The 288358-nt window shown below is 36.8% G+C and overlaps 1 protein-coding gene across 5 annotated transcripts; it reads left to right on the top strand.

Moving 5' to 3' along the window:
* Positions 1-87452: 87452 nt before the first annotated feature.
* Positions 87453-275071, top strand: LOC131075665 (protein CHROMATIN REMODELING 20). 5 transcript variants are annotated; one of them, XM_058012510.2, is made up of 27 exons: positions 87453-87796; positions 93735-93851; positions 114408-114586; positions 134423-134485; positions 134762-134857; positions 134965-135057; positions 151171-151361; positions 151447-151699; positions 151996-152109; positions 155216-155299; positions 155661-156338; positions 156449-156735; positions 195931-196018; positions 196161-196370; positions 203237-203356; positions 206804-206970; positions 207154-207301; positions 221587-221736; positions 221833-221888; positions 222064-222226; positions 222497-222629; positions 226632-226693; positions 226937-227181; positions 252306-252509; positions 273800-273878; positions 273958-274229; positions 274347-275071. In XM_058012510.2, the coding sequence occupies exons 2-27, from the start codon at positions 93740-93742 to the stop codon at positions 274852-274854; spliced, it is 4755 nt and encodes a 1584-aa protein (XP_057868493.1). In that variant the 5' UTR covers positions 87453-87796; positions 93735-93739; the 3' UTR covers positions 274855-275071. The 5 variants fall into 5 exon arrangements, with proteins under 5 accessions (XP_057868493.1, XP_057868490.1, XP_057868491.1 ...); XM_058012507.2 differs by having other exon boundaries at positions 222064-222373; XM_058012509.2 differs by lacking the exon at positions 87453-87796 and adding an exon at positions 101164-101212 and having other exon boundaries at positions 93738-93851; positions 222064-222373.
* The last annotated feature ends 13287 nt before the right edge of the window (positions 275072-288358 follow it).

Below are 288358 nucleotides of genomic sequence, written 5' to 3'. Positions count from 1 at the left end.
CTTGAGTTTGATGATGACAGGAAAAAGGAAGGCATCGTTTATTCTTTTAAAATGTGCCTTTGCATTGTTTAGAGGAAGTTGTGAGTAATACTCCCACACCTTCTTCTTCCCTTCCTCATCGCCTAGTTGTCCCTATATTTGCAACCCTGGGAATTTTCCTGCTCAGGCAGCTACCCAAATAACATAGGAGGTAAAGAAGAATTTCTTCATTTGATGCACCTCCTTCATCTACTTATGTATGTTGTCAAAAATAATTTGGGCCCAGTCAAAGTATTGTTTCCCTATTAGTATAGTTGTTATAAAATGGAACATCCAAGGGTGGAAGTGCCAACAATCTAACTTGTTGAAGGCCTTTCTCAGCATGATGATTAAGTCTTGTAGTACCCCTACTTGTTTGAACTCATTGGACTCATATTTTATTGGTTTTTTTCAGTGGATACATTACCATGATTTGTTATTCAGACTTATATGACATTATCTCATGCTTTATATGGATATGAGATGCATAATTTATTTGCAGTATTTCAGTAATTGTGATTTATGGCATTTTATGGATTATTGCTATGTACTAACACTTTACTTTATCTATGCAATGTGGAATTATAAGTTGTGTCTGCGAGTGTATTGGATGCAAGGGGATGATTTTCCTTCACTCATTTCGGTGAGACAGGGAACGTCACGATTCTCCTTTATCGGTGTGTATGTCGTATTTTCTATATTGTATATATGCATGTGTGGTTTGGTGATGCAGGATATTGCAGGTATAAGTACCAGGTAGGTACGAGGTATCGTCTCCACCTGGCTTCACAGGTCTGAGCGTACCTTATATTTTCCAATGGAAATGGAGGAGGTAGTAGCTGACCCTATTTTACTCAGTTACACTCGTGTGAGTGCCGTCAGTTCGTCATCCTGTCAGTTTGTTCGGTCTTCATATTTTGTTGTTTGATCTTTTATGAGTTTTTGCTTGAGGTTTGCTCAGTTTGTGTGTTTAGTGATTTTAATTATTGCATGTTATATTTTATTTATCTGTGAAGGGTGAAAAGTTGTTAATAATGGGAATTAAATAGTGACTCTATGATTTAACGTCCTTCGTGTAGAAGTAGGTGAATTATCGAAACTATATTCAATGTTGGTTTTCAAAATTATACTATAGTTATATGTATTTAATATGTATATTCGGACTCGATCATATACATATATATACGTGTAGGTAATTATGATTCATGTTTAGTTATGTTGATTATTCTTAATATGATTATTTATAAGTTGAATAATTTGGATTTTATGACCTAACGTACCATATATCGAATGGTTATTGTCTTTTGTACAAAAAAATGCGTCTTTATTAAGGATCATTTTGTTTACAATAATACAAATACCAATTTTATATAAATATTAGTTAGATAACTTTGAATTTGATTGTATATGTGTGTGTGTGTGTGTGTGTGTGTGTGTGTGTGTGTGTGCGTGTGCGTGTGTGTGTGTGTAGGTGACTATGAATTATGTGTACTAATTTGAAATTACGCTTAAGCGATTATTTCCTTATTATATAAACATGAATATTCATAATAAAGTATTTATGAATATACATATATAAAAACTATGATTATATACTATATCTAAAACCATTTAAGTTTAGACTTACTTTGCAACTTATAATATAGTTGATTATTATATTATTATCCAATTTACATATTTATGCATCAAATAGCATAAGGTGGGGGGGATTTATTAACTTCATGTATTTAATCAAGCTCGAGCAGTCTGAGTGGGGCTCGAGCAGCCCAAGTGGGACTCGACCATCTCACATTACCAAGTTTATGTCATATAACTAGGGAAGGAATGCCTTATGAATCATGGTATGTTGGCTAGACATATGCTTAGACCATTGAGAGTTTAAAAGAAATAAGGATTGTGTATGTGCAACGTGGGCACCACGAAGGCTATCCCACGTAACAACCAACTTGCATGCAGAAATCGATGAGTAGAGCGATATATTGGGAAGCCACCGAGACTTAGGAAATGCAGATCTATTGCAAGTAGAAACCACGATGGGAAATATTTTCCCCAATCGCTTACCATGTTGTAGATCCTTCATGGTAGTAGGTAGGTTTAAAGGTAGTTGTTTGAATTAAGGTAGGCGTTGTTTAAGGGAAACACCTCTAATTACCACTACTCCTATTAAAACATAAACCACATGCAAAATACATAAACCACCGATATCTACCATGAATGACATGTGTAGAAAGAAGTAGTCGACCTGGCACCACAACTGGCAGTAAACGGCAGAGGAAACCCGTGGTAGGTAGTCGACTTGGCCCTACTCCCAGATCCTCGGTGAATTAGTAGATAAGTCAGATGTCAACTTAACTCTCCCATGACCCTCGGTAGGAAGTGACCAACCTGGCATTCCATCATTGTAGATAAAATGGCAAGGAGTGGGGTTGATTACAACCACTGACCACTCCTCCTTTTTCTAGGAACACCAACCACGTTGCAATATTAACACTGATCACTCATTTTTTTTAATGAAAGGACATCAACGTTGCAAGTTGCCAAACATGTGGCATGCGTTAATGATAACATGGTTTACCATCCCACATAAACCCATTGATATCCACCAAGATTGACATGTATAAAGTTAGTTATATAACTTGCATGTTTTAAAGAAGTCATTTTTAGTAAAGTCAACTTAGTATTGGAGTTAAAAGCCACATGGATAATCTATAATTATGGACTTAATAGCTATGGTAGTTGGTGTCACATAAGAAGTTAATGGATAACTTTGCATGTGAACACATAAGAATTCAAAACCATTTAGGACTATTATGTTGCAGTAAAACCTTGAGCGGTGTCATTTAGAATCAATGCACCACTAAGAGAGATAGCCCGAAAGTAGTAAAGAGGGTAGATGACAACACTATATATAGACCATTGAGTTGGAAGAGAAGGGGGAGGTGACTTGCAATGAAGGATTAGAGAATGGAATGAAGAAGAGAAGGTAGGAAAAGATATAGAGGAAGATAGAAAATATCAAGTTGGAGCAGAGAGAAATAAAGAAAAAGAGAGCAAGATAGAGGAGAGCAAGAATGTAGAAGAGTGACAAGAGATTAGGGAGAATGGAATAGTGGAGATTTTGATGTGTTTATGATCAAGTCATAAAATCTCAATGATGATCATCTCTGATTTAGTGTCGAACTTAGGGTTTACACTCTTGAATGGGTGTTAATTACTTTATTATTATCAGAGAAATTCTCAAAATATAGAAAGGGTAAGGACTCGGAATAGAGATCTTGTGAGATAGAAGAGTGCTGAGGTGGAAAGTATTGGAACCTGGACGTATTGCAGATAATTTGAAGTTATCAAGGATCGTAATAGCCATGGATCGAGTTTCTTGAGGTAGGCTCAAATCTAGTATGTTTTGTTGAAAGGATTTAAGAGATTAAGAATGATCTAGATTTATATTTATGAAATAGTTAGAGTCACAATATCAATCAATTTATTATGATCATGCAAGTATAGATGCATTAATGATATATTTCATGAAAGTTGGTAGATTAAACTTAGTGAAACTCTTAGAAAATTAGATCACCCAATCCTTTAGAAACAGAGTCAGAGGATAGAGAGAGAAACTCTAAAATTGAACTACGAAAAAATATGAAACATTAGGTTTATGACTTATTAAATAGTGTATTAATATAGTTGTAATTCTTATTTTCTAGAAGTCTTAATTTGAAAGCTATTTATGCATTTTGTTGTTTTAAGAAAAGATTGCCTATATTAGGATCTTGTGTAAATGGTATTTTCAGTCAAGTTTAAATTCCATTGCAATTCTAGTTTAGTTGTCATTGTGTCCTATGTTATTATATTTCCTTGGTCAAGTGTTGATGTATAACCTTATTGATGTGAGCCATTGTGTGTTTTGTCCAAATGGTCAATCTTTGGTTAGTGATTGTGTATCCATCACCTATGGTTTGTCAGGATTAGGTATGGCTGTCTATTTCGCCATAGAGTTCTCGTAGAGAGACCTTTCCTATGGTGTCCTATGAGAGAGAGAGTGGTTTTTGAGCGGGGGTCGTGCCCGAAGTGGATGACAGGATAACTCGTCGGAAGTCAGATAAAAAGTGATAACCTAATAATTGATTAGGGGGTAGCTAGAATAAATATTAATTAAGATAATGTGCCTCGTGCATAGGTGTAGTGCTTATACAGGGCTCATAATGTTACGAGAAGGTCTGGAATGGAAAACTTACCACCTTGTCTTCATGAAAGGATTGGTAGGGTCCGCATGAGAATTAGTTGGAGTCAGAAGCCGGGAGAGGTTACCAAGACAGAGAGCCGGGACCTAGGAGGTTGTACCATGCTATCCATCTTAAGCTATGCGATGACACTCTCTCCTTAGAGTCACTAGTGTTTGTGAGTTGAGTCACATGGATGTTTGTGGAGTCTTGTAGACCTTTCATACTTGTCTTACTTTGCTTGCTTGAGGGTTTTCTACTATCTCCTAGCACAATGGGGTGGTTCTATTTTAGGATCACATGGTCGGGTGGTAGTGTCACTTCCCATCGGATGTTCTAGAATGTATCTTCAGGTGAGGAAGGGCTTCACTGGTGTTCTTGGTTTGTGGTTCATGTACCAGCTCATGTTTGTGATCATTGTTCAGTTGAGACCTTGTGGTCATTGTATCAAACTTCTATGTAACCTTGATATTGTAACTTTGTAATCCGTGGTACTTGTGGTAACCATGTATTTATGGATATTGTAAAAGGGAATCAGTGGAATGTTTGTTATTTTAGTTGCCTTAATCTTTTGTATATATGATCTATGAGAAATGAATACATTGGAGTACTTTGATTCTTTCATTATGGAATATGGATGTATGTGTAGTTTTTGTCTTAAGCATTTGATTTTCCTATTTAGATGAACAGTTGGATTAACCGTGGTGTTAACATAATTTGCGAATTAATCTTCGTTGGTAACCCTTAGGAAATCATGTGTTAGTTTTCCATTGTGTTATTAGACGTTCAATGGTTATAATTAGTGCACTTGCTCTTTTAAACAAAAAAATTATTATGCCCTTTTAGTTGCCTAGTTGTATTGTTTTCCTTTAGGGTTTCTAGCGGGGCATTACAAGTCTCATTGTGGCTCCTTGAAATCTGCCCTCAAAATGTTTGTGGCCTTTAGCCCTGTCTTCCTTTCCTCTTCCAACCAATTCGCATTCATATGCCTTTTGTTTGAAGCAATATTTTTATTCCATACTCTGACGGCTTCTTCCTCGGTAGTCAAGAGTACCTCATCCCTTGCAGGGATACCAAACACAAATCCTAGCATATCCACTGATAAATTAATCACAGTTCTACCCTAATCATCTGTCCACTTTCTGGTATCTGCATTGTAAAATTGTATAATGGTTATAATAAATTAAGGGGCTTCAACCGATTGAGGGAAAATGGTTGCTTCCACCAAACATGATCTCTTAATTCTCCTCAAAGGGGCCTCTGGACTTGGTCTGTCCAATTGTGTTTTGATATCTTCTAACTCGATATACCCCACCTCTTTATCTATCACCCATTTGATTTGGTCATCCAACTTTAAAACATATACCTTCCCTTGATATTGATATTTCATGGTTATAGGAAGCTTGTCTAACTCTTGTTGGAGGTCCATCTAAATGCTTTGATCTGCAAGAAACAATCAGGAATTAGTCCATTGCATACTTAAAAATATCAATAACATCATCCACCTCAGGACTCTAGGGTTTTGGGATGGATAACTTCCTTTAAAACAACTGACTTCGGAACTCTGGGGTTTCGAGGTTAGAATAGGCTTAAAAAAACTAAGTTCGGAACTCTGGGGTTTCGGGTGGATAAAACAAATGGGTTCCAAAACTCCGAGGCTCCGAGAATTTGAGTGGATAAAACAAATGGGGTCCAAAACTCTGGGGTTTTAGGATGGACAAGGAAAGATGACTTCAGAACTTCAAGGTTCTAGAGTCCCAGAGTAGTTCAATTGAGTGCCAAAAAGATGTTTCGGAACTCCGAGACTCCAGAGTTTCGAGGTTAAAATAGTGGCCAAATAGGAAAGAACTTTGGGATTTTGGGGTTCCAAGATTGGGGGTAGTTCACTCATAGGTTTTGAGATGATCCGGAACTCTGAGCTTTCAAGGTTAAAGCATGACCAAGCCCGGAACTTCAGGGTTCCAAGGTTTATGAGAACTACCAAGCCCAGAACTCCTGCGGTCCGGGGTTCCAAATTTTATGAGAACTACCAAGCCTGTAACTCTGGGGGTTCGGGGTTCTGAGGTTTGGAAAATCTAGGGCATGCGAAAAGAAAAAAATATGCAAAATAAGGAAAGCAAAAAGGAAAAATCTAAGCTTAAAAACTAAAACATTTAAACACAAAAACACAAGGAAGGAGATTTCTAGCGGGAGAAAAAACACGAAAACTCAACAACAGGGAGGCACGAAGTCAGGAGGTCATAACTAGAAGGTTTGAAAAACTTGAGTGCACAAATGAACTTAGAAAATTTCATTCCTCCTATTTATACCCCCCGAAACATCGTTCGTACGGTCGCCTTAAACAAGACCTTGGGAGTCTAAGGATACGGACTTCCGAGGTGAAAGCTAAAAACACAAATAGACCTCGGGACTCTTGGGTTCCGAGGTGATAAAAGAAAGAAAGCAAACAAACTCAGGACTCCAGGGTTTAGGGGTTGCCAAGACAACACAACTTCGGGACTCCGAGGTTCCGGGGTTCCGAAGTGACTAACAACAAAACATGAAGAACTCAGGATTTCAGGACTCCGAAGTCTTGAGGCTTCAATGACAAAAAGAGACGAGGCTTGACTTCAGGACTCTAGGGGTCCGAGGTTCCGAGGTCGTGACAAACATAACAAACAAAAATCAACCTCGGAACTCTGGGGTTTCGGGGTGAAAAAACAAAAGCAAACGCCTACTTCGGGACTATGAGGTTGCAAGGTCCCGGGGTAGGACATCAAAAACAAACAAAGGACTCCTCAGGACTCTAAGGTTCAAGGGTTCTGGGGTGTCCAAGAAGAAACTAAAAAAAAAGATACAGAAAGAAAAAAGAGGGACCCATATTTTCAAGTCAAGGAAACTAATGGGGTTAGGAATGCAGGGCATAACAGATAGAAATCCACCTGTTAACCCAACATTTGAATTTCTCATTTTTTATCTACATGGTAATGCCACCCTCAAGAACATCCCAACTTCGTCTTTGCCTAAATTTTATGGGCTAGTCATAGAAGACCTAGATACTTTCTTGTTTGAATTTTATGTCCTTTGTAGGAGCTATATTTACACTACAGATGCCCATAGACTTAAAATTTTCCCTGCTACTTTGAAAGAGTCCACCTTGAGATGATTTATGAGTTTAGGGAATAGCTCAATCAATACATGGGATGAAATGAAATGATTGTTTCATAAGAAATATAAAAATTATTGTAGGGGAATCGACTGCCATGGAAATGATATCTTCAAAATGATACAGAAGGAGGATGACAAACTAGAAGACTATCTTGAGAGAGTTCTATTTTATGTTAAGAAGTCTAAACACAATACTCCAAATGAAGAATCTCTCAAGATGATATTTCTAAGAGGAAATAGTAAAGAATGTATGGATGCCTTGGACCTTATGGGGGGTGGAGATATAACTCAATCATCATGGAATGACATTGGTCAAATCTATCAAAAGTATTCCAGGGCCACTACTAAGAAGAATAGGTGTTATAAGCTTGGAATGTCTTCATCAACATCAAGAAGTGGAGTTTCCCATATGGAATTAAGCCATCTTCTGAAGGATTTTAAGGAGGATATCATAAATAATATGGCCACTCAGTTGGACACACTTCAAGCCAAGAAGAAGCATGAGGAAGTTGAAGCAATGCTTGCAGAATTTTGTCCACATTGTAGGCAGAGGAAGAAGGACTACAGATGTAAGTTGGTTGCAAATCTTTATTTTTCTAAGTTTAAACCAGTACATGGCGATGATGAACAACTCTTATATGTTGCTCAAAGAAGGACATGGGCCCCAAGACAAGGTATGCCTCTAGATCCATTATCTTTTGTTGGTTATAATGTGAATTCTTATGCTCAAAATAGTTTATTGAAACCTCCATATGTTCAAAATTTTGAGAAATTTCCACCTCAAAATTGGTCCATCTCCATAGTGGCAGCACCCACAGGGAAATTTGTGTCAATCTCAAGGACCATGGCAGCCATCACAAGGGAGTTGGCAACCCACTCCTCAATGGAGAGGAGGCCAACAGTGGTCAAATCAATCTTCTGGATACCAGCAGCCACTATAGCAGCCTCAAGAGCCTGCTATAATGCCATCCCTTGCTCCTAATGCTACTCCATCTAAACATACCTAGCTGCCAGCACAACTCTGGCCAAATCCTAATAGCAAGCCCGAGCAGCAGTAGTAACAAGTATATTTTGTTGATCTTAGTCGACAACATTGTGCATATTCTCTCAATATAAGCGACATTCATCTTAGATCTGGGACAACCTTTCCTAATCCATCTCCTCCGGTTATAACTGAAATGACACAAGAAAAGGAAGTATTGAGTCCAACAACCCAAGCTCCCTAGGTTCAACAGCCTAGCAATTCACCTCCAACTAATAAAATGCCTCCATTCCCTCAAAGGCTACAAGTAGAGGAGACTAAACAACATGAGGATGCAACCTTTGATCTTATTGATCAGCTAAAACACATATGTGTTAAGATTCCATTATTCCAAGCTATTAAGGATGTCCCCATCTATAGCAGAGCAATTAAGGAAGCATGTTTGAAGAAACCTGGTAGGAAAAAGAAGGACCCACAAACAGTCCATGTAATGGGTCAAATGGATAATATTATGTTGGGAAAGGTTACAATACCTAAATACTCTGATCATGGTAGCCCTATTGTAAAAATAGTCATTAATGGAACTCAAATAAAGAATGCTCTAATAGATCTAGGAGCAGCCATAAATGTTATGACTAAGGATATCATGCAACAACTTAACATAACCAATCTCAGACCCACTCCTACAGTCCTGCAACTTGCTGACAATTCCACAATCTGACCTGATGGTATGATTGAAGATGTTGTGGTTACTCTAGCTTCCTATAAATATCCAATGGACTTCATGATATTATCTCCTAAAGATATGTTGGGAGGATATCCTGTCATTTTAGGGAGACCTTGGCTTGCTACAGTTGATGCATGCATTGGGTGTTGGTCAGGGGACATGACTATTTTCGATGAGAATTCTACTAAAACTCTTGCTTTGTATTCACCTGCGCAACCTCAGCTTGATCAAGAGCAAGTTGTTTGGCCTGACATGGGAGAATAATTAGAAGAAGAGGTCAAATTTGTTCGTCATCTCATGATGATTAATACAAAATCATTTATACAACTTCAAGATGAATATTGTGTGCTTTCTAATATTATGGAAAATCAATATGATTTGGAGTAGCAATCACATGAGCTAACATCATGTGTCATGGCATCAGAACTTCCTGCAACCACAGACATATTGCATACTTTGTTACCATCAAAATTCCATACTTCTTATCTCTCTGAAGTGGCTCGGATAGATCTTACCGTCAAGGTAGAAGTTGCTCTAGATAAGTATTTGAATATTAATAATCAGCTTACAGAAGCCCAAAAGGCAACCTTGGTTGACCTACTTAAATGTCATAAGCAAGCTTTTGCATGAGACTATAGAAATGGAGGGTATAGATCCCAAGCTTTATACACATCAAATTTATATCAAATAGGAATGTAGACCAATTAGACAACCACAAAGAAGAATCAATCCTGCATTAGGAGAGATAGTTAAAGAAGAACTATAGAAATTGTTAAATGTTGGATTTATCTATCCTGTATCGGATAGTTAGTGGGTGTCACCTTTAGTCATAGTTCCTAAAAAAGGAGGTAAATGGGGAGTTTGTGTGGACTACAAGGCACTCAACTCAGCAACTAAGAAGGATCATTTCCCATTACTATTTGTGGATCAAGTGTTAGATTCTTTGGAACAATACTTTTCATTCTTGGATAGATTCAATGGCTACAATTAGATTTGAATTACCCTAGAAGATCAGAAAAAGACAACATTTACTTGTCCTTGGGGGACTAATGTAGAGCATCATGAAAAAACAACCAAGAACCCCAAATCAACCATGGAGTCCCAATTCTAGGGTGCTCACTGGCCCATTTAACCTTCAACTTTGTTAGGTTTGAGGTATCTAACAAGATTAAACTTGTCTTAGAAAACCAACTCATCCAATACCCAATCAGTCCTTAATCCATTCAAGACAAAATCCAACATCTTTAAACTCAATGAGAATCCACATTATCAAGATTCAAAACATCATCTTATACATCTAATTCGAGGTCACATTTACAGCTTGATTCCATTACAAGAGTTAGGCCTCAAAACCTATTTGGCCACAATGCCAATCAAGCACAAAAACCATTACCTCTTACCTTGCAAGAATCCTCCACTCTATCCTTTAATCTCACATTGTTCAACTTTCATGTCCTCATTTTATTTTTTGCACACAAACTCAAGGTCCATTAATCCTCCATAACATCTCCATGATCCTTCCATTGTTTGTAGTAATGTCAACTTCCAATAGTATGATCAGCAGCATAAGAATGCCCTAATCCTCCAAAACATGAAACATATCTCATTATATCAACCTCAGTACTTTCCACATCAATGAAGATCATTTACCAACTTCCTATATGATTCATGAGTCCAAAATCCAAACCAAAACAAACAAGAGTTTCCATTCTTTGTGATTGTCCTAGCTATGATAGTTTTGACAGTACTACACTCTGTCATTTACAACTTTCATTGAAGACATTATCTCAAAAATCCCTCCGGTGAAGATATAGATAACTATTTTTAACAAATAATATCCAAAATTTAGGAAAATTCAACGGTTAAATAAAGATTTATGACCTCTTCACTAAGACCGCTTTGACTGTTACAGAAAAACAAGAAATGTGCATGCCCAGTCCTCCTAGGGCATCAAATATCTCATGATTTACATAAAAAATCACTGTAAAACCAAATTAATATGAAATTTTGTTGATTTTACTATTATATTCTAGAATATGGCAATTTTTGAATGGTTGTATCTTAAGATATCTTCAAACCCTTGCATACAACTCGGTTATAGAAGGTTTCTGATCAGATTTTGAAAAATCTAATAGAACTCTTACCACAATCTATGGCACATGACCAAATTGGTTCTTAAAGGAATCTGAATCACTGTTCTTTGTATTCCAATCATTAATCAGGAGTTTTCAATCCATTTACATACAAGGAAATGTCAAATAGCATCAAGAAATATGCCTGCAACCAATAACTGTCAACTGAATGAATTCAAAACAACAAACTTTTATTACTTTCCCAATAAAATACATTACAAAATTGATTTTCTGGTAGTCATTTGTCTTCCTTAATCTCCCTTCTTATTACATGGAGATCCTTTCCATTTGGATTCACAAAACATTCATGACTGTCACCATAAATCTGCAGTATGGGTGACAGTCAGAGCTACAAATGATGTAACCTCTAAATCCTCTTCTCCAACTTGATCATCATGACTCAAATTTGACCATTACATGAAATATATAATATTTTTCTCCCTATAACTGATTAACTACCCCTTTAGGACCAAATGGAAACCTTTTACATCAATTTTTGCAACTTTTTGCAATGTTGCTCTTTGCAACTTTTTGACAATTTTTGCATTTTAACCCAAATGACCTCAAAACTTTGCATACACATTCTTGACACTTCGCAGGGGACTAAAAAAAACATATTATATCATATTTACCCTCCCATGGGTTATTTGGCATAATTTGACCATATAGACCAATGTTGACCCAAGTGACCCTATTAGGATTTTAATAGACATTTTGAACAACCTGATACAAGTGGCTCATGTAGCCTTACATATTGATTCAAAATACATTGAAATAAATCCAAATGACCTTTAAAGCTCAAATATCAATGATATTGTTTATAATAAAACCTTTTACCTCATGTAGCCTAGGTGCTCCTGCACCAAGGACATATGCTTATATTGTTCTTCCCTTTGGACTATGTAATGCCCCATCTACCTTTCAGAGAGTTGTCGTTAGCGTATTTTCAGACATTTCAAATGACTACATGGAGATATATATAGATTATTTTACTACTTATGGTTCAGAGTTTGAGGAGGTATTGGATAATTTGAAGAAATTCCTATAGAGGTGTGAAGATTACAATTTGTCCTTGAATAGAGAAAAATGCTTCATGATGATGCAGGAAGGAATAGTCCTTGGACATCGTATTTCTAAGGTTGGAATTTGGGTTGGACCAAGCCAAAATATAGGTCATCCTCAACCTTCATGTTCCTATGAAGAAAAAGGATATTAGAAGTTTCCCTGGTCATGTTGTATATTATAGAAGGTTTATCAAGGACTTGTGTAAAATGACGGGACCCTTATATTGTCTTTTGTCTAAAGACATGGAATTTGATTGGACTCCAACATGTCATGAAGTTTTCCTGAAGCTCAAAATAGCATTGACACAGGCACCAGTCCTCAAGGGTCTGAATTGGTCATTACCTTTCCATATTCATGCAAATGCATCAGACTATGCTATAGGAGCAATTTTGGGACAAAAATTGGATAATTTAGACAATGCAATTTATTTTATCAGAAAAAATTTGCAAGGACCTGAGCTAATTATATTGTCATGGAAAAGGAGATGTTGGCAGTCATATATGCACTTAACAAGTTTAGGCATTATATAACAAGATGTCAAATATTTGTTCACACTGATCATACAACAATAGATATCTCATGAACAAGTCTTCCATTGTAGGAAGATTGGCTAGATGGTTACTGCTTATGTAAAAAATTGATATTACAGTTGTTAAAAAACCAAGGAGAGCCAATGTAATTATGAATTACCTTTCTAGGATCAAACTACATGATAGTCCTATAGCAATAGATGAATCCTTTCTTGATGAACATTTGTTCTTCATAAATGTTCAGACCCCCTAGTATGTTGATATTGCAAATTATTTAGTTGCTAATAAGTTTCCTTCTCACTTTTCTCCCAAAGAAAGAAGGTTGTTAGTTAAGAAAAGTTTCAATTTCTCTTGGATTGTTGATTGTCTATTCAACTTGGGACCTGATCAAATCCTAAGAAGGTGTGTTCGAGGATAAAACTTATGATATTATTCATGCATGTCATGATGAGCCGTGTCGAGGGCATTTTGCTACTAAGAGAACAATAATTAAAATTCTTAATACAGTGTACTATTGGATAACATTACATAAATATGCAACTAAATACACTAGAAAATGTGATAGATGTCAGAGAATTGGTAGACCTACTAGATTTGATGAAATGCCATGGTATCCCAAAATACTAGTTACACATTTGACAAGTGGGAATTGGATTTTGTAGGGCCAATTGATCCCCCTTCCAATGGGAAATCCTACATTCTAGTATGCATTCACTATGTCACAAAATGGGTAGAAGCAAAAGCAATGAAGCATGCTAGAGATAATAAGGTAGTTGAGTTTCTCTATGAGGAAATATTTACAAGATATGGAGTGCCCAGAGAAATTGTTATAGATCAAGGCCCACAAATTACTTCCACATTAATCTTAACCTTGGTTAATGAATATACTATCAGGCATAGGAAATCCACTCTATATCACTATCAAGAAAATGGTCAAGTAGAGGTGACTAGTAGGGAACTAGAGGCTATTCTTACAAAGATAGTAGCTCTCCATAAGAAAGACTGGTCAAGCAGACTGCTAGAAGCCATTTTAGCGTACAGAACTACATGGAAAACAAGTACTGCTTTTACACCTTTTGAAATGGTGTATGGAAAGCTAGCCATGATGCCCTTTGAGCTTGAACACAAAACTCTTAGGACAACTTTGTAGCTGAATATGAATGTATCTGAAGCACAAAGAGCTTGAATCATGTAACTCAATGCCCTAGATGAAATAAGGAAACTGGCTCTTCAACAAACAGAGGTTGTTCAGAATCAATGTATTAGATGGCATGATAAATACATTAAAGAAAGGAAATTCAAATTTGGAGATTGGGCAATTTTATATGATTCAAGGTATTAAGATGCAATGGGGAAGTTGCAAACTCATTGGCTGGGTCCATATGAAATTATTGAAGTTTTCCAAAATGGAGCAGTTTAGTTAGCAACCATAGACCCTGTTAAATTTAAAATTTTGGTAAATGGTCACAAATTGCGTCTTTATCACAAACCTGCCACAAAAGAAGACTACCTACAGCAGTTCAACATCCAACCACCTGCCAGAGTTCCTGTAGCTTCTGCAAGGGGAATTCCTGTCCCAAAGTCCTAGATCACTGTTTGCATGTAGCCATAATAAATATTTCCACATTTTGTGGGAATACCTATTAGAATCCAAGAACAGTGAGAGGGGGGAGGGGGGGTGAATCGGTGTTATACCAGAATGATCAATTTTAACCTTATTAAAACATACATTCACCAACTGGTATACCGGTACATAGATTTGAAAGAAGTAAAGCAACCAATAAGCCAATCACACAAATGAATACCATAACACACAGAATTATACATGGAAAACCTCAAAGAGGAAAAACCACGGTGAGATTTGTGACCTACAATATCAATCCACTAGCCATATGAAGAGATATTACAAAATATAGGGGCCTGCACTTGCAGGAAGTCTTACAGCCTAGAGAACACTTCTCAATCACAAAAGGAGCCTCACTAACTACATACAAATCTAGACTACAATCCAGAGAAATTATTGAACTACAATTATAGCATCTTCTATGCCTGAATACAGTTCAGGTTAAGCTCTGTTTGTTGCAGTCTGAAACCCTAAACCCTTACCAGAATACCCTCTTACATAAATATCCTCATATACATGATCTCTCTCATATATTTTGCATCACATTACATTCCATAACCTTACATATCCATATCCTTGCCTACACATACATACGACAAAATGATCTAATCAACTGACCTATGTACCCCTTTACAATCCATCATGCCTTATGTCGGCTTCCAAAGATAATTACAATATGAATATACATGTTGGATCAATAACATAAACGAATGAATATCAAAAACAATTGTTGATGTCGGATCTCCCAAATGATGTCAGCCTCCAATACCGATAACCTGAATATAAACCGTGTCGGCCTTCATTGTTGGTAACTGAAGAATTCCTTCCAACTTGTCGATGTCAGTGTTGGTGCCGGTGAAGTGTCTGTTGGTACACAACTAAACCAAAATATGAAGTCGGAACATGTTGCCATGTTTCCATCAATGACAACATATTGAAACCAACCAATTGAGTGTCAATTGCCAACAATATCCCCCTTTGGCATTGATGGCAACACTCATGTGAAAAATGATCATGGTTTCCATCTGTTGATTTCATCCTGAGCTTGCTCGCCCTAAGCTGAATATCCATCTCAACAAAAATACTCCATATCTCCTGAATATTTTTCACCTTTCACCTATACCTCCCCTTTTACATCAATACCAAAAACAAGGAAGAAAAATGAAAGACTGTATAATGAATGTCCCAAAATACCTTACCGGAGTTGAATGTATTTGAAAATATCCGGATAGGCCTTCTCCAAAAGATCTAGATAGGTAACCCAACCTGATTTGAAAGTGTTGGAAATAGATACAAGTCTATTTAGCATATAGGCATATGACTCTTTCTCATTAAGCTCTATCAGTGTGGGCTTACCAACCATATCTATACATTCCTTCTTATGTACACTTAATGAATCCAACCAAGGACTCACCAATCCTCTAAGACCTCTAGCTCTCCTTATGATTTTATCTTTTTCCCTCTCAAGACCTAAAACTTGGGCTTCCAAAACCAAAATCTGACCATCTATAGATGTAGTTAAAGAATTTGATCCATCAAAAGAATTAACTATACCTACAATCTCCTCCTAAATATCCTTAATCCTTTTATCTATCTCGGTTGTGAGTAAACCTGTGTTACAACATACTCTATAAATATTAGTACACTACCTTAAAGAGTTATCTATCAACTTCAACTTATCATTAATCTCCATCCTCTCTGACTCAATCATTTGATCAAATGAAGCTCTCTTTGCCTGTGTAAACCTCTCCAGTGCCTGTCGGTTTGATATTTGCTGCAAAGACTGAAAGTCCTTTGAAATGTGTTATGTGATTGTTTTAAGCTTGTCGGATGGGCTCGCTTCATTGTCAAGTTTGCACTTCGGGACAAATCTATGCAAAACAGTGATAGACTTATCAATAACCCCTTTGTTCATAGATCCCTCCTTCATCATTTTATGTGCAGCCATCATCATTAGTTCAATAGAACTCATCTCAGTTATGATTTTCTTTTCAACCCGTGAGGTATCAATTGACAACAATGATGGACTCACTACTGGTTCCCTATTGGATTCCCCTTTCTTCTCCTCTGATGGTTTAACTTTTATAGCTTCCTCGCTTGCATCGGTGGCTTCGCCACTTGGTGCAGTGTCAATAACTGTCAATTCCTCCTTAGGAACTGTGTCCTTAGCTTGTGCATTTTGATCCGGAGGACTATTGTCCTCATCATTAGTAACTTGTACATTTGCAACCTTTACACTCTCTATATATGTCGGTATCTCAACATTTGCTTGTAGATTAGTCTCTATCGGGGGCTCTATATCCAATATCTTAATATTTTTCAAATTTGAGGGTGAAGTACCCACAATACCTTTACCTTTCCCTTCAACTAGGATATCTATAGTATATGTCTTAAGTTCTGGTGAAGAATAAAAACCATGGTTTTTTGAAAACAATTTAACATGTGCCTTGTGGGCCTCCTTGAATATCTCATTGACCCTACCTAACATAAGACTGATTATTTTATGCTTGTTGTGAAAAATCTTTCTATCTGCAACCTCAAGTGTCCTATCCATCTCCTTTAGAGTAATAGAAACACAAACAGATAACAACTCTTGAATATTTATATGCATGTTCTCTTCCATTGTTGATAATCTTCTAGCATCTAAAATGTCATATAACTATGTCGGTATTTGGTTTTCAATTTATAACAAGACTTTCTTATAAATATCCAAATACAACAAAACTGATTCCTCTACGTCTTTTTGTTCATCATCATCCAAATGCTCATAATAAAATTGCACATTCTTTAACATACCATCTTTAGTGATTTCATCTACTAATTCTGCACAAGTCTTGGGTGGAATAATAGTTACATTACCAGATAAAAGTGCAAGATCGGTGTCATCCTTCTTCTTTCTTCTTCTAGTACCGAATGGGGTTGAAGGTGTTTCTTTTCGTGTTCTTTTCTATGTTGGTACCCTGGTAGTAACTTTCCTTACCAGTTTCTTATTTGCTTCTACCTTAGTCTCTCCAATTTTCTTCCTTAATACCCTCTTGAATGCTAAGGGTGTGTCATCATCAGATCCAGATTCTGCTGCAACTGGCTCAATGAATATTTATGGCTCTTTCCTTTTCCTCCCTTTCTCTGAAACAACATCAATTAATGCCTTAATGTCATGTGAAACCTTCTCAACAAATTTACTTGCCTTTCCCTCCTACTTCTCCCTCTTCTTCTCATTGAACTCAGTTTCAACCTCTTGCTTCTTCTGCTTAGAAATACCAAAGGTTTTTATAGTTTCATCAATTGGTGAATCAACTAGCATCTGTGCATAAGCATCTAGAATCTAAGCATCAACTTCATAACCCATTTCCTCAATCCAAATCTTTCGGGGCCTTATAACTTCCATCAAAGTTTCATCTTTCTTAACCATGAAGCATATCTTGGTTGAGTACTTCTCAACAATGTTCTTTGGAACCCTCTCCCTAGAATTCATAGCCTTCTGAAATGCTTTAAAGTAACCCCACACTTTGTCATCTCTCTCACTACCCAATGTAGCAATTCATTGTTTTAGTTTCCTCCCTACTGGGATATCAAATGTCCATTGTCTCTTCTAAAAATTGGGAGTCTCATTGATAAAAAAATAACATTAAACAAACAATTAGGTTTCCATACCGGAATTTTCCCTTCTTCTCTCCTTTGAACTTTCCTAGGTTAATCAATAATTCATCCAACATCCAACCACATATATCTAACTTCTCATTTTCCCTCATCATTTTATGAGCTGCATAAATGCAGGAGCTAGAAACAAAATTCAGTCGGTTTGATTGAGTTACCTTGTAACCAATGACCATGCTTCCGAATATTATATCTCTGTCGGTAATAGTATTAATCCTCATTGATCGCTTGTCTAATTTTGCACTGGTGATCTTGTTGCTCTGATCATTAGAAACCTTTTTCTTGGGACGTTATCCAACTTGCGGTAAACCAGTGATGGCCCTAATGGCATCCTTCAAAATCTTATACGGTATGTCTAGCCAGATAAATTATACATGCACTCTGCTCAAAAGATATCTAACAATCTCATCTTCAAATTCTAGAATATCCCGAATGTCGGTAAACCCTAGATCCTTAATTTGTTAGTGCTTGGGCTCAATCTTTCCAGAATCTCCCATTAACTCATTCATGTACACGCTATTAATATCACTTATTCCTAAATCCTCAATATGATAGTGAATGTAAACTCTGAAATCTTTAACATACATAATTCCTTCTGAGAAATGGGAAAATGCGCCAACCGAATCATCCAGGGTAGAAATATGCAAATATCGCTTGAAAATAGGCCTAGAACAGTCCTTGACCTCAACAATAGTAAGATTTGCAATAAACATATGTTCAAATGATGATCCGGCTTCCGTGATGAAAGATAAATACATGTGAATAGCTGTCAGTAAAAAAACCCTAAAGAACTCTTCTGATCGCTGGTGAAATTGCTCAAGAAGATATCAATCGCACTGAATTGCCTTAGACTTCCTCTTAATCACTTTGAATTGCTCTGAATGCAAAGTGATCAGAAATTAACTGAATTCATCCTTTTAACCTCCAAGAAACCCTAATCCGTCATTGATATGAATGACTTTTAGTGGAAGATACCAGATCTCAATCAAACATCTCCATGTCGAATAAGCATCTCCAATGTCTGGAACATCTTCCAGAACCTCTTCTAAGGGCATATGCACTATCTTCGTGGATTTTTCCTACCCCTAAGGCATCTACCTTAGTTACCAGATGAGCTTCCTACTGGTGCAAGACCAACCTCCTTTGTCGATTGAGTAACCGGAGCATTTCCATCTACAGATTGTTCTTCTGTCTTCCTAACCCATTTGTGGGTATGATCTTGCCGAATTTAATTCACCTTCTCTTTCCCTTTCTCATTTGATCCATCATTACCAACAGGTGGATTTCTGAGCAAAAGAGTGTACGAGATTGAGAGGAGTGGAGAGGAGAAGGAGAATGGTTAGGCCCAAAATTCAATTTTTTGGGGTGGGTGAACTAGTTCAACAGCAGGATAGCATGCAGCAGGAGATTCAGGGATCCCTTTGGAAGGGGAGAGTTCAGATGGTAAGGAACCCAAGGATCATTTGGATTCAGGGGACCCAGGTGGGGGTCCCAAATCATGAGAGGAGTAGATAGTAGCAGACAAGGTGAACGTTCAGGTTCAAATTTCAAATTTCAAATTTGGGAGGCGGCAAACCTGAAGAAGTTGCAGTACAACATGCGACAAGTGGTTCAGGGGATCAAGTGAAGGGAAAATAATCTAATGGGAGGGATCTAGAGACCCCTTCAAACTCGAGGGACCGAGAGGGGGGGCCCCAAATTGATTGGATACATTGATAAATGGTCCTCTCTATTTGGTATCAAACCCAAAGGTAAGTCATCTTTTCCCCTGGTTGAAAATACTTCAAAATCTTTTCAAGGAAATTTTGCCATTTCCATTCCAGATCAAATAATAGATCAAAACATTGCTTGAATGGAAACTACTCTAATAGGCAAATTCTTTGGGACCAGACCGAACATTGAGGTTGTTCGTAGTTTTGTAAAGAATAAATAGAATTTAAAAAGGCAGGTTGATGTGGTCGCTATGAACAAAGGATGTCTTTCCTTTTCTTTCTCTCGTGACGAGGATCACAGAAATATCCTCTATAATGGTACCTGGGCTATAGACAAATATTTAAGGTATATCCAGAAATGGTATCCTAATGCGGGAAGAGAGGATAAGTTTGTGGTCCAAGTTCCAGTCTGGATAAAGTTACCTAGGCTTCCTATGGAATATTGGGAGTAAGATGTGTTTGCTGGGATAGCCAATGCTTTTGGAGAGATTATAGCCATCAATATGGTTATGACATCTAGAAGAAGACTTATTTATGCTAGAATTTGTGTAGGGGTTGGGCCCGAAATGGATATGCCAAAGGAAATAGAGATAGAATCAAAACTAGGAAAATGGATGCAGAGGATTGTCTATGAATCAATCCCTTTTGCTTGCTTTCACTGTAAGAAAGTTGGGCACTCGGCTAAAAAGTGCCCAAACAATGTGGTCAAATCTCAATCCCAAACTAAATTTTGGAAAAAGGTGGACAACTCTTTGAAAGTTTCTCCTTTTGATTGTTGGGATCAGGAGAAACAGTCCCAGGTAGGAAGGATAGAAGAGGTGTTAGCCAGAGAATCAAGAAATGAAATGAAGAAAGGAGAGGATGATAAGATCCCTAATCAGTAAAAGGAGCAAAAGAATAGTGGAAAGGATTCAAACGATGGAGAAAGAAACTCATAAGTCAGCAGTCAAAACAAGCAAAAGGATAAGACAAAACAAAGTTTAGCTTAGAATGAGAAAAGGAATAGTTGTCAGATGGATAAGGGAGTTAGTCAATCCAAAGATAATAAGGACGAGGGAGACAATTTTAACTCAAAAACAAAATTATCTGTCAAAAAATGGAGCAAGTTGGATCCAAGATGTACAACCTGACAATATCTATGACCAAGGGCTATCAGAGATATCATTAGCCTCCCCAGCTCAGGTCAAATTGACTTTCCTAGAGGAAAATGAACCAAGATGGGGAGATGAGGAAGATATAAAAAAGGCTTTGGGAAAGAGTGGGTCAAAGCAGGAGGAAGAAGAAGTAATGGAGGATAATGAAAGAACAAGAACAAAAAAAAGAATAATAATGACAACAACAATAATACATCCACCAGAAATACCAGAAGCAAACTAGGGGATGTGGGAGCTCAACATACTTCACTGGGAAGACATTCAAATTCTAAGAAGAGGACTATGGAAACAAGCAAGAATATAGCACACGGGACTCAAAGAACCATCTTTGAGGTAGGTATTTCTAAAAAGTCATGAAGATTATCTCCTGGAACATTCGAGGATTGAACAATCCTCACAAACATGATTTCATTAAAAGTATGATTAGAGATAAAAACCCGGATATTTTTTTGATTCAGGAAACCAAAATGCCTAAGGATAAGGTTGAATGTTTGAAAATGTTTAGTAATGGAGGAGTTAGTGGTGGCAGTTGAGAAGGAGCATCGAGGGGTATTGCTACTTTCTAGAATAAAAATAATGTAAAAGGCGAAGTGTTGATTCAAGATAACAATCTGGCTTGTATTAGATTTAAGAATTTGAAAGAGGGTACTACATGGCTCTTAACTAATGTGTATGCCCCAAACACTAAGACTGGTAGAAGTGATTTCTGGAAAAGCTTATCCTTGTTTAGGAGTAAGTTTGTTGAAGATAGCTGGATTATTATGGGGGATTTCAATACCCCTTTGAAGGAAAATTAGAAAAAGGGAGGGAGCCAAACCAATCTGGACAGAAGATTGGATTTGATGGAATTCATCAATAATAATGCTCTTCATGACCTAGATTTGCAAGGAGTTAAATATACCTAGACTAATAGAAGGAGTGGGGAAGATTTAATTTAGGTCAGGCTTGATAGAGCTTTAATTTCTCTGAATTGGTTTAATTCTTACTTCTACTATTTATCAGCTCATATAAGGGCAGGATTGGATCATTATCCTATATACTTTACGGCTGATGCCAAGAAGGGAAGAAGACACTTCCCTTGTAGATTTGAGAGAATGTGGACAAAAAACCCAGATATGGAAAGCAAAATCAAGGAATGGTGGCAGGTTAGAATTGAAGGAAATGATATGTATAAGGTGCTCAAGAAGTTGAAATTTGTGAAAGATAATGTTAAAAGATGGAACGAGTCCTTTGGGAACATCTTTGCTTCTAAAGCCTCCATCCTCTTAGATCTGAAAGATATCCAGGATGAAATTCATAATAATGGCTATACAAAGGTCTCGAGAGATGTTGAAGATGAGATTCTTATGAAATATCATGACATAATAGCAAAAGAAGAAATTTTCTAGAAATAGAGGTCAAGAAATATTTGGTTGAAGGAAGGGGATAGAAATACCAAATACTTCTATATGTCAATTTTGAAACATAAGGCCATCAATAGGATACCTCAGCTTAAAGTTAATGGTAGAACTATTGAAGATGAAGAGTCTATGAGGAAGGCAACCCTGGAGTTTTTCTCCAATCTCCTAACTAAGGAACATAATTTGGACCTGCAAGCTCAAAAGGACCTTATGGATTGTATTCCCTCTATCTTGGGCATGGATCAGAATTCTTATCTCACTGTTATTCCATCCAACGATGAGATTCTGAAAGCTGTCAATTCCTTTTAAGGTAACAAGGCCCTAGGCCTTGATGGTTTTCCCATTTTCTTTTCTTAAATGTATTGGCATATTGTTGGGGATGATGTTTCCAATGCTGTGAAAGAATTTTTTGGTGCAAGAAGAATTTTGAAAGAATTGAATGGCACTTTCATTGCCCTTATTCCCAAAAAGATGGGAGTTGATTCCATGGATCTTTTTAGACCTATCAGCCTTTGCAATTCTTTGTACAAGATCATCTCTAAGGTTTTGACTTCTAGAATCTTGAGTTTGCTCCCCTCTATCATTTCTCCCTAGCAAAGTGGCTTTGTCCCTAGGAGACAAAGCTTGGATTCGATAATATCGGTCCATGAAAATATTCAATCACTCTCTAGTGCTAAAAAAGAAGGCTTTCTTTTGAAGATTGACTTATCTAAAGCCTATGATAGAGTGGAGTGGGGATTTATGATGGATGTTCTCTCTACTTTTGGTTTTATCTCTAGAAGTATCTGTCTTATTCTGCAATTGGTTTCTTCTACTTCTTTTTCTATCTTAATCAATGGGTCTCCTTCCCCCTTCTTCAAATCCTCAAGGGGTCTCAAATAGGGGGATCCTCTATCCCTAGTTCTTTTTATTATCATGGCGGAATGTTTGGGAAGATTCATTGGAAATCTTGTTGAGAAGGGAGAGTTTTGTGGATTGAAACCTTCTTCTGCAAGTCAAGTTTGCTCCCATCAGCAATTTGTGGATGACTCTATTATTATGGGGAATGCTTCAGTGAAAGATTCTAGGAGTTTAAAGAAAGCATTGGATAGTTATGGGTCAGCCACCAGTCAATTGATAAATTGGTCTAAAAGCTTTGTTTATTTCATCAACACTCCTAAAAGAAGACAGATAAAAATAAGTAACATTTTCGGGTGTCAATTGGGGAATCTTCCTGCTTCCTATCTTGGGCTCCCTTTATGTCAAGTCCCTCCTGATACTTTCTGGGGTGCTCTTGTGGATAAATTTCATAGGAGGCTAGCTGGTTGGAAAGGCTCTCTTCTTAGCCAAGTTGGTAAGGTTCAACTTTTGAAATCTAATCTTCAGAGCATTCCACTTTATGCCATCAGCCTCTTCAGAATTCTTGCCAAGTTTGCGAAGGCTATTGAAAAAATTCAAAGATCTTTTCTATGGACAGGGGTCGAGGAGAAGAAGAGAATGAATCTGATTGCGTGGGATAAGGTTTGTAAACCTAAAATAAAGGGGGGTCTTGGCCTCAGAAGAATAAGAGACATGAATGAGTTTCTTATGGCTAAGAAGATATGGAGAGGTTATAACACCCAAGGAGAATGGAAAATGATATGGGACAACAAGTATAAAATACAATATCCTACCCTTCTAAGCTTTCTCAACGCCGAAGATATCCCAATTGGTTCTAATATTTGGAAAAATATTTCAAGAACAAGAGATCTAATTGCCAAAGGTGTGAATTGGAAGGTAGAGAAAGGAAACCTCATTAAATTCTGGGAAGATTCTTGGTTGCTTGATACCCCGTTGAGTGAAAGTTATGATTGGGGTAAATTTTAGAATCAGTGTAAGGAGAAATGTGGAACTATGGTGGGTGACTACTAGAATGAAGGACAATGGAAGGAATTATCCCATGTTGATCTCTCCCTTGGTAATTTGAACAAAATTATGAACTCCATGGTGGTGGTGGATGATGAGGATTAGCTAATCTAGAAACTCACAGCAAATGGTAAATTTTCTATTGCCTCTCTCTATAATCAGCAATTTTCTAAGTTGGAGAGTCCTTGCTAGGCTAAGGCTTGGGTAAAAGGCCTAATTCCTAAAATTAATATTTTTTTCTGGACTGTCCTTCAAGATAAAATTTTGACTATTGATAACCTCAGAAAAAGAGGAATATGTATGCTGAGTGTTTGTTTTCTTTGTATGCAGAATGAGGAAACCGTTAACCACTTGTTCTTCCATTGCCCCTTCTCTGCTGATATCTGGGCCAGATGTCTGCATTATTTCAATATGAGTTGGGTTCTTTCGGAATCAGTCCAAGAGGTTTTTAATTCTTGGCATCATCCCTCAAGGAATAAAACTATAATTTTGTTATGGAGACTGGTTTTACCCCATATTTGCTGGGGAATATGGAAAGAGAGAAATGAAAGAGTGTTTAGAGAGAAGGCATCTAAGGCTCAAATAATTTTTGAGAAAATTAAACGTCATATAGTGGAGAATATTAACATCATAGGTGGAATAGCCAATCCCCGGGATCAGAATAATCATTTGATCTTCAAGAACTGGAGATTAAAGGGAAGAGATATCTTGCAGGCTAATCCTAGGGAAGGTGTGAAATGGGAAAGCCCTCCCCATGGCTAGATGAAAATAAACTTTGATGGCGCTTCAAAGGGTAACCCTGGCAATGCGGGGTGTCGATTGGTTTTAAGGGATGAATAGGGAAAATGCAAAACCATTAAATGTATCCCTATTGGAAGCCAAACAAATCATGTTGTTGAGGCTATGGTGGCTTATCATGGGATGGTGCTAGCAAAGGAAGCCAATTGTACCAGAGTATGGTGTGACTCTTTGAATATCATAAACTATTTGAATAAGGTTTTCCCACCTTCTTGGTCAATAAACAAAGCTATTAAAGCAGCAAAGAAAATAAGTGAAACCTTTGATATGTGTGTCTTCACACATGTGTACATGGAAGCTAACTCATGTGCTGACTGGGCAGCCAACCTGGCCTGCCGAACTGAGGAAATCATTACTATTAATGAGGAGAGTAAATTTGCATGTGAGGTGAAATCCTTGTTTGATCTGGACCGTATCTAGATGAGGCAACGTGGCATCATCAATCATAATTCCTAATGCTTTTCCCACTATTTTTTATGAAGGATTACAACGGCGGTGATGAGCATTTATGTAATTCTCTTATCATATTAACAGGGCACGGATTTTAGGTTGTATTTCAGAGCAATAATAGAAATCAAAGAAGAAAAATCAGAGCAAATATTAGGAATTCCAGCGATTGTGAAGGAAAAATGGGAGGGAACAAAAAAATGTTTGAACCAACCTCATGTTCGGATTGGAAGAAGAAAAGAGAGGTTTGGGAGATTCTTCAGGAGGGGGGATTAAGTGTGTTCATGGAGAGGCTCTGTGGTAAAGACCCAACAATCACCAAGCACTTTATAAAGAATTGGAAGAGTGGCAAAGCTTTGCTGGGAACTCAGATGATGACGGTGGATGAAGATATTATTGTAGAAGCTACGGGGATGGTGACAGAGGGTATTAAGTTCTATAGAGATCGTAGCATCTCTGATAAGGTAGCAGACAGATTTCCTATCACGGATGGGGAAAAGAAGAAAATGGTGGTGAAGGTGGATAACTCATATCACTCCCCAAAATGCATTTGCAGGCCATGGAGGTTCATGTTATTTGCTACCATAACCTACATTACGCTGGATGGGAGATTTACGAGAGCTTACGGGCACCATTTTGTGTTGCTCAACCACTTCTGCCATGGTGAAAAGGTAAGCTTGCCCTATTATCTTGCTTGTTTCATGGATCACACAATTAAAGAAATGCAGAAAGACCCTTAGGGTGACCATACTCTTCATTAGGGTCTTATGGTTTTAGTGTATAAATTGTTGAAAGGGAAATGCATAGAGAAACCAATTAGAGGTAAAAATACCAGGGCTGAAGAAATAGAAAGTGAGTATAGTGGTTTCAACTATGACTCGGAAACCGAAGGTGAGTCAGAGGAGCTTAGCAAAAAGGGGAGGAATAAGGGGAAGAGAAAGAGGATTGTGGTTGATTCTGATATCTTGGAATCTAAGGATGAGTCCTCTGAGGAAAAATTCATCAAAGGCAAGAAAGGTAAAGGAATGGGGAAACAAACCCAAAGGAATAAGAACATCGACAGGGGAGTTAACAAAGATAAAAAACATATTTTGATAGCTTCTGATGAGGATGCATAGGAGGAAAAAAATGACAATGTGAAGGGTAAGGAGGGGGATGAGATTCTGGATGTGGGTTGTGATAAGGATTTGAATACTCAAGGATTGCAGAATGATAGCCAAGAGGATAAAAGGGGAAATCCTAGTGATAGTCATGGGGATAATGATAGTATTAAGGGATTTTGTGATACTATCAACAAAATTGTGAAAGATATTAGTAACCTGAAGAATGATATGAATGTTACCAAAAAGGCCACGATAGGTGACAAACCTCTTTTTGAAAATGTTAAAGAATTGGCAGTGGCCATCAACAATGCTGAAGCTATTGAAAACATGGTTGGTAAAATTCTTGAAACTGAGAAGAAGTTTAAGGAAATGGAAGGGAATAGAGAGGTGAATGGGCTGGAAGTTACCATGAAAAATATGGGCAATAAAGTCAACAAGATGGAACAAATCGTGAAGAGGATAGGTGAACAAAATTTCTAGATTCTTAAAGCCTTAGTGGACAATATGAACATTCAGATTAATAGATTTGATAACTTTAAAGACAAAGAGGGTGACAAGGACCAGATGGAGAAAAGAGGTCATGAGAAGAGAACTAGAGCCAATACCAGGAATTAGGGTGACATGAAGGGATGTGAGATGGATGATTTGAAGACCTTTGTGGACAACATGAAGCAGATGGTGGTTCATGCAGAAGATATTATGAAAAATATCTAGTTGTCTTGGTCTCTGTCTTTGTCTTTGTGCTATCGTTTTGCTACCTTTTTGTTGTCTTTTGTTGTTTTGTTGTCTTAGTGCGGCCCTATGTGTTTTGAGATCCCTTTTTCGTTTGGATGGGATCTAATTTTTTGTTGGGGTGATTAGGCACGGATCTTTTTTGCTTTAATGCTTCTTCTACTTCATGTTATGTAAAAGGTTCGGGTTCCTTTCAAAAACCTATTTTTACTTAATCAAAACAGGTGGATTTATGCTTCTATAGAACTTAGAAATATGTCCAACCTCATTACATGCATAACATGTAACATTGTTCTTTTGAATTGTTTTGCTAAAACCGGTATAATTGCTTGACCTACACTGATTAGCCATATGTCCAAATTTTCCACATGCATAACATTTAACATTCATTTTGCAATCTTCTCTCTTATGACCATACTTATTGCATTTAGAACATTGACCGGGAGCAAAATTAGGGTTCTGAATTGCTTTATTTCTACATTGCCTAGCCATGTGACCAAATTTATTACAAACAAAGCATCTACCATTAAATTTATAAGCAATAAATTGCCTTATCAGTGCCTTATGGTTTTGATCTTCATTTGCAGTACCAGAACTCTGACCTTGTTCAAATCTAAGTCCACTAGAATCTCCATTATGCCTTTGTCTTTTTAATAACTCATCTAGTTGTACTGAACTAATCTTGAATTTTTATTTATACTCACTTGCAATATCCAAATCATCTCTCAGAATTATCATTTGTCTCTCAAGTTCTTGTTCATTACTCTGGCCTTGTACTAAATCAGTTCCCAGCATATTATTTTCATGAACCAACCTTCCACATTCTTCAATTTGTTTTTCAGAGATACAACAAGATTTTCTTCCTTTTTCTTTCAGTCCTCAATCTCTTTAGACATCCTCATAGTAATAGCTTGCATTTCATTCCTCATGACCATTTTCTCCTGACTTAGCTTCTGACATCTCTCATTAAGGGAATCTTTCTCCTCATTATCCTTATTCTGCAAAAGTTCCTTTCTCTTGGCTTGAACAGATGGCAGTCTCTCCTATAGGACAAGAATGAATTCCTGAGAAGAATTCAATTCATCTTGTAACTTCAAGTTCTTCATCCTTTCAGCATCATAATCTTCAAGTGCTACCTCAAGTTGCTTCTCCAAACTCATATCCATGGATTCTGGATTCAGGATCTTCTCAAGTTGTTAAACTTCCTCTAAGGAAAAAGGCTCTGATACCAATTGTTGGAATCCAAAAACACTAAGAGGGGGGGGGGGGGGGGGTGAATCAGTGTTCTGGCAGAATGATCAATTTTAACCTTATTAAAACATGCATTCACCAACTAGTATATCAGTACATATAAAATTGAAAGAAGTAAAGCAACCAATAAGCCAATCACACAAATGAATACCATAATACACAGAATTATACGTGGAAAACCTCAAAGAGGAAAAACCACAGTTGGATTTGTGACCCACGATATCAATCCACTAGCCATATGAAAAGATATTACAAAATATAGGGGTCTGCACTTGCAGGAAGGCTTACAGCCTAGAGCAGACTTCTCAATCACAAAAGGAGCCTCACTGACTACATACAAATCTAGACTACAATATGGAGAAATGATTGAACTGCAATGATAGCATCTTCTATGCCTGTATACAGTTTAGGTTAAACTCCTTCTGTTCTGGTCTGAAACCCTAAACCCTTACTGAAATACCCTCTTACATAAATATCCTCACATACATGATCTCTCTCATATATTTTGCATCACATTACATTTCATAACCTTACATATCCATATCCTTGCCTATACATACATACTACAAAATGATCTAATCAACTGACCTATATACCCCTTTTACAATCCATCATGCCTTATGTTGGCTTACAAAGATAATTATAATATGAATATACATGTCGGCTCAATAACATAAACACATGAATATCAAAAACAATTGTTGATGTTGTATCTCTCAAATGATGTCGGCCTCCAATACCGATAACCTAAATATAAACCATGTCGGCCTACATTTCCGGTAACCAAAAAATTCCTTCCAACCTGTTGGTGCCAATGTCGGTGAAGTGTCTGTCGGTACACAACTAAACCAAAATTTGAAGTCAGAACATGTTGTCATGTTGCCATCAATGACAACATATTGAAACCAACCAAATGAGTGTCAATTGCCAACAATACCATTCTCCATAAATAAATTTTCTCACTTCATGTCATCCCATCTCATCTCTTTTTCTTCCACATCACTCACTTCACTTCACCCCACCTCATATTATGATTTAATGATTGTTTTGTTGCAGCATTGATTTCCACAATTGCAAGCATGTATGTTATCTATTTTTTCTTTAATCATGCATTTATTTATCCATTGACAATTATCATGTGTGATTCACATAATCTATTTTCATTAAACTCAGTTTTGTTCCACATGTGTCACCTTTGGATCGGGGTGGGGGTTATGATTAAATCTGTAGTTTTCCATAGCTAGGCGTCCTGTCCATGACAATTTAGAGTGTGTCCATGTCACTTAAGGTTCATGTTAAGAGTTTTTAAAAAAATTGAAATCTTTTTAGAATGAATTTGGGATTGATGTGACAACCTGTAGCAAGTGTGAGTATACTTCTCCTACCGACATTTTTATTATAAGGTATTGTGAGATAAATTGAGATAAATGATACCCCACAATAAAGTTTTTACAAGATATGGTTCATAATTTTTAAGTTTCACAAATAATTTCAGCACTCTTCATTTGCTATAGTGGTTTAACATGAATTTTCTTTTGCCCAAGTAGCCATGGGAGGTGTGCCTATCTGCCATGAGCTTGTAACTCATGATTCCTTGCTATAGGATAACCAGTGTGAACCCTACTCTTGAAATTATGGGTGGATTGATTATATCCTAAAATTAACGTATTTTAATGAAGAAATTGCACAAGAATTCATGCAGACATTCAGCAATGGTGAAGCTACAGTTAAGGGTTTACAGGTTGTAGCTACGGAAGAAAGGATAGCGGAGGTTATAGGGTTGCCAAGGGATAGGGAATTATTTCCTGAAGTCAAGGATGCAAGGAGCGCATGGACGAAATTTACTCATCCAAATGATAGAGCCCTTAGTGTGGATAAGCAAGGGACAAAGAGAATGTCTCTTCCAGGAGAATGACCACAAGTAGAATATCATGTGATGAAGTATTTGACATGTGATGACAAATATTCCAATCTGCATTCTGTTCATTTCAAGTTATTGAGCCATTTACGGCATGGGCGAAGAATGAATGTACCAAATGTCTTATATCACCTTCTTTCTATCAGTGCTAAAGAGACGCGGAAGGGTAGTTCACGGTTTGTGAGTGATCATGGGTTATTTAAATTGTTAGTGGAACATCCTCTGAGGGATGTGTTTCAGGTGACATGGGGAGAATTTGAAGATATAAGAAGATTTGGGAAGGTAATTCCCTTGTTGTGGAGGAAACTCCATCTCAAGAAGGAACCGTAGAGGGAGCCTCATCCTCTAGGGCTTCCATGGATGTTGAACCTCTTGTTGCTGAAGACGTTCCACCTGGTATAGAAGAAATTATGAATGAGCCAAGTGTCAAGCCTTCTTCCACTCCAATTCAAATTAGGGCTGCACTTCATGAAAAGAAGGGCAAAGCAAGAGAAGTTGCAGACAAGAAATTGTTGAGCGACTACAAAAGGCGCAGGCTTCTCCTACAACCAAGAAGAGAAAAATAAAGAGAGGTTGTTCTCCTATGGCAGATCCTCCTACAACCACATAAGAATTGACAAACCTAGCTAGAATTGTAAAGCAATTAATAGTCAAGCAATAAGGTTTCGAAGCTCCAGGTAACTACTCACAGGCCTCCCTCTTCTCTTACTAGCTTGTTCACTGCTCTTTCATTTAATAGAGAATGGGAAATAGAGAAAGCTAGGATGCATGAGATAATTGATAAACGACAAAAGGAAATTAAGAAGAGAGATAAACAGATTGTTGAATTGCAGACTAAGGTGGATACTGTGGTAGACATGATTCCTAAATTAATGCTATGTAGGGTTCCACCAAGGGTTTACACTTTGTATTTGAAAGAAAAGCCCCTGTGTTTTAAATTAACCCACATTGTTAGGGGTTTGAGTCCATCTTTGGAGACCCTGGAGGAATTTTATCATGCTTACCAAAGTTCTCCAGCAGCCATTAAAAAATTACTGTGAATTGTATTTGCACAATTATGCTATCACCTCTGATACCGGATGGAACCCCCTATTATATATTGAAGATATTCATTTGAAAGCATTAATGTCTTGGATACAGAATGAAATTATCATGGGAAAATAGTCTAGGACACACAAGGACATGGAGCTTGATTGTCCATTGTTGTTTAGGGCTGAAGATAACAATCCACGGCTCTTGTATTATCATTGGCAAAAATTATTGTATAGACCTAATGTTAAGAGCCGAGTTCTGCCACTCAGGGAGGACGTGTTCCAAGAATATGAGAAGTTGATTGATACTGAGGGCCAGATTGTAGCTAGACATTTGGCTCAACAAATGGAATAACCTTCCTGAAGAACTTAAACGTTAGCCCCATTCCTTGTTGAATTATCATGCAACAATACAAAGAGCCCCCAAGTATATCCATCTGGCCAAAACAAAAGAAAATAACCGGTTACCCTTAAAACTTTAGCTGCCCATTCTCATGTGGCCACTCATGGGATGCATAGCCACCAATAAGCCCTATGATGAATCCGCAGAAGAAGCAAGGTGGACCAAGTTGGAGAAAATGAAGGGATTCTACTGGAACCTAGCTAAAGGAGGCACTGGACAAGGTACCATTGGTGATTTCAGATTTAGTGACCGTGAAAGAAATTTTCCTCTTGCTAGAGGACCAGCAAGAAGTTAAGTTGGGGGGCAAAATGATGAGGTGAAATAATAGTTATTTTTGTGTCCATGTTGTTGGCATTGCATGAAGATTGCATTGATGAAGTATATTGTTGTCATTGATGTCAATAGTAACTAGTAATTAAGTTCTATTGCAACCGGTAATGATGCAATAATTCAACCTGTAGTAAAGCAATGAAGGAAACCAGTATTGGTATTATTATTGAAGCAGTGAGATCAATCGGTAACCCTAACTAGTTGATAAGTAGAACCCTAACTGATGAATCTTGGAGAGTCGGTTGTGATGATCTATGACCAAATGATGATCAAAGATGAAGATCCCATGTAAGCATGATGTGCGTATTGTGTTTCAAAGTAAATTTGGAGCGTGAAGATAACCGTTTATCTTGGGAATGAGAAAATGCATAGCATGAAGTGAAAAATGTGTGACGAGCTACAGGATCCAATGTGCGGTGATCTAGGAGCGGTTGAAGTTGTCTAGAACAATGTGTAGTTGATTGTTGTGTAATCCAATGGTTACGATTGAATGGATATGTTTGTAATCTCTATGAGATTTGTAGGTTTTGTGATGTGTTACTAACGTATTGTATTTTCTTATAAGGTTGATGATTTGTTTCAATATTATGTTGGCAAATTTGGTTAAGTGTAGTAGTGTGATTGTTGCCGAACCAGAAGGAGTGTCTGCAGAATATTGTGAAGGGAGATAGGAGCAGAAAAGGATCTGATTAAGATAGGAAGTGCTATTTCCATATCAGCAAAGAACATGTTGTTCTCTAACCATTACAACAGTTAAATTCCCTAATCGGGTAAGCTTTAACAAGCTTGGTGTTGTTGAAATCCTCTAACCAGGTGATCCATTAGCTTGGATTTGAAATCCTCCACCGAGGTTACCTCTTAAAGGGTATTGCCTTTAATAGGGTATTGTAGTCAATCCCTTAATCGGGTGGTCCTTAACTGGATCTGTTCTTAACAGGACATTATTGTATAAGCTTCTAACAAGGCTTGGCTCCTAACAGGGTGAACTTCAGAAGAGTTCAAAATACTTGTGGGTATTCATCCCCACCATAATTTTTCCCATTTAGGTTACCAAGTGAAAAATCATTGTGTCAAGTGGTGAATGATTTTGTGGATGTGTTTTGATATGGTTGATATGATTAACTGGTAAATCCACTTATATATGTTTAGATGACCGGAAGTGATTTGAAATGAGCTATTACTGATGTTAGTAAAGTGGTTTAGTGTTTTGGTTAAATGGTATTTGATTTTCAGATTTGTAACATTGTATCATTGATGTTTTGGTCAACCAGTAAAGTTTGACAGTGCAGTTGCAGTTTTTGATATAGTGACTAAACCGGTTAGTTTAGTGATTGGATTCTGAGTTGGAATTAAGTTTGGTGAAAGTTTAGTTTATTTTCTATCTACTAATTCAGCCCCCCCACTCTCAGTAGTTGACCGGATCCTTATAGTTTCATCATATTATCAATTGGTATCAGAGCATTTCAGGTCCTCTTGTGTTTAAGTCTAATAGCATGAGGAAAAGATCTAGGAGAGCATGATGAAGAAAGAAGGTCTAAAGTTCAATAGGGAAAACTACAGAATCTGGAGTGATGGGATGAAGATCTATATCAAGAGCTTAGGAAGTCAATATTGGGAATATGTTGTTACTAAATATAACTTGCCTAGTGGGATTATGACAGATGATCAAAAGAAGGAGCAACAGGAGAACAATCAAGCATTGGAGGCCATTATCAATTCCTTGTTCGATTCAGAGTATGTTGATGTTCATGGATTGGAGACTGGCTATGAAGTATGGAAGAAACTAGAAGATTTCTATAGCGGTGATGAGCATGTTAAGATTGCCAAAGAAGAGAGTCTAAGAGGTATATTTGATGATATGCAAATGGTTGAAGGTGAAAACATTCAATAGTATGGTCAGAGGATCAAGGAGATAGTTGAAGAGATCAAAAGCGTTGGAGGTACAGTGGAGGATACCATAGTAGTTAGCAAGGTGTTGAGAACCCTTCTACCGGTCTACGCTATTCGAGTTGCAATCATTAAGGAACTCAAATCTATTGATAAGATAAAGGTAAATCTTAATTCTATCATTGGTAAATTAACTACATTTGAATTAAATGGTTTTGATGGAAGTGTTCAGAGATCATAATCTGCATTTAGAGCTTCAGTTTCTACCCCACTGGTAAGGAAAAGTAGAGAAGTGAGCTACAGTCATGACTCTAGATCCAGCAAAGAGGTAGATGATGAAGATAGCCTAATTGAGCTTGAAGCATTGTTGGCCAAGCAGTTACCGAGAGGTACTAGTAAGTACAGAGGTAAATTACCTTTGAAGTGTTTTGCATGTAACCGGATTGGACATATTGCTGCTAACTGTCCTAATAGAGATAATGCTCGCAAAAACGAGAGAAGTATAGGAAGTTCAAAGGAAAAGGTAAAAGAGATTGTCTCATTGCAGTGGATGAAGGAATTACAGATGAGGAATCTGAGGAAGATGTTAATGAGGGCATTGTCTTTGTTGCTATTAAAGAAGAGATATCAGATCAAAAGGCATTGGTCTCCTGCATGGATAATTTTGATGACTGGATTATAGACAGTGGTTGTTCACACCACATGACTGGTGACCAGAGTAAGTTTCTTTCTTTGAGAGAGTTTAATGGAGGTGTTGTGAGATCTGGAAATCACTCACCCTGCATGGTGAAAGGGAAAGGATCCATCTCTCTGAATGGTAAGAGTAGTGTAGATGATGTCTACTGCGTTGAAGGACTGAAACACAATCTTTTGAGTGTTGCTCAACTCAATGACAAAGGTTACCCACTGGAATTCAAGAATGGAGTCTACAAGATTTATGGAAGCAAAGATGAACTGATTGCAACCGGCAAATAGACCAAAGGCAACTTGTTTCATTTAATCTCTAAAGTCAACAATTGTTTAATTGCAAAAGTAGAAGATAGTTGGCTTTGGCATCAAAGATTTTGTCTTGTAAATTTTGATAACATTGTAAAAGTCAATAAGTCCAAATTAGTAAGAGGTTTGCCATAGTTGGACAAACCGGTGAATGCTTTGTGCAAGGAATGTTAATTAGGGAAAATGACATCCTCAACCTTCAAGAGAAAATCTTTCTCAGCAGAACATTTGCTAGATTTGGTTCATACCGACCTTTGTGGACTAATGAGGACTATGAGTATTCAAGGTGATCAGTACTTCATGATATTTACTGATGATTGCTCAAGGATGATGTGGGTCACATTTTTGAAAGACAAGGCAAAAGCATTTAGCAAGTTTAAGGCATTTAGAGCCTTAGTTGAAAATGAAAGTGGAAAAAAGATTAAGTGCTTAAGAACTGATCAAGGTGGTGAATTTACTTCAGAGGAATTCACTAGATACTGTGAAGACAATGGAATTAAGAGGCAACTTTCTGCACCTAGGATACCACAGCAGAATGGTATTGTAGAAAGGAACAACCGCTCAGTTGTTGAAGTTGTTACGACTATGATAATTCAAGGAGGTGTAGCTAAGACATTCTAGAGAGAAGCTGTCAGCATAGCTGTTTACACAATGAACCGAATACAGGTTAAAAGAGGTAAGGACAAAACCCCCTATGAGTACTGGTATGGTAGATCACCTAATGTCAATTACTTTAAGATCTTTGGTAGCAGATGTTTTATCAAAAGAGGTGATTATGTTGGTAAGTTTGATGCCAAGATTGATGAAGGAATATTTCTTGGTTACTCCACCAAAAGAAAAGCTTAGAAGTGTTACAACAACTAGACTAAGAAGATCATTGAAAGTGTAAATGTCTGAGTTGATGAGTTTCACAAGAAATAAGGAGAAACCAGTAAAGAGAAGGAGGAAGAAGAACCTTACACATTATTTTTGGAACTGAAACCGGTGAAGCCAGAAGTTGGTGAACTAAACATAAAAGCCCTAGTTCAACTGAATAGGAAGGTCCTACAAATGATGAAGATAGTGAAGTAGAAGAAGAACCTGGAAATCAAGATCATGTTATTCCAAGGTATGTTAGACTCAATCATAGCCCCAATCAAATTATTGGCGACATGAATGTAGGTGTATTAACAAGAACAAGGCTTAGAGAGAACTCTTGTATGATTTCCACCATTGAGCCTAGAACTGCAAAAGAAGCATTTGCAGATGAAGACTGGATCAAGGCAATGGAAGAAGAACTTGACCAGATAGAGAAGAACAATACTTGGTCATTGGTACCCAAATCAAAGAACAAGAATGTAATAGGTACAAAATGGGTATTCATAAATAAACTGAATGAAGATGGAGTAGTGGTCAAAATAAAGTCAGATTGGTATGCAAAGGATATGCACAAGAAGAAGGTGAAGACTATGGTGAGACAATTGCACCAGTTGCAAGATTGGAAGGAGTAAGGACACTACTTCCATTTGCAGCATACAGAGGATTCAAAGTATATCAGATGGATGTGAAGTCAAAATTCCTAAATGGAATATTGGAAGAGGAAGTCTACATTGAACAGCCAGATGGTTATGTTTTAACTGTAGAAAAGGACATGGTGTGCAAATTACATAAGGCATTATATGGACTGAAGCAAGCACCTAGAGCATGGTATGAAATATTACACTCTCACTTGGTGAAGATAGGTTTTCAGAGAACCAGTGAAGACAGTAACATATATCTCAAGTCAGAAGGAGATAAGATACTGGTAAGTGAGGTATTTATGGATGATATCATTTTTGGACGAAATGAGGATATGTGTCATGATTTTGCTAATGAAATGAAGAGTGAGTTTGAGATGTCAATGCTAGGTGAGATAAAAAAAATTCATAGGTTTGCGAATCCAACATATGAAGGAAGGTATTTTCATCACACAGTCCAAATATGTGAAAGAAGTATTGAAGAATTTTGGAATGGGAGACTATAAACCAATTGGAACACCAATGGTTACAGGTTGTAAATTGTCTAAGGAAGATGATTCTACATCAGTTGATGAAAAGGAGTATAGGTAAACTACATTATGTTGTCCACAACAGGCCAAACATTGCTCATGCAATAGGATTGGTTGCCAGATTTAAGAAAAGTCCAAAGGAGACACACATAAGAATTTTCAGATATCTAAAAGGCACAATTGATTATGGATTATGGTATCCATATGTAGGAGAATTTGATTTAAAATTTTATACAGATGCAGAATGGGGACGCAATGTTCATGACAGGAAGAGTACAACCGGAGGAGCATTTCTTCTTGGAGGCAGACTAGTGTCTTGGAGCAACAAAAAATAGAGTTGTATCTCTCAATCAATTGTAGAAGCCGAATATGTTGCAACATATATGAATTGTACCCAAGCAATCTAGATGAAACACATTTTGGAAGGTTTCAAGTTGAACATATCAGAACCGGTAAGGATTTTCTGTGATAACACAAGTGCTATAAACATTTCTAAGAACTCATTGTTGCATGCTAAGACAAAGCATATTGAGTTGAAGTATCATTTCTTGAGAGAGAAAGTGCAAAGTTAAGATGTGTCATTGGAGCATGTATCTACTAAAGAACAACTAGTAGATATCTTTACTAAACCTCTACCTAATGCTACATTTGAGTATCTTAGAGGTAAGTTAAGTGTTGTACCCCTACATGAAGTCAATTAAGCAGATGTGGAAGACATCAGTCCTGGAGCTTATTGAAAATCTTGAAGATGGATTGGTGTAGAGTGGGGCTACTACATAGGGGGAGCAGCTAGTTGCAGATCGATGAAGCATGGAATGATTTACCTTCACTTTGGCATTGTTGTCAAAGGGGAAGAAGAATTGTACATGATTGATAGCCAATTACCAGGTAAAGATATGAATATACAGTTGAAGGAGAGTATATGAAAAATGTAAACAAGGATTCCTATACCTATGTATGTGCTTTACCCTCAATCATCACAATCAAAGGGTATTGATATTTGTATTGCCATCAATGCCAAAGGGGGAGATTGTTGGCATTGCGTGAAGATTGTATTGATGAAGTATAGTGTTGTCATTGATGTCAATAATAACTGGTAATGAAGTTGTATTGCAACCGGTAATGATGCAATAATGCAACTGGTAGTAAAGCAGTGAAGGAAACTGGTATTGGTATTATTATTGAAGTAGTGAGATCAACAGGTAACCCTAACCAGCTAATAAGCAGAACCCTAACTGATGGAGCTTGGAGAATTGTTTGTGATGATCTATGACTAAATGATGATTGGAGCTAAAGATACCACGTAAGCATGATGCACGTGATGAGTTTCAAAGTGGATTTGGCATGTGAAGATAATTGTTTATCTTGGGAATGAGAAAATGTATAGCATGAAGTGAAAAATGTGTGATGAGCTACAAGATCCAATGTGTGGTGATCCAAGAGTGGTTGAAGTTGTCTAGAACAATGTGTAGTTGATTGTTATGTAATCCAACGGTTATGATTGAACTGATATGTTTCCCCCTATTCTCATGGGCGTGATATAGGTAGTTAAGAGTTTGTTATAGTCTTCTTATAAATAAAGTTCTAAACCTCTTCGCAGAGGTTAGACAGAGTTTTTAGAGCTAAGTAGTGTTTTCCCTATTTCATGTATTGTAAACAACTTTTGGAGATAATGAATAAAGTTTTGTTATTCTGAGCATATAGAAGCATATGAAATCTAGGTACGCTCATCCAAGGGGGCCCACTTGGTGAGTAATCATGTGTAATTGTTGAATTAAGTTTTCTTTTTCTGTAGTAGTTGTTCTGGCAATTGATTGTTCCTACAACCACTAGAACCAGATCCTGTGACTATTCCTGCAAACAGTGTAGTTCCTGCTTGCTAGTTTTGAACGTAGATAACAGTTATTCATTTAAATCACCTTTCAGTGTTAATATTTCATGTAACCATTTAGTTGTTGCATCCTTGTATGTTTATTTCAGTAACTTCATTTGTTGCAGTAGGATAGAATGGCTTTTACTGGAACTTAGTGCACAAAGTCTAGTTATTATCCTAATTGGCAAGGCAAACAACGAGGTCATGACCCCACCATGCACTAGGGCATTGCTCCATGATGCATGTTGGGGCCACAGCCCCATCATACACCATTCCTCTGCTAACAACACTTTCCAATGGTGTTAGTCAAGTTCTTATCCCTAACTCACACCATGATGCTTTCATTGGCACAAGCCAGAGATACAAACCCGACTAGCACCAAAGACTTTTCTTTTCTTTCATGTTCTCAACACTTAGATGCATATGATGGGCTTATAACTTTGATATGTACCTATATGTTTTTTATCTTCCTTAACTACAAATTGGACTTATAAGTCTGATATGCACTTCTTAGTATATCTCACTAAATTTTAGGTGCTAATCGGACATATAAGTCCGATTCGCACTAAACGCACACACTTGCAAATTGGGAATATAAAACCAATTTGTGCCCAATTAGATGCTTTTGTTCTACCAAATGGGATTTTTTAAATCCATGTAAGGAGGCTAATTGGCTCAAATATTGTGATGACCTTTTTTAATGTTGCAATGCAATTATATTCAAATGACAGAGCCATCACCGAGCAAAAGAACAATGAAGTTAAAAAAAGCAAGACCTTCATCTAGTATTTCCTTCTTCATTTGTATCATCCAACATCAACAATATAAGAGATACAGAAATTGGGCATCTTGATCTAGATGAATTCTTCAAAAGAGTTAAAGAGTTGTTAGTGTCCTATAAATTGGAGCCTACCATCAATAGTGGAATTCATTTGGTTATGACATTTCCTATGTTGGCATAAAACCCTAAGTTTGTGTTAGCCTTAGCTAACCAGTATGATCTAGAGAGAAATTTAGTAAAGGATGTAGAAGAAAAGAAGACTCTCAATAGGCTTGATGATGGTTTCTTTGACAATATTTTTAAGTGTCCACATATAGATTAGTATGCCAACATTGATATGTAGTCAACAGTGACCTACTATGATAATAATTTAAGAAATATAAATGAGAATTGGTTGAAGACTCCAAGGCCCACAATTGCATGATGGCCTGAGACTATTCCCAAAAGTGACTCTATTGAGGAGGTAAATGATCTAATTACTCTTCTTAGTAGAGTAAAAGGACTCCTAGTTTCTAACACTTATCACAAGTGGATGTATCAATACATTCACATCAATAGGCAAAATAAGAAGAAAATCTACTGGGGTAAGCAGATTGTTGATGCATTGTGTGAGTAGCTGACCAAAATACCCACCACCTTGAAGTTTTACATGACTTCAAATCTTGTATATGCAGCTACCTCAATGAGGCATTTTCCAGGTTTATCTACCATATGAGATAGAAGTCAAATTCATGTTTATCAATATTTCACATAATTGACTCTTAAAGAGATTTTGCATCATTTCAAGAGGGTTAATGATGGTTTTTTTGCTCATTATATGTGCATGTTTGATAAGGATCTTTAGAAGAAGAGGGTATTAGATGAGGCTTGGAATGTTGTGAACCAATATGGTTATATCTTTTTACAATCCCCCACATTCACATATCTCAGGATTGGATACTTTGATGGTGATCCTTTCATGCTTCCTAGGTACCCATTGGATAAGATCACTCATGAGATGATAATGGTGCATGAGTGAAAATATAGTTCTCACAAGAGTGGTCTCAAGCTCTTCATCACCATTGGGAGATATTCTATCAATTCTATCTACAAGGCTCGAGCCATGGAAGAGGAAATGAGGAGGGTAACAATGAAACTCTTCAAGGCCAGGAAACTTTTCGATTACAGAAACATGAAGAACAAATTAAAGAAGAGCTACACTGATGTCCATCAAATAGAAGATGTGTGGATTGATTGTAGGATTGAAGAGGATATCAGGAAGCTTGACTATTATCATCTGATAGTAGAACAAATTGAGAACCTAGATCTTGTCGATATCCTTGAGGATATCAAAGATGACGGTGACATCTTAGATCCTATGTATGAGAGGAACAAAATTGCCAGATCACATTTGTCTCTTATCCAATGGTCTCAAAAGGAAAATATTTCAATAAGAGCTAGGTTTCAGAGGATTCTTGCCAATACCAATGTTTGGTTATCTCAGAAAGGTATCCAATTAAAACCTTTCCAAACTGGATCTAAAGATTATACTGCAAGGCTTGTTGGAAAGACTTTTGAATTGAGGACCAAGAATAGATAAGATCTTATGGCTCCAAAGGCTCCAAAATTCAAATTGATGATGGCAAAAGGTAATAGTCAAGGGGAATCATCTACCAAAGATACTCAAGAAAATGATGGATTGATGAAGAAGATGATGAAGGTGAGCAAGAGGATGAAGAAGAATCAAAAAATGAAGAAGAAGAAGAATATTTTGACGAGGACGGATTACTAGAAATCCCAAGAACTTCCCAATCTCAAGAGACACAAGAAAGTGTTTGTCCTACTTCATATGATGCTACAGATACACCTCTACTACCTTGGCTAGTTTCAAACGCTACCAAGAGAAAGAAGCAAGCCATCTCTCTTGATGACTTCGATTTTAGTCAACTAATTCCTATTAAGCCCAAAGGTACAAAGAAAGACAAGACTTTATCCAGATGGAAAGTGGATAAGTCAAAGATTAAATATGTAGATAAGGAAATTCATCCTCTAGATATAAATTTTGGTAAAGTGCAGCCCACAGACTATGTCATCAATATGATTGACCTAGGTAAGCAGACACATGAACGAGAAATGAAAGATGCTCAAGCATCTTTTGAGTATCTTGTGGCAATATTTAATGAAGAAAAGGGAAAGAAGGATAAATTTAAGAAATAGGTGGATCAACTTACCAATGATTTAATTAAGATAATAAAGTCATCAGAGGTAGTTGAGCCAATCACCTCATCAGTGGATGAATAGATTATTAAGCAAGTTGAACAGATCAATTATCGTGGGAGAATAGTTGTTGAATGGATGGATATATTGTTGAGTCAAGGGACTCATCTCTTATGTTCAGCAGTTACCTTAATGAATAATCTAGAGGAGGTAAAGACTAAGATAGATAAAACTTTGCATCTATTCTCAAATGAATTAGAGACATATGAGAAGGACTTCGACTCTTGGTTGAAGTTAGAATATTTTCAATTAGATGTTCTGGTTGAAAATTGAGTACTTTCTTCAAGAGATATGCATATTGAACAAAGGGAGGTACTAGAACATCAAATGAACATCCTGGATTCACTTATCAAAGATATGAGAAAAGCTCAGAAGGAATGTAGTGACAAGGGAAAGGACATCATTGAGAAGATATCAACACTTTCATGTACAGTCTTTGACGAAAATAAAAATCCTCTTCATGAAGATGTTATTGTCAAAGAGTTTAGCTTATTCATTGGGGAGGAGGTAGACAAAGAAGTTTTCTCATTATCTTCAATTGATAAGTTGATACAAATTCAAATGAACCTAGATGATTTGGCTTCTCTTATGAAGAAGCACAAGAAATTCTAAATGAGCCTCGAAGATTCCACCACTCGGGTTAAAGTCATCACAAGCCATAGCAAAGGACCCGATGAAGAACAGATGAAGACTACCCTACAGAAATTCAAGGAGTTCATGAAGCAAGACTAAAATGCAATGTCTATTGACACTTAGTATTTTTCCATATTTTAGAAGTTGTAGGTGCATTTTTTTAATAAGACTTTGACACCTCAAGTGTCATTTTGTATCTAATTTTTTACATCTAGAGTATGCATGAGTTCTAAGTCAAATAGGGCTCTTCTTTGATTTAGTCTTAGTTTTTCCTAAATTATCTCATCGCACCTCACCTATATATATGAGGTTGCTTTTTGTAATTATCTCTCTTTAATCCTAGGCAACAAAACTCTATTGAAGTGAAGAGCAAAAGTGAAACTTTGTGTTCCTATTATTATTTTGTAAACTTGATCAAATAAGAAGATATCTTTGGCATTCAAACTTTGTGTTGGATTCATTGTGTTTATGGTGAAAGAATTCTTACCAAAATCTTGTTTTGATTTAGTAAAGGTGTTGTGGAAAAATATCAGTAAAGAGTACAATAAGTGTTGGCTTGTGAGCTTTGTGTCATATTTCAGCTCTTGTTTATTAGGATTAGTGATTAGTGAAAGAGACGACATTTTGAAGACTTTGAGCTTCATCTTGTTATTTTGAAGAAAAGTTAGTTGAATTATAATAAGATAGCATTTCAAAGACTCTATGCTTCATTTTGTCATATTGGTAGAAGGAGATAATAACTAGAAGACTTTGAGATTCATATTATTATTTTGAGAAAATATTATCAAAAGTTGTAATAAGGGATCAAGATAAAGACTTTGTGCTTTGCTTTGATTATCTTAGTTGACATGATGGGTTACAGAAGTTATTTGAAGAAAGGTTGATAGGATAATAGTGATTTGTAAGACTTTGAGATTTAGCACTATTTTCTCGTCCCGAAGAAATGATGGAGGACTTTGAGCCTCTAAGGAAACTTTGCTTCTTTATTTGTATTTTCATTAAAATGCTCTAATTTATTTCTTTGTAACTTTGAAGTTTTATTAATCATTGCTGCTCCACATTGTAAATTCTTTCCTAAAAAAAGAGGAGAGAATAACATCAATTCTAAAGAAGGAATAGGATGATGTACCACCCATTTTTAGATTAGAAATCATAGTGTGTATTGTATTTTAGATTAAGAGAGTAATAAACAAAAGTGGGAGGCTTCCCTTATAAATTAGGAGAGATTCAATCTCACACACTGTGGCTGAAATCACAATTTTGTAAACTTCCCTAGTTTGGAAAATTTTCAACCAACAAATTGGATAATATAGCAAAAAAGATCCAAGAGGAAGAATTGAATGAGGAACTATAGGAATTATTAGATAGAGGGTCCAATCTGGTAGAAGTAGGGGGAGACATCATAGAATAACTAGCAGGTTTGGAGGTCAAGATAGAGGAGGAGAGTGATTATGAGGAAGAGGAGGGTGAGATTTTGGAGGAAAGAAAAATAAAACAATCCCAATCCAATTTTAAGAAACCAAACATAAAGACAAAAGGAAGGAGGGGATCTATGACAAACAACAAGAAACTATAAACTACAACACATGTAAAGGAACAAAGAAAGCCTAGATCAAGGAAGGAAATTATCCTTCCCTAGAGGCAATGAGGGCCTTAACCTAGGATGTTAGAGGAATTAATGCCCCAAAAAAATGGTTCATGTTCAAGCACCGAATCAACCAAGCAAAAGTTGAGATAGTTCTTTTACAAGATACTAAATGGAGTAAGGAGGAGAGTGAGAAGAGATCAAAAAATTGGAGGCAATGGAGAGGAACTTTTGTGAGTGCTAATGGTATATTAGGGGGTTTAGGAACCTTTTGGAGTCCTCTAATGGTGGAGGGAGAGAATATTGAGGATAAAAAACATTGGCAATTGATTAGAATAGTTAGCTTGCAGAAGAGAGACAATTTCTTTTTTTCCATGTATATGGCCTTGTGACAACAACAAGCAAAAAAGTGGCATGAGACTGTTTATCATAAAAGATTTAGAATTTGGTAGGGCAAAGGATGATTTGGTAGGGGAATTTAATGCCGCAATGAATAACATATAAAAATGGGGAGGTATTCCATAGCTTTTTCAAGTTCAATTGGATTTCCAAAATTTTATAGACTATAACCAATTGAAAGATATACTACCAAAAAATGGGATATAGACATGGACAAATAGAAGGAAAGGATTCACACGCATAGTTGAAAGGATAGATTGCTTCCTAATAGTGGGTGAATGGGAGAGCCTTATAGTATCAGATAAGGCCTCTATCCTATAATTTATTAGATCGGATCATTATCCAATCTAGTTATAGATCACACCAGATAAATCATCGAGGAGATGCCCATTCGAGTTTGAAAATATGTGGTTCCAAGATGAAGGGTTGAAGGACTTAATTAAATGGTAAGTAGAATGAGGTAAAGATGAGAAATCATACATGGATATACAAGTTAAGTAAAAAACTATGACATGTCAAGAACAATTTGAAATAATGAAATAAGTCCAATTTCAAAAATATATTCACGAAGAAGGAAAGAATTCAAATGAATTAACCAAACTCAATAAGGAAATTATAGAGAAAATGGATGAGTAGTGATGATTTCGAGTCAAAAAATAAGATAAAGCAAGATCTATCAAAGATCTTGGTGAGGGAATAATGTTTTGGTGCAACAGAAGTCCACTAAGGTATTGCTAAAAGAGGACAACAGAAACACCAAATTCTTTCATAAGAAGTTGATAGCAAATAGAAGCAAAGATAGAATTGATACAATTAAAAGAGAGGAAAATAGTCTACCACAAATAGATGAGGAAATCTATAGTGAGGCAACTCAATTTTATGAAGCAATGTTGAATAAAGTGACAATGGAGACCACAACAAATAAGGAGAAGATTCTAAGTTTCATTCCCTCACTAGTCTCAAATGAACAAAATAGGAGGGTGGAAAGAATTTTCACCTTGGAGGAAGTTAGGTTGTTAACCTTTTATCTATTTTAAGATAAATCTCCTAGCCTGGATGAAATCCCGATTGGATTTTGAAATACTAAGATATAGTTGGATTGAATCTAGCTAAGATAGTTGAGGAGTCTAGAAAGAAGGCCACAATACTAGGGTCCCTCAATCACACTTTTTTGGCCTTAATCCCCAAGGAAAATGATGCATAAGAAATGAGGGACTATAGACCTATATCCCTTTTCAATATGGTGTATCATATTTTCATAAAAGTTATGGTGAATTATATATTGAAAGAAATAATCTTGAAAATTATCTCAGTCTAACAAAGTGGGTTTGTGTCGAAGCAATCAATTGTTGAAGGAATAGTTATGGCACACAAAGCCATATATTCAACTACAAAGGCAAGAGAAGAAAGTATGCTAATCAAACTAGACATAATAAAAGCATATGATTTAGTACACAATTTTTTTCTTGTGGAGGTGCTAAGGAAGTTTGGATTTAGGTAGCGATAGATTAAATTTGTTAAAGGTTGTATTTATTATCCTAAATTCTTAGTATTACTAAACATGGCAACACAAGGTTACTTGTCGTCATATAGAGGATTGAGACAAGGGGATCCACTTTCTTTGTATCTATTTATTATAATGGTTGAGGCACTAGGAAGAAGCATTGGATTGATGAGAGAAGTGGGAAATGGGTTGGAATGAATGTTGCCCCTAGTTTGGAGCCAATAACTCATTAATAGTTTGCTGATGTCACTATACTTTATAGGAAAGCATGTAGAAGGGAGGCTAGAGTGATTAGCTCCCTATTAGAAACATATGGCAATGTGCCAACCTAAAATATCAACTGAAGAAAATCAAAAGTCTTCTTTCTCAATATTCAACCTAGTCTACAACTAGACATTGCCAACTTCCTAGGGACACCCTTGTTTGTATGAGTAAATAAGTATTATTGGGAAAAAATGATCAACAACTACAAAATTATAATGGAGCCATGGAAGGAGAAATGGATCAAATTAGCAAGGAGAATTTTGATGCTAAAAGAAGTTTTCTCTGTAATTCCAATATACTCAATGTCCTGCATAAAGATTCCTTAGATCAGTGGAAGAGATATTGGTACAAGTTATGAGTACGTTCTTCTGGAATGGTGTGGGGGAATAGTAAAAATTCCTTCTTATTGGTTGGGACAAAAATTATATGCCAAAGGAGGTCGGGGGACTAGAATTAGACAACTTACACTCATGAGTTTGGCTATGGGACCGAAGTTGGTATGGAACATTTATGCTCAAGGGAACCATAATTGCTTCAAGATATTAAGAGGTAAATACCTAGACACTTGCCACCCTAATATTATATTCACATTTAAGGATCCACCTTGGGGTTTGAAAATCTAGAACTTCATACTTAAAAGCAGGGACATAATCACCAAGTATATTACATGGGACATTGGGAATAGGATAAATGATTCATTTTGGAAGGACTCTTGCGAAGGTTTTGGACCTCTTGACGAGAACATAAATCTAGAAAGTATCAAAATGAGACTCGGGATATGGGGTAACAAAGTGTGCAATTATGAGAAGATGGTGGAGGTAAGAGGACACTGAGAATGGAGATGGAAGTCTTTTCAAGGAATTGTTTCTCCTGAAGACCATAAAGAACCCCTTTAGAAGATATTAAAATATAGGACAATTATACCATTAGAAGAGTATGATGCTATTCGATGGTGTTGTTCTAAAATAGGTGTATAAGGTGAAACTAGCTTACAAGATAAAATAAAATATGACGATGAAACAAGATTGGCCAACAAAGCTATTTTGGGGGAAACTTCATCTACCAAATGCTGGAGTCTTGACTTGGATGGTAGGGCAAAAGAAGATATTGTGATAGGCTAAATAAAATAAGTATATAGGGGCCAGGATGGTGTGTGTAGTGTAAGGAAGCAGAGGAGGATACTGATAATCTGCTATTGGGTTGTAAGTGTGTTGATTACTGTTGGAAAGTGTTTATGAAGAAGTTGAATTGGTAGTGTCCAAATTTATAGGATCTTAGGAACAAAATAGTGAAATGGGCAACAAATAAGAAGAAAACATTATTTAGTTATATATGGGAGGTGTTTCTCTCAAGCATATGTAGAAAATATGGATAAAGAGAAATAGGAGGATATTCCAACATAAGGAGATGAAAAAGGAGGAGGTGACATCTAAAATAGAAAGACTAGTAGTGGAGCTAGTAACTAATGCAATAAGGAACCAAAAAACAGGGAAGAATATATTTTCAAATTAGCATGATGATATGGCTACGACATTTGCTATTCTAAGAAATCCCCCTATTAATGGGGTTCAAAAGACTTATCTTCCTAGTAGGAAAATATCTAATGGATAAATTAGAAGAAGGATGGATCAAAGTGAAGTTTAATGAGGCCTCAAGGGGTAACCTAGAACTAAGTGATATGCAAGGTGCATAGCTAGAGACCATGAGGGTAGGATACTCCTTAAAATGATTGAACATCTAGGGTTGTTAATGAACAATGAAGCATAATTTATAGTGTTAGTGGGTCTAAAGCATGGGATAGGAGTTGGAACGACAAGAATTAACCTAGAAGGAGATTCCCTAATAATGGTTAATGTGATCAAACAAAACCAAACCCTATCCCAAATTGGAAATTAGAAATATGGTCAAGGCCAATAAATTAGATTATTAGAATACTTGACGAGTTCAAAATAACTCATGTCTATAGGGAAGGAAATCAAGAAACAGATAAATTAGCTAAGAAAGTTGTTGAGGTGGATGGTGGGGCCAGATAAAGGGTGAAGTGGTAGAGGACTCAATGGGCCTGATGGACATGTGATGTCAAATGATGAGTAATTAATTTTCCTTCATAGGTTGTCAAGGGTACACGTTCCCATTGAGCTCAAAGTGGTGAAAAGAAATGAGAAGAGCATTTATTAGGAAAGTTGGTTGAATCCAACGAAGATAATATGATGGCAAAGGTGGCATCATGGGTTGTGAAATATTGATCGAAGAGTGTGACAAGGCAAGGAGGACAAATATCTACAACTTTGTATGTGTGAAACTACAATGATAGGACCTCATTTATGTTTTCGAGGGTTGGGATGCTACAAGGTTTGAGGTCTCATTCTCATTAAAGTATGGGTCACATGATTATAGGAGATGGGTGCGATATTTATAGAGCCAATGGAAAATCTCTTCCCATAAACAAGTTTAAGAGATTAGGATAGTATCCATGGATACGTCAATTGGAATACAATGTAGGAAGACAAAAAATGTCATTTTGGGGAGACATTTATGAAAAGATATTGAAGCAAGTTATTTATGCTAGAGATGCAATGGTGGTTCATGCAATTTACAAGATCTTAGGGGATGATTTATTAAAGATGAAGCATCTATATAGGGTCAACATAGACATCTTTGCGATGGTTTTTCCAAGCTTGTTAGATGCATGATAAGAGAATGAAATGGTGTGTGCCTTATGCATGATATTAGTCAAGAAGTGTTATTTTGGAGAACTTGAAGATGTTTTATCCAGAGAATATGAATCAAAAAAGATGATTCTCATGCCTAAATAATATTTCATCATTCGACAACATGGAAAAGTAGTGAATATCTTGGTCTCTGTTGATGAAACAAGGATTGTGCAATGGCGGGAGGTGGTGCAGAGTGGGTGCAGAGGTACTTGGTGTCTAAGGGGCTGGTGAACAAAGACAACGATGATGGGTCGATCATAGTTGTTTATTTGGAAATGGTTGCATCTAGGGAGATTTTTCCTGAGGAGGTAGAGATGGCAAACCATAGTGTCTGCAGCCCAAAATACCTGGCGAAGGCGACTGTAACAAAGATGGCTCATGGTCGAGTTTAGGTCTGCGGTCATATCTTATGTCTGTATTTTTGCAAAACATGTAAAAGTATTTAGTTGTAAGGTTATTAGATAGGGGTTGCTCCAATTTTGGATTGTTAAAGTTTTGGTGTGATGTAATTAAGGCTTTGCAAGGTAGTATGTAGTTGAAAGTATGATGATGTAGTTAAAGTAGAAAGGTAGTAAGGAGTAGTATGTTAATATGTAGCAAGATAGAAAGGAGTAGTATGTGAATATGAACTCTAAAACTGAAGGTAATATCTATATACTATAGATATTGTGAATATGAACTCTAAAACTGAATGTAATATCTAGGGTTGTTAATTAATAGATAAAAAATAAAAAATTAATAAATATAATATAAAACTTAATTTGTTCTTAAAAAATGTGACAACTTTCAATGAAGTTTTGGATTTCATTCAAAATTAGCATTGATCATATAAAAATTGTTCACAAATATATATCTTCATATATACCCAGTGAAAGCCTCTTTGAGGGTGATTGTAGGAGGTTGATAATGATTTCAATGAGGAGAAGTTGTGAGCTCTTTTGACCAGGCTAGCGTTTACCTAGCCAGCAATTTTTTTGACTGTTGGTTGCATTAGGGGGTCTTGGTGAGGGGCGTTTGGGTGGTTTTCCTAAATAAGGGGTGTGGGTGTGCTACAGGTCTTGTGGCCCTTTATTTCTGTTGGAATCCAAGAACATTGAGAGGGGAGGAGTGAATCAATGTTCTACCGGCAAACAAATTTTTAAACTTATTGCATATGAACTGGTTAACAGTAAATAAAATTAAAGTGCATAAACCAAATAACACAAAGAACCAATACCATAACACCAATATTTATACGTGGAAAACCCTGCAAAGGGAAAAACCACAGTGGGGCTGATACCCACAATATCTATATACTTGATCAAGGTATACAAATATTACATGGAGGGGATTGCACATGCATTCAGGCTCACTGCCTAGAGCTCACTACTCAAAAAAAACTCTCATTGACTTACACAAAAATATACAATGACTACAAATAAAAATGAACTTATAGATTGCATCTGATCATGCTGGATAAGTTTCGGTTTATGCTCTGTCAACCTCCTCTGTGAACTAGTTTACTGATACTCTATTCTACCCTATTCTGCTACCGGTTGGAACTACGCATGTGAAACAGTGCACAAAAGCTTTTACTCGCTGATCAAATTGCATACCATCAATTTTTTATTGATCTGCATCCAAAATTGCATCTCCATTAACATCCAATCCATTGCTAAGAGATCACCCTTAAATACCCTTTAACTTTTCACCATGTCGACCTCAATGAAGAAAATAAACCTGTTAGCTATCGGATTACAAGGTATATCATGCATAATCTTGATGACCATGTCAGCCTACACACACTACCAAAAATTATTTTAAATAAATTATCGAGGTCACAAGATATCTTAGTAGGGTCCTATACTTAACCGGGTTCCAAAAACACATTATCAGTATCAAGACTAACCGATTATTAAGGATAAAGCAAAGTGTATATATCGGTTGTGTGTAGTGTATACTGGTTGATCCAATCAAATAAAAATGATAAGACAATGAATCCCAATGAGAATTATCAGCACCTGGAGATGAGTTTCCATCAATGACAACCCTAAATGTAATTCACCATACTGGATGAGTGTCAATTGCCAACAATCTCCCCCTTTGGCATTGATGGCAACACTCATGTGAAAAAAGATACCATCTCTAAATCTGCTCCCCCCGATCTGTACAACCATCTAGCTATATACATCAAGTGTAGTCTCCTGTTATTTACGTCTATTTTTCACTGTACTCATCCCCTTTGACATCAATGACAAAGCGGGTGTCCACCAAAGATGTTGTATAGACATATACATACTGGTTCCTATACATGTTTCAAAATCTTAGCATATAAAGTCTTCAAAAATCAAAAATATGTATCCCAACCCTGTTTAAGAGAATCAAGAATGGAGGTGAATCCATTCAAGAGATTGGTATAGTATTCAATTGCCTTAGATTCTATGGGATCCTACTTCTGCATGTTGGTTATACACTCTATCTTTTGAAATAATAGGTTATCAAGTCAAGGACCAATAAAATTTCTAGGTTGCTCTCTTTATTATGATGTCCCTTTCCTTCTCTAATCTTGAAATTTGATCCATAACCACCAAAATTGGACCATAAAAAGAACCGGTTAAATTCACTGCGAGTTACAATAATTAAAAATTTGAATCAAATCATCTTTACAATCCAAAATTTGTGTGTCTATGGAAGTTGTAATCTTTAAAAAATCTAGACAAATCTTATAAACCTTTCCACCTTTTGTTAATGTTGCATCAATAGATTGTAAACATGTTTGAAGCTTAGCCTTCTCAGATGCAATCATTTACAGAAATATCTGCTTCCGGGCCTCAACAAATTTATCCTTAGCCTCAATTATTGAAATCTTAAGAAAAGAATCATAATGCTTAGGAATAAAATCAATGATCTCTTGTAATTTACCCAATGAGCTTGTGCTCTCCTTTTCTTGGAAATCTGGTACAAGCCGGTTCAACACCTCAAAAGTATTTTGTATCAATTCTCTATCTTTGGATTCCACATGGGCCAATTCCTGAGTAGATTGAGCCTGGAGTGCTGCAGCAACCAAAATTTTCTCTACTAGAGACAACATGTGATAAGGCTTGTCAAAACTGATAGAAAATTGTGGCATATTCCCTTTGGCTATGGATGATGTGTCAATTGCCAAGCCGAAAGAGAAGTCTATCACGGTTTCTTTGCCTTTGTCTACCGAAGATTTATTTGTTGTATCCTTTATTTCTTGTGCACCAGTGGCTTCGCCACTTGGTGCCTTATTTTGTTCTAGTGCTTCGACATCAACTTTATTATCAATATCCTTTTCTTTTTCAATATTAGCCTTTATGTCCTGTACATTTTCTACCAAAGTATCCTCTATTTCAAAATTGGACTCACTAGCCGATTCAGTAGGAACTGGTGGATCACTATTTACATTTTGTTCATCTATTTTCACCAGTTCCTTGTCCCCTAGTAATTTTATATTTTTGAACAAAACTAGGGCTCAACTCATATCCTAGACTTAAAAGAATTCTAACCCAAATATCAATTGTCTCTTTCCAGATCTCCTCAAATCTTCCTAACATCAAGTTATTTATCTGGTGTTTTGGATTGAATACTGATGAACCTATTTTATTGATTAAATCTACTATCTCTGGTGGGGTTATTGATGGAAAAAGATTGAATAATTTTATCTCTTTTATTTGTCGGTCCAGAGTTTGAGCATGTAATTTTCTGACCTCTAATTTATCATATAGTTCCTTAGGCAAAATTTTCTCTAACTCAATCAATGCTCTACTGAAAGAATCAAGGTATAAAACAATAGCTTACTCTAATTGCTTCTTATCTTTATCATCAAAATCATCAAAGAATGTAAAAATATTATCTAAATTGCCATCATTAATAATTTGATCAATGATGTCTTGAGCATCTAGTTTCCTCTTAGTGCTTCTCCTTTTTGCTTCCAGTTTAGACTTCTCATCATACTTTGGCTATCCGTTATGTACAATGGTGATTTTGGGTGTTTTCTGAGGAGTCTCCTTAGCCGGTTTTTTCTTCTGCTCTTCCTTCTTCTTCCTCACAACCCTTGCAAAAACACCTTTCTTCTTTGGATCTTGCTTGATTTATTCATCTGATTCAGTCTCCTCTTAAGACAGTTATATACTACCTAGCCGCCTTTTGTTTTCTTTTCACTGATTCTATTGGCTTATGACTGGCAGGCTCACCGGATGGTGCTTCTGGTTGTTTGGATGATTATGTAGAAACCTGGACCACATTGGGAGTGGCACGAGCTACCTTTATTGCTTCTCTATCCTCCTTTCTTTTCTGCTTCATCTCTTTCTTCATTTTGGGCCTCAATAATTTTGACCTTTAGTTCAAATTTAGCCTTGTCATGACCCTCACTTATTAAAGTTTCAGCTGCAACCTTGGTCATTTTTCTTCTTATTGCTAGTGCAACTTGTTCTTGGTGAACTTTTAATCCCTTTTCCTGGGTTGTTTTTTCTTCCTTTTCATCAACTAGAGCTTGCAGTAAGTGTTGTGCATAAGCATCCAGTGTGGCCTCATCCACTTCATAGCCCATCAACATAATCTAGACTATTCTAGGCTAGACTGCCTCCATCATACACTCATCTTTATTTACCATAAAAAAATAGTGTCTTTATATTTTTCTACAATTGATTTAGGAATCCTAGCCCTATTTATTATTTCTTCCTGAAAAAGTTTTGAAAAATGCCTATAAGTTGGCCTTTTGTTGCTTATCACCCTGACTATCCAAAATTTATGCTATTTGAGTGGCTATCGATCTATCAAAAGCCCATATATATTTTACCATAACCAAAAATTGTATTAAAAAAGTAGAATGCCAAACATATAACAAAAGATCCATACTAGAAAGTATTTTTCTTGTCCTATTTTATTTTCTGAAGGTTTGTCATTAATTCCTTCAGCATCACATTGCATAGGTCATAGTGTGTGTCCTCCTTCACCATTTGATGAGCAATAAGAATGTTATTACCGAAGATAGAGTTCAGTTGGTTTGAATGGTAAACTTTGTATCTGATTACCATTGTTGTAAATTTGACATTAATACCCTTTATATCATCAACTCTCATTGATCAACCATCGAAGGTGGCATCGGCGAGTTTGTAGAGTTTTGACCTAGGGTCGGGAAGACCTCCGACCTTATGCAGGCAGGTGATATTTTTGATGACCTCCTTGATGATTTTGTAGGGCCGGTCCAACCAAATGAATTCTCCATGAATGCAGTTGAGTATATATCATACCCATTCAGCTTTGTCAAATGTTGAAAAGTCCATAAACTGGGTAAAACCCTTCCTCTACAAATGGCCAAATTCTGGCTTTAGCTAGTTGTTGGTGATAAGATTTTCGGTGAACACGCAGGACAACTCGTTGCTCCCGAGCTCCTCAATGTCACAATGGATGTATGCCCTAATGTCTTCGATATGAAGAACACCATGGTAGACACTTGAAAATTCTCCCAATGGATCAACCAAAAGAGACTTGAAAGGGTGCTTCTTAAATTTAGGATGGGGGCAGTTCTTGATTTCCACCATCGAAGGAGTATCGACACTTGACGAAGAAGCCATGATTACCAAAGGAGTATCGAATGTGGATATTATAACTAGGGTTTCTGTAGATGGTAAATACCTCAAGATTCTATCGGATGATGAAATCGCCTTCGAGTGTAGTTGCTTGCACAAATTGCCTTTGGACTCTTGAAATGCTCTGGAAATCGCTCTTCAGAATGCTTGATTTCTTTGTGAATAAATGACTTAACCTTTTATGTTTTATCGCCATTAACCCTAATATTTCACTGTCATAAATACTACTGAGAAAACTGACCAAATCACATAGTCCGCAAAGTAGGTTCTGGTAAACACCTAAAATCAACTGATTATCCATCTGCAATCAGAATTATCTAACTACAAATCTAATCCAGGGTATTTGCATGATCTTTAATGATTTGCCTACCCCTAAGGCAGAGTGCTTACCAGTTGTAGTTCCCGCTTCTGGTGCATATCTTCTCTCATGTTGTTTTCTGATATCTTCAATCTTTTCCTTTCCCTTCTCATCTACATTTCCATTAGCTACCGGTTCATTCTTACTCCTACAATATTTAGCAATATGTCCAATCTTGTTGCATGCATAACAAATAATATTGTTCCTTTGAATTACTTTATTGTACCCTTGATTTTCTTGATTTCCTTTAAATCTGCATTGATTAGCCATATGACCAAATCTACTACATGCATGACATCTGATATTTCCAAGACCAGTGAATGATGCATTGTTATGATTATTTTTATTTTTGCACCGACTTGCTATATGACCATATTTATTGCAAACAAAGCATGTACCATTGAATTTTTGAGCATTAGGTTGTCTTACCGGTGATTTATGATTCCGGTTGTTGGCATGATTCTACTTCTGAACGGATGATTGATCTTGTTGAGTTGTACTAGAGCTTCTCCTTCTTAATAACCAGGACCTCTCTTGTCATTAACGTCTCTCTGACTCTTCAGCAGTTCATCAAGTTTTGCAGAGCTGGCTTTGAACTTGTCCTTGTACTCATTTGCAGTGACTAAATCATCTCTCATGATTATGATCTGTTTCTCAAGTTCTTGTTCATTATTCTGGGACTGGATCAACTCAAGTTTCAACATGTCATTCTCATGTGTCGATCTGTTGCATTAATTAGATTCATCCTTCAATGCTTGAGCTAGGTTTTCTTAATTCTTCTTCATGTCCTCAATCTCCTTGCACATTATCATGGTTAGGGATTGCATTCCATTCTTCAAGATAGTGTTCTCTTGAGTGAGTTTCTGACATTGATCTTTCAAGGCATCTTCTTCACCACTACTCTAATTTTGCAGTTGATCACAAAGTTCCTTCCTCTTGGCTTGAACAACTAAAAGCTTTCCTTGCAATGAAATAATGTGTTCTCTAGCTTGCATTAGTTCATTCTTCATTTTACTATTTTCCTTTTGTTCATTATCAAGATCCTCAAGAGAAAGTTGAAGTCATTGTTGCAAACCAGTATCCATAGATTCCAAGTTTTGGATCTTCCCTAAGTGGTTAAACTTCTTCCGAGGAACTAGTATCTGATACCAATTGTTGGAATTCAAGAACACTGAGAGGGGGGGGTGAATCAATGGTCTACCAATAAACAAATTTCTGAACTTATTGCATATGAACCGGTTAATAGTAAATAAAATTAAAGTGCTTAAACCAAATAACACATAAAGAAGGAACACCATAACACCAATATTTATACGTGGAAAACCCTACAAAGTTAAAAACCATGGTGGGGCTGATACCCACAATATCTATATACTTGATCAAGGTATACAAATATTACATGGATGGGATTGCACATGCAATCAGGCTCACTGCCTAGAGCTCTCTACTCAAACATAAGTCTCACTGACTTACACAATAATATAAAATGATTACATATAAAAATGAACTTATAGATTGCATCTGAGCATGCTATATAAGTTCTGGTTTATGCCCTGTATGAACTTCTAGTAATGGGCTAACTAGTTCACTACCTAAACAAGATAAAGGGAAGATCAGTATGATGGAGGATAAAGAGGGATTCATCCTATTTAGAGCCTAGAACAAGGGAAGAGATCAAAATATAACTCTATAAGATAGGAAGTTTGATGAGGTATTTAATAGGTTTGATGTTCTGGATAATATAGACTAGTTTGATGGAGCTATTATAAACTTGCATACAAGCTAGGAATTTATGGAGATAGGTCAAATAGTTGGTGAAAAGGATGTTGCTATTCAAATTGAACCATGAGAACAAGACTTAGATGTGCAAAAGGACACAAAAAAATTCCTTTGTTGACCTCTATTGAGTTAGGGACAAGTGGATGTAATGAAGTGAAAGATGGTCTAGGTTTCACTTGTTTGGTGGCTAATTTGGAGAAACAATCTTAGGATGGTATTAAAAGCAAGGGAATCCTATCTATTTTAGTAATTCATCAAAAAACCCTTAAAAAGGGTGCCCTTGAGAAGCCTCCTAACGTGGGAAGGAAGAAAGATCAAGAAAAGGAGAAGTTAGTTAGTGAGACCCTAGTGGAGTCTGGCTCTGTGAAGACAATTAATTCTAATTTCTCTCTATCTCATAAATGATTGTTTTATCATGGAATGTAAGTGGGTTGAATAACACACTTGGACAAAAATATATTTGAGAGTTGATTGGTTATAATTCTATTGATTTGGTGTTTATTCAGGAAACTAAATTATTTGTTGATGGTATATTAAATAAGGCATCATTGATTTGGACTTGTAGTCATTGCCAGTGCATTGTAGGTCAGGGCGGTCTAAGAGGTATGGCTTGCTTTTAGGATCCACTTAAGCTTGTCCCACTTTGGTATATTTCTAGTAGGTCTTCTATCTTGTTGGTGGCTAAAAGCTATGAATTTGGAGGGACTCTTCTTTTTACTAATTTTTATGCTCTAACTGATTATAAGAGAAAACATTGCTTTGGTCACATATTAGATATGTTCACTCCATTGCCCCCTTTTTCTCTTGGATTTTGGTAAGATATTTTAATGCAATCTCAAGTTTGGAGGAGAAGAGCGGAGGTAATATCAGGCTTGATTCTCTAGTGGGTACAATATTGACTTCCTAAAGGTAGTTGATGTTAAACCCACCAATGGAATAATAGAAGATGCGAAGTGGAGGTGATAGCTGAGAGATTAGATAGATTTTTTGTCTCTTTCTATTGGATGGGTGATAATTGGGTGACAAGCTCAGATATTTTAGATTGGAAAGGATTTAACCATTGGTCGATCAAGTTCCCTGCTTCTTAGTTCCAGGTCTCAAAAAACCCTTCTTTTATGTATCAACTTGTGTGGCTTTGGGATCCTTCCCTTCATGACCTTATCATGGATCATGTGGAGAGAGGGGAAGTTTTCTTTTGGTACAACAATGTACTCCTTTGTCAAGAAATTACAATTTGTCAAGTATAAGCTTAAAAGATGGAATGCGTGGTGTTTTGGTAGTATCTTCTCCATAAAAATGATTTCTTAGTCACGAGTAGATGCTATTACTTTCCAAATTAGAGATCAAGTATTATCAAAGGATTTATTTAGAGAGCGGTCTATTGCAATGAAGGGGTTGGAGGAATGGGAGCTACAAGAGGAGATTTATTGCAAACAAAAGTCACAAGTTGATTGGTTGAAAGAAGGTGACAAAAACACAAAATTTTTTCACAATATAGTAAAGAACAAAAGATATAGGAATTAAATTGCTTCTCTCATTTCCTTAGAGGGCATTCAACTTTCTTCTTATAAAAAGATTACTCAAGAAGCCATTATATTTTTGTGAATTTGTTTGCTGATGAGTCTCCTCCTGCTAGTGTGGAGGAAGGGCTTGTGCTTGATTGTACTCCATCCATAGTTTCCAATTAGATGAATGAAGATCTTATTAGACCTATATATTTACCTAAGGTTGAAGAAGTGATATTTGGAATAAAGAAGGGTAAAGATCCTAGTCTGGATGGTTTCCCTATAGAGTTTTATAAATATTTTGGGAAAAAATTAATTAGATCTATTGAAAGTGGTACAGGAATATCACAAAAACAAGCAGAGGCTCAGGGCTATGAATTCCACTTTCCTTTCTCTCATTCCTAAAAAGGAAGGAAAAAACTCTCTTGACTTTGTTCATCCTATAGCCTTATGTAATGTGATTTATAAAATAATCACAAAGTTGATTGTAGAAAGGCTCAAGCCATGGCTTAATAAATTAATCTCTAAAGAGCAAGGATGATTTATTATTGAAAGACAAATTTTGGATGGGGTTATCATAGTGAGAGAAGTCATTCACTCTATGGAAGTTTCTAAGGAGAACGCTATGCTCATAAAGTTGGACATGATCAAAGCCTATGATAGAGTCAAATGGAGATTCTTACATAAACTTCTTAAAGCGTTTGGTTTTGGAATTGAGTGGATCAACTAGGTTATGAGCTGCATAACCTCTTATTCTTTTTTAATTCTTATCAATAGTGAGCCCATAGAGTTATTTTATGCTTCTAGAGGTCTTTAGCAAGAGGATCTCCTCTCACCGTAATTGTTCATTTTAATGGCTGAAGGAGTTGGAAGATTTATCAACTATCATGTAAGGCAAGGATTGATTCAAGGTTGGATTTAGGGTCCTGGTATTCCTCCTTATTCCTATCTTCAATGTGTGGATGATACTGCTTTAATGGGTGCTACTAGAATCAGCAAGGCTTCAAATTTTAGAAAATCTCTGGATATTTATTTGGCATCCTCAAGATAAAAGATTAATGAAAATAAATATTTCATCTTCTTTTTAATATCCTTGTTCTCATCTAGGCTAGGATTGCTAGAATTTTAAGGTATTAAGTTGGTACTTTGCCTTTTGTTTATATTGAAGTCTCTCTTTCAGCACACCCTTTTCCTAGTGGGATTTGGTGGGATATTTTGGATAGCATCTCAACTATTGGAAGAATGATGCTCCTAAAGTCTATGGTTTAGGCATTCACTATTTATAGATGTTTTAAGTAGACAGCTCTGACAAGTTTTATTAAGGAATTGGATGTCCTCTCTAGGCAATGTTTGTGGTCAGGTAACTTACTCTCTTTAAAATGGAGTTTGGATAAATGGGATTCTATTTTTAGGCCAATTTAGGATGGTGCCCTTGGCTTGTGTCATGTAGACATGAATGGTCATGTTCTAGCTGCTAAGATTTTTTGGAGATGGTGCATCAACCAAGACCAAGGTTGGGCTAAAATTCTTAATATAAAATATCTTGGGGGAGTTGATGGTAAGGATGTTCCATAGTATAACTTGATAGGTAATGGCTCCATGATCTAGAATACTCTTAAGAGGGGAGTACAATTAGTTAAGTAAGGGTTCTTTTGGATTCGTAATAAGGGTGTTGAAGCTTTGTTCTGGTAGGATTCTTGGGATGGATTCCCCCCATTCTCTCTCAATTTCCTCAATTGCAGTCTCTTTACAATAGATTTCTTGAAGCAAGTTGGAGTGGAGTTGAGGATTTTTCAAAGCTACTTTCAATTTGGGACAAGGAGAAGTTTTCTAGGTGGAAAGAGTTGTGTGGATGGACTTCTAAAGGATCTGTGGAGGCTAGGGAGGATCTTGGTAGGAAGAATGTGCAATTCCTTGAGAGGAGAAAATATTCTTTCTTGGGGTCTTGATTCAAAGGGTATGTTTTTGGTGGCTCCAGGATACTTTGAGTTGGATAAGTTGACCTATGGAAAAGTGAATGTTCCTTGGTGGAAGTAGGTGTGGAATGGGTCAACTTGGCCCAAGTGTAATTTTTTCTTGTGGTTAGTTGTGCACAATAGACGTCTCGAATGGGAGAATATAATTTGTTAGAGAGGATTTCAGAGGCCTTCTATTTGTGTTTTGTATAATAATTATAATAAAGATAGTACTTCTCATCTTTTCTTTTAGTGTTCTTTCACCAAGAAAATTTGGCATTTTTGGTAGTGCTTCTAGAAGCATGCTTGTGTTCGTGCTAATTTTTTGGTTGAGTTCTGGAATAGTCTTGGTAGACCCCTTGCTAATAATTCTTTCCTACATGTTGTGTGGGATATTGCACCTTGTTTTATTATTTGGCAATTACAACTAGAAACAAATTGCAGGATTTTCTAGGATAAGAAGATGTTATTGCAACAATTATGGTTGTGAGTTATTAATATGATTTAGGAAACTTTGATGGCTAAGTGTGATCTTTTTGTTAATGTGGATTCTAGTGACTGGCATATTGCTTAGAGTTTGAATATCCTCAGTGAGGGTATTAGAGATCCCATTTTTAGGAGGAGACAAAATGTTAGGTGTCATCACGCTAAAAAGTAGGCTCAATGAGATGACAAGTGGTCTCCTTCACCCCACAGTATCCTCAAGATCAATATTGATGGCCCTTCTAAAGGCAATCTTGGACATGCGAGAATCAAAGGTGTTGGTAGGGATAGTTTGGGAAATGCGATTTTCCACATTTCTAGAGTATAGGGGGCAACAAACTAATAACTATATGGAGGCTATTGTTGTCCTGTGAACTTTGGAAAGAGGATGTGCTCTTGGTTGGAGCAAGATTATTTGTGAATTTGACTCACAGGTTCTTATGGATATGTTGAATGTTGGGGAGGGGTTGCAACTTCCATGTCATCACAAAGATGATTGGTTGCCACTCCCCACCCAAACAAATCCTTCTTTCAATCCTCTGCGGGCTCCTTCTTCAAACCCCCTGCCATCCTATGGTAGAGTAGAAGCAGAGGATGTGCCATGCGTGGCCTTTCTTGATAAGAAAAGGCTTTCACGCCCCCTCTGGCAATCCTTCTCACTTTCACAACCCCTCTGACAATAAACAAACTCACACAAGAGAAAAAAATAACACCCATCCGGTATCATAGAGCACACAACAACTCCATGCACGATCCTGCTCAAACATCATCTTCCTTTCTAAGGAAAAAACCACTCTTAGAAAATGAAAAAGGTTTATTTTCTCTTCTACCAATTAAGTCACCACTCTGACTTTTTCACACTTCATCTGGTGATGCTCATTCACGTGAAAAATCATCATTTTGGTGCTTTTCAATGTGACTCTAGACTCTAGAAGTCATGCCTATCAAATCCACTGCATCCTGTTAAGGCTCATCTTATGTGAACGATTTTGTTATGATTTTATTCCTCCTTGATTGTACAAATTTTTCTTCAGAATCCCTAACAACAAGAAACCTTTGATTTCTCAAAGAAATCCGTGATCTCCCATCTCTAACTTAGAAGCTATCCAATCCTTTTATGCCTATGAAATTGTCGTCCTTGCTTGTCTAATCAACCTTGACTCAGGAGAAACCTTCAAACTAGTCCCTCAAGAATGAGTCGGCATCCAAGCCTTAAAAATTCCTCGTACATATTAGCTTACCACCACAGTTGTCGCTAGCTCTCATGTTTGTTTAATGTTAGCATTTTTAGGTCACGAGCTAGCGACTAGATAGTTTGTGGTTAAGTTTTATGGTTATTGCCAGCTCACGATGTTAAATGTCTGAAGACATGATCAAGCCGCAAGTTGGCAACAAGTTGGTTTGGGTTTACATCGTGAGGTCTCTATCTTTTTGGGTGTTAGCATTTTATGTTAGCGAGCTGGAGATTGTTAATGAAATTGCTTTGGTCGAGAGGTCTCGAATTGGTCTGATGTCATACATTATAGCCATGAGAGTTAGCAAGTAACTCATTTCATGCACTTGTCGCTAGCTCTCGTGTTTGTTTAATGTTAGCATTTTTAGGTCGCGAGCTAGCGATTAGACAATTTGTGGTTAAGTTTTATGGTTATCGCCAGCTCGCAAAGTTAAATGTCTGAAGACCTGATCAAACCATGAGCTTGCGAGTGAAGTGTTAGTGGTTAAGAGATAAACAGTTTTGTGTTGGTGAGTAAGAGATATAGGTTAAAGTTACCACTATCTCCAAGTCATTGTGGTGATGAGGACTTAACATTTTGTGGTCAAGAATTGGTGAGTGGCGGTTCAATTGCCCTCAGTCGCTAGATCTCAAGGTTATGAAGGCTTAGCATTTTCAGCTTGCGAGCTGGAGATAGAGTCATAAGGGCTTGTCACTAGGTCGCGAGATTTTTGAATGGGCAGTCTTTCAGGCAGAGGGTTGACGACTGTGTGCCACGTGTTTTAATGACTTGATGGGGACTACTGAGGTGCCAATATATTTTTTTTACGTTTTGGAAAAAGGTGAAAATCGCCAATATTTTTTTTATGGTTTGAAAATAGCTTGAAATCGCCAATATTTTTTTGTATGGTTTGAAAATAGGTTGAAATCGAAAATATTTTTCTTTCTGGTTTGAAAATAGGTTGAAATCACCAATATTTTTTTTTTATGGTTTGAAAATAGGTTGAAACCGCCAATGCAAATATTTTTTTTGGTTTTAAAAAAATTACAATTCTCCCATGCAAATATTTTTTTGGTTTTAAAAACATTACAATTTGCCAGGATTTTTCACAAACTTTGAGTGATCACGAATGATTCGCCAATGGAAATTATTATTTTTTCTCTATAAATCGCAAAATTTCGCTAGTAAAATTAAAATTTTCTTCTACAATTATACACCTTTCGCCAGGTTTTTACACCTTGTTCGAGGGGGGGTTTCTTAAAGTTTTCCCTGCTATTGGGTACATTGACCTATTAGCTAACAACAAGGTAGTAAAAAAGGATTAGGATATGGTTGCATCGGATCTTAACATTTGGAATGACCTTATGTGGATTTTGGATGATGAATCCCCTCAAATCACTAGGATGGATGTAGAGACTTAGACATTGGCTCTTTCCCTAGAGTACGCTGGTGTCTCAAGATGCTTTTTGTCTTTGGTATGCTGACTCTTTGAGGTGTCAAATTATTGCTAGACTGACATACGATATTCCTAGTCTACAATTAATTGAGGAGAGAAGACTCTAGAAAAAGAAGGGCATCAAATGTCTCTCAGATTTGCAAAGACAAATGAAATTTAAAGTTATGTAGTTGTGAAGCACACTTGTGGTTCAATTTATGTGGGAGTAGAAACCTTGTCCACAACTTACCATAAGAAAAAATATTAATATTAATATTAATTTATTTATATAATTTTTTTTTTTTGAATAAAGGGGTAAAAACTTTATTGAAAATCAAACACAAGAATTACAAAGAGAACCAGAGCCCCAAGGCCCCAGAAATGAACCACAAACCCAGCTAAAGATCAGCCAGCTTCATAACTATCCATGTCCTCAGCAAAAATCTTCTGCAAGTCCTGACAGTAATTCAAGGAGAAATGCTCCCAACCTTCAACTTTCCAATCATTACCATGTTTTGAGGCCCACTTAGCCAAACAATCAACTGCTCTATTCCATTCATGAGGAATGTGGATGAAAGACACCTACTCCATCAAAGAACTAATTTCAAGAATATGATGAACAATCCCTACCAGCTGCCAATGAATCCCACTCACCTTCTGCTCTGTCAACAAGTTAACAATAATTTGTGAATCCGATTCACAGATTACCTTCCTTCACCCCAACTCCCAAGCACACTCCAGGACATAGAGAATTGCAAATCCCTCCATAAAGCTATTAGACTGCCACCCTTTATGCACCAAAAAGAAGAAAACCACCTCCCCCATATGATTCCTACCAACACCACCAACCCTAGCAGGGCCTGGGTTACCCCTAGAGGAGCCATCGGTGTTAATCTTGATAAACTCATCCTGAGGGGGCATCCACCTTCCCATCCTTTGAACCTTCTTCATAGCACGTCTACCTCTCCTAACACAAGCTGAGGCAGGAGACAACTCCTGCAAACCCAACCTACTCACAATATCCATCGCATCTCTATCCAGAGGAAAATTCACCACACATTTAGCTTCCATCGTCTCCCAAATCATAACAATGATTCTATTCCACACTTGCTGAACTAACAGTTTGACCTCATGAAAGATCCTCATGTTCCTCTCCAACCAGATCTACCATAATATGAAAATGGGTCCAATATACCAGATGGTCTAGAGGAAGGAGGACAAGATAGGAGGTCTGCCCAAACGTCTCCAAAACTCCACCAGAGAATCCACGTGAACACAAGGATGCTTCCACACCCCCCACTAGTAATGCCAAATAAGCAATGAGAAGAGGCATCTGAAGAATAGGTGTGAGGAGTCTTCCTCTCCATTACCACACAAAGCACAAATGGAAGGCCCCAAGAATCCTCTCTTGCAAATATTGTCCCAAGTTAGGCATCTATTCAAAGCCAAAGTCCAAGCGAAGCAGTTACACTTCGGCCAAGAAAAATTATTCCACACATGTTTCCACCAGAGCACCTCTCTTCCCTCCAGTCTTTCGCTCAACAGTTCCTAGTATCCACTATCCAAAGTAAAGATGCCCTTAGTATTCAGAAACCAAGCAAGTCCATCCCTACCCTTGAGGGAACTACAATGTCTATTCGCCAGAATGCCATGCAACTTAGCACATTCTTCATCCATCCCAACAACTGACCACTCATTAGGAGCCTTCCACTGCTCCAACTCCAGCCGCCCACACCTATAACAGCCTTGAAGTCACTCACCCTTGACCACCCTGCCTCCAAAAACCTCTGGAAAAGATTCCCAAGCTTAGAAAACTGATCAAGGATGGGGGGGTATCCATCCCAAGAGTCGTTCTAGAAAAGGACCCCTTCCCCCCTCCTACATATCCAAAAGAGTCCTTCCTTAATAAAAGAAGCCCCCTTCTTGAGAGTATACCAAATCAATGAGCCTTTTCCCTCAAGCGGGTATCTTGGAATTTCCTCCATCGGGATTCTCTGCATATATTTGTAGGCCAAAATCCTAGCCCAACCTCGATCCTGCTCAACACACCACCTCCAGTACAATTTAGCTGCCAGAGCCTCTCCAAATAAAATAGACTACCTTAAACCAAGCCCACCCGACTGCTTCGGGCTACACACCAAGTCCCAATTGACAAGACACCATTTGGATGATGATAGATTGCCTACCCATAAGAATTACCCGATAAATTGGAAGAGCCTGAATCACCGATTGGATCAATTGAACCCTCCCAGCAAAGGATAACCATCTGTGTGTCCAATGTTCAACCTTCGTGAGAAATTTATCCAAGATACCCTACCATGAATCCCTAGGAGGGTTACCAGGAGAAATAGGAATACCCAGATAAGTCAAGGGAAGATATCCAACTTGGAATCTCAAGATAAGAGCAATCCTCCTCTGAATAGTTCCAGGAGTGTTGAAGAAGAGGATAGAAGATTTATCCTTATTGATCAACTGGCCCGAGGCCACAAGATAAACATCCAAAACTTTACGTAGATTAGTAGCTTCTTTGATCCGAGCAAGTCCCATAAGGGTCGTGTCATCAACAAACTACAAATGAGACTGTGGTTGCAAGTCATTACCCCAACTCCAACCTTGAATAATACCCAAACCCACATTATGCTTAATCAGCCTCCCCAAACCCTCATCCAGAAGAATGAATAAGTAAGGGGAAAGGGTATCCCCCTGGTGAATACCTCTAGAAGCACCAAACAACTCAGTATGATCTCCATTGATTAGCACAGAGAAAGAGGTAGACGTAACACAACTCATAACCCATTGGATCCATTCATCAACAAAGCCAAAAGCCCTGAGGATCTTCTGGAGGAAGGACCAATGAACTCTATTGTAAGCCTTAGCCATATCTAGCTTAATAAACGTAGCTTTTTCCTTGGAGGTTTCCATAGAATGAATGGTCTCCGTAGCAATGACCACACCATCCAAGATTTGGTGCCCTTCCACGAACCCGCTCTGCTCCTCAAAGATAACATCCCCAAGACAATTCTTCAACCTATCCACTATCAACTTAGAGATGATCTTATAAATCACATTGCAGAGAGAGATAGGGTGGAACTGGCCTAACCGGTCAGCCCCATCACACCTGGGGATTAGAGCAATGAAAGTTGCATTCAAAGCCCGAAGCATCTACTTATCCCTCTGGGACTCTTGGACTACTTCCAAGAAGTCCAGTTTGATAATATACTAGAAATATTGAAAGAATCTAACCGGGAACCCATCTGGTCCAGGAGCTTTTCCCTTCCTCATGTGAAAAATTAACCTCTCGAGTTCTTCCAGCAAAATAGGACCCATAAGTTGCTCATTCATCTCCCTAGTAACTATAGAAGGAATGCAAGCAAGAACCTAATTCTCCTCCACCGATTCCCCCTGAGAATCCTCACTAAAGTGGGACCAGAAATACTGTAAAGACTCCCCAGAGATCTCCTGCAAGGATAAAAATTGCTCACCTCTATCATTGACCAAAATAGGAATGGAATTTCCATGTCTTCTTTCTTTCACTGAGTTGAAGAAGAAAGCAGTGTTCTTATTCCCCGCTTGAAGCCAATCAATACGAGCTCTCTGTTTCCAGTATATTTCTTTCCTAAGCTCCCATTCCTCTAAAGCCTTGACAACCCTGTCTTCCTCCCTAAGCAAGGCTTCAGACAAACCATGCTCTCTGATTTCACTGGTGATGCCATTCAACACTAATTGAGCAGCTTTCTTAGCATGAAAAATGTTCCCAAAACACTGATGGTTCCATTATTTAAGCTGAAACTTAACAAATTGCAACTGCTTGGCAAAAGTGTACATAGCAGTGCCAAAGGCTAGCCTCCCTTTCCTCCACCACTCCGCTACATGAGTCTACAAAGCAAGATCCCGAAGCCACATAAGTTGGAATTTGAATGAAGGAGAGCGAGCGACCCAAGAAAAAGAAGAAACCAACTTGATGGGCCAGTGGTCTGACCCTCTCCAGTCAAGAATCTTGGAACTTGTGGACCACCCCCCACCAACCCAAAAACTAGAAACCAGAAATTGATCCAACCTCTCCACAATCCAATACTCCCCCACCCTCCTATTGTTCCAAGTGAACAAACCATTACTAGGCTTAATGTCAACAAGATGCAACGATGATAAACTATCCCGAAAAAGGAAAGAAGAAGGTTCCAATCACATAACACCACCCTTCTTCTCACTCAACTCAAGGATGGTATTGAAATCACCTGCCATAATCCAAGGATGAAAAGGGAACAACCCTCGGATACAAGAAATATGAGACCATAAGTTCTGCTTACCCTGAAGATCAGTGGGGGCATAGATGCTAGTAAACAAGATATATTCCCCAATCTCAAGACTAGAGACAAACCTGAATAACAAAGATCTGGAGGCAGCCCACCAGACAGGGTGAATCCTCAAAGGGTTCCAAAGATAAGCCACCCCTCCGGAAGAGCCAGCTGCCCCAATACACTGACACTGGCTTCTCCCCCATAGCTTTGGCACCAAATCCATCATACTTTCCACATTAATTTTTGTCTCCTACAAGAAAAGGATAGCAGGAGAATGACTCCTTATCAACTCCCAGACAAATTTTTGTTTAGGGCCATTGTTCAAGCCCCTCACATTCCATGATAGAACAATCATTTCGAGGGATTGGAAAAATGAGAATCCAAAGTCTTTACTAACCCTGACTCAACCAAATTCTCCCTCATCACATTTGATCTTATCCAAATCCTTCTTTCTGCCAGCCTTTGAAATCTTCTTCGATGGTCCTTTCTTAATGTCCTTCTGATGAAGACCCAAATGTAAGGCGATCTTGTTACTTTTGGCCCCAACAAATTCCAATTTTTGAGCTGCAGGAGAACCATCCCCCCCAACCAACTCCACTACAACACCAGAAATGGGCCCCAACTGAGCCACTACTGGCAGATCCATCTCCATTTGCTGAATCCCAATAATTTGCAAAGCCTGGGTAGAGTCCCAATTCACACTATCATTGACCAACACTGATGTACCCTGATCCAAAGGATTTATCCCTGGGTTCGCCTCCTATTGGGTAAGGTTGTCCAAGGATTCAAATCTGTTAAAGGTATCCTCCTCCCGTCTCTCCTATAGGGGCCTCTTTTGTCCTTGATTCCTGTTCTTTGTCTTAACTGGGACAAAACCATCAGCACCCACAACTTCCATAGACTTGACAACTTTTCCTTTGTCAGCCTCATCTATGTTACGGGTCGACCATTGAGGTTGGCGCACCACCGGTTTATACCTAGGACACTTGCGCTTCAAATGACCATACTCATGACACAGACAACACTAAAATGGTAAAGTCTCATAATCCAGTTGATGAACCCAAGAATAAGAACCCGCACACATATCTATAGCATTTGGCAGGGGTTTACTAAGATCAATTTCAACCCAAATACAAGCAAAAGTCATTACCTTTCTCCCCAAGGTTTGCGTTGAGGCTCCAACTTGCCTCCCAAGGACTGAAGCGAGCATCCGTAGCACATCCTCCTGACAATATTCCACCAGAAAACGTGATAAATGAACCCACACTGGGACCCTATTCGGGAGCTCCTTCGAAGGGTTAAACCCTGCATGCCAAGGTTTGATGAACAACCCCACCTGGCTGTAAAAATACGGCCCTCCTTCAAAAACCCTATTACGATCCTCCATGTAGTTGAAAGTAACCATGAAGTAGTTGTTTGCCGGCAACATAATCTCCATTTCCCCTTTCAGTGCCCAAGTCCTCTGAGCCTAGTTCTCCAAAAACTGTAGAGAAACCCTCATCCCCAAAAACTTGCAGTTTAATGAGTGCTTTGAAAAGTATTCAACATCTTTCACTATCATCTCCAGAGGAATAATCAACCTTGGTCTCTCGCTGCACCTCTCCAGGCAGCCATTCATCTTCGAGATCCGAGAGCCACCAACACCACCAGCCCCCAAATCTAAGGCAAAAAGGTTATTATCAAAGGTCTTGACACTTTGGGAAGGAGATTTTAAACCCACTGCAGCACAGAAATCCATATCGAGAGACGCCTTCGAGGCCTCTCCACCAGTACTAGACATAGTACCATGCAAGAAGCTCACACCCCAAAAGGAAATGAGCAAGGACTCCACACCCCCTTGCAAGATATCCCCTTCCAAGCTCCACTAATAGGTAGACCGAATCCCCACCGCCCTTCCCCGCAGGCAGACTGCGAATCAACGAAACTCCGAGCCCCTGCCTCCCACAACACCACCCACCACCCACAAGCACCTCCCTCCCACCGACGCACCAACAAGTAGATGCCACTCACGAGCTAGGGCTTCGATGCCCTAGCTCGAGCACAACACCCTTCGTGCACAACTCCATACCAAAAGTTCTATATATATAAAATTAGTATTACTATTAATACTTAATTAATTAATATTATTCTACTAATCCATGTAAATTACTTAATTTAAATTTATAATCCATTTACCATTAATAATATATATTAATATGAGTGCTTATCTATTTTGTTATATAAATTAATATATAATTAATGATATAAAATTCAATATTCTTTATGATATATATTAAATATAATATTTTAATTAATATAATATAAGTATATATGAATTTTTAATTAATATAATAGAAATATATAGATTAATTTAAACTATAAATATGATATTAGAAGAGTATCTTGGAGATATAATAATCTCGAACAATAAATATTTTCTTAAAATTTACCTAGAAAATTGGATGGATAGTGGAATCTACATTGGCACAATAAGATCCAAAGCCTTTTTAGCTAATCAAATTGTCAAAAATAATTTTTTCAATATATAAACTTAAAAAATATGCATATAGACTTTTGGAAAATGATTTTTAAAAAAAAATGCATATAGACTTTAGGAAAATGATTTTTTTTAAAATGACTTTTAAGTGGATGATTTTTTTTATTTTAAAATAATCAGCTAAACCAAATTAGAGATAAACCCATTCAGTAGTACAATCTAACACAAATGAAGCTAATGAAAAAAATTGAACTTAGAAATTTAAGATTCAAATTTATACAAATATAATAAAAATATATATGAATTAATTTAAACTATAAATATGATATTAGGAGATTATCTTGGGGATATAATAATCCACAAGAATAAATATTTCCATAAAATTTGCCTAAAAAAATGGATGGATAGTGGAATTCACATTGGCACAATAAGACCCAAATAGGCAATCGTCAAAAAATATATTTTTTAACTTAGAAATTAAAAAAAATTGCATATAAACTTTAGGAAAATGATTTTTTTTAAAGAATTTAAAAAAAATTTGAAAATAGTTTTATTCAATAACAGCTAAACCAAATATAAGATAAACTCAAATTTCAATAATACTAACCTAACACTAATAAAGCTAATTAAAAAAAAAAAACTTAGAAACTTAAGATTCAAATTCATATGCATAATGATCTTAATCAATTTTACACTCATAAATTTTATCTAAAATAAGTAATGTTGAGAGGCAATCTACAATGGGAGCAAGGGTTGGAGTGTAATGGCATGAGTGTGTTAATGTTAACTTTTATTAATTTTGAGAGACATTCTACAATTACACCAAGGTGTGGAGTGTAATGCCATGAGTGTGTTAATGTTAACTTTTATTAATGTTGAGAGACATTCTACAATTACACCAAGGGCTGGAGTGTAATGCCATGAGTGCGTTAATGTTAACTTTTACCTTTTTATCTTAAATTTGACAACCATTCACATGTCAAAATATTAATTTTAATTATCAATATAGTACTTTCGAAATAAACACCATTTAAACAAATATACCCTCATCAAAATTATAAGTTGTAGATAGATATATAACTAGCAATTGCAATTTGGTGTGCAATGGGTATGCCAAAGAGGTGTGAAAGGTCAATTAGGAAATTTTTTGGTGTATTTTGCATACAATTGTTCAATGTATAAGGTCAATTGGTAGGACATTTAAAAAGTGATGATGTTTGTGCAACCAAGGTCTCAATTGAGAAGCGATAAGTTGAAATCAACTATGCATCTAGTTATATGGTTCTAGACATGACTAAAACAAAAACTAATCAGGAAGATAACTAGGTTATATTACCAATAAGATCATGTTATGTTTGCAATAGGAGGAAAGGGGGATATATATAAATAAGAAGGTAGAGAGGGAGAGAGAGTAAAAGAGAGGGAGAGAGAGTAAAGGAGAGGAAAGGAGAGAGGAGAGAGAAGTAGAGAGATATAAAAGAAGGGAGTGATAGTGAGGGAGAAAAACATGGATAAAGAGAGGGAGAGATAAGGATAGGAAGGGGAGATAGATAAGTAAATATAACTTGGAAAAGATTTGAGGGTGAGAGAGAGAGAGAGAGAGAGAGAGAGGAAGGGGGGAGAGATGGAGACATGAAAAGATAAAGGTACAGAAAGTGATATACAGAGAAGTAGAAAGATATATAGAGAGAGTAGGAGCGATGGAGTGAATAAAGAAGAGATAGAGATAATGAGATATAAATAGAGAAGGAGAGAGAAAGATGGGAAGATAGAGCTAGAGGGAGCAAGAGAGAGATAAAGGAGGTAATAGAGAGAAGATGAGAGAGGGAAGAGAAAATAAAAGAGAGGGGGGAGAGATAGAGATAAAGATAGAGATAGAGATAAAGATAAAGATAGGGAGGGAGAAACAAGGAGCATGTGTGAAAGTGTGAGACATACTAAGATAGATATGTGTAGGAGAAACAAGGAGTGTGCGAGTGAAAAAGAGAGATAGATAAATAGGGGATAAAGAAATAAAGAGATATAGAAAGAGGGAGTGACACACACACAGAGGGAGAGATAAGGAGAGATAGGGATAAAAAGAGGGAGTGATAGAGATAGGTATAGAGAGAGAGAGAGATAAATGAAATGTATTATATAAATTAAAATAAAAATTCAAAATCTAAATGTTATACAATAAATTCAAATTTATAAAAAATAAATAATTATAAATTAAATTATTCTAATAACTTTTAGTTATTTTTTGTAATTACATAAAAAGACATAAATAATTAAATAGAAATTTCAAACTTAAATCTTAATGAAAAATTAAAATAGAATAAATTAAATGCAAAGTCAAAATATATGAAAATCCAAATATTAATAAAAATAATATTTAAAAAAAATAGTAAATAGTAAATATTTTAAATTTAAAAATAATTAAATAAGAAATAAAAATAATCTTTTGAATTTATTTGAATTAAAATATTAATAAAATATATACCTAAAAAATATATTTAATAGATTACAAACAACATTAACATTTAATAGATTTATCATATCTTGAATGATGTATTATGTAATTAGTTAAGGTATGTTTTCATATATTTGAAACACATCTTTGGATATTGTACCATGTCCAATAGCTTAACTATAAATTTGACATTAATAATATAAATTTTTATAAAGATAAGTAATTTTAAGTACATTTCTAATAAGTATTGTTGGATCTAAATTATTAATCAAATCACCACAATTTTGTAAAGCTTACAATTAATTCTAAAATTATAATAAATTGTAGTTGTAAGTTTCAAAATTCATAGCATATTTATTATTTTTTAATACAATTAAATTAAAGTGAATTGAATTAAATTAAAAAATAAATCAACAATGACTAATTATAATTTTAAAACAAGTGCCACGTAGTTGTGAGTACTTGCCTCATAATATTGTAATACAAATAATTGTTTAGTTCTTAATTATTACAATTTTGAATTATTGTTATATTTTAATTATATTTATGTAATAATAATTATAACTCACTTTAATAAAATGGTATTAATAATTATAATATAATATAAATACAAAAGAAATTAAATAAGTGGAACAACAGATATCTGTCGCTTGCTGGCAGAGTGCGAGTTTGTCAAAAGATTTTATCTTCATACAACATTTACTATTCATCTGTCTGGATATTTTGTAACTATCAGATCCTTGAAAACCAGAAAGTTATAAGAAAGTTCTTATGGTCTGATGGCAAAAGAAACAATAAGATACATTCAGTTAAATGGGGTTGGTGTCATATCAAGAAGAGATTGGGAGGGCTTGAACTAAAGGATCCGAGACTCCAAGGGATTGCACTTGCTACAAAATGGATCTTTTAGGCGTTTGAAGGTAGTGAACCATGAAAAGTATTGGTCAGAAGCAACATTATGAGGGTTTTACCTAAGGGGGCCAAACCTTGGAAGTCTTTACCCTTTTGTGATCTAGTGGTTGGAGGTTTCCCAGTCTCAGTACAAGGTTCGTGTGTCTTTAAATCTATCTGGAGAGCTTGGGAAATAGTTAGACCATTCATCACCAACAATAGGGCTAGCAATAATGATCACATTCATGGAGAGAGATCTATTTGGTGGAACCTTTTCCACTCCTCCAAACCTCTTGCGCTTACACAAGGTTGTTCTACCAGATAATGGGCTAACAAAGGTATTTGTTGCTTTAAAGACATTATTGATAGTGATATGCTTATGAGTTGGGAAGCACTTAGTGCTAAGTATGATCTTCTAGCTTCCCAAAAAAGAACTTACAATATGGTTAAAAATGCTTGTGTTGCTCTTCAGTTGCCTAAAACTTGTAATGTGGATAGTAACAGATTTATTGCTTATAAATGGAATAATGATATCCTTATCTCTAATGTTAAGTCTATCATTGTTTATAATACTCTCTCTTATGATGAGTCTATTATCAATCATGCTAATACTTTGTAGTATCCAGATTTATCTTTAAAGCAGTGGCAGAAAGTATTCATAGGATTATGGAACAGTCCTATTGTTCCTAAGAAAAAATGTTTTAAATGGCTGATGTTAATTAACAGGCTTCCTTTCAGGAAATATCAATCCAATATTGACATGTGCAATATATGCAGAGTGCCTAAATCTGTTAACACATCTTCTTTGAGTGCATTATTGCTAAATAAATTTGGTTGATGTTTGGTATTTCTATTCCTAACCAGGTTAATATTATGGAAGTTTTTACTGGTTGCATCCATGGTTTGAAAAAAGATACTAATCTATTTTGGCATATCCTTTCTACTGATATCTTATGGTACATTTGGAAAATTAGAAATGAAGATAAATTCTAAAGTAAAACTAGGGGCCTTACTGAGTCATTTCGTGGACTCACTCTTCATTACATTATTTTGCAGGTCTCTGTAACTATGAGGATAGAGAAGAACAAATTTCTACAGTTTTTCAAAGATGGTCATGCTACTATGTTCATATATGAGCTAGAGAATGGATTTGAATGAAGGCGGGTTGTAGGAGACCACACCACTTTTGCCACTACAATGGAGAATCTTGGTGTTGAGATTCAAAAAGCCAGAAACCCAACAATGGAACAAATCCAGATGTTGACTCAACCTCGCGAGGGAAGGAAGACAATCTGGATGGAAGGCCCTTTGGGGTGGACAACTTGGATGGAGCCCTGTCAGGATCATCTTTGAGTGTTGAGATTTTGTTTGGTTCTTTTTTTTTTTCGAACATGAACATTATCTATGTATACTTTTTTGCTTGGACACATCATAGAATAGGCTATGTACATGATTGTGTTGTTTATAATGTGCATGCAGAACTGTTAGTAGTCATTGATCGGAGCTATGTAGGTCGGGATTGTTGGTTTTGAGGCATGACCTCACGTTACTGCTGAAGCTATATTTTTTGTAAGTTTACTCTCTATATTTAATAAAAATAAATATATAATATAAATATTATATTAAAAATATACATTTTTCTTAAAAAAATAATTCTAATTTAATTAAAAAACTTATATAATTATAATTGTAATAATAAAATTAATCTCAAACTTAATTATCAATTATTAGTTTAATATTATATATTTTAAATTATATTTATGTAATATTAATTATAACTAATCTTAATAAAATAACTACTAATAATTATAAAATTGTACAAGTGCCATGTAGTGGCGAGTACTTGCCATCGTAGTATTGTAATAAAAATATTTGTTCTAATTTTTTAATTATAATTTTGAATCATTGTTATTTTAAAATTATATTAAATAATTATATTTATGTAATATTAACTACAACTCTTATTTTAATAAAATAATTTATAAACTAGCAATTGCACTTTGGTGTTCAATGGGTATGCCAAAGAGGTGTGGAAGGTCAATTAGGGAAAATTTGGTCTATTTTTTGGATAAATTTGTGTAGTGCATGAGGTTAGTTTGTGGCCATGATGTTGTTTGTACAACAAAGGACTTGATTGAGAGGTGATAGCTTAAAATCAACTATGCATCCACTTACAAGGATTCAATCATATTTGAAATGAAACCTTTTAATTGAGAAGATAATCAAGTTTTATTAGCAACAAGCTCATATTATCTTTGTAATAGGGTGAGCGCAAGAGTGAGGTTGAGATAGGGTTAGAAAAAGGGAAATACAGAGGGGTAAGAGTGAGAGAGAGATTGGTAAAGAGATAGATATAGAGATAGAGAAGAAGATGAAGATAGAGATGGAGTTAAAGATAGATATGGAGAATGGAGAGAGGAAGATGGAGAGGAGAGAGATATGAGAGAGATAGAGAGAGAGGGGAGATGAATATATAGATATGGAAGAGAAAAATAAATAGTTGGAGAGAGATGAAGATATAGAAAGATAAAGATAGAGATAAGAAGTGATATATAGACAGAGGGAGAGATATAGTGGTAGAGAGAGATAGAGATAGAGGGATAGATGAAAGAAGTGATAGGGAGAGAGATATAGAGAGAAAAAGAAATATGGATATAGAGGGCCTAAAAGAGGGAGAGTGAGAGAGAGATTTATGGATAGAAGGAGGCATGTCTAGAGATTAGTGGTAGAGATAAAGATAGAGGTAGAGATGAAGATAGAGAAAAAGAGGAGGAAAAATAAGATATAGCAAAGGAGAGGGGGAGATAAAGATGAGATGTGAGAGAGAGAGAGAGAGAGATAAATAAGTGGACAAATAGAGATGGAGAGAGGGTGAGAGAAATATGAGACATAGATATATATTGAAATAGAAAGAGAGAGATATACATGAAGAAAAAGGGAGAGAGGTAGAGATAAAGAGATAAATAGGGGGATAGGGAGGGAATGAGGGAGGGAGAGATGGGGAGAAATAGAGAGGAGGGTAAGATAAAGAGAGGGATGGCCCATAGAGAGAGTGGGGGGAAATTGATATAGATAGAGGGAAATATAGATGGATAGAGAGGGATAGAGAGAGAGATGGAGATATATGTATAGAAAACTCGATATATAGACAAGCCGAAAAGAGATGAAGAGAAATATAGAAATATATATATTGTGCAAGAGATATGGAGCAAATGAGAGAGATGGGGGGTAAGAGTGAGAGAAAGGAGCTGACAAAGACATGTAATAGAGAGAGAAAGGTTTAGACTTTAGAGAGAGAGAGAGAGAGAGTGTATATTAGAGAGAAGAAATATAAAAAGAGGGAGTGATGGGGAGATATGGAGAGATAGTATAGGAAGAGGGAGAGAAACGATATATAAGGATATAAAGAGATAGATAAAGGGGTAGAAAGGATCTAGAGAGTAAATATAACTTGTAAAATATAGAGGGGATAAGAAAGAGGGAGCAATGGAAGAAGAGAAAAAGGGGGAGAGGAAGAAATAGAGATAGAAAGATGGTGAGAATGAGAGAGGGGGGATAGAGAGATAGAAAGATAAAGATATATGAAGTGATATATAGAGAGGTAGAGAGGGATATGGAGAGTGAGAGAGATGAAGGAAGAGGAGTGTACAATATCTAGAGATAGTGAGATAGAATAGAGATAGGGAGGGAGAAATAGGTTGGAGTGTTTGTTTGTGTGAGTGAGAGAGATATAGATATAGAGATAAGGAGGGATTAAGACAAAATGTTTGTGAGTAAAAGATATATAGAGATAGATATAAAGAGGAATAAAGATATAAAAAAAAATACAGAGGGGGGGAGAGGGAGAGATAGATATAAAAAGAGGGAGTGAGAAGGAGAGAGATATAGGGAGATATAGAGAGCTAGACAGAGTAAGAAGGATAGAAGGGGAAAAGAGAGAGATATAGGGAGAGGTAAGGAGATAAAGATAAAGGAGAGAGATGGAGATGGAGATAATAATCAAATGACATGCTACCATCAACATAACTCCCTAAGGACATATGATATCCTTAAATTATTGACATGAAATAAGTAATCAACATTAGTTACTCTTTCTTTCTCTCTCACTCTAAACATTTAATTTAGGTGTTATGTTGAAATTTCTTTTATTATATAAATTAGAATAAAATTCAAATATAATTTTTCTATAATAAATAAAATTTTAATAAGACAAAATATATAAATTCTAATATCTTTTAATTATTATTTGTAATTCCATTAAGAAACACAAATAACTAGAATACAATTTTAACTTAATAAAAAATCAACCCTTAAAAGAAGAAGTGGAAGAATTAGAATAAATAAATAAATAATAAAATATCTAATACAAGAAGATAATATTAAAAGAAAAAGTAAGAAAAAAAGATTTTTTAATTCAAAAATATAATTATTCTATCATAATTAAATTTTTATTAAGACAAATAATTATAGATTAAATTAATTATAATTATTTTTAATTATTATTAAAAGATAAATAATTAAAATAAATTTTAAACTTAATGAAAAATTACCTCCTAGTAAATAATATAAAACATATATTTTTTATTATAAAAGATCTCTTTTTTAAAATTAATATAAATTTAAGCGATTAATTCTATACTCTTCATTCTTCTCCCTAATTTTAAACCATTGATTTCAATAAGTAGGTGGTTTACTTTATATAGGGAATGCTTCGACATAATAATTATAATATAATACAAATTTTATAGTGAAAATATATATTTTTCTTAGAAGCATAATCCTAATTTAATTTAAAAGAATTATATAATTATAATAATTAAATTAATCTCAAATATAATTACTAAGTTTTAGTATTGTAGACGTATAAATCTGACCACTTTCTTAAATAATATTTAATATTTAACCTTATCCCCCTATTAATTAAATCTTATTTAATTAATTTCTTCATTTTCATCTATTTGATTAAATAAATTATTCAATTTATTTAATTAAATTCATCTAAACCTTTTCTACCTTTTAAATTAAATAAATCACTTTATTTAATTAATTCTCCTTTCTTCATTTTAATTAAATTTACATTTAATTAAATCCCCCCACTTGTATTTATGCAAGTTGCATCTATTTTAGTTGAAATAAAATATTTTCTTCTAATTAAAATCCTATTTCTCCCACTTGCATTTTCCTACATCTCCCACTTGCCTCCTAAACCTCTTCTAGAGCCTTCTAGATTATTCTAAACTATCTTAATTGGCCTAATCAACTCCTAATCATATCCTTTCCCCAAATTTGACGAAGTCGCTTCTCAAATTTGGAGGAAAGTTTGCTAAATGCATTTAAAGCTATATTTCTTCAACAAGCTAACTTATTGAATTTCCCCAAATTTGGAAGGACTCTTACAAATTTGTCCCCAAAGTCTTCCTAACCATTAATAGTTAACTCAACCTTCCCACATGGTTAGAGACTTCCTCTCTAACTTAAACCTCATCTAACCCAAGGGTCTTGTTATCACTGTTTTTAAAATTGGGTTCTTCTTTCCCCATAATTGGCTATGGTACCTTGAAAATTTTTCGAATGAGGTGTAATCCTAAGTGCTTCAGCTTTGTTCTAAACCTTAGGGGTTTAAGGGTTTTAATTTTTTAAATTTTTTCCTTGCTAAGCACTCTGGTTTCTATTTTGCCGTTACTTTATTTCACTTAAGTCATGGGTCGTGGGATCGTAGGAAGTGTCCCCCCTTGTTATTTACCTAGGCGGTTATGTTGATTATTTGAAAAAAATTCGCCTTGTATTATTCCTTTCTAAAGTGTCGGGTCCAGTAAACGCCGATCAACTTGAGAAAAGATCCGACGGTCAGCGCTATTTCGCAAGGGTTAAGTGCTCACCCTTTAAGGCCGCGAAATAGCGAGAATGAATATCAGCCGTCCATGTGTCGTGACGGAGGAGGTAAAAGGTATAGTTGTCAGAGGTAGCTGGAGCCCCGTGGCTTTCTTCCAGCGTATTAAAAGGTAGCACGTGGCACAAGTCACTACAGTCAGTGGTCCCACCATTCCTCAGGACCAAGGGTTCAAAAGTGGGCCCCAAAGATGAGTCGGCTCACAGGTGGAGATGACCTGGCAGGGACAGCTCTTACAATTCATTGAGACCCCGTGGCTCCTTCCAGCGAATGAAAAAGTGATAGGTCAGCTCCGAAAACGACAAGGCGCCAGGTGTCCATGGCGTGTCCGTGGGCCCGCCTTTCCTGAAAGCTTCTAACATGGTTTAAATGCTGAGCAAGTTGAGATATGATCTAACGGCTCGCGTTATTTCGCAGGGGTAAGATGCCCACTTCTTAAGGCCGCGAAATAGCGAGAGTTAACCAAGACCGTCCACGTGTCTTGATGACACGCGGTCTAAAAGGAAACTGTGGGTCCCTATGGTTCATGCTTGAAGAATGAAAAATTGACAGGTCGGCTCCGAAAGTGACACAGCGCCAGGTGTCCATGGCGTGTCCGTGGGCCCGCCATCTCTGAGAGCCTTCTCAAGGGGTTAAACACCGATCGACTGCAGAGAAGATCCGACGGTCGGCGCTATTTCGCAAGGGTTAAGTGCTCGCCCTTTAAGGCCGCGAAATAGCGAGAATGAATACTAGCCATCCACGTGGCATGATGATGACATGGCCAAAAGGGAAAAACATGGGCCCGCCACAGTATAAAGGGATACATTCGGCCAGTATCAAAACAGAATGTAAAGGGATTTTCTAAGCCAATGATCAGATGCCGCGTGGTATTATGTAGCCAATAGGAAGATGGGACCCAGACTAAAGACAAAGCCTTCAAAATGCAATTCACAGTGAGACACTTGCAAGAAGGCTGCGACCCGTTGGAGTTAAAATATGAATTCTCGTATGAATTCGATTTTGAAGGGACGGCCGAAGCATGCGGAATCAATGTTATAGTTAAGGCCCAGAGTACAAGCATTTGATTTCCTAACAACCAAGTATAGAGATCTTTTAAAAGGATTTTGCAGAAGAGTAACGCAGAGTTATCTTTTGCAAATACAGAGAAGGTGAATCAGTTGCAGAGCGAATTCCTTCAAGCAAGCATCAGGTTTTTTCTTATTTTGCAGCTATTCTTGTGTGTTGTAACAAGTGGAATTATTCTCGTATTACAGAAGCGTTTAAGAAGTGATATTCATCTGGTTGTTTTGCACATGGCTCCTAAAAGGGAATTTTCTGGTAAAGTTGATTATTTAGAAAGGAGTGTGTGTGATGACTTTTTAGAACAGTTGACGCTGTCAACCAACCAGGCATCTAAGGCCAAAGAGTTAGTACCCAGGGCTCCCCGTCTGAAAATTGGAGAAGGATTATACGACAAGGGTAATTGGTTAAGAGACCCACAGGTTGGACTGTCTGGGTTGGGGTTATTTAGAGTCGGATTTGGGATGAGGAATTCTCCTGCTCCTCAAAATAGCATTTGAGAATTAGATGTTGGGAAGTTGGTAGTCCCAGGGGTGTTCATGGATACAGATTTGTTAACCCAAATGGCATTGAATTATGATTCAGTTACAAGGTGCATCCGGGATGTAAATGGAAAAACCCTCGTGGGGATTAATGCAGAAGAGTTGAAAACAGCATTTGGGCTCAGTGAGTTTACCAACTTCTTGGAACCTATAAACTTCACACAATTAGCTCAGGTGTACAGGGCACAGAGGAGTCATCTTAGGAATGGGCCTCTCAAAGAACTTTTTCTGAAAGTAGGAGGGTTAGCAGTTGTAGGGCCCAACACACAAGAGCCTTTTTCATTAAGTATGTTTACCTTGAGGGCAAAAGGGATGTATTGGGCACTTTGCCAAGTTCTAGGAGAGGATGCTGAATCGAATATGCCAAACCATTACTTGCTAATGATTGTTCAAATTTTGAATCCTTCTCTTGCTATTACATTTGATTATGCTTCTTATATTGCCGATGCTATCCATGGAGGGTTGATAGGGATAAAGAATGGAAAGGTGGATAGGCCATTTGGGTGGTATTCACTCTTGATGCACCTCTTTCTCTTCAAAGGTGGTGATTATTTCGCCAATGGTATGGACCTGGTAAAAGAAAAGGAGGGAGAGAAGATGCCGGTACAACTATGGAGTACTGTGTTGTCATGGGACAGAGAGGATGCTAGTTTTCTGAAATTTGATAAATATTTTGCATCCAAAATAAGGACTCTCCTTTGCTCTGACAACCCAAGAGTCCCCAAGGTTCTTCTGGAGTTCTTAAGACCAAAAGAATTCGCAGAGAATATCAAGATAGTTCATAACTGGGGTGATATGTACTTATATCCAGTCTCTACAGTTTTTAGAGTCTTTGGTTTTAGAGGCACCCCATTTTTGTTACCATACCAAGTCCCCCTCAAAGTGGGAATAGCTGAGATTCTCAGACAAATTGGTGACCTGCAAGAGGCAGAGTTAACAGGCAGAGGTAAAGGGACTATTTTCCCTGCAGCTACAGTAGCCCACCAATTTGTAATCACCAAGGGAGGCTGGAAATGTTTTGAGGATTTCCTCAAACCCTACCATTTGTCCACTGCAGTGTCTAGATGTGCTGATCCAGAGGACTTTTACAATGGTGTGTTCTGGAAGAAAGTAGCATGCAGAGGTAGGCCTCATCAATTCCATTTTCCTGAAGACCTCATCAGGAATGAATTTGATTTAGATGAATAGGAGTTGAGGAAGGAAAAGTGGGTGGCTTACAGGAAAGCCTTGGATTTTGTGCATCAATTTGATGCTAGCTATGACCCATTGTTTAGCTTCTTCCCATTGGAAGAGAAGATAAAATTTTTGATTATTTGCTTTGAGGATGTAATGCAAACAATAAAGGAGAAGAGGGAAGTTGTAATCAAGAATAACCCTGAGAAAACAAGAATGATTTTGGGAAAATCAGCTCCCACTAAAGCAATCCCTCCTGGTGATTACACCCTGCATAAGAAAGCAGGTTATAGTGTGCTGGTGTCTACAACAGGGGAGCCCTCTTCATCCAAAGGAAAGAGGAAGGCACAAGAAGTCATTGACATCCAGGACAGCCCAAAGAAGCAGAGGGTGGGAAAGGAAGTGCAATCAGATACACCCCTGTATTCCCCATCCCAATCCCCTCTCCACATAGGAGATGAGCAAGCAGCAACTGAATACCTCTCTCAGTTGGGCAGCTTGGGGGAGATTGCATATACATATGATGAAGTGGAAGAAGGGATGCTAGAAGAACCCATTGAAGCACAGATGGACATCACTTCAACTGAACTCAAAGGCCAGGAGTGGGATCCTGAGATAAAGAAGGCCACTAGTGCCTTTCTAGCTGATGATAGCTTTGTCACATCTGAAGCATTCATGCAATTTATCTGGAAGCAGCATATAGATAAATATAATGCTAGATGTGAAGCAAGAAAGGCAAAACAACCTAATAAAGATCCAGCCTCAGTGGAGGAAGAAATAAAACAGGAGATGATGGAAGAATTCAAAACCATCACTCCTGAACAGGGAAGGGATCTAGTAGCACAAGCTGGAGTGCTCATTTTACCAGAATGGAATATTGCTGATGCTCTGGTGCTGGATGCAGTAAGAAAGGAGACCAAACCCATGGAAGGGGTTACATTCAGTAAGGACAATGCTGCACTAGTCATGTGGTCCCTTAAAAGAAATGAGGATAAGAAAGGTAAGGACACCTCAGGGACAAGTCACATTGGTGGATTGATGATCAAGAGAGTAGAGAGTACAGGGGTAGTAGAGGCTGCTAGCACTGTGCTAGAGACTGCCAAATTTAGTGTTGCAGTGGCTGAAAAGGAAGCCAGAGAAAAGGAGGCCCTCCAGCTTAAATTGGAAACAGTTTTGAAGGCTTATGATAGTGCTAAGGAGGAGATAAGAGGCAAAGATAGCATTATTGCTAAATTGCAGAGCCAGCTAGCAGGACAACGCCAACAAGGTGAGTCTTCAACATTAATGATCACCTCTTCTCCTGCAAGACCTCCACCTACTAGCCCCATCATTGAGCTCCCACCGTCTCCTGCGCCTTCCAGCTCTCAAATGATTGAGATAACTTCCCAAGAATTGGAGAATCTAAAGCAGACTCAGGCCTATTATGCGGGGAAGTATGAGGAGAAGATAAAAGCCACAATCTCCAGTTTTGCAGACACTATAAATGCCTCACTCCTTCACAATAGTGTAGGAAAGGTTATGGAGATATGGACTGAATTAAGAAGAGATAAGGCCATTTTGACACCCATTTTTGACAGATGGAGGCCTAGGGAGCAAGACTTAGAGTTCATGTGTGTTTCCTGTGATGAAGCAAGAGCTAATCCCATTATCAAATCCACTTCTGATATCACTAAGAGTTTATTGCAATTGGCAACAGAGGTGGATAATGTGGAAAGAAGGGTTAAATTGCTTAAGAAGGAATACATTGATCATGTTTGTGAGTTGCTCCTAGGGATTTTTGCCAATCCAGATCAGCTGAAAGATAAGCAGATATGGCTCAATGAGATGGATGCCAAGTTGTCAGCAAGGGTCAAAGGAATCATTGATCTGGATGATACCTCTTTCTTTGTTATAACCATACAGGAAATAGAAAGAATTAAATCACACTATAGTTTTCTTAACTCAGAAGTCAACAAACTGAGGAATTCTTGGAAAAGGTTGACTAAAGTTAAGAATGATGTGATTAGTTTTGTATGGCCGACAGAGGAGACATATAGTGAGTGGGGAGTTAAATATTCCACTCGAGATCCGGAGCAGTTGGAGGGCGCCCCTGAAGAGCCAGAAGAGGTTACAACTGAACAACCCGTTGAACAAACTGCTGGGGAATCTGAGAAGAGCGCATAACTGATTCACGCAAAAAATTGTAACCTCTTCAATTTTTGAAATAATTGTAACAAACTTTCCTCGAGAAGTCCGAAGCTTTGTGCATCCATATTGCTATAAATGGATACCAGGACTAGAGAGAAAGGGATCACAAAATTTTTGTAAGAAAACGCTGCAGAAATATTATCTGAGCTTTTCCAAAGTTTAATGGAGAATCAGACTTTTGTAAAATCTTTTCAAATGAATATCAATATACAGGCCGTCAGTTTTGAGTGAAGCTTTGTGTCGTCTTCAAACTTGTCCTTAAGTTTATTTACTGTTTTCATTCTGAATAATCCAGGATTTTCTGTTTGATTGAAATTGTAAGGCAATCTCAGTATGGGTGTTTTTAGCTTTTCTCTTTAGGAGGGAAATTAAATATGCATGATCATTCTTACCAGTAAATACTTTGGGAGAAACTTTGAATTTTGAGGACCATAGTTTAGTTTGAAGTGATTGAATTCTTGTTGGTGTTAGGCATTCGCAAGGATTAATGGAAACCAAGTTGATGGGAAGTATAGAGATATTTTGTTTCAGGAGTTTTATTTGAGTTTTAGTGACTCTGTAGCCTTGGATAAAGCACTGGTACTAATCGAAGCTGTTTATTGCATGCTTTGTTGATCAAATATGCTGAAGTTGAGTATTGTTTCATCCTTTGTTTTCAGTTGTTTTCAAGGTGAATAAACCCACTGGTTTTCTGGACTGGTTTGCTGTGGGTTTGTTGCTTAAGAGTGTGAAGTTAATTCACAAAGGGTATACCCACCTGGGCTCAAAGAATAGCCCGAAGTGTAGAAGGTCTAACCAAACCTTGTCATATGTTGTCTCTAGAATCCCTTTATCCTTGATGTCTTCTCGGCACCCATTTTAGATTGTATTATTAAGGGCATTGAAGGGGAATCAGATTTTGAGAACAACAGGTCTCATCAAGCACTATTGGCTTTGACCCTAGTTATCCTATTAACCCTTGCACAAGAGTTTACCCCTTGGGTAAAGGCTTTATCCATTGGTTATCCACTAACCTATCCATAGCCTTACCTCCTAAGGTAACCTCCATGTCTCCTTAGACATTTAATGCCTCTTACATCTCCTCTCAAGCCCTCTCAAGGTGACATTTGTCAACTTGAGATTGGACTGAATCCCTCACATGGATTGATAATTTTCAATCCTAGCCCTTGTTGAGATTATTCAATCTCAACCCCCCATTTCCCTATTTTCCTTATAAATAGAGCCCATTCCTTCTTAAAAAAATCAAGTCTTTTGTGCATCAAACTTATAGTAATTTTGCAGATTAAGGAGCTCTCTTTGTTATTTTCAAACATCAAGCATTCATCTCATAGCATTTTAGTTTCATTTAGCTTAAATGCATATTTTTTTCTAGCATAATTAACTCATCTAATATCATTTAATCTTCAATTTGGAATTAACCTAGTTTCATATCTTCATCATCTTGAACATTTAGTCTTGCATCTTGCATTTCATCTTAATCCATCATCTTAGCTTTCACTAGGATCTTAGTTGCATCCATTTTGATCCTATAATCATTTAAATCTCATTCTCTAGGTTGTCATCTTGAGGATCAAGTGGTCTTCCAAGTGAGGGCCACCTTGAATCTTAGAGATCTTTAGAGATAGAGGAGCATGTAACGATTTTAAATAGTTTAGATTCATTTAACTTGTTTTGATTGATTTCTAACTCTAATGTAATGTTTCATGTGTATGTTTGAAGTGTTCTTCTCTATTACAGGTTGATACCACATTCCAGGCATACAAGTATAATATTATATTAATTTTTTTATATTTATATAATATTAATTATAATCAATTTTAATAAAATAACTATTAATAATTATTAAAGTGTAAATAGACTTTTTTAAATAACTTAATGAAAAATATTTGAATTTATGAATAAAAGATATTAAATTATTTTGTATATATTAAAATGATTAAAAAAATTACCATTTTCAAAAATTAAATAAAAATAGAATGATTTCAAAAAATATATAAAACATAATTATAAAGAATACATATAATAATTAGGTTTATTTTTTTTAAAGAAATATTTGTATTTAATTTCATTTAAACTAAATGAAATCTTTATAATTGGTTTTATTATCTATATTTTTTCAGATAAAAACTAAATATTAAAAAATTATTAAAATTTATATTTCTATTTAGAAATATTTTATTTGCGATATTATAAATGATATAAAATGAAAAAAACAATATAAAATAGACATTTCAGTTTTTAAAATACAAAGAAATCCAAAAAAACCTAAAAAATCTATATCTCTAAAAATTTGCTCCTATAACAGCAAAATTTTAAAACCAATTATAATGTAGATAAATAATTTTTACAATATCTTAAATTTAAAAATATAAATCTTTGCTCCTATAACACCAATTTTTTTTTAAACCAATCATAATTTTATAATATCTTAAATTTAAAAATATAAATCTTAACTTTACAAAAACCAAGTTTTTTCTTTAAGAAAAAATAATAATCACTTTTAGTTGGTACAAACTAATTGAACTAAAAATGCATATAGAAAGTTTCTTGGAGTCCATGAGATTTTTGTTTCTAATAATTTTAATTGTTTCAAACATCAACTCTAAGATGATATCAACCACATAACTCCAACCAACTAAATATAAAATAATCTAAAATAATTAATAATACTAATTTTAGATCAAAACTTATAAATTATATAGAACAACTTAAGTCTACTAAATATTTGACAACCTTGTCTTCACCATTAAAGATTTCACCATTAAAGATATGCAATCTTCCATTTCACTGCTTTCTAATTGTCCGTACTAACGATCACCTACTTGGAAGATAAAAGAAAGTACCGACATTATTGCACCTATCACATGCTTAATCCCGGCACCAGTTTTTATTATTATATAAATAAATAAATTAATCCCGGCAACAGCGTGGCATCACTTAAAAGCCCCAACGCGGGGGTAACAAGAACTCGCAGTTTTTTCATGTTTTTCCTTTTTTGGTTACTTGCCGAAGTGAGGGAAAGAATGCTTCAAGTGCACGAATTGTGTCGATTCACTCCAGAGGATTTGGAACGAATCTGGACTGTTTGATAACTCGCACTACATTCCTTCTTGCGTGTCACTGTCCGGCATGTCAATGCATTGCCAATACTTGTAATGATTTTGTTACTAATTAATAAATAAAAAGTCGGCATCAGACCAACTCCTTAATTATATATGATTTCAGGACAGGTTCAATTTCAGGGGAGAATGACTGCGGAGGATTGTCCATCTTCCGCTGGGATTGCCGACGATTCAAGATAAGCGACACCACATACAGCGTGAGTAAATTCTTCCTTCTCGATAAATCATGCGACCTGTTTAATAGGCATCCGAACTCTGAAGATTTCATGTTTCCTGGTGAATTAGGTTAATTAGTCTTTTCTTTTTGGAATGTAAATGGGGTAGAAGTTTCCTTCGTCATAGTTTATGAGGAAGAGGAGGAGGAATAATTGCTCTGTGAGTAAAATTTCACAAATTCCCAATAACTGTCCTGTAATATGTATCTTCAAAGTTTATAAAATGTATAATAATATTCTTTTGTTTTTGCCCTCGCATGAAAAATATTCTCTAGCTGGATTTTCCATTCATTTGGTATAAAAAATCAATGTTTAAAATGTATTTTGGACCACCACTTCCACTAAATGATGACTATACGAAATGTTGGAAAGTGAGGATCGACAATTTAAAGACCGCTACATTTGTAATGTTGGGAAGATATTTTTCTTTTATGATAATGGGGTCTCATTGAATATGTTTTACCGTGAATTCTCTAAACGTTATATCTATACTATTTGAATTGCAATTTACTTTAGAGCCTTTCGAGGGGGCGCTGATGAAGCCAGACCAAGTTTTGGATGAATTTGACAGCACGGAACTGCTGTTTGTAGTGCTGCCATTTGGCCAAAGTATAGTTATAAACTACACAGTTTTAATTAAACATATGATATTTCCACAGTCCATACGAACATTTGAAAGAATGTCTGGGAATGACCGTGTAATAATCTTTTAATCAGCATTTCCGATTACAGTCTCTCATCCATCACCGGGAAGAGGGACTATCTTTGAAATCATGCGAGTTACAAACACCCTTGTTGACATTTCTGAGTACTGTTTTGAATGTGGGTTTTTCAATCCGAGCTCTTCTTTGGTCTGCATGGCGTTCCTACCCTGTTTAAGAAACATACGAAACATTGCAAAATTCTATTCGTAAAGGCGGTCCACAAACCTTACCGGCATTATCTTGGCGTTGCCAATTCTCTGCTCCCTGTTTCTGTTACTGGGGGTCAATTTCCTTGCTGATATCTCTATCTTGGCTAGCTGCTAGCGTTATAAATTCTTTCCTTGACCAGGCAACCAATTAATAATGGCATAACGTACATATTTTATATTTCAATTGTCTACATGGAATAAAGCACGACGTTTCTTTGTAAAGACCAGATGTTGTATGAAGAGAAGTGGCTAGGTAAGCAGAGGAGATCCACAGATTAATACAGTTTGGAAATGAATTAAAGGAGGGGTGGCAACTTTGACTGCCTAGTCTGTGACTCTATTGTTGGCATATCTATTATTAGGCAGACGACCCTATCATGGGGTACCGGTAGATAATCTTATAAAATAAAACACATTTGTACGATGAGGGGGACAAGGAGAGAATAGGGTAAAAGAATAAAAGTAGATTTCCAAAAGAACTCAACTGGGAAACATGTAGAGCAAGGAGGATCCAAGGGGTTGGAAAACCTTATACTCACTTCAAAATAGATGTAGAAGAGCTAAACTATGGGATTGGAAAACTAGGGAAACTCTTTTTGGGCTTCTTGTGGTGCTGGTGGTATTATACGGATGTGAAGTATGGGGCAGCAGCACTTCAACAAGAGAATGGAGACGAATAGAGAGATAACAAAAACATTTAATTATGGCTAGCCTCAAGATTAACTCCTCTATCCCATACGAGATTTCCCTGGCAGAGGCAGGGGCTTTCCCTATTGAGGCATCAGCTATGTTCCAGCTGCTAAGCTACTTAAGGAGGTTAGAAAACATGGAGATACATTGTTGGCCAAAATTGGCAGCAGGAGAAAAGCTAGACAGAAGGAAGAGCACATGGATGAAATAAAACATTAAGTGGATGAATAAATGGAATATTAATCTAAAAGATTGCTCAAATAACAATGGGGAAATAAAGAAATATGTGCAAGAAAATTCAAAGAAAGCATGTGGGTAGGTCAAATAGGGAGGAAAAAGGAATACTATATCAAACATTTCAATCCCACGTATGAGCATACACAAAAGAACTACATAGGAATGGACATAAAATGGAAGGCAAAAATGTTAATTGCTCAGATAAGGACCAGCTCACATCAACTCAGATGTGAAACAGGGAGATCGATGATACCCAAAGAGGAATGGGAAGATAGAAGATGTAAATATTGCACTCAAGGGGTGGTCGAGACAAAATGGCATTACATCATGGAGTGTCCAGCTTACAATGACATTCGGATCAACCATGTTGACACACTAAACATAAACACCTTGAGTAATTTATTTGACGAAGAAAAGATAACAAGAGTTGCAGATTTCCTAATCAAGATACACAGCAGAAGATCCAGGTTGCAGAAGGAGAAAGAGGTCTAACAGTCACAGTGTTTCGTCTGGGTTTGCTTGGGTTTTGCATGCTTTTTTTGCGTCCCATAGGCTGTTTGGCCTCGTGGACTTTATTAAAAACATTGATTCCCTCTTTGGACAGGAGATCAGAGATGGAGGGATAAATAATGTTTGTGGGAGAAAGAAAATTACAAAGGACTGTAATCCATGGCTATGATGAAGTTCTGCTGATGCTAGTACATGTGAGGTTGAGAAGTGAGGTGATCGTAAGTTTTTGTAGTTGGATTGTTATGCCGTTGAGGCTGGTATATAGTCTGAAAAATGATTAACAAAGAAAGTGTTATCTGTTATATTTTCCAAAGGGTGTGATGGTTGAATAGTCTGAAAAATGATTAACAAAGAAAGTGTTCTTTGTTATATCTTCCAAAGGGTGTGATGGTTGAGTATAAGTCCTTGCCAAGTTATTTGTTATATAGTCTGAAAAATGATTAACAAAGAAAGCGTTATTTGTTATATCTTCCAAAGGGTGTGATGGTTGAGTATAAGTCCTTGCCAAATTTGATTTGATTAAATGATAAAATGTTAGTGCACGTGGCTGCTAAGATTGTTTGCCCTTTATTGGATCCCTGATCTTTGTGACTGCATCAAATGGCCTAGTTGACCTGTGAAGTACGTGGATATCCCGCTGAAATTATCATTAACAGAGGTTTTTTTACAAGGTCTTATTGCTTCCAAGTTCTATGCCTTTTTGGAACAACATTAAAGGATTCACAGCCATTTTATAATCCTTATGCAAGAATTGACATACTTATTTACACACATGCATTCATTGCATTTTTTAATTAATGCCCCAAACTTGCTACTAAGTCCATACGATTGCTTAATCAATCCATAAAACCATTGTGCAAGCAAGAGTGTGTGTATGTGGGGTTAATTCAAACACATAGATGCTGAGAGGAACAAGAGTTATGCTTGCAAACGGCATATCATACTTAGATAAAGCTGAATCTTACCTACTTGTGGTATGGATTTTTATTGAATTTGCAAGAAAATAACATAAACAAATGAAATAAACAATACCACATGAAAGACTATCAACCTATGAGATTTATCTTTGAAAAATCCAATGTGGGAAGAAAAAGCCAGCAAGATACTCTATCAAAATCAGTTATACAAGCTTCCTTCCTTCACGAGAACCTCTAGAACACCTTCCTAGCATCCTACCCTATCACTTGCACCTAGTGACCTACATGACCACAAATATTCCAGTTATCCATAGATTCCATGGCAATAAACTACAATGACAATATCAAGAATTGCAAAAGGGTTACAATAAAATTGAGTTAATTAGAGTTCTCTCCGCCTTCACAAATCTTTTCTTCTCCATTTTTCTACCCCAAATACCTCAATGTATGTATTTATAGGAGAGGTTAGTTAGATTATTGATCAAGAGGCAGAGTAAAGTTTCATACTTCTCAGACAGCTCTTCAGCTTTGCTATTTTGTCCTATATGGGATGATTGTGACGTGGTTGAACCTGTCGCACGTGCCTTTTTCTATTAGTGATCCATTCAATCTTAATTGAGCCTTTAAAACAAATTCAACTCCTGTTGCATCTTAAAACAAAATTTGAGCCTGAGTGTATCTGTCATAAATACAAGTACCGACAATCTTTAGAAGGCCATACCTTTGGCATATAGTCTCAAAACGAGTTGCTTTTATTTGTTTTGAGTTATTCTAACTTTTCAAGAGGAATCCAAATGTGTAAAAACATCACATTTTAGATGACTCCCTCATATGCTATTTTGGACCCTGCAACAAAATTGCCTTTTCATGCTCCTAACAGTCTACTATATCTGATCGTTTACCTGATAATTTTCAAATTACTGCTAGTCTTATTTTCATTTTGAGTTGGTCTAACGTGTACATGGTGGTCTTCTTATGTCAGTGCTTGTGTTCTTGGTTGCAATATAGATAACATTTTGAGCGATTCTCGCTTACTAATGGCCAGGTTGGAATAATTAAAAATACATCAGTATTTCAAGGAATGTAATAAAGCTACATATATTCTAGAAAATGGGATGTTTGTCAGTATAATTTTTTTTTTCTCCATGAGTGATTTAGCAGATGCTTGGGAAGGACTCTACTTTTCTGGATCTAGTTAGCCTTGTAGGGCAATCCAATAACAATTTTTAAAGTTGATTGGGTAGAGATTTTGATATCTCCTTGATTGTCATTGCACTGATGGCAATCATTGGAATTGTGAATCTCTCATTGGAAGTAATAGTGGCACCCAATGAAGTGCGGCTTTAAGTTGGATGCCCTCCTCTCTCCTTGATAGGAGGAATGAGCAGACAATTTATTATTTTGTAATCGTCTATAATCAAAGGTGGTTTTGTTTTATGGTCTGAGGCACCAAGTTGCAGTTGAGGATCAATTATGGAAAATCAAATGAAGCAGGAACTTTCAGGATTCACCCAATGGAGGAGACATGCAAGGGATCCTAGAGCTCTCATTTACCATTAAAAAATAACAATCAAGGGTTGTATGTGGATGTGAAGCTATTAACAGTCTTTAATGTAATCAAAGCATTTGGAGGTTACGATTGGAGGAAGAGGTGGAAAGTTGTCATGTAGCAATTTCCTCTGTTCATTGTTATTAAATAGGCAGAATTATATTGTAATAAGGGGTAGAAGTTGTAATTTTCATCTCTCTTTTATTCTCTTTGATGCCAGGGTTTGGATGGGAATGCACAATAATGCTTGCATGTATCCAAATTTGGATAAAAGTGTTTGTCAGATTTCAGCTGTTCCATTATGTTAATCACTTACCCATCTCAATTGACATCAGCAAACAGGATCTTCTAATCTACAGTATTTTTCCTGAGCTACCAAATTGAAAATACAGTTTTTTTGAATCAAATCCGTCCAGATCTATATTTTTGGAACAATTGAATTTATCCAGTTTTGTAAGGTCTTTTCGATTCCTTAAAAAATTCTGGATTTCCCATTTTTTTTTTGACATCCTGAATGAGCAAAAAATTTCAAATCTGGTAGCTAACTTTCCCTTATTGTGGAGTTATCCATGTGGTCTTTTGCATTTCAGTCTACCTGGGGTTTCTCCCTTTCTCATATTTTCCCTTTTTTTCCTTTTTATTTTCTTGCTCCTATGGTACTTCCAGGGTAAAGTTACACACAAATACAAATTCCCCATCATATGAGGGAGTTTCCTCTCTCAAATGTGCGGGGAAATCACAATAATGTTCATGGTGAATTCCTTACATACGGTAACAGAACTTGCTGCTGTCCCTTAGGCGAGCCTCACTTTTTCTTTTTAGAGGATAGAGACAATAAATTCAAATGTTTGCAATACCCATAGGTCAAATTCTGATTCCTTAATTACAGAAATTTGTATTTTCTTATTCTAGGTCTCAAAATGATTTTTATGATTGTTCTCTTATGATCCATAACTTTTGGTCTTTCATATCGCATATTTTGAGTGAATTCTGTGTGTGTTGATTGGATTGATGTATATGACTTGTTTATTTATATTTTAAAGTTTTTATCTTTTTTCTTGGAGTTTTGCTATTGGTGCTGATGGTAGAATGCACATATTTCAGGTATTATGAAGGTTGTGACATCAACTTTTGAGAATCATGCTGTTGATGTAGAAGATAAATCACTCCTTTCAAAGAAATCAATAGAGGGTTCTGTGTCTGGAGCAGCTGCAAAGGAAGGTATTGACGTTGTTCTAAGGATATTGGAAATGTGCCTTTGGATATAGCCTAAGTTGCATACACACACATACATATATATACATATGTATAAACAAATACATATACATATATATATATATATATAAACATATAGATATACATATATAAAAACATATACATACATATACACACACACATATACATACATATATATGTACATATATATATGTATGTATATATTGTTAATTTTGTGCCTTAGATCAGTAATCAGATTTATGTCTTTTAATTATGCCCTAGTTTGTTAATCAGATTTGTAATATTTTATTAAACCATAATTCAGTAAACTCAGAAATGAAACAAGTAAACAAGAGACAAACGCAAATACCCTGGGAAAACCTCCAAGGAAGAAAAACCCAGCATTAAAGACCCACAGGTCAGATTATATATTCTCTCTTAATTGCACAAATACAATACTTAGCTTGCTTCTCCAGATCTGATCCCTTTTGTATGTCAGATCTGCACTTCTAAGCACTTCAAGTCTGCACCAAAAGAGGCCTATATCCTCTTGGACAAGTTCGCACAATCCTTGGATAAATTCGCACTTTTATAAGCAGAGCTAATTCGCTGATTGCATTGATTGCTCAGTTGTGTTTGCACTTTAACTTTATTTATATGGATCTTTTGACCAAGGTCGGCCTCAATCCTTTTTGGTGCCAATTTATATTTTGTGGCGTGAGTCCTTTTTGGTGTAGCGTGGAGGATGGGGCTGGACTTGTCTTGGGGCCACGCTACCCCTTAAAGATAGGACCCAGTCCTAAATGGGTTCGGATGTTGCCTTAAGGCAATCCGAACCCATCTTTCCCTAGTTATAAACAACACTCCCTCTTAACTAGGGAAGAAGAGAATACATAATCTGAACCTTTAGAGTTCCATCTAGCGCACAAGCATAGAATGGATCTAGCACACAAGCATAGAATTACATCTTCCACCTAGCACACAAGCATAGGATGGTTCTAGCACACAAGCATAGAAAGTGTAATACACAAGTGGGTCTTTACATAATTACAATTTTCCATCTAGCACACAAGCATAGATTGGACAAAATTCATTCTTGCACACAAGCAAAGAATGATCAAGGTGCTGCAAATAGAGTCACTGAGATTGGAGCTCCCTCTCAATCAGGGTTCCGTTTTCCACAATACCAAGTTTGTCTCTGAAGTATTCGAACTTCACTCTGGATAAGGGTTCGGTAAGGATATCTGCATCCTGTTCATCTGTGCTAATATATTTTAGCTGAATGGTGCCTTTTTGCACCTCTTTGCACAATATCCCATAGTATCCATCTTGTAATGCCTGTGGAGGATGACTTCAAACTTTAACATGCATACTTACAAGTCATGAATACATACACAGTTTATTCATGCACAATATCCCATAGTATCCATCTTGTAATGCCTGTGGAGGATGACTTCAAACTTTAACATGCATACTTACAAGTCATGAATACATACACAGTTTATTCATGCACATCATGGAGTCTTTCCATGCCATCGATCACGCATATCCATCATTCATTGTCTTTACCTTAGTCTTCTCCCAAAGAAGAATGTAACATCATAATCTTCCATCTTGCACACAAGCAAGAAATGGAATAGACATAATCAGAATATTGTAGTCTTCCATCTTGCACACAAGCATAGAATGGAACTACATAACATAGTCTTCCAGCTCGCACACAAGCATAGACTGGATCCACCTTACATTGCTTGCAGAGGGTGGAGAGGATCTTTTCTACCATCTTACATTGCCCGCAGAGGATGGTTGATACAACACAATGTATCACAGAGGTTGAGACTCCCTCTCAACCAAGGCGGTGTTCTCCACAGCTCTAAGTCTATCTCAAGCTTCAAGAGACTTGGTGAGAACATCTGCAACATAGGATTGTCCTGCCATAAAACACGGAATTGTCAGACATCAATATACAACCCTGATAATAAATCAAAATAGCACAAGAAGAATTTTGAGAAACCACACTGCTTCTCTTGATGCAACACTTGCAACAATGTATTTATTTACAGTAATACTTAATGCAACTGAGGACTGTCCCTGTAGGTCCAAGAGATTGTAGTGGGTGAATGCTTGAAGAGTTTTCCTTGTCCGTAACATTTCTTGACCAATCTGAACTTAAGCAGCTTCAGCCCATAATCAACTGTGCCTCGCAAGTATCTTAGGATGTGCTTGGTTGCAACACGATAAACATGTTTGGGCAAGCTCATGAACTGACTGAGAGCCTTCACTGCAAGGCATATGTTTGGTCTAGTGTTAACTAGATACATCAGTGATCCAATCAACTGCTTGAACTCTGATGGATCTGCAAAATCAGAGTTAGCTGCAGAAACACTTAACTTCTTTAAGTTAGATTCCATAGGAGTAGACATGAGTTTACAATCCATCATTCTAAATCTTTTCAAAATATCAATAGTATACTTTCCTTGACTTCGAAAAATTTCGTTAGACCTTTGCCATACTTCTAGACCTAGAAAATAATGCATGAAACCTAAGTATTTCAAATTCTGAAGCTAGTTCTTTCTTACATCTAATGATAAGTTCATCTTTACTAGTAAGAAATGAATCATCCACATATCGAACTATAATTAGCATTTCATCATTGGATGACTTAAAGAGATGTTAGAGTCAGCGTCATTTTACAAAATTCTAAACTTAACAAGTATTCTTTCATACCAAGCACGAGAGTCCTGTTTGAGGCCATACAGGACTTTCTTCAATCTGCACACCTGAATCTCATAACCCCTAAGATATACCAAAATAGCTGGAACTCCCTCTCAGCAGCAGCTGTGTCCAATCACAGCTTCCAAAGTACTTGAACTTCCTTTGAGTGTATGCCCATCCCAATAATTTCCCTTGAAGATTTGGTATGCCCTGTTTTAGAAGCATTCCAAGCCACTGAAAGATCCAATCAATTTCCTGTACTCCGGGATAGGAAATCATACTCTATGATGAAATTGAAAAATGCTTGACTCAAGAAAAGAATTACATGCTAATACTCATAATAAAAGGTAATCAACCAACATAGGTTAGAGTATACCAACTCAGAAGGAGGCGCTCCTCTTTAACTTCTGCACAATCAATCTTTTATGTTAATCTCAAGGATCCTGTCCATCTATCTTTCAATAAGGTGGACCCATAGCACAATTGTTGAGATAAGATGAGGATAAATTCCATCAAAATATTACACAACAAGATTGCCAATAAATGTTATCGATAGAAAACGAAAATCCTAAGAAATCAACAATACATTCTAACTTCTACTATGTAGGAAAGAGCATCATCATAACCAATTAATTGAAATCAACCTGTCATGCAGTTATTTTAACAGATAACTGACACATAATAAAACTGCATTTGTCACAACATTTAATGACATGAGCTCAAATGCAACATGGATGATATTAGGATGTTAACTCGGGATAACACAGGCACAAACTTGCTTGCAGACCTACAAGGATAAACACCCATCACAGGGAACCTCAAAACATGATTGGCCCAACATGGGTTAATTCAAAGAGAATATCATTTTCCTTTCACACAACCCAACAAGGGTTTTTCAAAACTAAGTAAACACAAACCCATAAGAAGCAAATGAAACCCTTATTATTACAACTTGACAAAGAAACCCCTTATAAACAAATTGACAAAGTTATTCAACAGGAATACTTAACCTTCAATTATCATAAAGTCTCTCATCACAAAGTTAATAAAGAATTAAGAAAAATACACCTGTTGATGTTTAGATAACACTGACACTGGAACCGAAAGCTTCCCCAAAGGAAACTATCTTTGTAGTCTATCTTCAAAAGCCATAATTTGCAATTTCCTCTTGATGTGCCTTAGCACAGTCAGCTAGGGTTTGAAGATTGGTGGGAATACAACTGATTTTGTTAGCAATCCAAAAATAGCAGTTGCATGTCTAGTAGCAAATAAATCTACCATACCATCAAAGATTCAATCATTATTAAAATTGGATCAGATCACAACAAGGGTTAAGAATCATGAAATATATACCAATCTAGGGTTTAGACCAATTCTGAAAATCAACAACTCTGAAGGTTTGAATAAGGTAATAACTCCATAGTATACACTTTGCATTCAAGAGATCACTTTGCATTCAAGAGATTTGAAAATCTGAAAGGAGAAATATCAGTTACTTCCTTCTTTGGTTCTTCACTCGAATCTCCATAATGAATTAAAGAGTGACTCCTTGATGAGGACCTGATGATGCCCTCTAACTTCACCCCTGTCATTATCTTAATAAAAGACGAGCAACAACTTGAAGGTAAGAGCTTACTGAAATCTGAGGGTTAGTATAACCTTAGCTCTGATACCATGTTAATTTTGTGCCCTAGATCAATAATCAGATTTATGTCTTTTAATTATGCCCTAGTTTGTTAATCAGATTTGTAATATTTTATTAAACCATAATTCAATAAACTCAGAAATGAAACAAGTAAACAAGAGACAAACGCAAATACCCTGGGAAAACCTCCAAGGAGGAAAAACCCAGCATTAAAGACCCACAGGTTAGATTATATATTCTCTCTTAATTGCACAAATACAATATTTAGCTTGCTTCTCCAGATCTGATCCCTTTTGTATGTCAGATCTGCACTTCTAAGCACTTCAAGTCTGCACCAAAAGAGGCCTATATCCTCTTGGACAAGTTCGCACAATCCTTGACAAGTTCGCACAATCCTTGGATAAATTCGCACTTTTATTAGCAGAGCTAATTCGCTGATTGCATTGATTGCTCAGTTGTGTTTGCACTTTAACTTTATTTATATGGATCTTTTGACCAAGGTTAGCCTCAATCCTTTTTGGCGCCAATTTATATTTTGTGGCGTGAGTCCTTTTTGGTGTAGCGTGGAGGATTGGGCTGGACTTGTCTTGGGGCCACGCTACCCCTTAAAGATAGGACCTAGTCCTAAATGGGTTCGGATTGCCACGCTACACCTTAAAGATAGGACCCAGTCCTAAATGGGTTCGGATGTTGCCTTAAGGCAATCCGAACCCATCTTTCAACAATTACAAAGATGCTTATAAAAGAACGCGAAGTTTCCATGAAAGCGCAAAGTCTTCTGCTGCTTCCCCGAGACGGGAATGTAGAAACCAAAGCTCGAAGCCTTCACTCTTCTACTGTCCTATCTACCTTCCAAAATGATTAGTATGATAACAATGTACAACTTACAACAACTCAAAGTTTGTCAATATAATGCACTCCTAAACTACTAAGAATAGGAACAATTACAAACACAAAGTCTTGTAACTTTTCTCTATTATGAACACTTAATTATTCTGATTTAATCTTCAATATTTGCAGCACAAAGTCTACAGGAAATTAGATTAAAGTTCTTTCCAACAACCTTACTAGAATCTCAAGTATATGGAGAAAAATATATCACCGTAACATAAGAACACAATGAATATATGAACAAAGCCTCAACACAAAGTCTGAAACTCAAATGTCTAATTTATATTGCTTGAGAGTCCAATTTACAATTATAAAACACAAAGTCTTTATTGCTGTAAATTTTTGTAGAGTTTTCTTGCTTGCTAAAAAAGATAAAAGATACATAGAGCACCCTCCAATATATAAGAGAGGGACTAAGAGGAAAAAGTGGGAGAAGTCCAACTAACTAAGATTTATTCCAAATTACAGTCTTACTGTCTTTCGACTTGTAATTTGTTTACATGTAATTACAAGTTACAAGAATGCAAGTTATGTGACTACTTGCAATTACAATTTTTGACATTACATGTAATTTGTCAAAGGGAAATTACAAATGCATAATTGAAACTAATCGAAGTGTTCGAGACACAACTTTATTTACATCGTCCCCTGTCTAAGAGGTATTCATACTGCTAGCACTTGAAGTATTCAAGATCGGTGAAGGTATTTGTCCAAGAACATTCACTTGCATCCTTGATAGTTCTTATGTCCTTTGCCAATGAACTCCAACCTCATCTTCTTGCTTGGGGTAATACTAAGTTCTCTCTGTGCATATGACATTGTAATCTCTTCAATTTACATCACCATTGTCATCAACATATAACACTGGCTTTTGCTCACTATCTTTACATGCTTTAATATCCCTTGCAATCAGGTCTCTAGGGCCTGATTACAAGTGCAAAAGTATTTAACATTCTTGCAATATCGGCTTGCTACGGGTTTTGGAGATCCGATTACAAGTAAAGGGAACTTGCAAAAAGGAAAAGACAGGGTTACATGCTTGCAATCGGGTTTCGAAGACTCAATTGCAAGTAATAATGTAATGGCAAATATAAAGGCTTCACCCGATTGCAAGTAATCACAACTTGCAAGCAAAGACAAAAACCTACGTACTTGCAATAACCCGATTGCAAGTGATCAAAGTGACTTTAGTTGCGGTCGGGGTTTTGAAACTTGATTGCAAGTAATAAGGTATGAAATTGCATTTCGGTTCTTAGGACCCAATTTGCAAGTTATAGTGCAGCACAACTTGTAATTGGGTTTTTGAGACCCGATTGCAAGTAAAGTCAACTTGCAATGACAGCAAAAAGTTCCTACTTGCACTGATAGCAAAAAGTTCCTACTTGCAATGACAACAAAAAGTTCCTACTTGCAGAGAGGAACTTAAAACCCGAAATTGCACAAAAAGCTAGGAAAATGAAAGCAAAAACCAACCAAAACTTGGACAACGATGACAAACACACCCACTAATGATTTGACATTAACAAATATGAGTTTTAAACCTCGTAAAACATGCCTTAGAGAAGAAAACTACGAATTTTGAGTAAAAAATTGTAGGGGTTGTTAATTTTTTGAAAGTTCAAAAATTGAGACAAGAAGTTCATAATTGATTCAGGTCAAAACACCTAGTTTGCATGTTCCACATGGCGATTTCCATTTGCACTGATTTGCTTAAGCTGTCACCTAGAAGAACTCCATCCAAATGTTTTCATTATCATAGTCCATGTGTGTTTATTCTTTTTTGTAATCCTTTCTCAAAAATTTCAGTGTTAAATTTTTCGTATAGTTAAGTCATTGGTCCTTTGATGGTTTGGCCCTTTTCACCATGAGTCATTGTTCAAATAAATTTTGGAAAATAATGTGCTATCACGCTAAGGTTGAAAAGTGTGGTTAATAGAAGACAAGGTTTTTTCTTGACTCATGTAGACTCTTGTGTATGTTCTGCTAGGATTTAATTGTATGCTTAAAAGTTCTACTAGTTTTTTGTGATGGAAGATAGTAACTGAATTTTTTTTTTTGTGATAGTAGCAGGTTGCAATATATATATGGATACATGCAAAAAAGGCTATCTTAACTTGTATGTTTATTACAGTCTTCTAGAAAATGAATTGCTTTATACTTGGTAATTCCAGGGAAGAAGATGAATTTAGTTCACTTAGGAAGATGATATATCTAATTCACTTAATCTCATGGGTATGATGTCTTGGGCATCTATTGGTGGGTCAAAGGGTCGCAACTCCATGTGATTTCTCTGTGATACCTGGCAGTGTATTTTTTCTAATGAAACAGAGGGAAAAACTGAATAAAAATATATATTTTTTGCAATTGTTTCTCCTAAAAATTCCAATTATAAGCATTCATCTGACATCAATCTAACGTTTAGAGCTTTCTCATTTGTACGAAAATTGGAAGCTTCAAACAAGAAGCATTGACCATCCTACTCACTACTATGTAATGGCCTTGCTTTAATCTTTCCTTACAAGCTTTAATCAATTGCAAGACCAACTTATATTTTTCTAATCCATAGCATAGAATACAGAAAGCGTAAAAAATTTAAATCTTTCCCAGTTGTTGATCTTTTTATAACCCAATGGCCAATGCTTTATAAGTTTTGACATCTGAAACTATCAGAAACAGGCAGAGCTGTCCAAAAAAAATTTGATTGACCATCACTTTCTTGTTTTGTAAACATTCCAAAGCTTCGAGATGATAGTAGCTAGACCTCTTATAACTGAAAGTGTATATCCTTTTAAAAAACAAAGATTTCCTGACTGGAAGATTTTCTAATGATCAATAGCTAAAGCTCGTTATGTTTTGACATCCCAAGATGTTGGAATCAGATTGTGAGGATCATTGATTAAAAGATAAAATCTATGGAATGCACTCTCTTGCTCCACACTCATCTTTTCACCTTATGAAAGCTTTCTAGCTGTCTGATGGAAAGCTAAGTTCTATGGCTAATATTGCATTTTGCCTTTTTAAAGTTAATTCTAAAAGCTTTCATAATGCACCGACCCAAATCTTAACTATCTAATTAAGATCAAATTAACTGTTCACGGCCCACAAAGCTCTAATTGCATGTCTGACTAAGTTTGGTGCCATCCAAGATTTTCCACCAATTGCAAGTGTTATTGACAATCCTTGTTCTTATTTAGCCCTTAATTCTTTTTTGAAAATATTTCCCGTCATTGATTGAAAATTGGACCGAACAGCTCAGTATGTTTTTAATTTAAAAACCTTTTATCATGAGAGCTCAAGTTTTGCAGAAGATAATTAAAGCTAATTATGCTTTATAAAATAAGAAAATCTCTCTCTCTCTCTCTCTCTCTCTCTCTCTGGTTATTCATGTAATTGCTAAAGTCCGCTGTTTAAAAAGCTTATAAAAGAGGATTGGCAATCTCTCGCATGTGAAAGTCTATTGTGAACTTTAGTGATAGGTAGGTTGAAGCTTTTGGATTCTCTGCTTAGTGTCTTATTCTATACTTCTCGATGAGACTTTCCTTATCTCTCTAGTTCTCCTCTGCTTATGCTCTTTGGGTTTTGTTTCCTCAACCTGGCTACTTGTATTAGTTTTCTGACCATTTGTGTTGGTTTTGGTTCTTCCCCTTTTTGGGTCTCACTAGGATTCTCTCAAGTCCTATAACTTTCTATTGTAAACTGGTGTTCTCTTGAGTCCCATTGACCTACTTTTGGTCATTTGTGGACATTAATATAATTTTTTTTTCTAGCAAACCTTTACTATTCCCTATTTTGTATGCAGCAATATGAAGGCCTATTGGCAAAGCCATTCATTCAGTTAGGTTGAACACAAAGGATAATAGTTTCCTTCCTATCTTTTCCTTCTACCTCCTACAGCCAACCCTTCCCAAAAGCTTGTAAGTGTTGAATAGTTTTAGCTAAAGCTGCCAAAATTGTATAGGGCTTTGGCATTTATGAAGTCGATAGTGTGATTTGTCTCAGATATTGTTGAAGCTTTTGTCAATTTTTTTTTTTTTGGATCGATAAGAGGCCGAAACCAAGAATTTTATTAATCATTTTGAAAATTTACATTACTCCACTCGTGCGGGCGCCAGTAGGAAAGAGTGGAGGCAAGAAAACCTCCGGCCTTCCCCGGGACCGTAGTCCAGATAATCTTACATCAATATACAATAGTTTCAGATCTTAATAACACATCATCACCCCGGGCTAGGGTAAGCAAGTGGGAGGGTATTTCTGTTTTTTCCCCTCCCTTACAAGCCCTTGATTACAAATTTCATTTATCATTTATCCCCTGACTTCATGAGGCATGGCTCTAAAGTTGATCTCTGATTGCATATAGTATCTGTAAATTGCCCAAAGATATCCCTGTTTGTCCTGCATGGTTAGTTTCTCAAACACTTGACAAAATTGTTAGTGCATTTTAGTCTATTATTTCAAATGAAATTTTAACTATCGAGCTAGAAAAATACCACAACCAAATATCCTATAAGGTCTATACAAATAAACAAAACCTTAAGCATAGTTGGATATTCCTCATTATCCCAATTTGTAGACGGTGTTTCAGACATAAGCCGAGTTTTGAAGAAAATGACCCTCTCTTGGTCGAATTTTGGCCCATTCTTAAAATGAATCACCATTTTACCATCTCTTGTTTGTGCTCCTGGATGCTATCCTTAGTAATGGATAAATCCAGGCTACAACAACAAGAGTAGGTAGATGAGATTCTGTCCTGCAAATCTCCCTCCCCTGTAAATCAATACTAGAGAGGGTAACGGGGTATATGATTTTTCAAGGCTGTATATAACCTCTATCCATACCCCGAGTATTTTGCATGTATGCCACATATAAGCCACAGTTAGAGATTTGTCAGAAGGTCACCCCAAAATAGAGAATTCATCAACAAATGGCACTTAAGCACTGCAGCTAGTGTTTATTGTTCAAAATAGGCCGAACACATGAAAAAATTGAAGCCATTATTTCCCATCCTGATAGGACTACCACCAATGTGAATAAATACCAATAAATGAATGCATCCAGATGCTTGTAAATATCTATAATATATATACATATTACTGAGTGTCCAAGATAGACTGCTAATATAATGGTCCTGTTTTTCATTTGCGTGTCTATATAAACAATCATTCCATCATGCCTATTTTATTTTAGTACCTTTAAAATTAACAGTTAAAGCAGACTATTTTAATGTCCTGTAGGTCACTTAAGTTTGTTTTTAGGATTCGACAATGTTAATATCTTCTTCGAGGTCTCTGTTAGTTACAAAATTAACACTGTTTTACTGGGAATGCTTAATCGCCAGTATAGGCCAAACGTATAGTATCAAAATTATCCCAAAAAAATTGTCCCATGCACTCACCAAGGGCCAAAGTCTACTTACTCCGACCTAGAAGACGTGGCAGTATCTTCCTCATCATCCAGAACCAGGCCCTCTACCTTGAGGAAGTCCTCAAACCAAGTAGGGTTTGGAGGGTGTTTCACATGAAATAAATACAGCAAGAAGTTGACATTCCTGTTAATTGCATCAATCCACTCCTTGGTGAAGGTCGCACCATCCATAGAGATAATAAGAAGTCTAGGAACCGGCCTATTGTTTTGAATGAGGATGTCATAGTCTCTCGGCCTTGGGATTGTCCCTTCGTTGTCAATGTTGACTAAAACCCGCTCCATATCACCTAAGATTGAGGCAATGAAGACCTCCTTACACAGAGCACTTGTGTTCTCTCGATTTTTGGTAGAGGTAACCGTCACAGCAAGAAACATGGCGGCCACATCCGAGTTAGCTTTGGTTTTGTCTGAATTTGTGAGAAAGTCCGGACCAAGGATAGTCTCAACCGCATCAATAACTAAGGCATGGGGAAGGCGTATGATGCGCTTGAGGCGGTCCCTGGTAATAGCGCCCTCAAACGCCATTTGCCTCTTAGAGCTGCATAATTTGATCGGGGTATCCATCACCTGCTATTCTTCACTCTCAGGTCGTGTTGGATTAGAGAGCTTTTGAATTTTATTCTGAAGGCTTGGTTTAAAAGCCATGTAGGTTAATTATGTGAAAGTTTGAGTTTTCTCAGCGGTTCTAAAATCATGCGAGCCTTAAGCCCACTTTGGGTGTTTCTTATTGGTTTGGTAATAATGCCATGTCCTCAAATGATGAGCCCGCTTGTGGGAAAATCATTTTGAGAAGCCAAATTTAATTTTGGCGGAAGATCAAACGAGTTGCTGATACAAAAAGCCAACAAGTACGCCTTACACTGCAGCCCTGACCTGTCATAATGGCTAGGATTTCTTGGGGATCATACTTGCTATGATGATCAGGCGCTCTTAATTGGGGGTTTATTATTATATAATTTGTTTTTAGATATGAGTGCCCCCGCCTACTAAGCTAATAATTGACCTCTGCTTCGAAAGATGAAAAGTTTAAACCTTTTGACAAGTGTTTATGAATGATCCCTAATGTATAATCATAAAAACTTGAAAAGTTTGTAAATTGATAAATCCAAGTTGAAGATTTATCTGTATGAAATGTTCTAAAGGTATATTTTTGTATGTGTAGATATAAATATGATAATATATATTAATTGTTATGTTCGTTATATAAATATAAAATTATTGGTTTCGGATTATTTATATATATATATATATATTTATATACAAATGTATATATATATCTAAAGTATATATATATGTGTGTTTGTGTGTGTGTGTGTATGTATTTATGTGTGTGTATATTTATCTGATTATGATATCTATATATTAATTCTGATATGTTCATTATTTAAATATTTTAATTATTAGTTTCAGATTATAAATATAAATAAATTTCTAAATGTGTGGGTATATATATATGTATATATATGTATATATATATATATATATATTTATCTATGAATATATCTGTGAATATATATCTATATATAAATTCAATATATCTTTATGTATATTTATATATGTTATATATATATATATATATATATATATATAAATATGTATATATATAAATATTTATATATATATATATATATAAATATGTATATATATATATTTATATATATGTATATCTATATATATATATATATATATGTATATCTATATCTATATATATATATAATATATATGTGTAATATCTATATCTATATATCCTCTGATATAATTTTATAGATATATGCGTGTATATTTGTCGGGTTATGGTTTATATATTTGTCTATTTCTGTGTATAAGAAAGTTTGAGAAAATTATCGAGTATGTTAATAAATTAATATGGGATTTGGAGGATAGGTTTTTATATGATATCATTCAAAGGATTTGGAGGATAGGTTTTCTCTTTTTCTCCTATAGGTCTAGGTTCCGGCTGATTTTGTGATTGCTATCAAATGGTATGAATAATGTTATTGTTATTTGTTGTTAAATGCTGTTTTAAGGATAAATGTTAGGAGCTACGTAGATTATTGTCTTACCATCAGCCCCCATGTTAGCGAGGGAATCAACTCTTTTGTTGCCTTCCCTGTAGATATGATTAAAAATGACCCTGTCAAATGTTTTGATGTTTATCATTATCTTAGCCAGGGAGGCATTTAGCTTCCAATCAGGCATTGCCCCCCTTTCCTAAGGGCATTGATGATAATGGCCAAGTCCCCTTCAATGACGATCCTCTTAATATTGAGTATAATGCATAGGTTTATTCCTACAGCCAGTGCTTGTATTTCTGCTACATTGTTTCTGCATTTACCAGAGGGAAGGGCCATATATGCCACCTCATCCCCATTTGAATTATGAAGGCTACAGCCAAGACCAACACTCCCCGGGTTGCCCCTAGAAGCACCATCAAATTTAAGCTTAAACCATCCAACAATAGGGGGAAGCCACTTGCATTCCTTAGGTAATATGAAGTTGGATGGTGGGCCTTTACCAATGAAGGGGGGTATCTTTAGACCTTTCCATCTTAGTTTCATTTTTTCATCCCAATAGGACATATTGACATCTCTCTGGTAATTGGAGGTCTGGTTATTTATTATTTCAACTATGGTGGCTTCAATTTTGTTGGTCAATTGGTACCATTGCATTTTACTATCTTTGAAAATCCTCCTATTTCTTTCCTTCCAGATTTCCCAGATCATAATGGAGGTGGCTATGATCCATAAATTTTCAAACATGCAGCCAATGTTCCGGATTGGCCAAGTTCGGAATAGATCAGAGATATTATTAGGGATAGGGGTATACCAAATCAGCTGATTTTTTAACCATCCCCAGCAATTATGAGCATAATCGCAGGTTACTAGGAGATGGTTAGAATTTTCTTCTTCCTTTTCACATAATGGACATCTGCTAGGACCTTCATATCCTAGTTTCCTAAAGGTTTCATTAGTTAGGAGTCGATTCTGAATAGCCATCCATGCAAACAGGCCTGCTTTCGGAAGGCACCTTTTATCCCAACAAAGAGTTAGGGGTAGGTTGGAACAAGGGATATTATCTTTATTCAGTAGTTGTTTATAACCCTCCTTAGTTTCGTATTTCCCCTTATTGGATCCAACCCATATCAATTTATCTGTTTCAGAGTTTAAAGCAGCACTTCTTGAGTCTAGGATCTGAGATAAGAGGGATCTATCTTGAGCCGGAATGTTTAGATAATCCATTGATTTCCATCTCCATGTTCTAAGGTGCCCAATATTGAATTCTTCCACATAATCTTTTACATGCACACCCCAGAGTTCTTCAAGGGTGGGTATGATCTTATTGAAGTTATGAAGAGTATTGAAGGGAGGATGAGCCCCCCAGGAATCTCTCCAAAAAAGGGCATCCTGCCCATTACCAATGTTCCATGTTAGCTTGTCTGTTATGATATTTCTACATTCCAGTATAAAGTTCCAGATTCTAGAACCTTTATGAGGGTGGGCTGTCCTAAAGATGCTTATAGGATCTTGGTTATGCAGGTATTTATTATAAAGGATACGAGCCCATTTGACTTTGGGGTTAGTATACATTCGCCAAACAAGCTTGGCACCCAAAGCTCTGCTTTGGATTTTTAGATCTTTGATGCCCAAACCCCCCATCTCTTTAGGCAAGCATATCTTATCCCAAGCGATCAATGGAAGTCTGAATTTGTCTTCAGAGCCTTGCCAAAAAAAGGTCCTTGTGTGTTTTGTGATTTCCTTTCTCTTCGATGCGGGAAGGTCCATGCATGATAGTTGGTAAATTGGCATAGCTGAGAGAACCGCCTTGATCATAGTGGCCTTACCGGCAGAGGATAACCATTTTCCTTTCCATGAGGATATCCTATTTGTGATTTTGGAGACAACCTGATCCCATAGTTTAGAAGCTTTTGTCAATTTGTTTCCATTGTAGTTTTCAAAATTTATTGTGAGTTTATAGAAATCTGCATTGTTCAGATTGTGAGAGCATATTGTCTTATGGACAAAAAAGCATTGTGAAACTGGAAAGTGGTTTAATATATACGACTCTAGTAGCAATTCTGAAGAAGAATCTAGTGCTTGGAAAACAATACTTGCACAAGTACAAGCATTTGGGTCCACTGCACTGGCACCATACAAAGCTAAAAAATCATATATTATGAGCCATGTGCTATGGTAGCAAGCACGCAAGTTGCATCATCATTTAGTTTTAATCTAGAAGAGGTTGAAATGTTGCTCAATTTTCAGATTTGGGTTAATGGACAATATATGCACTTCATTATCAACATTAGCATTGAGAAGAACCAGATTTGACCAGAAGAGTTTGGATATAGAGCTTGCCACCAGTTTCTTATCCTTAAATGGTCAAGATCTAGCTTTTCAAGATGAAATTCTTTGTTACCATGTAATGAGATATAGACTATATTTTGCTTGGGCAGTCTTTTTTAACTAGCATCATGAGAATTATGAAGTTAATATTGGAATTTTTTTTTCTATTAAAGATAGTTCAGATCACGATATATTCAGATTTTCACCATCACGATCAATCCAAAAATATGATCATAACGGAATGTATCAGCAGTATATCCAAACCTAGAGAGCTATATCATCTGTACGTCACATATATATTGACTTTTCAGTACATATATAACAAAATAAACAGTTTCATCGGATCAAAATTATGGAGCAAGGGCTATCTGCCTGCAGACTGTCAATCCCACGAGCCAATGATGTTGTTACAAACATCAGCGTGATCAGACTCAAAAGTACCCAGTGGAGGAATGATATCAGGCTCGGCAACATGATCCCATTTTGGAGCATCGGGTTGTTTAGGTTGCTTATTTTGCTCCTCGATCTTGTCCCTGGTAATCTGGTTCTGTTTTAACACCTGCTCCAGTGCATCTATCTCATCCTTATTCAGCATTCCTTTGTAAGCATGGAAAAATTGCGCAGATATTATGTCCGACTTATATAACAGCATCACTCCTTGGCGGGCTAGGATCATGAATCTGTCCTTTGGAATTTCTATCACTGCAGACACCTGTTTCATGAGAAATAAAGCGGTTAGTTTATCTTTAAAATCAGTAAGCGACCACCTTTTATGCTGAAAAACATCTTCATTCCTTTTGGACCACAAAAACCAAAGCACTTCACAGAATAAAGTAGATCAAATCTCATTTAGACAATCATCAAAGCACTCAACAAACCCACCAAGCACCTCAAACCAAGACAATCCAGGAGAGGTATTCCAAGAAACAGGCTGACCAAAGAACATAGACCAAACACGGGCAGCAAAAGAGCACTCAAAGAAAATATGGCTAACAGACTCTCTAACATTGCAGACGGAACAACAAACCGGGCCAATACCTAAGGAAGAAAGAACATCCCCAACAACCACCTTCTTAAGAAGAATTTGCCATCTAAGACAAGATTTCTTAGGCTCACAACGACTCTTTCACAATCTATCAAGAACAAAGGACCACCTAGACTCAGACCAATGACCACCCCAGGAAGCATTAATTCGAGCAATAATATGAGCCTCATCTCTAAGCATGTGGTAAATCTGCTTCACTTTAATCTCTGAGAATGGAGTACCATCCTTCCATTTTAGCTGCTCAACAAACTGCTCAGCAGAGAGAATCTTTCCCGGGAAGAAGGGACCAACTGCCTTACTGATGGGAGAGAATGTTTTCTTATGAGTTACAGGAATGTCAAATTTACTGCTCAACTCCTCCCAAGAGCAAAGACGCTTATCAACCAGGATATCACTAATAAGATTAATGCCCATAGCTGACCAAGCCTTAGCAGAACAACACTGGGTGAGGGCCAGAGGTTTATTATTTATCCCCCACCAAATAGATCTGTCCACCACTGCAAATAAGGGAGATTGTCCCACTGCCTCCCTATGTGTCGCACCATGCTTTCCAAATAGACGTAAATATAGTAGAGCCAAATGTTTTGAGTTCAAAATCCCCAAACAATTTATCATAAAATCCAATCTCCCTCCAATGTTTTCCTTTCTTGGGCTTAGATAGTTCAATGTTGTTCCTGATCAACACTTTCCAGGGTTCACTGCCATGGAGAGCTTTATAAATCCACTTAGAAGGAAGGGCCATACCATGTGCTTTCAAATCTCTCAGACCCAGACCCCCCAGATGTTTAGGCACACAACACCAGTCCCAAGACACATTGTGTCTTTTCTTTTTGCCCTGTCCGTCAGACCATAGAAAGTCTCTGAGAATTTTTTCCAATTTTGTAACCTGGTAAGAAGAGAAGAGCCATTTTGATGTAAAGTATATTGCATGAGAAGATAACACCTTCTGGACCACCTGCACTCTCCCAGCAAGTGAGAGCAAGTGAGTTTGCCACTTTTGGTGCTTCCTTTGAATCTTGGCATAAATCCAATCCCACATATCTTTTGTGGAAGGGCTGAGAGCAAAAGGGATGCCCAAATACCTGTTGATACAATGGGGACCAGCCCAACCCCATCCCTTATCCTTCAGCCACTCGGGAGGGGCATCAGACCAACCAATAACCATAGATTTATGAGGAGCAACTTTAGCTCCTGAAGCTTTACAAAAGACAGCCAACTTGTCAACTACCAAATCAAAGTTTTGCTCATTCAATTCAATGAATAGTGCCGTATCATCCGCAAATTGTGCATTGAGAAGACTATCGTTATTGGGTAGCCTGATACCCTTCACTGGCCTACCAATCCTAGAATCTCTTAGAATGTAAAATAAAGCATCTGCTGCAATAACAAAAAGTGCAGGGGCAATAGGGCACCCTTTCCTTATAGACCTCTGTAGAGAGATAGGCTCAAAAATCTCACCATTGATGTCAATAACCGTGGAAGCATCCTTAAACAAGATCTCAATCCATCTATAGAAGAAAGGAGGAAACCAAAAGCATGTAGCATCCCCAAGACAAATGCCCATTCTACTATCATATGCCTTCTCAAAGTCCAAGAGTATCATAGCACAGTGTTGTCCATCATCCCGGGCCCAATGCATAGCCTCCCAACTGGTAATGAGGTTTTCTAAGATATAACTCCCTTGAATGAATCCCGTCTGGATGACTGAGACAATTTTCCCCAAAATACCTGCCAGCCTATTAGCCAGTAATTTTGCAATGATCTTATAGGATAAATCTAACAATGTTATAGGTCTCCAGTTCTTCACCTGTAGTTTATCCCCATCTGTGGGAATCAATTTTATTACACCTCTATTGATGTGTACCCCCAAAGAGCCATTGCTGAAGGCTTCCCTGTATAGCTCAAACAGTTCCAATGCCACCCACTCTGAGTTAGCCTTATAGAATTCGACATGAATCCCATCGAGCCCTGGAGACTTTATCACTTGCCAGAGATTTAATAGTATTTTCAAGTTCTGCAATGGAGATTTCTTTAGATAACTGCACTGCATCTGCCTCATCAATTCTTTTAGGATCCAATCTCAAACACTTCTGAAGAATTTCATTATTATCCTGAGAAAATTCTGATGTAAAGAGCTTAGAATAGAATTCAATAAAAGCTTGACTGATAGCATTAGGGTCCTTAGTGGTATCATTATCAACTGCGATTTCCTCTATCATAATCCTTTTCTGTTTGAACCTGATAATATTGAAGAAATACTTCGAGCCCTTGTCGCCTTCCCTTAACCAATTCATCCTTGCCCTGATGCTTTGCACCTTAAATTCATGATTTTGGATCCTTCTAAGATCAGCTTTTGTTTGAATAAGTTCCCTTTCAGCAGCCTCATTCTGTGGATCTCCCTGAAGAGTTCCTTCCGCCCAACTCAGTTTAGTCTACAATGTCTCCTCAAGCCGGTTTCTGTCTTTGGCTTCTTTCTCCCCTATAAATTTGAACATCCTTTGCCATATGCGGATAAGACTCTCCCACTTCTCCAAATAGTTCATATTCTTCATCTTGCCCTTTGCCATATTGGAATTTTTTTCATCAATGTTGGTGAAAAATACAAATACAAGTAATTTTTAAGCTCTCATCGATCAGCACTGAGAAGTGGAAGAAGGTGTCTAGCCACATTAAGAAAATTATTCTTTTTCTGGTTAGGTCTAAACATGAAAAGAAAGATATCCTTGTGGTACAAGCAAATGGAACTAATTTAGTAGAATAAATTTAGATGAACAAAGTTTTGGCAAATACAAGGATCTAATCTAGTTTTTAATTGGAATTTTATATAAATTGTTTGGTTGCACACCTGATTGATTTCATTCTAGGATCACCTGTGTAATACATCAGTCTACAAATGTTCATTAGGAAATCAAGTGACTAAAAGACATATCATGCTAAGCTTTTCACATTGCCAGATTCTTTACCAAGTTCTGCACAAAATAAATAAGACAAATGGAGGGTATGCTTCAGCTATAGAGTGTTGAATAAAATTTTGCTGAGGAACCACCATTTGCCTCCAAGGAGAAAAGGACTATTGCACCAGCTTTGTGGTAGCAAGTTATTACTAAAATAGCTCTTAAGTCAGGCCATCATCAGTTTCCCATCTAACACTCATATGCATGGAAGATTACATGCGAACCAAAGAAACTTAAGAGGCTTGTTTGAGTGATTTATCTTGTCTTGTGACCTTTCCAATGACTTAGTTACATTCCTGCAGATGATCAATGGTCTCCTACACCATTTCAAAGATAATCTGTTGTTATCAATTAGGTTGACATGCTTGTCTTCAACATAACATGAGAAGAACAACTAAATAATCTTCATTAAGTTGTCTGCATTCTATGGCAACGTAAGTTTTAGGCAAATCTGGAGGGTATTCAATTTCATTGTTCAATGTAAGAGATAAAATAATTGGCGTATTGATGAACATTGAATACATGTGGATCTAGCAAAGCTTCATGTCATATAAGACTGTTCTGCACCAAAGATCCTCATATAACGTCACAGTTAATTGGCATTAGCAATTTTGTATAGGAAATTCACGCTTGATATTAGATAAATTTCTTCCCCGTTGCACAACATTTCTACACTTACCATGGGTAAACTACACACATACTTAAAAATCTTCTCTGATTTGAAAAATTGTTGTTCGAGGGTTCCATGGAGCAGGGCAAAGATGCAACTAAGCTATATGTAAAAGCTTCATGAATAATTAACTGTAAACTGAGAAATGTTATTTCATCTGCAGAACACTGTAAGGAATCTCTCGAGGGAGAAATGAGGCTCAACAATTTTAGTCCTGGGTACACTAGCTACAATTTTTGTTTTCTGGGGCCTGTTTTACTCTTGCATGGCATTCTTTTGGCTGTATGCTTACACACTACAGCAAAGTGATATTGTCCAATGTCTTTGTTAGGAAATAGTGTAATATGCATGGGAATTATTATTGCAATTCAATTTACATATTTATAGTTGTTGGAAGTCCCAAGTTGGTCCAAGTTTTGCTTCTACTGAAAGTAACTGGTTTGTTACTCTTCTAAGCAATGCCATCTGAACTTAAAATTAGTACAAAATTTCGTATGGAGTATATTGTCTTTCCATCAGAGAAGATTATTTTTCACAGTATTTATGGTTCCAGACCATACTTATTGTCATTTAATCTGTTAATCTTCTGATTGTCATCTCTTGGTGTTTTGGAAGGCAAATATTGCATATTAATTTGTTGAAATAAGTCTGGCTTTGATGCTCAATTTGATATTTGATTATTGCTTTATGCATAGAGCACATGTGACAAATGATAGTGTTTAATGTGCAATGCATTTGTAGTAGTTAAGAGAAAACTATGCAACACATCTGTAGTAGTTAAGAGAAGTCTATCTTTTAGCTGCTTGTACTTATCAGTTTATTGGTTTATAAATAAGCGCTGAAACATTTTATTCTAAATTTTAATGAATGGAATTTAGGGAAAATGGACTATAAATACAGCTCCAATGTCACACCTTTTAGAGAGACTAAATCAAACATGGAGAATGTAGTGGCTGAAGAATCTGAAAGTGATGGAAGTTATAACTTTAGCGAAGATGCTTATGACGATGAATGTGAAAAGTCATTGTCTGAAGATGGCAGTGAGTCCAATTTGGAGGTATCTCTTATACATCAACTGGAAAATTTTCCTACTTATATTATTTTAAATGTTTTTTCCTGAGATATATGATGTATTTCATGTTTTCACTCTTGCATTTTCTTAAATAGTCTGTTTTAGCTTCCAAAATGATGCCTACTTACTGGATCCAACATAAAATTCAGAATTATAAGGATATTGTGCATTGAACACTTGTAAAATTCTATTGTAAACTAGTGTCTTTGTGGCAGTAGACCTAGTTTTTAGAGTTAAAGTAAGCCTTTTTGCTGTAAACAATGTGTACATGTTCATGTAAATGAAGTACCGTAACTCTTAGAAAATCTTTACTGTGTTTGATCTACAGAGACTATTTTTGTTTACATTCTTGTAGTGCGCCTAGCTTGTTTACATTGAACACTTGTAAAATTCTATTGGAAACCAGTGTCTTTGTTGCAGTAGATCTAGTTATTAGAGTTCAAATAAGCTTTTTTGCTGTAAGCAATGTGTACATGTTCATGTAAATTAAGTACTGTAACTCTTAGAAAATCTTTACTCTGTCTACAGAGACTATTTTTGATTTACATTCTTGGAGTGCAGCTAGCTTGTTGGACTAGTTATAAGCACATTTCTTCTTGTGCAGTGTCTGCAATGTAATCAAATAGATATGATGCATCGGCTGTTTTTGCTTGATTGTAAAGAAGTACAAGAATACGGTTTCATATAATTTTAGTTTTAATGATCAGTTTTATGGTTGAAACCAAGAATAAGATATTTTTCTAAAAATGTTTGCCTTTTTTCACATTCTTCTTATGCTCATTTAATTGCTTTTGTACTGTAATTGATGTAAGTGGAGTGAATCTCTATATTGCCTTAAACAGGCTCCTACTTATGGCTAAGTGTATCAGTAAGAAAATTCTACGAATTATATTAAAGTGTGTTCATATTTGGAGTTAGTGATGCACTAATACAAACTCTCATAATTTGACTGGTCCTTAAATTTCTCTAGATTATTGGTATTGAACATACTTGAGATGATGCGTCAACTGGTGTGTTTTCAAAGAGCAACTATGTAGCCTATCACCTGTAAATTCACGTTTTGGGGAACATAATAATAGGTGCTAGTAGTTTTGGGAGCATAATAGATGCTTATAGTTTCAACTTCCTATATGATCTGAAATGATAAAATTATATTGTTCAAATATTTTTTCAAGTTTCTAGTTGCATGTATATTGCTGAAGGGTTTGTTTGGGAAATGAATAGTCATGTTAATCAGCATCTATTTTTAATTTTTTGACTTGCTATTTCTGTTCTGTATTGTAGAAAGATTGCTCCTATGATCTGGCAATTAGTATTTGTATGAATTGGAAATGGTTTTGGGTTTGATTGAGTCTAGTCAGGAGCTTTGGGTAATATTATCGTAAGTTATAATGGTGTCTAAGAATTGTTGTTGTCTATGTGTTCATTTGAATCTCATAGAGTCCTGTCAAGAAATCTGGCAATTAGTATTTGTATGAATTGGAAATGGTTTTGGGTTTGATTGAGTCTAGTCAGGAGCTTTGGGTAATATTATCGTAAGTTATAATGGTGTCTAAGAATTGTTGTTGTTTATGTGTTCATTTGAATCTCAGAGAGTCCTGTCAAGAAATCTGGCAATTAGTATCTGTATGAATTGGAAATGGTTTTGGGTTTGATTGAGTCTAGTCAGGAGCTTTGGGTAATATTATCGTAAGTTATAATGGTGTCTAAGAATTGTTGTTGTCTATGTGTTCATTTGAATCTCATAGAGTCCTGTCAAGAAATGTTTGGATAAAGCTAAATTCTTTTAGAAAATACATGTTTTGTGCTCTAAGACTGAAGAAATGTTGTGAATACTAGTGAAATATCTTATGTTTACTTATCTTGCACTATGTATCCTATTAATTTGTTTTCCATTTTAAATATCCCAGATTTTAGGTCGCTATTGCTTTATCTTGTTCTTAAGAAAGCCCCTAGATATATTAGTTTAATCTTGCATTGTCAGAGTGCTTTCATAGAGGGAGGCTTCTTTTTTTGTCATCATCTTTTGAGTCACTCAACAGTTGGGTCTGGTTGCTGGTCTTCTTTTCTCAGTATTCATAATCTGCCCATAGGCTGCTTGATAGGATCTTCTTCCTCAACTTCTGAAGAAACCCATAAATAAATCACTACTTTCCAAGCTTTCCATTTTTTCTTTATCTAGCTTGACTATAAATTCCTTAAAATGTTTGGCGTCAAGGAAGACTAATTTGCTCTTCACTTGTATTATAAGTCTTTGTGATGATTTATTGTTGTTGAACAAGAAGTTGATCACTTCCTCATACCCTTTCTTATCTTTCTCATATGCCAAACTGGTATTTAACATGCTATGTCTTATAAAAAGACAACTACCACTTTGAGGGTCACCATAAATTGGTAGGAGTATTACATTTCAGTTCATCCAATTAGCTATTCATCATCTTAGCGCTTTTATTATTTTGGCAATTTTGCAAAAGGTCCTTGCTGTTGCCAGGAAAATTTGGTAGTTTCTGTTCATAAGGAGGTTGATTCTGCTTCTGGTTTTTCTTATTGCTTGAGTGTGGATATTCACACAATGTTGATTTAGATGCACCGCTTCTGTCTTTGATGGGACTTTGTTTGCAAGGTTTTCATTTGTAGCTAGAATACTGTTGCATGTTCCTTTTGTTTAACTGATTGTAAGGATGACTGTTTGATATGTCTTGATACTCTTCTGCCAAGGCATCAACAATTGTTTAAGTTTGGTCTTCTGCATCTTGAAGATCTTTGGGCTTTACCTTATCACCGTCCACCATACTTGGAATCATAATGTAGTTGGCATTGTGTTTCCTTAGCTTCTGACAACCTTATGTTTTAAGTTGGTTGTTAATGCCTCCCTCAGCCCTTAAACTTGTTTTGTTGGTGAAAATCTAAGGTTTCAAAACCTTCGTTGGATTTCAAAGAGTTCTCACTACTCCTCGGAAGTTGGCAAGAAACTCGTAACTCCCGATGTGACAAAAGGAGCTTTTTAAAGAAAATTCATTGGTAGCATGAAGGATGTCTGAAACATTTGGAAAGGCAATCTTTGGCTTTAAAGAGAAGTTATGAAACCATCATCAAAGGCCGGTAATTTCAAGAACTCAGTATGGGCCTGAATAATTGAAAGAAAATGGTTAAGTTTTGGCAAGATAAAAGGGAAGCAAAGGCTTAAATGAAGAAGATATCGTCATATGGAGAATTCAAAGGGTTTTGAAAACTCTTTCGGAACACCACAAAGTTCTCAAAACCTTTCAGATTTCCTACAAGCTTTTTTAAGCTGTTATTTTATTCATTTTAAACAAAAAATGATGGCAAAGGTTAATGCTGAGAAGAAAGTTGACAAGTGCTAATATTAAACGTGCCATTAATACTCTCCCAGAGCTTGAAAACATTAAATATAAGTATATATATGAAACTTAATTGCCAAAGGGAATCATTTCAACAAGTATTCAGTAGAGGATTAGCAGAAGTTGGGAAGTAGAATCATAAAGCTTGTACTGGAAAAATTGCAGTAGTAGAACAACTAGTCGACATAAAAGGTACATGCTATCTTATACTCCCTCACCCTCACTGGCCTACTAAAGAATAAGCTATGCGAGTTAAACAAATTCATAAAAGAGATGTGTGGTATGGGATTCTTCATTGAAATTGAAAATTTTCAGTTTTTATTTAATCGCCTCCGAGCAAAAAATTGCTCCCGTCTTTTGTTGCATATTTGTAGTCGCAGTGAAATACAAATACTTGGGTTATGAACATTTATCGGGTCTGTCAAGTACCCTACCTGAAATGAGTGATACCGGGCTAGGGTATATAAATTTGAGAGACTTCTCAAATAGAATAGGAAAAGAGAATAGACCTCTGATCACATAGAGATTGGTAGAAAGTGGGCTATTACAGGTGGCCGCTTTCCCAATGGCAGTACAATGTTCGGATTTGGTTTTGGAGTGTATAAATCATTATGATCCTCAAATAAGAGAGGTGAGAACTAATGATAATAGACTGATTGTTAGATTCCAGCTTGAAAAAGGTCCCAAAAACTCAGCTAACTCGTAAGTACTCGGGTTGAAACCCTAGTCACTCACCATTAAAATCGGCTCTGAGTTTATGAAAAAAGCGCAGCGTTTTTTTCTTAAAAGTTGCCAAAAAATGAGATTTTGAAGCCGAAAACGGGGAAAAACTTGCCAAAAGTTTCCTGTAAACCTCACGTTGCCAAAAATTGTGATTTTAACTGTTATTTTTGTGTTTTTTCAGATGCAATTTCTGACACGATTGAGGGCTTGACTCCAATACTTGATAGTACAAGGATGCATGGAGTGCAACTTAGGGCTCAAATATTTGATCAATCTCACATCCATCTTTACATGGAAATGCTGGAAACAAGTCTTCTTGAAATTCCTTCTTAATTGTTGGTGGCATAAATCACACATTATTGAAGTAAAATGCAACGAAAAGTAAAAACCCTTTCTTGTGTGCTTCTCTTGCTGTTTACCATGTGTTTTTCATTTGATATGCCACTGTGTTTCTATATTATATTATTACTAATGATATATTCTAATAATATAATATAATATTTATATTAATATATTGTATTACATTATCAATTATTCAATAGGCTATTTTTTGTGATATACTCCCCATTGGAATCCATGAGTCTCACATCGGGCTTTTTACGTTGGATTTTTCATGCCGGTATTTTTCATGCAGGATTTGTCAGTTTGCAGTCAACATCTGGATTTTTCAATGTAGAGAATAAACTATGTAGAGTAAGGTGTCAAGAACTTGACTCGGGAGGAATGGATATCTTTGTCAATACCCTAACAGGTGAGACCATTACTCCTTCTGGAGAGCTCATACACCATTGACAATTTCAAGGCATTCAAGGAGGGAATTCCCCCAGATCAGCAACACTTGTTCTTCCCCGTTAAACAATTGGAAGATGGCAGAACCCTTGCTGACTACAATATATAGGAGTCCACCCTTCATCTTGTGTATCATCTACATGGTGGTATGCAGATCTTTGTCAAAACCCTCACCAGCAAAACCATCACTTTGGAAATCGAGAGCTCTGACACTATTGACAATTTGAATGGCGAAAATCCAGAACAAGGAGGGCATTCCTCCCTATCAACGGTGCCTCATCTTCACTGGGAAGCAGCTTGAGCGCTCTGACACCATTTCTTGTTTTATTTCGTAACTTTGAAATATGTGTTCAAGCTTTTTAATGAGATAAATAAATCTGTATCTCTTTTGGCAATTACATCTGCTCTTTTAAATGATAAATCAAATAAGGATTTTATCATATTAGGTTTTCTGGTATTGATAAGAGCAGAAATTAAAAAAAATTGTGGAATGAAACATCTAAAATTTTTCAATATACTGCTTACAAACAGGAGAGATTTTTGTGAATAAAAATATGGCTGCATTTCAATGTGTTAGTTGTTTGGGAATAATTAGTGACAAAATCAAGTTTTCTTTCTTAAATCTGGTTGCATTTTAAGATCAGTTACTGTTCAATTCCAACTATTTTCTGGAAACAAATGTTCAAAACAGTATAAGGGTTGTTTGGTACTGTTGATTTATACCATAAACAAGAGGAGAGAAAGGGAAAATATGAAGCTGTCAGGTTCTCACTGTATTCTGGTGTTACAGGAAATTTTGTCGTGGTTGATCAGTATGTGCTAGATTTTTTTTTTTTTTTTTTGATCGGTGATAATGTCTTTATATTTATATTAAAATTCTAATAACAACATAGTAAAAGTCTGCAGAGTATCAAACCAAAGTTCCAGAAACATCAGAAAGCAACTACCACCTACACCAGCTTGCTGCAATGGGGATACACTACGAAATTCCCCAAACAGAGTATCATCCACAACTACCTACACTAGTGAAACAGAGAGGAGCCAAGCTCCAATGCACCCAAAAGCCTACAAAATCTACAGAACAAGCCAAAACACTATCACATTTAACCCTACCCACTATGATTATGCCGGCTCCTCCTTCAGAACATCTTCCAATGCATCTCCAGCCCTCTGAGGCAGCATCACTCCACCTCTGAATTTGCCTTTCACCTCAGTCTGTTCTACGCGCGAAGGCTTGAACTCCTCGCATTTGCTATCCAGGCGTTACATCAGCTCCAACCAAGCCCTCTGTGCCTCCTCCCTATGCCCATCTATGTTGCCAAACACGCTCCAGACCAGAAAGGGTTGAACAGGGGTCTTTACATACCTGCATTGCCGCCAATCTCCTTGATTCACCCACAATCCAACCCCCGGTTCTGCAATTTCCAAATTTTCTTTCAAATCACTGCACCAGTCTGGTTTAATCCATTCCATCATTGCCCTTAACACTTGCTCTCTAGTGCCCAATTCAAGACCCCATGCCATGGATGGCGAGGCGATACCAATATTTGAGCGATATCTATGCTTCGAATTAAGGAATTCCTCCCTAAAAAGCCGTTTCACCACCAGCAGAAAATCCGGGTCGACCAACTTAAACACACTACCCAGCCGCTTGTCTGAGATCCTTCCACAAAAGCATTGTTGCTGCCTCTCTGACAACAAAGTGAAGTTCGCCTCCATCCCCAGAGCTTCTAGACACTTCTCGCTAGCCGCCTTCCTTCGCAAATGAAGTTGTGGGGGCTAATTAATCTCCAATTCTTTAAAAGACCATATCAGGTCGTCATTTCCCGGCTGGGAGTGAGATGTCCCATCCACACATGCCAAATCGTGGGGATTAATTCTCCTAAAGTCTTTGACAGCGTGTCTGCCACTTCGTTACCCCCCCCTGAAGGACATGTGTAACCTTATAGTCTTTGAAGGAAGACAAGGCTCTTACAATTAATTTAACAAATTTGTTTAATCCCCAAGCATTTGCTTCTCCTTTCACAATAGCGTTAGTAACCAGAAGCGAGTCACCCTCTAAATGGATGCGGTTGACTTGCAATTTCAGCACCATCTGGATTGCTTCCCATGCTGCCTGAACTTCTGCATTATTATTAGTACCGTCCTTAAGGCGTTTAGCTCCAATTGTTAAAATATTCTCATTGGAATCTCTCGTTACAAACCCGGCACCAGATGGACCAGGATTACCTTTTGATGCCCCATCAAAATTTACTTTAATCCGCCACTATTCTTGATTTTCCCACTTTGACTTCAATTAGAATCAGATGCAGGATAAGCCTTGGAAAGCCCCTGAATGGGTCTTAGATATTTCATTTTGTTGACATTGCAGAAATTTTAATATTTGCAGTGATGGCTTAAAGTGAATTGTCAGCTTATAAGTGAAAATAAGACTATCAAGGATGAAAAGAAGGAATAGGTGGAGCAAATCGTTCAAGAAATTGGAGCTTAAGGCAAAAACAAAAGTGGAAAGAGTAGTTCTCTGAACTGCCAACACAGAATGATACAAAGATTTTTTGGTGGGGCTGAATTACACAAAAGAGACTCAGTTGGCATTTCTAGAAAGGGACAAATACATGAATTCCAGCTTTTTTAATAAATCTACAACTGACTGAAAATATGCTTTTTGCTCCATGATAAAATAATAAATCACGCATTAAAATTTCTACAGACATTCAAAATAAGAATGAATGTGCTAAAATTTTAGCATATAAATTTTCACTTCTTCTTAAGGTATATGAGTAAATGAATAAGATTATGGCTATATAATATGTTAATATAATCACCAGAAGATGTGTTTATGGGTATGAGGATGCAGTCCTACTCTGTAAACATATTTAAGTTTCTTTTTGACTACTGCGTTGTGTTATTATTTATTTTCTTGTGGTCGAATTTTTCTCTCTCAAATTGGTGAGAAAATGAAGCTTTTCACCTATGTTGTGTGTGTTAATTGGCATGATTTTTTTATCTGAATGCAGATACTTCATACAGCTGTTAGAGGCTGCTGGAGGTAATAATTTTGGTTGTCTTTGTTATTTGTTATTTGTATGCTGATAAGTCTATGTAGTTCTTGACTGATTTTGATGAGTTTGAGTTTGGGTGTATGACATGGTTGTACCCATTTTTTTAGTCTTCCAAAACAATTGTCTTTACCAGTTTACTCTTGTTATTATTCTCTTTTCTTGTGGTGGCATTTTTTTAACTCGTCCTCATAGAAAAGTGAAGTTGCACATATCGTGAAATCAGCAACTGTTTTCGTTTGTTGATTTTAGAATCTATATGCTTCTCAAAGCTGTTTGTTGGATCTCAAAATTTTGATATAGAGTCTCTTGTATTTCATGGGCATCCTGGCAGGGATAATTTAGTTGTTTTTGGATCGAGATAATCTTGGATTTGGGTCTATGACTTGATTGTATTAATTGCTGTTTGTGAAAGTCTTTTTGATCATGAGTATATTTTTACAAAGGCAAGAATCAAAACCAGAGGGAGTAGATTCCCAACCAAAACATTCCTGGCTGAAGGTGGAAGAACCAAAACAGAAAAAACACGAGCAGAGATGCCATGCTAACCATTTTGGAGTCCATAATTTTGATATAGGGTCTTTGTTATTACATGTGTATCCTTGATAGGGATAACATATTTGTTCTTTTGTTTATACGAGCTTGAATTTTGGCCTTTGACTCGATAGGTGAGTTTTACTAATTGTTTTTATCTTCTAAAGCAATTGCCATTATTAGATAACTATTGTTAATGTTCTATTTTCCTGTCTTGCCAATTGGTTAAAAGGGAAGTCATTGAAGTAGTGATTTTCCAGTTTTATGAGTTGTTCTGCAACTTTCACTATTTTTGATCTTGGCTACTACTTAAAGCTCTCATTGGCTGATGCAAATCACAATTTTGAGAATTTGTCTTGGGTATTTTTCAGGTCATTGCTAGGAGCGTAGGTGTAATAGGGCTTCTTTCCCACCAATTTGAATTCTATTGAACCATTGACTGTGCCTAATGTTAGCAGCAGTTTTTTCATAAATCTGTTCACTGTGGATTGATAAAAAAATAGTATGTTAGTTTAAAAAGGAGGTGTTGTGGACTTCTATTACACACATAGTCAAACTGACAATATGCTCCGTTATGTTGTAAGTTCATCTAAGATTTATTTGTGGATTTATATTTCTAAGGCTACATGAACACTGTTTGGCAAGGAACCTCAAACAAATACAATCTCACGAAATGCATTGCAAAACGCACCCAAAATGGATTGGTGGAAACAGCCCTAGCTGTTACATGGATACAATTGGCGAGTGTAACAATCCTCAACCTTTGGCAATATCATCCCAAAACATACTTAGATGAGTGCCTTTGGAACATTTCAAGTACATTCATTAAAATGTATGCAAAATGTGAACACTTACACAAAACATGGATGCATAGATAAAGCATGTAAATTGTTCCATTTAACTGCATACCATCAAATTAAAATGCTTGAATATGTAGGGACTACATACCATCTATTTTTATGAGTTTCCGTTTGTTGAAGTTGTATGGAACTATTTTCTTCTTTCCTGGGCTGCATGTGCTGACAAATCTGAAATTGATTGATATGCTGTTTTATTTGATCTATTTGTTGTGACACTACTAATCTATTGTCTGTACTCTTGTTAGCTTCATCATTTGAAATTTTATGGCATATTTAGAGGAATAAAGAGTTTTCTCAAGGGTATATGCGGTTGCTCACTGGCTTCTCTATTGAAGTCACCATTTCTTGTGTTGCTTAGCATGTTGTCTTGCAGCTATATAAAAAGGAAGATGTCAAAAAAATTTTCAAACCTGTCCACCATTCTCTTACTTTCAAAATGTTGACAAAGATTTCCATTGGTTAAATGGTACTCAACGGACTGACTGACTATGGTGCTGATGGTTGGCTAATTCAAGATAATGTTCAAGATGATTTTAGCAGTTTCAAAAATGTCAATTCTACAAATTTTGTTAGTAGCTCTAAAACAGATGGTAATTAAATTGTTGTTGTTGATGATGTGGCTCTAGATCAAAACATCACTGAGTCTGATAGTTCATCTGGCACTGGTGAAAAGGATGATACATCTTCCTCCTATCCTGTTGTCCCTATTCGTTCTTACCCACATTGCTGGCTTAAGGAGCATGTTTTCCAGAGTCAATGATTCGGAGACACAAATAAAAAATGTCATAATAAGTGCAGTAAATATTGCTTTTTTGTTGGTTTATACTGTCTCAGGGCCAATTTGGATTGTCATCCTTTTTTATCGTCAATTTGTATTCGGTGTTAAATGGTGCTGCTATTTACTCTGCTTGGGTGACTAGATGCTATTTTGGACAGATAGTGCCCCTTCTAAATATTATATAGCATATAGATATATAGAATAAGTAGATAATCAGTTGATAGAAAATTAGTTTAAAAATAATTTTGATTGTATTCTTTTGCACATATACGAAGATAATGGTCTTTTCAAAAATCATTTGAAAACTTCTTTTAAATATAATAATATAAAAGGAGTAAGCACCAGAACTGTAATTTACTATAAAAAAAATTCATTAATTATACAATTCAAAATGAAAATGCTCCTGAAAAGAGGAGAATAAATTCATGTAGTTCATGTACTATTCACAAGGCCAATGTAGCTGCAATCAATTTCAAATGCAACTGCCAAAGTCAGTTGTTCAACAAAATAACGAACTCCTTGAGAAAATGTACTCACTTTTATTGTCAGTAACTAAGCTTTCTACTCTATTGTAGGTTGCACAATTGACAAAATTTATATAGTGCTGTAACTTACTAAAATTAAATGAAACATTTATACATAATATAACTTGCTGAAATGAAACTAACCGTTAGCATGATCAATTTCAAACTTAACATAAAAGGAAGAGATTTTTTTTTTAAAAGATAACAATAACTGGAAGAATTACATTGAACTAATCAAACATAAACGTAAAATAAGGAAATAAACAACATTGCATTAAATGAAAGAGAGGGTTTAGAGAGTACATTTCAATAGATGCTAACATTTTGAACTAAATAACTTCATCAAGTTATCGGTGAGGAGGGAAAGTATCATTAGGGCGCTTTTCCGCCCAACCAACTGTATTTGCCTGACCCTTCATAGGGAGGTAATGGTAAGTGGAACTCAATACCATCTGAGACTTGGTGTTAGGACCTACACACATTAGTCGGTCATACACTAAGGGTAACTCCCTACAAGTATGACGCTCCTGACTAAAGGTGTATCTGGTACTAATGATCAGACGAATGCATGCATTACACAACACCACCTTGGCCAAGGTTTAATACTACAAGCACGAATTAATGCGCTATCAATGATCACATCCTTCTCTGCATGGATTTAAGGTCAGATGAGTTCGACTGAACTCATATAGGAACTATGACCATATGTATGTTTAAATTCTCATTTGTTATCAGCTCTAGTACTCTTAAAGTTATTGTTTATTTCTCCTCATTAAAGATTGCAATGATTTGTGATGGTTCAACTAAATCCTTGGCATGGAAAAATAGGGGGCATAAGAGCCGCTAGTTGTACATCCAACTCATAAGTATGGAATATAAACTTTGCCTGACATGACTCTGCTGTCCTAGGCATCTTGAGACTAATCTCTCAATGATGATGCTGTCTGCATCAAAGTACAATGGTGCCCTTCTACCCATTACCTTCCTAGGCTAGGGTATTAGTTTATTTCACAGTCTAATCCAGGTAATCTTAATCAGATAGTTTTCCTTATTGCTGTCTTGACTTTTCAGACTTAAAAAATTCTGAAGTAATTTGAATAAGAGGTCGAATTCTTCATAATGCAGTCTCGGGTATGAACACCATCCAACTGAATGGTATATGTTTGCACCCCTATGCTGATTGTAAACTTTATGATTTTCCGGTTTAGTTTGACTGAATGGTGCATTTCTGTACCTCAATACTGGTTATATTCTTTATGATTTTCAGATTTAGTTTGACTGAAAGGTGCAAGTAAATCTAGAACACAGACCTGCAGTATGTCAACAACATATAAATATCTATATTTATAGATATAAATACACACATGAAGTGTATTAACATATATAAATATAGACCCCCTGTTTGCTGGTTTTATGCCGGCTTATACTTGCTATTCTACTGAAAAATTTAAACCCCTGACTGGTATGGTATGACAGGCTTATTTCCATAATAATGATTTCTTGGTATAACACGATAAGTGCATTCTCAGAGATATACATATGCATAAAAATATATATACATATATTTATATATATGTATATACATATGCATAAAAATATATACATATATTTATATATATGTATATACATGTATATATTTAATATTTATATATATAGCATTATCTAACAGGTATGAAAAACTGGTTCAGATCTTTCAAACCCTTCTTAAATTCTAAGAACAGAGTTATTTCTGGATTAGTAGCAGAAAAATGGCAGATGAAGTACATATATTTCCTTTTATTTTCAAAGTACCCAAAACCCTACTCAGTATTCGTGGGATGAACATCATGCTGGTTATTAATAATTGTATAAGTAGAAAACAGTAACTTATATACTTTATAAGACTGCAGAAGGGTTTAACCCCATACAATTTCCAAGTAATTATCTAAACTTTAAGCAAATTACATACAACAGATACATTTTTGCATTTCACCTACTAAGTTTTTGAAATTTAAGAAACAATGGAAAGAGTAAAGAATAAAATTGTAGGGTTTTAGAAGGCTATCATGACCTGGTGATTATTAAAGATGAAGAATGTATGTAAGGTGCTTACCAATGCTGTTCCCTACAACAAACCTTCAACTCTAGAGACGCCAAGCAAAAAAAAAAGAAACTCACAAAGCATCAAACCCTATTTTCGCGGCTGCCCAAAAGAAGGAATGAATATCAATCGTTCTTTCCACATTGGCTTAAGTATGTTGAAAAACATTTTCCTCATGGATTTCGCCCTAATACCAGGTGGATTTCCTCCAATCCGCCCCAAGAGGAAGTCACATTGTGTGTGTGAGCTTGTTTCTTCACGTGTTTTGCATTTTGGCTTCCTGAAGAAGCCTCTCGGCTCACAACAAAATGCCCGAGAAAATATCTTTTTCTTTCATATGATAGAAGCTTCCAAAATATTTTCTTTTCTATTTTAATTTTATAATGAAGTGTTGGTTTTATTTGTTAAGTCCATTTTTCCACCATGCCCGATAAAACATATATCAAGGCCAAGTAAAAAAAAAGATTTATATGTAATGTGCTAAAAATGGGGGAATATTTGTTTAATTAACTTGCTATGTGCCACTTAATACACTTTGTGGCTTAGGTAATAGCTTTTAAATTTATTATATGACAAGGCACCCCCTTTAATTTCATATACTTGTCTTATTGAAATTGCCAAATAAAGTTGGCTAGGTACTAATTTATTTATTAAAATAAACCTTGTCTATGCAAGATAATTAATGTGATATAAATATATATTTATATATATACGACTTATATATCATATGTATACTTGACTGCGGGAGCACGTATACAGTCGTGTATACGTACTCTCGTACCCATGTATTCACATAAGATATATATATATATATATATATATATATATACACACACACGATATAAACATTAGTCACTGCAAAAAATGATTAATAGTTAATAAAATAATTAACGATAACAATAACGTATTACCTCGAAAAGCAACAAAACCTAGGGTTGTGAACCCTAAAATCTCTGCGTGGACCATCTAGGTTACTTGATGCAGCAACTGACAAGGTTTGACAAGGTCAATCCTAGGTCCACCTAGCTCAGGGTTAGAGTTTCAGATGGCATGAGTTCTTTCTTTCCTTTACCTCTCGACCTGATGATACTTTCCCTCCCTTGCGGAGGACAACGATCTCCTGCACACACTTGGCCAATTAAATCAATTAGATCCAAAATCTTGTCCTGTTTTGACAATTCTTAATTCAATGACAAATGCAAAACATTATGTCACAATGTTAAGTGTAAATTCATCAATTAACCAATTAAAATCCATCAAAACATGCATAAACATCTGAACATATTTATCAATTAAAGCATGAAAAACTAGGGCACATTCATTCCATTTAAACATGAAAACTAGGGCACGTTAAACATCTTGCAAGTTTAGCATAATTGCACTAGGGCAAACATGTACGAGGGCATAAATATTGCATATTAACAACTAGGGCACAAGTGGGATGGAACAAGTGCATCCAAGAAAAGTAGCCACTCATATGTAGACAATCAAAGAACATGCAATGATATAATTGAAAGCCTCCAAAATTCACATTGGATTAAAAATATAAAATATATTATTTTATAATAAATAGAATGTCATTATATCTAGAATATATATGTAATGTCCCCATTTTGAAATAAGATTTAATAATAAATAGTATATTAATAATAAAATTAAAATATAAAAGAATAAAAATTAAAATATAAAAATAAAATTAAAATAATTAAAAGTTAGTTAAGTTTAATGAATGCTTAAAAGGCATGAAATGAAGAGTTGTGACTCCCTCAAACATGAGGTATAAAAAGGAGAAGAGAACTTCATTTGAAGCAACAACTTGGATCTACAACCAGAAGTGCAGATCTAGATAAATGAGAAGAGCAGTCTGAGTTGTGAAAGGTTGTGTCCCTTTGAAAGGGCAGAAATAATGAAGAGTTGCACTCTTTCAAAGGGTGCTAATGGTGAAAGGGTGTGCCTCTTGCCAAAGGCCATACATGATGAAGAGGTGTGACCTCTCCCTCCCATTGAGAGATATAAAGGAATGGAATAAAATATCCTAGGATGGAAGAGTAGACATAAGCAGAGATAAATCATAAGGGCAGTACGCAATGCACAGCAACAATAATAACTGCATAAACATTGTGTAACTATCTCCTAAACTGACTGTCGAGAGGAGTCTTTTAAGAAATTATGCAAAGTAAATGAAAAGAACATTCATGTATGTATGCATTTTAATACACTTGGATGGCAGTTATAACTTCATAACTGATGTCGAAGTTAATTAGTTCAAAGTGTCTTATTGATAGAGAAAAGGAATAATATATACATGTGGGGTGTTTGTATATGGTAAGGGATGATGTCGTGAGCAATATCTAGGTGTGCGTGTATCGTTGATAAGGAGTGCAAAAGTCTCATTGAGTGTGAAGGTAGTATAGATAAGAAGAATGATATGTCTAGAATATCTTAACTAAGGCTGAGAGAGTAGTATGCATCTTTGATAAGAAGATTAGAGGCTCGATGAAAGATATATGACTGTGTGTTGCTATCATAAGGGAAAGCTGTATTAGTAATGGAAGTGCTGTGATATACAATCGGTAATTGACCTTGCTGTAATACAGATCAGGTATAACAGTATATCATATTTTCTTTTAAGTTTGTTCTATAGTTGCATAAACAAGGTTTTTAGAGATTGCTGATAGAAGTATGTGACAGTGAGAGGTATTCAAATTATATTTGCAGAATTCTATTGACTATACACTCAGCTTGCACTCAGTTTGCAGAGAGTTTCTTGTAGATCATATTTATACTGAAGTCTGAATATTCAGATTGGATTCACTAGTTTAATATTCAGATTGTAATTATTTATTCACATATCTTTGATATTGTAAAATGAAAATCTTTTGAAGCTAAAATCAGTTGTAATTTGTAATTGTGATTGGTGCTGGGTTGGTGCTCATATTTGGAAGAGTTGGTGCTCTTATAAAAGGGGGTTTGGTGACTCCATATGGTTGGTGCCCTTAAAACATTGTAATCAAGTTTCATTATGTGGCTGGATTAGGATAATAGATCCTAGCAGCGTTTCTCACTGTGGTTTAACCACCCTTGGTTTCCACATAACTCTTATGCATTGTCTTCATCGTGTGATTGTATCTCTTTCTAGTTTTAGTCTCAATTCCTTTTAGATTGAAGTTTCGTAAAGGTTATTAAAAGTTTATATCGAATACTGATTCACTCCCCCACCCCCCTGCATAACTATTCTAAGTGACTGATTTTCCCTTATTAGTAATCATTTGCTGGTGAGTAGAATATTTATCAAATTATCTTGGAAAGTTTGTATGGAAATTGTTATTTGATTAGCATGTAGTTTTGGGACATTTACTTTCCCCCTTTAAATTCTGAGTCATGTCTTTTGTCTTTCTCTGCTTTCTGGTTATAAGCATGCCCCTTCGGAAATTTTAATTTAGAAAAGCAAATTTTATCTTATAAGGGAGTTGTACTTCCAAAATTCAGAGGGAAGTTACTTTTTAAACTAAATAACTTACCCAGCTGTTGGTAGAGATTGTCTTTATAGGTGGGCATACAGATTTTAAATTACAAATTTTAATAGAGACAAGTCTGTTAACCAACACATTGCTGCATCCTCATCCTCACTAATCAGAACTCTGTCAAGTTTTCAGATATTTTCTTGTTAGTAACATCCCCTCTCCTTGTTTAAGGATCAAGAACTGCTTCCTGACCTCACAACTTCTTTTGAGAACTCCTTGCATGCAAAGGTCCTGCATTTCCTTCATTTGGAAGGGGCAGGCTCTTGGTGACTACTAGCAACTTCGCAATCTTGGTTATTTGTTAAGCTACCCATGTGAAATGCCAAACTCTTGGCACTTCTAGGAGTAACTAGCATCTTTTCAAACGTTTTGGCTTCTGTGGTATCACAGTTGGAAAACTTGACCATGTTGATGTTAATAGATTCACAGATGTTGGGCATCTTTTTCTACTTCACACAAATGTTGCTGCGTTAACACTCAATGGTTGGCCAACATTTTGGGCAAGTTGGCCATTTAGTGGCAAACATTGCTGTTCAACATCAGTTATCTGAAGCAGTATTAGGCGTAACCTGAATTTCATGACCTTCCTATCGAATACATTCTCACATATGATGTACCAACACCCTAAGAAGCCGACCCTTTGCTCTTATTGGTTCTGTTTCTCTATTAGTCTTGGTCACTTCAAATTCTGTGCCTGTGAATTTCTCTTGTATCGACACTTAACTTTCCATCCATACTGATATCATGATATTCAGTAAACTTTTGGATATTAACTAAATTGATATGTTTGTCTCACACAACTTTCAGTAAGCAACAATGCCAAAAGTATAGTATAGTAAATATGAACTATTTTGCAGGACCAAACTAGAAAATATATGCACATACAATAAACTTGTGCAACCTGCAATGTACTGTTAGGGAGACACGCTAAGAAAGCTTTCTCAATAAATATTTGAACTCAAAGATGTAGCTGTCAAAGGACATGGCCAGACAATCATTCAACAATTGCCTGTCCAGACCATTGTACCAATCAAAACTTGAATATATCTCATGTTATTGCCAATTGATGCATAAATGTCTTGTTCGGTTTATTTCTATAACTTAGTCAAATTTAATTTAAATAATGCCTACACAAACACTTGAGACATGATGGTGAACTAAAACCTTCACTCGTTCCTTTCATCAATTATCGTCTATGTCATGTAGTTCACCACAATTCAACCAAAAGTTCACCACAATTCTACCAAAAAGTTTGAAATCTGGTGAATTCCATTATAATCCCTAAAAAAAGCATTTAAATTTGTTGAGACATGGAGCAGCTAGGACTCAAACCTAGGACCTTCCATACGCTGCTGGAGTGCTCTACCACTGAGCTACTGGCCCCTCTTGGACCAGTCCATCGTCGGTCCGGGTGTGGCTTATTTCCAACACCAACACCTCCCCTTAAGCCACACCTCTTGTGTGCTTGGGACTCCTAGCCTGGGCCTGGCTCTGATACCATGTTGAGACATGGACCAGCTAGGACTCGAACGTAGGACCTTCCATACGCTGCTGGAGTGCTCTACCACTGAGCTACTGGCCCCTCTTGGACCAGTCCATCGTCGGTCCGGGTGTGGCTTATTTCCAACACCAACAAAATTCATCTTAGTTTGTATGAAGCTCATAAGATTTTATTAAAAACCCTAAAAAGGATTGTTGCTTTCCTGTCGAGAAATTCCAGTCATTTTCAGAGAACAGCACGGCAAAGATAAGAATGTTGTTATCTACTGTGATATCATAGACACGCCCTGTGTTCAGTGAAAAAAATTCAGTGAGGCTGCACTGTCAAGTAGGTAAGAACATGAACTGTGAAAATGTTGGTTGCAGCATTGGTTACACTATCACATCTGGCTTCAGGATTTTCCTACTGGTAGAGTTTGGATCCCTTAAGGAAAAGGATGCAACCATGGGCTTCTTTGCTGCCAAAATTGGTGCTCCAAAAATTAATGGCTGCAGTCAGAGTTTTTGTTGTGGTGGTGTAAGCTTTTGATAGTGATTCCAAACGTGTAGATAACTTTGAGGATATGCTGTGTTTATGATATTTACTATCTACTTGCAGATTTATCAATTATTTTCGGTATATCAGTGTCTGTATATCTTATATTAAGAAGTTATAAATATATGAAAACTTTCACGAAATATTTGCATTCATCAAACTTAGGTACTCCTTCTGGCTACATGTTTGTGTACACATTTATCATGGTTATTTAATTACATTTATATTGGAGCAAAAGTTAAAAGAAAATATGTCACTCCGCACTTCCTGCTGTTTGAATTATTATTTAGGATTTAAATTTTTATAAAATTTAATTTTAATTTCAAAATATTTTTATAAATGTTTATAAAAACATTTAAATATTATTATAAATAATTAAATAAGAATTTGAAATTTAATATAAAAAATAAAAATAACAAAATAATTTAGATATATATTCTTAAGATTGTCCTATAAGGGATTTGAACAATGCCTTGAGTGGTTTTGTAACTGTTGACTACAATGCTTCTCTGGATTCTGTATTTTTTATCAGCGTTCTCCTTGTTGGTGTTCTGGTTTCTGTGATGCCTTACCTGCCAACTTTGTCATTTCTTTTGTTAATTGGTTTTCCTCTTGTTTCACTTTTTTTGGCATAAAGGCAAGAATTGCTTCTGCTGATTACATATGGTGTCTGTGAGTCTTGAAAGGACTCCTGGCACAACAGTATACATATATGCAACTGATTACATATGGTGTATATGAGTCTTGAAATGACTCCTGGTAATATATATATATATGTGCAACTGATTACAGTTGCGAAAAATCATGAAAACACAAATTGCCTTGTGTTAAAAAATCACAATTTTTTTCTTTTTCGAATTTTATCATTGATGAATTTAATTCAAATATTTTCCTCGCCAAACTTAAACTTAAACTTGAACACAAAGGTTATTGTTGTCAATGCAGTAGTCAATAATGAACAAAGTTTTCTTTATAAATTGCACAGTCATTGGCTTTAACAGCAAATAATATCAAGCCACCCATCATTCCAAAAATCTTTTGTTCCTTAGCTGCAATAATTACTTGTAGTGAAGCTGTTTTATCTCTAAAAATGTCAACGGTGTTAAAATTTTTGTCATTACTTCACTAGTTTGAATATTTAGTTGATGAATTTTCTTGTTAGTGTAGTCCCTATCATGGATTCTAACAGGCACAAGATGGGAAATTTCTCTAATGGATCTAAATAATTCAAGCTCTGATGATCTAGCACCATCACATTTATGCATGTAAAAATATCCACAAACAAGGGTTGGATGATTCTTATAAAGCATGCGAATCTGGCTGGAAATTGTAATGGAATTGACTGATTTGCAAAATTTGTTGAATGGATTCAATGTTTACAGAAGATGAACATCTGTAGCTGAAGAATGCAAAATATTTTTTCCCTCAAGCAGTTTTTTAGCATTTAATAATCTAATATTATATCCTGTCTTTCTTAGAAGTTTCTTTTCACAAACTTTAGTATATACAAGCATATATTAATTTGTTGATTCTCAATATTCCTCTTGCTTCAGTGTCCTCCTACAGATACGGAGATAGAAGAAATGATTGATGAATTTTTACTTCTTGAAAGCAAGGTATGCTTGTTTCTCTCTCCCTGAGGCATATGCATTTGCATTTTATTAAGACTGAGGGGAATTGGGGAGATATAGGTTGGTTAGTCTACTGGCAAAGTTTTCTTGCATCATGTGGGTCTTCCATTCATCCCTTTGTAGTTTTTTACATTGGAAGTGTCTCCATTGCCCGGCAAACATGCACATTTTGAGGGAGTAGGCCAGTGGAACACCTTTAAGCTGATGAGCTTTATATTTTTTGAATAAATCTGATTGTGAATGTTATTGAAAATTTATCAGGCTGCTGATGCTCAAGAAACACTAGAGGTGGAATCACTTTTGCGTGTTGAAAGAGAAGTCAGCTTGGAGTTATCTCAGTCATTAACTGGGATGGATGTATGAGTCTCCTGTACTCATATTATGGGTTTTCTAATTTTATTTTTCATGTTGTGCATATTTAGGGTTCATAAACTTTTTAACATTGGTGTGTGTGCACTCTGCAGTTAGAAGTTGCTGTTGAAAATGAAATGAAAGTTTTCAGGGAACAATGGGAACATACTCTTGATCACTTGGAGGATAAAATTGCAGTTTTGCTGGTTAGATCTCTTTTCTGCCCTAATATATCATACAACAAAGAAATGAGTTCAATTGATAACTTTCCTCAGGAATGAATCGAATGATACATTTAAATGTGAAGGATTGTATGAGTAAAAGGATTAAAGGAAATCTGACGAGCTTTGGTGATTTTAAAAAAAATTCATTATTGCAGATGATTTGGAAGTCAGATGTATGAGCTTGCTAGTGAGTACGTATTGTTTAGTGAGTCACCCCTAATCAATCAAATCGGTCCCTGTGCACTTTTTGGAGTCAGTATTTTTAGATTTTCTTATTCCGTATGCACTGAAAATAAAGCTTAATTAAAAAATGGAACTTAATGTAATGTCCCTTCTCGAGAACTCCTGATTTTTGCCCTAGAATAACAATTTCCACTTAAGTCTTCGAAGGTAATTCGTTTACAAGCATAGCTTTAATTAAATATTGTCAAATGTAATGCATTATTTAATATATTCTTGGCTTAGGCCCTACAACAATATTCATAATCATTAAAAAGTAAGAACATGTAACTTTACAAAACATTAACACAAATATCAAGATTTCATAATAACATATACATCCATATAAACATCATTTATATCTATATCCAAAATAGCATTAATAATTATTCCAAAGCATATTCCTATAGTAATCGTATTAGGAATTTGTTAGAAATGTTTGCAAAATGCAATCTCAAGGATAGTTGTCCTTGTATTGTGAGAGCATGTCATATCCTTGTTTAGACAGCGGGATCATGAAAGGCATACGATTTATAATTTTATACACATGTATATTTTCCAAATTTACAATTAATAAAAATTATGTTGACTGATTAAAGGTGTTTACGCTTTAACTAATATCTTTAACTAATATTATTAATCTAAGTTACCGGTTCGGGTTCGGGTTCGGGTTAGGATTCGCGGATTCGGCAAAAAAAATAAAATCTTGGGTACGGGTACGGGTTCGGGTTCGTCCGTACATATATATATATATATATATTTTAATTATATATATATATATATATACACCCATATATTATATATATGTTCAATATATACAATCCATACAAAAATTTAATAAAATATACAATGTGACTTTCCATACATAAATGATAAATGATAAATGATAAATGATAAATCCATAATTATTAATTGCCGATGCCAATAAATATTCATATATCGCAAATGTAATCAGTAAACTAATAACTAAAGTCTAATATCCTATGTTACCCCAAGTTTCCGGGACGGGGATGGCAGGGGACGGGGGTACGCGTTTCCGGGACGGTGATTTTTTTGCCAATTTTGGGGACAGCTAGGGGACGGCTATATAAAAGTAGGGAAAATTAAAATAAATAGGGAAAATTAAAATAAATATGAAAACATGGATAAAACATGCACATATCCATTATAGAACCTTAAAATATAAGAACTAGTAGAGTTCTTATGGCAAATTTGTGTTAAATTGAGAGTCAAAGTCAAATTGCTTATAGAATTCATTGTCAAAATTCATTGTCTATATGCAGAATTTATGGGGACGTCCCCTAGGAGTCCCCTGTCCCCGGGACGTCCTCGGGATGGGGACGGCTGAAAAAAATACCGGGGACGCGTCCCCAGGTAACATAGCTAATATCATATTCATAATTTGCAAAAAAGGTAATATTCAAGTTTCAAGACTTTTTTGAAAAGTCATAAAGGGGCGAATTAGAGTTTTATTATAAAAAAACTATTTTAAAAAGTCTTTTTTTTATTGTTTTTTTGACCCGTGGCCTTGTTTTTTGGAAACCACGGGCCTGGGTTCACGCGGGTTCTCCTGGGTTCACCTGGGTCCTCCTGGGTTCGACCTCGGTTCCACCCGGGTCCTTCCCAGGTGGCCGGGTTCCCTGTGGGTCCTGCCATAAAGGGGCGAATTAGAGTTTTATTATAAAAAAACTATTTTAAAAAGTCTTTTTTTAATTGTTTTTTTGACCCGTGGCCCTGTTTTTTGGAAACCACGGGCTTGGGTTCACGCGGGTTCTCCTGGGTTCACCTGGGTCCTCCTGGGTTCGACCTGGGTTCCACCCGGGTCCTTCCTAGGTGGCCGGGTTCCCTGTGGGTCTTGCGACGCAGGACCCACAGGGAACCTGGCCACCTGGGAAGGACCCGGGAGGAACCCAAGGAGAACCCGCAAAGAACCAGGATCGGGCAAGAACTAGAACCCGAACCCAGGCCAAAAGGGGAAGAACCGGTAACTTAGTTATTAATGAAAGAATGCATCTTCTACCGCCTCTGAAAAGACGCCATGCTTTCAAAAGTGGGTCGCGTGATTTCAAGAAGGGATTAAACCACGCCACCAAGGGAAGCACGGGGAGGAAAGAGAGGAACGGGAAATCGGAAAAAGGAGAAGCAACAAACAGGTAACCTTGTTACTCGACATTAATATTAATTCCGTTTCATTTGCAATGCGTCCAAGTGGCCCGCGGGATAGTCTGTGGACGTATCTGGCTAAGACAATGTGGAGGAGTGTCGCTGGTTCTTCCCAGCGATGAAGAACCAGAGCCTAGACGTGCAGGACACCCCCCTCCCCCCCCTCCCCATTGCCGGTAGGCTGATACGCTCCCAGGCTAAGCCGTCTGAGTGGCTCAGATCGTCTATGTTGTTACCTTCCATTGAAAGTTATTGTCATATGCAAGTTGCTCAATTTTAGCTTCTGTAATTTACTTAAATCCTAACAGGAATAATCATAGTTAATGCAGTAGTAATCATATTACAACAGGCTAATAATCATATTCATTATTATTCAATACATAATGCAGATCCGTAAATAAACATTTTGTGAATTAATCATATTTATATTAAGTGGAACATAAAGCAATCAAGGTTATAATTAATTTATCATTTACGCCAGACATAAGACCTGCAATATCAGGTTCTGTTATTAATTATTAAAATGAACTCACCAGAGACAGCGATGAATTGAATAAATGTACATAAACCATTAATTCACAGACACATTAATATGAGATAAGGAAAGAACTATAATTAATAACAATCATGCTTCTGCAATTAAACAAGAACGTAATGAATCCACACTACCATAAATAGAATGAGTGAAATCAAGTAACACATGCTGAAATCTTTAATTTTTGTTCCCTGTAGATATTTGTAATCTTCCTACTGTTTTCTGTTTGTTAGCCCACTCGGAATAAGGGGGTCTCAGCCAGGGGTATGCTGGGCCCATCCTCAGGTAACCCTATGAGCCCTAAGAGACAGGATGGGTTTGGATGGGTAGCCTAGCCAACCGGGAGCGGCCCCAACATTCTGAATGGGTCTATTTTGTGTAACTGAATTACTATTATTGCTGATATATATATATGTATTGCAATGTCTATATTGTTGCAGGGAACCCTCGATCTGATTTATTGCCCATTCCTACCCATTGGAGTGACGAATTTGATCCAAATCTCAGGTGAGCAAGGCAGGGACGACAAAGGCACATTACAGAGCATGGGTGGATCCTTGACCAACCATCTCGGGGTGACATACTTGAGAAGACCCTCAAGCCCAGGAGTACTCATATGCCTCCCAGCCCACAAGCACTGCATCTTGGGGTGGTGTACTTGAAAGTCCATCAAGGCCAAGAGCATTCATTAGCCTCCCGGCCCATGAATATGGCCTGATCTCGGTCCACTCTGGCCCTCAGTCCACCTTAAAGGCACTCCATCTGCCTTGATCAAGCTCAAGAGCACTCATATGATTCCCAGCCCAAGAGTGCTATATGTCGGGGTGGTGTGCTTGATAAGAGCATGAAGACTGCCTTCCTCACCAAGCCCTGGAGCATTCATACACCTCCCGGTCCACAACCATTCCATCTTGGGGTGGTGTGCTTGATGAAGGATAGGTCAGGACTTCACCTCTTGTGAACTCGAAAGGCCATATTTTCCTATTTACAATCCATTTCTAATGAATTCAAAATTGATTAGCTATATGTATTGGCTATTAAATACTTATTAAAAGGAAACGCAATCAAATTACTTAGTATGATTAATTATTTATTTTCTGCAAAGTATAATTATTGCACCTATATGTTTATAATTTATTTCCATTCATAAACTCATCTCACAATCTATTATTGCTAATGATAATTATTTCTGCCTTGTATCTCAGCTTTCTTTTTCTGTTTTCAGATTTTCACTTGATGCGTTCTTCCAAAGGAATGACCCCCAATTTATATCTTGTTGAAGGGCAGAATCACATCCCTTTGTGAACCAACACCCTCTAGTAAGGGATGTCTCCTTTCGTAACCCAAGTGCTGCTGTGATAACCCTGGATCAGCCCCCTTTAACAATTGCTCCCCTTTATTGGAGTCTTCACTTAAACCTGGTTCGGCCTTCCTTCATTTTCCATCTCTGGATATTTATTAAGATCAGGTTGGGGGCATGCCGATCTATGACAACATGATGTATAAACAAGATTGCATGACAAGAAACAATAGTAAGCAAGGAAATTCAGTGGATGCTTAAAGCATATGGGGAAAAGATGGATGTTAAATTGAAGTTCAGTGGATGCTTCGGGAAACTCATCTTAATAGTATGTCAACTGGAGCATAGTATGGATACATGGATGTAACTTTGGAGCTTGAATGTTTCAAAATCTGGCACTTTTCAACAACCGCATGCATGATATTTTTGTGTAACTTTCCAAAAATCTCTTTTACTCAAATCCAAATGAAACAAACCTTGCTCAAGGCAATCATTTTAAGTTATGTTACTGGGTTCAGCTGGAACTCCTAATGAACCTGGACTGAACAGGTTTGGATTCTGGTCCTAGTTTGGTTCTGGACTTGGGGTTTGACCGTTAGTGCATCTGAGCAATACCTGGGTCACTCTCTGGGTAAACTTAGGTGAAAAAAACAATTTCTAAAAAAATTAAAAAAGAACCCTATGTTACTGGTTCAGCTTTGGTTTCATCAGTTTGCCACATGCCCAGGGCCATATCTGGAAAGGATTCTAATGCTGTTATGGGCCTAGCCTTGGGTCTTTGAGCATTAGGTCTGGGTACCTAAGCTGAATCGCCAGGTCAGGCTGCTGCTTGGGTGAACCCAGGGGAAAAATGGGATTAAAAGAAAAATCTATGCTGTTGGTTTGGGCTTGGCAGTTCATTGATTTTAATTCCTAGGATTTGGCATGGCTGGGTTTGGCCAAACAATGTATTTGTTGACGTGTATTTTGTACACAATCAAACACAGAATAAAATACCCAAGGGTACCTTATCCTCTCTTGAATAAAGCCTCCGAATGCTGAAGATGTCGCGAAAAGGATCAATCGGGATGATTTCAAGGTTCTTGTATGTAGGGTCTCTACGTGTGGATAAGCTCTCTGTGGTATGATGTGATTTGCTGGAATCACAAGGGGACTTACATTTGATGATTGAACGTCTGATCTGCTTTGAATATTGCTGGAACACAGGCTCTTGCTAGCTTTGATTTGAAAAAAGGAAAAAGAGGAGGGTGAGGAAAGGATCTAATTCTAATACTAAGAATGTAGGAGCAATGAATGATCTTTGATGAAATTCTAACTAGGTCTTGTTTTGACATCGCAGGACCATCTCCACAAGGCTAGTGCGATCTTCGAAGGAAAGCTTTATGATGTTCAAATCATCACTGCAGGCATAGACACCATCACGCTGATGCATATCAATGAAGAAGCGATAATTGAAGTTAGGCTTAAGCTGAATGATTCCAGTTGACTACACAAGGCAAGTCTACAATCAACAAACTGCTAGTAGTATGGATATACGAATTCCACCATCAATCAAGCACATTTCTTCCACTCATCTAATAACATGAAATCAAATACGAGAAGTATAGAGACCATGCAAATTGTCGAATCGACCCATAAATTTCACCATTTCTTCAATGAAGTTACAAGTCTTTTACAACAACATCTTGGCAACAATCTTTGCCTTCTCTCTCTACTCTACTCTAATTGCTATTCTATCAACTAGCTAATCACCTCCTAACTACTCTCTATCTGTCTTCTAACTGCTTCCAACTATATTCTAACTATTGCCTTTACAAAATGAAATGCCAGGGCTTATATAGTGCCCTCAATACAATTCGATGGCTTAGATCAATTCGAGATCAATGGCCAAGATTCAACAATGAAAACCCTAATTAGGGTTTGTTACAACCATTACATAACATTTAATGCTTGACCAATGATAAAATTGTATTGCTTGGACACATGTCCTCTCTAGAAAATTCCACCAATGGATAGCTGGGGTAGGTACATCGGAGTTTGTGCCACCTTCCATGAGTTAGGTACATTGAATCTGGAAATGCTGAGGTGGACCACATTGACTGGAGAAGTGATGACTGGGATGCCACCTCGTCTGACACTTGTAACTTGATAGATATTCAACTTGATGTTGTTGAGAAGCTAGCTTTGATTAATTCATTTGGAACTATCTGCTTCTTCAACGAACCCTTGTTCTAACTTCTTGTGTCCTTGATGTGCAGGATGATTGTTGTACCTCGCCCTAGAATACTGGATTGGAGAAGGTCGCCCTTATCTTGATGATGCTGGATCGAAGAAGGTCGTCCTTGTCCTTGCTTGATCGTCCTTGTTCTGGCTTGATTTTCCTTGAGGAGAGTCTTCCGACTTGTAGATCTTTCGAGCTTGGAGTCGCCATCTTGATACCTACACAACATTTCACAATTAATAATATATCTTGAAATCTAAAAATTAAACTTTAAAAGGAAGATTCAAGATTTTAATTAGGAAACCTCATGATAAATCTTGAGTTATCATTTCCTAATTAACCATGTAATACTTAGATTTTTCCAAAAAATGTCTAAAAAATCAAACCTTGAATAAGGGTGTCAAGATGATTTCGCCATACCTCCTCTTGAGTTTTAAACTCTAAGAAATGATGTAAAAATAGATGAATTTTGCTAGGCAAAGTGTAGATCAAAGCTCTCCCTTGGATAAAATGCACCTCCTTTAGCTTGGAAAAGAACTCCACCTTCCTCTTCAAAAATCTGGAAATTCGCCTTCAAATGTCTTCAAAAAATTTGGAAATTATCCTCCAATCTAGCTAGAAATATGCCTCTCCAATAGCCTTCAAGATGAATTTCGCCCTCCACTAGCTTCTCCACACTTAGTAGAAATTCGCTCCACTCCTCTGGATTTCGCTCCTCAAATTGCTCTCCAATTTCGCACTTGAAAGGATGATTGAATGATTTGAATTGTGAAACAACACCTCCAATATATAGAGCGCTCACCTTCTACATCTCTCCATAGGCCGACTTGGTGGAAAAAATAAACAAAGATTAATAAAAGGAGAAGGCCGACTTAATTAAGCAATAAAAAATGATACCTCAAGCGCTCTTCTTTTAAATTTTAAATTAATAATAATTAATTTCGAAATGCCTCAATTAATAATTAAAAAAAAACGATTTTCCAAGGCTCAAAATTAATTATTAAATGCTATGCGATTTTCATTAAATGCCAATTTAATTAGAATTTTAAAAAATATTTCGAAGTTTTGGGCGAACTTGGCATCTAGTGCGATTTGCTAAAATAAGGCAAAAAAATAATGAATTTTGATAACTTCGCTCTGGTCCCTTGGAGAGGGACAGGAGCGTTTTGCCTTGGTCCCTTGGAGAGGGACAGGAGCGATTTTGCAAATCCAAGCTTATCTGTCCTTTGTTAGCCTTCCAAATTATATTCAATGGATAAATGATGTTTTCCTTGGTCTCTTCAAATCATAAAATTGTCTTGATCTTGCAAGAACAGTGCAAATTTGAAATTCAAGCTCCGGTCCTTCAGTGAGGGACAGGAGCGAATTTTGTCTTCTAGGCCAAAATGCTTCACTTTTCATCTCGAAATTCCTTTGCTAGGGAAGATTTCACCTTACTTCATGCTATGAATAAAAGTTAATGTCCAAAAAAGGTCTAAAAATTGTGCACATAAAGAAAAGCGCTCTGGTCCTTCAGTGAGGGATAGGAGCGAATTTGACCTTCTAGGCAAAAAACTTCATCATTTCATTGTCAAGTCTGGATGCTCTATCATGCTCATTTCGTCCTTCATTGTGTCTTTGATGTTTCAATTTGACCAAACAAGGTCAGGAATGACTCAAATAAGCCTTTTCGCCCTGGACCCTTGGTGAGGGACTGGAGCGCTTTGCCTTGGTCCCTTGGAGAGGGACAGGAGCGAAATTCGCTCTGGATCCTCAGTGAAGGACAAGAGCGAAAATTGACTTTTTGAACTCTCTATCAGGATAATTTTTATGGAATATAACATTTAAGTATAAGTTCTTATACTTTAAGTTATATTCCATATATACTTTCAGGATGTTTGAGAGTGGTTTCAGACCTCCAGGAGTTATATTGCAAAATCTAGTTTTTTGAGGTTTTTCAGTTTCCAGACTTAGTCAAATTTCAGGATCAGGACATTCCAGACTTAGCCAAATTTCAGGATCAGGACTTTCAGACTTAGCCAAATTTCAGGATCAGGACTTTCAGACTTAGCCAAATTTCAGGATCAGGACTTTCAGACTTAGCCAAATTTTCAGGATCAGGACTTCACTTCAGCAGGACCTGCTATCCTATTGATCTCCCCGACAACACTCAAAATGTAAAGGCTAACTAACAAAACCCTAAAAGACCAAAAAACAAACCCTAAAAAGCAAAAAGCAAGGGTCCCCATTTGCAATGGGGCGATGTGTGGAAACGTCACAACAGTACCTAAGCTGAATTGCCAGGTCAGGCTGCTGCTTGGGTGAACCCAGGGGAAAAATGGGATTAAAAGAAAAATCTATGCTGTTGGTTTGGGCTTGGCAGTTCATTGATTTTAATTCCTAGGATTTGGCATGGCTGGGTTTGGCCAAACAATGTATATACGCACACACATATAACGAGAGAAACACATTATTACATAAAATGTACGAAATAAATAGAGAGTACAACTGATGATTGATAATTCACTGTCAATTGTCAAATGTTAAAGATAACTCCATTTGGTTTATATTAGTGCATCTTTGATCCAAACTAAGGAAAGCTGTTTGTTAGCATTGTTCGGAAAGGTTTCTCAACCTTGCATGCCAATCTTTTGTATTTATTTATTATTTTGCCCTCATAGGAGAAAGAGGGTGGCCCATTTTGAGGCAGTACATTTGGCTATTTGCTGAATAATTTGTAATGTGTAAAAATTTGTAACAGCATCTATTATCATTATGGCATTGTAAGATGTGGAGGTTATTTATGATGGATTCTACGATGCAAATATGAGCCTGATTGTAGAGAGCTACATAGTAGACTTGACTTTTGACAAACTCTATGACATGTTATGATGCGTTATAAGGTATTTTTCAATGGCAATAATGGAGCCAAAGTGGAGTGCCCTAGTTGGCAAGTTGGCTGTGATGGGTTATGACAACATGAGAGAATCATCTATTATTATCACGCTGACTAAATATGGGAGTTGGAAAGGGTAAAAGCTTTGGGATTTTCTGACCAGGAAGGCATTCTACAGTCAAAATGTGATCTTTAGAGAGATCAAACCTTTGCCTTTAGTTAAGTAACCAAATGGGAATACAAAGTTTTTAGTGCAATTGCAACCAATGTCTGAGATAGTTGTATCTAAGGTTGAATTAGAGGTTTAGGATGGGCATGATGCGGACGACAATATAGAGATCTTAGAGAGTTTCAAAGAAGAAGAACTTCCACCTTAGCTTTTGAGGAGCTCCAATTGACAAAGGAAGCATTGAGAGAGGTATTGACCTCTTGGTTTTAGATGTATTTGTGCCTTGATTACTAACATTGATGGGCTTTGAATTGTGATCGAGGTAATTGAAGTGGATGATAGTGATTCTTGGAAGTTGGTCATGGATGATGAGATGGTTGCATTGAAGAATGAAACTTAGGAGTAGCTTCATTTGTTGAAGGGGAGGAAACTTGTTTGTTGCAAATGGGTCTTCAAGAAGAAATTTAGTTTAGATGGGAGTGGTGAGAAGTACTATTGAAGATATGTAGCTACGGTCGGATTCCTCTGACCGATCTAATCAAATGTTCAAGTGGCCTATCGGCCTTGGACATTTGTGTTATTTATTATCCCTATCCTTCACTTAACTGGAGATCAGTATTTTGATTATCGATGAAAATATTACATTATGATTATTATTGATTTGCATTATAATCGTAATGTAATATCATGATCGATTATTATTGCTGTGTACTATTATTGATTTGCATTATGATCATTTGATTAACTATCGGCTCATATACATATCACCGATTCTATATGTAATCGGTAATAGCCTTATATTACCGATTACATATATAATCGGACATTAGTTATACCGATTGTTATTGGCTATGATTTGTTATCGCTTATCAAAGATAATCGTAGACTCACATAGAGTCACGACTCTATGTGAAACCATGTCGGTTTCAGATAGAGTCGTGACCCTATGTGACTGTCGAACATATATATATTATCGCATATGTTCCATTTGGAATGTTGCCAAGGTGGATCGATAATATCGTGGAGAACATTCTGAGCAATAACACTGTGAAAGGAATACTGTGTACTCAGCATTAAAGAATCTGATAATTTGAACTGTGTATAATTCGCCATTTTCTGCAGTCAGAAATATATTCAGAAATCAGTACTATAATAATCATTCTGCAAATTGAAATATACAGTTTCAAGGTACATATAAAATTAAAATTACCAGCTTTTCTAAATCTGATACAAACTTAATAAGTACAAGGGTAGATTGTTTGTGAAAGGATATTTTTAGGTCAAGGGAATTGATTATGATGAGATTTTTTCTTTAGTCATTAAGTTTGACATACATTTTGTTCTTATTATTTATTGCTTCTGGTCTTGAGATTGAGTAGATGGATGTGAAGACAACTCTTTTGCATGGTGATTTGGTTGAAGAAATCTCCATGACATAGCTTGAGTGTTACGTGGTAAAATGTAAGGAGTAATTGGTTCGTGGATTGAAGAAACTTTTGTATGGTTTCAAATGGTCTCCCAAAATTTGGCACTTGAAGTTTGATTGAAATGTTCTGATTTGGGATTTGTGTGTAGCAAAATGTGAGTTCAAAAGGAGTGAAAATAACTAGTAAAAACACTCAAACACATAAATTAAAGCAACATCAAGATAAGGCTAAAAGAGGTTAAAATAGCATATAAAAATTATATCAAACCCCTTTGATGAGTAGATTTGCCCATGATATTTGATTTAGATGTGTGCTCACTCAATATTTCAGCAACATAACGATGCTCAAATGCAAAATGGGTGAGATAAATAAAAATGGCTATGGGTTGGATTTATAGGATTTGAATGAGATTGGATGAATGGTCAAGATTGTTTGATTAATGTCTATGGAGGATTGATGAGAAGAATAAATGAATTAAAAATTCATTTTGGGGTACTTGAGGGGACAAGCCCATGTGCTTGATGTGATGGGAGGAGTTGACTACACTTAGTCAAGGATTTAGTGTGTGCACATGATTAATGGAGGGGATTAGGTGGAGTTTAGGATTAGGATTAAGATGCAAGTGGGCAAGCTAGGATAATGCAAGCGGATGAGGGTAAATAGGATTTTTGAATTAATTTTAATTCAAAATTGGAGGAAGGTGGTGATGGAGATTTAATTAAATAAACAAGGGTATTTATTTAATTAACAGATGAGGGTCTAAGTGGTAGTGTTGAATAGGTGAATTAATTAAATTAATTACCTTAGGAAATAGACTAGAAAATGGAGGAATAAAAATGTTTGATTAAATAATAATGAATTATTTAATTAAATGAAATAGCTAGAATAGATGAACAATGAGAATAAATTGATGAAACATAAATGATCAATTTTAGGTGTCTACATTTTGCCCCTCTTTGAGATGGTGTTACAAAGTAACATCATCTCAAAGAAATTAAGACATAGAGCTTAGAAGAAAATGGTTAGATTAGGGAAGATGCCCCAGTCATTCAAACGAGTGACTAGGAGGAAATGATGGGAAATGAGGGATGAGGATGCCCCCTTGAGAGGACATGCGAGTTCAAGAGAACACGGGTGTGCTCTTGAAATGGATGAGATGATGCATGCATGATGTAAGAATGATTATGATAGATGCTATGTATGCAACAAAGTAGGATGATGATGGAAAATGCATTATGGATGCAATGGATTATGATTATGATGTTGATGATGATGCTTAATTGGTGATGAAAGGATGAAAATCAGTAGTGGATAGACTAACAAGTCTATATTATGCAGGATGGGATTAAATGATAATGAAGTGGATGGGAATGACAATGGATAGACTAACAAGTCTATATTATGCAAAAATGCAATGAAATGATAATGCAAAGATGGGCTGAATGTAGGGGAAGATGATTGAGATATTGATGCAAAAAATGAGGGGATAGATGAAACAAGATGGGTGATGGGAAGATTGGATGGATGGATTAGAAATATGTGGTATAAATGGATGGAAGGAGATTGAGCGTTGTATGGAAACTAGAATAAATGTATGGTCATTAAATAGTTATTAGGCAATAAATTGGTCAAAATAAAATAGTGAATAAAATAGTAATTAGTTATAGCATGTAAATAGTAAATTAAATACTTCTTAATGAAAATTATAAACTTTATTTGTAAATAGTAAATAATTTCATTTGATAAAAGATTAAAATCACAAGAAAATTAAATAGCTTGAAAGCTTTTATGTAACCTTTGTTTTTAAAGTCAAATAAATTCTACTGTCATTGTTTGATTTGAATAACTAAAACAAATATATAGCATAATGGATTAGCATGATTGACTTCTAATTGGAAGGTTGTGGGTTCAATTCCCATTGTGGTCAAAAAAATAAATTTATTTTTTGTTGCTAATTTTTTTTAATATGCTTTTAATTAATAACTTTATTTACTCTTATGAACTTATTGTTAATATTATTCATGCTAATTTTTTTAGTAAGAACAAATTTCATAGTAAGTGATTTGGAATCATAGATGATCTTTGTAGTATTTATTTTTTAGTATCTTCATCATATTTGTATTGAGTTAGTATGATCCATAAAATGCTTAGCACAAATGAATTATTCTTATGAAATAGTTGTTTGTTATTAGTGATAATTTTAAGGAAACATTTTAAAATGTATAAAATAATTGGTGAATTTTAAATAATTTAGTTATAGTAAATGATTCTTAAATAAAACTAGATGTACTTAAATATAGAGATAGAGAGAGTGAGAGAAACAGGGGAGAAGAAAGAGATAGAAAGATAAAAAATAGAGATAAGAGAGGGAGAGAAATAGGAGGAGATAGAAAGATAAAAATAGAGATTGAGAGAGGGAGAGAAATAGGGGAGTAGAAAGAGAGGGAGAAATAGATATATGGAAAGAGAAAGAGGAACGTATCAGTATATATGGGAAGAGATAGGAAGAGAGAGGTATATAAAGAAAGATAGATAAGGGGGGTAGAGAGGGAGCAAGGGAGGTAAAGGTAGAGAGACGTGAGATAGAGAGGGAGGGAGAGAGGGGTCAAATTAATTAGAGGGAGAAAGAGAAGAGGGGGAGAGAGTGCGAGATATATGTAGAGGAGAGGGAGAAAAGAAGATAGCGAGAGAAAGTTCAATATATATAGATGGAGATGGAGATGGAGAGGGAGAAGGAGAGAGAGATATAGATAGAGGGCTATGTAGAGAGATATAAATGGATAGAGAATGAGATACAAAAATAAGGAGAGAGATGGAAAGGCAGAGAGATAGAGGTAGAGAAATATATGGATAGAAAGAGAGAGAGAGAGAGAGAGAGAGAGAGAGAGAGAGAGAGAGAGAGAGGGAAATATAGGAATATAAATAGGGAGATAGTAAAAGAGATAGAAAGGTAGAGAAAGTGTTAGAGAAAGATATGGATAGAAAGAGATAAGAGAGGAGTGGGGGAGTGAGTAAGAGAGGTAAAGTGAATAAGAGAGAGGGGGAGAGAGGGAGAGATGTTCAATAGATGAAGAGGGATAGATAATTCTTCTATTAATATTTTTGGTTTAAGATGAATTGTATTATTAATTATCTTTTAATATGTTGATATCTTGTATTATTAATATGTCATTAAAATAATTGTGTTTTATTTCTTCAGAAACTCCCCATTTCTTTATTCTGCAAGTAGTCAAAGCACCTTGATTAAGAAAAATCATCTGCAATTAATCTTACACATGCATTGATACTTGCAAAAGAAAGAAATTTTGAATTTTCTCAAGGAATAAATAGGATTCTTAGTGACTTCAATTTTGAATCCACAATCTTTGGTATTTCTGATTTCTGGACTTCGGAAATTATAACAATCGACATCAATAGTAAGACATATGGGGAAAAGATCCTTTGGAAGGGCCAGAGCTTATTCTGAAAAGGTTTATTTTGATAATCCTGCTGGCTATGATGATTGTGCTTCTGGTGTTACCTTTTAAGTTTTTGGATAAATTTCTCTATGATTATGCTTTGACTATCACTAAAGAGCAGGCCTCTTTTGGCATTAGTGAGTTGGAGAAATGTTGGAGAAATATACACTTTAACGTTACTTTCTTCTGATCACGAAGTTTTTTCTGATTATTGTGATAACCCTGCTGGCTATGATGATTGTGCTTCTGGTGTTGCCTTTTTGGGTAAATCTCTCTAGGATTATACTTTAACTATCACTAAATGAGCAGGCCTCTTTTGGCATTAGTGAGTTGGAAACTGTATGGGATGAGCTAGTTCCAAGTTGTTTCTGGAGGAGTTGAACTGGGCAAGAATGGAATAGTTATTGACAAGCACGGACAGGGTATTGTCACTCCTTTTGAGTGAGAAATAGATCACAAAGAGCAGGTCTTGTCCATGCTTACATGGTATGGAGACATAATAGAGAACAAAAACACCAATATTTTTTAGCTTGTCTTCCTTTTCATCTTTAACTTTTAAAGGGTGTACTTCAAATGCATATGGGGTCTCTTCAGAAATGCTTGTTTGCCCCATGATCACATCCTTCCATTAGTAGGCATCTTCTGAAATACCACCTCTCAATCTCCCACAGCTTTTGAGAAATTAGCTTTGATTTTGAGGATAAATGAGGAGAATGATTGCAGACTTTCCAACATTACATGCACATTCCATAGAGCTTGAAGTAGCAGAGCAATTAATAAATTACTTTGCATTAGTCATTTGACAAATGTTGATGTGTAATGTTGCCTATCCTACTTCCCTTTACATTCATTGTTTGAGTATACATTAAATTCTTGCTGCTGGCACAAAAAATTGCGTTTAATTTAAGGCTATTATGTAAATTCAAACCAATAATGCCTAATAAAAAAACAAAATTTCTTGAAAAAGAAGTGCCATTAACATCCTTAGATGTTTCACTAAAACTCTTAAAACACTAGGCCCACCAAGTGAATGTTGATTGTTCAGAGCCCTTTTCAAGTGAATGTTGATTGTCATCAACTCTTTGGATTGCAAAGTTTGTCACAGGATCTCTCATTGATCTTGATTCTAATTACAAATCTCAACTATTACTATTTTCTTTTTGTTACACAAACTTACATATGCTACCAACTCACCTTGCACAGGAGTTTAAATGGCTCGAGTAGCAACTCAAATCTTTACCGCCCTTGCATATTATATGGGTCACTTACAATTTTTATCATACTCTTTCTTGTATGGAATGGTGGCCCATTGTCTGGATTATTTTCTTTCTATTACATTGTTATTTTCTCTCGGCAGACTTGTTTTGTGTTCAGAACAAGATTTTTTCTTAAGTATTTATCTTGTAAAGACACATTCAGTTTTAATGCCATATGCTTGCCTTGATGCATACGTCTTCTTTGATTTGATATCCCATTATATCTTGTTAATTTTTTAGGGTACCTACATTTGTAAGTTCTCTCAATTATTCCAAAGTATTTATTGATGCTACTTTTAGACCGTTCATGTGCTTGTCATGTCTATTGAATTTTAGTTGTCCTTGGATATACTTGTGGGTTTTCTTGTTATTGACATTTATGTAGGCTAATTTATCCAAGACTTTGATAACTTCTCTTTACTATGCAACAAAATTTGGTTCTAATGATTTAATATAATTTTATTTTTTATAGGAACAACTTGATTATGCTGGTATTGAACTGCCTACTTTATACAAGTGGATAGAAAAACAGGCTCCTGAAGGTTGCAGTACAGAGGCTTGGAAAAAACGTATCCATTGGGCTGGTTTTCAACCCACCACAGAAGTAACAGATTCTGTCAATGAGGCTGAATGTGACTTACAAGCCTGTCGGCCGGTAAGAAGGTAGAACAAAGAAACCATGTTTTTTCTTTATGGTTTTTGATATCTTTCAGATTTTATGTTTGACCTGTTCAAGTACATGGGACAGGCATCGTGGAAAGTTGTTGGAGGAAGGAGCGAGTGGTTTTCTTGTTAAGAAACTTGCTATAGAAGCAGATAGTACAGATAGAGTAGAAAACACGGGGGACAAAGATTGGGGCATAGTTGATAATTTCATTGGAACAGAAGGTGATATACAGAAGAGCAATAATTTTGGGTCCAAACAGTGGGCTGTGGTTTATTTAGCTTCTACCCCTGAGCAAGCAGCAACTATGGGGTTGAATCTTCCTGGTGTTAATGAGGTATCAAAGAGAAATTATTAGCTGAATTGCATTATGTACGTGTTGCTTTGGTCAAATGTGAATTTTGTAAGAATTTCTTAGTCTAACAAGGTGCTAAAGTGGGGAGGCTTACAAATGTTATGCTGTTGGAGTCAAGGATTGGAAGGTTTCCTTATATTACAATGAAAGTTAGGTCCTGTTTATGAAATAATATTCATTGGAAATGAGTGCATATGCAAGTTATGTACAAAATGTTTCTTTGATTTGTTGGTTATTTATCTTAATAAGATGGTGCACTTGTTTTTTTTCTCTGTTAGGTGGAAGAAATTGATGACATTGAGAACTGCCCAAGGAATCCAATTTATGCAGCTGCAGTAGCAAATGAAAAGGAGTGTGGTCTAACTGAAGAACAAAAGAGTAAATTTAGAAAGGTATCACGGGAAACATTGAAGATACATGGATAACTTTTTATTTTATATTCTTTTGAGGCATATGGGGAATAGCTTATTGCTATGCTTTCTTTGACTTTTAGCTTTAAAATTAGTTTAGTAAAACTATATTTGATGAAATCCTTAAGGAATTAGGAACAATAAAAGTCAAATTATAGGATCAACTAGCAGCAACTCTAGGCTCACATGAATTTTCGGCCAAGCATGTTGTGAAGAGCAATGATATGTTGTGGAGAGCCCAAACAAGTGGAGGATTCATGATGACCATTTATTGAGTCTTTAGAATAATAAATGAGAATCTTAGCACTCAAAGAAGATCAAACATCAATATTAGAAATAATACTAAATTCTTTTGTTTTTAATTTTTACTTGTGAAAGACATGTTTTGTGTGTAAATAAGTCATACCTGGTGCACCCAAGTTTAACTGGTTCATAGTAGCCTCTAGGTACCTTTTAGATTACCATAATCATTATGAATTCCTACTCAGTGAATACATTGAACTATATATACACGAAAACACATGCTTTTTAATCCATTTAGATTACCATAATCAATAAGAACACCTGCTTAGTGAATATATTGAACTATATAGACATGAAGACACATCGTTTTCAATGATGGTGCATCTATGGTTTAAGTTGATTCATATTTAGCTCTAAGCCATGCACCTGCTTCAGGGGAACACAGATGTCCAAAGATCATTATTTTAGAGAATTCTTAATCATTTCCTTTTGTGGTCTGGAAGCACTCATATTTATGTGTACTAACAGATGCACCACTATAAAGATAAAGATAAAGATAAAGATAAATTTATTAATTATAATTCCTCTATACCAGGTACTCTCTGTATGCATTCCCTGCAGATTACCATAATCTTGTATTTATGCAACCATCATATAGAATATTTGTTCAGTGGAAATAGTGAACCATCAATGTATGCAGAAGTATGTTCTTACTCCCCTCATCTCGTTGGTTATCTGTACTTGTTGCATTGAGAAGTGCATGTATGTTTTAAGCTGATTCACATCAACCTTAGGCCATCCATTTGATCTGGGGACCCTGTACCAGAAAATCGTATCATTGCAGGAAATTGATTAAAATGATGAAATCAGGATAGTGGAGGTGATAAGAAGCATGATGCAGGATTGTGGACAAAATTTGAGGTTTCATAAATCATAATACATGTGATTTGGCCCAACACTGCTTTTCTACTTTTCTGGTGGCTATTTTCCAGCACCTCTATCTAGAGTAACAGTCTGTACATGATGGCACAATCAGCCAACTTAATACTAGAGGCATGATCAAGGGTGTAAAGGGCCTGGTTAAGCATCTATAGGCTTTTGGATTCCATTATGCAACCCATGTGTACTGTTTTTTTTTTCCTGCTTAAATACAACCCAAGAATCTGGTAATGAGGTAGTTGAACATATGGATATTGGCTAGGTCTGTAGCCTGTTGCTTAAGTTTTGATGTAGACCAATAATACTTTGACGTTCATTATACTGATATCTTTTTTGGGCTGACTTTTCATTTATGATAATACACCAGTCTGGCCTGTAAAGGTCAAAAATACGCTTCAAAATATGACATAGTAGTATCTCACAGTTATATCTGAATCTTATTTATAGATTGTGACCACAAATAGTTTATTTTCTTTATGAGTATGGCATTTGTGGAAGGAGGAAGGGGGAGACTTTGTTTGGTGATGTGTATTTGTAGAGAGTATGATTGAGATGGATACATTTTTCTTGGCTACCTGTCGGGGCCATTGTTTTGTAAGTGTCCATTGGAGGATTTTGAAACGAGTGTGAGAGGCTGAGTTTTTATCAGATTTTCCTTTTTTTATTGTGCTTTCAGTGGCAATGAGCGAGAGTTTTATTTGCTTTAACGGTAACCTTCTTTTCCTTATCTACTTGATTTTTGTACTGATTTCCCTGTTTCTTAGTAGCCTGCTTCATGTGTAATCTGCTTGATATTTATTTGCCATTCGAAAGGGAAAGTTATCAGGGATTTTGACTATGCTGTGAGGCTAGGTGAGAGAGAGTATGCTTTTCCTAATTCTGCTAGTGGTTTGTTTTGCTTTGAGGGTGAAAGCTGATAAACATTTTCTTTGAGTCTATTTTCTCTGTTTTTCCATTTTATAAATAACAAGAATCTATGAAATGTCTTGCTCTTAAAAGTAGATTGAAGCTGACAAAAGCTGTTTTGTCAGCTCTTTAAATTTTCATTGATCATCTCTTTTTGACTATGTGATCGGTAGTTGCCACCTGGCTGTTTGTATTCTTAGCAAATGTTTTCAGTTTAAGGGTCCCTTAATCCTAAGTATCTTACCAAAAAATAATATTGCTTGTGCAAAGTTTAGTGAATTGTTTTTCCATTTTATAAATAACAAGAATCTATGAAATGTCTTGCTCTTAAAAGTAGATTGAAGCTGACAAAAGCTGTTTTGTCAGCTCTTTAAATTTTCATTGATCATCTCTTTTTGACTATGTGATCGGTAGTTGCCACCTGGCTGTTTGTATTCTTAGGAAATGTTTTCAGTTTAAGGGTCCCTTAATCCTAAGTATCTTCCCAAAAAATAATATTGCTTGTGCAAAGTTTAGTGAATTTGGATGCAAACGATCCTATATGCTATAATGTAAAGTAAAGCTAGTCTGAAAAACTAAAATCAGTCATTTGCCCAAAATTGTATCTCCACTTAGAAACAAGTTCATTGTCATTCTATGACCAATTTAGTCCCTTGGCGAGTTTTTGCAATTGAAATGTTTTTTGAGGAGTTGTTTTTTGAGATTTCATTCTTTGATGGCATAATTGAGCATCATCATGATTTCAGATGATGTTTGAATGTGTAAAATCATTATCGTTTTCAAAGATTTCACGGATAGTTTAATATCTAATCTTTGTTTTATGAAATCTATAGAGTTATTTTCTTTAAGCTATAGGCTATGGGTTTTTTATAATGCCAGCTATGTGATGTCTATTGGATATACAATGTTAGGTTTTGGTTCATATTGTTACTGCGATATTATTGTTGAATTTACTATTTGGAATGGATTTAAGATCTCACCCCAGTTGACTTTTTGACAGGTCAAAGAGGAAGAAGATGTTCGAAGGGCTCGCAAGATGCATAGACGTTTCAAACATAGAAGAAATGAGAGCCAAAAAAAAATGGTATAACAGTAATCGTTTCACAGAATTTAATTTAATCTTGTCAATTTTTCTGTAATGCAAGTGATAAGTTCATGATCTTGAAAATGTAATGCAGTGAAAGTTAACATGATTTAGGATGATTAGTGGGTGTATTTCTAAATTGGAAAGTTTATACTTTTGGGTTCATGATTTTGGATTTTTGTGGACAATGTTATTTATTCGATTTTGTTAGTTTTCCTGCTGATTAAATTTACATTTCTTGACCACTATATGGCTTGCAGTACTGTAAGGATAGTGATTGTATGCAAAATACTATTGTGGAATCAATGTTAGTTGTCTTGCTGATTACATGTACATTTCTTGATCACTGTTTGGCTTGCAGTACTGCAAAGGTAATGATGATATGCAGAATACTACCGCAGAATCAATTTCTAAGAATGAAACAAACAATCCCAAATCTCTGTCTCAGGCTCAGTGGAAGGTTAAATCTGGTATTGAGGACATTTGTAATAATGGAGCTGTAAAGAAAAAGCACAATCAACAAACAGTGAACAAATCATTGCAAGAATCTCAGAGGGCTGCTGATGATCATAAAATTGCAAATGAGGTTAATTGGGAGATCAGTAGGGATAAGTTGCCTTCATCATTGATGCTTCTGTTTGAGAATCAGAGTCAGCCAAAACCTAATATTCTGAAACGCTCTTGTGAGAGTGAAGATCTTGATCTTCATATCAAAAGGATGCGGACTGTGATTATTGATAGTGATGATGAAACGGATGTGAAAGAAAATGGGGTACGAGATTCTCATTATTGTCAGTTGGAAACAGTAACCAAAACAGCTGCTGTCACCCATGAAGTTGTTGATCTTGAAATGATATCAGATGATGAGGTTCCTCCTTATAAAGATGTTTCAGTAGGTGCACATAAGCATCCAAAAGAATTTAAATGCACGGCTTGTGGCAAGTTACTTAAAGCATCTGGTGTGAAGCAACATCCATTGTTTGAAGTTATCATATGCAAAGATTGCAAGAATTGTTATGATCGTAGACCATTGCACAGGGTATAATTATATTTAGTATTTTATATATTATTATAAGCATATTCTTTTGTATTTCATGAACATCTTAGTTGTTAAAATTCTTGATACTTATAATTTATCCTGTATTTCAGGATCCTGATGGTTCAGAGTCTTGTTGTTGTTGGTGTGGACAAGGAGGAGATGTTATCTGCTGTGATTTCTGTGAAAAAGTGGTTTGTGAGAAGTGTATAGAAAGGAATATTGGGGCAGAAAAATTAACAGATATAATAAATTATAAATGGCACTGCTTTTGCTGTGTCCGTGATCCTCTGAATTTTCTGATTGAAGACTATAATCAGGCTGCAAAAATTGCGAGCTGTGGTGCTTCTGATAGTGATTCTATGTCATCAGATGAAAAGCTTCTTACTTCAGATTCTAGGTAAGATAATGTATTTTTTCGTAGAAAATATATCTGGAATTCATGTTATTCATTTGAAAGCTCTTAAAAGGTTTTGTACTGGCAAAGCAAATATTATATTACAGACAGGGACAACCCCCAAAACTGTACAAAATTTAATTGCTAATCTACATCAACTAAACACTGACATATAAGAGGAAAAACCTAACAGGCCCTATGGCAAAATAGGCTAGAATATTCTTGACCATCCTTCAATAAGAGAAGTACACTAAAAATTAGGCTCTCAGACATGAGATTTATATAGTTCATTGAATGTAAGTTCAATTATTGCTTTAATACAATTATTTATTGAACCTAGGGAAGTTCAACTGAGATTGGAAGCTTGTCTGCAAATTTTGCCTCAAGGTCTTCACCTGTAGCTCTCTTTCTTCTCTTTCTCCCAGTTTCTTGTCTCTTGGGTTTTTTATGCTGGCTGTTATACTTTAATTACTCTTTTTATATCCAACTTTTCTCCTTCTCCCTCTTTCATATATGCTGCTGAAGATGGGAAAGCTTGTAATTTCCATGGAATTTAATGACAAGGGGCATTTGCTCTTCATTTTTCCATGTGTCACTACTCTATTTGATATTCTTTTGGACTCTATTCCATCTTTTCTGCATATGTTATTTTTAATCTTTTTATGGTATAACCTGAGGATATGCCCCCTGCTGATCCCTGGCACCGTGAGATTGTCCTGGCCCCAGTCCCACTAAGGCCCCATCAGCCCTAATATTTGTCTTTTTGACATTGTAATAGAGAAAATAGAGGAAAGAGAGAAATATTCAGAAAAGGGGAGACATTTGCAGCACATTAAAGAGTTGAACCAACATATGCAAAGGAGCCCAAACCATTAGGTTTGTTTGTGGTTACTTGACAGAAAGAAGCCAAAAAACTCAGGGGTAAGCATCCCTTAAGTGGAATATTTTCATCCCTTTTTGCACATATAAGGTTGTGGTGTTCAGAGCTTGTGAGAAAATTACACTTGAAAATAGGACTGAAATGAGGAGGTTGTGGAGCTGAGTCAAATTGGCATGTGAGGTTTTCAAAACCTAGTCAAACTTGGGAAAACTAGGATTAATCCACATTTTGTTCAATAATCTATGTATAGAAGATGGGTTATTTCCGTTTTTTCAAAAAATTCTCGAGTTTTGCCTATAAATTCATATTTATTCATTTCTACAATATTATAGCATTTTTCATTTGTCATGCTTTTTTTTATATTGCTAATCATTTACTAATATTAAGCTCATATGAGCATCAACACGAGACCAATACAAGCTCGAGTCAGCAGAAACATGAGACTGATATTAGCTCCTTTTGAGCAACCACACAAGAAACAACCTACGGAAGACAAAGAGTCACAACTTAGAATTCCATTTTGATGTCCCATTAGGATTTGAACTTGGGCCTCCACAATGAAAATTCAATGCTTTAACCAAAGCTCTTCCCCGTGGACATTTGCCATGTTTTTCCTATGTTAAACCTGTGTAATTTAGTTTCATTTAACGCTTCTGTTTGTCATGTCAAGGCCATTGAAATGTAATGCTACCGTTGTTACAGATGTAGCTTATGTGTTTAGGATAGTAGGAAGAACGGTTAAGGATTCTAATACTCACATCTATTATTATTCTTGTATGCATGCATGAACATTTAATCTTAGTATAATGAGGTTACAATAGTGGTGAAACAAGTGGCAGCAAATGCTAGAGAGATGCAAATGTTTTATATGTAGCCACTACCCTTTATTGGTATTGTTTGGACCATTTTCAAAGGAGTTGCTCAAGCAAATGGAGGCACTATTTTTATATGCATATGTACCCTAATATCAAATAGCTTCCTTGTTCATGTAACCTTACCCCAATTGTTACAAGGATAATTGATAAAGATACAAAGCTTGTAACAATAACAATTGGCCACTTGAGCTAATTATTATTGTATCTCAACCAGAGTTCCCAAACTCGCCGTGAGAACTTTAGGGGCCAGTCATTAAAGTGATTTTAATATTTCAAGTGGTCAGAAAGCACCCTACCCATAGTTCATCAAGTTAGGGGACTATTGCAATGCCTATTGTTTTGTGATAACCTTCTCGGAGGTGAGAAAAATGAGCCGAATAGAAACTTGAGCCCAAAGTATCTCAGAAAGTAAAGAAGGGACACATTTTCCATCATTTTTGTACAACCCCAAACCCTGTTTGTATTGTAGCATCGTAAATTGTACGCACTTGCTAGGGTGGTACAATTTCACACCTAGTTTAGCACCCGCCTTAGTGCATTTTACATTCTGCATTGCATTTCTCCTTAAGCACTTAATTAATCAAATTAATTAGGTCTAAGGTCCTATTTCATCATTCTCTACATCATAAAATTGGGCCCTTTTCACTAAAGCGCGCCCTTCGCATTTTATTCCTCCAATACACCACTTAATCAAAAACCCTAATTAAGTCCTATTTCGAACTTGGGGGCTTGGTTTCGGGGTCAAAACATCTCAAAATCACCTGTAACTTCGGGATTCTCTCTAAAATCATCATATCCGATGGCCCTGAAAATTTGGTGAAAAGTTGTCGGGACCGTGGCGCCCGGAGTGCAACATGGTCCCGGACATTTTTCCCGAAATTTTAGGAGCGCGATCCAATCATAAAATAAAGCTTAACCCCAAGAAATTGGCGGGATATTCAATCTCTAGGTCGGCCAAAATACGAATTTACGACCTAGGGTTTCATACATAAAAGCTCTCTTTCCTCATTTGAAGGGATCGGATTTTTGTTTCCAGGAACTTCATATGCAGCGAAAGGGCAGATCTTTGAAGACTTCAACATCTTACAACATCTTTCTATCAAGCATCTATCAAATTCATTCATCCACTTAGGGCTTGGAAGACATTGAAGAACAATAGGAGATTACCGACTGAAGATTGGCTTGTACTCCTCCCTTGAGGGTTGGGTATGATTTCATGTTGTTTTCATGTCTTTACATAAGCTTCAATACATCATTTATTCATGCTTTAGATCACTTTGCATCTTGATTTAGAGAATTTACGTTATCATTTACAAGCAATTAGGGTTTACTTTCTAGGTTGCTCTAGTTTGCTTTCTTGCATTTTAGGACCTTGCACACACACTAGGTCTGCACACACAATACATTTTACAAAACAACTTGGCTATTCGTGGAGGTGGAAATCACCGAAGCGGGGGTTTGACTAAGGCAAAACCCTATATAGCCGCCCATACACCCTTTTCTAGATATCACTGCAGGTTTCGGGATTCAGACGACGCCGCGGGATACAGATCCGGAGAAAGAAGGTCGAGACAGCACTCTGTATCAAATTGCAGAGCAGAAGACTGGGACAGGGGCGCTGGGCGCCCTGGTTCTGCCAGGACAGGGGCGCTGGGCGCCCTGGTCGCTGGGACAGAGGCGCTGGGCGCCCTGGTCCTCCGGACAGACAGTTTGCAGACAGCTTTCCGACAGTGTTCCAGAGTGCAGAACAGCAGTTTCCGGTGCAGTTTTCAGGACAGTGGCGCCCGCGCCCCCGTCCCGAACATTTTCAGTCCGATTTTGACTCCGGGTACACATCTGCATTCTTATTTCATCCTTGTATTTACAGCTGTTCATTGTTTAATCTCAATTCTGCAATCTTGTTATTAGTTCATACTTGCATTTTGGGATTAGGGTTTGAACTTGCATTACTTGATCTTACAATTTCAACAAGGGAATAGAAATCCTAATAGATATCCCGTGGCTCTCTCTTTCACAAAAAGAAGTAGCCAATTGTGCGATATCTCTAGGCTCTTTCGTATTCCGTAATGTGTGTCAAAAGGTAGGATTAGGGCATGTTAACCAATCATCACCGTGCAAGGAAGAAAACCTGTAAGTCCTTACAGTTATGCTAAACAAATAACTAGAGAGATTTATCATGCGGTTGCCCATACTTATCATACTAGAAATAATAGGCAACCTAATCCTCCTCCTGTTATTCCAGTTTCCCTTCCTAATCCTCAACCAATTCTTCCTCAAGCTCCCCGTATTTCGCAAGTTATGGGTAAGGAATATGATCTCATAGAACAACTTAAAGCTACCCCTGCTAAGATATCCCTTTGGGATTTGATTCAAACTTCTTCCGCTTATCATGGAATGTTACAAGATGCCTTGAAAGATTTGAATGTTCCTCCATCGAATACATCTAGTAATATAGCATCTTTTGTTAACTCTGTGATGAATCCTAAAGCTCAAATTGTGTTTACCCAAGATGAGTTGCCTACTAGTGAAATTCAACAACAATATGATCCCTTGATGATTGTGGTTATCATGAAAGACACTGCTATAAGACGAACACTAGTAGATAATGGCTCTGGCCTTAATGTGTGTAGCATTAATTTATTGCATAAGATGAATGTGGATACGTCTCTTATTGAGCCTGACTCTCGTCCCATTCGTGGCTTTGACAATGTGGCTAAGACTTCATTAGGTATCATCACCTTACCTCTCACAGTGGGACCTGTTACTTTGCCTACTCCTATCCATGTTATGCCGAGAAATTTAACATATAACTTGTTATTAGGGAGGCCTTGGATTCACAGCATGCAAGCTGTCCCCTCTACATTGCATAGACAAGTTAAATTCGTTTATAACAATAAGACATACACTTTGATGGGTGATACTAATTTTCAAGCTTGTCTACAAACATCTACTTCCAAAGGGAGTTCTTCTAAGCCATCCTCGTCTAGTGATGACTCTTTAAACAAGAAACCTATCGATGAATCCTCGCTCTCCGATGATCGGAATTCTTTGGATGAGTCTGGAGCTCCTGAAGAGGATCCTTCTCGACTTGAAACTACACATAAAAAGGATTTTGATCCTGAGAAGGTTCTCGCAGAGGATGATTGGGGATCTCTTGATTTTAACCCTACCTTTGTAGGTGAATATAAGGTTCCTTCTAGAGAAATTAAAATTGAAAAGAAGGAAGAAGCTGAAAATCATAAAGTTGAAAAGAAAGAAGAAGCTAAAAATCAATCAACCTTACCTGAATCTATGAGTAATAATTTTGTGGCCGCTTCTCAAACTTCTTCTTCTCACACCTCTAATTATGAAGAGTTTGATTCTTTGTCTTATGAAAAACCACCTTCTCTTCCTGAAATGGCTGATCGTTATGGTCGTGGTTTTTGCATTTTTGCTAAGCATGGGTATCATGGAAAAGGTTGTGGTGCTCATGAACAAGGGATAAGAGTTCCTCTAGAGACTAATTTTCACAATTATGCCTTTGGACTTGGCTATAATCCCTGCAGACGTACTAAAGCTTCTAAAAGACCATGCATTAGTGTTAATGCTATTTCTACATCTTTATCAATGCAGCACCCTGAGTATATTGATGGGGATCCTTCGGGTGACTGTGCTTTGGATATCTTCCCTACCGATGATGCTTTAGCTGAGTTCTTGGGAGCCTATGACACTCTTCCTCGTTATCATCACAATAGGGGACTCCCTTATTGTTTGAACACCGAAGCCTATTTTGGAAAAGAGATTGATAATGATGAGATTGTGAAAGAATTCCCTCAGTTAAAGGATACTCCTCAACAAAGTAATCTTCTCATAAGTGACACCACTGATGTTAAGATGGATCCTTGCAATAAAGAGAAAGTTATTAAAATTGGGAAATGTTTGGATGAAGAGGAACAGAAACAATATGAAGAACTATTGCATGAATTCCCTGAGATCTTTGCTTGGGCATATTCTGACATGCCTGGTATAGATCCTAAGATCGTTACTCATAATATTGTCTTAGTTCCTAATGCTAAGCCCGTGAAACAAAAGATTCGAAAAATGAATCCTAAGGTGGCTCTGCTTGTTAAGGCTGAGATTGAAAAATTATTGGAGGCTGGATTTATTCGCCCTATTGACTATTCCCCATGGATTTCAAATATTGTCGCTGTGGCTAAACCAGATAACAAAATAAGAATGTGTACTGACTTTTGAGATTTGAATAAGGCTTCTTTAAAAGATGATTTCCCTCTTCCAAACATTGACATGATAGTTGATTCTACGGCAGGACATGCCTTGTTATCCTTCATGGATGGTTTTTCGGGCTACAATCAAATTTTTATTAACCCTCAAGATCAATTCAAAACTGCTTTCACCACTCCTTGGGGTACGTTTTGTTGGATAATGATGCCTTTTGGACTTAAAAACGCCGATGCAACTTATCAACGAGCGATGACCCTTATCTTTCATGATTATATGCATAAGATTTTAGAGGATTATGTTGATGATATTTTGGCCAAATCCTTTCTTCGCATGGATCATGTTAAAATCCTTCGTCAAATCTTTGAAAGAATTCGTAAATATCACATGCGCTTGAATCCCCGAAAATGCGTTTTTGGTGTGGATAGTGGAAAACTATTAGGGTTCATAGTTTCGCATCGTGGGATTGAGGTGGATACTAAGAAAATAGATGCTATTGTCAACATGCCACCTCCTAGAAATGTGTCTCAACTTAAAAGCTTACAAGGAAAGATTCAAGCTATTCGTAGGTTCGTGTCTCAGCTTGCGGATCGTACTTTTCCTTTTACTCAACTTCTTAAAAAGGATATCACTTTTCAATGGAATGAGGATTGTCAGCAAGCATTTGAAGATTTAAAAGTGTATTTGGCTAGTCCTCCTATTCTTCAACCTGCCGAACCTTCTAAACCCTTCCTTCTGTATACAGCTGCTTCCTCTCATGCTCTCGCAGCCTTGTTGGCACAACATGATAAAGATGGTAAGGAATGTCCGGTTTATTACATAAGTCGTACCTTACTCGATTATGAGACCCGATATTCTGCGATAGAAAGACAATGCTTGGCCTTGGTATTTGCGACTCAGAAATTGAGACATTATCTTTTGAATTCAGAAGTCCATGTCATGGTAAAGTTTGATCCTTTGAAGCATCTTTTCTCTGAAACTGATTTATCAGGACGTCTAGCTAAGTGGGTTATGATGTTAACTGAATTTGACCTTAAATTTGTTTCACAAAGAGCAATTAAAGGACAAGCGTTGACCGATCACTTAGTTGAGGCGCCTTCACCTTTCTCCTTCCCTAACCCTGAGTCCTTTCCTGACGACTTCATTCTTTCTATAGAGAAAGATGAAACTTGGGAGTTATACTTTGATGGCTCTAAGTGTCGTACGGGATCGGGGGCAGGTGTTGTTCTGATTTCTCCTACAAAGAAGTCCATTCCTTTATCATATCGTCTAAATTTCCTGTGTACCAATAACATTGCTGAGTATGAGGCTCTTATAGCGGGAATAAAAGCAGCCTTAGCTCTGAATATAAAACACATACATATCTATGGAGATTCGCACTTTATTATAAGACAAGTAACAGGAATATATCAAGCAAAACAAGACAAATTATCACAATATAAAGACCTTGCTATCTCTTTATTACAAAATTTCGATTCTTATACTATGGAACCTGTTCCTCGAAAAGATAATCGACATGCGGATGCAATGGCATGTGTGGCTTCTCTGGTATCTTTAGAGGACCCTGTGGTCGATCTTAAATTCGTTATTCACAACCTTATTTCTCCAGCTATTGTAGATGATTCTAGCCTGGTAACATGTTGTGACTTTGTAGACTCAGACGAATGGTACTCGCATATCGTAAGATATTTGACTGATGGTACCTTTCCTGATTCCGCTAATAGGAACACTAGGGCTAGAATCCGCAAGCTGTCTGCTAGGTATATCATTCTTTCTAATGTCCTTTACCGAAGGGGTTATGATGGTCTTCTCCTTCGTTGTCTTAACAAGTCGGAAATCCCTGTTGCTCTTGAAGAGGCACATTCAGGTGCCTGTGGGGGGCATTTTGGGGGCAAATCCTTGGTTCATAGATTGCTTCGTATGGGATACTATTGGCAAACTATGCAGAAGGATTCCTTTTCATTTGTTAAAAAATGTCATCAATGTCAACAACACAATAATCTGATTCATGCTCCTGCCCAAGAACTCCGTTCTCAAGTAGCTTCTTGGCCTTTCTCCGCATGGGGTTTGGATCTTATTGGAAAAATCTCTCCTCCTTCATCTCAAGGACACACCTTCATTATAACCGCAACAGATTACTTTACAAAGTGGGTAGAAGCTATTCCCCTTCGCTCTACTACTGCTGAAGTGATTTGTCAATTTCTTCTAGAAAACATTATTTCTCGATTCGGGATACCTTCCACTATAATCTCAGATAATGGGACATCATTTAAGAACAAGGACGTGAAGAAATTCCTCGAGAAGTATCATATCAAACATCGATTTTCTACACCTTACTATCCTCAATCAAATGGCCAAGCCGAATCATCCAATAAGATAATTGAACAAATTCTTCGCAAAACCGTGAATAAGCATGGTAAGGATTGGAGTAACCAGCTGATCTATGTTCTTTGGGCCTACCGAACGAGTGTACGAATTGCTACGGGAACTACTCCTTATAATCTTGTTTATGGTGCTGACGCTATTATGCCCTTAGAATTGGAGATTCCATCACTTAGGGTTTCTCTCAAAGGTATAGTAGATGATGACTCTTATAGAGAACAACGACTTCAACAGCTTGAGATGCTTGATGAACAGCGTATAAACGCTCTTGAGCATATTCAAGCGTATCACAAAACTCTACAACGAAGCTATAATGATAAGGTTATTCAACGTTCCTTCTCAGCAGGCGACTTAGTCCTTTATGAGAATCAACGCAATGTGAATGCCTTACCTGCAGAAAAGGGAAAATTTAGTCCTAATTGGCTTGGACCATATATCGTTATTGAGGATTATGGATCAGGTGCTTACAAAATAGCGGATGTAGACGGTACGCCTCTTAAAGAACCTATTAATGCTATGCACTTGCGTAGATATTATGCTTAATTCTTCATTCTTCATCTATCTTCTTTTTTCAATTCTTCAACATTGGATAATATGTTAGTATCTCTTAATTAAAGCAAAATAGAATTAAATGTTATGTTGTTTAATCTATATTGCTTCGTTCCTGACAAGCGTGTCTTCTTACTTTATAGTTTGTCTTGAATTCATTTATGTAAATTGTAAAAGATTTACATTCCTATTATGCTAGCATATTATACAGTGTCTTTATGTGTTAAGTAGAATCGTATCATGTTGTGTTTAAATTCAGAATTAAATCACATTAGTTATATGATTCTTAGACTTAATGCATATGTCTTCCTTATCATCAATGTAGTACTTGATTAAATATTTAATTAAGTCACACATGTATCAATTTAATCATGGAGCATTGAGAAATCAATCACATGGAAATTAAATTCTGAACATACATGTACATTTACCAAATGAATTAGATTTAATCAAAACAAAATATACATTGTTTTAAGCATTAAAGATAACACATTTGAGACAAAGAGAAGCATGTATATATATATATATGTGGATCGTATACAACAACAGGTCACTGTATATCCAAAATGTGACCTCTCTTTTACATCATAAAATCATCTCCTATCCCTAGGGCTAGTGGCTGGAGAATGTCGACTGGACGCTCCCTCCTGATCTGGTCGTGAAGGTGGACCCATGGGTGTGTAGCGCGATACAGATCGTGAGTGACTCCGAGAGGAACTCCTGCGATCCCTATCCATAAGGATCGCGCGATAGGTGGTAGCCTCGGCCTGAGCTGCTGCTAGATCTCGCCGGGCCTGCTGGAGGTCCTCTGATAGGACTCTCTCTCTCTGCTGCGCCCGCTGGACGTCCTCTGATAAGACTCTCTCTCTCTCCCTCCATATATCTACCTGTACTCGGAATGGGGAAAACAAGTCCTCATGCCGACCCGCATTCCCCTGAGGCCTATAGGCAATCTGTGAGGAACTGGGGATCTGTGCTATCATGGAAATGTCTGTCATTGCCTGCTGAATCAGGGAGCGCCACTCCTGCACATTAGCTGTGGCAGTAGAACAGATTTTTTTGTTAGTACCATTCTATATCATCAAAACATTAATCAATCAATATAAAACTACTATACCTGGATCTCCCTCACGCCAGTAGGGATCATGATATGGTACCATCTGTGCCTGGGCACCGCTAGGCTCCCCTCGCTCGAATAATCTGTGCATGATGGGTGTAGGATGGACGGTACTAGGAACAGGTCTCTGTATCGCCTCATGTTCCCCCTGTTGGGGAATAAGAGGTGGATCCAGAGCTATGGTATCGTCCACTGAATGGTGGGGAGCTGCATCCGATTCCTCCTCATCATCTCTATCCTCCTCCTCGTCATCCTCATCCTCATCCGCATCATCACCTGCATCTCCCTCATCCTCCTCTCTATCTGTATCCTCCTCCTCCTCCTCCTCGGCACTGGACTGATCGCCTGTAGGTGGATCAGGATCTCCCGCCTCCTCATGATCCTCTCCCTCCTCTGGCTCCTCTGACCTGGATCCCTGGTCCTCGTCTTGGTCTCCATGTCTCCATGGGCCTGGATAGCCTGTCGGATGATCTGGTGAAAAGATAGGACCTGGATATGATCTCATAAACCATGAGACGTACCTGCGCTGTGCTCCAGGCTCTGCAGAGTAGTCAGTGACTACATCCTGATCAGATCCCTCTAAGTCTGTAGTCTCAATGTCATCTACCGTCGGTCTCGCTACTGCTCTAGGTCTGGGAAGGACCCGTGAGTGTCGAGTATAGATGGGCACATCGGCTGGAACACACTGCTCTAGCCCGAACTGCCGCCGTACTCGGTCGAAGTAGAAAGGGACTATGATGTGTGGATATCGTCCCCGCAGTAGGCGGTTCCTCTGTAGGCATGTTAACTGTCTCTCCATACCATCCCATCTGTGCATCTGTAGGTAAGGTCTCCACACTATCACCTCGGCTGTCAGTCTGTCAAAAATCACTCTCCAATATAACAAATCTCCAAATCTCCACTCGTTGGTAAGTGGATAAGCGAACACCCTAGGTCGCTCGCTCGCTGTACTCAGCGGAAAGCCGACGGGCCTGGTGCATGTGAAGTGCTCTAAAATCCACACCTGCAGAAGTGTGCATGTCATCAAACTGAACCCCTGTCCGAATACATACTCCTCAAGGTCGTGATAGAGATGTGCAAGCATACTCCGACCCCAAGCATACACTCTCCTGTGTCTCTCCATCGCTCTGATACACCATGTGAGACCCCCATGCATATGCGTCCCTCGCCCATTAGGGCAGACGGCTAGTGCTATGATGGCTATCATAAGGCGTCTCAGAAGGGGTACCTCCCCTGTAGGATGTAAGAGCCAGCTGACCATGATGCGACCTCTCGTCTCGCTCGGCATGACTCTCCCTATGCAATACACCTGCTCTCTCTGATGATCCTCCGCTGATCGATCGGTCGCGTATGTAACTGTCGCTCCTCTGATAGGAAGACGAAGTATACGGTATACATCCTCGAGTGTGACCGTCAGCTCTCCTACTGGAACGTGAAAAGTGCATGTGTCAGGATCCCATCGCTCCATCAAGGCCATCAGCATCGCAGGATGAAATCGAATGGCCGGCATGAGAATCACAGACCACAATCCCACAATCGACAGTGTGTCTCTCTCTGACTGAGTTAGCCGCGAAATCTGATCTCGCAAAGTGCGAAGAATATGTCCCGCTGTATGCTCTCTCATGTACGGGAGACCCTGCAACATCAAAACATGACTGTAATCAGTACTCGATCATCAAGAACGCTAATGCAAACTGTCGTACATTGTATGCTAGCCTTGTAACCCCTCGCCAGGCCTTGATTGGGGACCATGGCGCCCTGTCAGGGACCATGGCGCCCTGAGGGGACCATGGTGCCCTGAAGGGACCATGGCGCCCCTGTCAGGGACCATGGCGCCCTGGGGGGACCAGGGCACCCCACAGGGACCATGGCGCCCTGGGTGGGCCCTGGTCAGCCTTCAAGGCCCGCATACGATCACAAAAAAGTCAAAATGCGAAAGAATCAAAAGTCAAACGTTCAGTCAACTCACCTCGTCCAGTGGCTCGTCGTCGATCACGGCCTGGCGCAGGATCTCGATCCTCGTGGGACGCTCCGGTCGTCGTGAAGGCATGATGATGGCTAGGTGGGCTCCGCTGCACTGAATAGTATTCTGAAATCAACAAAGTGACGAATACAAGTGTCACTTTCGAGGTATATACTCTCGTTTGCTTGTTCTTACTTTTTGAAACCCTAATTCTCCTCTGTCATTCATTTTATCATAACTTGAGTTTGGGAGATGCGATTTTCGAACCGTTTGTTGCGTTGGAATCGTATTTTCCTTCCCCTACTCTCGGGATGTTCCAAAAAGTGCTTTGATGAAGCCTATTTAGTGAACACCCCTCATCAATACTCTCTTACACAATTTGTCGCAAGTAAACATGCTACCCTGTTTCACCTCCCTAATAAGCAAGTCGAAACAGGGGGGGGCATATAGCTACTCACAGATTTCATCACTTTCCCTAGTAAGCATTAGGTGATTTTGTGATCTAACGTGTGTTTTGTAGGGTGCGGTTCCTAACTGTGTACTGCAGATACCGCTGGGGGCTTCGTCCAACAACTTATGGATATATCCTTTTTCAAATAATGTTTACTTTTCTATACTTTAACTTGCATATGCACGTAGTACTCATATGACCGCTAAAGTGGGGGCTAAATGTAGCGTCGTAAATTGTACGCACTTGCTAGGGTGGTACAATTTCACACCTAGTTTAGCACCCGCCTTAGTGCATTTTACATTCTGCATTGCATTTCTCCTTAAGCACTTAATTAATCAAATTAATTAGGTCTAAGGTCCTATTTCATCATTCTCTACATCATAAAATTGGGCCCTTTTCACTAAAGCGCGCCCTTCGCATTTTATTCCTCCAATACACCACTTAATCAAAAACCCTAATTAAGTCCTATTTCGAACTTGGGGGCTTGGTTTCGGGGTCAAAACATCTCAAAATCACCTGTAACTTCGGGATTCTCTCTAAAATCATCATATCCGACGGCCCTGAAAATTTGGTGAAAAGTTGTCGGGACCGTGGCGCCCGGAGTGCAACATGGTCCTGGACATTTTTCCCGAAATTTTAGGAGTGCGATCCAATCATAAAATAAAGCTTAACCCCAAGAAATTGGCGAGATATTCAATCTCTAGGTCGGCCAAAATACGAATTTACGACCTAGGGTTTCATACATAAAAGCTCTCTTTCCTCATTTGAAGGGATCGGATTTTTGTTTCCAGGAACTTCATATGCAGCGAAAGGGCAGATCTTTGAAGACTTCAACATCTTACAACATCTTTCTATCAAGCATCTATCAAATTCATTCATCCACTTAGGGCTTGGAAGACATTGAAGAACAATAGGAGATTACCGACTGAAGATTGGCTTGTACTCCTCCCTTGAGGGTTGGGTATGATTTCATGTTGTTTTCATGTCTTTACATAAGCTTCAATACATCATTTATTCATGCTTTAGATCACTTTGCATCTTGATTTAGAGCATTTACGTTATCATTTACAAGCAATTAGGGTTTACTTTCTAGGTTGCTCTAGTTTGCTTTCTTGCATTTTAGGACCTTGCACACACACTAGGTCTGCACACACAATACATTTTACAAAACAACTTGGCTATTCATGGAGGTGGAAATCACCGAAGCGGGGGTTTGACTAAGGCAAAACCCTATATAGCCGCCCATACACCCTTTTCTAGATATCACTGCAGGTTTCGGGATTCAGACGACGCCGTGGGATACAGATCCGGAGAAAGAAGGTCGAGACAGCACTCTGTATCAAATTGCAGAGCAGAAGACTGGGACAGGGGCGCTGGGCGCCCTGGTCCTGCCAGGACAGGGGCGCTGGGCGCCCTGGTTCGTGGGACAGAGGCGCTGGGCGCCCTGGTCCTCCGGACAGACAGTTTGCAGACAGCTTTCCGACAGTGTTCCAGAGTGCAGAACAGCAGTTTCCGGTGCAGTTTTCAGGACAGTGGCGCCCGCGCCCCCGTCCCGAACATTTTCAGTCCGATTTTGACTCCGGGTACACATCTGCATTCTTATTTCATCCTTGTATTTACAGCTGTTCATTGTTTAATCTCAATTCTGCAATCTTGTTATTAGTTCATACTTGCATTTTGGGATTAGGGTTTGAACTTGCATTACTTGATCTTACAATTTCAACAAGGGAATAGAAATCCTAATAGATATCCCGTGGCTCTCTCTTTCACAAAAAGAAGTAGCCAATTGTGCGATATCTCTAGGCTCTTTCGTATTCCGTAATGTGTGTCAAAAGGTAGGATTAGGGCATGTTAACCTAGTGTCGCTTTTTTCCCCCAGACATGTATAAAACCCCATAAATTAACTAATGAGGGATTTTTTTTAAAGCTTGGGAGTAGATGAAAGAGCTACGAACAAGGAGGAGGTTAAAATCCCATTGGATCCATGTTATGTGGTTTATGCATGCTTGCGGTCAAGGTGGAATTTAGTGGGTTTTACTTGTTATTGTACTTGTGTATGATGGCTTTGTTTGTCATATGTGGTTTGAATGGGCTGGCTGCCATTGTTGGTTTTGGGATGTTGGGTGCCTTTGTTCTTGCTGAATCTAGTAGAAAATTGTTGTTATGTGAAGTACCATATGTATTATGGGAGAGGGCCGATTGCAGGTTGTATGTTTCTAAACCTGCTTGAAGTGGGGTTTAGGGGACATATAGTTTTGCGACCTCACATGGGTTTTTAGGGAACTTAGGAGTTAAGGAGTTGTACAACCCAAGAAGGTTTATGAGGGTTAAATTAATCCTACAATTGAGGAATTTCAGTTGGTATCATGCCCTTCTATACGAGGGTACTTGGAAGGTTGTTATGTGTAATCACTTTGCTGTGCATTGATTTTATTGTGATGTGCATTTGATGGGTAAAAAGAGGTATATCCTTGTGGTGTTGCCATAGGGGGTTGGCTTTGGACATATAGGGTGGTCATGGAGGATGACCTTCTTGTTTATCTTCCTCCCTCCCTTAGATCTATTGAAATATCCCCTGCAGTAGATTGACTGAAAATGCAAGGAATATTTGGTTGTCAACTGCGTGTTATGCGGTTTGTCTATTTTGTGTGTTATGCTGTTTGGCTGTCTCAGAATTTTCAGACTCGTTTAAGATCATTGAATGGCAAATAAACAACTTGTAATTGATAGAATGGTCACCTAGGATGAATATGCAACTAATTCATGATGTCATTACATTCATTTGGACACATAAATATGTACCTACAGCTAGCTGTCATTTCATCAAACATTTGTCATGAAACCTTCAGATATTCATACAATTGAAATGCAACCTTATCTCTCCTTTCTTGTTCAAATGACGATCAAATAAGCTCTTACAATAACAATACTAATGACCAAACTTTTAACATTTGTTACTCAGAATTTTCTGAGGACATATGACAGCCATGGTCATTAACTACTATCTGAAAAGTACATAAAAATGGAGCCAAAAGAACCTGTCATGGATTGCCTAGCCTGGAAACTGAAGAAGCAAGCAATATCACCAATTTTGGGGTCGTCATGAACCAACTCGATCTTCTTTTCAAATTTGCCCCTTCTGCTGTCATGGGGTCTGATCATGATTAATTTCCCCTAGCAAAGCGCTATTCCCAAGTGCAAGGTTTGATGCTTATCCAAAGAACAGTTAGCAAAATCGAACCAATGGTGTCTGCAGTTCAATTTAGCTTCAGACCTGTTAATACTTCCTGCAACAACACTTATTCCTCTTCAAAATCTCCTTTGATGTATCGCCTTATGTTCCCAAAACCAGCGCTGACCTCCAATGAAAGTTGTGATGCTTCAATGAAGAGATACTAGCAAAATCGAGGGTATGAAGAAAGAAGTTCGATTTGTCTCAGACCTGCAATAAGGGCAGCTAACTCCCAATTTCCACCTTCAAATGATTTCCAAATAAATCTTCTCCCTTCTCCAATAAAGATTGATGCACTTAGGATGACCAATATGATAAGCTGAATACACCTTTAAACCAGCTACCATGAATATGCAACAAAACTCATTAGGCAAAATATGGAAGACTGAATTATCTCCCACTCTTAGCTGCAACCCCTCGGAAGATCTTTCACTCCCTCAGTTATGCTATCAATGGGAGTTTTCGTTCCCAAAGACAATATTCTGCAGAAACCCCTTGGTTCCACAAAACCCAATCAATATCAGAATCCCATTCCAAGCTGCCTTGAAGCTCAACTAGATCTCCCTTTATGCTTATTTCAGCTCATCTCTAGAAACTTCTAGAAATAACATTAAAATATTATTATTTCACTTAAGTGACTTTATGATATAATATTTAATTAAGTCACTTTATTAAATTAATTAAATATAAAGTCATCTTTTAATTTATAATTTATTCGATAACTTTATAAATAATTAACTTATACTATTAATTAAAATAATTAATTAAGCTATCCATGAAAAATAATAAAAATTTGGACAACTTAACTAATTAAATTAATTAATGAATTCTTCTCCAAAAATGGAGACATTACAATCCACCCCTCCTGAATTTGCTTGTCCCCAAGCAATCATAGATGCAAGATTAATCTCCCCCTCCTAGGTCCCATGGGAAGATCCGTGTAATGTCCCTAAGATCACCTCATCATGTGCCACAGGAGTATAAGCCTCATGAGGAAGCAAGTCAAGTGATTGACCATTCTTGCTCCCAACCTCTGCAGAAAGTGAGTGATCAAATAAACCATCCATCACATGTGCCCTTGAACTGTGCATCCGAAATAAGTCATGAACATGAGGATCAAAGGTGAAGCTGTATAAACTCCTCACTATGCACACTTCTGAATTTCTCTCCATGAAACCTATCTGAAATTCTAATGTACTAGAAGGATCCCAAACGTCACTATCAAGTGAGTGGTCCACATCTAAATCATAGAGTGGATTATCCAACAACCATGTAGCATCAAGCTCAAACAATGGATTGTCCACCATCTCATGCTCCCCTTGAATAACTACCCATTCTTTCTTCTTGCTCTTATTCCCACAAAGAGAGATAGAATGCAAGCTCCCATCTACAATTCCCCTCAACACATAATCCTTGTTATTTGATTTCATTTCCCACAAAGATGACCTTTTTGTGCGCGCAGGAAAATAGTGAACTGGTAGATTGATTTCAAAAGAATATCCAGCAGAGCAAACTGTAACCAACCTGTAGAACAAATCTCAGGCAAAATTGGAGGGATTGGGGCATCTAGCTCGACTTGCTCCCAAGACTTAGGCGCTTTGCCTAGTCCGCTCTTGATAGTTTCAGCTTCTTCAATGAGTTGTAGAGTCTAGATCTCCACTTGCTTGCTCTGTACCTATTTCCATGGGTCCATCACTTGTTCCTGCACACAGATTAGAAGGAAAATGTTTTGTAGAAAGGGGTTTGCCTAAATGAAACCTCAGTTTTGGAATCAACCTTGAAATTGAATTGAAATGTACTTGAAAGAAAAGCGTGTTGATATATAGCAGTGGCTAAATCTGAGAATGAAAACGTCTTATACCTTGATGACATATATGCTTCTTTGAAGATGATCACAAATGTTGATGCAATAGCATGACTCCACTAAAAGACCTAAAAGGAAATCGTAAAAGACACGCTTGCATGAAGGTTCCACAAAAGACCTAAAAGGAAATCGTAAAAGACACGCTTGCATGAAGGTTCCACAAAAGACCTAAAAGGAAATCGTAAAAGACACGCTTGCATGAAGGTTGTTGAAGGTTGCCACAATGAAGAATATGGTGGGTTGAAATGCCTTGAATGCTTGAATTGAATTGCTTCCTTGTCCTATTCTCTTGTTCATTTGCGTTCCCAAAAATGAGAGAGGAAACCTTGCTTTTACCTTTCCCAAGCATTTCGGGGTGCAAAACTCGAAGCAGGCTGACACGGGCAAAGATTTCTTGCTTAACCACGCTGACCGTTAAGTGGTTTGAATTTGGGCCCAAACACTGGGGAGCAGGGTGCCTTGATTGGCCCACTTTCGGGAGTGGGGTGCCCTAGGTGCCTTGCTCCCTCTAGTGTGGCCTTAAATTGGGACTTGAGGTCTAAAATGAGAAGCAAAACCCTGAATGAGAAATGGAATTGAGCTAGTATGAACGAGACCGGATGCAGGAGGCCATACATGCTAAAATAGAGCTTAGTTAAGCAAGAAATTGCATAGGGATGCAATTTACGATGCCACAAATAGCACTTAGTTTTAGTCTATGTTGGGTGTCCTAATGTGAGTAACTTTTCACATGAAATGTTAGGAACCCAAAATTAATTGTGAGTTGTCTCCTTGATAACATTAAATTGTTCACTAATTAACTGCTCATTTTTTGTGTGTGGCATATCAAGATTCACACGATGCCTAAGATTCTACATACATTTGGCTTCTAATGCATCTTTACAGTCTTTTGTTTCTTTTCTTAAAGAATTTCTTGCAAGCATGTGATTTACAACTTGTAGGAAAGTGGTAAGACTAATGCTAGCCATAAGCTTTATTTTATTTATCGTGGGGAAATAAAGTATATTGCAAGAACATATATTGATATTCAAGATGGGAATGCTGATGAAAGTCAAGTCAAGATTATGAACTGTCAAAATTTCTCTATAATTGTAGTTCACATTGTTATTGAAAGTAATGATAAAATTTCTAACTATCAAGATTCCATGGGACCTATGGGCACGAATAACCAATATAGGAGAATTGATAAGTGATATAGGAGTATGGACACAAAATGTTTTGAATAAACATTGAGGTGGCCGGATGGAAAATGAGTGGTTTGGACTTGTTTGCAATATGGCTTTGCAGAGGGTTATTTGCCAAGTTAATATCTAACATCATTGCGAGAACTTTTCTTAAGGACACAACTAATATAAACTTTGAGACAACAAAATAGAGGGTCATGATCTTATTTGATTCTTTGGTTGTAATTTTGGGATAGTTTAGACTGTAAAGGATATGCTTAGTAATTAATATAATTAGTTTTCTGGAATGATCATGTTGAATTATTTCTACCAATCTACTTGTAACCTTTTATCCTTATATAAAGACCTGGGTGGAGTTATCCTCATATATTCTATTGTATTACTTTCTAGTATATGTTTATTATTTGATATTGTTAGAAACAAAGGTCACTGAGATTGGGGGGGGGGTGAATCAGTGATTTGCTGGAAGTCAAATCCACAAACTTATTCTTTATCCACCGGTTAGCAATGTATAACAAAAAAGAACATAAACATGCAATAAATAAACCACAACACCAGAATTTTTACGATGGGGTTGGAATGCACAATATTCATATACTATGGCCAGGAGTACATAAATATTACATAGAAAGAGAATGCACTTGCATTCAGGCTCATTGCTCAAAAGATATTTGCCCGGAAGGCTACAACCCTCAGGGAAGTCTCACTGACTTACAATTTGATTACAGTGAGATTATACAATGAAATGAACTTTGAGATAGCATCTGACAATGCAGAAATGAGTTCTGGTTAAGCACTAGATCTCTGACTGTACTCGCTCTGCAAATACTTTGTTTCTGTCTCAGTCAGTTATCGGATTATTTGCAAACCAAATGCGCATGTGAAACTGCGCTCAATCGCACCAAAACGGATCACCACACCAGTATTACATCGAAAACCAATTGCCAAATCAATCTTATATATCTGGTCTTAACATAAAAGTAATCTCCTTCAAGTCGGCTTTAAGAAGTGTAACGTGTAGTCACATGTCGACTTCAATCTCAAACAAAACATAGCATTGGACCAAAAGATTATAATCATACGCTTCTTAAGGATCTTTCCATTCACCGAGAACACGAGATTATCCACCAAAGTTACCGTAGTCATCGGAAGTCATTCCGGACCAAAACATTACCGAGATAGCCTTGTTTTACCAGTTAACCGCCTACCGGTTATCTCCTGCTTCCGGATACGATGAATCACGATCGCCGGATCGAATCACCAAGAAGAGTTGCCATCAATGACAACCCTAGACCAATAAGTAGCTACCGGAAGTCACCGAATGAGTGTCAATTGCCAACCATCTCCCCCTTTGGCATTGATGGCAACACCTGTGAAGAATGACTTAAGTGTAGAAACCTATGAAAACTGTACACCGGATCAAGATTAAAGAATTCCAAGGCTCCCCCTTAGATCAACAATCCAAAAATCTGCATCACCGAACTTTACAGTCCATACACAATCAGTCTGTACATTTTTCACGGTATCTCTCCCCCTTTGACAACAGTGCCAAAGATAGGGCGTGCAACAAAATATTCTGTACATATATATACACACACACCGGATGTCCAAATCTATACATGCTTAAGGACATCTACATATTCTATCTTAAAAAACCCAAGATATGTGTTCCAACCTGCCCGCAACTTCTCCAAAATTGAAACAAAACCATTCAAAACATAAGCATAAAATTCTATAGGTGCAATCTCAGTTGGCGTCTCCTAAGACATGTTTTGAATGCAGTCCATCTTATGGTACACTAAGGTGTCTAACCGGGGACCAATTAGGTTCTGGAGTTCACCTGTCCGCATAACCATTCTCTCCTTCTCCTTCTCAAAATTCCTAATCTGTTCCATGATAGTCAAAATTTAGCCTTCCATACTGCCGGTTAAGTTAGCTGTAGGATCATAAGACTGAGAAATCTGAGCTAACTGTCCTTTGCAGTTATCTATTTGCTTGTTTACTTCAGTAGTAAAATTTGTCAAAACTAGACAAGACTTATAAATTTCACCGCCTTCCGCTAAGGCCTCATCAATTAGTTTTAATTCCTTTTCAAGTTGGGCCTTATCATTGCTGATCATTTGCAAAAATGTTTGAACTTTGGCATCTTTAAATTTTTCCATAGCATGCCAGGCTGATGCCTTGGTCAAAGTATCAAACTGAGTGGATATGTGATCTATTAAGTTTGAAGCTTACCGGATGAACTAGAATTAGCATCAAGTTGTAGTTCCGGTACCACCTGTTCCAAAATTGAAACTGATTTCTCAATAAGTCTCTTCTCTTCTGATTCTGATTGTGCTAACTCCTGATTGGCTTGCGCTTGGAGAACAACAGCAACAATCATCCTTTCTATCGGAGACATCTGATTGAATGGTTTGTCAAAATTTATATTAAATTGTGGAAAGCTCCCTTGGCTTTGAATTTTGGATGTGTCAACTGTCATGAGAATCGGAGTTTCCGTTACCTTACCCTTCCCTTTATCTGGTTTTTCCTGTTCTTCCTCTGCCTTTTTCTCAGCTTCAACCTGTTCAGATTTATCTTCTTTGGGTGCCTCCCATGCACCGGTGTCACCACTTGGTGTACCGACCTTTGCCTCAGCTGATTTATCTTTCACCTCAACAGGCTCAACTTCAACAAAATCCAAAAGTTGTTGCTCTGCAACATCCTGAGTGTCCTACTTATTTACATCATTTATCGGAGGATTTTCTGACTGAGTGGCTTCACCTTGTGAAACTGTTTCTACAAGCCTGTTCTCAGTGAGAAACTTCTTCCAGATTGCACTGGATTCTCTCCTTATTTCTCCAACTCTGCCAACCATCAAGATGTTGACTCTGTGCTTGCTCCTGAATTTTTTTTTATTTGCTAACAAAATTAATCTGTCAATTTCCTCAATAGTGATACTGGTGCACTGATTGACCAGTTCACTCTCCTTTATTTCTCTATCCATTTGGCTAGCAGATTTTCTCCTAGCATCAATTAAACTATACAAATATTTTGGAAGATATTTTTCTAATTCAATCAATGCTTTACTAAATACATCCATGTACAAAATTACAGCTTCTTCAATCTGCCTTTGATCCTTATTATCCATATTCTCATAATATACAAAAATGTTCTTCAAATTTCCATCTTTAATGATTTCATCTATTAATTCCTGATTAGACAAAGGAGGAATAATGTGATACTTGGTTTGGGAGGTCTCCATCTTACTGGATTCTATTGCCTCATCCAAGTCAGATTTTGTCTTCTTTCCTCGCTTAGGCTTGCTTGCCGGTACAGGATCAGACCTTACTTTCTCTCCTTCTGCTCTTTCCTCACAGCACCGGATTGGGGTTTCCGGATAATCCTAGCAAACTCTCCTTTCTTCGGAGCCTTCAGAATGTCCGCATCTGACTCAGTTTCAGATTGCACCGGAGAAACTGCCACATACTCTCTTTGGGATTTTTGATTCTTCCTCAGAACACCTTTCCCCTTAGCAGATGAACTAGAGGGTTCTGATTCAACAGGATGTGTCTTCACCGGAGTGGGAGAAGATCTTGTCACTTTCACCTTGACTGGAGCAGTTGTAGTCTTTTGTTTCTTTTCTTTTTCAACTGCATCCCTAGCAGCTCTGACCTTTTCAGGGGGGTGAGCTTCCTCAACAAGGATGTCTTCTACTATCTTAGCAACTTTTCTTTTCCTTGCCGGTTCTATGAACTTGGTGTGTAATTCCATTGATTTTTCTTGGCAAGTTAGAAACCTTCCTTCTTTAGCATCCATCAAAGCGTTAAGCAGGTGTTGTGGGTAAGCATCCAAAGTCCTTGCAGCAACCTCATAGCCCATAGGCATTATCCACACTGTCTGGGGTTGAACTGCCTCCATGAGACATTAATCTTTGTTTACCATAAAACAAATTGTCCCCTCATATTTCTTCACAATTTCCTTGGGGATTCCGACTCTCTGTTTCATCTTGTCTTGAAAAGTCTTGAAGAATGTCCACAATGCAGCATTTTGATTGTCTTTGTTGCCAAGTCTGTCAAGCCCATGTTTTATTTGTTGGGTCACCAGTCTGTCAAAAGCCCACTGCACTCTACCGGTTTCGGGGATCTCATTCATGAAGTAAAGTGCCAGACAGATAACCAAGTAACCAAATTTGAAGACATGCTTTTTATCTTGCTTAATTTTCTTCAAATTTATCTTCAATTCCTCCAACAGAACACTGCACAGATCATAATGAGCATCTTCTTTAACCATCTGGTAGACCGCATGGATGGCAGTGTTGGATACAGAATTTAGTCGATTGGATTGATATACCTTGTAACCGATTATCATTGCAGCAAACCTAACATCATCTTCCTTGATTATGCTCATCTTCATTGATCGTCCATCAAACTTTGCACCGGTTAACTTGTTGACGGTAGGGTTTGTGACTTTGCGTAGCCCTGGCTTGTCACCGGTTTGATTCAAACAAGCTACCTGTTGTGACGTTTTCACACATCGCCCCATTGCAAATGGGGACCCATGTTTTTTTGCTTTTTAGGGTTTGTTTTCTTGGTTTTTTAGGGTTTTGTTAGTTAGCCTTTGCATTTTTGAGTGCTGTCGGGGAGATCAATAGGATAGCAAGTCCTGCTTGAGTGAGGTCCTGATCCTGAAATTTGGCTAAGTCTGGAATGTCCTGATCCTGAAATTTGACTAAGTCTGAAAACTGAAAAAACCTCCAAAAACTAGATTTTGCAATATAACTCCTGGAGGTCTGAAACCACTCTCAAACATCCTGAAAGTATATATGGAATATAACTTAAAGTATAAGTCTCTTATACTTAAATGTTATATTCCATAAAATTTATCCTGATAGAGAGTTCGAAAAGTCAAATTTCGCTCCTGTCCTTCACTGAGGATCCAGAGCGAATTTCGCTCCTGTCCCTCCCAGGAGGACCAAGGCAAAGCGCTCCTGTCCCTCTCCCAGGGACCAGAGCGAAATTCTTCATAAGGCACGTTCTGGGCAAAGATCAAGCAAGTCTTAAGTTCGAAGGCAAGAAAAGATATGAGTTAAATACGTTGAAGATAATTTTTGAAGTTAACAAGGTGAGATGAAGCCTACAGGACCAATATCGCTCCTGTCCCTCTCCAAGGGACTAGGGCGATATGATGATTATATTGCCGTTCCTCCAAATTTAAGACACTCCAAGGCGAAGAACAAGGTGGCAAGGGCGTTTTGAAGCATCCCCATCAAGCACAAAGTATCAAAGGTCGTTAACTTTGAAAGATTTGCACTTAAATACCTAGGTTCGCTCCCGTCCCTCAGTCAAGGACCAGGGCGATGAGGTTTGTACTCTTCCCAATTCTCCAATTTTGGCGCTCAAACACATTTTTGAATTTATTTAAATGCTAGAAAATTCGATAAGTTTGAAAATCCAATTAAAATGGCATTTAAAATTTGCGCTTGGTATTAATTAATTATTTTGTCTTGTAAGAAAATCGAATTTATTAATTTATAAACGAAGGCATTTAATAATTAATTATTAATTTAATAAAAAATCAAAGGGAGCGCTTGGTATTTGATTGTTTTATGAAGGTCGGCCCTTGTTATTTATTAAAAATCGTTTAAAATTGCTTTATTTTTACAAAAGTCGGCCTATATGATAGTGGGTGGTGTAAGCGCCTATAAAGGAGGTGAGAATTTTCATTTTTTCATCATCATTTTTTTACCATCTACAATCAAGTGCGATTTGAAGAAGACAAAGGAGTAGCGCGAATTGTGTGTTAGAGGAGCGAATTTCATTCCAAGCAAGGGAGTACGAACTTGAAGTTTCAAGTTAGGCGAACTTGCCAAGGACATTGAAGAGCACATCAAAGATATCCCCAAGGGTGGCGAATTGACAAAGAGGACGTTCATTATCCTTCAAGATCACGTTGAAGCCATCAAATTTTGATTTTTGCCTAGGCGAATTCCTTTATTTTGGCATTTTAGAGTTAAGCTCTCAAGTAAGGTATGGCAAGATCTCTTGTTTTAATTTCGAATTTTGATCGTCATTGCCTTAAGCTTGAATTTTAAAATTTGAATTGTATTAGCTCAATCGTCATTTAGGAAATGATAATTCAAGGACTAATCATGAAGTTTCCTAAAATTAATTTAATCTATGCTATTCATTGCAAAATCATGTTTCTAATTTTGAAATGTTGTGTAGGCATCAAATGGAGATCTCATCAAGGAAAATCAAGTCAGATCAAGGACTGTCTTCGCCGGGACGATCAAGCAAAGACAAGGGCGACCTCTTCAAATCCAGTATTCCCAAGGCGAGGTACATCAATCATCCTTGGCATCAAGGACACAAGGAGTTAGAACAAGGGCTCGTTGAAGAAGCAAATAATTTTAGAAGAATTAATCAAAGATAACTTCTCAACGCTACCAAATTGAGTATCAACCAAGTGTCAGACGAGGTGGCATCCTAGTCATCACGTCTCCAATCAGTGAGGTCCACCTCAGCATGTCCAGATTCAATGTACTTAACTCATGGAAGGTGGCACAAACTCCGATGTACCTACCCCGGCTATCCATTGGTCGATTTTTCTAGAAGGGACATGTGTCCAAGCAATACAATTTTGTCATTGGTCAAGCATTAAATGTTATGTAATGGTTGTAACAAACCCTAATTAGGGTTTTCATTGTAAAATCTTGGCCATTGATCTTGAATTGATCTAAGCCATCAAATTGTATTGTGGGCACTATATAAGCCCAGGCATTTCATTTGTAAAGGCTAATTAGCAATAAGTTAGAGATAGCATATAAATAGTTGGAAGAGTTAGAATATAGTTGATAGAATAGTAATTAGAGTAGAATAGGAGGACAAGGCAAGAAATTGTTGCCATTGATTGTAAACAAACTCCATTTTCATTGAAGTAATGGTGAAGTGTGTTGTTTCTTGCAATTTGCATGGTTTCTTGTTGAGTCTTCAATCCTAGATGGTAGATGATTAGATGAATGGAGGAAATGCGATTGATTAATGGTGGAATTCGTATATCCATACTACTAGCAGTTTGTTGATTGCAGACTTGCCTTGTGTAGTCAACTGGAATCATTCAGCTTAAGCTCAATTTCAATTTGTCGCTTCTTCATTGATATGCATCAACTTGATGGTGTCTATGCCTGCGGTGATGATTTGAACATCATAAAGCTTCCCTTAGAAGATCGCACTAGCCTTGTGGAGATGGTCCATTGATGTCAAAACAAGACCTAGTTAGAGTTTCATCAAAAATCAAATCATTGCTCCTACATTCTCAGTATTAGGATTAGATCTTCTCTTCACCCTCATCCTTTTTCATTTTTTCAAATCTAAGTTAGTCAGAGCCTGTGTTCTAGCAAAGCAGATCGGAAGTTCAATCATCAAGTGTAAGTCCCCTTGTGATTCCAGCAAATCACATCACACCACGAAGAGCTTATCCACACGTAGAGACCCTACCAAAAGAACATTGGAGTCATCCTAACTGATCCTTCATGCGAATCTTCAGCAGTTAGAGACTTTATTCAAGAGAGGATAAGATGCCTTTAGGTATTTTATTCTGTGTATGATTGTGTACAAAATACACGTCAACACTACCCCCCTAATTGCTTTTGAAGTGATTTTATAAGGTTGGTCCAGCCATATAAATTCAACATGAATTCTGCTCAATACATACCTCACCCATTCATTTTCATCGAACGACGAAAAGTTTACAAATTGAGTGAAACCCTTTCTCTGCAATTGTGCATATTCTGGCTTGGGGTTGGTGATGTCATCCATGATGTTGTCGGTATATAGGTCCAAGATATCCCTAGTGTCGGTTTCCTCAATCTCACAGTGAATATATAGGCCCGTACATCATCTATATGCAAAACTCCGTGCGGAATGGAAGAGAAGGCTCTAACCAGGTCAACCTCCATGGATTTGTAGGGGTGCATCTTGAACACAGGAGGGGGTCTATCCTTGACCTCAACAATCAGTGGAGTAGCAATGGAAGACGAGGATGCCATTTGAAATTTTCAGAAAACCGAACTCAGAAATGCTTTTCAAAAATTACCTCAACTGACTATCGAATGCCCTAGATCACTCGCTGGATTGCCTTTAGCTCACTGATCGCCTTGTTTTGCAGCTTGAAAACACTATTCGCAAAGTGAATAATAACTCTCGTATTTGCCCTTTTAACTTTGCAAACCCTAATTTCACTTTGAAATAAATGCGCCTCAGATATCCAACTAGATGCCCTGTTTAACTACCGGATGTTGAAATTAGCCATCTGAATCCCAGATATCAACTGAAATTCGATTCCTGCCATCTGTAATCCATCAACTACAAATCTCATCAAGGGGTACTGCAAGATTTGCATGAATTTGCCTCCCCCTAAGGCCAAAAGCCCTAGTTACTAGATGAAGATTCTGCACCGGATTCAGGTACAAATTCATTACCTGCCTTAGATTCGTCCTTTTTTTACCAACATCTTATGCTGATCTCTGATCTCATCTACCTTTACCTTTCCCTTTCCCTTTTCATTTGATTTGTTCTTGTCTATTGGATTTCTGTTTTTGCTTCTGCAGTACTTTGCAATGTGACCGGTTTTGTTGCATGCTCTGCAAACAACATTATTCTGCATAGGTCTGAAGTTTATTTGATTTGGTCTTGTCTTGCACTGATTAGAGATATGTCCAAACATTCCACTAGCATAGCATCTTTTGTTCTGAAAGTTAATCATTACTGCTCTACATATATTTGACGTGTGTCCAAAGTTATTGCATATGAAACATTGAATGGTAAAGTTAGGAACGTTATTCATATTGTTCATCATATTGTTACTGTTCATCATTCCATTATTCATCCCACTTTTGCATTGACTTGCTATATGACCAAACTTATTGCAAGTAAAACATCTACCATTGAATTAATGAGCATTAGGTTGTCTTACCGGAGGATTCTTGCTTTTCTTCTGACTAGGTTTTGCATTTCCTTGCAGATCCGGAGGATTCACCTTTCTCAAATCCTAAACCTCGCATGTCCTTTCCATGTCTCTGAATTTCCAGCATCTCATCAAGCCTTGCTGAACAAGCTTTGAATTTGTCTTTGTACTCATTAGCAGTAGCAAGTTCATCTCTCAAGGTAGCAATCTGTCTTTCAAGCTCTTGACCATTATTCCTTGATTGTGTCAACTCAAGCTTCAACTGATCATTCTCATAGGTAAGCCTGATGCATTCATGAGCTCTTTCCTTCAATGATTGTGCCAGATTCTCCTCATTCTTCTTCCGGTCCTCAATTTACTTGGTCAGCCTCATCACAATGGATTGCATCTCATTCTTCAAAGCAGCATTTTCTCTCTCAAGATTGTTAACTTCATCAGCTTTGTCCTGATATTCTATGATCTGATCTTCTTTCTCCTTCAACTTGTCCATCAACTCCTTCCTCTTCTCTCTATAGACACTTGCTTGATCCTTCAGCTCACTAATGAATTCATCAGTTGCATTCAGGTTCTTCTTCAGTGTACAGATCTCAATTCTAGCTGCATCAATATCCTCAAGTGCCACATTGAGTTGTCTTTGAAAACCCGAATCCATTGAATCAATCTCCCGGATCTTCTTCAAGCTGTTAAGCTTCCTTAGAGGAACTAGGCTTTGATACCAATTGTTAGAATCAAAGATCACTAAGAGGGGGGATGAATCAGTGATCTGTCGGAAGTCAAATCCACAAACTTATTCTTTATCCACCGGTTAGCTATGTATAACAAAAAATAACATAAACATGCAATAAATAAACCACAGATCCACAACATCGGAATTTTTACGTGGAAACCTGGAAAGGGAAAAACCACGGTGGGGTTGTGTTGACGTGTATTTTATACACAATCATACACAGAATAAAATACCAATAGGCATCTTATCCTCTCTTGAGAAAATAGTCTCTAACTGCTGAAGATTCGCGTAAAGGATCAGTTAGGTAGACTCCAAGGTTCTTTTAGTGGGGTCTCCACGTGTGGACAAGCTTTTTTAGTGGTATGATGTGATTTGCTGTTTCCTCCAAGGGGTCTTACGCTTTCGAAGCTCGAAGATTTTACTAAACTAAAGGAACTTTCAAAAAAAAGCAAAAGATAGGGTTTAAGAGGTCTAATCTAGCCTAACCCTATGAATGACTTAGCATGGACGAGATTTGGCAAGACTCAACCAACTTCAATTTTGCCATAAGATAACAACTCAATTGAAATTAGTGCGATCTTCTAAGGTAATATAATGATGTTCAATGCATCAAAGACCAAGGACACTACTACGAAGGTACATATCCAAGACACAATGATAATTGAAGATTAAGGACTCAAAGTGTTCTCCAGTTGACCACGCAAGGCGTTCCTACAATCAGCAAGAAGCTAGTGGTTTGGATTGCGAATCCTACCAAATATCAAATCTCACACTTAGTCTTTCAAATTAACAAACTACTTCGATTGAGCACGATTCAAGTGTATCAAACAACCATGAAGATAACTCAAGAAATTTGCAACAAAACACCATAACTTCAATATTTTATTGATTTCCAAGTCATCATGTACAACAATTGCTTGAAGTTCTCTCTTCAAGACTCAATCTTGCTACAAAATAAAATTGCTTCTAGCTTTAATCTCTCTTCTCTATTACATCAACTATTACTATTTTTCAATGAAATGAAAAATGGGGGTATATATAGCATCCCCAGTTACGATGAAAGGTCTAGATTGAAAGTAAATCAACGGACAAGATCATGACACCTAAACCCTAATTAGGGTTTGTTACAAATGACCTCCTTTTTACTGAACAATATTAAATGCATAGCCAAATATTAAATTCGGCACAAAAACCTAGGAGGTATCAACCAATGAGAAATAAGATGTCATGTCATCTGTAACAACCTTTCATCTAGAATCTTATTCCCTTTCCAATTCTCTTTCTTAGCATATGCAATGAATTTTGTCACGATTCCTTCGATTTCTGTGATTGGAATCTCGGGAAGATTCTTGATACTCTCTTCTAAGTGGATGACCTGATCGAATGCATCTAGAAGAGCTGCGTCCCAAGTAGATTCAAGTTCCTTCGTTCTATCAATCAGGAGCATGGTGGCATACATCTGATCATACTGCTCATCTGTAACATCTGCGTCCTTGCAAAAGATGATCTTGATTCTATCCTCAAATTCCTGCATATCCACATCTGTCTCGACCTCGATCCTTCTGCCAAGAATGGTACGAAGTACCTCAAACACTCTGTCCTGGATCGGATTGATCACCTCCTCAACTTGACCACATCTAACACTGATGTCCTCGAAGAGAACACTCTTTATATGGAGTAAGGTTGACCACTGGAACAAACTGTGAGAATCACCTTCCAAGATCCTCTCCTGCGCTAAAATTCTTCTGGATGTATGTCTTATTACTTTCAAGACAGGGATGACAACGTCCTTGGTATGGGCAAATGCAGCTACTGTTGACATCAATCTGTGGATAATCTCAAGAACTTGGATAGCCTGATGAATGATCTTCGTCATCCTTGTAACAAACTCTATGGCCACTGTATGAGATCTATCCATCCAACTACATGTACGCTGGACCAGGTTCCTGAATCTTTCTGCTTCATTGATCGATTGAAGGGGCAATGCCTGCACTGGTGATCTAACTGGATCCTGACGTCCCAAAGGCTCGTTGATGTGACTGAAATATGTCCTCCATGCACCTCTCTCTCTCTCAAGCTTTCTATTCTTTTCCACTTCTTCTCTAAGCTTGTCCTTCAATGCCTCAAATGTGTCGGTGGCATCCTCTAAAGTCTGCTCTGCTGTGGATGGTCCTAACTCAATAGTCTGTATATCATAATCCTCTGCTAGGATCTCACCCTCGTATTTATCTGCTGCCGGTGTAGCTATCTGTAGTTTTCTAGATCCAGTCTCATCTCAAATCATCTTGGACATCTTTGTAGCCTTCTTCTTCTCTGTTATCACATGTGAACGCCCAACAAGGCTCTCTAAATCAATTGCATTGTCCTCGTCCTCAACTACGATCACCTTAGTCAATCTTTCCTTCAACCAATCTGGGATATTCGATCTTGTCTCTTGAACTTGAATTTCTTTATGTACTATTTCTTCTTGTCTGGGAGGAGATGTTATTTCATTATCTTCTTCTAAATCATAGTCTTGGAGAGATCCATCTGATGAAACATGCTGTGCCTGTCCTTCCTCCAGCCTGTCATTCTGTACCATCGACTCCATGGACTCTTCCACTCGAATCGTTCTATCCTCTGGTCTGGAAGAAGTACCTGGTGTTTGATCTTTGTTGGCACCTTGCTTTTTCTTGGAAGGCTCTTTCTTTTCTGATCTTTCCTTTCTCTTCGAACCTCTCGAATGGAGATTGCCCTCACTGGCACATCGAAGGTTACCTTCACCTGAATTCCTAGGATTAGGATTGCCTTCACTCACGCTTGCTCCACCTTCGGCTGGTTTCTCTTCCAAAGTAAAAGACATAGCTATGCCTTGTTCTCTCAACTTCTGATGCTGAACGTCTACCCATCTGCGAGTACAAGACAAAACTGGTGCCATCAAATCATCTAAATCCACGGCCTCGGGCTCATTCCAATCCAACCTTATTGTTTTGCTTTCTCTATCATAGGAAGACTGGATGTGCCTGCCATTGTCCTGAGCTTGGTCGGCCACTCTGTAAATCCTGCATTTCCTGATGAAATCCAAAGGCAATCTAGAATGTATCTTTCGTTTCACTTCGAGATCATCTAGGAGGTTCATCATAAAATCTTCAATTTGGTGCTCATGTTTAAATCTTCTACCGACTGTCTCCTCTAAATGCCCATGTGGATCAAAACTATTTCTCCAAGCAAAAGATGAAAAAGAATACAAGGCTAACTCCTTCTCTGCGTCATCCATGGCTAAGACATTAGGACATACCTCAACTGAATTACCCAAAATAATAGGTACCTGAACTCCATTCTGATGTCTGTGTCTGAATGCCTTCACATACGCTGCCAACTGCCTTGTTACCTCAAGTAACACAATTCTGTCTGTCGGATACCTCGGCAACATGTATGGAGGTAAAGGACATCCATGCACTCTAATGTAAGTGAACTTGGGAAACTGAATGAACCAAGCACCGTACCTCTTGATGAATTCCTGGGCATCCTGAGATAACCTGTTGTGAATCCCTCCTTGCAACGTCCTTGTGATGTTCATCGTGAAGGTATCATTAACTAACTTGTAGTTTTTCCCTGGCGGATGATGCAAGTAGGCATAGGAATCACAAGCTCTGACCTCGCCGGGTCCTCTTCCAATCATTCCTCTGTGAGGTAGTCCTGCGTACTCAACACTCCTGATCAAAGCATAGATGACGTATGAACTCATGTGGAAGGACTTAGTAGCCCTGAGTCTCCTCAACTGTACGTCTAAGCAATGGCTAATTATCCTAGCCCAATGTATCGTACCCTTTCCTTGAACAATCACCTGGATGAAGTAAAACATCCACTTCTCAAAATAGAAGGCATGAGGTGCTCCTGTAACTCGGTTGAGCATAGTAATCAAATCTCTGTACTCCTCCTGGAAATCAATCCGGTGCGGTGTGTTCGGTACCTTGCTTAGACGGGGACGACTCTTGAGTAGCCAGTTCTTGTTGATTATGCTTAGGCAAGCATCTGGATCATCATCGTACACTGATCTGGCTCCTTCAATGCTCTTATATATCATGTCCCTGTGCTCTGGAAGATGGAAAGCTTCACTTATAGCTTCCTCTGAAAGGTATGCCAAAGTGTTTCCCTCATTGGACACAATTGTCCTGGACTGTGGATTGTAGTGACGGGCACACTTGATCATCAATTCGTGGCACTGAATAGCTGGAGGAAAACCGGCCGCCTTAATGATGCCACTCTCTATTATTCTCCGGGCGACAGGTGATGGCTTGCCAATGTAAGGGACCTCTCGAAACTTCTTCGTGCTAAAGTTCCCCAAGTTTGTATCTCCAATGTTGCTCCACTTCGACACGATCTTGGTCTCCACCTCTTCGGTCTTCTGATCTTCTCTCATGAGAGCTGAGCGGCTGGTGGATGCTCCCGCCTTCGGGGTCGCCATACCTACACAACATTTCAATATAAGGACTAGATTTTGCAATGAATAACGTTGATTAGAGAGAGAATTTTTTTAGGAAACGTCATGATAAGTCTCTAGAGTTATCATTTCCTAAAAAACAACGATTGAGCTTAGAAATTCAAAAATTCAAAATTCCAAAACTTAAAATATGACGATGAATGAATAAAACAATAAAATCAAATCGCCATACCTCAATAGAGAGCTAACTCTAGAATGCAAAAAGGAAAAGATCGCCTAGGCAAAATTGAGGTATAAATAGTCTTCAATGTTATCTCCTCAAGAAAATCCACTTCGCCACCCTTGGATTAAACGCGATCCTCAATTGCACCTCTGACAATTCGCTCAAATGGACCTTCAAGTTCGCCCAAACAAATCTTCCAAGTCTCGCCCCTTTGACGTGGTCTTCGATCCTTGGCAAATTCGCTCCAATGAAGTCTTCAAATATCGCACCACCCTTTGATAGACTAGCGCCACCTTTGGATTAAATTCGCACCACACATGAAATACTTCGCACTATCTTCGCTTCTCCTTAATTCGCATGAAGGATAAAAATAATGATATGACAATAATAGTTCTCACCCTCCATATATAGCGCTTGCATTGCATTCATCCCTTAGGCCGACTTGAGGATATAAAACAATTTTTTAATGATTTTAAATGAAATAACAAGGCCGACCTCCCTTAAATGAGCGCTCCATGCGATTTTTATTAATTAATTAATTAATTATTAAATGCCTTACGTTTTTTAATTTGCAAATTCCGATTCTAATAAAGGCAAAATAATTAATAAATGTTCAACGCCGTATTAAATGCCAAATTAAATAGGATTTTCAATTTTTTATCGATTTTAGCATTTAAGGAAATTCGAATTGTCTATTTGGCGCCAAAATTATGAAAATGAAAGGGACGTACCTCATCGCCCTGGTCCCTTGGAGAGGGACAGGAGCGATCCATGATTTGGTCGTGATTTTTGCATTTTTTACGTTCAACTCCTTCATCTCCACGTTCAATATCGATCATTTTAATGGGTCCTCCGAATTAGATCATCTTGCATGCGTTCATGGGTGCCTTTTGGATATTTATCGCCCTGGTCCCTTGGAGAGGGACAGGAGCGATCTCCATATTTTCACGTTCAATATGCATCTTTGATCTTCGATCTTTGTTGTAGAGTGAATAACATCCTTGCTCGTTCCTTCTACGCTCGTTCCATTCGTTTTCATGACGTGTTTGGACGTTTAAAGGGATCATCGCCCTTGTCCCTTGGAGAGGGACAGGAGCGATCCATGTTTTCTCCTTGACCTTGGCAACTTCTAACTTCGATCCTTGTTGTGATGTCTTCCAAACGCCGTCCCTTGCCTTGCTTATCCTCGCCTTGCCTCGTTTTGAAGGAACATGAGTGCCTTTGATGAGATCGCCTTGGTCCTTGTCCAAAGGACAGGAGCGATGTGAGTCTTTTAGCCTGACTAGCAACGTTTGGACGTTCAAAACTCTTGCATATTATCTTCAAAGAACGCCTTGGACCTCGTATAACCTTGTGAAGTCTTAACTTAGTTTGAACTTGAAGCAAAATAAAGAGTCCAAAGCAAATCGCCCTGGTCCCTTGGAGAGGGACAGGAGCGATATGGTCTCCATGTTCAAAATGATGATCATTTTACGTTCAAAATCTCTATATACCATCTTCAAAAGGCACCATGGACCTTCTAAGACCCTGCAAAATCTTGTCCTTACGTAAAACTTGCATGAAGTGGCCAATATATCCAACATCGCCCTGGTCCCTTCCTGAGGGACAGGAGCGATCTAGGTCTTAGAGTGCAAATCTCTCCATTATAACGACCTTCGAGTGCCTGTGCTTGATGAAGACGCCTTGAAATGTCCTTTGCCACCTTGTCTTGACTTGGATCGGCTTCAAACTTGAGTGAAAAGCAATATATTCACTATATCGCCCTGGTCCCTTGGAGAGGGACAGGAGTGATCCTCCTTTTGTGGCTCTTATTTCACTTTGTCAGGTTCTAAATTTATATTCAACGGACTCGTCATACTCCACTCCATTCGTCCATGCCTTAACATTGCTTGTAACTTAGCCAGAAAATCATTTATACCAAAAATCGCTCTGGTCCCTTCCTGAGGGACAGGAGCGAACCAGGCCTTTTGGGACCCCTGTGGACGTTTTAAAATCTTCAATTTGTGTTCAATGAGTTCATCTCATGCTTTCTCTTGCTTTTGAACGTAAACTTGCCTTGGTTTTTGCCTGGATTTTGCCTAATGAAGGACATCGCTCTGGTCCCTGGGAGAGGGACGGGAGCTATAAGATACTTCGCCCTGGTCCCTTCTTGAGGGACAGGAGCGAACTTTGCATTGTGGACCATTCTCCTCCATTTTTGCATCTCAAATTATATTCATTTGGTAAAGCATCTCCCTTTGGACGTCTTCAAATCATCGAGTCGTCGAAATCTCGCAAGGACAAGACAAAATTTGATTTGTAGCTCCGGTCCTTCACTGAGGGACAGGAGCGATTTTCCTCCTGGAGGCATTTCTGTGCTCATGAAAATCTTCAATTTATATTCAATGGAAAGATCTCGTTGTTCTCCATCACTTCCAACTCGAAACTTGTCTGGACCCTGCAGGAATAATGAGATATTTGAAAACGAGCTCCCGTCCTTCACTGAGGGACAGGAGCGATTTTGCTCCTACAGGCCAAAATAACATGATTTTTCACACTTTAACACTTCACAAGGCAAAAACAAATCATTTCCAATGCCCAGGATCAAAGATCAAAAAGGTCAAAATTTGGTCAAAATATTCAATCGGACAAAAATTCACACTTGGCTCTCAACACTTAGACAAATTTAAGCTCTGCATCAACATTCCAATTGAAAATTAGACCATTCTGGCGAATTCATTGCATTCAAAATTTGCATCCTAGAAAAGGAAGCCCAAAAGATCTCAAAAACGACTGGATTTTGGCCTGAAAAGGCAAAAATAAAAACCCTAAGGCTTGACCCTGAATCCAGACAACTAACTGACTAACAAAATCCTAAAAAACAAAAGCAAAAACGAACGAAAACAAGCGAAAAGAGGGGGTCCTCATTTGCGATGGGGCGATGTGTGAAATGGTCACAACAGGTTGGAACCCACAATATTCATATACTATGGCTAGGAGTACATAAATATTACATAGATGGGGAATGTACTTGCATTCAGGCTCACTGTTCAAAAGATATTTGCCTGGAAGGCTACAACCCAGAGGGAAGTCTCACTGATTTACAATTTGATTACAATGAGAAAATACGATGAAATGAACTCTGAGATAGCTTCTAACAATGTAGGAATGAGTTCCAGTTAAGCACTAGATCTCCGATTGTACCCCCTCTGCAAATACTTTGTTTCTGTCTCAGACAGCGACCGGATTATCTACAAACCAAATGCACACGTGAAACTGTGCTCAATCACACCAAAACGGATCACCACACTAGTATTACACCGAAAACCAATCGCTAAATCAATCTTATATATCTGGTCTTAACATAAAAGTAATCTCTTTCAAGCCGGCTTCAGGAAGTGTAACGTGTAGTCACATGTCGGCTTCAAAATTGAACAAAACATAGCACCAAACCAAAAGATTATAATCACACTCTTCCGAAGGATCTTTCCATTCACCGAGAACACGAGATCAACCACCAAAGTCACCGCAATCATCGGAAGTCATTCCGGACCAAAACATTACTGAGATAGCCCTGTTTTACCGGTTAACTCCTGCATCCGGATAAGATGAATCACGATTGTCGGATCGGATCACCAAGAAGAGTTGCCATCAATGACAACCTTAGACCAATAAGCAGCTACCGGAAGTCACCGTATGAGTGTCAATTGCCAACAGATATATGCTTTTATTCTTTTATTAATGGCCTCTATTACAAAATTCTCACAAATTGAGAGCTCTAGAGTGATAACTTGTACTGTTCTTGAACACAAGGTGAGTGATTTACTAGCACAATCCTTGTGTAAATTTAGGATGCATTTTCTGGCGTCCTTGTTGCAGATTTTGTTATTGATGTCAAGGTCGATTGTCTTAGTTCAGAAAAGAGGAATTGGAATGAATACTGATTTGAGCTGCTTGAGCTCCTTACTTGCCTACTTGAGCTACCTGGGTGTCTACTTCAGCTGCTTGTCTGTGTGCTTCAGCTACCTGTCTATCTAGTTGAGCAGCCTGTGTGTGTGGTCTAGCTGGTTGGGTGTCTTCTTCAGCTGGTTGCCTATCAACTTGAATTGCTTGCTTGTCAGTTTGGGTGTACACTTCATTTGTTGCTATATCAGATTTTATCAGTCTTATTACAGCTGTGTGTTGTTTCATATGGATACAAATTTAGAGTGCGCTTCATGGTATTTCTTTTTTTAGAAGTGTCAAATCTTCTCTATCCGCACTTGACAGCGTAGCTTTCATCACTTGTGCCATTACTGGGTCTCTGTACATTCCTTCTCATCGTGGCATCATTTGTCATGAGGTGGAGCTGTTTTTCTTGATCTGCTGGGTGTTATATTTTTGGCAGAACTTTTTTCAATGTAGGCTGTATTGTTTTTTTGTGTGAAAAGATTAATCTTCAAGGATACCGTGGAGTATCGCGGCTGCATGGTTGGCAGGAGTTTAGCGAAACAGCTTCTGTTGTTTATTTTCTTGGGACTTAGAATAATCTTTTTCTTGCTTCTGTTACTGCAGGACTTCGCTTTTTGATTATTTGGTCAGGTTGTGTTTGGTAAAAGACGTTAACAAATATCATGATTTCTGCTGGACATTTGCATATTGGGTGTAAGGTTTATTGCAGCATATAAGCACTTTGCTGCCTGCCTACCCATGGTGCAGGTTGTGGAAATAATGAGCACTGTGTGTAGGTATTCCAGAATGCCAAGACAGGAATATTAGAGGCGTCTGAGCTGAGTATGATCTACTACTCCTTGCTAAGTGAAAATACCACCATTTGGAGTGACGTGAGGATCATTATTGGAGGGTTGAGAAATATTGCTGTGTGTTTATCAGCTCTTTGCTGGATGTGGATTTCTGCCAGCATTTCTTGAAGTCGTCGGTTTGATATCTGCCTGTGGGTTTGATATCTGCAGCTTGCTTGGTCATTCGTTAACATCCATTGCTAGTCAAATAGGAGATTCCGCTGTCTGCATATTGCTTTCTAAGGGTTGATGCTGTTAAACTAAGCCTGATGATATGCACAGAAGCTTGATGATATACGTAAAAGCTTGATGATACACAGAAGCTTGATGATATACATAAATTTTTTATCAGAGATTTTTCTTTTGGAGGATCTGTGACGGAAGTGTATTTTTTTGAGTGTGAAGTTTAATTTTTTGTGAGATCATGGTCATGGGAGCGTAGGCAATATCGTATTTTGAACACAGTTTTAAAAAATGTGCTTTACGTTGAGTGCTATGGTAATGTTATGGTGAAGAGAAATGAAAATGCGGAGTTATTGAATATTGGCAATAAACGCATACTGAAGAGTTGTGATTTTTCTTGTGATAAGAAGTTAAATATTGTGTTTTGGCCTTGAAAAGTCTGATGTTATTTAGTTCAAAATTTCTGTTGCAGATTTCTGCAAATTAAAATTCTTTCCAGTCTGACTGTAACTGGAGTTGGTGCTCCAGCAGTTTGAAGTTGGTGCTTCAAAGTGAGTTGGTGCTCTCAGTGGGTTGGTGCCTATTTGTTTATAAAAAGCTTTTGAAGTGTCATGGATTTTTACCCAAAAGGGTTTTCCATGTGAAAATTTATGTCTTTGTTTTCATACCTTCTTTATGCAGTTCATAGTATGCGATTGCAAGAATTGAATGTTTTTAAAATACTGATTCACTCCCCTCCCCTCAGTATTTTCTGTATGCTTTTCACTTCTCCTCTTAACTTTCTTTTTTTTATTTTATTTGATAGTCATTTGAACTTTTTTTTTGATCTTTTGCTTTTCAGTCCCTTATTAGATATCAATATGTGATTGGCTCTCATGCTATTTTATATTAACAGGTGTACCTTTTTACGCCGCCTTTGCTTTATTTTGCCCTTAAGTGAACATGGTTTTTTAAATTAAACTTATCTTACATTGAAAACTGATTGAAACATTTCTTATGAACACTGGAGAATAGGAAGAAATTGTAGTGCTTATCTTGTAGTCCATAGTTTATTTGCTTATCTTTTTAATGTGTTTTCTTCTCCATTCATAGAGATCAAAATATTTTGTCAAAAGGGTTTCTAGATTTCAAAAGAAATTTAACGACTTGCATGAATAAGATTAGCTTTCAAAGATGTCTTTGCATGTGGATAAAAGATAATATGTTTGATATGGTTTGCAGTAAAAAACAGAAAGGAAGAAGAACAAGAAGGATCATTGATGATGCAGAGCTTGAAGAAGAAACTAAAAAGAAGATTGCAATTGAGAAGGTTGTTCTTTTTCAAAATCTGTTTTGATTTCTTTGGTAGCATAGTAGTGACAATTGATGCTACTTCCTGATTTTGCATTGTTCTTTCAGATCAATGTTGAATCATGGACCTTTATATAAAGACCAGTTATTTGATATTTCAGGAACGCCAAGATCACCTTAAGATGCTACAACAGCAATCTGAACAATGGTCAAAGGGCTCAACCAGTTTGCATGGAGATAAGGCATGGTTAACTGACAATGAAATACTAGGTAATCCTGCAGAAGGCTACATTGTTAACGTTGCCAGAGAACACAATGAAAAAGAAGTCAGAGTATCCCCTATGATTTCATACATCTTGAAACCTCACCAGGTATCTTTTGTGATATATTTAGATTGTGTTGCCTGTGGTAGCAATAATTAGTTTGTTTGTCTTTAGAATACAGTGTGGTGCGTTAAAAGGACTTACATTTTAATACTGGTAGTAACGTGATATCTCAGTATTAGTAACTATGAACAAGTATCTGTAACTATAGTTTTAGTGGACTCTAAGTCTTCTTTGATTTGGGTTTACCGATAAAAGTATTTTGAATTTTCAATTGTTGCAAGGAATCTTAGTCTGTGGGCAATCATATTATTCATGGAATAAAATGGGTTTCTATTTTATTAATAGGAAATTAATTTGGATATATAGCTAGACAAATTGTAGACTATGCATACAGAGTCTCTGGAACAACTACATATCATGATAGAATGGTTTATTGATATTCAATATTGGTTTTTTTCGTAGTCATCACAAATTATTGAAGGGTTCATTGATCCACTTGAATGTAAATTACAGGAATGTAGAACTACCTGTATGTTTGTGGATGGGATTTGTATACATATGAGCATTCATGCTCCACTGTTTAAACTAGCTTCTATGTATGATAATTTTTCTCTTCAATCTGTTGGTACTTGTGAGCAATGGTTAATCTGTGTGTCCTCACATGAAGAACAAAAAATGCAAATACTGACCTTCCAACATCATACAATTTTAGAGACTTAAGGCATCCTTTCAATAACTAGGATGGTACCCTCTGATGTTTGACGGTATCTTTTCTATAAGATGATCTAGTGTTGGAGAAAAAGAAGTTAGTAGAGAATGTGATTTTGTTTTGGATCTTCTTTGGGTATGCCTCTAATGCACCTCTCCATTGATGAGATTGATTAGAGATTATGGCTCCTGAAGGAAAAAGCTTATATGTGCAGGTTTATTTTTGCTTTTGTAGAACCCACAATTCTATGAGTTTGGGCACAAGAAAATTGGAATCTTTTTGGCTCAGTTGACATACTTATGATGCCAGAAGGCTAGTTCACTGTTATCTTCTCCATACATCAAGAAAAATATCTTGTCCTCCATGAGAACCTGGTTATGAAAAGGATATGATTTCTTATGAAATTAATGCTTTTCTGTCTTCAATCCAACATAAGACCTGATGTCAAAACTTCTCAAGAGCTCAATTCTTTTCGACAAGCAAGTAATTGAATGACAGATTGATAATGAGAATCTCTTTATAGTACAGACTATAATGAGCATGGCCGTTTCATTGGAGTTTTCCTGAGGAAATCTTCCCATGAACAAAAAATTGCAACAAGCCACGAGCCTTTTGTACAACAAAAATCTCAGAAAGAATGAAAAGTAGTTGCAAAAAAAGGATGCCAAGAAAATGCAGGATCATAAAGCAACATCGCCGCAAAATAAAGATAGAGGCTGGAACAGAAGATAAGTTACACAAGTCATATGCAAGGAAAGACAAAAGGCCAAGCCTGGCTGATGAAACACAGCATTCTTGCAAGGCCATTTGAGGGTTTGGCAAAAATAGAAAGGATAAAGAGATGGAAGAGACGGGGGAAAATTAATGGAATCTTTCTTCCAATGAAGAAACAAAAAAAGTTTCCCTACAAGGGAAGCATTTAAACTCAAGAAAAAGAGGACACCAATATTGGTTGATAAGATGTATAAACCCTAATTATGTTAAGTGTACCTTAGTTTAGCTAGGTAGCTTTGGTTAGATTATTTCAATTGTGTAGAAAATTAATTCTAAATGTGGAATTTCATATTATACACCTCATGTAGTAGAACTAGATTTAGTCAACATTCAGTTAAGATTCATTTTAGATTAGCTTATGAAAAGGTACCTATAATTCAATTTTAGGCTAGAATCATTTAATATTAGCAAGATTCTGTTATTCTTGCAATTGTTCAAGTGTTGTATTGTCAAATTGGAAGAAGTCTATTTTGGGTGGATTTTATTTGTCAATAGGGGTGCTTGAGACACTCAAGAAACCTATTCAATTGACATTCACTGCAGACATCTCCGAATCAGCAACCAGAGGCAAGAACAACAAGAACAAACCAATTTTTGATAATCTCATTCTAACCATCTCTTAAATTACACACAGTTTGAAGAAGATAAAAGCCCCTGATTGATGCAAAGGAGACATTATTTGACTCCTATAACATCAAGATCTTCACTCAGGCACTGTAAATATGAACTAAATAGCCACGTTAAAAAATGTGAGACAAAAGTTTCAATCACGGCATGATAGCTCAAGAACAGATCTTTAAGATAACCCAATCAAATGCGCAAACCGTCAGCAAGATTCTGAAAAGATAGAGGACCTGTTCTTGAGTTGTCCTTTGGTCAAGGCTGGCTGGGAAGATATGGTTCTTCTTTTAAATTTCTCTGCTGCTACATTTTACTTAGTTAGTTAGCGACTTGTAAATGAACAAGATTGACAACAGATGAAAATTGACAGTTTATGCACGAATTTAGATCAGTCCTTGTCATGTTGAACCATGGAAAGAGAAATTATAGAACCTTTGAAGATGTCAGTCAGGGAGTCAGTCAGATTGCTTGCCACATCAAAGCTCAGATATGGAGTACTGCAATTAACCATATGACCACATATCTGATAATTTTCAGACTGGTAATAAGATTTTGTAATTGTCTTCTCATTAAATCTAGAAAGAAATACACTACATTGGAATAAGATTTTAGAAAAGAAACTCTATATGCATCATAATTAAAATTAGAATATTACCCTTCAAATAGACAAGTGCACTAAGAATCTAACAAAGAGAATCTAGATATGGTGTCAAATAACTCATTGGAATGACACACGGTTTGATCAATCGACAAGTTTGACCAATTAATAAACCTTCTCTAACAACTAATAACTCCTAATCAAAGTAATTGAGACTGAGCTTTATCCACAAATCACTCAAGTCTCAAGCAGTGAATTGTGCTCTAATCTTAAAGAAGGCTCCATACATAACTGGGAGTTATTATCCTCCATAACTAGGTATTATCCTGCATAATGGCATCTTTTCCATGATGATCTTTTAGCTGCACAGAAGCTGAGGTGAACTATGCCATGATTGTGGTGCCATGCTGATGCTGCTCTTTACTGTGCCACCAACCTGCCTGCATACAGACCAAGGCTGCTGTCAGCTATGCAACCTTTTCTTCTGAGTAGAAACTGCTTTGTACTGCTGCGCTGAAGGAAGAACACCTTAAGATTAATAGGGATAGAACTTTAAATAGAAACAAATATCTTTCTCTGGAATTCTTAGCTAACCACAAGATAAAGATTTTTGTAATAGGCCTATACATGTTTAACAACTTGGCTTCTTGTTCAAGGCTATCCCAAGATATATGTACGCTTAGTACTTCTAGGATCTTGATCTTAATGGTGTGAACTTACATATCCACCTCCTTGTAGAAGTTCTCTAAGGCAGTTAAATGCTCTTGCATCCCTTGAGTGTTCACTGCAAAAAAATATTATCAGTATACAAAAGAAGCCTCATAACATACTCTCTCAAGAGAGTACCATCCCCTCTTTGCTAATTTAACTATTCTTCTCATTTTTTAATGTATAAGCTGAATAGGCTAGGGGATAGGGGGCATCTTTGCTTAACTCCAATGTCACTGCTAAAGTTTTCTCTAAGGTCTGCTTGAGTTCTGATTTTTAATCGAACCTCCACATAAAGTCTATGAGCAAATGCTCTTATAATGTTCTGGTCTGCTAAGACTCTTTATTTTCCTTAATAACTTTCTCCTAGGAACTGTGTCAAATTTTTTCTTGAAGTCCACAAAATAACAATTAACTTCCTTTTTCTCATTCCACACTTTTTCAATTATATGCCTCAAAGTGACAACATGATCTATTGAACCTGCATGCCTGGATGAACTGTGGATGTACAATTTTTTTGGGATCTATGAAGCAATGGCTTCCTAAAATTTGATACTTTGGATAAGTTCTCCAAGCAGTGAGCAAAACACATAGAAATGGCAGAAAATATAATTCTATTTTAAGAAAAGAGTCAAGCCCAAGCCCCATGTTTGAACTGTTGCATAAAAGTGAAATTGTGGAATGATGTGATTTGCATGCTGGCAGATTTATGGTTGTGATTTTTTTTTGCTGGGTCTTAGTTACAAGAATGGATTCTTCACAGTTATTTTATAAGAGTGTGCAATTTCTAATGATTATCTTTTATGGGGTTCTCGTTGTTTGAAGACATTGATTATTTTTATTGTATTACTGATTTGATTTTTTAATTATTTAACAGGGTTTTATCCTTAAATTTATTCATTTCACTGGATTTTGTCTTTACAAGCATACAATTAATGCCCTTGTAGAATTTGTTGAAGTTTTAAATTGATTATGTCACTAGATCTAGAAATCAGTCCACAAATTCGATTAATTACCAAAAAAGTGTAAATGAATTAAGTATTCTTTCCTATTAAAATTTAGAATACATTTCATATCGCAAATGTGTTAATATCTATGCTCCACCAAGTTTCCAGTATGGGGATAGTGAGGGATATGCATTTTTGGGACTGATGTATGGAGTTTGAAAGCATAGGGGATGTCAAGGGGATGACTATATAATTAGGGAAAGTTTAAAAATATAGGGTGATTTCAAATATTTATATGATAACATTGAGAATGCATTTATCATATACATTATAGATGATACACAACATTCGAGTTGATTTGAGAGTTCACATGAGAGTATAACAAATTAACAAATGTCAAAGCTCAAAATTTAATTGCGTTTATAATTCATTGTCAATGTGCATATGATATACACCACATATATAACTACATTTCTACATTGTATGTACCTAGGAAGAGTATTTGCCAGTCTGGATAAAGAGAGTGTTGAACTTACAGACATTTAGATAAATTGATAAACAAACAGACAGGTGGTGTTTTCTATTCATTGTCCTCTTATTTGAAGTTGGCCTATATGAGCATTAGTCACTAGGATATATGTGATATGAGAATGGGGCTAATTTTCAAATAAATTACAGATGTATGAGAAAGGTTATGACTTTGTTCAACATATATTGTTTAAGCTGTCTAGTTACTTGATGTGGATAAGATATTTGTGATTAAATTTTATAGTTGCACAATACTTCAACTTGCCAAAGGTGGCCTCAGGCCTCAAATGGAGGAAAGGATAAAAGATACATAATTTTTTGGCTGTCAGAAATTTGATCAGGAAAATTTCTACATCAAGGGGATATACAATAGTTACCAAAGGCCAGTCAATCCTAGTGAGTCAGTACTATGGCTGATCACATATAATTTCCCTAGCCCAATGAATGGCAAAAGGCCATCAATATTACCTTTGCATACATGGAAAGACTGTTTGCATTGGTTACCAAAGGCCAGTCAATCCTAGTGAACCAGGATTATGCCTGATCACATATAACTACCCTGGTCCCGTGAATGGTAAAAGGCCATCAATATCACCTTTGAATACATGAAAAGATTGTTTGCCCTACCTGATCGTTTGCATTTGTTTATTTTCTTGGTCTAATCATTTGTTTTAATTTTTGCTTGTTTAATTTGAATTAAAAAGATAGGAATTTTTACAATTTTGCAACCTGTTATCACATCAAGCTATAATGCATCTCTATAATATGTTTAAAACTAGAAATGTCTGTCTGCCTCTTTCAATTGTTATGTAGGCTTAACAACCTTGTGAAAGACAATTTTCGTATAATCCTGTTCTATGGCTGGTTACCACCTTAACTCCTTGCAATTGACTGAAATTGAATTTTATTTTTTGACTGCAGCTACTTTCAATACTAAGTACTAACAATGTCAAGTTGTTATGGTAACATCTAGCATATACTGAAGATAAGAATACTGGTTTTATAAGTTTTACCATTAAGTACATACTAATCTAGTTAGAGATATTGACTCGTATATTGTATTTCACATTAGTGTAACATGCTATGCTTGCCACCTAAGAAGCATTGTTATGGAAAATTGGTTAGTCATTCTATGTTTATAGGATGCTGGAAAAGTGGGCATCTATGAAGCTTGACTCAATTGTAACATTAAATTGTATGGAAGTGTTTATTTTGCAGCTTTGGGTGGAGGGGAGGGTTATCCATGTAGATATGAAGGTTTTTTATAAACGAAATAGGAGAAATGTCTAAATGCCACTTTAAATTGTAAAACAATTAAGGATAATCCAAGTTGTGTTTTCTTGGAGCTGCAAACAAAATTGAAATTATAAATGTTATTAATTAGTTTTTCAAAGAAAATGATTTAAATAACCATTTTTACATTTGAGACTTATTTAAAAAAATATTGGTTGGTTTCCTGTGGGGATGACCATTTGCCTCCTAGATGATCAGGGTATGTCTGAAACATCTCTAGCCATCTTCGTGGCATCCCCTAGTTTTGAGAACATTTTAAGGACAGCTAGGGCATTTTTAAAAAAAATGGGGACGACTTGGCGAAGTTTCCAAGGTGTCCCAATGCACCCAAAAAGTTCTTGGTATGGGAACAGCAAAAAATTCCAAGGGTTAATAAACCACTTTATAGCCATCAAGCACCTCCTTCAAATATAATGTGCCAAGAATTAAAGTAGAATGAGCTTGAAAAAAATAAAATGCAAATTTAATAAAAAGCTTCTTAAGGTTCTATGTTATCTGTTTTATTTTGCCCATACTATTTCATCACTGTGTGGACATTGGTTTGTATTTTTTTTGAGATTCTATGCCGTTTCCAATTTCCATTGTATTTTCATTATATTGTTATCATGGCAGACTGCATGAGGTTCTACCTATTCTCAAAATTTTATGTGGCATTATGAATTGTATTTAATGCTATTTGAGCTGGATGTTAGAATCTCAGGGTTGCTTTTGTTGATTTGATGGTTGGCTTCAGGTTGCTGGTATACGGTTTATGTGGGAGAATTGTATCCAGTCAGTAAATAAAATAAAATCTGGAGACAAGGGTCTTGGCTGCATACTTGCTCATTGTATGGGTCTTGGGAAAACATTGCAGGCATGTCATTTTCCATAACGTTCTTTTAATATTTTTTAATTTGATGCCATTGATACAATCTTATGTTATTCCTTGTACATTTGTTTTCTTTTGACTCCTGATCCTTGGAATGCTAGCATGAACATGTTGGCACTAGTCATCTGTCTTCTTCAGCTAATGATTGAAATTGGAAGTTAATGTTTTCATATCTGTTGTTATGGGTTGCATTCTTTAATTTTGATGTTCAATTGCGCACATATTTAGTTTGTTTCTGTGTTTAAATGTTTTGAACAATACTTTATTCAGAAATGATATTATCATTAGATGGTGAAAACATGATAGCCTTAATTCCTAATTAATTAAAAAAACTCCTGCTATTGGTTGCTAGAAACTGATTGATGTTTGTTGAGCTGTGTAACCCAGAAGATGAGTTATGAGAAGCTTAATTTTGATGGGATGTCAAGGGGAACACAGGAACATTTTATGTCTGGTCTGTCATTCCATACAACATCTTATGTAAGGAGAAGTGAAAGAGAGGGTCAGTAACAGGCCTAAATGTTGGTTTGGTCCATGCCTGTCAGAAATTAGAAGTGGAAGGGAGATTGATAATTTAAATCAAAGCTACAAACAAAGTACTGAGGCCTACATGTAAGCTCCATGGAGAAGTTTACATCATCAATGACTGTCTCTATCCTCTTCTTTAACTAGTACAATAAAGTTTTAATAATGGATGACTTTGTTTTGAATAGAGGGGCAAAGAATCCGTTACAAATTATTCACAGTAGAAACGCACAGTTAGTGGGAGTTTTGTCCCCTGACTCGTGGTAGTTATTTCTTTTATCAGAAACATGACTCCGTCTCAGAAACCCAGATGGGGATGTCTCTAGACATTAGGAGACTTAAAATGAAGTTTCTTTGCATCTCTATGTGTCTCCTAGAAGAATCACTTGAAAACTGGGAAATTTCATAATACATGAGAGAATAGTATACTCATAGCCTAATCCTTAATCATTCTCTATTGCCCTTCTTGAGGATAGGTTGGTTTTGCTAGGGAAAGGTGGTTGTAACCTCCCAAAATAGGTGAGCCCCAAGAGGTGGTATGGATGGATGTTCCTAAAACCTTTAGGGAGTCTAAGAGGTGGTATGGACAGGTGTTCCTGAAACCCTTGGGCCTATTTGTGGAGAATGGTTTTCCTAGCACCCTAACAAGTAATTTCCCATTCTCCGTTAGGGTCGATGATTAGGAAAAGTAAGGATTGGGGCTTCAGTATAGTAACTATCAATTGTATTATGAATGCTAAGTGTTCCCTAGTTTATTGTTCTGATTTGAAGCATAATGATGTGTGTTAATTATATAGGCAGCCTTCTAGTATGGGACATTACAAGCTTCTTATTTAATTGTCCTTCTAGACCTGCTACCATTTATTGCTGTCTTATTTGTTTCCAACAGGGTAGAAGCAATTGTTGCTACAAGAAACTTATTATCTCATGCTCCTAGATTGCTGTAGAATACAACGGGTGTACGCAGAAATAGACTCAAGCTGATGGTTACTAACCAAAATTCTACCTAGAGCCACAGATACCTTACGGATAAATCCTGGCCAAATAGACACAACTTCAAAAGTCCTGCAAATCTATTTTTTCCTTATCAAATCCCAGTCCTTATAACTAAGGAATCATGCTGATATTTGATTATCACCCAACTTTGTCTTCTATATCATAGCAACCCTTCCCTACAATATATGCATTTGGTCATGAGAATGGACATGAATATGAAAGGAGACAGTTTTAGCCATGAAGAGCCCTTTTCTATTGCCTCAACATTGCACTGTCAAAAAGGATATTTCAGATCAAAGTATTAAACCTGAATCTAAAGATGAGGAAATTTTTTAAGTTAATTGCAGATCTTGTGGTCTTTTCATACTCTGCTAGTATCAATGAATTCATCACCACAACCGGGGCCTTCAAAAGACTGATACCTATCTTACAAGGTTTCCAAAGTTATTGGTCAAATCTATAAATCAAGACTAAAACCACTGCCAATTTGAACAATGTTCTGAAGTATAGACGTTAAGAATCTACAATAAGAAAGATAAAAGAAGAACCTCAATGAATTCTTACTTCAGTCAAACCATTTCTAGTGTGAATCAAGGACAGGCACTTGTGTATTCAAGTGCATCTGATGCCAAGTACATGTACCAGCTATACTGTGACCATACTTTTTTTTTTCTTTTCTCACATGTATGTATTATAGTCATTTAAGATGGAATTGTATTCTCAACATTTTTGGTGCCACATCAGGACAAATTGCTTTGACATTGTTTCATATTTGTGTATATTGTCTTGTTGATTATTAAAATAGACATCCACAATTTAATACTTATTGCAAATGGTTAGATTGTAAATCAAATCACACTACAATCCAATCATTTAGTCTTGTAGTTTCTTTGTCATACAAGTTTCCATTATAATGATGAACTTAGTTGGAATAATTCTGTACTGATGGGGAGAGAACTATTTGAAATTTTGAACTCAACAGTGAAACCGTGGTTCAAGCTGTAACACACGTGGAGTTGCATATGAGCAAAATATTTATTTCTAGCCCTTGGATTATGAGGTTCATGTATTTAGTATAACTGATTCTATGAAAATAGACTTTTGTGATTTTTTAATTTTTGAACTCTACTTTGGCACACGTGATTGAGTTAGTGTTACATGTATATTATATATACATCAATTGCATTGGAATTCGCTAATTGTGAATGTTGACAGCAAAGAAGTGATTTTTTTTTTCTCTGAACATGAAATCCACAATACCTGATCTGATTGCAATGTGCTTGGTGTCTGCTTCAAATTGCTGGAAATCTTTATGCAATCTCACCAACTGTTTACAATAGTTCTTGAAACATGCAATCAGGCATGCACAAAATAAGTTTCTGCTTGCCACCTTTTAAACCGTGTCCAATCTGTGCTCATTGCATAACTATTGGTAAACATTATCTTAAGGCTTGTGGAAATTGGAAGCTACCTTACCTGACAAGTGATAAACTATAAACTATAAACTATAATCTCCACATCATGGACACTGTCTTGTCAATTGTTTGTGTTTTCTTCTCAAACCATGCTTTTTAAATGATCATCTAATAAATGCTGGATGGTGTCTGAACCCTTATTCTTACAGCTCAAAATCATAAATACCTTTACCCTTTTCCTTACACAGGAGGCCAAATATTTATTTATAATAATAAATGTATAAAAAATTAGCTGTCATGTTTTGAAAAGATTTTTGTAATTATTATTTTTTTATTTATTGTTTTAATTTTATTTTGTTTTTAAAAATAATAGTAGTTGATTCAATGGATTACATAATTTTCCCTTAGTATTTATTGAAATGTTGTGGCAACTTTATAACTTTATACATGCCGTTATTAACATTGATGTGAATTATATACTGAATCTAAATTACAGGCTATAACTTTTCTATATACTATTATGAGATCAGTTGATCTGGGCTTGAAGACAGCACTTATTGTTACACCAGTGAACGTACTGCATAATTGGAGGCAGGAATTTTTGAAGTGGCAACCGTGGGATCTAAATCCTCTGCCTGTTTTTATGCTTGAGGATGTTTCAAGGTTTTTTCTCGAGTCCTTTCTTTTTTGTTTAAACCAATATTCTTAAGAGACTAGCTGACAAAGTAGTTCAGTTATTGACGTTTCTTCTTTAGTAACATTTTATCTATTTCAAACACACATTTTTTATTCTTCACCTTTTCATTGTTGGTAATTGACATGCACAGTATCTTTTATTTGGTTTAGGGAAAGCATGAAAAGAGCCAAGTTACTAACAAATTGGAGAAAAAAAGGTGGAGTTCTTTTAATAGGTTATGCAGCATTCCGGAACTTATCTTTAGGGAAATATGTGAGAGACAAAGCCATTGCAGATGATATTTGTGAAGCTTTACAGGTACATTGTTTCCTCTTCAATTGTGTTTTTTTTCTGTATTATTTATCTTTTGGCTGTATGAATGTTGTGAAGGGCTTCCAGGTTTTGTTCATATGATTATTCAGAATGATGTTAGTGCTATGGATTTAGCACTGTGAATGCTTGTTATACTGGGGTACAACATAGCTCAATTATATATTCCATGCAACTGATGAGTAATGGTAGGTCTCATGTCTTCATATTCCTTGTGATTTGAGAGACAAGTAGTGTAGACCAAACCTCAGATTCTTTTATTGGCTTCCAGTCAATAAAAATTAAAAAAAACTGCTTTTCTTAGGGTTTATGGGAATATAATTTTTCTGTAGATCATTGAGGCAGGACAGATTGTGCATTTCATGGGGTTGCATTCTTGACAATTGGATCTGTTGTAACATTTTCACACATCGCCCCATTGCAAATTAGGACCCCCACTATTCGCTTTTTAGGTGGTGGTTTTGTTTAGTTTGCTTTGCTTGGCAGTAGTTTCTTTAGTCATTAACCTTTGCTAGTGAGGAAGAGGTGTGTGGGTTGAGGCAATGTTATCAAGATGCCAAGCGTTATTTAAAATTTCACGATTGTCAAATGTTGTCATGTTGCAAGGTTGTAGAGGAACGAAGGAGGTCAAGAAAAGCGAAAACTGGAATTTTCCTTCTAGAGGTTGTTTTTCCACCCCTTGAAGAAGAGTTGAAACCAAGTGTTAAATTATTAGTGTGTGAGTTTATGCTTCCTTCCCTCCCTCCCGGGTCTATAGCTGTACCTCCTAAGATTCATGAATCCAAGTGGTATAGGGAGAACAGGTCTAAGTCTATGGGTAGGTAGTTTGTAATACTGAAGTATGTTTCATGCCATGCCATCCCGCCCGTATAAGTCTATAGCAGTACCTACCTCCTAGGCGCTTCATGAATCATCAAGTGGTATAGGGCATCGAAAGGTGGGTAGGGCCAGAAGTGAGGGGTAAGGTTGGTTGATCCATACGGCCCTCCTTCTAAAGATTGATTTTCCATTCTAAAAGAAATCTACAAGGCAAAATTTGATGAAAGTGAAAACAAGGAAATTTCAACCTTCCTTCTAGGTGGCTAATTTCCAGTCTTCCTTGTCTTGTGCATTTTTCCACCCCTACAAATAGAGCAAATTATCAAGAAAGAAAGAGGTGAGGGTGAAATCTTCCTTCTAGAGGTCGATTTTCCACTCTAGGTGAAAAGTTGTAGATGAATTGGAACAAAGAAGGTTGAAAAACATGGAAATCAAAATGTTCCTTCTACCTTGCAATTTTCCACTCTACCTTCTAAGGGTCGATTTTCCCTCTCAAGCAAATGATGAGCAATACAAGTAATAAAGAGGAATGAAGAAGTTTGTAATGACCCTTATTATTTATAGCTTATTTATGATCACCTACATTATTTAGATTTTTTAATTAAGAGTGGAAGCTCTTGTGTTTTAATCATAGATATTATCATATTCAACATTTATATGTTACCATTATTAATCCACAAATTATAAATTTACAGTTATATTATTATATAAATTCACAATTTATAATTATATATTATTTTCCAAAGTATATGTTTATAATTATACTACTTACTGATTATATGTTTTATCCACAACTATATTATTATTTGATACACAATTATTATATAACTCTATATTCTATATTAATATTAATATTGATATTGATATTATATTATTAGATTATAATATTATATATTATAATAATATTTGTTATTATATTATTACATAATTATATACTCATATTTAATTAATCATATTATATTATTTATTGTGGCTGACCCGAGTGGGCAGCCACACTCCTTTCCCATGACTCTTTGGGAATACGTAACCCCCAGCCCTCCTTCAATTGGATGGGGCTCTTTAAATGGGGGGGATAATAAAGGAAAAGGCTAGATGGAAACAAAGGAGGAGAAAAAAGAGTATCGGGTGTGGAAGAAAGAGAATCGTGGGAAGGAAATAATATACATGGAGGAGATATTTGGTGGATAAAATAAAAAATAAGTGTGCTTTCCTTTCAGCAGCTGGGCGGATTCATGTAAACAAATATTTATCTCTGAGACACGATCTATTGGTGAAAAGGGTTAAGACATTATATATATATTTCTATCTATAAAGATATTCATTGTCATGCCATTCCTCAGACTTTATACATCTGTAGTGAATCAGTTGTCCTAATTGGGTGATTCTGGAACAAATCTCTGTGATTTATCATTCCATTGATCTGTCAAGTAAGGAAATTTAGTTGGGGGCATTACAAGTGGTATCAGAGCATGTTCCTGCCAGCCTAAGGGGATTAGTTGATGCAATTAAGTCAGCGAACTTTAAGGGCCCTAGAAAGAGAAAACGAAGAAAGCAACAATATCCATGGAACACGAGTTTAGAGCTTTTATGGGACAAAGTACTCAGACACTACAAAACGTAACAGCCACCATAGACAATCTGAGATCAAACCAGGAGAATGGAAGAGAAAGGTCTCTTAGTCAATCTGAAAGTGACGGTAGGACCACTCGGGAATCTACCCCTAGGACCAATGTACCAACTTTCTTAATTAGAGAAGAACATTCCAGATGTAGGGAAGAGGCTCATATCATGGGCATAAGGGAGCTTGCGGCAGAATATGCAAGGTTAGATCCTAAAATCAAAAGGAGTATTCCCTTCTCTGAATTTTGTGAGGCAGATTCAAGAAGAAACTATAAGAAAGGTGCGACACAGGCTAACAGGGATATACAAAACAAGGTGGGAAAAATGACTAATCCTAACTTTGATGGTTTTGAGAAAATTTCAGCCCACTCATGGATTCAGAAATTAGAAATTTACCACCCTCTGCCCTATGAGGGAAAGGGATGCTATAACATTTGCCATACTGCACCTAGAAGGAACAGCACATTAATGGTGGCATCATGGCCTAATTACACAAGACCATAAAAATGTTAAAACCTATGGTGACTTAAGGAAAAACTTATTGAAAGATTGGTCCACATCCATCCTCAAATTTTTTTTAAGGAGCTCACAAGGATAAGACAAAGGGGAACTCTTGAAGAATATATTTCAGAATTTCAAAGGTTAGCTGTTATGGTCCCCGGGATATTTGAAGATAGTCTCATCTACCTGTTTGCGGAAGGATTATTAGACACCACTTGTGGATTAGTAAGCACCTTGGATCCTACTACACTACAAGAAGCAATTCTTAAGGCCACAAGGCTTGACTCTGCCCAAACAAAGGAAAGAAGTCACCTCAAAAGAGTGCCACCAAAAGATAGTCATTTTATTGAAGAAGATGAACGTAAGAAACCATATCTTTCTTACAATGACCGGGAGGAATTGAAGGAAAAGGGCCTTTGTTTTGATCGCAAAAAGAAGTGGAGAGAGGGTCACACCTACGGCCGGGATTCAAGGAAGGACAATACAGGGAGAAAATGTTATGTATGCCACGAACAATGGAATACAGAGCATCAATGCCAAGCAAGAGATGAATTAAAGAAGAAGAGTCTATGTTTCAAATGTAAAGAACAATGGAGCTACAACCATCAATGCAAAAGAGGACAAATACATATGATAGAAGAAGACTGTGATGGAGAAACATCTTGCAAGAAATCAAGGCATTCTTAGTGAATGTCAGGGGCATTCTTATTGAGTGCTAGGAACATTCTCAGTGAATTTTTGGGGCACTCTTAGCAAGTGCTGGGAGCATTCTTAGTGTTTGGTAAGGACATTCTTAGTGAATGTAGAGTATACTCTTAGCGAGTGTCAAGAACCTAACAATATGTGTTTCCCCATGTATGCTCCATGTTTGCATATGTTTGCTCCGTGTTTTGTGTGTATTCTCTGTGTCTGTTTCATGTCTGATGTATTTTCAGCATGTTTATTCCATGTGTATTTCCAAAGCCATTTCATATTGAGAATCATTTTGAGCACTACATGATCATTGCTTGAGGACAAGCAATCTTGAGTGGGGGAGACTGTAGTGACCCTTATTATTTATAGCCTATTTATGATCACCTACATTATTTAGATTTTTAAATTAAGAGTGGAAGCTCTTGTGTTTAATCATAGATATTGTCGTATTCAACATTTATATGTTACCATTATTAATCCACAAATTATAAATTTACAGTTATATTATTATGTAAATTCCCATTTTATAAATATATATTATTTTCCAAAGTATATGTTTATAATTATACTATTTAGTGATTACATGTTTTATCCACAACTATATTATTATTTGATACACAATTATTATATTATTCTATATTCTATATTAATATTGATATTGATATTATATTATTATATTATATATTATTATAATATTTGTTATTATATTATTACATAATTTGATAATTAAATACTCATTTTTAATTAATCATATTATATTATTTATTGTGGCTGACCCGAGTGGGCAGCCACACCCCTTTCCCATGACTCTTTGGGAATACGTAACCCCCATGTTAAGATATAGCCCTCGTGAATCTAACTGATGGCAAATCGGTTATTATCTGGAGAGTGATATATTAACAGAGCATACAGTTTGGAAATTAAACATAAACAAAGTAATTGTTATGAACGGTTGCCTCCGTAGGTACATGTCCATATGTGGCAATTGCCACGTATGGACATGTCCCTACGTAGGCAACTTTCCTCTTGTATTTAAACCGGATTCAATGATGGAGATGATCAATAACTCACGGCAATCAGTCTTCCAGAATCGCTGTCATTATTCTTCGATCCATATTTCACAACATGGTATCAGAGCCAGCATATTAAGAGAATAAATTAGACAGCCATATTGCTCATAAGCATTTATCGGAAGTAAATAACAAATCAACGTAGAGGCTATATACACAGAGGATATATCCGACTAAGAAAATATTCAAAATGTCAAGTAATATGAGAGTGGAAGATAGACTCGAAGGAGCCTCCAACTTTGTTTCTTGGAAGATACGAATCATTGCCATTCTTGAAGAACTAGAATTAGAGTCTTACATAGAAGAAAATCTAGACATGCCAAATGATGAACCAGAGAAATCTACTTGGAAAAGGCGTAATAATAAAGCAAAGAAAATAATTATTGACTCAGTCAAAGATCATATTCTTCCATCTATAGCCAGACTGCCTAAAGCATATGAAGTATTTAAAACCATTAAAAATACATATGAAGTTAACAACGCGAGCAAAATGTTAACCTTGAAACAACAACTTTTAAACATAAAGATGAATAAAGATGATACAATATCTACATACTTTTCAAGGATATCTGAAGTAAAAGACCAATTACAAACTATTGGAAATGAGGTAGATGATCAAGAAATCTCTCTCATAGCCCTAAGAGGATTTACCAATTTCATGGGAATCCTACATTCAATGTATTAGCAGAACACCCCCCTTACCCAAATTTGAACAACTTAAGAATGAGTGCATTCAAGAGGAATCTCGACTAATCTCAAGAGGATTAGGGACAAATAAAGAAGGAGAAATCCAAGCACTTAATACAAATACCTTCAACAAAAATAAAAAGTTCTCCAAACGGAAGAGAGGAAATAAAAACCATCAGAAAAGAGATATGTCTAAAATTCAGTGTTACAAATGCGACAAATATGGACACACTCATAGGAATTGTCTAGAAAGGAAGAAAACACATGCTACTCTAGCCAAAGTCAAAGGAGAAAACTCACTTTTCTTCTTAGCCCTATCAAGCGAAATAAATACAAATAAAAACACTTGGATTGTAGACAGTGGAGCATCAAGGCATATAACTGGATTCAGAAATCAGTTTGAAACACTTAATGGGCACTCAAGTGAAGAGGTTACTATTGGAGATAACTCCACATATCCTGTGAAAGGAATTGGGACCTGTACTATCAAACTAAGAAATGGAGTATCTCTACAATTAAAGGATGTTCTATTTGTACCTGGAATAAAAAGAAATCTAGTCTCAATCTCAGGCCTAGCTGATCAAGGATATCGGGTTCCCTTCAATGAAGATAAAGTTCTACTCTGGCCTAAAAATACAAATATCAAAAATGCCATAACAGTAGGTTCAAGAGATGGTAGCCTATACAAACTATGCAGTGATCAAAAGGAAGCACTAAATCTTGAAGTTTCAAATAATAATGAATTATGGCACAAAAGATTAGGACACCTAAGATATAGTGCTCTATCCAACATAAAGAAGATTACTTCAGGACTGCCCCAACTAAAATCTGAACACATAGGCATTTGCAAAGGATGTGCCTTGGGAAAGAATGTGAAAGTTTCTTTTCCCTCAAGTGAGCACAAATCAAAAGTTGTTTTAGAACTAATTCACTCAGACCTATGCGGTCCCATGTCAACACCATCCCTAACTGGATCCTTATACTACATATCTTTGTTGATGACTACTCTCGAAAAACATGGATATATTTTCTAAAGTGCAAAGACTCAAATGAAGTACTATCTAAGTTCAAAGAATTCAAGGCACTAGTAGAAAACCAGTCAGGGAAGAAAATTAAGGTGTTAAGATCCGACAATGGGGGAGAATATACATCTGACAACTTCAAAGACTTTTGTAATTCTGTTGGGATTAAGAGGGAGTATACTGTACCATATAATCCACAACAGAATGGAGTAGCAGAAAGAAAGAACAGAACCATAATTGAAGCAGCAAAAGCCATGATGCATGACCAAAACTTACACACTTCATTTTGGGCAGAAGCTTCAAATACAGTAGTCTACATTCAAAACAGATGTCCGCAGTCAGTTCTAGAAAACATAACTCCTGAAGAAGCTTTTACAGGGAACAAACCAGACTTAAGTCATTTAAGGATATTTGGCTGTCCCGTATATATACATGTTCCTAAAGAAAAGAGGACAAAACTAGAACCATCCGGAAAAAGAGGTATCTTCATTGGCTATAGTGAAAATACTAAAGGATATCGCATTTACATTCTAGGGAAAAAATCTGTTGAGATAAGTAGAGATGTAAAGTTTGAAGAAAACACTACACTCAAAGAACTTGAGGATGATAACATTACTAAAGAGGAAGGAGATCACATAACTGAGATTGAGAGGGAGAATATCATAGAAAATTCCAAACATTCAGACACTGAGAGGGAGGACATCATAAGAGCTTCTGAACCTCTTGTTGATGAAAATATTGAAACACTCAATAACAAGAAAAGACCTCTATGGGCAAGGAAAATGATTGAAGAGAATAATGTAGAACCAAATGAAATTTCCAAAGAAAATAAGAGAACAAGAACTCTAAAATGTTATGCTGCACTTCTAACCGAACTCACAAATTCTGAACCAACAAATGTCAGAGAAGCCTTATCAAAACAGGCTTGGAAAGATGCTATGGTTGAAAAATATCAATCTATACTAAAGAATGATGTTTGGGATATAGTGCCTAGACCAAAAGACAAATCAGTTGTCTCATCCAAGTGGTTATTCAAGATCAAATATGCATCTGATGGCAGCATTGAAAAACAGAAAGCTCGCTTTGTGGCCAGGGGATTCTCTCAAAAAGCAGGAATTGATTATGAAGAGACATTTGCCCTAGTTGCCCGGTATATGTCAGTAAGAACAATCATTGCAATTGCAGCATCCAAAGGATGAAAAATTCACCAAATGGACGTAAAGACTGCCTTCCTAAATGGTTCAATTGAAGAAGAAGTATATATAGAACAACTAGAAGGATTCACCATACGTGATAAAAATTGCTATGTTTGTAAACTAAAGAAAGCTCTCTATGGGTTAAAACAAGCACCTAGGGCCTGGTATGCAAGGATAGACAACTATCTCTCCAAACTAGGGTACTCCAAGAACCTAGCAGATCCCAACATCTACTTCAAGGCTTCAAATGGCAATATGATTATATTGGTCCTTTACGTGGATGATCTTTTGATAACAGGAGAGGATAATCTCATTGAGAAATGTAAGCAAGATCTGGCAGCAGAATTCGATATGAAGGATCTAGGGCTTCTACATTATTTTCTAGGATTAGAAGTATGGCAGAAGAAAAACTACATCTTCCTAAATCAAGGAAAGTACACCACAGATATTCTAACTGGATTTGGGATGATGGAGTGTAAGCCATTAGCTACACCAATGGAAACTAATTTGCACAAGTTGAAAATTGAGGTAGAAGATTCAGAACCTACAGATCCCACACTCTACAAATCCCACACTCTACAGACAAATCGTCTGTTCACTCATGTATTTGGTAAATACTCTTCCTGATATCTGCTATGCTACAAATGTATTAAGCCACTTCATGTGTGAACCTAAGAAGATACATCTAATGGCTGCTAAATACATTCTAAGATATTTACGAGGCACAATCAGACTTGGCTTAAAGTATGAAAATGTTGAGATTCAACTTGAAGGATATTCTGATTCTGATTGGGCCGGAAGTACCACTGACCAGAAAAGTACTACAGGGTGTTGCTTCAGTCTTGGTTCTGCTATGATATCTTGGTTCAGCAGAAAACAATCAGCAGTTGCACAAAGCTCCACCGAAGCAGAATATATGGCAGCCTCCATGGGAGCTCGTGAAGCGGTATGGCTAAGAAAGTTATTATTTGGATTATTTGGAAAAACTTTGAATTCAACAATAATTCATTGTGATAATCAGAGCTGAATCAAGCTCTCAGTAAATCCAGTTTTTCACAATCGATCCAAACATATTGAGATCCCTTATCACTACATAAGAGATATGGTAGATCGAAACGTCATAAAACTAGTGTACATCAGTACTGAAGAACAAAATGTTGATATCTTCACCAAGCCACTTGCAAGATTGAAGATAGAATACTTCAGAAGTAAACTTGGTATGACTAGATTATAATTGAGATTATTAGGATGAAATTCCTACCATGTGTAATTTGTTCATGAATAAATAAATAAAATGTATATTGCAATATTCTAATTGTGTTCAAGAAGATGACGATCTTCTTATGTTTAAGGTTACTATTTCAAGGTGACGATCTTGACAATAGTTGACCAAGTGTCAAGATTGACTACATTAAGTTGTTGTCCCGGATTGTGCCGGATATCTTGATCCTAAAGTAGGTGATCATCTCATGATTGACTTCTTAAGTGATTGTCCCAGACTGAGCCGGATATCATGATATTGAGTTTATTGTCATGACAAGACTATATTAAATGTTGTCCCGAATTGTGTCGGAAGTCATGACAAAATATGCTCCCAAGAAAATTACTTAGATCCACTCCTGCTAAGAGGGAGTGTTAAGATATAGCCCTCGTGAATCTAACTGATGGTAAATCGGTTATTATCTGGAGAGTGATATATTAACAGAGCATACAGTTTGGAAATTAAACATAAACAAACTAATTGTTATAAACGGTTGCCTCCGTAGGGACATGTCCATACGTGGCAATTGCCATGTATGGACATGTCCCTACGTAGGCAACCTTTCCTCTTGTATTTAAACCAGATTCAATGATGGAGACGATCAATAACTCACGGCAATCAGTCTTCCAGAATCGCTGTCATTATTCTTCGATCCATATTTCACAACACCCCAGCCCTCCTTCAATAGCATGGGGCTCTTTAAAAGGGGGAGATAATTAAGGAAAAGGGGAGATGGAAACAAAGGAGGAGAAAAAAGAGTATTGGGTGTGGAAGATAGAGAATCATACGTGGGGGAGATATTTGGTGGATAAAATAAAAAATAAGTGTGCTTTCCTTTCAGCAGCTGGGCGGATTCATGTAAACAAATATTTATCTCTGAGACACGATCTATTGGTGAAAAGGCTTAAGACATTATATATATATATATATCTATAAAGATATTCATTTTCATGCCATTCCTCAGACTTTATACATCTGTAGTGAATCAGTTGTCCTAATTGGGCGATTCTGGAACAATTCTCTGTGATTTATCATTCCATTCATCTGTCAAGTAAGGAAATTTAGCTGGGGATATTAAAAAGTTCAAAACAATGAAATCAAAATCTTCCTTCTTCCTTGTGTTTTTCCACTCCTTCCTTGTTAGGTGCATTTTTCCACCCTTGGTCAAAATTGAATGATGAAAGAAGGTGAAAACTTAAGGCATAAAAGTCAAAATTTTCCTTGTAGTGTGCGAATTTTCACTCTTCTTTTTAAATCGAGCCTTGAGTGAAATTTTGAGAAGGAAAATCTTCCTTCTTCGCAGTGAATTTGCACACCTTCCTTGTGCCTTGTGAATTCCCACTCCTCATTTTTGATGAATTTTCAAGAGAAAACTTTCCTTGTGCATGTTAAATTTCCACTCCTCATTTTGGGTGATTGGAGGTGATTAAAAGAAAGATCTTGAGAAACCAAACCTTCCTTCTTCATGTCGGTTTTCCAGTCCTTCCCAGTGGAGTTTGAATTTCCACTTTTGAATAAGCAAGCAAAACTTGAGCGCTTCACATTAATTAATGATTATTTAAGTGCAAAATCGGATATATCAAGAAAGGGGTGTGACCTATAATGAAGAAACAGACCTAAAGATGTGAAAACCAGACTTGATGAATCTTAAGGCAGACCTAATTCACTTAGGGAAGAGCAGAAGTAAATAATTTGCAAGTTTGAAATTGTGTTTGGGAGGGAACAATTTGACACTGATTTATATTTGTCTAAACCATGTATTTCTTACTCAGCCGACTTGATAAAGGATTAAGCCAAATTAAATAAAAGCTGACTCAGCAATCCTTAACAACTCCTGCACCTTACCTTGTTCATGGACTCCCTTAAATTCACTCAGCAAAAAAGAAGAGCCCTAGGTGGGCCAGATTGTGGTGAGGGCAATTTTGAGTTTGTTTTAAAGGGAAAGAAAATTAAAATGTAAAACATTTAATTAATCGCAGCCGACTTAATTAATTTGAGTGCTGAAGGGGTGTGAATGAAGGGGCATGGAGAGGTATAAAGAAGCGACTCATTTAGACATTTAATCATTCAATTCTAAATAAGTATTAACAACCTCCACACAAACTATCGATGGACCGTTCCATAAAAGAATTCAGAAAAAGAACAGGCTTGTTCAAAATACTTTATATCCGATATACTTCCAAAGAAGCATGTAATCATTGTCTATAAAAAATTTAAGCTGCCTGACATCCACCGTAGAGAAATGCTTTTTCTGCTTTATAAACTGTGTTAAAAAAATGACCTCATCGTTAGAGATGTGATGGTCCAGCAAGCTACTCCAAAAAGGTCTCAATATAAATTTTATTTGGCAGATAGAACCTACTATATCCAACACCACAATGCATATGAAAATACCCCAAACATGGAAATAGATTTTCTGTTTCTGAACAGCTGTGATGTCCAAAAACTTCAATGTTTTTTTAAGCACCAACACACCAATAAAATCCTTCTAGAATGAAACGGTACCAGCTAAAAGTGAAATGCATCGAATCTCAGATATTATTATCCTGAACAAATTTGAAGTCCTGCCCCACACAAGGCGTTACAAAGGAATCTGCAATTAATGCTGAAGAGGAGATAAGAAATAAATGATTTGAAGAAAATAATAACATTAAGCTGAACCTGACAATAATGTGGAGTATATACGTTCGAAGCATATTTTGATTGAGCATCCACAAACAAACTATTAGAAATATGATTCCAGGCTGACATGACACAAAGAAGAATGAGGCAGACACATAGGCACCTTAAGTAGACAGCCAACAAACTGAAGCACACAGATAAATAGCTCAAATAGGAAGCCAACAAGCTGAAGCACACAAACAAGCAGCTGAAGTAGACACCCAAGAAGCTCAACCAAACATCCAACCAGCTCAAGTGAGCAGGCAACTAGCTCAAGCAGCCAACCAAGTAGCTCCAGTAGATTAGCAAGGAGCTCAAGCAAATCAAGCACCTCAAGCAGACAACTGGGCAGCTCAATCTATTACTTTAAGTAATCCTCTGAGATTTATATGACCTTGAATCATCATCCTTTGACATCAATGACAAAATATCCAATAACAATCAGTAAATAATGGCATGGGCCATATAGCAAGCGATGTAGTGGTGTCCCCAATGGAGGTGGTAGAGGTGGTCGTGCTATAAGGGGATGTTACCCCCAAGTCCCCAAGTATCGGAAATGTCCACGTATCAGGGATGAGGGATTTTTGGGGGAGGGGTAGGGGGGGACACATCCCCATCGAACAATAAAATTTATTTCCAATCCCCTAAGTATCATTCTCTCATAGTTTAGCAGCCATTATTGTGCACATCTCTTACAATATCTTTTTCTCTTTGATATTAGACTCTTCATCATGAAGTCTGCTAGTACATATTCTCCCTTACAAATTTTCTTATAACTCAAGTTATGAATCTTTAGCTCCTCTACGGCATGATAACAATTTTTGTTTATGTCAAAGCTTCAAAAAGACAGACAGCTTGATGGCATCTACACATGGTTGACCTTGGAAGAAAGATGTAATACTTACATAACATTTGAGGCAAAATAGACTATCAAACAACTATTATTGTTTTTGTTTACTTGAATGCTTGTTGTCTTATCATAAATTTGAGAGGTTGGTGATCAAATTTTCTTAATTTGCATTTCATTGACACCGTAGGCCTACTAGAGAGTGGAGGAAGCAGTGAGGGTGGAGTGTGATCGATGTTATCAAGTTTTCATATATGATAAATGTTGAGTTTCTGCTAGCTGTTCTAAGGTGTTTTTTAAAAACGGAGAAGAAAACAAATAAAGAGATTCAAGAATGATATCCTCGTCTCTAGCGACAACAATTTTTATGGGGTACTTGTCCTCATGGAATATTGTAATATTCCTGTCTTTAACTGCTGAATTTAGACAGGCAGATTCTCTAGCTTCACGATAAGTTCTTTGAAGAATGAAGATTTGGTCAGAAATAACTAGGACTTTATGTTTGAAAAATTATAGTGATAAAATTATAGAAAATGGCATACACCATGAAGGACCATGTGCTCTGCTCCTTGACCCCTACTTTGATCATAAATGTGCCTTTGTCACTACATCATATCATCCTTTGATACTCACTTTAAATAACCTTTTGTAACCTTGTTTCTCACTAAGGACGTGTTCTGCCCTCTCATGTTTCTTGAACCTCCTCATCTACTCCCCACCTCCTCTGCTACCTACCATGTCTCCATTCAAAATTTTTATCTTAATTTTGTATCTTTACTTGCACTACCCATATTATTCTATTCCTATGTGTAGCTTTTCCATCCCCCATGTGTCCCCCTAGCATCACACTTGGTGCACATTATTTTCCTAGATAATTTGTGACATCCCATTTTGATCTACTAACTCTAACCTACCCATCACTGTTGAAAAAGATGTTATCCTTAATAATTTACCTTTCCTTGCTTGTCTCTTCATAAATTTTCACATTCAATAGGTGATAATGCTTCTGCAAATGGAGAATTTCAAAGCAAATAAGGGAAAGGAAAATCCATGCACTTATGACACAACAGATCAGGATATCAGGAAATTGATGGAACTACATTACAAGGACAGTTTTACATTCAGTATTACTATTAAAGTAGATTTACTTATTTTTCATTCTCACTTTTCTGCTTCCACTGGTAGTGTTTCGGAGTCTTAAAATAAAATATGAAACTTATGAAAAAGGTAGAGTTCTATTTAAACATAATGCTGTTTTCTATGAAGTTGGAGGAGGTGGGTCACTGTCATAGCATGAACTTGATGCAATTCTTTTTTTTTCATTACTGATACAAATGTTTCATTTGTTGAATGCTGTAACACTGGAAAATGCTATGCATCTGATATAATTCTTTTAAAATGAAGGCTAGTTTTTTCAATTTGGATGCAATATAGTTCTTTCTCTCAACACATCTCCATCTAACTGTACACTTTGTTATTCTTTTCACGGGCAGATATATTACAAGCCTTAGGCAAATTCTTGATAACTTAGATATTTGACTTTTGATGCCATTTCTTTTTTCATAGTTTGTTTGTTGCATAAGTATGACCTTTTGTTATACGATTCTTTGTTCCTTCTCCTTTTATTCTCTATGTCTTGCAGTTCTTATTTTTAGTTCTCCATATCAGTCACTGTAGTTGAGATTTGAGAATTCACATAGGAATAATCTTTGAGATTGGAGTTTTTGGTTAATGTGAAATGTCAAAGTTATTGAATAGTATAATTTCGAGTTAGATAATCACATTGTTTTTGCAAAAGCTGTCAAATTTTTTTCTGCTTTTCCAAATTAGAATAGTATCACTGTTCATTTTGTTGAAACTTGTGTCTTATCAACGTTTTCATGATTTATGTTTCAGAGTGGACCTGATATACTGATCTGTGATGAAGCCCATATGATTAAGAATACAAAGGCTGATATAACTCAAGCATTAAAACAAGTGAAGACCCAACGCAGAATTGCATTGACAGGTTCACCTTTACAAAATAATCTGATGGAATATTATTGTGTAAGTAACATTTTTATAATGCAGAGTCTAGACATCAAATTAGGTTAAATCCAATAAAGCTGTAATGTAGTCTCTAATACCTTGCATTTTTCACAGATGGTGGATTTTGTAAGAGAAGGTTTTTTGGGAACAAAGCATGAGTTTAGAAACAGGCAAGTTCTTTTCTTAGTTGTGTTTAGTCCTGTTGATTCATAGCACTCTATAATTTAGTTGTGTCTCATGTGCATTGATGGCAAGACAGTAATTGAGTTAATTATAATCCAGACTTTTTTCTAGTTGATAGTATGTCTTTGAAACCCACACTAATATCATTCATTCAAAGTGCAGGTTTCAGAATCCTATAGAAAATGGCCAGCATGCTAATTCAACAGCAGATGATGTGAAAATAATGAATCAGAGATCACACGTCTTATATGAGCAGCTGAAGGGGTTTGTGCAGCGTATGGGCATGAATGTGATGAAGGATGAGCTTCCTCCAAAATTTGTATATGTAATATCTGTAAAGCTCTCTTCATTGCAGCGGAAGCTGTATGTTAGATTTTTAGAATACCACGGATTTACAAAGAATGACAAGATTTTATCTGCAAAAGGACCTCAAAGAAAATGTTTCTTTAGTGCATATCATTCTTTATCTAAGGTATTGATAGTATGCCAATATTTACTTCTTGAGAGGATGTTTGGTAATTCAACTTTTCTCTTAGAATTGAGAAAATAGATTGATGGTTTGCTTTTGACATGTGTCAATATTTTCTGTTGCTAGATTTGGAATCATCCTGGGTTATTGCAAATTGCTAAAGAAGATAGAGATTGCCAACAAGCTGATGACACAATTGAGAATTTCTTAGTGGAGGGTAGCTTCAGTGATGATGATATGGATCGGGACTTCAATGGAGGCAAGTATTGAGAATGATTTAGCATTATTCATTGTGATGTTTATTACATTTGTGTCTTTTTCTATTAAAAGAGGAAAATCCTCAATGCTTAAGCATCAGTGCACATACAATCCATTCATCATGGAGTTTGTTGAGTAGGAGCCAGTGAGATAAACTTGTTCAATAAAGGATTTTAGATTGAATAGAAGAACAAACATTTTCAGCCTTAGGAAAAATCCTGCCATTCTTGATGCTAGTTTTATTCTAGTCCGAGAGGGATTTAATAAATGATTGATTGGTTAGTGCTTTTGATAGTAGATGATCTACTTCTTTATGGCCCCAAGTAACTTTTATATTCAATTTTTTTCATATTTATTTTGTGAGATGAAGAAACTACAAAATTTGCAGAAGCATGCCATTTCCTTACGTAAATGGTTCCTTGATTAATTTTGTCATGCTGTGCTGCATAAGAATACTATTTCCAATTGCTAGTGAGATGCTTAGAATTGTTCATTGATTGTTGAGGTTGCTGCTTGCCCCATTTGTTGACAAGTATCACGTCTCTGTTTATCATGCTGGAGCAGTCATGCTAAGCTGCTGTCTTATATGCCGGCAAGGACATTGTGACTTTGAAACATAGTTCAGTGACAAGGAAGATCAACTATTCTAATCTAAAATAGTTTTGTCTGGTATCAATTTAACTTTTCAAGAGAACACAACTTGCAGAAGAGACTGAAAGTTCCTCTAACCACTCAGAGTCCAGGAAAACTACTGATATATCTGCTATGGAAGTGTTGTCCTAATTTTTGAATTTTCAAAAAATTGACAACCTCTACAATTTTTTTTGCTTAAAATTCGTAGTTTTCTTCTCCAAGGCACGATTTACGAGTTTTTAAAATCATATTTGTTAATGTAAAATCGTCAGTCGGTGTGTTTGTCATCATTGTCCAATTTTTGGTTGGTTTTTGCTTTCATTTTCCTATCTTTTTGTGCAATTTCGGGTTTTGAGTTCCTCACTGCAAGTAGGAACTTTTTGCTCACTTTACAAGTTAACTCTACTTGCAATTGGGTCTTAGAAACCCGATTGCAAGTTACTTGCAAATTCGGGTTTTTGAAGCATCATTACAAGTTGTATTTACTTGCAAGTCGGGTCCTAAGACCCGAAATGCAAGTGCAAACCTATGTTACTTGCAATCGGGTCTTTAGGACCCGACTGCAACTATAGTCCCTTTGGTTGAGCATTCTTGTCAAAGTCAAGTCGGGTTTTAAGTTCAACATTGCAAGATTGTGAGTATTTGTCTTTCTTTTTGCAAGTTGTCATTAGTTGCAATTGGTTTTGTAGCCCTTGATTACAAGTCCTTTTTCTTTTTATATTGCAAGTGTGTTATCTTATCATGTTTGCCTTACACTTGCAATCAGGGTTTCAAAACCCGATTGCAAGCCAACATTGCATGAACTCTTTGACGTGCTTCATTTGCAATTGGGTCTTGAAACCCCGATTGCAAGTTTATACTTGCGATCTTGCTTCATTTTACACTTGCAGTCGGGCCTCAAAGACCCGATTGCAAGTTAATGCCTATCTTACATTCATTTTCACTTGGATTTGGGTCTTTGAGATCCGACTGCAAGTGTAAGCATCTTCATTCATTTCCACATTTCAAGTTTGCTATAACCCACTCACACTTGCATTCCATCTCCCAATATCCGAAATTCGCCTTCTCTCCACCTACTCTCATTCCCATGTCTTTCCTTTGTAAGATCAATACTTGCGGTCGGGTCCTAGAGACTCGATTGCAAGGGGTCTCAATGAATGTATAGACAAGAAGCAAAAGTCAGTGCTGTCATATGTTGATGGCAGAAATGATGTAAAATGAAAAGAGTACACTATCATATGCATAGAGAGAACTTGACAAATGAAGGAGTAATGCAACAGAGGAATGGATTGTTACAATGCATTATAACATTGCTATGTGGTAGAAAGCAGTGACTTTCACAAAGAATGTTTACTATCTCCAAGTTCAATAGTTGATCTTCATGAGGTTACTGTCATTACCATTCATGGTCAAATGATGCAAGTCGATGTTCCTGGATAGATACCTTTACCAATCTCGAATACTTCAAGTGCTAGCATCTTGTAGCAGCGTGAAGACCTCTTAGATAGAGGATGATGTAAATAAAGTCGTGTCTCGGACACTTAGATTAGTTTCAATTATGCATTTGTAATTACCCTTCGACAAATTACATGTAATGTCAAAAATTGTAATTGCAAGTAGTCACATTACTTGCATTCTTGTAACTTGTAATTACATGTAAATAAATTACAAGTCGAAAGACAATAGGACTATAATTTGGAATAAGTCATAGTTAGTTATAGTGGTTGTGGAAAAAGTCTCAGTTAGTTGGACTTCTCCCACTTTTTGCTCTCAGCTCCTCTCCTAAATATATCAGAGGGTGCTCTATGTATTATCTATCTTTTTAGCAAGCAAGAAAATTCTGTAGAAATTTACAGTTATAAAGACATTGTGCTTCATACTTGTAAATTGTTTTCTCAAGTAGTATCAAGAAGGCTTTGAGTTTCAAACTTTGTGTTGAAGTCTTACCCTTATATCCATTGTGTTCTTGTGTCATAGTGGTATATTTTTCTGTATTTTCTTGAGGTTCTAAGGGAGTTGTTAAAAAGAGCTTTAACTTGATTTCTTGCAGACTTTGTGTTGCAAATAGTGAGGGTTAAATTAGTATATTTAAAGTGTTTATAATAGAGAGAGAGATTACAAGGCTTTTTGCTTGTAGTTGTTACTATTAATAGTAGCCTAGAGGTGCACCATATCAACAGACTTTGAGTTGTTGTAAGTTGTACATTGTTATCATACTAATCATTCTGGAAGGTAGATAGAACAGGTAGACAAGTGAAGACTTTGAGCTTTGCTTCTACAATCCTGTCCCAGGGAAGTGACGAAAAACTTTGTGCTTTCATGGAAACTTTGCTTCCTTTCATATAAAACATCTTTATTGTTCTTGAAAGTTCTAAATTTCTGTGTTTGTTACTTTAGTTGCAGTTTCTTTTCTGAAAAGAGAAAAGCATATCATCTTTTCTGAAAAATGAGAAAAGGATGTTGTCCCACCCAAGTTAGAATAGTGTTTAGTTTGTAATAGTAGGAAAGGGGGAGCCTTTCCTTAAAATTAGGAGAGTTTTTAACTCACACGCTGTGGCTGAAACCATAATTTTGCATGCCATCCCAGCTGTACAAAATTTTCAACTAACGGGAAGTATATTGCTCAAGGCAACCATCTATGCAAGAGCAGAGCACATACTTTGTATCTTGATGAGAGACCTCAAGAACTTGATGTAAATTAAATATATTACAATATGAATAAAATGACATTTTTTTATCATGAACAAATGTAACATCACTCATATCAGATGCCCATACCTATGGATGAAAGCTTGGATTGCTATAAAAACATATAAGTATATTATTTGGTTGGCATTCCTGAAAAGAATTCTAGCGAAGATATCAACTTTGCAGATCTTTGCAAGCCCAGTGATTCTTTTTCTCAAAGTTTAACTGTTATTGGAGACATCTAACCAGCTCACTATTGAGAATAAATCACATTTGGTATCTGCTGCTGTAGACTGAAGGGCAAATCTACTCTGTCAACATAATCTGGGCCTTTCACCTGACCTCTGATCAGTTGTGGCACTCCAAAATTTTTGGGACCATCTAATTTTGGGGGAGTTAGTCTCAGCAGGTCTGACCCTGGTCTTCTTTGCAATATTGCTGTGAATAGGGCTAAGCCAGATAATTCAGACTTATTTGATGTCTTCCATCTATTTTCAGTTTATTTGACTGTTGGTTTGATTTCTATTCTCAAGAAATTCATTTTTATAGGAACAGTTTTCTTGTAGAATGACAATTCTTTTTCTTTTTGTATGTACTATGTAGGAATCTTATAATTATTACACCCTGTTTTTCAAACAGTAGACATTATTGATGTCCTAGTTTTGTTTATATATTGCAACAGATAAGTCAAGAGATAAAATGGAGTGTGCAGGCAAGATCGCAGATAACGAGTCTCTGGAAGAGGTCTTTGATTCCTTTCTTAATTTGCTGATTTTAGTCCTGCCCTAGTATAGGGAGATTGGTTCATTGCTAAGACGTTATGCATTAACTTGTTCACATGGAGATTCAAAGAAGGATATTCTAGTGCTGATAATTCATGGGTTGTTGTGAATCGTAGTTCACTTTATGTTCTCTTAATAATCTTAATTGTTCTTTCTTTACATGAGTAAATGCTGCAATTTGATATGTGTTGTTTTCTTGTTCCAGGTTTTTATCCAATCATCTAACTGGTGGGAGGACATTGTACCAGAGAAAGCTTATGCAAACATTGATTACAGTGGCAAAATGGTTTTGTTGCTAGATCTCCTCCTCATGAGCTCTGAACGGGGTGACAAGGCTTTGGTTTTCAGCCAAAGCTTGGGCACCTTAGATCTTATTGAATCATTCTTGGCAAAATTGCCTCGACATGGAAAGAAAGACAAATGCTGGAGACAGGGAAAAGAATGGTACAGGTAAAATAATCTAATAATTTTGCATAACTGTTTCTAATTAGTGTTTTCACCTTGGAAGAGAATCTTCTGTGGATCCTGCTCTCCTTTTGCCATATCAGTTTAGATAGTAAAAAAATCAATTCTCATTCTTGCTTTACACACATGTTTGTATTTGTTGCATATTCTCACTTTAGTTTCCTGGTAGGACCCAAGGATTGGTTTGGAGGTGGTCGTAGCCATAGGTTTACATTATTTTATCTCTTTAGTTTCTGCATATTCTCACTTTAGTTTCCTAGTAGGATGCAAGAATTGGTTTGGAGGTGGTCATAGGTTTCCATTATTTTACCTCTTTTTCTTACTTATCATCTGATAAGTTGAGTTTGAGGAATTTGTTTGATGTGTGAGTGAGCTGACGCATGATGATATCAGACATAGACACACACAAACACATCCCTTGATAAAAGATAAGAAAGTGGATCTGAGCAAATTAGATGTAGATGTAAAACTAGTTGTGCCACTTTGTTTTCTTTCGTTCTTCAAGATTTAATTGCCAAAACTAATGCATGGGCTGCATCATCTATGTCCCTGTAGGATTCATATTCAACAATTTTAAGGTCAAATTTCCTTTGCATGGGATGTATGGGGAAGATTGATAGGGAGATAAAAGAGAAGGCCATCAGATTTCAAGATTGTATGTAAAAGTAATTATCTTTGCAGGTTGCAGGACCGTGTATTTGTGGCAAGTTCAACTGTTGTCTTACTAGTTTGAGAAATATCAAATTTGTCTCTGATGTAGGAACAAATAGGCATGTGGGTAGATTTCTGTTGAAGCCATCCCATACAAGACATAATAACAGAACTAGAGTCATTCAAGAAATTTAATGCCTCTTTTTGCTTACCGTTCTCTTGGGAGGCATCACCTCTTGGTTGATCATCTACCTTTCTCCTATAAGTACACCTTTTGGTCTATGTTCTTAAGATAGTTGGATATAGGTGGAGAATAAGAGATCTCTGAAGGTTGAGAAAGCTTAGATTTGCTCAAGTTAGAGTGTTTTTTAAATCAATATTTGATCCTAGATATAGTGGTTTTAGTTCACTAGCGTAGACTTTTTAGCAGTGTTCCACGGGGATGCGTCCCCCCCCTTTTTGGGTGCGTCCCCCCATCAGAAACGTCATCTCTAGCATTCAACGCAAGTGTATATTTTGATTAAATCTACCTGCAAAACTTTTCCTGCACAAATTGTAAGTCTGAATGAGTCACACCGTATTAACCAGTGAGGATCTTTCACCATTGTGGCTAATCTTCACCAATAAAGATTTTGTCCTCAAGAAGGCTGAGATGAACCAAGTTGATTTCCATAGAACCGCAAGGGTTTTACAAGAGGAATTAAAATAACCCGCCATAACGAAATGAGCTCTATAATTCTCCCTTATATACTTTTTGTGCCAAACTTTCTAGAAGTTATAGTTTTAAATTCGTTTTTAATAAAATGACCCCTTTTTGCTCCAAAAGACCCTTTATGAAATAATAATTATTTTTGATATGCAAGGTCTTGTTGTGATGTTTCCACAAATTGCCCCATTGCAAATCGGGAGCCCCACTTTTTGCTTTTTAGGTAGGTCTCTTGCTTAGATTTTCTTGGCTTAGCAATAGTTTCTTAGTGTTGATGTGTTTTTTAGACACCTCTAACACATAATAAAATACCAAAGGAAAATCTTTTTGGATGTTGAATTATATGATCAACAAAGATGACTCCAAGGTTTCTAAAGTTAGGTCTTGACGTATGGATAGCTCAATGGCTAGATGTGATTTTTGTTGGAATCACTAGGGGACTTACGTTGAATCTTGAATGCTTGAATGTTGTTGGAATGTGGAGTTTTACTTTACTTAAAAAAAGATAAAAAAGGATGAGGGTTTAGCAAGCTGTAGTCTACTCCTAAGATCAATGACAATAATGGATCATGCTAGGATGGACACATTCCTTAACCAATCTTTGCTTTGCCATGTTGCCAACAACTGCACAAAACCGATGCGATCTTCCAAGAGAATTGAAAGGTTTTCATATCACGAATCATTTATCCAAATACCCAATACACTAGTGCAACTTGAATAAACACATCCATAATTGAACTTAGCACATTTTGATGTTCAGTCTAACTGTGCACTGCGATTGAAAGTCATCCAACCACAGATAATATGAACAAGGAACTATCAACATCCACACATTACTCCATCACAATCAAAGAACTTCATAACATGAGGGTCCAACAAGAAATCATGCAATAATGTAGAATAAACAACACATTCCACCATATCTTCAATGAAAAGGATGTTTATTTACAAACTTGGCAACAATTTCTGCCTTCTCCTACTCTACTTCTAACTATCTGCTATCAACTGTTGTCTGCTACTAAACTATTAACCTTTACAAATGAGAGGCTTGAGCCTTATATAGTGCTCTCAATACAATTCAATGTCTCAAATCAATGGCCGAGATCTTACAATAAAACCCTAATTAGGGTTTGTGTAATGTCCCCATTTTTCCATTGATCACTCAAGAGTCCTAGTTTCACTTGTTAGCCACCTACGCAGGTGAAATCAGTGGATAGGAGATGATATTGCCACCAAGGAGGGCTTATACTTGGTCATTTTTGTGACTTGGGTGGTTTTATACCATAGGTACTTTATAATAATTCATTATAGAGTTACTTTTTTAATAAGTAGAAAATCTTATAAAGTAACTTTGTAAAAGTGCATTATATAAGTTAAAAACCTATAAGTTACTCTATGCCAAAATAGAAATTTATATAAAAGTAACTTTATAAAGTTAAATCATTAAGTGTACCCATGGTTCGATTTCCTAGGCAAGAATAAATAATTAAAAAGTGGCCATTGTTGGCTCAGATTGTTAAAGAAAATCATTTATATTTTTGTTTTTTGTTTTTTGATCGGTAATTGGCCGAAGCCTGAATAGCTTTTGACTGGAGCTATGAACCAGTGGGGACACAGTAGGGGGGCCCATCCCCATTACATATCTTTGAATTATTATTATTATTATTATTATGTTTGATTAGATTGACCCCAAGACCTTCCCCATCCTATGGAAGGCCAAGAGTCACAACTTAGAATTCCACTTCAGATGTCCCTATTGGGAATTGAACTTGGGTCTCCACAGTGAGAACCCAATGTTTTAACCAGTTAAGCTCAACCCTTGGACTAAGAAAATCATTTATATTCAATTGTTTATTGCTGATAAATAAAAATCAGAAATCTGAGATTAGTTTCCAGTCAATTATTTTATGTGTTATCATTGTTATTCATTTTGCATTGTCAATTCCCTAAGCTTAAATCATAAAAAACTCAAAAAAAACATAAAACCTCAAAAACCGCATTTAAAAACCAAAATTCCAACCGTTGGTCAAAGAAATCATACTCAGAAAAATATATCAGATTGCTCCAATCAGCACTCAACATCTTTCAGTGGTATTAGAGCGATGATCCTGCCAGCCTAAGGGTCATCAATGTGATTCTATGCAGCGGGGCAGATTTGGTACCTACCGATTTTACACACGTAGAAGACCTCGGGTGGATTTGAACTTTGTAACTGAACAACCTACAAAGATTAATATGGGTGATATTCGAGAGGGTCACAAGAGCCCTCCCATGCAGGAAAGACAAAATCCACTTGATCCTGATGAGATCATGAGAAGCTTGGCTGATGCACAACAAAGAATTGTCTGGGCTATTAACAGGTTATAGGACATACTAGATAGGATGGATTTGGGAAATCACAAGGGTAGGTGCAGAAGTCATATCAGATCAGTTGCAGCTGCAGGGGGTCATGGCAGCAGTAGGAACCCCATCTTCCCTGGGGAAGTGCATCTATTTCACCTTGGAGAGACAGGACACATACTAGGACAGCCGATAGACCTATGCTTCCTGTGTTAAATCCTAAAGATGAACCACCATTGGCAGATCCACAAAATGGAGTGACTTTTCAGGATACTATTATGGCTGCCAGCGATGAGTGGGCTAGACTTTCGGCACACGTCAGAGATGCTTTCCCTTTGCATCAACATTGTATGCAGTGTAGAGATTCTATGAGGGGATAGAATGATAGATGGTCCAGACAACAGTGGAATAATGATTTGAAGAAAGCCACAGATAAGCTTACCCTATCCACATTTGATGGCAGTGGCTCCATTAGTGCACGAGCATGTGTCCATAAATTGGACATATACCTATCTTTGAAACCTATGGGTGAAGATGAAGCCATTCAGTTTGCTGTTCTACACTTAGAGGGAGTTGCATACGATTGGTGGCACCATGGATTAGTCACTCAGAACCATGCTCTCATTCACTCCTACTTAGAGTTCACAGAGAGATTGATTGCTAGGTTTGACACGAAGGATGTGGAATTATATTACAGGGACTTAACTCTCCTGAAATAGTCAATTAATGTGGAGTCTTATATTAATGAGTTTTAGTGTGTAGCAGTGATGGTGCTTGAGATGCCCGATAGACGGGTAGTGATGTTTTTTTATTGAGGGCCTTCATGAGAGACCCAATGGATTGGTAAAGGCTTTAAAGCCTAAGACTTTACATGAGGCCATACAACTTACATTGGACCTTGATACCTCTCCTCCATCTTCTACATTTCAGCAGAATAGGAAATCTTCCGAAGGTTCTAAACCTTCTCAGAGTTCATCTTCATAGTTACCCAACACACCACCTCCTCCTAAGATTTTTCATGAATCACATAACGAATTAAGGAGGAAGAAATTGTGTTTCTCATGCAAAGAGCCATGGAAACCAGGTCAATAGATGCCTTGGGAAAGGCAAGGCACATCTTAAAGGGGTCTTTTCTGATGGTGAGGATGAGCAGATGTAGGATACATGAGATGAGGATACATTGGATTCTTCCCACTTTACGATTGCCTCATTGTCCGGTGTACTGTGGTACTATCCCTTTCGAATGAAGGGAACTCTTGGGGGACAGCCAGTGGATTGCTTTGTAGATACAGGTGCTACCTACAACTTCCTGAGTGTGCAGTCAGTTGAGAAGTTTGGATTATAGGTTGAAGAATTTTTAGGATTTAGAGTGATAGCTGCTAGTGGCAGTACTTTGAGTTGCACTACGAGAGTTCCTCAACTTAGCCTTCAGTTGGGAACTTATCTCTTGACTAATGATTTCTATGTGATATCGATAGAGCAATATGATGTGGTCCTAGGCATGCAGTGGCTTCAATCTATTGGTAGATATACATTTGATTACCAAAAGATGCAGTTGGAGTTCTTAGTGGATGGGAAGGAAGTGGTGTTGAGAGCTTCATCGGATGGCAAGCCTAAAGGAATGACAACATACTGGTTGGAAGCTACTAATGGTGCATCTTGTAGTAAATCAGATTTTGTGCATTTTGGGACAGCTCATATAGAGCAGTGTCAGAGGTTGAATGAAGATTAGTTGGCAAGAGCACGACAAGCCAAATTGATAGCCCAACAAGCTAAGAAGCATCTCCTACATATTCATGACCTTCACTATCCCATGTTGAATGATGGACAAAGTTTGTCTAATTCCGAAAACTCAGTTGCTGATTAATCTTTTAATGAAAATGAAGCTGTGACTGATGATACTTTTAGTGGGCCAGCCTCAAGAGGTGCCTTTGCTGATAATAGAAGGTATCCATCACTCACCTGTGGATTGGTCGTCGATTCCACTTCACATGACAGCGGTATCCTTGCTGATTGGTGATTACATTTTCTTTGGTTTTGGATGGACTAGTGACTGTCCTAGTAAGGACCGTTTGTCACTTTTGGACTTGGCAGAGTCTACATCAGTTTTCCAGCAATATGAAAGTGTTCAAAGGTGTATATTGGAGATAGAGACAGAGTTAGGGGTGTATTTCATTGATTGGTATTGGTTTGACAGTATGTTTGATAACTTGAGTGATGTCGCATTCTCGTATCTCAGCTTCTACAGTGGATTCTTCATTTGGGTATGGGATCCGGGAATTGTTTTGCTCAAGAAATTTTATCAGAGTGGAGCAGCGGGTTGCTTGGTGTTCCTTGAGGGCAAGCAATCCAGGGAAGGGAGGACTATAATGTCCCCATTTTTCAGTGATCACTCAAGAGACCTAGTTTCACCTGTTAGCTACCTACGTAGGTGAAATCAGTGGATAGGAGATGATATTGCCACCAAGGAGGGCTTATACTTAGTCATTTTTGTGACTTTGGTGGTTTTATATCATAGGCACTTTATAATAATTCATTATAGAGTTACTTTTTCTATAATTAGAAAATCTTATAAAGTAACTTTATAAAAGTGCATTATATAAGTTAAAAACTTATAAGTTACTTTATGCCAAAATAGAAATTTATATAAAAGTAACTTTATAAAGTTAAATCATTAAGTGCACCCATGGTTCGATTTCCTAGGCAAGAATAAATGATTAAAAAGTGGCCATTGTTGGCTCGGATTGTTGAAGAAAATCATTTATATTCAATTGTTTATTGCTGATAAATAAAAATCAGAAATCTGAGATTAGTTTCCAATCAACTATTTTATGTGTTATCATTGTTATTCATTTTGCATTGTCAATTCCCTAAGCTTAAATCATAAAAAACTCAAGAAAAGCATAAAACCTCAAAAACCTCATTTAAAAACCAAAATTCCAACCGCTGGTCAAAGAAATCAGACTCAGAAAAATATATCAGATTGCTCCAATCAGCACTCGGCATCTTTCAGTTTGTTTCAACAAACTTCCTTTTGGCCAATGAAATAATCACAATAATTTGAACACATGTCCAACATTGAATATGCACCAATAAGCGATGAGTTTAGGTACATAAAATAATATCTGATGAAACACCATGTGTCACTTGCTCCACCATGAGATGAATCGGGTTCATTGCACTTGGACTTGCTGGTGTGTAATTAACTTGATTGACTTGAATGCGAATAGGATGCCACATCAACCTCTTCTGAAACTATCTCCATTCCTTGATCACGTTCACTCTTCTTTACTCTAACTTAGAAATTTTCCTCCTTGTGATGCATCCACAATCTCAACCTTTGAATCATGAAGTATTTTCTTCCTTGACCTTCTTTGATCTTGGAATTCCTTGCCTTGGACTTGGAACATGTTGTTGTCTTGAAAAGTTGACTTTGATCCTTTGGAATGTTGAGCTAGACCTTAATGTGTGGATTCCTTGCTGACTTGGCTGAAATGTGTTGATGTTGTGATACTCTCTATCTCTAGACTTTTGAGCTTTCAGCCTTCCTCTACGATGCCAGTTCGCTTTCTCCAAGTTGCTTTGATTTGTAGTGGTATCTTCCCAACATGTTCCTGTATGAAGCTAGAAGTTAAAACATTTGAAGGATGGTTAAAAACTTTCTTCCAAAAATATTCTTAAGTTCTGATTTCTTCTTGTGAATACCAATGCTTTCAGATTTACAATATCTGAGATATATCCTTCTCTCTTAACTTCTGGGATGATTGATTTAAGTTTTGCGATTTGATCTTTGAGTCAAGGATGAATAAATCTTGGTCACCATTCAGAAATCAAAATTCAATCGATTTGGGCTTGGTCATGAACCAGCCCTTTGATTCTTCTCACACAACTTGATGTTTGAAAAACTTCTCTCCAGCTGTATCTTGTTAAGGCAATTTTGCAATACTCCCCTCATTTGGAGTTAATGTTCTGAGTTTTACCCTTAGCACGAACTTTGCTGAGTCATTCTTCGATGCAGATTCAAAACAACTTTGTTCGATTGAGGTTGGCAGACTCTTCTTTCCTCTCTAGGTAAGGTCGATGGTACTTCTTGAAGCGATTTTAGATAACCTGCTGCTGTACGAATTTAGAAGAGAAGAGATAATTCTATTTAAAGTTGTTTCCATGTAAAATGCTTCCTTTCCATCATATATAAGCCCTGAATGGGAAGTCACACCCTTCCATCTTCTTAGGAAGGCCAACTTGGCTTAATAATTTTATTTGTTTTTTAAAATTCACCAAGGGTAATCACAAGTTCTTACCTATCCAACTTGGCAAACAAATGAAACGTTTTGTTTTTAAATTTTCTCCAACTTAACTCACCTTGCCTTTATATCTGCCCAGCCGACCTGATGTTTGATCAAACTTCTTCCAAATTCACTTCATTGCCTGTCAAACTTACTTCACTTCATGTTCCTTCCCTCTTCGATTTGTAAATAGTTAGATTAAACTTCAACTTCCCAACGGTTATCTTTACATCTCTTGAAGTAAATGGGTGGAATTCTACCTTCTATGTTTTAGAGGTTAACCTTTTACCTTCTTGCCTTTCTCATCAATCTAAGTTGATCCGCACCCTTTCCTTTTCTTAAGAAGGCCAACTTTATTAACTTAAGTCGGTATGCATTGTTTTTCTTATCAACTTAAGTTGGTGGAGATTGAATGCGCAGCTACAACCACGCAACTTGTCCGAGTTTGCAAGGCCAAGGCAATGTAGAATCCATGAGACGAATGAACACAATGAAATGCATTGCTTGACATTCTTGTCAAGGATAGAATTGGTCCTACGAGGAAAAATCTTCTTTTTGGATGTTTCCAAGCTAGAGTTGTGCATAAGGCCTAGCGATGATGTCCATGGAAATGACCCTTTTTCAAGATTCAGGTTGAGAGTTCAGGGCCAGATTGAGGTGGGTAATATACGACTCAAAGGTGTGTTGCTTCCCCGCTAGTGTTGGATTCACAATGCATCTCACTCAGAATTCACTTGTTTGATATGTGAAGAAGCTATCAACTAGGTCAGACGCTAATTCGAACTACCAGTCCTATCCAAGGACGAGTGTATAGTGAAAAGATCTTGGAGTTCATACCTTGCAGTTGAAGAGTTTAGAAGACAAGAACAAGACATTGTTACATCGTTCGACAATGAAAGAGGCTAGTTGCAAGTCGACGACACAAGTCCACTTGATGATCCATGTATTGCAGTGGATAGCTTTGCATATCTTGCACCCAAGGGGAAGTATGTTGAAGTGGAATATATCCAAGCCGAAGAGGTAGGGACGAGTGGTGATCAAGGTGTTGATCAAGCAATCAAGGAAGAAAGCGATTTACGCCCATTGCAAGAGAAGGATTTCCTCGAGGAATACCCACTCATGCTACAAAAGGAAGTTCCTGAGAGTGAATTGCAAGAAATATCAAGTACCGACCATGAAGGAGAAAACAACCCTACAGACATGTCGAATGAAGAGCTACAAGTTATCACAAGCGAGCCCAAGTATGAAGAACAATTTGAGGGGGTGCTCAAAGATATCGGGATCATCATGCCCTTCGGAGGGCAGCGATTACTTTAGTGGCGAATATTTGCCAATGGCGAATTTTTCACGTTGGCCCTGTCGGAAATGGCGAATATTTTGTACTGTATGGGGGTGGCCATGTCGCTAGAACATTATCAATTTCCGTCAACGTCACGGCCCGATCGCCATATGTTTTATGCAATTAAATATTTCTATGCGATGATTTCGCCAATACAATATATGGTGGACGCACGGTAAATTTAATTATTTTGCCTACACTCTCCGAGGTTGCCTTAATAGATGACCTTAATTCGCCTATAGGCATGTGAAGATTTGTTATCCGGGGGGACCCAATTCGCTCGACATCTTGCCGACGCGTGTCTCCAGTCACCCCAACTTTCGCCAACTATATTGTATTCGCTATTCGCCTATTATTTGGACAACCTATAATCGCCTCAAAAATTGCGTAAGTCGTATTTGGACGACCTATAATCGCCTCGAAAGTTACATAAGTCGTATTTGGACGACCTATAATAGCCTTGAAAATTACATAAGTCGTGTTATAATTACACGGGATTCGCCAAATATTTGTATACTGGTAAATTCCCACGGAATTCGCCATATAAGGATTGGTATAAATACATGCAAAGATCAGATCTATCTCAACACAATCTGGTGGGTTCTAGGCTCTGAATTCTGATCAATAGCGAAGTTTCAGACCAAGGAAAATCATTGTTGTTGACTGTATTGGCGACTGCCTGTTACCTAAAGCCTAAAGGTGAGCGATCATATTTTTGAACTGGTATATTATACATTATAGTTTATTGTTGCTTCTTCAACAAATTGATATTTTTTTGGCAGCCTTTATTTCGTTGGAGATGTCGAACAGGAAGAGGGGTAGGAAACCTGAATGTGGGGAAGGCTAGGAGAGGCCAACAAAAAGCAGAACGTTGTCTTCGTACTTTGGCATTGGAAAAGATTGTGGTACTGGTGAAAATCAAGAAGGTACATCACCACGAGTACAAGTACAAAATTCGCCACCTGCACCGCATGTTAAAGATGGCGGCGAACCTGATATCTCAGATCAGGATGATCTTGAAGAAGATTATCTAGTAGATACCCAAGTTAGCCAGAATGATATAATCGACTTGGGTGATAATTCCATTGATGATAATGCACGTAAGGGGAAAAGAAAAGCCATATCAAAAAACGGTGAACCACAATCAAAAAAGGATCGGGAGTGGGATATGTCAGTTAGGAATTTTCAAATTAATTGGGCATCGAAGTATCCATTCATTGAACCAGTGGAGAATCCAATTGAAGGCGAGCCTCCAATAGAATGCAGGTGTAAGATTTGCACTTGGAAAAATAAGAAGGAAATTAGGTTGCAGCTAAAATTTGACACCATAGAAAAGCATATGGGTAAAGTTTATGAAAAACAAATGATAGATGGGGTTGAAAAATCAGTGATAAGATGGAAAACAAAGAATGAATGTAAGAATGTGAGGAATGCCGAAGAGTATTATTTTCATGAGAAATTACAGACGAAGCTTGCTGAAGTTAAAGGTTCTATTGAAGTTGTTTTTGGAAAAGCAATGCAAATAGAACAACTGGGAAAAGTTGTTCAGTTAAGCATTGTTTTTCATATTTTGAGTAGAGGGCGTGCTATGACAAATTTCCCATCAACTAGTGGTTTATTACACTTTTTGAAAGTTCCTAACTATCGTAATAGACACTGGTCAGTAAACAGTGGATGGGAATGGGCAAGTTGTCTTGCTGAGGTTGAAATAGAAGATGTACAGGAAAAAATAAGAGAGTCAAACTTCATTGCATTTTCTTTAGACGAAGTTACGGCAGTAGACAATACTTCATGGGTATGCATGCATGTTTATACTGTAGAGAATCATACCCGCCAACCTCATCTACTATCTGTTGCTAAAATGAAGGAGAGTGCGACAGCGGAAAATTTATTTCAACTAGTAAAGAGAAGTTTAATTGAATATGGAGGTATGGATGACATGATGGTAGCCAAAAAATTGGTTTGTGTTGGAGCAGATGGAGCTTCAGTAATGCAAGGTCACAGGAACGGTCTTTGTACAAAGATTGAAACTTCATTTGCACCGTACATTATTGCAATTTACTGCATGGCTCACAGAATGAATCTAGCTTTTGGAATTGTGAGCAAGTTTGCTTCGGTAAAAAAAATTGAAATTTTAATCAGAGAGCTCTACTCACACTTCTGTCAAAGTCCCAAGCGATTTATGGAATTTCAACACTTTGCTGATGGATTAACTGATGGGAACAAGCTTCTCAAAGATAATGATACCAGATGGATCTCTTTGGATGGTCCAGCACATCGAGTGTTTTCAAAATATCCATCCTTGATTGGACTATTTCACACAACTCGCGACGAATCAGATCAACCGAAATTTCTTGAACTTCTTGGCAGGTTAAGTAATTTAGAGACACTCTTAACTTTAGCAGCTCTTTTGCCCATGCTAGAGGAAATGAAGAATATTATGAAGGCTGCCCTAAAAAGAGCTCTGTATATTGCAGAATATGCTACGCTGCGTAAGATGACATGCATGACCCTCGACAATCTCTATCGAAATGAACCAACACTATCTGATGAAAAATTTGTTAAGTGGCGGACACTCACAGATTTGAACAATCCTGATAACTTTTTACAAATCGGTGCAGATGGGGAGGTATGTGCCAATGTATGGGGAGTTGAGATACCAATGCACTTCTATGCCACGGTTGACCCCGAGGAACCAGGAAAGCGCCCCAGGAAGAAACTAGCAAGAGTTACAAGGAAGATTTCGACAAGATTGTTGAGACTGTAACTACTTCTGTGAAGAAAATTGCATATGATCTTTCCTCAGAAATTAGAAGCAGATTCCCTCTTGACAACCTACTCAAAGCCATGTCTATAGTGTTTCCTCATTATTGGAGCCTCAACAGTGCATCTGATTTTCGAAGTAAGCTACTGACTTTGATAAAACAATTTTGCATATCCAGAGAATTGAATGGAGTAACTATAAATGGAATATTAGACGAAACTCATCTTCGAGAGCAATCATCTCGTTTTGCATACACTATGAAACAACAATATGCCAAAATGGAGAACCCCTGCGAAGAGGGATCAGTAACAAGGGTTTGGAAATATATAGTTGAGAACGCATCCTTGCGTGATTCAATGCCAGAATATGTGAAGCTTGTTGCTTTATGTCTTACCATGATATTGGGTTCGGTGGAAGATGAGAGAGTTTTCAGTGCTTTGGGGTTCCTAAAATCAAAGCTAAGAAACAAACTAGACAAAAATTTGGAAAATTGCTTGAGGCTCTATACATCTAGGTATGATGTCCACACTTTTCTTTACGATAGGTTACTGCAAATCTGGAGGTCCAAATGTGAAAGAAGAGGTTTGGGCAACACTTCAAACCAAAGTGCTAGTGGGACTAGTGGACCTATTGGTAGCATTGAGATGCAGTTCGGCGAAGATATGCAGACTCAGTCTCAGAGTAAAGAAACCACAGACGAGAATCAAGAAAGCGCTGAATTTGATGAGGATGAATGGCAACTATAAGAGATTGGTATTTATTAATCTTATTACTGTATCTCATCATTCATATTACAAAAGCATATTACTTTTTGCAATTAGAATTTAATATTGATTTGTAATTTTATTTTTCAACTTTCTATTTCCAAATTTAAAATAGCATAATAAAAAAAAAACCATAATGTGTTTATTGATACAGAGATGTTTATTGTTTATTTATACATGTTTGAGTCTCAAATCTGTGTGATATATTTCAGAACCATATGATAAATTTCATTCAATAGTAATACACATGTCGAGAACTTAGATTTTCATTAATTCTTTCAAAATATAGCCATATGATACATTTCATTCAATAGTAATACACCAATCTGTGTGATTCTACATGCCAATTGCAAAAGTGAATACAAAGTTTCAGAACCCTTTGCAAATGACCCTGAATTCCCTTTTATAGAAACAAGAGAGCAACAACAACTCCTGTGTGATTCTCCAATGTCCATGCAAAAGTGAATACAAAGTTTCAGAACCCTTTGCAAAATTGCAAATGACTCTGAATTCCCTTTTATAGAAACAAGGGAGCAACAACAGCTTCAGGTCGAATTGCAAGTTTGCAACATGTGAACACTGAACATCAAAATCACAAACTCAACACATATTTATATGGCCATCACAGGCCGTATTAGCAATTTAACATCTGCTACATGTTTGATGTCTCCTGTTCAAAAAACAGAGTCCAAAATTAAATATTAATTCACGCCATGAGTCATGACAAATTAAACATAGATAATAGCTATAGGAGTGCCTAAAACCTACTAATCAGAAATAGAGAAATGCATAAATGTTAAAGCAAGGGAGAATTTGAGAATACAAATTTACTGGCTGAAGTTTTGCAGTGTGCATCATAGATTCATAGGCTGGATTAGCAAAATAGCAATAGCGAGTGCTGTTTTTTTCCTATTCATAAATTAGATTCATAGGCTGGATTAGTAAAATAGCAAACAGGAAAAAAAAAAACCTTGAAATTAAGAATAAAAGAAGAAAATTGTGCAATACATACTATATGATTCTTAAGAATTCTGTGCCAGTTTTTGTAGGGTGCTCCACTCTTCGTCTGATGGAAGGTCAATATTCTGTAAACTATGGAAAGTCAACTCCAACTTCGTCAACATTCCATATTTAGAAGATTTACTTGACATCACTGTTTCATCCAATAGCGAATTTAGAGTTGTAAATGGTTGGATGAATTCCAGAAAGCTTTTGGGAGTTGTGTCCTTTGGAAGCAAGTCTAAATCAGACTTCATTTTTTTCTCCATGATTTCTTTGTAAGCTTCTTCTCCAATGAATTTATTTTTAGTGTCAACAGGCTTAGGCAAACCAAGTTTAATCAAATTATTTTTCTTTTCTTGCAGCTTCATTATCTTTTTTCCACAACTGTCCATAACTTCCGATGTTTCCCTTAGCTTCTGGCATTTTTGAATGATAGATGATGTCTTAACTGTGGCATCAATGCAGCTCTTAATTCCCTTAGATGCCAAGTAGCTGTCACTGGAACTGTAGACTACTTTCAGAATCTTTTTTGCCATTTCCTCTTTTGAATAAACATGTGTGCTCTTCTCATAGTGCTGTTTGATTTTTAAAAAAAATTGTCTCATACTTTCAGTCAATTGAAACCATTCACACAACTTCTCACTCCTCTGCATTATTTCCTGCCAAATGTTTTCTTGTATATACTTCGTTGTATTTTTCATATTATCTTTGAATTTATCATCCAAAGTTTTTATTTTATCATTTGCATTGTGCAGGTCTTCTTTCATTTGTGCACATTTTTTTCTTTCTTCCTCTACTTCCTCTTGCAAATGTTTTTCTTTTTCCTTCCCATGATCCAATAGGTCCTGTAATTTTTTCATTTCGGCGGCAGCAGACTCATAACTTCTGTATAATTTTTGAAAACTGGCTTTTTTCTCAACAATTTTTTTATTGCTTTTAGCCAGTTTTTCTGTTAGGTCCTTCAATTCTGCATCCTTCTTGTCCTGCTCTGCAAATTGCAGAGCCCAAATTTTTTATCCTTTTCTGTAATTCATTGCACTTGCTATCTGCTGCTTTCCTCCTTGATTTCTCGTTTTCCAGGTCTGCCTGTAACTTTTCTATTTGTTTCTCTAGTTTATTTTTTTCTCTCTCCACCTTTAGCAGTGAAGTGTAGACCACTTCGTTAGTCCTTTTTGACACACTAATTTTGTCCACATTATGTACTTTGGAGAAATCCATTTGGAGGGTGCTAACTTGAAATTGAGAGGGATCTATCTGACTGTGTGGTGGATTTTTATCTTTAGATGGGCCCGGGGGCATAACAACCATGAACTCCATCATATCTTTTTGTGGGTCATATGTTGGAAATACCCTGTTCCTTGCAGGCTATTCGTTTACAACTTCAGACACGGAATTCCTATGAAATGCTTTCTTTTTTTCTTTATTTGCTTTTGTCGTGTGTTCAAATTTTTCATAGTAATCACGAAATTGAAAATTTGGGGTTGCTGAAGCAATTGAATGTTTGAAAGGTGAAATAGGAATACCATAGGCTCCAGTTCCACTTATTCTTGTGGTTTTAACTAATGCTTGACCAGGATTAGGATTACCAACAACAGTTCCTGATGCTGTCCCACTCCCACTGACACTTTCATGTGTAGTTTTCAAAGTCTTTTGAGGTGTGTGATCTGAAGCTGCAAATGATTGATTTGTAAAGTCAATGGCACTTGATATAGGATTCTCAATAGTATGAGATTGAGTATCTACCTCTAGTGGCCTCTTGCGAGAGATATTTTGTTGTTGCCCTTGTCCAACACCAAGACAACTAGTATCAGTAGTAGTACCCATGCCAACATCACCAATCACAGTGGCACTTGATTGAACAATAATAGGAATACTATCCCCAGATTCCCCACCAGTGGCAATGGCACTTGATTCACCACCAATGGGAATACCATGATGTGGTGGTGGTTGTGGATTTGAACCTGAAACAAATGTAGGTAGATTCTGAGGGTAATGAGTAGTACCTATTGGTGACGAATCTGAAAAATCAAGTCCAATGACTGGTTTATAAGGACCTTTTGATTTTGACCCACCAATCACAGCGACACTTGATTGAACAATAATAGGAATACTATCCCCAGATTCCCCACCAGTGGTAGTGGCACTTAATTCACCACCAATGGGAATACCATGATGTGGTTGTGGTTGTGGATTTGAACCAGAAACAAATGTAGGTGGACCCTGAGGGTAACGAGTAGTACCTATCCCTGATGAATCTGAAGAATCAAGTCCAATGACTGGTTTATAAGGACCTTTTGATTTTGACTGTGATGGAAGTTGTACTTGAAGTGGATACCAAATGCCCTCTCCTCTGGGACCTAGACCACCACCTTCAAAACCCATTTTTTCCACAAGGTTTGCCCCTTTGCTATATTTGTCTTTCATGGACTCACTGACTCCACCTAATATTTTAGGCACTGTAGTAGTTGTTGGAGGGGGCTCAACGACAACCTCATGCTCATCATCATCACCTTCAGTCCTGTTGACGTGTTTTTTATGGCAGCGTCGAACACAAAATAAAGTTGCCTAACGGTCACTTCACTCTCTCTTGATCAAAGTACGATTGCATGCTAAGATTGCAAGAAGTTCAAACAATCGACTCCAAGGTTCCTTCGATGCGTGGACGTGACTCAGTTGGCTGATGTGATTGTTGGTAATCCAAGGGGCCTTACGTGTGCATCGTTCTTTCACTTCTTTGCTGTGGCTGGAACTCCATCATCGGATATGGCAATTTTGCGATGCTGTTGCTTCGAATGAAATAAAATGAACTGAAAGTAAAAGGGAAAGGGTTCAGAAGGATCTAAATCTATTCCTAAGGGCAGTGATAACAATGAATAGTGCTCTGGTGGACAAATTCCAAATAAACCAAGCTCTGCTTCGCCAAGATAAACTACAACTCCGCAAGAACCGGTGCAATCTTTTGGGGATGCTAGAGGATTTTCAAATCGAGAAAGTACATTTGAATACCCAACACGGCGCAATCCAAATGACTATCCACAATCGAACTTAGCACGAATTTAGGGGGCTCAGACTAACTTTACACTGCAACTTACAATCAGCAAGATGCAAAAAGTATGAACCATGGAAATTCATCAGACACCATTACATTCTCCATTGAAATCAAAGCACTTTTCTAATCTAAGTGAGGAAGGTGAAACCATGCAAGCTTTGAAAAAATAATTTAAGTGGACACCATCAGAGAACAATGTTTCACTATTATTTTCTCAAAAACTTATCGCAACAATTTCATACAAAGCTCCCTCTCTTTTAAATGAGGGGGTCACCCCTTTATATAGGCTTCAAGCCCTGGCTACATGCAAAACCCTAATTAGGGTTTGCCCAAAAGATTCTCCACACATGATGCAACAAGGTGGGAATCTCCAATTAATAACCCATCATGCCCATATACAATTAATTCGAAAGTACCCAAAATAGTATCCATTGTGCATTAAATGAACCATCTCCTTCAAATTCGTCCAACATGCGTTGAATATTCATCCATGCAAAAATCACCCCATTATGTCATAAATGATCCATCATTTCCACATGCGGCGACTGCATGCAAAAGGAATCTACCATAAATTCAACATGCAATGACTGGGTCGCCATTTGGTCAAATATTCCGGTAATGAATGAGCCACTCTACTGCCATGTGTTCAATAGATCCTTGCCATGCAAATGGACTTTGCCGTCGTATATCCGCTCCTGCACATCTGGAATTGTTGGAGAGGGAAAATTCGATTCAGGAAAAATTTTCTTGAAGTCTCCTCAACTTTCCTTGCTTAGAGAAGGTTTCTTCATCAATTCTGCACATTTCCTATTTTTTAGGAAAATTTCCAAATTAGGGTTCCGCGGTCCAGGAGAGAGAAAATTCTCCTACAAATCCAAATCTGTAAAACTTTTGAAATTTGGATGTGATTTGATGCCCGAGAATGGATTTTTCAAATTTTTTCCCTAGAGGGGAAATTTCTTGTTCAGTTCATCCCTGATTCCTTCCTTGCCTTAGAAATTTTATGTTCAATTCATCCTTGGGTGTATTTCTTCCTTGCTTGGAATTTTGTCCCGAAGGAAGGAATTTCCAATACGCAACCAAATTTTCATCTTTCTTGGAATTCTGTCCTGAAGGAAGGAATTTCCAACACAACGCCAAATTTTCACCTTTTTCAGGAACTCTGTCATGAAGGAAGGAATTTCCAACATTTAGTCAATTTTTCACCTTTGGAATTATGTCCTGCAGGAAGGAATTCATTACTTAGCCAAATTTTCATCTTTCCTGGAATTCTGTTATGAAGGAAGGAATTCATTGTTTTGTGAATTGTCCATGTCTCCCTTTCAACATCCCTATTTTTTAGGGATCCTCCTAAAATTTAGGAGCTAGGTTCATTGGGTGAAGAATTTCACCTTGATTCTGAATCTATGAAAATTTCCATATTTGGCTGAGATTTGATGTCTAAAAATAGCATAACTGAAAATTTGCCCGAGGGGAATTCTTCTTTTTATTCCTCCTTGACTCCTTGGATTCCGTGCCTTAGGCAAAATTTCAAATTTTCTGCTTGGGTGAAATTTTACCACGCCAAGGATTCATGAATTTTCTTTCTGTGAATGGCTTCTTGGATTCAGCGCCCCAGCCTATGCCCGAGCGCATTTTGGCCATGTCCATGGAATGATGGATTTTTGCACTTGTGAATGACCTCTTGGATTCAGCGCCCCAACCCATGCCTGGGCGCATTTTGGCCCTGTCCATGGAATGATGGATTATTGCAGTTGTGAAAGCATTCTTGGTTTTAGCGCCCCAGGTCTGACCTGGGCGCATTTTTGCCATGTCCAAGGAATGATGGAAAATTGCACTTGTGAATTACTTCTTGGTTTTAGCGCCCTAGCCCATACCTGGGCACATTTTGGCCCTGTCCATGGAATGATGGATTATTGCAGTTGTGAAAGCATTCTTGGTTTTAGCGCCCCAGGCCTGACCTGGGCGCATTTTTGCCATGTCCAAGGAATGATGGAAAATTGCACTTGTGAATTACTTCTTGGTTTTAGCGCCCTAGCCCATACCTGGGCGCATTTTGGAGATGTCCATGGAGAGATGGATTTTTCCACTATTTCAGGCTCTTCGTCAGGATGTTTGAGAGTGGTTTCAGGTCCATAGGAATCATAATGCAAATTCTGGATTTTGGAAGATCTTCCAAATTTCCAGACTTAGTCAAATTTCAGGCCATTTTCAGATCAGGATGACATTGGTGGATTGATGTGAATTTCTGGACTTGGATGTTCATGCTTGCTTTCCTCTTCTGGAATAGGAGATCCAAACTTAGCCAAATTTTGACCACTGTCTGTGCTGAGATGCCACTTTGGGATTTTGAAGGTGGATTTTCCAGACTTAGAACAATTTTGTGCCTTCCACTTCAGGGATGATTCTCATACTTAGCCATTTTAGACCCCTGCCTGTCTACTTTCAACTTTCTAGATTTAGAAGTGATTGTGCATGTTGATTCTTCGCTGTCTGCTAGCCTGATCCTGCCACAAATAGACTTTCCCAAAATAGAAACTTTCCAAAATGTCAGAGTTAGAGCCTAAAACAGGACGCATGAATGACTTACTATAAATAGAAACTAACTAAAAATAGAAATTACTAAAAATAGTAAGTTTGATTTTTGGCAAAATGGCGACATTCTGGGACTCGGAAAAATCCCTAAAAAATAGGGACTTTCTAAAAATAGAAAGTTGCTCCGTTTGGGCTCAAATTTTATTGGGAGGTCCCTTGAAGGATCCTGATTCCAGTCGTATGTTCAATTTTCCCAAAACCCTAACAGAAACCCCTAAAATCTAGGATAAAAGGCATAAACCCAAAAACGAGACAAAACAAGCCCTAGGCTTAGCCGAATTTGCTCAAACGAAAGGCATACTTGACCAATATGACTCCCAAACACTTGCAAAGCAGATAGACTGACGAAACTGCTGCGAAAAGACCACAAAAACGCAAGCCAAAACAACCGGGAGGGCCTAAAAAGAAGGGGGTCCCCATTTGCAATGGGGCGATGTGTGAAAACGTCACAACAAGTCCCACCATGCTCCATATCCCACAATTTGCTAAACTCTGCATCCTCGTCGATGCTTTCAAATTCTGCACTTGTCTTTGGTTCACCGAGATTCCTCCTCATAGTCCAAAAATCATTTATTTTGGTTTGAGTCCAGCAATTCTCTTTACATTCGTGCAGAATTGATTTGGGAATAGTTTTCTTAGATGGATTAGCAGATTTTATGTAGAAATTGTAGGACCTCCTATTTTGGATGCCCTCATTGCCCTGGCCCTCCATTATTTGTGATGAAATTTCTTCTGTTGAAATGTTATTGTCAGCTGCAATTTTCTCCATCTCTTTTTTATCCTCATCCCAGGAGTCCTTGTTTCTAAGCTTTTCTAGCAATGGTTTACTATCATGTTGACATAACGCTGAAGAGTTCCCATTTTTCTTAAGCCTTGCTTGAACTACACTGATTGGATCATACTGCCAGAGACCCTCGTCACCAAAGTTAAAAACTGTCAAGAAATCATGTGCCACAATGAATGCTTTTCTCTCAAATGTGAACCCTCCACACGAGAAATGCCAGGAAGGAAATATGCTCTTCTTTTGCTGACCACGGAAGTGCCTATCTGTGCTCTCCAATTGCCGTACATACTCTAATGCAAATACCCTCTCTGTCACATGTATTGGAAGTCTGTATGGTTTTACTGCCGATCCGTAAAACCTTAACACAGTGAATTCTTCCATGAAGAACCAGTCAGCCAATTCTATTTGATTTCCGAGTTGAATGCAATCTCTACAAGACATAGGCAACCTAGGCATTGGAGTGCTTGTAATTTCATTATACATTGGTGCCAAAAAGAAGTCTACAAAATGGTTGTAGTTCTTTCTGTTATCATGCATCCTTATCTTTGGGCTCCAATCATATATTGGACAATCTGTTCTCTTCCCAGTCTTCTCATCAATCTTATAGCTCACAATTTGAAGCTTGTTGGTCTCAAATATTGCACGATACTTGGATAGAAGGAGATAGCACAAGTAGGATGAGAACCTAAATGTCTTACAGGAACCTTTTTTGATCATAAGTAATTGTTTTTGCATGGATTTTACAATGTGATCAATAAAATTATATCTTACTGGCTGACTTGCACAATGGATATTATAAATCATTTCAAGAAGGCTTGCACCCACTTCCCTATCATTTTCCAATCCCAGGCAAAACGACAGCAAGGAAATAGTGTCCTCAACCCATGGAACAAAAATTTTAGAATCATAAGGAGGCTTATGATTCTGATCCAACACAATACCAGTACCAATCTTTATTAGACCTTTGATAAATGAATCTCTGCGACTTGGATCGAGACTCTCATAATTCCCTGCCAGCTTTTCAAGGTCAATTTGTACGTTTGAATTTTGGGCTTCAAATTCTAGGTTCAACAAACGAGCAAATTCTCCCTCGTTTATGGATAGAATTTCCTCTCTTGTATTTTTATTGACAATTGCTTTTTTATCTTCATCATAATTTTTGGTGCAGACCATGACAAAATCAGGGCAAGGGAATACTTCAGGTAACACCATGCTTCCCAATTCAACATCCCACGATGCAATTTTATTTGTTATTTTTTGTAACATTGGGTTGAAAACAGTAAATTTTGCCCTGGATGCATCTGCCGCCTTACTAGACAATGTATATCTAATATCTATGATATGCTTTTCACCATGGATAGCAGGGTCATAAATATCATGGTATTCATAAGTGAAACCTGGTGTTTTAACCAGTTCGGTTAGGTACATTTTGTTTTTCACTTGGCTTCTTGTTGAACTATTGCTTCCCGTTTTCCCCATCACTATTATTGTTAATAATTCAAAATAATGCTAGGCAGCTAGATAAAAACCTGAAAATGCTAACCCTCAAATTGGACCACGAGATTACCAAAAGCAAAAAAGGTGGGATGTGTTCTAGATTTTACCCGGAAATTGGAATTTCTATTTCACTAGATTGGCGCAGACAGTCTCTGTTGCAACTTGCATTCCTCAATCTAGTAGCTATTTCTGAATCTCCCTCGATTTACAGGTTTATCCAAGAAATGAAAGACGATTATGATTTACGAGTCTCTTATTTTGAAAACTCTAAAAAGTAGAAAAGTAAAACCTAAAGGGCAAAATATCAAGAATCATGTTGTAATTTTATTAATTACTATTAATAACTATTCGATGCCGAAGGACAAAACATTCATTACTTCAGTATAAATTCCGAGGACATTAAGAATCATGTTGTAATTTTATTAATTATTATTAATTATTCGATGCCGAAGGACAAAACATTCAATACTTCAGTATAAATTCTGAATTTCTGAGGACATTAAATGTAATACGTTCAATTTTGGGCGAAGTTCTCCCAAATGTGTTCGCTTCCCACATTCGGGCCGAATCCACCCTAAGCCGTTGATCTTTGCTCATCCAACGGACGAGGGACCAAGGTACCTGTTGTGACTTTACGGGTGAGTTTTTTAAGTCTGTTTAATAATTTTAAACTTTCGTTCGAAAAAGTGCTTTACATACTTATATTTAATTAAATTTAAAACGTTTCAATTTTGGGTGACGTTCTCCCAAATGTGTTCACTTCCCACATTCGGGCCAAAATCCACCCTAAGCCGTTGATCTTTGCTCATCCAACGGACGATGGTACCCGTTGTCAGTTGTCATGGGTCCCATCACTTCTGCCAGTTTCACCATACTCGTGTCACTTTTCCGGTTTGATTTTTAGTCTATTTAATCATTTTAAACCTCCGCCCGAAAAAAAGTTTTATAGACTTAATTGTATTTAATTACATTTAAAATGTCCAATTCCGGGCGAAGTTCTCCCAAATGTGTTCACTTCCCACATTCGGGCCGAAATCCACCCTAGCCGTTGATCTTTGTTCATCCAACGGTCGCGGGTCGATGTTACCTGTTTTAAGATGTAGTGGGTCCCATGACTTCTGCCATTTTTCTGGCACTTCACCATACTCGTCACTTTTCCGGTTTGATTTTTAGTCTATTTAATCATTTTAAAATTCCGCCCGAAAAAGAGATTTTTAGAATTAATTATATTTAATTAAATTTAAAATGTCCAATTCTGGGCGAAGTTCTCAGAAAGGTGTTTGCTTCCCACATTCGGGCCAAAATCCACCCTAGCCGTTGATCTTTGTTCATCCAATGGTCGATGGTACCTATTTTTCGATGAAGTGGGTCCCACGACTTCTGCCATTTTTCTGGCACGTCACCATACTCGTTACTTTTCTGGTCTGTTTTTAAAGTCTACTAAATCATTTTAAAATTCCTCCCGAAAAAGAGATTTATAGTCTATAGAGTCATAGACTCTAAGTATTAAGTATAGACATTCACTTAATTCTATTTAATTAAATTGAAAATGTTCAATTCCGGGCATTGGGCAATAGTTTGAGATAACTATTAAAAATAATGTTAATATTATTTGTAAAAATTTTAAATTCAAAAATAGTATTAAACATGAAACTTAGTTTCTAGAATAAAACAAATAACTAAATAAAAATATAAATTTTGATCTGCAATTTGAAAGGTAAAAGTTTAATATTAAAAAGAAAACATTCAATATTAAATCTAAAATATTAATTTAACGTTTAACAAAATTCTTTGAAAATATGTTTACGATATATCATTTTCAAAAATAGTTTAAAAATATATATAAAATTTCAACATAAATTCAGTCTATTAATTTTAAAAAATGTGCAACTGCAGTCTTCAACCTGTTAAGGCGAGAAAATTTGGAAAGTACAAATGCCAAGGTGGTGATTAATTGTTGCACAAGGAGTTGTCTATGGCATGTCGCACGAAAGGAGGAAGGGGAGGATGGCAGGAAATCTTTTTCCTGATCTCATGGCATTAATGTCTTATTGTGCACATTCATTACCCGACCTATAAGAGATAGACTAAAGTGTGATGCAGAAAGAAGCACTGGGGTTGGTATATTGTTTGCACAATTCTAGGCATTACATCCTCACAAGCTCCCTTTTTCCTAATTCGATCATCCAGCAATGATATATCTGGTGAACAAGTAGAATGGTATCACTTTGCTCGATGGAAGATTGCAACAGTGCAAACTTGTAAGCAAGAGTTAAGAGCAATAGAGAGTTTTCAGATAGGTTTAGCAGCAAAATGTGGTATATACTGCAAGAATAATATGAGAGTTGCATGCTTTTCCTTCTCGTGACATGAGTGTTGTAGGATTTGGAGGCAGTTAGGTTAGGCTTAGGGTATAAGGTATGTGAATTTAGAGTCAGTTTTTTTGTGGGCATATCTTTTTGAACTTGACACATGGGTTTGCAGATCCGCCCAAGAAATAGACTGGACACAACAGGTTTTCTCGAAACAATCCAGAAATTCAAATGATTGTTATGGGTGGTTTTCGGGAGCAAACTTGCGTTTCAGGCATTTTAGAAACAGATACCTTAAGGGTCATGTCCAGGACCAAGACCTGATATGTTTGGTTACAGAAACAGTGGGTGTACTGAAGTTCCAACTACATAGTTAGCTATACAACAACGTATGTCTGTTATTTCATGTAGGTTGGGTTGTGTTTATGTGAGTTTTCCGTTCTACAGATACTATAAGCATATTATTGGCAAGGCAATGTGCATTGACATTAATTGAACATCCAATGAATTTCATCTGACAACTACTTTTAATTACCAAAGCTTGAATATTTTTGGTAGATATGTGAGCATATAATGTAGTATTAAGATTGAAAAGTTTAGAAGTTAATATTCTTATGTTTCTGCAAAAGTTAAAAGACAAATTTATATTATTGTTGAAAATTGTCATTTGATTAGAACTAATTCTGGCATTGTTATTTTTCAATTGTAAACGTGCTCTAGAATATTGTTCTTGGCCATCTTTTGGGTATAACATTATTTGATGCAGATTTTTATGCTGATCTCCTTTTTCTGTTCGTTTTGTCAAGTCTCTTTCCCTATCAATATTTCTACTAAATAGATTTCTTCATATTACTTGTTAACATAATAGGATACTGTATTTTGCGTTTCTTATTGAATTTGATATTTTGTGTCAATAATGTATGCTGCTATTGCAAAATTTGTTTCTAATATAAGTTATGAAATAAGAGAAAGATCGCATCCCTCTTTTTATAAATCATAATAACAAAAAACAATGTGCAGGCTTGATGGAAGCACAACTGGAGCTCAAAGACAAAAGCTAGTAGAACAATTTAATGATCCATTAAATACAAAGGCCCAGTGTATTATAATATCAACAAGAGCTGGATCATTGGGCATAAACCTTCCAGCAGCTAATCGTGTGATTATTGTAGATGGTTCTTGGAATCCGACACATGATCTTCAGGCTCTTTTCCGTGTGTGGAGGTAGTATATATGCCACTCATACTTTTTGCTTACACCAACTTGTTGCATACTTGTAAAGCTAAGGAACTGGTTTTTGGCTATGGAAGGGTGTTATAGAATGCTCTTAGTGCACATGATTAGGTCAAATGATAACGAGATTGTGCCTTTTCTCTTCATTTAATTTTGAGTTATATTTAATTCTTTTTCTGTACCACAAACGGTAAAAATATAGCTACCCAAAGTCTCATACAGTGACCATTGGTACGTAATCATCTTCCATGTCAGAAATGTATTGCTGTCTCAGAGAGCCATATGGAGATGTTTCCTAACATTAGGAGACTTGATGAAGTTTAATTGTGTTTTTATGCATATTAAACAAGCATCTTTTGAAAATCAGAAAACTTCCTATAGAGATTTCTTGAATATTTATATAAAGTACATTGACTTATTCTTGAGTGCTGCTATGTGGTTGACAAAAGCTAAAAGCATTGAATAAATACACTAATAGACTTTCAATTTTCTATTTTTCTGCATAAACATTTACACCTCTTTTTTTACCAGAAAATTTTCTTATCAAACCCCAAAGATGTAATAGTATGTAAGAGAAACAACGTTAAGCATTAAGATGTGTGTATGTGTTATTTTTTCAATTGACTGAAAATATTTTCATCTCTGAGGACCCTTGTACAATGGCTTTAAAAAAGGGATTACCCTTCCAGTCTCTATTTGCCAACCTCTATGTGATTATTTTTAAAAAGTAATTGCATTTATCTTGATGATGATTATCAAATATCAATTAATCTATCTTTTTCTTTCACTGACATTTGACATCTATTTTCATACTTCAAAATGTTTTTTTTTTTAAAACTGTTACGCATTTAGTAATTTATATTCTTTAAAGGCTAAGTTACCGGGTTCGCCCTTGGACCCCCCTGGTACTGGTCCTGGTTCGAACGGGTTCGTGGTTTGGGTCCAGTTCGGACTGGGTTCGACCAGGGTTCGGAAAACCCAGAGGTGGTTCGTCCCTGGTTGAACCCAGGCGAACCCAGGTTGAACCCAGTTGAACTCGGGCGGACCCAGGTCGAACCCGAGTGGCTGGGCGGCCCAAAAAAGCAAATTATATGCAAAATATAATTTTTTTTTGAATTCCGCCTGCTAAAAGTGAAACTTATACCCTAAAAGTGACTTCTAAAACATTATATTCACTCATTTCACCTCTAAAAGTGGCATTGGCTCATCTAATATCAATGTCAATGAGGAGGAGGAGGAGGATGAATTAGATGATCCATTTGATGATTAAACTTTATATTGTTGAAAGTTGAAACAATGATACTTGAATATTTTGTCATTTTGATATTAAACTTGATGTATATGATGCTATTATGGTATCATCACGATGCTATGATTACAAGCTTATGTTTGTTTTGTTGTTTATATGATGCTATGTGACATGCAAATTTTAATCAATGCTTATAGGCTTCACAAATATCAAAATATATATATATAAAAAAAACATTAAAAAAACATTTACATGTTTTTGTACTAACGAACCCGAACCCCTTTTCAAAATTTTGCCGTACCGGCGTACCGGGTTCTTCGAACCTGAACCGGTGACTTAGTTTAAAGGTGCATATCCCTTGCATAACATTTTTTTTTCTAAATTTAATATGTATATATATTAAAAATCATTTTCAAATACTCATCCCCAAATTTTTTCCATAGTAGTATAGGGTAAATATGAGTAAAAGACTTGGTAAAGGAATGGACAACTGATGACTTGCTCTTATGTGTACTTACTACTATAGAAGCAGATATCTTCGAAGTATCTATATATATTGGATCTTGGTAGATCTACTGATTCTTTTATGAAAATGTTGTGAGTTTTGAATTTCTCATGTTATCCAGCACATTCCCTTTGCTGGGAATTGATATTATACTTGTAATGGAAACTCAGTGGAGTCCCAGGCTGTAAGAAAAATCCATAAATGGCAATATAAGTTACTCCAAATGCTAGTGTCTGCACATAATAGATAAGCCCGACAGTTTATAGTAGAAGGAAAAAAATTGAGAGTGAAGTTGAAGCAGTTGATAGTGCAGTTTTTCAGTGCTCAGCAACTGGGTTCTAGGGAAAGCTTTGATGCTAGTGAAGATGGGCCTCAAAGCACCCACATGGTGGCTAGAGAGATTTGGAAATTGTACGTTTAACAGATTGCTCATCAACTTCATGTTTTGGTTCTGTATTCAGTTACTATACACATACCATTTGGTTTTCTATTCCTAGACCTCAACTCCCTTCTTTGAGCCCCAGATTCAAGCAGCTTACTCAGGTATGTTCTTGCCTTTGAGCTCTATCATTTGGCTGACCTGACTTTAAAATATTCTTCTTGTTTTACACCATTGCATGTCCCCAAAATTTATGCTGGCAATCAGAGTAACACTGTGTAGGGAAGGTTTCAGCTTTCTTCGGTTTCCATTCGTACCCCTAATAGGAGGCTGCCTGTTTCCCAGTCTTTAACATACATCTTTATACCACCATTATGCCATAAATTAGATTATCAGTACTAAGGAACAATTGATAATCATAATACGAGTGATAATGACCATATTTTAGCATCCAATCCTTACTCCTTTCCTAATTATTAACTCTAATAGAGGATGGAGAATTACTTGTTCGGGCACTAGGAAACCACCTCCACAAATAGACCCAAGGGTTTCAGGAACGCCCATCCACACCACCTCTTGGGGCTCACCTATTTTGGGATGGAATTACTCCACCTTTACCTCAACAAAACCAACCTACCCTCATGAGGGGCAATATAGGAATGACTAAGGATTAGGTCATTATTATGCTAATCTCTTTGGTATAATGATTATATAGGTAAATTAATGAAATTAAGTATAATTGTTATATAGATCTGATTACACTATTACTAACACATATAAATCTATTAAATGTACATATATAAGAACAAATGAAACATGTTGTATTATAGGCTATATATATGCCCTTACTCCTAACTGAATTCCAATATAATATGACTAATTATTTAATCCATAAATAAGACACAGCATACCAATCTGTTGTCTCGGTAATGATTGCAATAATCTGCCTGTAAACGAATATGATCTGCAGAGAGTCTGATATGCCAGTCATTTAATGATCTGCTCCTCATCTCAGAAATTCTCATGCTCCCTTCTTGTTCCCCCCTTTATTCTATTTTTATATCTTTATGTCTTTACATGAAGAGAGATCATTGGTAGAAGAGACACATTGATTCAAAAGTGGGATGACCCTTCATAATGGATCACAACTCCTTGCTCAACAAAATCACACCCATTAGTTTCTTAATCGCACGTCTCCAAAAGTGGTTACTTTTTACATAATTAATTATTGTTTGTTCTTTGTTTAATTGCTGCTTTGTTTTTCTTCTAATAGTCACCCTGTTCCTTTCTCAGTTCACTGTTACTTATTCTTAATCATATGTTGTCATTACCCCAACCTAAGACCAGCAAAAGTAGAGTATGAAATTTTCTTACTCCGGTAAGACTTCACAATTTCATCATATCGCTTATCTCCTATGAGGGGAAATATTGCAAACCAGACTTCACAAATTCGTCACTTATCTTCATTGGTCAAGAACACTGCAAACCTGATAGCATAAGATCTGTGGTTAAGAATAATTAACAAGACACAATAGGAAGCAGCAGTTTAGCTATGTGATTGTCAAGAGGATACATTCCTTCCCAAAGGTCACCAACATGAGGAAAGTCACAACCCTGCACCCACGATGGAGAAGTATGAAAGCACTATACAAAGCGATCAAGGGAGAAAAAAGGGAGAAAGAAGAGACGGAGATAGAGGTAAAACAATCAATAGAAGCAGATTGATATTAATAAGTAGGTGTCAGTTCATAAATTAGCACAAGGATTCATCCAAAGAACAACAATCAGAAGCATCGAAGGAAAGAAGATTACCCAGCACTCAAGCCAATACAAAGTTACAAACTAAAAAATCATATATATATATATATATATATATATATATATATATTACATGGCAGTTACATAACTATCAAATATTGTGGATCTAAATCAGGGCACTATTCTAGGTTTCGACTAGGAATTCTAGGGCAAATTGAATAAAGTCCCAACAGGGGAGATTACAATTGGTATAGAGCATTGTTCCTGCCAGCCTTAGGGGACATTACAGTGGAAGAGGAAGAATCAACCAGATTCTTCAGTTGGGTTTATCATGAAGATTATGGAAACCATAGAATAATTGCAGAACGGTAAGGAATTACAAAATGGGCTAAGGCATTGCGAGCAACAGGTCTGGCCACGCCTGGAATATATTATTATATCAGGAGTAACACGTGAGGTTGGCATCTTACAGATGTCACTACTATCTTGCAAATTCTTCAGACCGAGCATCCTCTGTGACACAACATTGCTATCAAATCTATTTATATCTTTGACTCGATTCATGTCAAGCACCGTATTAAGAGACGAGGACTTCATCAATTCCGTGTTGCTGAAAGACTATGCAAATAATCTCTGAGTCATTTATTATAGTGGACACATTCATTACTTGTTTATATTATCAGTGCCACTATTGACTGTGTTGGGTGATTAAGTGACTTGGGTGATTAATTGTTTGAGGAAGATAAATCAAAGATTTATTTCCGAATGTTTACAGCAGTCAAAAAGATATTATCGGGAGCTGCTCCCTTGTTTAGCACCGTGAAGTATAAAGCAACTATCATGTTGGGCCGTGAAATAATTCTATTTATTCGATTTAATATTTGGTGCTATACAACTACAACAGTCGTAACATCTTGTTGGGCAATTCAGTATTATACTAATTCTCATTAATGTTGGTCTGCCTGGCAAATAATAATTCGGGCTCTTTATAGAGGCATTGAAGGACTATTATAATATTTGTGAACCTTAGACAAAAAGGGGAAGATAATTACGTTTTTGTGTGGATTTGGTATTTTATCTTTGCAATCTTGTTGTGGAGGTGGATAATCCTATTCTGAATTGTAGAGATAATGGAAAATGGAGAAGGATTCTCTTATCGTGCTTCTGGAGGAGGATAGAATTTGCATGTGAGGCTATACCTGCTGCTGTGCACTGTCCAAGAGTTTCTATACAAATTTCCAAGATTAAAATTCTTATGAAAAAGAGATACCCAATTCAAGAAACTGCTCATGATTCAATGAATTTGAGATCATTCATAGATCAAACAAATTGCCGAAGGCTTAAAGAAGCTGCTGCTGAATAAATGTTGAGGTCATTTATTGCCAAAATAATGAAGACAAGCTCCAGTTTATTGGAATTGTGGAAAGAATATTGGAATCTAAGATCAAACTTCTGGAAGTACTCGATTTGTGGGTCGAAATATGGCCAAGTTTTTTATGAGCAAAAAGAAGGGGTTAGGCCACTTTTTTGGCTTGAGATGGATTATGAGCAGAAAGATGGGGTTAGGCCCACTTTTTGGGTCGAAATGGATTATGAGCAGAAAGATGGGGTTAGGCCCACTTTTTGGCTCAAAATAGATAATGAGAGGCAAGATTGGGGTTAGACCCACATTTTGTCTCAAATTGGAATAGGATTGGAATAGGAGCAGAAAGATTGGGGTTAGGCCCACTTTCTTGCTCGAATTGGAATAGGAGCAGAAAGTTTGGGGTTAGGCCCACTTTCTGGCTCAAATTGGAATAGGAGCAGAAGGATTGGGGTTAGGCTGCCCAGCCTGAGAGCTCAATGGATTAGAGGGGGAGAATGGAATACCTACCTATAACATTTCTTTCTAGGCTTGTTGTATGGACTTGGTTGAAGGACAACTCTTAAGCTGCAATGCAAGAACAAGAGCCTGAAGTGCCTACAAAATTCTTTGACATCCCTAAGGGAAGTGCTAATGCCTATATCACACTGTTTATTTGTTGTGGGGAATCCTTGATTTGCAAGTTGTCATGTTAAATTGGACAGTTTTCATTGTTATTCTTTTTCATTGGGTGTGGGAAACCAAATTACAAAATGGATGGCATAACTCATGGTATGTTCCAATATAAGTGCAGTGTCATACTGAGGTTGACAATTACAACCATAGAAGCAAATATCGATCTTGGGAATTTGTTGCATCCCAAAGTTAAGATATTTTTAATTTCTGAGGATATTATTGGAAAAAAGGGGGAAAATACCAGGAACCCAAATAATATGGTAAATTTTAAAAAGGGAGAAATAGTTGATGTTTTTTATGTTTAAAGCCATCCTAGTTACATAGAGAGTGAGAGTAAAAGTAAAAGTAAACGAGGGTGTACATCTTGAATTTAAATATAGATTTTCCTCATTAATTTCAAAATTGCTGGTTACAGATAATTGTTATATAATTGTCTTCAACAAAGATAATAAATAACTCTGCCAGAATGATAACAAACCTTTAATGCTATAAAATGTAACGAAGTTAAACATGACTCGTTAACCGTACTGTTCTCCTTAACTACCAAGTTTAATAGAATAAACTATACACAAAAATGGTAAATACAGTTGACAACAGAAGTCTCCTAACCTCTGCAAATACCTCAAGTTTATAGTAGTGGCAACATTTATGCCTGGAATTTCAGGACAGCGATGCACTGTCTTCACAATGTTTCATATTAATCACTTTGCTGAGCAATATTTCCTATATTGGAGACAGCAGTAACCATAGATTACATAATCGGTGAATCACTGGGTACTTGCCTTTTTTCACTGAGTTTTCGTGAGGTTTACTTATGAAGTTATTTTTCAGAGTTTTTTGAAAAGCTTGCTGAGACTTGCCAAAAAATCTTGGGATTAATGCTTGCATTTTCATCCTCTTCATGAACTTGTAACAGATGCTTCTTATTGGAGAAGTCAAGGGAACTTAGGTTTTCTGCCAGCAATGAAGAAGCTAGTGATACCTCATGTAGCTTAGCTTTAATACAATGTATCAAGCTTTTGATTGCAGCAAAGAAAAAGTAATTTGGATAATTGGTTAGAATATGACAAAAACCTCACTCCAGAGATGGTGTATTGACTCCACAACCTCTTCTTTTGAAATGGAGGTCATAGGATCTTAAGAACTAACCCTATGGTTCACGCATGCCTACCCTATGTTGGTTCATTCCAAATTTGGATATGTCAAGTTGAGAATCCATGAAATGCTAGAGAGCATATTCAACAACACTATATCTGAAGTATAAACCCAATTTATACTATTTGTGATCGATATGGAGTGATCAAGACCAAGACCCAAAGTAGGCTGATCAATATCCAGAACTTATGAATCTAGACTCATAGCCTGCAGAAACAAAGGTGAGATCTTAACCAGGTCAAGGTACTTTGTATTTAGGCAATAGGTTGAAGGTTCAAATCTCATACTCATGATCTTTATTTCTTTCAAATTAGATTAGAAAAAGGGGAAATTATTCAGTAAAAATGGAGAAAAGTAATAATTTTTTTTGCCTCAATTGTAAGTGGACACACTATCACCTGTATGTGATGCCCATCTTGTGGGAGGTCATTTTAAAATTGAACTTCAAAGCCAAATTTGTTAAATAGAAAATCAGCTGGAGGACAAAGGCATAAGAGGTTGGAGGATAAGTAGCACCCCATCGTTAGTCACTAAAAATGGGGCTGCAAAATTGTTTTAGTGACAACTATTTTTTGCCAAAATGCCAAATTAAAATCGGTTTTTAGGTGGCAACAGTAATTGTCTCATATTGTTTGTCATCAGAGTGGTATAGATCTATAATGATTGTTGTATAGTAGGTTACCGATTCGTCAAAAATTGCCCTTGAATCCAGGTACGATACGATTTGGATTTGGATTCGATATGGAATCCCTATGGAATCGAATAGGGTTCTTGCATTTTGTTGCTGAAACGCTTCCGCGTTTTGACCCACGAATCCCGACGCATCTAATGTCAACGTGGCGATTCCATGGCGTATTTTCAACGAATCCACATCACGCACGATTTCCGAGGTTTTTTATTGACTTCGTGGAATGAAAGTGGCTTGTTTGAACCCTAAAGGCTAAAACAAAAAGCGAAAACATATATTGTTTCTGTCTTTGGCGAAGAGCGAGAGGCGCGACACAGACAGAGAAAAGGGCATGCATGACAGAGAAAAGGGCACGCAAGCATTCCTTCAACCATCCTTTTCCTCACGCGATGAGAGGCCAGGTGATGACAGAGTGGGCAATGACAACGACACGTAGTGCACACAACAACGACGGCACCGGGTATGTAAAATACCAAAATTTTTAATTTTTTACAAAAAATTTCGATACTATAGTTTTAGATTTTTATTTTTGTCTATTTGTTTATTAATTTAGACTTTTATAGATGAAATGAAATATAAATTTATTGATTAATGATTTATATTTCAATTTATATAAATAATGATAACTTTGAACGATAGAGAGGATGGCTCTGCGTTTGTGTGGGTGTCGTGCTAGGGCCGACGTGCCCTAGCCTGTGTCCTGTGCTCTGCTTGCTTTGTTTCGAGGGGGGGGGGTTTTCTTGCTTGCTGGGGGTCGGTTTTTGCTTGCATGTGGTCGGGTTTTCTGGGCTGCCACAGGGTGTTTTTGCAACCCTTTTTTGTTTCTGTTTCTCTGGGTTGTCATTGGGGGTGTGTGGGGTTTCGGGGTTGGGTTTTCCGCCCCTCTTCTTTTTCTTCTTTTGGTATTTTCTCTGGGTCCATGGAGAATAGAGGATTATCCTCTTCTCAGATGGTCTCTGGAGATCTGGATATGGCGGATCCGTCTCATTTGATGCATGCATGTGGAAAGGAACACGAGTCATTCCCAATCAGGGGTAGGCGTCTCTTCTTCGAAAGAGCCGTTTTGCATGAAAAAGGTGAATGGTTGTTTTGAGAGAGCCCAAGATCATCCAGTTCTGGTTATTCAACCTGAGCAAATTTCAGAGGATGTTGAATATTGGTGTAATCATGCTCTCATATGCAAATTTATTGGTCTTCGCCTCTCTATACCTGTTTTAGAGTCTTGGGCATGCCGTGTCTGGAATCCTGAAGGAAACATGGAGCTATCATGGTAGCCAATAACTATTTTTTGGTTAGTTTTTCCAACCTGGCAGACAGGAACAAGGCTTTTGAGGGTGGCCCTTGTTTTTTCAATCAGGTGGGACTCTTTATCAAACCTTGGCATATTGGCTTTAATTCTGTTGAGGAGCTTCCCTCTCATGTTCTCGTGTGGATCCGATTGCTGAGGCTTCCGTTGGAATTCTGGAGAGAAGATATTCTTCACTCAATCTCACTACTTCTTGGTAAACCTGTGGGTCCGGCTTCACAAACTCAAGATCGAAAGGTAATTTCCTATGCTCGTTTATGTGTAGAAGTTGATTTAAATAATCCTTTGCTAGACACTATGGAAATCTGTTTGGGGACATCTTCTTGGATCCAACAGCTGGACTATGAGACTCTGCCATTTAGATGCAAAATTTGTCATGAATATGGTCATTTACAACGGAGATGTCCTAGAAATAAATCTTCTAAACTAGCTGTTTTCGATCCTCCTCACTCTGTTATGGGGGAAGATAAGGGGAAAGCCCCTATGCCTAATGGTCTTGCTGATAAAGATGGCTTCATTCCTGTCAAATCTCGGAATAAAGACAAAGGAAAGAAGAGAACCTGGTTGGATAGGCAAATGATGTCACCCTAAATAGGTTTGATGTTCTAGAGGATTTGCTCCAAGAGGAAGGAGTTCCAGTTGAAATGTCCTTGGGTGCCCAATTTCAGCACGAGGTACTGGATGGGGATTCCAAGAAAGAGGGAGAATCAATAGGAGGTTCGAATGGTTATGGATTTGCCTTCCCATGTTCAGGACAATAGAGATCTTAGTGGGTCACAGGTCCCTGAAGGTGCAGTGGTCATGGCGTCTACTCCTCCTTCCACTATAGTGGCCTCAGGTTCTATGAAGAGTAACAAAGCCCCGCCTGTTTTAGGCTTGCAGCATAAGACCCTCAAAAAGGGTTCTTTAGGCAAACCTTTAAGGAGTGGACGAAAAACGGATTAGGAAAAGGTTAAGCTTATTGGTGATACTTTGGTTGAGTCGGGGTCTGTGAAGCCCATTGATTCCCACTTCTCTCAACCACATAAATGATTGTGCTCTCATGCAATGTAAGGGGGCTGAACAACATCCCTAGACAAAAGGCTGTTCGCAAATTAATTGACTTTGAGTCTCCTGATGTTGTTTTTATTCAGGAAACCAAGTGTTCAGTGGATGGTTTGGCCAGTTGTGCTTAGTGTGTCTAGCCCCAGGGCCTTTGGCATGGAGTGAGCTCTCATGGTAGTTCACGGGGGGTTGCTTACTTTTGGAACCCGAGGAAAGTTTCCCCTTTGTGGTGGTTTTCTAGCAGTTTTTCCATTTCAATGGTCGCTTCTAGCTTTGAGACTGGAGGAAGATGCCTCTTCTCTAATATTTATGCTCCTACTGATCTTGTGGGTAAGTCACATCTTTGGGCTCACATCAATCTTGTTCGGGCTCAAGATCCTTTTCTCCCCTGGATTTTGGTTGGATATTTTAATGTCGTTACTAGTTTGGAGGAAAAGCGAGGTGGGTTATTCAGTTTTGATCCTTCCTCAAATTTACTCAGAGATAATATTGGTCTCTTGAATCTCATTGATGTGAAGCCAATTAATGGTGTCTTTACATGGAATAATAGGAGTGGTGTTGAGGCTATCTTTGAAAGGCTTGATAGATTTTTGGTTTCCTGCTATTGGGTGCATGATAGGTGGTCCACCAGTTCAGAAATTTTTGATTGGAGGGGTTTTGATCATTGGCCTATTAAGCTTTCTATTACATCTTTTAGAACCTCCAAAAATCCCTCTTTCAAACTTCAATTGATGTGGCTTCGTGATCAGTCGTTGAGGGATCTTATGGTTGATTGGTGGTATGAAGGGGTGCCTACCCACGAGCGGGCTATGTACACCTTTGGGAGGAGATTACAACATGTGAAATATAGGTTGAAGAGGTGGAATAAACAATATTTTGGGAATCTACATAGACACAAGATGGTAGCTCAATTCAAGATGGATGAGGTTACACGTCAAATTAGGGATCAAGGGATGACTGTGGAGCTCAGTATGGCCGAGTCCCTTGCTCTAAACTTAGAAGAGTGGGAGTTGCATGAGGAGATTTTCTGGAAACAAAAGTCTCGTGTGGATTGGTTCCAAGAAGGTGATAGAAACACTGTTTTTTTTCATAATTCTTTTAAGGCTCGGAGGTATGGTAACTCTATTACCTCTCTCATATCTTCAGAAGGGGTTCATCTTTCATCTAATGAAGAAATTGGTACGAAAGCTGTCAGTTTTTTTTCTAATTTGTTTACCAAAGAGGATTCTGAAGCTATGGTGGAAGAGAGGGCCATCTTGAACTGTATTCCCCCTCTTGTCTCTGTTGAAATGAATGATGCTCTCTTGCGCCCCATTTTGTTGTCTAAACTTGAGGGGGTTGTGTTTCAAATGAAAAAAGGCAAGGGTGTTGGCCTTGACGGGTTTCCTATTGAGTTTTTTCAAGAATTTTGGGGGATTATAAAGTATGATCTTCTAGCTGTGGTTCAGGAATCTCATAGGAATAAACAAATGCTTAAATCTATGAATTCTACCTTCTTGGCTCTCATTCCGAAGGAGGGGGCTAATAGCTTGGATCAGTACAAGCCTATTGCTTTATGTAATGTTGTCTACGAGATTATCACTAAATTGATTTCTGAATGACTCAAACCTCTCCTCTGCACTTTGGTCTCTAAGGAGCAAGGTGGTTTCATTGATGGAAGACAGATCCTTGATGGAGTTGTGATAGCAATGGAGGCTATTCATTCGATGGCTCCCTCTAAGGAGAAGGCTATGTTTATTAAACTTGACATGGCCAAAGCTTATGATAGGTGAGTTGGGATTTCTTACAGAAGATCCTTTTGGCTTTTGGTTTTGGAGAAGAGTGGGTGAATTGGGTTCTTAGTTGTGTGACTTCTACCTCTTTCTCAATTCTTATTAATGGGGAACCCTCGGAATTGTTTAGCGCTTTGCGTGGGCTTCTGCAAGGGGACCCTTTATCTCCCTATTTATTTATTCTCATGGCTGAAGGTCTTGGCAGATTTATCACTTCCCAGGTGAGACATGGTCTTATTCAGGGCTGGAGTTGGAGCAATGCTCTACCTCCCTACTCTCATCTTCAGTTTGTGGATGACACAGGTTTGATGGGCAGGGCCAGAATCAATGAGGTAGTGAATTTCAGGAGAGCTTTGGATATCTATTGTAAAGCCTCAGGTCAAAAAATTAATGAAGATAAATCATCCATATATTTCTTTAATACCCCTCAGCTTATTCAGAATAGGATTGCCAGGATCCTCAGATTTCAAACGGGGTCCCTTCCTTTGTTGTACCTCGGGATTCCTTTAGATTTGGGGGTTCAGCACGAAGATTTTTGGCAAGGAATTTTGTATAAATTTTGTTGCAAGGTTAATCATTGGACTTATAGGTGGTTATCCTCTACTGGAAGAGTGATTCTTCTGAAGACTGTGGTGCAAGCGCTTCCCATTTATAGGTGTTTTGTGTAGGCTCCCCTCTCCAGCTTTGTGAGAGAGTTCGATGCTCTTTCCCCGTCAATTTCTTTGGTCTGGTAGTTTTCTTTCTTCTAAGTGGAGTTTAGTTAAATGGGACTTTGTTTGTAGACCGAGACATGCTAGGGGTCTTGGCCTCAGATCTATTGCTTTGGTTAGCAAGGCCGCTTCGACTAAGCTGTATTGGAGGTGGTGTAACAGTTAGGATTAGGACTGGGCCAAGATTTTAACCCACAAGTATCTCCCTGGTGCTAATAATCACGAGGTGCCTCGTCTTAGTTTAGTGGGCAGGGGCTCTTGTATCTGGGATAGTCTTAAAAAAGGTGCCCAACTTATTAAAGATGGCCTTTTTTGGATTTGTAATAGAGGCCCTGAAGCTCTTTTTTGGTAGGACTCTTGGGATGGTCACCCTCCTATTCTGTCTAGTTATCCACAGCTTCAGCCTCTTTGCAACATTTTCACTGATGCTGGATGGGTAAGGTGGAGAATTTTAAAATAATTAGGCGCATTGGTTAGGTCGAGGTAACTTGTTGGAAGGATCCTCTTGAATGGCCCTTGGGTGGCTCGGATGAAGATCGTGTGGTGTTGGTTAATATATTGGAGAGTAGGCTATGTAGTTCCCTCAAGGAGAGATATTTTGGCTTGGGGTCCTAACCCAAAAGGCAAGTTTTTTGTTGCTGAAGGTTATGCTCAGCTTGATTGGCAATTGCATGGCCTGACAAATGTTCCCTGGGGGAAGAAGGTTTGGAATAGCTTCTCTTGGCCGAAATGTAATGTTTTGTTATGGCTGGTTGCTCAGAGGAAATGCCTCACATGGGAGAATCTTCGTAAGAGAGGCTTCTAGGGACCATCTATCTGTTATCTTTGTATGCATAATGAGGAAGACTGCTCCCACTTGTTTTTTCTATGCCCTTTCTCTAGAGAGATTTGGCACAAGTGGTGGGAGGCTTGGCAACATGCTTTTTTTCATGCTACCTCCTTAATTGACTTTTGAGATAGCTTGGGCAGATGGCCTGGGCTATTGGGCCAGCCCTTATTATCTGGAGTTTGTGGCTGGAAAGGAATCAGAGGGTCTTTTGTGATTCACATATAGGGAGTCTTCAGTTGTGGCAGAAGATAGTTAATAGGATTCAGGAGACAATCTCGGCTAAGTGCAATTTGTTTGAAAATGTTGATCCGGGTGATTATGCTATTGTAAGGAATCTGCAATTGGAAAACATTAAAATGGACTGTGCTGCTAGAAATAGATCTCAGCATGCGAATTAGCGGATAAGTAGAGATGGAAGGCGGATACCCCCTCCTGTGGGAATCTTAAAAATTAATACAGATGGCTTTTTGCTTCTCTATTTATATTGGGCAGCACTCTAACAATCTTATGGAGGCCCTAGCTATTAAGATTGCTGTTGAGCGAGGTAGTTCTTTAGGATGGAGGAAGATTATTTGTGAGTCGGATTCTCAGATTGTTGTGGATATGTTGAACAAACAAAATTTGGATGATGTGAGTTGGCAATTAGCTTCTGTGGTCAGACAAATTTTACAACTGTGTAATACATTGGAATTTGTCTCCTTTTGTCATATTCCTAGGGAGTGGAATAGAGTGGCTGATTGTTTGGCCAAGTGGGCTTCAGAGCATGTTGATGGCTGGGATTTTAGTGGAAGGGATGGTCTACCTCCTGATTATCTTGAAACTTTAGACAGGTTAATGCTAGAAGACAGGATGAGTCAAGAGCACCCAGTGGTGTAGGATCAATTTCCCTCTTATGTTTGTTTCCTTTTCATTGTCATTTTTGAGGTGGAATAGAGTGGCTGATTGTTTGGCCAAGTGGGCTTCAGAGCATGTTGATGGTTGGGATTTTAGTGGAAGGGATGGTCTACCTCCTGATTATCTTGAAACTTTAGACAGGTTAATGCTAGAAGACAGGATGATGCAAGAGCACCCAGTAGTGTAGGATCAATTTCCCTCTTATGTTTGTTTCCTTTTCATTGTCATTTTTGAGGCCCTTCGAGGCTCCGAATGAGCCTAGTTTTTGGTGTAATTCCAAAGTAGCTGGCCTACTTTGTGCAACATCATCTTTCTGGGTGCTTTTCGAAAAGGTATTATCATTGGAAATCCGACGGTTGGATCTAATGCTATGGTCATTGGACTTTGTAATGGTGGTGCTGGTGGTTCTTTTAGGATCCTTTTAGTTTTTGTTGTTGTCTTGGTGGGCCTAAGATCTGTTCTTTGTAATTCTGTGATTTCTGAATAAATCAAAATTTTTTTTTTCTTAATTTTTCTTTTTATATAAATAATAAATGTTAAATATTTAAATTTAATTTAGTGTGAAAATAAAATTATTCATAATCTTGAAGTAAACATATATAAGATGATGATATTTTTACAAATTTTTAAATTACAAAATAGTTAAAATATTCATATTTAAAATAATGATAAAACAAATTAAAATTAAATATGACATTTAATTTGTATTATTATTATTTTAAATATGAGTACTTTAATTATTTAATTATTGTGTAATTTAGAAGTTTGTAAATATATTAATATCGTTATAGGTTACTTTCATAGTTATTAATATTACTTTCACTTTAAGTTAATTTAAATATTTAACATTTATAATTTATTGTTTAATATTAATTTTTAATAATTATTTTTTAACTTGTTATAGATAGCATAATAGCAATGACTGCTAGCTCTATTCCTCAACGGACCTTCAAAACCGATCCAAATTCACCTTTATGGAAGTATGTCAAAATAATAGACCAAGTAAAAGGAGGTGGAACATTTAATTGGATATGCAACTTTTGTAGTGGGAAATATACTAGCTCCTACAGCCGTGTGAAAGCCCATTTTTGTGCCATTCCCCAATAAGGGATCAAACCATGTCTAGGAAAGGATAAAAAAGGATTACCACCTCAACAAATAGTAGGATATATTAGAGAGAAAGAGGAAGCAGATGCAAGAGTTGGTCATGCCTCAAACCATCCCTTGTTGAGAGGAAGAGGAAGAGGAAGTAAATCAAATAGGCCCCCTTTTTCTCCATCTAATAGTAATTTTCCTGATATCGTGGTAGAGAGCCACCCATTCTTGGGCATAATTGATGAAGAAGAACCTGTTATTGTGAAGAGAAGCAAGGGACCATTAGAGAGAGCATTTCAGAATGATGCTAAGGAGATTGCAGATTAATCCATAGGAGATGCCTATATGCAAATGGTTTGTCATTTAATGTGGTACGATCACCATATTGGCAGGATATGTTGAGAAAGGTAAATGAGGCTCCACAAGGGTACACAAGGCTAGGTAATGAGAAGGTGCATAGCACCTTACTAGCAAGGGAGGTGAAAAGCATAGCCAATGCATTGGCTGCCATTAGAAATTCATGGAAACAAATAGGGGTGTCCATCATTTCTGATGGATGGAAGGATACCAAGAATCGACCATTAATTAATGTAATTGCAGTGTGCCCTAAAGGGGCAATGTTTCTGAAAGTTGTGGATTGTGAGGGAGAGGTGAAGGATGCATAATTTATTGCTAACATCCTTATACTATGCATTCATGATGTGGGACCTCAAAATGTTGTCCAAGTAATAACGGACAATGCAAAGAATTGTAGAGCTGCAGGTATGTTGATTGAGACACGGTTTGAACATATATATTGGACACCTTGTGCTGTTCACTCTCTCAACCTCATGCTACAAATGTTGGGTAAGAAAATACATTGGATCAAACAAATCTATGTTGAGGCTGAAGATATGCAAATGTTCATGACAAACCATAGCATGTCACAAGCCATTTTCAGATCATTTTCATAGTTGGAGTTGCTAAAGGTAATTGAAACACTTCAATTTTAAAAATTTACATTTCACTTTAGTAATCACTAACTTATTTTTTAAATTTTATCATTTCTTCTTTGTATTTTAATTTTCATTTTTAATTATTGAATAGGTTGTTGAGACTCGATTTGCATCCAACACATTCATCTTGATGCGGCTTGTGAAGGTGTGAGAGCCACTTGCTAGCATGGTAATTAGTCAAAGTTGGCCTCTATGGAGGCAATCCAATACTAAAAGGGCAACAAATGGAAAGCACATGATCCTAGATGACGCTTGGTGGGAAAGAGTGGAATATCTCCTGAGTTTCATTGAGCCCATCATGAGTATGATCTGTTATACTGACATGGATCACCCATGTTTGGGAGAGGTATACGATGGCATTGACTCGATGATTGAGAAAATGAAACTCATCATCAATGCAAAAGAGCAAGATCCTGAAGAAACTTTCTTCAAAGAGGTTTAGACAATTTGTGTTGAGCGGTGGAACAAAATGACCACCCCACTACATCTTCTTGCATTTGCATTGACTCCAAAGTTTTATAGTGATGAAATGCTTGCTAAGTCATCAAGGGTACCACCATATAGAGATTCAAAAGTCAGTGTAGGGTGTAGGACAGCACTTACTAAACTCTTCCCCGATTCTGAAATGGAAGATTTAATGACGAGTGAGTTTGCTGATTTTGTAGCCTCCAATGGTCAAAGTGTTTCTGCTCTGTGTGACAAGTATAAGAAGGATGCTCATGCTTGGTGGTACCTCAATGGCCATACATCACCACACCTTCAAACTCTTGCAATCAAACTTTTATCACAAGTAAGTTTCTTAATTTTTATTGCTCTATAAATTTATATTTTTTACTATTTTGAAAGAATAAAATTATTAATTTAAAATTTAAAGTTAATTTTATAATTGTCGCCCTCTAACTTTCTGTCAATTATTCAATAGGTTGTTAGTTCCTCTTCATCTGAATGAAATTGGAGCACATACTCCTTTATCCACTTAGTGAAACACAACCGATTGGCAGCAAGTAAGGCATAAGAGCTAGTTTATGTGCATTCAAACTTGCGCCTTCTTACTCATAAACAAAATGAATACTAGGATGGGAGCACAAAGTTTTGGGATGTTGATCCAAAGCGAACTGATTTGGATTATTCAGCTGCCACACAATCTTTACTTTCTGGGGAGTCCCATAGCCAATTTGCTGCTAGTGCAAGTGGCAGTGAGGCTGCATGTGGTTCCACTAATCTAGCTATATCATCTAATGTCAATGATGATGTTGATCTTGATCTTCCTAGTGACCCATATGATGCTGATTATTAATTGTGTTATTATATTGTTGAACCAATGAACAATGAATTCGATATATTTATCATAAGATTCAAATTTTGACAAATGGATATCAAATAAGACTTTTAGTTAATTTGTTATATTTATATCATATATTATAGTTCCAAGTTTTGTTTAGCATATGGATGATATTTGGGATTCTAAATTTCATTTTTGTTTCTACTTTTTAGGCTGCATATATGTATATATTTATGATTTCTATTTTTTTTTGTACGGATGTACCCAACCCCCCCCCGAAAAAAATTGTCGTACCGGCATACCGTACCCATACTGACAACTTAATGTATACACAACAATAAGAACTTAGTTTTCATATTTTTTATGTTGTGATTGGATGTGTATGTACCCAATCACATTTGTTGAGTGATAGTGTTTGGATGTATTTGTCCCCAATCATAATTGTAGTGAACAAAATTGTGTGTCCCTATTCATAACTTTGATGTTGGATAGAAGTGTTTGTCCTTACCTAAATTAGTTGTATGCCCTTGGATGGAAGTGTTTGTCCCCTATCCTTGGATAAACGTCTAGTAAGGGGAATCCTATTGAAGAAGCATAGTGAGGCATGTTCCACTATTGCTTGTCATGAGTAGATGTTTATGTCCCTAGTCTTATGTTTTTGATGAACTGCTGAACGTGTTCATGAAGTGCTGTTTTCCACCTCTTCCCGTTTGGAGAATGATGTAAATAAGGGGCGGGGGGCCTGTGTAGGGAATAATACATCCTTAATAATTTGTTTGAACTAGTCAGGAATCCCATGTGATAGGTTTGTTAGTCTTTACTCTTTCTGATACATGCAAAACTATTTGTTAGGAGCTTTTTTATTTGTTATCCCATAATTATTTAAGGGAGTTGTTATGGAAGGTTACCTATAATATAGGATATGAAAATCCTATAAATATTTAATGTATTGAACAGAATAACATATAGAAGCATAATATTTTTCCTGTATAAAGTTTTCCTTTCAGCTTCTATAAACTTTGCCAAAAATCTCATTAAGTTATGCTTAAGTTGAAGTTTCTTTGCCAACTCCAGGTTGAATGTCAGTTTGCAAAGTTTAGGATCTTACGTTCTGCTGAACTTGGTACAGTTTGATTTGTTTTTGTTGTGTAGCTTTAGTCTCTCTCTAAAGGATGTCTTTTAATGCATTTTCTTTAATCAGAATCTAATTTCTCCATCTCTTTTCCAAATTTTGTGGTAATTCATCTTTTGAAGGTTCATACAACTTGGAGATGTTCTCATTGACTTACGAATCCCAATATGGCATGGCAAACCTATCTTATAAGCATTCTTGTCAACTTACTATATCAACTTAAGCGAATTGCTATTCTATCAGAAATAACTTTGTTTGTCATCCTCGACCACTTCTTACCCAAAAATGTTCACAGGATGTCAACAAAGCCAAACTAGTCGGCCAATTGGTGTTGGTCATGTCAATCCTTGTACGTTCAGCTACAAGTACGGGAAGGGGCTAGAACACTTTAATTTCATTTGAGTGGAATCCCAAAATTGTGGTAAGAGTCTCTTAAGCCTACTTGGTTGTAATAAAAGAAAAAGGAAAACCAGGAAACTACTTGAAGACTAATGAATGGGTGTAATGTCCCCATTTTGCGAGCATCAGAGTTTGTAAGAATTAGCCTATCATTTGACCCTCGTAGGCTAATAATTATTGATAGAGGGCCTCGTGTGGCAGTTACTTGGTGATTAGAGACATTACTCTTTAGCTGGATTCAGGTTTTGGCCTTTGCACAGGTTTTTTGACTCAGATTGGCACACTTACTATTTATAGTAAGTTACTATTTTGGGAGAGTCAGGGTTCCTATTAATAGAAAGACACCTGAGCAGAGCTTATTGGCAGTGTCGACCTTGATTGGGCCTTTGCAGCTATTTCTAGACTCAGTTCCACATACTTACTATTTATAGTAAGTCACTATTCAGGGTTTCTATTTTTAGACAGGCATCCAATCACATGGAGAACAGGGAGAGTCGACTCCTGGCTCAGACGGCTTAGCAATCAAACAAGTACATCAAAAGATATTAAAGTTTAAGTGACTTAAGTGATTTATTTAATATTTTAATATTATTATAAAGTTCTAAAGTAACATTATAATAATAAAGTGCGTTAAGTGAATAATTTAATGTGGAAATAAATCTTTTATCCCACATTGGCCAGGAAGGTGTTTGAGCTCTCTTAAGGAAAGATTAAAAGGAAAGGCAAGAGTTCATTCTCGGCATCCAGTTGATGAATAGTATTTTGATTGATTTTTATTGTGGAGCCTAGGGCTTTCGCATTTTTCTTCTTTGATCATAGGAAACGAAAACTTCCTATTGATAGTAATTTTGAAGGTGTGAAATAACACCTGAATTATTGCAGTTGTGGGAAAGAATACTTCAGTTCTTTCGTTTGTGCAAATTGGTGAATTTTTCTACAAGGGTTTGAAGTTTATTGTTGGAGAACATTTATAATTGGTTGTGAATTGTCCTTCTTTGGCACATGGAGTTATATCATTCTTGTTGGGAGAGATTATCAACAAATTATTCAGGGTTTTAAGAGCAGATTGCAAGTTTGTTCTTGCTGCTACAGTGCGCGTGAACAGTGCACATGAACAGTGCACGTGAACAGTGCCGCGCTACAGTATTTTGCTTGATTCCGATTGCAACTTTCATCTCCATCATTAAGCATCACTATTATCAGGTTCCTCTTGCAACTATTAGTAGCTAGTATTGAAATATTAGGCATATAATTTTGCTGTTGTAAGTGATAACTTAGAATCAGATTTGGCATTGATGTAGTCTTTTTGTAAGCCAATTAGTCTTGGCAAATCCATAGCAGCATTGTACTTAGGAATGAATTCAATAAAGAAGATATATGTTGCATACCATTTGTTTGACGAAATGTCCTTTTAATAGCATATATGATCAGCATAATAGTTGCATGCCAGTTGTTTGTCGAAATGTCAGTTGGCTGTAGGTATTCATTCCATATCTAGTTTTCATGTATATGCATTAAAAATACCAAAAAGAACTGAACTCGCATACTAGTTCATTGTAAGAGGTATTGTCAACATCATTGGTGAACTTCCTAAATTTCTTGGCAACTTTCAAAGTGTATCAAACAATCTGAAATACAAAAATCAGAATACAGAAAGACAGCATACAAAGTGTTTGACAATATTCCTTGAGCCAAAATCAGTCAGTTTGGGCAAGGGATATTACAATGGGTTATGAATAAAATAGGGGTTATTCAAATTTGCCCCAAAATTGAATGCAAATCCAATATTTTTTAATTTTATTAAATAATTTCTTTGTTTTCTTTATTCATGGGTCAATATACTTTAATTGTGTCTTTACTTTCATCGCATGATAATCAATTTTTCTCTACATCCTCCTGATTTTCTGGTCTTCTTTGAGCAATGTTCTTTACCATACCACAGTTGTATTATTGAAAGAAAACATCTGCTAAACCTTTTTGTTTTCAGTATTTTTAAATTTTCTTCTGGAAGGTTGTCTTTGAAACATGTTCTTCATTATCTCTGTCTGCAGATTTGGACAAAAAAAGGATGTGTATGTTTATCGCTTGGTTGCTCATGGGACGATGGAGGAAAAAATTTATAAGCGGCAGGTAAAAACTCCTCTCTTTTACAAGCTACTTTCATGAGAGATCTTCATGACCTATATTGTATGTGGTTGGATTTTAACAGGTTACAAAAGAAGGTCTTGCAGCAAGGGTGGTTGATCAACAGCAGGTTCACAGGACCATGACTAAAGAGGAAATTTTGCATCTCTTCAAGCTTGAAGATAATGACAGCACTGCCCATCATTATGAAGGAAGCAAAGAGCCAATGACAAATCAGGTGGAGAATACAGAAGGAATCCCGCACGATGGATATGAAAATTTAGCAGTTAATCCGCTTGGTTCATTACCAACTGATGCAGCCTTTATGAAGAGAATACTTGAGAAGCATTGCTCAAGGTACAATATCCAGGGAAAGTAGAGTATTAAGGCACATTTTGGTAGTGTCGTTAACTAGAGATGCTTTGTTAGATTGAATTTTTTCTAATTATGCATGTTGGTAAAATATTGGTGCAGTTGGATTTTTAATTATCATGAACACGAGACCCTTCTTCAGGAGAATAAAGATGAAAGACTTTCCAAAGAAGAGCGGGATATGGCTTTGGAGAATTTTAAGAAATTTGTGGAGTCGGAAAAACACAAGCATTCAGTGGAAAACTGTGTTGATTGGATAGAAGTAACTAACCGCTCAGTTGAGCAGAATGCCAACAACGGGGAATTTTCTTCAGTGCAGACAGCAGAGAAAATTACTAGTAATCATGCCCTCTATCAAAATAGTGATAGTTTTGACACTACTCTAGCACAGAGCACAACCCAGAAATATAATAATAGGGCCCATCCTGATGAACACAATCTATGCGTTGCTGAAACTGTTGTGGTACGTAATACATCACAGAAATGTAGTAACATGGCTCATGCTACTCTCTTACTTCGAAATAACGTGAAGACTAATTATACTATAGCATGTACTGACTGTGGTAAAGAGATTGGTTGGGAGAATCTGGTTAAAGGTGTAAGGAGATAGCCTTCAATTGTTCTTCACATTTTGCAGATGAAAGCTGTTTTATCTGGTAAAAAGACACCCTCGTATGTATATGTGCATATGTATTGATGGACTTGCATCTGAGCTTGCAATTCGGAACATAGAGGCAGCAGTTTTGCTTTTCTGCTTATAGAAATTTTGTTGCCCGATAATTGAGACATTTTTCTTACATAATTTCTTGGTTCAGAAGTTTTTTCAACCACGTTTCAATGTGTCCACAATACCTTTTTGGGGGAATAATTAAGCTATATTAATAATCAAAAAGAGGTTTACAAAAATGGTTGAATAGCCAGCCCCATGAAGTACGCTATGTTACTAGATTCTTGAAAATGTGTTAAAGAGGGGCATATGCTAGGGAGAGACCCATCTTGAAAAACTTTGTACTAACTGAGATTGGAACACTAATATTACACAAAAGGGGCAACCTTTTCTGGGTTTGATGGAAAGTCAATAACATGCATCATTAGGAATAAAGTAAAAGCCTCGAGCATTCTCTAATTAATGGATACAGTGTGGGTGCTCCTGATGGAGAAAACAAGTCAAACGTGAACCTTGATATGCAGCCTGCAAAAAAGCTGCCAGCCATAATGAGGGTAGGAAGCTCAGTGGTACACCCCGACATGCAAATGTGCATTTCTAGCTGGTCCATAAAAAATAATATGCCATCAAAGAAATCTGATCTTGAAGAACAACCATAAATTTTCTATAGGTTGCTGCAATCTTTGGTGAAGATGGATAGCAATTCAGATGGTAGAGCACCTTAACATGCAATATAGGAGATCATGGGTTTGAGTGCTAGTTTCTCCATGGAAAATAACATTCTCTCAAATTCATGCTAGGTGCTTTGAGCTTGTTAGTGGGGCTCAAGGGAGATAGTGAAGGAGAAAATGAACACGCCCAAATCCTATTAAGGATTCTACCAAGAAAAGTTGGAAACAATGAGGGTAGTAGCTGAGTGGTAGAGCACTTTAGCATGCAAATGGGAGGTCCTATTTTTGATTCCTAGTTGCTCTGCGAATAATAATTGAATTTTCATGTGCATGTTGGGCTGCTTTACCATTAAATTACTGGTTTTTCATGACCAACCTTTTTGGTAAGCTTCTTTTCTGGTATGGGTGTCTCATTTATCCGACAACTCCCTTGAGTCACACTTTTTGTGCTCTAGACTACCTAGTATTTGAAGTTTTTATCAAGGTTCCATGGGTGCCATAATTGTTTTGCAATTGGCGACCTTAAATTTTTCTATCATCTCCTTTCTATACTTTCTTTGAGAAACAAATAAACCATTCTTTGTTTACCATACCTATAAGCCTTGACAATACTGTATTAATTTGAGATTTGTCTTCTCAAAAGAGACAAGCAATTTTTTCTTAAATGTTTTAGAGCCTTCGGTGATCACAAGATCATCAGCATACATGATTGGAATGAATATATTCTATGCACCCAAATATTGTCCAAGTGATTAACAATAGGCTTCCCTCTTGGACATGCTTCTTCAAGGGTGACATTGCTTATTGCTTTTGTTAGTTCTTGATTAAGGGAATACATTGCTCTATTTATTGTTTTGGTCAACTAGCTTTTATTAGTGTTCATAACTTCCAACATGCATGCCCTCATCTCTCGCCTTTGTTTTGGTAACTCCATACCATTGTCGAGTGTGAGCTATAGCTAGCGTATGCCTTGTGAGAGATAGTGAGAGCAAAAATTATCAAATTCCTACAGAATGTAATCCCCACCTTAATTTTTGTGAAGAGTCTCAATGGGGCAGCCAACCTATTCTTTATCTTTAGCTTTGAAAGTTTTAGAAATTTTGTATTTTGTATTTGACTTATGTTTAAAAAACAAGTACATCTTTCAAGAGTAATCATCACTAGATAAAAAGCATTAGATGTTCAATTGATTTTGTTTTTTGTGTAAACTGCCATGAACTAAGTTAGGATTAGGCAATCACTTGATTTGACTTGCCACATTTGAACTTCAAATTTTGTTTGTTGCCAACAACACAATTGGGAGACATGTTTTGATTCTTTGATAGTTGTAGCCCGCATGCTTTGCCCTTTGCTCTAACAAAGGGTAAGGGAGATTTAAATGTCCAAATTGTTGATGCCAAAGTGAACTATGTTTTTGAAAATAAGTGAGGTGCCTTTTACTAGGTATACAATTTGTAACATAAATAATGCACAGCCTTGAGTCTAAGTAGTGTTTAATCACTAATGAGCTATTCCATATAATTCATGTGACAATAAAATGCTTAAGCTTAGATACACACTAAGAAGAATAAGAAATTAGAGCTGGGAATCAAAATTATATTAGAGAAGAAGAGCAAGTATGGGGATGTTTTTTTTTTCTTTCTTTTTCATTTACTAGTGTGATTCAATGGTGGAAGAATGCTAGAAGAAATATAGGGTTAACCAAGAGGTGTTTTGATGACTTGTAGAGGCTCTAGGAATTGTATTGATTTGTAGACACTAGATCAATATTAGATGGAAATGACTTGTTAGGCATACTTGTCACTCGCCAAAAATGTGCTTGCCTTGTGATGCTTGAACAAATTGGAAATATGTTGATAGTTATGAGGAACCTATTGAAGATTGAGTTGGAAGAAAATTTGGGATTTTGATCAAGAGCTTGCCTTAGTCAAGCGTCTATTTGCCATGTTTCAACCTCTTCCTAGGGTGTAAATGGTGTTAGAGATGCCTTAAAAGTTGCCAAATTTGGAAAGGTGTGATGTCTTGTGAGTGGACCCTCAAAGATGTGCAAAAATATTTGTAAGGGGTTGTAATTATAGATTTTTAATGTTGTCTTTACAATAATATTGGTTTGCAAGAGGAAAACTTAATATTGTTGAGGCAAGAGTGTGTCAGAAACTAGAAGAATGCAAGATTGTGTCAAGAAAGCTATAAAGGCTTTGCAAAGGAAAGGCTCTATAAATAAACTTGATAGTAGAAATGGAACTTTGTAAGAAAAACTTAAGGTTGTTGAGAGAAAACCATTCAATTTCATGGGAGACACAATAAAGACACAACAATGAAGGTAGGGGAAAATGAAATGCATGGAGGAGTTATGTTCGTGTTGTTCGGAACATCTTTGAGAGGTTTCAAGCCTAGAAAAGGTTAAATGAGTCCTAAATGTGTATAAGATTGACACATATAAGCAATTTTTTTGCGATTTTTGACCATTGAAAATGATTCATTATGTATAGACAGTAATACAATTGTGATTGCTACTAAATCATTAATGTGATTGCATTAACATCCAGGTTGGTGTAGATTTCCATAAAGTTTAGACGTTGTTTAAAAGTACATATTGGGCAACTTATGTACATTTAGTATCTTGACAATTGGTTATGTGCATTCTAAAACATGCTATGAGAGTGGACATTAAAATTAATATTTTTTCGATGCTCATTTATGATGATGAGATTTTTTATTGCCAATGTTATTATGGAAACATATTATATTCAAGTGGATTGTATCACCATGATTAATTGTGTAATTAAATGATGCAAGGATAAGTGGCATCAAACATCTACCTCTATGCTAGGGGAAATGACCTAATTGTTGATAACTCTAGATTGAATATCATGTAACAACTTTGTGATGCTATTTTTAGAACTCAATTCTCACCACATTTCATTAAGCATATGATCTATAAACGTTTGTTACATTAAACATTTGCCATCATTGTTTGTACAAAGAATTATTAAAGATATATTTTAATCCATGACAAATTTCAAACACTACATGAAATCTTTAAAATAAGTGCATTTGTAAAGCATAGTGCATCACGCCACATAAGCACTAAAAAGTGGAATTTTAACAACATAAATAAACTTTACAACCAAAACTTAATGGTCATGGTTTAGCCATTTATTGTTGGAAGTTAGTGGTGCATTATTTATCATTCATTAGTTAATTGAGAGACTTGGACTCATGCATACAGATAAGGTATTTTTGTGAAATTGCAATCACTAATTTTTTTTTAGACCATTCATGTAAAAATTATTTGATTACTAAAATTTGGAACCCTAAGATCATAAACAAACTTAACAACCTATTTTAATATTGAAAGATTAATTGTCATGGTTTAGCCATTTATTATTGGAAGTTTGTGGTACAATATTTTTCTTTGATTAGTTAACTGAGAGAGTATCTAGTTGAAATATCCTTGTTAAATTAACCTAATAAGAGAGTTGAACAAACTGCATATGTATACCCTCTCTCCCCTCTAGTGTAGTTTAGTGGATTAAGTTTGACATTTTAGGTGCACATCAACCCTTGAACCGACTTCTCTTCTAAGTGCACTGGCCTCGATCAATGATGAAAGATTTATTGGCTCAGTTTTGAGAACCCCCCCCCCCCCCCCCCAACACACACACACACACACACATACCCCTCCTCCCTCCTTCTATAGTGTAGTTTAGTGGATTGATGATGTTTTAGGTGCAGATCAACCCTTGAACCCGCTTCTCTTCTAAATGCATTGACCCTGGTTCATGATGAAAGCCTTGTTGGTTCAGTTTTGGTTTCCTCCATTATACATGCACACAACATATATGTACATGCATGCATTCATACATATGCATACACTTTTAATGAATGATTTATGTAATTGGTATTAGAACTATGCAAAGTTCCTAAGTTGGAATTTCAAATGTGTTGAGTAGGTGGTGAGTACTTGAGAAGATCGTAAACACAAGTTTCACATTGTAGCCAAGAGGGTGTATAGGGTCTTAGTTAGATGATAAAAGTGTATTGACAAGAAGACGTGAAAGAGTTAGCAATAATTTTATTTTGCAAGTTCATTCATACTTTGAATCATACTTAGTCATAGATCAACAAATGTTAATAATTCTACAAAAATTCCTATTCATGATTTATGGGAAGATAATAATTTTTTGGTTGATTAAAATGACAACTTTATTTATGTAGAAATTAATATTTGTAATCTGTACTAACTCAAAGCTAGAATGTTAACTACAATTAGGCTATTTGAGATGAATTTATTAGTTAATATTTTGTTACTAGACCAATTTATTTATCCTTTGTCATCCTAGGAATGTGGTTCATTGGAAGTATACAAGATTATTTCATGATCATTTTTCATATGCAGATATAATAGTTCACCCTCAACTTAATTATGATATATGTGTTGAATATTTTGCAACCCTTATACATACTTGATGTAGGATATGTGAATATGCAATTGTTTCACAATTTGTAGGAAAATTAACTAAAGATGAAAATTTCAAATTTAAATCAAAATTTAGCTATAATTAGAAGATAAAAACATATATGTTTTAGATTTTTGTTTGTTCACAAATCAAAGGGTATATTTGGGCCCTAGATCAATTTATGCCATAGTAGGAGGAAGATGATTACATAGATTGTTGAATATTGTGATTTTACCTACTAATTTTCCCACAAGTCCCTTAGCTAGAAGGGAATTCTACCCTTCTTGATTATGGCTATTAGACAAATCATACTATATTTGATAAAGGCTTCCTTATTATCATGTAGTAAATCTATTGATAAACCCTTAGGTATAGAAATGAAGATGTCTCTTGCTAACACCTTGTAATGTTGCAAATTGCATACCCTACAATTTCACATCACATTAACCTTTCTTTTAGCTCAATAAAAGATAATTGTGCATTTAAACAATACTTGGATAAAATAGAAGTGTTTTTAAGAAAGTAAGGCTGGTTCCTAGCCTTTAAGCTTATTTTTTGTGAGATGAATGTGCTATACGTTGGCATCCACATGGTGTGCTAGCGTCCCACAAAAAATCTATAACTCAATTGACTATTGTTTCCTACATTCTGCCAACATAACGCTCTTATCTGCTAGCCTGGGTGCAATAGGCAAGTTCAAACTTGTCATTTTCTCTCTCACACACACACTTTGAAGATCTCTCTCTCTCTCTCTCTCTCTCTCTCTCTCTCTCTCTCTCTCTCTCTCTCTCTCTCTCTCTCTCTCTCGTGGTATCATTGTGGAGACAACTTTGCACATGTCTATATTTTCTTCCTCCACTATGGGAAATTGCTAAATTGTATTTTTGAAGCAATCTCTTAAGTTATTGTTCTGTCTTCATTGAAGCAATGTATATCTCTTTTGTGTCTATTATATCATTTTTTCCTCTATATCTATCGTGGCTATTCGTGGCTATTCGTGGAGGTGGAAAAACCAAAATAAGGGCTTGACTAAGACAAGCCCCTAAACAATCACCCTTAACCTTCTCTTTGGTCTTTTGTGTGCAAGTTTTAGAAAATTTTCCTACGAAATTTCTCACAAATAGTTAGTATTGAAATATTGTCATTGATGTTAACAAGAATGACAATTATGATATATATATATATATATATATATATATATATATAGACACACACACACACATATCTGTGTGTGTGTGTGTGTGTGTGTGTGTGTGTGCACATATAGGTCCACAACCTCTTACTTTCTCATCCAACGATTTGCACCACCAAATAAAGTAAACACATAAGCACTATTCAATCTTTTGCTAGTAATATCACCTGCCTAGTCTAAATCCACATAACCATGAATATCAAGGGAAAACTCATCTTCTATCAAATTATCATGATAATAGAAAGAATACTCTAAGATACCATTCAAATATTTAAGGACTCTTTTAACTACATCTCAATGAACTTTACCAGGATTAAACATTGTAAATTTGTGAAAAATTAGGATTCCCACCATAGAAGGAAGAAATTGCTAATTTTTACTTAGGTAGTAATTACATTCAAAAGAGCGCTAGAGTCCAATAGATTCAGTCACCAACCAACAAGTATTAGGATTGAATACTAATTGGATTCAAGGTGTGAATTTATTTAACCTCTTTTGTAAGTTGAATTGCTAAAATTAAGGTAAAGTGCTAGAAATGAGAATAGAAACATAGAAACAACAAGCCACAGATGCAAGACTAAGACACCAACTTGAAATTGAGAAATACAAGAAGATTTGGATCTAATCCTCGAAGGAGCTCTTGATTTGTTGGGACTCTGGTGCCTGTTGCCCTAGTCGTCCAAACTTTTCGCACACCAAAGGGAGATTGATTCGTCACTATAAATCATGCTTATCTTGAAGATCGCAACTCCATACCTGTTCCTGCACATAGATAAAAAGGGAAATAGGTTGGGATAGAGGTTTGCGTAAATCAAATGTCGGTTTTGGAATTAATTATGAAATAGAGATAAAAGATAATTGAATTGTTGTAATGGAAGATTCTCCTTTTTAGGGAGATGCTGAATAATGATTGAAAACCAAATGATATACCTCATTGTGAAGTTTTGTTTGTCTCCACACAGGATTAGGGTTTAATGAAGTCTATGACAAAATAGAATGTGAATGTCCACTCCAATGCTTGACTCTTGACTCTATTGCTACTCCAAGGCTTGAAGGAAGATTGATTTCTTGCTCACTTGAATTTGGATGCTTGATTGCTTGATGTTGAATTGAATTTCATATGTGTGTATTTGATGGATGGATTACCAAATGAGAGGGGAAAGCCTCCTTTTATACTTGCCTGTCGAAAAACATTAATTTTTTGAGATGAGCTGACACGAGGCTAGGTTTCCTGCTCAATTTTTGAAATGACAAAAGTGTTTAAAGGGGGACCAAATAGGGAGGACCGAGGCATGGCACCCTGTTCCTATCGAGGACCAAGAAACCACACGCTGGTCCTGTTGGTGCCCAAAAATGTGTTTACACTGACTCAAAGGCAGAGACCAAGTTGTTTTCTCCTAAAAATATCTATGGAAAGCCACTCCCAACTGTTTAATATTCTTCAGACTTGGACCAACAATGACAAGGATGCTTGATCCTTCTACGCTTTAGGCTCTGCAGAACTAGGAAGGGTGATCCCCATGCTTATTTGTGATTTTACGCCACACTCACAAATCATGCATGAAACAAAGCAAATAATCTCATATAAAGGCTCAACAATAAGGGAGAATGTTCAGGAATGACAAATTCTTTAGTGATCCTTAACCCTCCTGGAGCATGAGATGACTAACACATATAATAACATTCATATAAAATGAAAGTATTCTGATATTCAACAAGTTATAGCAAACCAGTGGTGATTCCGAACAGTAAATAAATACCCAGGCATTCACTTAACTATGATCAGTGCCTTATTCCATTGGGTACATGAATTCATACCGCATTAAACTGTACTTCCGACAAAATTTATCTAACATCATATAACCAGAGATATTATTGCCTTACAATATATCATATTTGTAATCCCACCCAAAACTACTTATCAAAATCCCTGTAAAGACCCCTATCACTCTACAATTTCATTCAAGCATTTAATTGACCTATCAGACCAAAGCATGAACAAAAGGTTACATACACCACAACAATGCAATGAATGATAAAATCCTTGATAATATGCATTCAAAACATGATAGAATAATACACTGGAGAGAAATGGGTTTGAATCATATATTTATTCATTAATTCTAGTGTCTCTGTAAGAATACAATCCATACATAACTCCTTCAAGAACCTACAAAAATCATAGACACAAGACTTTTCTATTTTTTGCTTTGTAAAATGACCTTTTACAATCCTTTTGTTTCACCTAAACTTTTCTATTTGGAAACAAAAATTTGGAACACATAATGGACCAAAATTCTGAACCCCGTCTCATAGCCCTGAATTCCCTTTTAAAAAAAACAAGGGAGAAAACAAGCTTCAGGCCAGAGGAGACACCTATCATCTTAGAATGACTATACATAACTGCATTCTGTTATACAAAACAATCATCCTCGAACTTGCTTATATTGGATCAAAATTTGCAGCCGCCTTCTTCAAAACTCATGATGAAAATTACCCCCATCCTGTCTTACGAGTTGCAAAATATCTGCCACTAGAAAACAAAAACAGTTATGCAAACTGTTTACAACTTTCTATTCATCATTCAAATACATGCCACTCAGGGATAACTTTAAGAAACCACCCCCCAGGAAAAAGTGTAAAATCTTGGCGAATCAGACATTATTTTTGGGCGGAAATTTTCATATTGATGGCGAAATTTTTTTTCAAAATAGGGAAAAAAATTATTTTGTATTGGCGATTTTTTCTAGGGTACGAAAATTCCATAAATTTCTGGCGAATAATACCTTATTCTATGGGGAAATATATATTGTAGGAGGCGAATAATTTTTGTTAAAAGGAACAAATATATAATTGTATGGGTGAAAAATTTTACTTCAAAGGAAAAATTATTTAAATGTATTGGCGATTTTTATCCACCGCTTGAAAATTATTTAATTTGTTTTGGCGAATATTTTGTTATTTATGGAAAAATATATAATTTATTGGCGATTTCATGAATTCATTGCCATTAATAGACAAGGCACATCACATCACATCAGCACATCACATTGAGTCCAGACTTTGCACGATGTATCAATAACGCAACCTCTTTGACACGTGAAGGGTGACACATACCTAAAATCCATCAATGATTTTAAATCGTTTGATGATCGTAGATCAATGGCCAAAGTTTTATTTCGGCCCAATTTTCTGAAGAGAACATAGCTCACCAGAAAGTGCCCAGAATGGAATTGGATTCAATAGACACGTATCAAATGTCATGATCGATAATTTCAGTCATTTAATATATATCTAGTCACTAACTGCAATCCACTCTGTCCCCATGACTTCCAATGTTGTACTTGCCAACTTGGTACTGGTTTATAGTTGTTTCCAATTTCGCACACTAGTGCATTTATGGGAAGATTTGTAGAGATACGAAAGATTTAAAAAAATTTAAAGCAATTAATATAGTTAGAGAAGTAATTATTACAATCAAGAGCTTCAACTATTTATATACGATCTCTTCTTCTTTCATCTTCAATTAGCCTTTTCCATTTGGTAGATAAATCGTCGGAGCTCACGGTATTTAAATTCTGCCTCTGGTTTAGGTTTATAGGTTCAGGTTGTTTAATTTGGTAGATTTCTCAAGATGGACATTCCCATCCACTTGAGAAGCATTTCTACAGAGGACCAGAGGGCCTTTTTGGGCTTCGTTAGAGACCCAATCCTCTAATTAGTCTGCAAGGAGGTTGGGTCGTTCACCAATGAGGCTGTGCGGATGGTGCTGGGCAGAGATTTTCTGCGAAATGAAAATAGATACCATGTTAACACGAACATTACATCCCAGTTCTTGGCATCTCTTCTGGACCTCGGAGGAGACAAGGTGGATATGTTGATGCTATTGAGGAAGGTGTTTAAGGAAGACTTCCTTGGAGACAACATTACTGTTGTCATCCTTGCAAAAGTAGGGGTGGGGATCCCTTGGGCGAGTGAATTATCCAAGCTTCTCTGCCCTGACCAAACAGTGCCAGTGGCCAGGCAACCGTTTCTTCTGAACCTAAATGCAGAGCAGTTGACGCATCACAGGAAATGGGCGTTGATTAGCAGGGACTTTCTCTGGAAATGGTTGCTCCTGGACGAATTTCCAAACTACATGTGGCTTGGAGAATTCTCTCAGCCTATGTTGTCTAAAGAATTCTACATGGAAGGAGGGTCAGATTCTTAGGGTAAACCATCCACTACCTGTGCCCTAGCCCCGACCCCCTAGTAGTTTTTTTTTGCCTATGTCCTTGAAACCTCACATGTTTAGTGACTCACTCATTTTGGCTTTAAAGTTTTTGAGGGACTCAAGTCTCAGACATGTAAAAATTGTAAATTTCCAAAGCATAAATATTAATGATAGTTTTTCAAATTCCAGTTTGTTTTAGTTTGCCTCTTAGAGTCTTATGGATATAAAAATCCTTTCTATTTCATTTTTATTAATGAAAGTTTTTCAAATGCTTTTTGTCTATGAGCTACGTTATTTCAATATTTTGTTAAACAATGGAAATAAATTTAATACTGTGATCTTTTTTATGTTCTTCCTCTATATTTAATATATATAAAAAAATTCAGTTTGTTCCATTAATTATTTGTACATTGATTATGGTTGATTATAATTTTATAAATATATATAAAAAAGATGTTTATCTCTCAAAAAACAAGTGAATTAAAACTAAAAGTCCAACTTACTTGTTGAAGTTTTGAACTAGTGCATGCGTAGGTTGGTACTGGGTACATGCTATGATTTATAGTTAAGATTTTGTCATAATGAAGAAATTTGAGACATTTATGAAGGGTAGATGGGATCGCTTTCATGGAAGAGAACCAAGGGCAAGGATGTCCCAACTTCACACAAAATTGATCTGATGTAGGATTTAGGAATGATAGCAAAAATGACATCTAAGTACTTAGTACCAACCTTAATGGGAAGAGTAATAGAACCTATAGTAGGACAAGAGAAACCATCAAAGATCTTAACCACTAAATCAAATTTATCATATCAATATGTTACTTCATGCAATTGTAAAGTATAAAGATATTCTTAAGTTATTACATTCACCATACATGTTGGATCAATCATCAATGAGAACCCCTCGTGAGAGTATGCATTTGATCTTTGCAGGTGATATATAAACTTATAGTGGGCCATCAGGTGTTTCAATAGTCTCACTAGGATCAAAGGTAATGCATATTGGATAGGTCCTTAGGAGGTGCAGGTTTATCAATAAGATTCACCACATTATTAGACTCAAGGCCAAGGTCATTAGAAGAAAATTCAAGATTCTAGACTCAATTAGAGAACATGATTAGACTCAATTAGATCAATGGCTTAGGGTGGATTTTTCATAGAGGCTATAAACTTTGTTGTAAATACAACCATATAATTTTTTTATAGTCTTTCTTTGTTTATTAAATTAATTTGAACTAAATTAAATTAAAATTTATATTAAACTAAATTTATGTTGGACTTTTCTATATATTTTTAGTCTTTATTTATTTATTAAATTAAATTAAATTAAAATTTATATTACACTAAATTTATGTTGAACTGTTATATATATTTTAAAACTATTTTTAAAAATTATATATCGTAAACATATTTTAAAAGAATTTTGTTAAACTTTAAATTACTATTTTAGATTTAATATTGAATGTTTTCTTTTTTATATTAAACTTTTACCTTTCAAATTGTATATCAAAATATATATTTTTATTTAGTTATTTTTTTTTATTCTAGAAACTAAGTTTCATGTTCTATACTATTTTTGAATTTCATATTTTTATAAATAATATTAACATTATATTTAATAGTTATCTCAAACTATTGTACATCTTTAAATGTCTCTTATTATTGGACCCACGACATCTGACAACAGGTATCATCATCCGTTGGATGAGAAAAGATCAATGACTTAGGGTGGATTTCGGCTTGAATGTGGGAAGTTAACACATTTTTGGGAACTTCGCCCGGAATTGAACGTTTTAAATTTAATTAAATATAATTAAGTCTATAAAGCTCTTTTTCGGATGAAAGTTTAAAATGATTAAACAAACTTAAAAAATAGTCCCAAAAAGTGACTCGAGTGTGGTGGCGTGCCCGAAAAATGGCAAAAGTAATGGGACGCATGACATCTGACAACAGGTACCATCATATGTTGGATGAGAAAAGATCAACGACTTAAGGTGGATTTTGACCCAAATGTGGGAAGTGAACACATTTGTGAGAACTTCGCCCGAAACTGAACGTTTTAAATTTAATTAAATATAATTAAGTCTATAAAGCTCTTTTTCGGGCCCAAGTTTAAAATGATTAAACAAACTTAAAAATCAGTCCCCAAAAGTGACTCGAGTGTGGTGACGTGCTCGAAAAATGGCAAAAGTCATAGGACCCACGACATCTGACAACAGGTACCATCGTCTGTTGGATGAGCAAAGACCAACGACTTAGGGCGGCCCAAATGTGGGAAGTGAACACATTTGTTAGAACTTCGCCCATAATTGAATGTTTTAAATTTAATTAAATATTGTAGACGTCTAAAATGGTCAATGCTTGCGGAGTCATACTTTAACATTTGTGCATTGCCTTATTTTAGGGTTTTTGCATCGCATTAACATTTCTTCTATGTTGTGCACTTGGTCTTTATCATTTGCGAGCATCAAGTCCTTCTTCTGCATTCTTCATTTGTCTCGCTTTCGAATTTGGTCTTGTCGATAATAATCTTCAGTCATGATTTTGGTCGATCTTATCCTGTCGCATCAATGTGCGTGCTCATTTGGCATATTTTGACATCGTCAATTTGATTTCATTTTGGACATCGTCAATCCTAATCGATGATAGAATTAGGGTTTTGTCCTCTTGTCAAATCTTGTCATTTTGCGATCGATTTGTCATCGATCCTTGTCCTGGTCAATCTTGTCATTTTGCGATCGATTCATCATCAATCTTTGTCCTTTTCAATCATGTCAATTTGGATCAATTAGTCATTGTTCCTCGTCAATTGGCGCCTATCAATTTGATCTCCTTGTCAATCTTGGTCAATTTGTCATTGATTTTTGTCAACCAATTTTAATCATTTATCAACATTGGTCCTTTG

The sequence above is a fragment of the Cryptomeria japonica genome, chromosome 3 (genome assembly GCF_030272615.1).
Source record: "Cryptomeria japonica chromosome 3, Sugi_1.0, whole genome shotgun sequence".
In the NCBI taxonomy this organism is placed as follows: Eukaryota; Viridiplantae; Streptophyta; class Pinopsida; order Cupressales; family Cupressaceae; genus Cryptomeria; species Cryptomeria japonica.
The sequence above is the reverse complement of the archived record's forward strand: the minus strand, read 5'-3'. Positions and strand labels throughout refer to the sequence as shown.

Bases quoted from the DNA above. Each gene is read 5' to 3' on its own strand.
- LOC131075665 (XM_058012507.2), top strand. From the start codon at position 93,740: ATGAAGGTTGTGACATCAACTTTTGAGAATCATGCTGTTGATGTAGAA. The intron at 114,587-134,422 runs GTATCTCTTATA...CTCTTGCTTCAG, and splicing joins GCAGTGAGTCCAATTTGGAG to TGTCCTCCTACAGATACGGA. The intron at 222,630-226,631 runs GCAAGTATTGAG...ATATTGCAACAG, and splicing joins GGATCGGGACTTCAATGGAG to ATAAGTCAAGAGATAAAATG.